Here is a 288,358-nt window from a genome sequence, read left to right on the forward strand (position 1 = left end):
GCTCTCAGCAAAACAACACCAAGATGTTTATTTTCAAAAGGATACAATGTTTGACAAAATAAATGATATATGATTAATACCCACTGCTTTTCTGGGGTTTCTTTTTGAAGGCAGTAAATTTGCTGACTGTATAAACATGCCACAGTGCTTCATCTTCCTATGCCAAAATTTCAGTTACCTCATCTCCAGGGAATGCCCTCAGTAACATTTTGACAAGCCTATTTAGTGGGTTGTTTGTGGGTTTGGGTTGCTTTTTTCCCCCCACTTTTACTTCTTAGGGAGGTCTCCCATGAGCAAGCCATGTAAGCTAAGCAAGCATGGAGCTGAACAAAATCCACCTTTTTTCTTCATATAGAGACCCTCATCATGTCCCTAAGAGAAAACCCAAATTCCAACACTAAGGACCACCAAGCATACTCCAATGTCATAGTTTTTCATCCCATTCCCTCCTGGCTGCTGATTTAATTGCCCCAGTACCTCCAAACCCAACTCCTTGCTAAGGGAACAAATAACATACTGGGAGAATTTGTGATTTTCCTGGGGCCCAGCTGAGTCACCCCCAGCTGTGGAGCTAAAACTTAAAAATCTCTGGGTTTCTGGGAATGGCCACCTGCTTCTAGGGGGTGTGGTGTGTGATCTGGTAAAGCTTTAGCAGCACTTGTCAATCATTAAGCTGCAGTGCTGCTGGAAAGGTCAAGGAAATTCCCACCAAGGCACCCAAGAGTTTGGGAACCAAAGGATCTTCCTGGGCTGCTTTAGCTTAGGGGAGCTGGAGAGCCTGCAGGGCAGGACTGGTCTGGTGGGCTTGGCCAGTCCCACCCCTGAGCTCTGTGCTCCAACATGGGGAGGAGATGTCTCAGCAGCACACCTGGCTCTTTGGAGCACTCTGAATGTTTGAGTGGTTTCAAATATTTTACTTTAGAGATTTATGCACATCCCCTCTGTGGTCCCTGCTGCAGCCTGCTTGTCTCCCTGCCCCCTCAGTGCCTCTTGCCCACCACCACCACCTCCTACCCACCTCACCATGGACCAGCAGCTGCCAAGAGCAGGACCAGTGCAAGACAGTCACCTCCTCCCTCCCAGCACAGCAGTCCTCAGCATGCCAGCCCAGCAGGACCCTGAGCTGTGCCCCGACCCAGCACCCTCCAAGGCTGGAAAGTGCCCTTCTGGTTGGTGACATCTCCCTCGCTGTGCCCACAGCTCAGCATGCACCAGTTTGGACTGAAAAGCAAATCAAATACCTGACAGCACAGGATTCCACGTGTCCCCTTCTGCTGACCCACAGGAACACGTCCAGCTGCCAGGTCTCTGATGGTGCTCTCTGCATCCTCCATGCAAGGGGCATTTTGTTTCAGTTGGAAGCTCCAGTGAGTCCAGCCCTGGATCCTTGTTAGGCCCATGCTCCAGAGGGCTTGAGGGCTTTGCTCATGGAGTTGAATGAGGAATTCTGAAAATCTCCCTGAAAAACGAAACTGAGACACTTTAGATTTCACTTTCCCAAACAGCATGAGCCGTGAGCACCAGCTGTTTGTAGCAGCTGTTCAGTGTGTTAGATTTTACCATTCCAGCACTAAACTATTAGTCAATTGATTAATGAACTGGAACTTCCCATCCAACAAAAATATTTTGGTTTTAAATTATAATTTGATGCGTGGTTAGTGCAGAAATACGTTACACATGCTAAGCACATGTTTGCATCTCATCACCACCCTCAGACACAGGGAAAGGTGTTGGCTTCACCACCTTTTTAAGGCTGCTTGGAAACCCCTGCAGGAAATGCAGTTTTACCTTTAAAGCAGTTTTTTATTTTGCAGAATGCACGAGGGGTGATGCTGCTCAGTCCTGCCCACACGTGGGATGGGGCCAGCAGGCTCCTGCTGTGAGTGGAGCTCAAAGGAGCTGCAGAGCTGGCCAGGAAGCACTAAGGTTAACTGGGCAGGAGTGAGGGCTCAGCCACCTGAGACAGGAAACATTCCTGAGGTTGCCAGGCCTTTATCTGGTACCAGCACAAGGTCCCAAGCCCACAAGGCACTCCTGGGACACTGCTGGCAGCTGCACCAAGGAGTCCACAGCTCTGCACAGGGAGATGTGGGGACTGGGGTCAGTGACAGCTCAGGACTGGCCTTGGGTTTCATCATAAAGCTCAAAACTGTATGAAAAGGAGTTTTTCCGTTGTTTGGGGTTTTTTTCTCCACAAGCACCTTCATGCCATAAACTCCTCTATTCAGCTAAAACCCCAGGTATTTATTCTGGTGGCACTTTGCAGGTCAGAAGTGGCCACCACTGGTGCTGAATTCACATCCCTGTGTTATCATGGTGCTGTGTGCACAGCTGAGCTCCAGCCCTGGCACCTGCCAGCAGCTCAAGCCCTCCTCCTCCTTGACTCATATAAACATATTATCATATATATCATATGTATACTCATTAATAATATATATCAATAATGATAAAAGTAGAAATAATTTTGACTGTGTATTAGCAATTAAACCTGCATGCCCTGGGACAAGGTTTGGAGTTCCAGGTACACGTGCAGAGGGGAGGTGACAGTGCCCATCTCCTGATGGAGGGGCCCCATCCCATGGCAAGGCAGGTCACAGTACACAGAAATGGTGTAGAGAAACAAACAGGGAAAAATTATTCCTTATTTCTCATGATGGGAATGAAACACAGCCCAGAATTGAACACCAGCTCTATTCCACCTCAGTGGCCAGAGCATTCCTTGCAAACCCCCTGTTAAAACATGAGCCCAAACTCAGGGCAGGGGAAAACTCAACAGCTGCTTTTTCAGGTTATAATCTGTTATTTTATAAACTTGGCAGGTAGTGGGCGCAAAGGCTGTTTTTTGTGATCTCTGATCATAACAAAGTCTCCAGCAAGCACAGCTTTGCTAAACAGCAAAGGGAAACCAGGCTCAGCATGCCTCAGAGAGGTCTTCTGCTGAGAAGCACCAGCATCACACTGTGGTGATGCAAGTGGGAGAACCCACCAGGCTTTGTGAGACACAGCAAGGCACAGCCCACTCCAGCTCCTCAGAGGGAAAACACACTGGACTTGTACTGAAAACCTGCTGCTACCCTCCCATCCTGCTGCTTATCTAAGGAAGCAGCAGCACACAGAATATTTTTGAGATGATATTAGAGGAGATGATGTCCCTGCACTGGTACCAGCGATACCTGGCGAGGCAGAGGCAGCACATCATCTCTGAACAAACCCAGCAGCCCACTTCCATCCCCAGCACTCCCAGGGGATGAAAGGAAAATGATCAGAAGGGAAGAAGTGATTCAAATTCAAGTGGCACTAATAAAATATTCCCTTTGGTGGAGCAGAGGCTCAGGGGCTCAGCCAGCTGCAGCACAGAGAGCTGGGATGATATGAGGAGCTGGGCCAGAACAAGAGCTGAGCAGCAGGAAGGTGAAGAAATGCCTCTGCCAGCACCACCATTGGCTCTCCCTTGCACCACCCCATGCCCCAGGACCCCTCTGACCCTGGGGTCAAAGCACAGTCCCAGGAGACATAAAATATAAAATACAAAAACGTGTAAAATACAAAACCACATCACAGTGCATGGATGCAAAAAATCAGCCCTTACAGAAGCACCACATGTCAGCAGCACTGCCCAAACACCCCCAGAACTCACCCTGGTGTGGATGGGACACAAGGATTCTGAAACCCAGAGGACAGGTCTCCAACAATTAACCATCAGGTCATGCCATGGGTTAGCCCAGATCTGCTCCTTTGCATCAGGAGCTGTGAACTGGGAGTTAACATCTCCATGCAGAGGAGTGGAGCAACAATCATCTCTCCTTCTGCCACAAACCCAAAGCACTTCACACAATCCCAAGGCTTCAACTCAGTCAGACAGGTCAGCCCCACCACTTAAACTGGGTAAAGTTTCCACTCTCCAGACCATCTGACTGCATGGTTTAGAATGATCTACTTTCTCCTAAACATAAAGCTGCTGTAAAAGAGGCCTGATGCACACAAATATTTGAAGCATGCATGTGTGTGTGAGGGGGTGTATGCACACGTACGTGCACATGCTGCAGCTTAAGATACTGCAGATAGAAACACTCTAGTAAAGGCAGATCTTAAACAGAAATACGCAACCATCTTGGCCAGAAACCAAACCAAGCCCAGCCCATTCTTGAATCAGACCAAGCCAAGTCCTGGTGTCCCTGAGCTGGGCACAGTTGGTGTTCCCAGGCTGCCCACTCCAGCACAACACAGGCTGTTGTCTCGCACACACGAGAGGCTACTGCCAGGGCACCACTTATAGAGCAACCAATCTTTATTTTAGAGATAGCTTACGTAAAGGAACATGCAAAGAAACACATGAGTAAGAGTCTCATCTGCCTCAGGCTCCTGTAAAAGGCTGTAAATCCTTTTGTTTTCCCTTTCATAGCACAACACGTTGGGCAGTCATTGTTCACCCTGCAAAGCACAGCGCGTACATCCCCGCCGTCGCTCCTCTGGCTGGAGCTGTGCTCCCAGGTTTCCCGTGGGAAAGGAGGTGCTTCACTTCTGAAGAATGAAGCCAGGTTGTTGCATGTGACACAAGGATGCTGGTGGGGATCAGCCAGCTGCACTGAAGGGCTTCAGGACCTGGCTGGAGGGTGAGCAGCAAAATCGCCCGCAACTTGCCATGGTGCAGGTGGGCTTTGTGCCCAGGGGAGCAGATCTTCACCACAATGCCAGTGCAGGACAGCTCCTCTTCCACAGCATCTTTCCTCCTGCCAAGTGTCTGGTCTTCTCTCTCCCCTGTCTTCACATGCTCTCTGTTATGTCCTGACCAGATTCCCAGGGGTGAGACATGAATTTGGAGTAAGTACAAAAACCAGTTGAACTACAGAAAAAAATCTGTATTAAGTCAATTTAGGAATCAGGGGTATGATATTTGCTGAGAGTATGTCATAAACCATAGGTGTTCTGTACCCCATGCATGTTTGAACAACTCAAAATGAAATATGGTTTTCACCTTAACAGCAAGGGAGACCTCAGTGTTGAAAAATTGTGAGGAACACAATTTTATATGAACCTGCTTATAGTTAACAGGATTATCTTTAAAAAGCACTGTTAGATATTTACTAGTTTGCCATGAACGCTTTTTTAAATTTGGGGATTTTTTCTGTGAAGAGTCTTGAAAAACTGACTCAGGGCATTTGTCCCATTTTTGGAAATGTGCATATATTTCAGAAGAGGTTCCAAATATCTTCCTCACTAAAAAAAGGCATGGAGTGATGCCACCAGCACTGCTCATGGCTGGTGGCCCAGCAGCAGCAGGAGGACCAGGGCAATGCCAGCAGCAGGACTGGGGTGGGTGGCTGCACTCCCAGGGTTGCTGCTGGGGACTGCAGCACCATCCTTGCTTTGCTGATTCAGAAGCTGCTTATTTGCAGAGATGTCATCCATGTCCAGGTCATACGCCAGCTCTGAAAGCAGAAGGAGAGAGGTGTCAGTAACACGAGGTGTGTGTCAGCATTCTGACACACAGCACATCCAGCCCCCACAAAAACTGGGGTTCTGGGGGCAGCCCTGCCACAGCTGAGGGCAGCTGGGTCTGGGTGCAGTCAAAGGCATCACAGATGGGCCAGAAGAGCTTAGCCAACATCTTGTCAGTCCTGCACCCACCAGTCTCAGTACCCTACACCAAATCTCATGCTTGGAGAGACCAAAAAATCCCAACTGTGAGGTGCTCTAGTAAGAAAACAAAAGAGATAGGGGATGTGCCTTACTGGAGAGCTACTCCCAAAGAACACCAGCTGAGCTTTGAGGGGGTGTTTAGCAATGCAAATTGTGTCTGCTCCCCAGGCACAACAAGGATGCGGGCAGGAGTGAGGAAATCCTGGCGGGCACCGACACTTCCCCAAACCCAGAGTCAGCAGAAGGCCTTGCTCACCAAAGCCTCCTGGCTCCTGTAGGACCTGGGGACCTCTGCATTCCTGCAATCTTACGTAAGAGTGTGCAAAATATGCTCCTTGTAGCACTGAGAACACATCCCATCCCTGGTCTACCTCATCAAAGGAAGGAATGTGAATGGATCATGCACTCTGGGCATGCTGGTGTTGCAACGTGGAGACTCTGAGACTAAGCACATGTGGGTTTCAATCCAAGAAAGCATTCAGTATCAAAGTTTGGATAGCACTGGCAGAGGAGCATGACATTAACAGAAGGGAAAGCTTGTGGCAACCCATCACTGGCTGCAAGGGACCTGCTGAGCAGTAACTCACAGCTGCCCTTCTCTTGCTGGGTCAGGGAAGAATAAAGAAGTCCAAATAGACAGTGTGGAAAGACAAGACACCAGCAAATCTCAGGGCCAAGAAGAAAGAGTAAAAGGTGTTTTAAGATGCCATTAGCCAGGTCTGCCTGGGGCATTTGAACCTGTCAGTCAGCTGGACTGAGTGGGTGCACTCATGCTTGTTCTCAATGCAGTGGGGCCCTTGCTGTCCTGCTTGTGCTGCTGCCATCTCCTTCTGGGTCCCAAATGGGAATCAGGTAAGCCTGTTTGTCTTATCCTCAGAGCCTGGCCTTTGGAGCTGGAGGAAACTGGTGGTTTCCATCAGAAGAGACCCTGGCTCAAGACTTTTACAAGCCTCCTGGATCACTAGCATGTTGGAAAGGTTTGGATCATCCCACCCCACCCCTGAGAAAGAATCCAAGAGACTGAATAAGCACTCTATCTAAAAAATGCCACATCAATCCAATGAACACCACTGCCAAGGCAAACAGGCAGTATTTCTTAATCAAAAAATACCCAAACATTGCAAAACAAAAGCAGAACGATGTTAGCAAGACAAGTGAGTCAGCCCAGGCCATCAAAGGAGGTCAGAAATGGCTCAAAGGGAGCAGTTATCTATGCACAGAGAGGGCCAGGTGCAAGCAGAACCCGCCTGGTAAACTGAATTCTCTGGCAGATTCCCACAAGAACTGCAATTCCTCTTTCCCCAGCTTTCCTGCTTTTCTTCTAAACAGTACAGATATGCTGCTGTCCTCTGGCACTGCCCAGCCACGGGAAGAACAGGGGAAGAAAGGTGCCACCTTGAAAGGGATGTGCTGGGTGACTTTCCAAGCACAGAAAGAACAAGTCCCTCTGGCATGAGGCATGCTCAGGCTTCAGGGCACTTTGGGAACAGCCTGCCTGCACCACCTCATTTTCCCAAGCTCATTTCTGGAAAATAAATGAAGGGATTTGGAGTTAATAAAATGACAGCAGATTATTTCCACAGTTGGTTGTTTGACACAAGACTCCTTGGCTGGCACAGTGTTGGATCACAACCTGTCCTAGTGTGTTTTGGAAGGTATTTCCAAACATTACCAAGGCTTCTGAAACCTAAAAGATGCTCCATGGGGTCACTGCACTGTCAGGCACCTACACGCTCACAGACCAGTGATCATGAGAGCTTTTGGGGCAGAATATCATCTTACTGGACATCCCAGCAAACCTAAAACCTCCCCAGGAACTGAGTAACTACTCTTGCCTTCCCTTTAGAAAAGAAATTTGAAACAAAGGAGTGTTTCAGCAAGGTCCTTAACAGCACAAAGGGTTTTGACGGCCCCATTTACAGTCTTGTTCTGGGATGTAATTTATGAGATTCGAGTTCCTGCACGGGTCTCAATGCAGCAGCTGAATCCCGTTGGAAATGTTCAGCCAAAATGAGTGTTCCAAACATATTCTTTGCGTGGGAAATTGTCCAATTCTGGGATTTCACCTCAACTTGAGTAAGGGTAGGTTTTTAAATCACAGCATTTCACCCAAATGGGGATGGTGATTCTCTCACTATTCCCTTCTGGCCAAATTAAAGAGAAGGGAACAGAAACCCTCTTGTCATCAGAGATTAGAATGCTATTTTCCTCCCCTTAACTGCTTCAGAAGTTTAGTGCTTGGGTGTGCCGTTTGTTTTCACTGTTCCTTCCATTGTATCCTACTCCTTATTTGTGCCACACTGTATTTTTAGGCGTGATGAATTTAGCCAAGCATCTTTTATTTTGTATTAATAATGGATCTGTAACCCTTGCAAATCCCTTTCACTTAACTGCTAATGACCTTTGCTACATCAGAGGAAAGGAAAATAAAAGGTATGAGCCTCTAACAGACCTCAGGCAGCCAATCCAGGCAATAACAGCATTAAAAATATACATCACAGAATTGGTAAGGTTGGAAGGGATGACAGTGAGTCATCTGGTCCAAGCTCCCTCTCAGGCCCAATGGACAATGTGCCCCAGGGCACAATGCACAGGATGGAGTCTATCTCCAGAGAGGGAGACTCCACACCCTTTCTGGGCAACCTGCTCCAGTGCTCAGTCACTGCACAGTAAAAAAGTTCTTATTAATATTCAGATGGAGCTTCCTGTGCATCAGTTTCTGCCCACTGCCTCTGATCTTTCTGCTTATATTATTGATAATAAACATATTTCAAATCCAGGAACCCAAATTAGCAAATGTTCCTAACCAGGTAGTTCTTGAGAGGGTTCCATCATAATTTCCAGCTTTTGTTAGGATCCCTGGTTAGACCTGGTCACCCCCACATCCCTGCACCTCCTGCCCCCCACAGCCTCAAGGAGTGAGAGCCTCAGATCAGGGATAGAGCTGCAGGATGGCTGGTGGGGTAACTGAAACTAACATTCCACATACTCCATTTTGGCCACATCCACCCAAAACTTTGCCTTTATGCTGCAAAATTACCTGAGAGAAGGTACTCCTCTGCCTCCCCTCTACCCAGCCACCTTCTGCATTAAACATCTCCCCCACTCCAGCTCCAATCACCCCATTCACTGGCACCAGCTTCTCAGAACAAAGTGGCCCTTTGGCCTGCAAAGCCTTTCAGGGGAGGGCAGGAAACCAGAAAAATCTGTTTCTGTTCATAATCAGAGTCCAGGGGGTATTACCAACAATCTGCACTAATTACAAATTCAATCTTCACTCATTCTGGTCCCTCTTGTCCTCTGGGTTGCAGATTAGATAATCCCTTTAAAATAATAGTCAGTCATTAGCTGTGCTTTTCCCTGCCCCTCCTCACGCGAGCCGAGCGTTTCCCGGCATCCTCACACAGCTGCTGAAAGGTCTCCAGCCGCACACAAGCCGGTCCCTCCGGAAGCATCTTTTGTAACCAAAGCCCCTCTAACACAAAGCTGCTGTGCTGTGCTCCCAGGACAGCCACAGCTTCAATGGCCTCGCAGCGTGGAGGACAAAACCCGGCGCCAGCCCTGCAGCACGCGCTCTCCGCATCCACGGCAGAAAGCGGAGGCATTTTCCCATGGATTAGGGAAATGCCTACTGGCTCTGCCATACTGACTCTGCACAAGCTTATTGGGAATCACTAGAAAGCTCTTGTTGCTGAACCACACCAGCTTTGGAGGCGGCTACAAAATAGGGCTGAACTGGGAGGAAGTTGGGTTTGAGTTGGGATGAAATGTCCCATGGCAGCTGGCACAGCAGGAGCCGGGAGGAAGAGTAATGGCACATAGGCTTTGCTCTGCCAAATCCAACACTGCCTACCAAACCACCCCTTTTCACCCTCAAAATGGACAACACGGGCAAAGAACTGCTAGCAAATGTCTGGCAAATGACCTCCAAGAGCCCTGCTGCCGTGGGCTGGCTCGGCTGCTGCCCAGAGCCCAGAGCCAGGGAATGTCATCTCCCAGCCAGGCATCTGGGCTGCCTGCCTGCCAAGCCTGCCCCAGCAGATGGTTCCAGCCATGGACCCAATATAGTAACAGAGCCATAATGGATGGCCAGGCATGAAAACTGCCTCCCCCTGTCACTTGATAGCTCTGCCAGCGCCTCGTGCAGCCGTGACGGGCGCGAGGGGATCCCGACACAGGTGACACCATGAAGCCGAACACAGCACGTTCAGCCAACAGGGCTGCTGTGGTGATGGCCCTGGTTTGCACATGATGGAAACACTGCAGTGTGAAGGGAATGGATCAGGTTTCCAGCAAAACACATCAAGTAGAAATGTCACAGACAGGTAGGGCAGCTTGGCAAGCTGCAGCATCTGCCTGCATCTTTCCTTCAGGACTGTTTTTTCCTAGGAAAGCATATGCTACCATTGCCACTGAAAATGACAATCTCCAGAGCGCGTTGCTTTGTGTAATTCTTTTATACAGCGAGCATCTTCAGTGTGGGGAAGAAGATGCCAACAGATGCAGCAGACTGGCTGTCTCCAAAACAGGACAGGACTTCTTAAAGGGAGAGATGTTTGAGTCAAGCCCAAACTGTTGACTCATTGCAAGGTGAAGCATAAGAGCCTGTGATTCCACACACCAGTCTGCCTCACCTTGGCTCCCAAATATCTCCTTGTCTAAGTACCAACCATTTCACTCTCACAGGTGTTTGCACCTGAAATGTAGAACAGTCCAATTTCATCCCAAACACTTCCTGGAACACCAAAAGCTCTGCTCGCCTCAGCCTGCAGTTATCTGTTTTTTTCATGCAAAAGCTCATATTACAAACACACCTCTGCCTCCCCAAAGGCAACACCTGAAACCATCCATGGGGTTACATGGCACAAACAGCCACAACTGCATAGATATAGCCGAGATTCCCAACATTCTGCCTCTCCAAAACACCATAAACTCTTCCAAACACCTAGCCAAGCATGGTTTCATCTCATCAGGGAGATGATTTTGCCCTCTGGCTTGTTACCATTAAAATCCTGGAGCACCAACAGGTTTGCCAGTTGTCTTCTTGCACAATGAGCTGCAACAGCCCAGCCGTAGGTGCGGCCGCGCCGGCGTGTAATTAAAGCGCTGAGCCAGGGCTGGCTGTGGTGCTTGTGTTGGCACACATCACTGAGATGGATGTGCAGCATGTGCATGGTCTTGTGCCTCTGCTTTTCCACCTCCTCCACAGCAATTTAGGAGGTGCGGCTCTTGGCAATATGGATTTGGGAAAAAAAAAAGAAGAAAAATCCAGCTCAACATCACCCTGCTGCCATCGGCAACACAGCCAAGAGAGCCTGGCATGGCTCAGCAGCAAGGGGTAAAACCAACTTCCTGGGCAGAAACCCAAAGGAATCAGGTTTGGGATTGCTGATTTGCAAACCAAGACTTTTCTCCTGCTTGCCTGTTTGCCACCTCTGGGCTGCTGGTGTGCCACTGATGGCCTGTGGCCTGCAGCACATGCTCACCATCAACCCAGAGACCACAGCTACCATCCTGGTTCCCCAGGATCAATGCTCTCTGGAAGGCAGCAGTAAATTGATTTGGGGGAATCCAGATGTGAGGAAGGTCCATCTCAGTCCCAGCCAGGGGTGTAACCAGATGCTGTTCGGGGTACACGAGGCACTGGGCTCTGTGAGGCAGCCAGTATGCACACCTTGGCTCTCCAGCCTCCAGTACTACCACAAAAGTCTCTCCACACACATCCACAAGCTTTTGATGGGTGTTTTGAAGGGACAAAACACCCTCAAAACCCAACACAGTGTACCGGCAGAGGGGCTGCACCATGACCCCAAATCCAGCAACTGCTCTTTCCCCCCACCTTGGCCAGAGGCTGGTGGCAAGGAAGGGCCATCATTTATGACCTGGGCCTATGTGTACTTTGAAAATGTACTCGTTACATTCTTTGATCCTTGGTTTGTTCCAGATCTACCCTGAAGAGAATCTGGCATCTGCAATTGCATTCCTTGTTTTACCCTTGGCAGAGCGTGAAAGAGTTTCTGAACTGCACTCGCGGAGCAGAGCCACAAAAACATGTTTAGCAAAATGCACTCATGTAATTGATTAAAAATTAACAAATCTCATTAGCATTATTAATTGGAGGTGCTGGAGTCCTTGTACCTTGCTGATGAAGCAACATTATCCTGGTCTGATATCCAGATGTACAGTCCAGATGAAAAGCTGCTACCTAAAAGAGCTGAGAAGAAAAGCACTGAAAAATAGGGAGCTAAATATGTACAGCCAAAAACATCTACAAAGACAGGAGTCAAGAAATAAAAAGAGGAATAGCTGTAAACAGAAGAGTATGAATAGAAGGGAAATTATTTAAGTGACAGCAATACAGGACTGGGTCAAGCAATGATCCTGGAGATCCCTCAGTGTCTCAGCCCAGATGTGGAGTCATTTCTTCCTGTTTGGAGACCTTCAAGATCTGAATCACAAAGAGGTCCCTTCTGATCACTCTGCTGTCACCTGAGACATCTCCAAACATTCTTGATTTTGGGAAGTAAGGCTCCCAATGATAGCAGAGCAAAATTAAATGTTTCATATTCCATCTAATGACTAAAAACAACATACTCCCATCTAACTGAAATTTTCTCCTTCATGTTTTCTTCCCCAAAAGCTCCTGGATTTGACCAGGAGAGGAAGCTCTTTCTTGCTATGTGCTGGCCTTCAACTCTCTAAGCTCAGGACATTCAGTGACATTCAGGTATTAGCAGGACCTGAAATAATGCAGTCCTAAGGGGAATGCAATGGTCGCTGCCTTCCAGATGTTAGCCACTAAAAGCAGCCCTCAAGGCAGAAGGATATTTCTCAATGCTTGATTGGAAAGCTCATGGTGGTGTTATGGCACCCAGGAACATCTGACACCTCCCTTTGTGACTCACTGTGTGTGGAAACCAGCCCTAAAAGTGCCCAGGCCACAGACAAAAGGGGCTTGTGGCATTCCTGATTCAAGTAGGCAACCAGGAATGTGCCTCTTCAATCAGAAGGGACAAGAACTTTGTGCAATGTCTACACTCAGTGAAAAATCCCTGGACATCCACCAGGCTACAACTCATGATGCCAAGGGAAATATCTCGAGTGAGATTTCAGGACAAATCCAGGAGTTTGGGTTGTGCATGGACATACCAGCTCAGCCCACAGTAGAGCTGGCAGGCAGGATGAGGCATGGTGATGCTCCATGATCCTCTGCTCAGCCTGCCTCTGCTCCTGGAGAAACTTCCTGAGGTTTTGTGCTCTGACACTGCCCAGGGTCACCAGCATGGATGGACAGCCAGCCCCCCCTGTCCATGCCAGGGGAATGTTTGCATAGAGCAGGAGCTGAGGTGAGAGCTGCCAAGGGAAGGGAGCCAAATGGCAACAGCATCACCTGGCTTTTCTCATTGTGTTAACCTGCATAAACAAACAAAAATAATCCTGGACCTGCATTAAAACGACATTAAAGTGACTTCAGCCTGTAAAAATGGGGTAATGCAGAAGGTCCTGGGAAACATCACCATACCAAACTTTTCCTCTTTATATAGAAGAAGGTTTGGGTTCATGGGCTGGAACGTTTTAACAGCTTCAGGACATCTTCCCTGCAGTGGAAGCAGCCCCAGGAACTGCCTCTGTAGTCTGACACCAGGACCTGGCTTTGCACTGCATGGCAGTGAAGAAAGACCCAAATAAAGCCCAGCTGCTCACTGGTGTCTGTAACATCTGACACAAACCCTGACCCCAAAGCACTGGTGGAATGATGGTGCTAAAAACTGGATGTGAGTGGTGGTGGCAGTTCCAGTGGGAATCCCAGTGTCATCCTTGCTGAGCACCAGGACACTGTGGCTGCAGTGCTTGGGCTGTGCTGGACCTCTGCCATCACACTTAGACCTTCCTGGGGGCCAGGGGCATCCCTGTCATGCTTGGGACCATGCTGGAGCTCAAGGAGACCACCCTGACTGCTCCTGCTGCAGAAGGAGGGAGCAAGGGATGGAGGGGATTGGCGCTGGGCTTCTGCCTGGCATCTCCCTGGCTCAGCTGGTACAGCCACAAGAAGGTGCCAGGGATGAGGACACACTGCTCATGTGAGAAAACCCAAATTGTTCTGAAGACACCTCCACTGACCCAGCAAGCAGTGAAACAAGGAGGTGACAACTCAATAGGGCTCCAAGCCCCAAGCCCACAAATGCCTCCTTCTCCATCCTATCTGAAGCAATCATGGCTCTCTCTCAGGAATGTCACAATCACAGTGGAAAATCAAAATAAAAAGGCTATGTAATCCAGTTTGTAAATCCCTTCAAAATCACAAAATCCTCTCTAAAATGGATTACAGAGATTAGAGATAAGAATTTCCTGGAAATCAAGAACTGCATTTCGACCTGCCCCATCTCTTCACTGCCTCAGAAAAAAAAAGAGTCTTGCTTGTGCCCCCCACCCCTCCTCACTCCTTCCCAGCCATCATCCCAGCCCTGGGGAGCAAAAGCAGCTCCCTCCAGCCCCTAAAAACTGCAGAGCTGTTTCTACCTGACTTTGCCACGAGCAGCATTCTGGGCACAATCTGCTGCATATACCTGAGCCTGTGGACAACGTGGGATGACTGCCAGGCTTCTGCAAACATTTTTTGGTCCATCCCTACTCCAAACAGGCTCCACGTGGTTGTGCAATGTGCTGCCATGGTTTTGTGAGCTGCAGGACTTGCACCCAGATCCTGGGGGTGCCCAGCAGAAAAACATCCTCTTAAATCAGGAAAATCACCAATGTGCCAGTGGTGACAATGTGGCTACCAAGAAGAGAAAGGTCAAACATCCATGTGGGGATGATATAAAATTATTTAGCAGCCATGCAGGTATTATTCTGATAGATTAAAATCATCATTTTGTTTAATATTTTTGACTCAAGTATCCACAGTCGATGCTGGTAGGACAATTTTCTGTTGGGAATTTTTATTTCGTGAGAGTTTTTGTGCTTTCCTTCTTATTTAGAACAACAACAAGAAGAAGGGATTGCAATATTAGCATTCCTGGCAGAGCACACATTCAAGTTCCTGACCTGTTATTGCTCAAGGACTTCTGCAGCTGCAGAGTCCTGTTTGGAGCTACAGTTAGGTCACTTTGAATGATGCTCACAGAATAAGGATCAAAACACTCACAGCTTGATCAAAAGGACATTTTATGAACATTGCAGCCTGAGTTAAGTGCTGATGTGAATACTTAGGTTCGCCCTTATATTACCTCAGCTCGGTTCTAATAAAATTAACACCCTTTTCAATAATGCACTCAGTTTTATTTGTTTCATGGTTTTGTGCCTTATGGCTTTGAAAACACATTCTCAAAACCTTTCCATCACACTGGGAATGTTTAGCTGTGTTGGGATCTGCAAATCAACATCTTTGTTCAGAGGAATAATAAGGGTTGCACCTTTGTGTCATTGTTCCACCTGCTCTAACCTGGATTTATCCACCAAAGGTTGGGGTTTTTTCTGCCCACAAAAGAGGGGAACCAGTCACACTCTTTCTTTTCCCAGGAAGAATTACCACCTGTAAATAAACAACTGAAAACTGAACTACAAGCACCAGCTGCATGAATTCTCCTTTGTAAAGAGACAACAGAAAAAACAAAGCAGGGGGAAATCCAGTCTCTCCCCTGCATTTCACTTGCACATGAGAGGCAAAATGAACTTACCAGTCCAGGACAGGGGATGTCTTATTGGTGCAATACAGCTGCTTAACTGTTCTTTAGAGATATTCATCTCAAAAGCCAGAACAGAAAGAGCATTTTCCCCCCTTTTATTTATTTATCTTTTTTTTTTTGTGCCAACTCACCTTAGCTGAAAAGCACATTGAGATTGTAATTATGGGAAGGCCTCATCTAGTAGATTTGTAAACTCAGCTATCGGCTTGAATTACTGGAATTAGCAAGGCTAATTTAATGTCACTGTTCAAAATAGCTCAGATTTGGAATTTCTTAATGGCCTTAGGAAAAGGAGTCTTTATGCATACTGCAATCTAGGCTTCATTCTTAGACTAAATTCCTTCTCATAGATTTTGTGAATGCCCTGTTTTGTAGCCAACACAAACTCTGTCCAGTAAAATAATGTAAGGACTCAGAATGAAAAGAGATTAGCTGTTCCCTGCTCCTGTTATTTTAAAGCAGAAATAACTTTGGCTTCTACTGATTCATAGACAAAGCTTGAAATGCAAAGCATGCTCAACTCCAGAGTCAGCATGAAAAGGACCTTAAAATATTCCCGAGTGCAAGTAATGGACTTATTAGAGGGATGAAAAGAGGCACTTTTCACAGAATCCCAAGCTCTTTAGTCCTGTCATATCAATAATCTTGCTTAAGAATTTCATTCAATTTACATTTCTTTCCCTTCCAAATATCCTGCCTGACTCCTATGAAATACAACACTTATGCTTTTAAAGTGTTAATTTATTTCTGTTAATGCTTGGTGGTGTAAAATGTCTGTGGATCACCCAGAGTGTGAGTGATGGTGTCACGAGGGGGTGGGACAGGGAGCAATTCTGTGCACTTATACACCTGAAAATTGATAAATGAGGAGGGAATTTTAAAGACTTGGTTAAAAGCATCTTCTTTAAATAATGGCAGTTGATTGTGCTGGAATGTGACGTACCTGCAATCTGTTGCATTCTCCTTTATGTTCATGTTTAACACCCACAAAAACAATGCTGACAGTAAGAACAAAAAAGCTTTAGAGATATCAGGAAGGAAATTTGCTAGCTCTCCTAAGCTTCCAAAATATATCAATTTTTAACCCAGTTTCCCTAGACTTTGAAAGATAGTTTACTCTAATGCCAGCACAAAGCAACAAGCAACAATTTTCCCTCTTTGTTTGAAGAAATTGCTGAAAAACAAAGGGAATTCAGGAACAAATGACAAAGGTCTGTGTGGGCATAGCAGGGAAGGAGACAGAGATGCCCCCTTTTTAAGGAATTAGGGGACTTTTTTTTTCCATTTGGCTCCACAGGACAATTTTCACTGGCTGAGGACTGTCAGCATGGAAAGGAAACAAGATGGTTTTGGCTACATCTGCCCATGGGCCTCCACAAGACAGAACCAGCAGAGACCAAGAGACCCCCAAACCCTGTGACAGGATGAGTGGCCACACTGAGATGGCTGTGCCGGGTGTGTGGTGCTGGCCAGAGATGATTTTCATAGACCAAACCAGATTGCACACTGCCCAAGAGACTCAAGGGTCTCAAAGCACACCACAGGCATTAATTACACCCTCCACTTTGAAGAAATTAATTAAGCACCGAAACCTTCTGGTCCCTGAGAGCCAAGCACAAGGCTCCATTCACTAATGGCTAAAACTGAGCTGGGTTGTGGCAAGGTTTCAGGAACACTGACAGGAGAGCTAAGAAAAGCACCTCTGAGTGCCCTGAGCCACCCTGAAGCAGCAGAATCCTCCCCCCAGGATACTTCTCATTCCTCTGGACACGTCCCAGCAGGTCCCCCTGAGAAGGCAGCCACTCCAGCTTTGGCTCTGAATCACTCCTCATGGCAAGGCAGGGAAAGCTGACACACCAGGGGCAGTCCCATGCCACAGCCACCCCCCAGGGCATCCACTCAGTCCCTGTTTCTCCCCAACAGTCTCTGCCATTAGCATTTTTCCTAGTACAAACTGGACAGCCCTGATGAGACACCCACAAGAAGTAACAGGAGCTGCTCACCCCATCCTGGTTGCTTCCCTGTGTGCCCCTGGCTGCTGGGCTGCTGTGTGACCCATTCCTGGGTGAGACATCCTCCAGCTTCTCCAGCTGCAAGAGGCATCCCCAGCAGTCCCATGGGAAGCAGATCAATGGGCAGGCACCCCAGCATGCAGGGGTGCTCCAAGATGCTGCAGAAACCCTCACTGGAGAGTTTGCTGAGCTGGTATCCTCCCCTGGAACAAATCCACACAATGTGACACAGCCTCGGTCACTCTCCTGCAGTGCTCTAGGAAAGAAACAAAACCCTCTCTGCTCCTGATTCCCCTGTTCTGCTCCATTCAGGCTTGCTGGATGCCTGAATGGAGCATCCATCTTTCCATCTGCCTGCCCATCTTTCCATCTGCCTGCATGACTTTGTGTCCTCTTGGAAGCTGGACCAGCCATTTGCCCAGGGCACTCACAATGGATGTGGAGGAGCAGCCTGCCAACCCACAAACATCTGCTGTCACTGTTTCTATTGCAACAAATTCCTGGATAAAATAGGTGCCAAGTGCATTAAAAAAATATGATACCTGTGCTGCAGAGAGCTGGAAGGCAAAGGGGGATTGGCAGCCCCTGCAGCTAACAAAGAGTGGTGGTTGTGCTGGAGCTGCAGCCTGGGAAACCCATTAAGGCCACATGGGGTGTCAAAGTGTAACAGGAGTGCTGGGCTTGCAGGGCAGGAGCTGGGCAGCAGGCAAATTCAGAGAGACCTGGAACAGCAGGAGTTTCTCAGTGCATGCCTGCCTTTACCCTCCCAAAACCCGGGAGGAGCAGGTGAGCAGGCACACCTGAGCTGCAGGTGAAGCAGAGGCAGAGTCCCCCTGAGCATCCCATCCTGCTGTGGGGAGGTGCCCAGGGAGGGACTCCTCAGAGCAGGGCTTGCTCCAGGGGCTGTGTCTGTTAGCTCTGCTTTAGGGTTAGTGCCATCCTGCAGCCATCCAGCCCCCCAGTGCAGGTTTCAGTGGGATGGAGGGGATTTAGGAGCCTCCAGGCAATCCCATATAGTTACCCTGTATCCTGCATAACAGAAGCTGGGTAAGTATTTTTACAGACAGGTTTCTGCTCCCGAATGTGTGCAACTGGTCAGGGTGAACCTTAGTTATTAGCAACCAAAATCAGGCTCTTGCTTTCCAACCCAAGCAGAGCAGTATTTTTTCTTCAGTGTGTAGCAATACTGCCTTGGTATGTCCTTATTTTGGGATTTTTTTTTTTGGGTACACAGAACTATTTTTCTTTTTTCCACATTTTCTAATGAGTTCTGGCGGTAGGAAGTTGTTTGTAAATCACACAAGTATTTGTTTTACTGGAAACATCTGCTTTAACACATTTGTCTTTTTAAAAAGGCCATTTTTTTTTAAACAAAGGTATTAAGCTGCAATGTAAATTGGGCACATCTGTTTATGAGTCACTGCAATAGCACTGCCTCTAGTGCACCAGATCACATGGATCTCCAGGGGCCTGATCCAGACAATTACAAACTCACAGCTTGCTCTGCTCCCTTTTCCAGCTCTCCTCTTCCCAGAGCACTTCTGCCTGATTTAATAAATTAAGGCCACTAAATAAGAGAGACCTATTTAGTGTCTGCTAATAATATTAGGTGTCTGGCCCAGCAGACCAGAGAGTATCAACAAGAGAGTTAAGCTGGTGCTGAAGCCCACAGGCACCTGAGGGCCAACTTCAGTGGAATTATTTCTAGCTGGGAACCCCAGGCTGCACCAGACCCACTCTGCCCAGGGTGCTGTACCACCTCTGCTGCCTTCAGCTGCTCAGGGCTGCCACAAAAAACATCCAGAGAAGCCAAACAGAGGGAAAGACATCAGCTGAACCTCCAAGATCAAAACCTGACCCACCAGCTGGTATTTATGCACTGGAAACAAGAAGGTCAGCAGACCTGGGGGACTGCTCTGAGGCCCAGGAAAACCATTCAGCTCTGGTACTGCAGTGGCTGGGGAGCATCCCTGATGACTCTGGGGTAAATAAAGACAGTGAGAGGTGGGAAGGGCAAATCCAAACCAGCAAGCCTGACCTGCCTGGAGAGGGCAGATTCAGAACCTCCATCCCCACAAGAGCTGCCTGACTCCAGCTGTGCAGGGCAAAGCTTTCTGACTGTCACCAAAGCCTAAATAAAGCTACAGGAGTCAGGAAGGGACACAGGGGGTGATGGTGCATCAGATGCACCCTGAGAACAGGCACTGGAGCACAAGTGGGGAAGTTTGCTTCCACAGGGAAGGGGAGAGGGGAGCGGTCTGGGTATTAATGCATTCTTTCACATTCTCTGCACATGCCTTAGCAGTGATTTATGTGGACAAGAGAAGAGATACTGCAGGCTGTGTTCTGTGATGGCTTTGGGGAGACACAACCTTTTTTTTATTTACTTTTTACTGGAATGATCTACAGAGAACCAGAAGAGGACAAGCAAACATACCAAAGCTGCAGAGCAGCCAGCACAGAGATATCAAGGAGACAGAGGATATTACTCAGATTCTGATAATAACCACTGGCTCCCACCTGCCAACTGCAGGCTGCCTGACACAAAAAACTCCAAAAACAGGCTGGAGCAGATGTCTGCCTCCCTGTGCAGGAAGTGTCTCCAGTATCCATGAGACACAAGCAAAATAGCTTAGAGTCCAGCAGTTTTTCAGACTCGAGATACTGAATTCAAACAGGAAGGAGGGAGGAAAAAAACAGCAAAGCAAAAGGATGTGTCTCACATTGCAGTTGTAATTTACATTTTAGAAATCCTTCTGGGACTCCTGCGCTGGACTGAGGCAGTGACAAACGCCCTGGCAATCTGTCCAGCTGCCAGACCTGATGCTCAGCAGCCAGCAGTACCTGCCACTGCAAACCATCCATCCCTACACATCACAGAACCACCAAGGGATGCAGCAGCAGCACCGTGGGCACTCAGTGCTGCACAGGGTCCCTCTGCACCCAGCAAAGAGTCAGCCCAAGGCAGCAGCTCCCACCTGCCTGGAGATGGGATACACAGAAAGAGGGATACACCTTCCAGAGGAAGGGGTGGGGAAGGGAAGGTGCTGCTGGGTTTGCACCTGAGCTCTGTGCTGGGCACAGCCCCAGCCTCCTGCAGGAGGGAAGGGCAGAGCATCATCCCAGGTCCCACGGGAAGCAAAGAGCAAATGGGAAGCAGGAACAGACAGCAAGATGTCATTGAGAGCCCCAAATACCATTGAAGACACTTTCTGAAACAACAGAAGCTGGTCAACATGCCAGATTTCCATTCCCATAAAAGAGGGGGAATGTGCTACTGCTCCAAAGCAGAACAAAAGCAAAACGTGTCCAAAGTTTTTGTTGTTTAAATGTACAAAATTTTAAAAAGTCAAACTGACATACCATTCCAACAAAGACCAATCAATTAATTTGGTTTTGGGTTTCTTTTCTCTGTGGTATAATTAAAAACGTAATTTCAAGCAGACTTTTTAGACAAGAAGCTGGTGTGGAGTGAAAGCAGACAGCATCACCTTGTGCTTCAGGCTGCTGCTGCTTCACTTCCCTGCTGCAAGGGCAGAGAGAGATTTTCAGTTTATTCCAAAACAAGAAAATCCCATCCAAAGCTCCAGCATGCTTCACTGCCTCCCAGTTCCAGCAGAGGCAGTTTGCAACACTAAGTCTCCCATCAGAAAGTTTCTGGCTTGCCCTAAAAGCAACATGAGGGGAGATTAAATTTTGAAGCCAGGGCACTTTTGCCCCAGGGAAGATGCCCCAGAAATGCTGGCAAAGCCAGCAGACTCCAGCACCACTTGGTTGCCTGAAATTTGCTCCTGGGGAAGAAACCAGTCTGGGCTCTCCTTGGAGCTGTGAGAGCCCCAGGGCAGGAATGCAGGAGAAGGCAGAGCACAGGAGGTGGCAGGCACCGTGGGAAGGAGGACACCCCTCCTCCAGCTCACAGCTCATCCATCCCAGCACCAGGGGTCAGGATCTGCTGCAGATACACCTGGGAATCAGGGGAGCCTGTGCTCAGGCAAACACACCTGGTTCAGTTCATGTTACTGCTGGTGTCAGCCCCAGCAGATGTGTGTGCACAGCTCAGGGCTAATGCACACCAGCCGAGGAGAGCTCCTGCCTGACAGATGATGAATCCCCTGCTCCTGGAGCACACGGAGCAGTGTTGACTCAGTAATTGATCCTGTCCTGGTAATGCACCCACTGATGAGTGATTTGCAGGCCAGACCCAAACTCATACTATTTTCAGTTGCAAAGCGAGGGGTGAGAAGAGAGAAAGAAATGAGGATTAAAAGACCAGGATCCTAGGAGGCTTCTCTGGAGAAGCATCCTTCTTCCCCTTTCCAATACCTTTTTGGCAAGGACTAAAAGTGAGGCTGCCTTCTGGGCAGGTCTGTGTTTCTTTCTTCTGGGGACCAACAGCAACCAGCAACAGGCTCTGTGGTCAGGCCTGTGCACAAGTCCAGCATGGGCTGTCCATTGATTTAATTTTGAAAACCTCATCTCAAGTAATGCCTCTTCCTCCATCCAGGCTACATCCAGATCCCAACATCTTCCAGATACTGAACTCAGAGCTTCATTTAATCAGGCTTGATTATTTCATAGACACATACTTTTATATTTATGGAAAGATGTAAAAACTAATTTTCAAAGTGCAGTGCTGCTGTCTGCAGCCTGTAGGGACCTGCTGGATGCAGGCAGGGAGATGCTGCCATGCAGACTCTCCCTCAACCACACCTAAGCTCACCCCAGCTCCCCAGAGCTCCTGGCTGCTGCCACAATGCAATTCTGCAACTCACACTGCCAGGTCATTGCCACATTAACCACCTGCACAAAAACACACACATTTGTTCCAGTTTGAAGAGGGGAACCAAGAGGTCAGGCTTTTTAAGGCAGCATGGACAATTTGAGCATTCCCCATCTTCTTCCATATGGGGCTCACAAAGCGCTCTGAAAGTTGTACCCAAAACGATTCCAGTGAGGGTTTCCATGATCCACCTGACTCATCATCTGTTCTCCTGGACATCTGCAGGGCAAGAGGATGGACAGCAGAGCAGCAGCCGCAGCTGAGAGACCAGGGCCTCCTCCTATGCACTTCCAATGGGACAGGGCCACCCAGCCCAACATTCATGGACATAGCTGTATTTCCCCAAGACACTTTTTGGGCAGACATGTTTTATAGTCCTTGATGGACCTTGGTTCTGTGAAATTGTCTCCTTTTGTCATTGAAAGGGTCCTTAAAGATGATCGAGTTCTACCACACTTGCCATGGACAGGGACCTTCCACTGCAGCAGGCTGCTCAGACCCCCATCCAAGCTGGCCTGAGCACATTTTCTGGGAGCAGGAGCTGCAGGAGAGGGATGGCCCAGCCCTGGACATCCTGGGATGTCTGACAGCTGAGTGCTGGCACACTGACACAAGTGCTGGGGGACACACTCCAGGGCCAGAGCCCTCTCCCACAACACTCAGCAGGGCTGTGCCCAGCAGCCTCATTTATTACATCCCATAATCTCTCTTATCAGCTTACCTGCAGTAAGGCATTAGCAAAAGCCAAGCCACTCATGAAAGGGACACCGTCTCCCATGTGAAAAGTCAATCAACATGTTATATTGTTATCAGGCTGGCAGACAAACCTCTCTTTGTACAACCAAATGTGCAGATACAGTGCCCTGACTATCAGGGTAAGGTTATCTTGTTGAGCCTCTAGCAAGTAGCACCTGATCTGCTTCTGTCTGAAATATACCTTTATTGTTGTCCCTTAAAAAGAAAACCAGCTAAATTATTCTGCCTCTCCACAAGGAAAAACAGCAAAAAGGAAAAAAAAAAAAAAAAAAACAACAAACCCAAAAACCACCAAACCAGAAAGCAAGGCTGTATCCAAGTCAGGAATTGTGTTTCCCAACTTCATCAGAATTCATGTTTTTTCAGCCACAAAAAACAGATTCATCATCCTTTAAGGATAAATATGGCCATCACTATTGCAACTGGGCACATTTTTGCATACTTGAAATTGTTTTGAGGTGTTCAGTCATGTAAGATGCTGCACTCAGTAACAATTTAAAGAAACATTAGCTCCCAAATTACACTGTTGAAAAGTATCTCCTTAGACACCCTGGCACAGTACAAACTGTTATTCAGACTTGCAGCCTAACTAGAGGGTGAGCCTTTTGCCAGCAGACTGGCATTGTAAACATCTGGGAGTGATGAGCACTCCCAGACTCCCAAAGACCTTGGCACATCTTCAGGTGTTACAGCAGAGGCACCATCTCATCTGACCTTCAGTGAGTTTCCAGCCCTCCAGCCTCACCCAGTCACCCCAGACCAGCCAGACCTTCCCAAAGAAGGATTTAGACCAGCTCCCACTGGGAATGTGATGCATCCCGAGATTTATGGACATCCCCTCCTCTGATTCATCCTTTTAAAAATGGTGCATCATTCTTTGCTTTGGGTCAAAATGGACCAAGGCAGAGAAGTCCTAAAATTACCAGATACAAATTGCTCAGGTGGACTTGGGTCTGTAAGCACAACACTGAAACAGTTAAAAAACATTTTAAAAATGAAGTGAAATTGAAACAAACAAAAAAAGATAGAAACATGGGATTAATATTCCCAGTGGATTTACTTGCTGCTTTCATAGATGGCTTTTGCATATATATAGCTTTTCTCAAAGCACAGATTCTGATAGATGACTTTCTACTTCCTCAGTTATGGAATTAGTGTTTCTTTGGAGGAACTCAGGGCACAGAGGCCACAAGAACCCTTCCAAATGTACACACTGTGTACAGTGTGAGGCCTGCAAGAGTCACAGCAGCACAGCCAGCTGAAGGATGCCATGAGCAAGTCCTTCTCCAAACACCACCAATAATTTTCTCAGTCTGTCAATTAAAAAAAATCATTTTTTGCTGACGTCAGAAGTAAATTAATGAACTTGCCACTCAATTAGAGGGTCAGTCAACAGCTGCATGTGACTCCCTCTCCATCTTTTAGCTTTTATTTAGACAATGATGATGAATTCTTGACTTTCAACCAGACCTTCATTAAAAGAAAAGCTCAATAAACACAAACATTTGAAATAGAACAGCAATAATCAGACTATTGCACTGTTTTAGTCTGTACAATTCCAGCTCTTCCATCAGGATAATCTAGCTGACATTTGGCCTCGTCATTTTTTCACCCTGGGACAGGATGAATGTCTTGTAAAACAGCATGTTTCTGCTAGCCTTGCTTCAGTCAAGCATTCAACAGCACTCTATTTTGGAGGAAAAAAAAAAAGTAAAAAAAAAGTAATTTTCTGCTACTAAAATGGTAGTTAGAAGCCCTAAAGCTTTTAGCAGATAGAAATCCCCATGGGAAGGATGCTGTGTCAATCCAACCCATCCCACCCAGTGCCTGAGCCAAGGGCAGGCCAGCCCTGCTGAGGCACACACAGGAAACACTGGTGCTGCACACAGGTTTGTCTGTAGGGCCATCCAGGGCTGCAGGCTGTTCATCAGGATGGGACAAGAGCCACGTGGCCCTGCACTGCCAGCAACAGCCACACAGATGGGGACATCTCCCACCTGTGGCAGGAGGATTTTAGAAGTCACGTGGGGGTTTGAGAATGCTGTCTCTGCAGAGGGATGAGCAGTAAATGGAGCAGAGCAGCAGCAGCAGACCCAGGTGCTGGGATAGGGGCACCCTGGAGGCACTGGCAGAGCAGGGATCACTGCTCTTTATTCCCACAAAGGATGGGAATGCATCACCTTGTAAATATTTTAACTGGTGTTCATCTGTCTCCCAGCACACACACGGAGTGAGCCTGGGCAGACTCTGATTGCTATTCCCAGGTTGGGAGCATCCCCTTTTCCAGCACAAATGCTTCTTTCTGAGGAACTTTTCCCACAGAAATGAGCAGCAGAAACCAGGAGGGCAGCACCCAAAGTGTCCTTACCTGCCCCCCCCCTGCCACTCACAGCCTCCCCCTGGACAGGGAAAGCCCCTGGAAGGTGTGTGACCCCCAAAATGAGCAGCCTGAGGGAGGGAGCTTGGATTGATGGCACCCTCCTGAAATAATCCCTGGAGAGGACAGGGGGAAGGGAGGAACGTCACCAAAGGCTGAGCTGTAGGGACATCTCAGCACTGAGCCCTCTAGGACATGGAATGCTTTCCTGGGCATTGGGAGCTGTTTGAGAGCAGAACAGGATGAAAGCTGTGACTCCCAGGGTTTCAGAGCAGCTCCCAAAAACATGGTGCAAGACAGAAAGCACAGGGGTCCCACCCTGAGCCACACAGGGCACAGCCACCACACACACACACACACAGACCTCCCCTGCCCTGTGCTGTGCATCCCAAATTCCCATTTGGAAGCAACTACACCTTTGTAACATGGAAAAAGGGGCTACCAACAAACAGCCTTCAAGCCTGCAGTTTGATGATGAGAGCACTCAGAAAAAAACCCAGCCAAGAGGATAAATCAGTGGCAAAGCAAGCTAGAAGTCACCAAAGAGTTACAGATCTGGGCAGGTCAAGGGGGAGGCTGTGCTGGTTCTTCAAAAAGCACCTAGGTGTGGCATGAAGTGCTGGAAACCCACAAAGGGTGTGGCAGCAAATGGGCAGGGTACAGGAGAACTTGGGGCTTCCTTGGGGGCTTAGAAACAGCCAAGGGACAGCTGAGAGCAAAACTCACTGCAGGTCATTGCAGCAGGAGCAGCCAGCCAGGGGAGCTGTTTTACACACACAAACTTCCAGAGCCATCTTTATATATTATTATTGCACACATCTATCCTTACATATCTCATGGGATGAGGCCAACTTCCCTTCCCAGGACAAACTATTTCTGCTTGATTCTGCCAAATCCATCTGTTCCCAAGACTACTTTTGTTGCTGCCTAACACAGATATTTTGGAAGAGTAAATCTTCCCCTCAAACTCCCAACCCCTTCCCCAAGTTGCAGGGTTGTTCAGAATGTTCTCTGGGTGCTTCAGCTACTAAAGCAGATATTTTCCTCCAAGCAAAGCTCGTGAGAAGCCCAGGGGCACAGCTGAGCTGGACCAAACCACCTTTGCAAAGCCCCTGAAACGCCTGCATCACCTCTCCCCCAGCACTTAACAAAGCCCACACCTGGCACAGGAGCCTGTCCAGCATCCATATTTTAATTTCAGGCTCCCTGGACCTCTCTGGTTCCAAGTGGTATCTGGAGTGAGCACACCCCGGGTCAGCTAATCAGTGGCTGGCTGGCTGGAGCATCAGCAAAGCACCAACCACCCCGGGCTCCTTTTCCTTTGGGTGCCTGCTTGGTGCAGGATGGCTGATCCCAGCAGGCTGAGAGCACATGTCTGCATCACACAGCCTGGAAGACATTTGCACTGACTCATAATTTGGGGGGAAATGCTATAATTCATTTGCAGACATGCTTTGCCATTGGAGTGGCATAAATATTTGTGTGTGTGTGTACAGAGCTCTATTTTTAGAGCTGCATGGCCAGGGTGCTGGCTCCATGGGTACTCCATTGACAAACAGGATGCACTCTTTCTCTGAGCTGGGAGGTTTTCAGCCCTCCCCCTTATTGTAAACATCATCTGCCTTCAAAACCCTTAATGTGTTGCAGATGTGACAAACAATAAAAGACCTATCATGAAAAAAAGCCTGCCATCTCTGTGTTTCCCACTGGGGCAACATAATAATGAATTTATTAGCATATAGGGCTCACCAACATATGTTTATAGTCACTCACAAACTTCTGACTTGACAGTTTACAAGTATGTTTAAATCATTAAAGTTTAGGTTGACTGTCCAGTTACTACAGGCTCATTATAAATAGGAAACAAAGGTTACATTTTATACAACAGGCGATAAATCAAAACTAGTCTGTATTTTAGACTGACTTCCCCCCCCCCCCCCCTTTTGCTCCTTTTTTATCTCCTCATTTTCAAGACCTTCTGAGGGGACATCTTGGTGAGGGCAGTGTCCAGCAGATGTTTGCAGGACCAGGGGCACCCACACTGGGGAGCAGGAGAAAATCCCACTAGAGATGCAGGGACCTCAGAGGTGGCAAAATTTGCCAATGTTTTCAGCCAACCAACAGGCAAAATGGGAGCCAGCCCAGGACACTCACCTCTCCTCCTCCTCAAGGCATCACCAAGTCCATCTGCAAGGCTTGGGAAACCCTCTGGAAGGGGAGGAGTTCTCCACTGCCAATTTCCTCGAGGTGAACAAAGCACCTGAGAAAAGGAGGGGAAAGCCCCAGACTGTGTCCCCTGACTGCAGACCTTGAGGGTCAGCAGGAGGACTCAGAGCTGCTCAGATGGGGTTTGGGTTGGACCACTGCACTGCAGCACAGCCTGCCATCCACGCTCCTGCCCCAACGCTGCAGAGCATCCAGCAGGGGATGAAACCCGTGCTCAGCAGCACAACCCCAGGCACTCCCATCCCTTCTGCCTCTATTACAGGGTAACCACCTTGGGAAGGAGAGAGATAAAGCCACATTAAACCTAAAAGTTCGTTTTGTAAACTATTTCCAGATTTCAAAGCCTGGCAGCACTTCAAATCGGCATGCTACCCTAAAATTTAGAATTTGTGGAAGTTTGGGGGGGGAATGTGGAATGGTTTCTGGTCCCTTTTATTTCTTGCTATGTACATGTGATATGATGGAAAAAAATTAATTGAAAAATACCCTTTCAAAGTAAAAAGAAATATCATTCTCAAAAAAGTTGAAAATTAGTATTTCCACACCATCAGCAACTTTTCCTGGGCTGGTTTCCAACATAAAACTTGAACAGAGTCACAGTTTATATCCAATACCAACCAAACAGGATTCTGTCTCTGTCATATCAGCTTCACCTCTCTGCTCTAAAGCAAAACACAAAAAAAGAGCACATGGCATGGGCAAGCAAGGAAGAAAGTCTCCCTGACAGCACAGCTCACACTCTCTGAGCTCAGTCAGTGCCTTAAAGCCCTGCTGGACAAACTCCACACTCTCAGCAACCTGAAAGATTTTACCTGCCAGGAGCCCCATGCCCCAGAGACACAACTGCTTTAAAGTTAATATTTACCCATCCCACAGCAAAGGCAGCAGCAAACAGGACAAGTCCTCCTCTCCTGCTGCATGTTCCTGTACCACGAGAGGGGCAAGTCACCAGGGAGATCAATACAGTGATTAAACCAGAGAGGCAGAGTGAGGCAGAAGGGATCATATATCCAACTTCAGAGATCACTGATGATAGTGTGGGGAAGGCTTTAGGAGGAAATTAGAAACACATTAAAAATAACATCAAGGTGTGACACAAAGATCATGGAAAATGAAACACGTATCTCTGCTCTCAGCACAGGACACTGAATCACCTGCACTTCTTAAACATAAACTTTGTCATTTAGTTCTTGGATGAAATTAAGTGTGTTTTAGCCCTCTCAAAATTCTATGTTTCTCTTTCAGACTTGGAGTGGAGGACTTGAAAAGTCTTTTCTTTCCCTTACTTAATATCTGAATATATGTATTTTATGCATTTTACATAATGTGTCAATAATCTTTGATATGAGACTGGCATTTAATATTTCAGCTCTCACTTCATTAAGGATATTTTAATTATCCCAGACCAATGGGAGGGAATTTATAAACATCTGTGCTTCGTTTAGGAGCCCAAATTTGCCTTTTAAACTTCAAAGCTTTAAAGCTGATTTTATCCAGGTTCAGTTGTCTGGTCTCTCAAAGAGCACTGGAACCAGCACCAACTGGGCCAAGCCTCCAGCCCACAGAGCAACACCCAGCACTGCTCATCCCTGCTGGACACAGCCTCCAGCAGCCTGGGCTTGCTGACACCAGCAAACCAGGGGATGCTGCTGAGCTCCACAGAGCTCAGTGGGCCCAGGAGAAGGCCCACACCAGCAGCACGTGTGAGTGCCCAAGTCACCACTGCTCCTTTGCTTTCTCCTCCCAATGAGTGACCAGAGGCTGCCTCATTAATAACACCAGGAGGGCCTCGGGGCTGTTTTCAGAGGAACCAAGGACATGACTCACACTGGCAAGCAAAGCAATTTTTAGGCTTCCAAGTACCTAAATCACTTCTGCAAAACGAGCCTGAGGTATGTGCAAAAAATCACTGGGGGTTTCTAAACCCTATATCACAAATAACCATCATTTGCTGCAGTCAAACAAGCCTTCCTGACTCCCTGGTGCCCTCCAGGAAGATGAGAAGCTCATCTCGAATCTCCGGATTGCAGGCAGCACTGGGAAGGAGAGAAGAGGGTGATCCTGGGACCTACATCAGATTTTCACTTGCCTCAAATCCTCTCCAGTGGGCTGCCCTCAGTGCACCCCTACAGAACCAGCCTGAAAAAGCAGAGGCATTTCTTCTCCAGCTGCTGCCTAGACCAGCACCACGGCCAGCCAGGGCAATTCGGGGTGTCTGCAGCTCTGGGCTGTGGCAAGGGGGGTGCCTGCAGTGAGTCTACTTGAGCAGAGCCCAGGGAGCAGCTCCCCACACCATCACCATCACCTGCACCCCCCACAGGGGCAGCTGTTGCAGGGCTGTAGCAGGCCTGGGTCCTGCAATGCCTCCATGGCAGTCAGCAGCCTAAGACAGGGAATGCCAGTCATGATGACTGGACCTTAGAATCCCCTTTTTCCACTTTGGACCCTTGCTTATCTCTCTGTAAGACTATAGGTCACTTTCCTTTGACCCTTACCACTGGACAATTCCTAAAGCCCCTGTACCCTAAAAAAACCCCTACTTTTGCCCAGCTTGGCAGAAGAGCTGTCACTGAGAACCTTCGCAGAAGACTTCGATAAAGACATCGCTGTGGAACCTCACACAGCCTTCTCCTCTCTTTACCTGCATCTGCCAAAGGCACCTAGCAAGCAAAGAGCTGAAATCACAAATGACCTGATGATAATCACTGGAGCTGATCTCACTTAAGCTTGCTAAGGTAGCCAGTGGCTGGGGGCTGCTTGGGAACTCAGACAGGCTGTGCTGAGCAGGACTGGGCTATCCAGACCTCGTGCAGCCCGCTGGGGACACCCCAAAACCTGGCAGGGGCTGCACTGCAGTGCCACATCCCCATCACCTGTACCCCAGAGCTGCTGCAGGGCCACATCCCCATCATCTGTACCCCAGAGCTGCTGCAGTGCCACATCCCCATCACCTGTACCCCAGAGCTGCTGCAGGGCCACATCCCCATCACCTGTGCCCCACCGAGGGGCAGCTGCTCAGTGCCACATCCCCATCACCTGTGCCCCACCGAGGGGCAGCTGCTCAGTGCCACATCCCCATCACCTGCTAGGAAGCGGAGCTGGTTCCTCACTCGCAGCTCCCCGTCCCCAGAGCCTCTGCCGCACTCGTCTTCATCGTCGCAGTCTCCGCTCTCCTCCTCCTCCTCTGCGGCTTTTCCCGGAGCTTTTCGATGGGGCAAAGTCATCCCTCTGAGCAGCTGGAAGACAAGAGGGGCACAGTCACTCACTGCTTCCCCCCACCCTCCTGCTGCCTCATCCCCACTCCCTGGGGGAGCGGGTGACACGGGGGGGACAAGATTCAGTGGAGCCAGGACAGGACCCAGCACTCCTTGTGCCAAAGCACTGAGGAGCTCGGGCTCATTCATGGACAAAGCTGCACAAAAAACTTCAGTGCAAGAAACAAAAGGAGGAGGCAAAACCACATTGAGTCATTCTGGGCCTCTGCCCAGCCAGAATCACATGAGCCCTGCAAGACCCCAATGTCACCAAAGCTCTGGGGTCAGCTACAAAACACATGCCCAAAGTTAGGCCAGACAGGGGAAAAACCAGTAGCAAGAGGAGCCTGTGTTCTGGGAACCTCACTGCTTTCAGGGACTCTCTCACCCATTTTAGATGTAACACTTGAAAGGAAATGGAAGATCTCTCAGATCCCCACAAACATAACCTAAAAATCTCATTTTTCGCTCTTGAAGCACAGAGGATGCTAGTGAAAGTTTTTGGGGTAGCCAAGTGACACAATGAAAGCATCTTTTAAAGGATGGTTTAAAACTGGGTCCAAAGTAACAGTGAAAATTTACAGATCCCTGAGACAGGACTTGAATGCCTCCCCTGAGCATTTTCCAAACATGGGTGGGAGCTCCCCACACTCCCATCACAGCACACAGAGGGATCAGACACATTATAAACCATCAGCTTCCTCTCTTTGCCGACTTTCCTGATTTTGCCGTTGCTGAAAGCAGCCAGCTACTCCATCATAAACCCAGATCCCCTTTGAAAAAGTGTGAGTCAGCTAGTTAATATATGCTGAAAATTTCTATCACTGCCACTCTGCTGTTAAAGCTTCTTGAATTTAATCTCGGCGCTAAGGAAAAAAAAAATGAAAAGGATAAAGTAACAGAGAAGATATTGCAAAATGGGAGCTTTCCACATGCTTCAGGGGTTTGGTTAGTTCCATCTCTTGCAACAATATGCATGCCTTGCAAGGCATTTTTTAATATCTGGAATCTAGGTTATATTTTTAAACTATTATGCTAGCCTCAGAAAACAGTTTCTGAAATATTTATCTCCTGAAGTTTATACAGCCTTGGAGGAATGCCTTTGGCATCTGGCTCGCCCTGTCCACGGCAATGTCCACATACCTCAGTGTTTATATTGGAGGAGCATAACGTAATGAAAAACAAATGGCTCCATGTGAGACCCCTCTGGGTTCCCCAGCTGCAGCAGAGCTCTCCCTGGCATGTGCCAGCGTCTGCCTGGTGTGAGAGCCATGCTGGCTGAGTCCCCCACCCATGGCAAGCAGCAAAATGCAGCTCATCTCCTCAAATCTCAGGGGATGTGCTTTCATGGCCTCCAACAGGCTTTGGCTCAGGCTGGTTAAGTTCACTTTTCAGGAATTTGACTTTGTTTAGACATTTACAAGCTTCTCCCAGAATATGGTGCAACCACAAAAAAATAACAAACAAAAAGGCAAGGGCAGTGCTGAGGGTAGCACAGGGAGGATCTCACCCAGGAACCAAACATGCCAACCAGCCAAGCCTTGACACCATCACTTGCACTTTGCTCCTCCAAACAAAGCCCCCACTAACAGTCCTCAGCTGAGGAGGAGTGAGGGTCTGCCATGCACAGCAGCTAATTAATTAGCACACACATCAGTTCAGACCCAGTGCACCACTGCCAAAACCCAAGCCCATCGTGCTGGAAGGGGTCATGACTGCTCAGCAGCAGGATCCTCATTCCCCTGTGGGATCCTCACTCCCCTGTGGGATCCTCACTCCCCTACATCCCAGGATCAGAACAAGCCAGACAGGACCCCACCACGCAGCACAACTTCCATGACTTTTACCCAAAAGAGCAGAGGAACTTTCTGGCAGAGAGAATTAAGCTTTGGGATATTTTCAGATTTAATAAGCTCAGTGGGGGGGCAAGGGAAAAATCAGGATTTTTCAATTGTGTGTTTTCAAACATGAAAATAACTGAGCATTTCTTGTAGCACTACTTTTTTCCTTGGCATGCCATAAATTAGCAGCTTAATTTCTATGCCTTTGTAGCCACAATAAAACAGGAACTTTCTGAGAAACATCACAGGGGCCCCAACTTTGGATCAAGTGAACGTGACATCCCTTTGCCACACTGCTCCTTCCTTTGCCAGGAGAAAAGCTCCATCCTCAGGCACGCCCTCCCCAGCTGCTGATAACTATGGAGAGGTTCAATTAAATTTTGCTGCTGCCTGTGGGAGAAATAGAGCCCATGACACAAAACCTACTGGAAGAGTCAGCAGGAGACCAGGCACGGGGTGGAAATCCCACTCCACTCCAATGGTACATCCAGACCCAGGAATGCTGTTGGATGTCTCATCTTCATCCAGAGCAGCAGCCCTAGTCCCATTCATCAACCACTCCACAACCTCCCTGATGGTTTGCATGCTTTATGAAATTATATTTGGTGTACTGAACATAGATTCCCCATCCTTAAATAGCAAGCAGAGCTGGCTGCACCCTAACATTATAGTTTATTCATGTCCTGTGGTTTAAAGCCCATGGTGAGAGGCAGGAAAATACAGAGTCTGGTGATCACTAAAGTAGTATGTAACAGTGAGATAGCTTTAACTTAATCACAACTCACCCAGCTGTAAGAGTTTACTGTCATATCTGCTCTTCTCTGTTAAACCATGATACAAAAATACACTGTAATGTAGCTGATGTGAAGGGGAGCCACTCTTTGTGGGAGGGCAGGCACATACATCCCCACACCTCCGAGGGGGCTGCAGGGCTTTCCTTCCCCATCCACACAACCACCATGGCAACAAACTCCCCCTGCTCCTCACTACAACTTCTAATGGATCAGGTGTCCACCAGCTTTATTTCCACCCTCATCCCTTTCACAGGATCACAGAATGACCAGGCTGGAAGAGACCTTCAAGATCAAAGAGTCCAACCTGTTCCCTAACACCTCAACTGAACCCTGGCACCCAGTGCCACATCCAGGCTTTGTTAAACACATCCAGGGATGGTGACTCCACCACCTCCCCGGGCAGAACATTCCAGAACTTTATCACCCTTTGTGTGAAAAACTTTTTCCTAATATCCAACCTGAATTTCCCTTGATGCAGCTTGAGACTGTGTCCTCTGGTTCAGTCAGTGCTGACTGTGAGAAGAGACAGACCCTCACCTGACCACAGCCACCTTTCAGGGAGTTGTAGAGAGTGATGAGGGTCACCTCTGAGTCTCCTTTTCTCCAGGCTAAACAATCCCAGCTCCCTCAGTTGTTCCTCACAGGGCTTGTGTTCCCAGCCCCTCTCCAGCCTCGCTGCCCTCCTCTGGACCTGCTCAAGCATCTCAACATCCTTCCCAAACTGAGAGGCCAGAACTGGACACACTTTCAAACCATGACCCTCTGGATGGGTAGGGGGGCAGTGCCAGGGCAGTGCCAGGAGGGACTCCAAGGGACACTGGGCAGTCCCATCTGGCTTCCATGGACATCTTGGCTCTTTGGCTTGTCTTGTGGTCTCCCTGCAGCTCAAAACACAAGGCAGATGGGAACGGTGTGCTGAGCCTGCCTGCTAAGGAAGCTCCCCAGGGCATCCCACGTGATTTACACAATTATTCATAACTGTTCAGTGACCAGACAAAAACAGATGCAGTGATGTGGGGTAATGACTCAGCTTGTCTTGGACAGGCCACTGTATGCTGAAATCTTTTTAACTCCTCATTCTTTACAACCACTTTACTCAGAGCTCCCCATCCCACCAGCCCACTGAGCCCACCTGGTCCTATTTTTCCAATTTTAACATAAACAGTTGGAGCTGCAACATACTTTTTTATCATTAATCTCCCATCTCTGAAAAGAGCTCAGCATCATGTTTCTTGGACTGCAGTTTAATAGCTGTTTTCTCCTTTTGGAAATAAGCCCGCAGTATTGCAAATATCAATTTGAGCAATACCCAAAATTGTGCCCACGAATTCAGATTAAATACTGTCAGCAAGCTACAAGCACTGTGCTCCTTTAGGGCAGAAATCATCCCTTTCAACACACTTCAAAAATATGTAAATTAAAGAGAACAGCCAAAGAAATTATTAAGGGGAATAGAAGAGTTTTAGAAAAACATTTAATTCCTTCATGAGTTTAGGGGAGAAGTCTGATTGATATTTGTAATCTTTTGGTGGACAGAACTGTCATTTAATTTAGCTTGCATGACTGAAAGAATTTAACAAAAAGTGTTCCAGAGAGTTTTGCTGAAATTCTTTGCATGTTTTTAGTAAGCCTCTGGAATATGATCAAACCTAAAAAGCTGGAGAGGATGGAGACTAAACTTACAGCTAAAATAATATTCAGAATTGTAATATATGCTTAATAATCAAGTATTCACATCCAGCAGAAAAAGTGCCTCAGTGCAGAAATTACTCTGGAGCCCGAGCCATGTGTCTGTGTGCTGCTTGGCATCAGGAAGGGAACCCTGGGAACTCATCCTAGCAGGGAAAACCTGCTCCTGGCTCTGCTAGAAACCTCCCAAAACTCAGTGAATTTCACCAGCTCACAACTGCTTGCAAAGCTCAGGATGCCTTCCTTCAGGAGCCTCGTAAGGAGGAGTTTTGGAGGAGCAAAGGTGTTATTTTCCCTTTCATCACTCCAGGCACACACTTTCAAGTACCTGACACAGGTACCAAGGCACTTCTCACAACTCCTGAGATTCCCAACAGATCAGCTTTTTCTATTTTAAATTCCAGCCTGCTAAAAACATTGGATTTTGGGGGTGAAAAACTAGATCTTACGTGGCCAATCCTGACCTTGAAATCTGCAATACCAAGTAATTTATGTGTGGCTTTTGAATCAGGGCAGCATCATGGGAAACGTGCAGATTTTCACACGATACTGTTCCCTGTTAACAGCTCATTACAATGTACAGAAGTATATTCCCATTATGAAATACAGCTGGGGTTGTTTTGCTTACCAAGGTCATTATCTGATCACAGGCAGGAATCAGGAAAAGGAACCCATTTTATAAGGCTGAAGTTGTGGACTTTTTCAAAACTCATGTGTTTTGAATTTGGTGGCCTGATCATGCACAAGCATGCAACAGCAGAATCTATTCTCTCCACTTCCTCTGCTTATTAGCCCTGGAAATAGCATGGAAAAAATTTTCTTTTATTAGCAAATACTTTATTATTTAACCAACCCTCATGAGATTGCTGGTGCCCTCCACACCACATTTCTATTCCCCAGCTCCCTTAGGTTTATCCACTCTGTGGAGAGGCGCCTTGGTGGCACAGGAGCATGCACCAACACAAACTCAGTGCAACATCAACAGCATCACTCTTTTCATTGCTTCTTTCCAAGCTCCAGAGAGCCCTTCCCCCTCCTGGGCAGCAGCAAAATACAACACATATTAAGGAAAAACTGAGTGTTCTCTGGCACCAAGCACCAAACTCTATTTGAAAATAAGGATATTTAAAACTTTAAAAATATATGCAAAAACCAGGATCCATACTTCTGCCTAGCAAGGGTGAATACATCAGCGTGTGCACACCAGCAGGTACCACTGCTCTTCTGATCACAGTGTTGGCCCACGGACAGAAGAACCTATTTTGGGAGGAGAACATCTAAATTGTGGTTTCCTTATGATCCTTCCAGCTGGCTGCACCTTGGCAGCACAGACATGGCAGAGAAGAAACCTGTTCCTCATTCAACTCCTACTTCAAGCTCAGCAGTACAAAGAATGATCACTAATCAAAAGTTAATAAAGTGAAAGCAGAATTTGGAGACAGAAAAGTAATTTTCTGTGCTTGCAAAAATGATGAGTTGGACACGGCCATTTTCTCAGCTGCTCTAAAGGCAAACCTGCATTTCCCTGTGCTGCCTCCTTTGAGACATCACAGGGTTTGTGCTACTGGAGCTGAACTCAGCAGACCAAGCCCCAGACAGCACCTCCTGCCTGCTCTGAGCAGCATGAGCAAGGGATGGCCCTGGAATTCCCTCCCCACACACTGATCTTGAGTCACTCCTGCTTTGTGGCTCTGCACCAGTCCATGGTGGTGGCTAACTGAAGATGTGAACCATAGCTCTGGATTTATGTTGTGGCTCCTTAGCCATAAAAATGTTTTAGTCTTTAATTCTTGCACTCAAAATACCTGGAAGAGGAAAAATCCCTACCATGCATCACTCAGGGTTTACCAGCACAGCAGGACCCACTTTACTGTCGTCACAGGCTCCAGAGGAAATGCTCTTGGCTGCCAGTAAATCAGTTTTCCTGGTCACTCTCCTGATAGCACAAAGAAGTTGGTGACAGAAGTGAATTATTGACCAAAGGGTGGCCCTACTTTATGGATCATCAGCTTAATTCCAGATTAGCTATCCAAACTGACAACATCCCTATGGGTAAAGGAAGACAGATAAAGACTCCTAAGTGCTGGCAGTAATTAACACGAGTCTGCACTGGACAGTAAATCTCTTTTGGAAGCAGAAGGGCTTCCAAGGCATTATGGATTGCTCTGGTTTGATGAGGGCAGGCTGATGCCCAGGACTGGATGCTCCTGTGGAGGTTAAGCCCTGGCTGGCACCATGGCAGCCACAGGACAAGCTCCTGTCTGCAGTCCCCCAGGCAGGGGAGGTGTCACTTCCCTGGCCTGAACAAATGCTCATTCATCACCGGGCACATGTGAAAAAGAGATTACTCAGGCTTTACAATCAGCTCACTCACCTTATATCCAGTTCCTTCCCCTTCCACCCCAGCTATTTACAGCTTGTTTTTGTGCAGCTGTAGGAAAGAACAGGTCAGTGTGGGTGCCAAGCAGGGCAGAGGGGTCCAGCCCAGCCTGAGGGGGTCCTGGGCAGTCCCTGTCTGCTTCTGGCTCAACCCCTGAGCCCTACATCGATGCCAGTGCTGGAGAAATGCTCTTTCCTCTTTGGGCTACTACAACCCCTTCTCCTATTTTGCCTTTCCAAGCTTTAACTATTGCTGGCCCTTCAGCATCCCTTCCTATATCTGCATCACTAGAAATGAGCAATTTCTCCACCTCTCAAGCAGCCACCCCTCAGGGCGTTGGCAGCTGAGTGAAGGAGGGGTGTGGGAGCCTACATGGGCCAGGACCCATCACTGCTATTATCCATATTTTCCATATTTTGTTTCATTTTGTTGGAGCAGAACCCCACTCTTCTATCCAAACACCACTCAGGAAGGCACAAAGTGCACGTCACCAGAAGATGGAACATGAGACAACAAGCAAAGCAGGAGCACAAGAAACAAGACAAAATACGCAGAGGTGGAACTATCAACCACCTCCTTCAGACATCTGAGCAGGGATGGCCTGGATGGAAAGTGCCCTGGATGCAAAAGCACCTAGAAGGACCTGCAGGTCTCACACCACCACGAGCCATTTGCTGTAACAGCCCCACGGTTCTGCAGAGGGGATCAGGATCTGTAGAGGTGACCCAGGCAGGGGGTGCAGCAGCCAGGGGTTCCCACAGCCTCCTCCTGCCCAGCCCAGCCTGTTGGAGCAGCTGGGAGGTTTCCTCTTGGCTCAGGCTCTGGCACTCTGGCAGCTCTCTGGCTGTCGGCGATGTCCACAGGGCTGCCTGTGAGACAAACATCTCATCCTTGGCACCAGGTAGGAAACAGCAAGCTGAGAGCTGGGCTGGAAGGGTTTTCTATATTCCTCTTCTCCTCCTGCAACACAAACCCCTGTCCCAACCTCTTTCCTTTTCCCCTAAAAGCTCCCAGTGAAGAGGCACTCCTCAAACCGTGTATTTTTGTGCACAGGGTTGTGTTGCACAGAGGTTGCTGCCAGAACACCAGCTTGAGTCACCCTGGCTGCATCCTGCCCTCCTGGGCAGCTCCTTCCAAGTTTCCCCTTTCCATTCACTTCCCTTCAAGGCTTTGGAAGCCCAAAAAGCAGCTACATGCAGTTCTGATAGATGTGCCCTGGCCCACAGAGCTTCCCAGGGAACTGAACAGCTGCCTTATCAGCCAGTTATCTCCCATCAGACAAGACAACCCCAACGTGGGGTTAATTATCAAGCTGTTGATTTCAGCAGAGACTTAAATCAGCCAGGGGGAGGAGGACTCCATGGCAAACACCCCCAAACCTGTTAGCTAGGCAGGATCAGGCAGCTGGTCTCTAATTAACAGCTGATGGCTGGACTGGCTCCTGGGTGAGGTCTCAGCTCTCCTCTGTGTTCAGAGCACGGATGCTGCTTGCAAAAACCAAAAAAGCTCCAGGGACTCAACTTATCCAGTGTCAATACTGGCACCTAGGATGGGTCCACCAACAGGATAAGGAAACAACCACCCAGGCTCCAGCATGGGAGACACGCTGGGTGCAACTCGTCACTGATGCTGAATGTACCCAACAGCAAGGCTCAGGCCTCTGGAGCTGCAGGCAGGAGGAGCCCTGCCTGGTGTGGTTCTCCCACACAGATGCACAGACACCAACTGAACAGCTGAAGCAACTCAGGATTTAAATTAAGTTCAAAGCTGGTGACTTTATACCCTCCCTCAGTGAGACACAACACTCACAAAGGAAGCCCTGAAATGCACCTCTATGAGTCTCACCCACAGCTTGTATATTATGTGCTGCAGGAAAAGGTCAGTAAACTCCTTTCCCACCCATAGGCAGGAGGCATTCAAGGGGTCCTGCCAAAAATAAAAGGTAACTTCCTGCCCATCAGGGTATTTGCTGATGGCTCAAACACCCACCTGCTGCCAGCTGCCTCCCACTTCCTCGCTGACCCTGCTGCATCAGCAGCATCTCCTTACACATGTCCCCAGCCAAGCACATTTCCTTCTCTTAAATGTCACTCCTGGCTATACAGCTGAGCAACAGGCAAATCTTGCTGCAACCCAAACTTCTCTTTGGTGACAGTCTGAAGGGCTGCAAGGGCCATCTCTCCTTGCATGGGTCTGGCAGCACGAGCATGAAAATACAACCCAGCCTCTGCAGCCAGTTGCAGGTCAAAACCAAGCTAAGAAGGTTAATGAGCAACAGCATTAACCAAGAGTGTCCCTGAGCCATGAGGGGTATTGACACCAGCCCCAATGCATCAGGCCCACAGGGTCTCAGTGCCTCGGAATGGGGTTTGCCAGCACAGGGGCAACATCTGCCACCAGTGTGCCTTGTTCCCCCTGCAGACACAGGGCTTGGGAAAGTGGCAGAACTGCACTGGAGAAATCCCCAGCTCCAACCTGCCCAGCACATGAAGCAGCTCAGGGTGGAGTGGGAATCTCACAGGCGTTTGTGCCACACTGCCTGTACAGCGTGCCACAGCTGGGCACCACATTCCCACAGCACAGCCCAGGGCTAGAGAGGGAAACTCCTGTCACAGCTGGCCCTCTGTGCACACAGCATGTCTGACAGGGCTGCCCTTTCCTCCTGCCCCTGAGAACATCCTCACCAAGGAGTCTTACACCACCTCAGACTGGAACCAAAAGTAACATTATTGTTATTATCAAGGCTTTTTCTCAGGAACAAAAGCAATTGGATTTCTTCTGCAGCCAAGAAGACCAGAGGTTACCTTCTGAACAATGAAGTTCTTTGAATCGCAGCCCCCTCTCAGTCTGAATCACATTTTAAAAACCTTGATGTCAAGTCAAATTTTGGAGAAAAACATGAGAAACTACCTAACATCCCACTAACACCAGAGAATTGTGTCCTTTGTTACTGGGTCCACCAGGGAGGACACCTCCACTAATTAAATCACAGTACAGGGTGACACTTGATACAATTAACCAGGCCCAGAATAACTGTAATTAACTGTAAATCTGCTATCAATAGCTCCACTTGCACGGGTTTTGCTGTCCAAGGATTCCTTCAGGTTTGTTTCCTCCACAACAGGATAAACCTTAGCTCTGGTACAGGATATCTGGTGTTTGTTTTAAGGCACCACTGGGCATCAGCTGCATGTTCTGGACACAAAAGCAAATTAATCTCCTTTAAAGGTGTTGGTCTGGTTTTTTCCACAGCTGATTTCCACAGCATCGTTGGAGGATGGTCCCTGCAGGACACACCTGAAGCACCTGCCTCCCTGCTGGAGCTGAAGCCACAAAGCTGAAACCCTTCACATATATAAGACCACTCCAGGATACACCTCTGTTTGAAAGCAGGCATGAAACACCAGGTACAAACAACCTCTGGCTGTTTCAAAAGACTCAGTGTGGGTGACCTGTGGGTACAGCATTCCCCCAACAACCCCAATACACCTGGAGGTTTGCCAGAGGGTCCAGGCAGGTGCTGCTCCTCCTGAAGAGGGAAAGAAGGGGTTTGGGTTTGAAAAGTCAGCTGACAGTCAGATACCTTCAGATTTAACTACATTCCATTACCAAGGGTCACACTTCCCCTGATTTAACTGCCCTGGCAAAATCCTGTCAGTACCACTCCCATACAGAGTGGGAGAGCATTTACCCAGCATTAATGGGAGCCAAGGCACAGCTAAAAGGACAATGGAATTAGTACTTAAATACCAGGCCTAGACTCAGTGGAGCTATACATTATTTTGTGTACTAAAGAGGAATTAACTGATCCATTCTAAAATGCATTTATTATTAAAGTAAAAATCTTCTGTGATTTTATTTAATAGCCTCAGTAAGAAATAATTGCAATGTCTGGTTGCTTTTCAACAACATGTGGTTTTAATATTTTAATTGTTACAAACTGTTTAATAATGATGAACGAAAGGCGTGTCCAAGTAATTATTGTATTTATTAACATTTCTTCTGAGGACTTGATAGATTATATTGCATATATACAGCACTTCAGACACTGCACTGCTAACTTATTAAAGGTGGAAAATGAGTCAAAAGCGACTTGCTTTGGTGTAATTTAAATATTGTATTTTCAAGTGATTAGTGTTGTGCCTTGCATTATTTAACTATCTGGCGGTTTGCACATTTTTCTAATTATTATGCAGCTTCATCTGATCAGGGAATTAAAATACAGTGGGAATAATAAACCTCAGAGAGCCTAGCAGGCACAGGGAAACTTTCAACAAATCCATCAAAAGTAATGGATTTCTCTGAAGGGGAGATAGATTCCTGCAAAGTGCCCAGCTCCCAAGGCTCTCCTATAATAAACTTTGTATTTCCCGGGGTGCCCTGAGCAGGGTCTGGGTCCCTTTGAGCATGGAGGGGTCAGACCCTCCTTGCTGGTCCCCTGCTCACCCACTCTGTATGTTGAGCCCAGAGGTTGCAGGGGACTCAGGCACAAGGGCAACACACCGTTCCCAGGCCTATTTTGTTTACATTTGATTCAATCAAGTTGTGGCCTTTTGGCCTCCTTCCAAATTAACTTCTGGGTGACCTCCACCATGCCCTCTCCCAGCAGCCAGGCCGCCTGGAAACAGCCCATTAAACCTACAAACAAATATGGGACATATTGCTTGATCAAACCAGCTTCAAACACGGCCCTGGAAATGCCAGGACCTGCTTTTTTTGTGAACTTCAGCTCTATTTTGTCTTTGGTCATTCACACCTCCGGGCCTCCAGGCTTTTTTTTTTTTCCCTCCCCTTCGAAGTATAGCTGTGTGTTTTACTGCCTCGTAAAACTTCTAAATTTTGTTCTCATCCTCCTGCAAACCCCTCCAGGAGCAAGGTGAGGCTCTTCCCCATGGGGCTCACTGCAGGACTGGGTCTTTACACCCAGCCCATGAAGAAAGGCAGCAAGACCCTGCTTGGGGGAACAGCTGTAATACTCCAAGAAATTGTGTCTTCCCCTTACTTGCAAGGAAATAAATCAAAGGGAGTTTCTCAGGGTCTGTGAAAGCATATTGCCTGGATTCCCATCCCCAAAGGGTTTATTTTTTCAAGAGCTTATATGGTAGTTAGATTTCTGGCTAGAAAATATGCAATATGATAAAAACACAGTCCCTATATGGGGCAATAAATTACAGATTGTTTGATGTGGAAACCAAAGAACTGTCAAACTCCAGTATATCTGAAATATTCTAAATGAGCCCTTAACTCCAGTGTCTGGAAATGTACAATATGTTTCCAGGCCATTCAATTTTGTAAAGACACATCTTCCCCAGCTAAGTTTCCTTTTATGGATTTTATTATTAATTTTTGGTGTGTTTTTTCCCTCCTTTTCTTAAAAAATTATGCTCTTCCTCCTCAAGACAGTACTATGATAAACACCAGGATTTACCTAAGCATAAGAAAGAGATTGCAACTGGGCACAAGCTTTAAGAGGTAATGGCATTTAGGATGAAGTAAAACATCTGCTGGAACACTGCCAGAGCCCCAGAGGCACTGCAAAGGACATAAAAGTCACTTCAGGACAGACAGGGACAGGAGGGAGGACCAGGAGTGTCACATCAGCCAGGCTGGTACCACGGATGCCTGCTGCATCCTTACAGCAGCATCACTCAGGGCCTCTCTCCAGAGCCTGGGTGGAGGAGGATGACAACAGGAGGTCACCAGGGTGGCAGGGCTCCCAGGACGTGGGACAGGTGACACCACAGCTCCCAGCTCCATGCATGGCTGTTAGAACCTGGAGCTCAGAACCATCTGTCAGCCACTCAGACGTGGAGGAAAATGGAGTGACCAGAGGAAATGGCTCACCCTGCACACAGCTTTCTGCCTGGGGATGTCACCAAGCCACAGAAAATCTGAGCCAGACCCTGTGCTGACACTGAATAACCCTTCAGTTTCTATATAGTTTCACTCAAGGGATGAGTGAAACCCTTCTAGCTAGAAACAGACCCCATCCACTCTGGGAAATAAAAGTTAGGAAGCAATTCCAACTCATTTTCCTGAAGGTGACCCTTAGCCTCCCAGCTGAGATAACAATGCTAATATTTATGGATGGGCTGTTCATGCCTCTGGGCACACAACAAAAATAACTCAAATCAAAACTCGGTAGACATCTAACAGAACTGGGGGGGAAAAAATTCCAATATGGCAATAATAAAGCATCTCACCCACCAATACACAAAAATAGCATCAGCCACAATCACACATCTGGGTGAAACAAAAATGGACTGATGTGATGAATAGGCAGCACTGAGGGGGACTCATCCAGAAAGGGCTGCCTTGAGACAGCACACAGCCCAGGCACTGTGTTTAATTCATTCATTTATTTATAAATAAATAAATGCTCAAAGGTGCTCAAAGCAAAAAAAAAATACAGTCTGGGGCACTTTCCCTTCCCCTTTTCTCTGGGTTAGGTTTTCTCTACTTCCTTCAATCCCCATGGGTTTAATTCTAATGCACAAACCTCATTTTCATTTCAAACTGCAAACATTTCATGAGAATTTCTCATGTGAATGTGTGTACATTTACCCAAATTAGCTTTGAGAAGACACGAACTAAAGAGCAAGCACAATTTGTACACACAACACTGAAAGAACAGACACTTCCAGCAGCAGCAGCATCCTGGAATAAAGGTGAAGTCATCAGCAAATTACAGTTATTTAGCTAAAATCTCCAAGTAAAAGTAAAAGCTGTGGACCTTTATGAAAATTGAACCAAACAGCATGGTTCCTGAACCTGCCCACACCCACAAAATCCAGGCTGTATCTCCAACACAAGGCACTGGGAAGAAGCCACAACATTGTACAAGAGTCATAATTTAAAGGTAGTCACATGGGAATCCAGTTTACAGCTCTGAGCACCACAAAGATGGTCTTTTCTCCAAAAGATCCTGGATGTCTGAAAATCCTTAAAAGCCCCTGTTGGCTTGAGCTTGGTGGATAAGGAGATTTTCAACCCTCTCCAGCTCAGGAGTTCCCACTGCTTTCCGAATCTGAAGCCAACACCTGAAAGACAGAACTGTAATTCATCCAGAGCTGCTGTTCCTTACACATTTAATACTCTTTGGCAATCAAGATGCATTCCAGATGTGAAAGAGAGCTCAAAACTTCCTTCAGCCAAGAAAATAAGTGTGATGGTAAGCTCTGACCCCCCAAATCCCAAATTTAAGTAACCACCACAGTTACTTTCCTAGTATATAAGCTACTGACCATTGACTACAGACCCTCCACAGGAATAGAATCATACCACAGATTACAGGTTGGTGTGGGTGGGAAGGGATCTTACAGATCATGTAGTTCCAATCCCCTGCCATGGGCAGGGACACCTTCCTTAGACCAGTTTCCTCCAAGCCCCATCCAGCCTGGCCATCAACACTTGCAGGAATGGGGCAGCTGCAGCTTCTCTGAGCAAGCTTCATAATTAATTTGCACTAATCACTTCCCATTTTCTCCTGATTTTATTTTCAGTTCCTCCCCTTTCTCAAACACAGCTTTACCAGAGGGTTTGACATTTTTCAGGCTCTTACATTTATGCTGCTCAAACCAAAACAGCTTACTTGCCCCCCATCACACATTCCAACCTGACACTGCAAGCTGAGGAGGGGGGAAGCACCGTAAGAGGCTGTGACTGAGCTGACCATATTCACCCCTCACCACAATTCTTCTCTGGGCAGCAGCTGACAGAGACACTCTGCTGCTGCAAACAGCTGAGCTGAGCACAGCAGTGTTTACCCAGGGTCTCCCACTCCAGACCTCCACTCCTCAGAAGCCCAAGCTGTTCAGCAAAGACCTAACTTGACCCAGTCTGGCAGCCAGCATTTCACAACCACTTTATGTCAGCAGTTTCAAGTACATAATAACCATGTTTTGTTCACTGCAACTTTCTCACTGTGAATGGCAAAATATCATTATCACCTGCAGGTTGAAGCCTGCCCTCTACCCCATTTAATAGGGAGCTGATTATGCTATTCCCCCCGCTTTTCCCCTTCTAATAATTATGGGCTGTTGGCAGATGGCACAGGGAGCGTGTGGGAAGGCAGAGCAGGCTGTAGGGCCACTGCCCATGGCAGCTCCTGCTTTCTGGGGTGCTCCTGGGGACCCCGAGTCCTGGCTGCATCCTGCTCCCAGACAGCACCTAATGAGGCATGCCTGCCTCGGAGGTTAAACAGGAATGGCTGTGAAAACAGTCCCTGGCAGTCTCCTGGCAGGAAAGCAGAGGTTAGCAGAAAAGTTGCTAAGCCAGCAGCTCCAAAGAGAGCCGCCCTCACAGCCCACCGGGCTGGGAAGCAAAGCTGGGCTTAACCCCAGGAACCCACCCCTACCCAGAGCTTCGTGGGCAAGGTCCCCTCTGGGAAGAGCTCCCTGAGGAGAGACAGGCAGCTCAGCTGTGTTACCAGCATTAGCACCTGAGGATTTGCCCTGTGAGGTCCCAGGGCTGTCCTGGCAAAGCAGCGAGCCCAGCCTCTCCCTATCAGCCTGTGAGAAACACCTCTGAGCTCCTGTGACATCCACACAGTGACACACAGGCTAGAGCAGAGTCCAGAGCCAGACCCCAGCCCAGCTGGCCTAAGGCAGCGCAGGGGAGGCTCAGCCACAAGCTGAACACCCTGCAGAGTGCCACCTAATCCCCTGGCAGAGCTGCCACCAATCCCCTGGCAGAGCTGCCACCAATCCCCTGGCAGAACTGCCACCAATCCCCTGGCAGAGCTGCCACCTAATCCCCTGGCAGAGCTGCCACCTAATCCCCTGGCAGAGCTGCCACCTAATCCCCTGGCAGCAGCAGAGCTGGTTCTCAGGCCTAACCTGGCATGGCATAATGGGCAGAGACAAGACACTGCTTGTCCCAGGAAGGAGGCCAGGTCTGAGGCAGTGGGAAGGAAACTTCCTCCCCAGCAGAGAGGATCTCATCCAGCTCTGCCATTTCCCCACTCAACAGAAACTTGCCCCATTACTGACTGGGAGAGAATGCTCAGGGAGATACAGCAAAGAAAAAAGTGACCCTTCTTGCCAGCCATGAGCAACACCAAGAGGAACTCCTCCAACCAGAGGGGACATCAGGTATGTGCCACATGACTCCCTGCCAGCACATCATGCTCAAGGGCACCCCATCAGCTCCATCTTTCCTGGACCTCCACTGCTGAGGGCATGGATGCCCAGCAGAAGCATTCCTGTACTGCAGCCATGCATCCAGACACGAGCCAGGCACAGGCTGAGTGCTGGGAGGCTGCACCATGCAGAACCACAGCAGCAGGCATCCAACAGGACTGGCCACGTGTGCCCTGAGGGCCTGGTGCTGTGCAGGGCAAGGGTGGCACCAGCTCTGCACACAGGGCTGCCAGGGCTGCTGCTGCAGATGGAGACACCCAGGATGTCTGTTTGAGAGTGCAGGGGAGGCTGAACTGGTTTGGAAACTGCCCACTGAGACACCCCTGCTGGCATGTCTGCCACAAACCTGGTTGATGTGTTTCAGCTTGTCAATAATCTGGCTGATCACTGGCTCCAGACCTTTCACCTTCACCTCATGGTTGCCAGCCTGGGCTTTTGCTCCATTCCTTGTGATCTGGGGACTGTACCTGTAGGAATGAGAACACAGAAGACCACGATGTGATGGGCCAAGAGAGAGGAGATCTTTAAAGTTCAGCACAAACTAAGAAATCCCAAGACAGGCACCAGCCCTTTCCAAAACAGAGAGCACAAGACAGTTAATAATGACAAAGAAAGGACAGAAGATTCCCATAAACATTTTTGCTCTGGCTTTGCAAGATGATGTAGTTGTATCACTTGAGGACAATGAAGTCCTTTCCAGTCCATTAGTAACCAAGGAAGATGTTAAACAGTATACAATAGAGATAAATATTTTCACATAACTTGCACCCAAGAGTCCTAAAAAAGCTGGCTCAGAAATTCTGGCTTGCTCATGTTTGTTTAAAATAAATCTTGGCAGACCACAGAGACTCCAGTACAAGAGCAGTAGTGTTGTGCCCACAGCCAAAAAAATGAGTGGGATGACCCAGTTAACTGCAAGCTGATTAGCATAACATCAACCCCCTTGCAAAATAATGACTATCACTGATGTGTGATTTCAGTAATAAAGAATTAAAGCATCAGAATATAATTAATGCTGTCAACATTGCTAATGGAAAATAGGTGTTGTCAAACAATCCTGATTTCAGTCTTTGATGAGATCCAGCCTTAGGGATCAAAGTAACTGCTCAGACAGAACGTACCTTGACTTTGGTACAGTGCTGGGCTCTGCACCACAGGCTATCCTGATTTATACAGGCACCATGAGAGCCAGCAAAGCCCCCACAGACTAAACTGCCAGGGCAGCTCTGCAAAGGAGGGCAGCCAAGCTGCCCTCAGCTTTTTCATCAGCACTTAGAAAAGAAATATGCATTCACTTGCTGCAGGATTTATGGAATGGGAAAGTTTACCAGAGTGGGGAAGAGGGACAGACCTGCTGCACACTTGTCTTCAGAGGAACATGTCCCTACACTCAGGACCTGGGTAACAGCTGATGATGCTCCAGCACAAGACAAGCACCAAACTCAAACTCAGGTTTGGGCCAGAGCCATCAGCTGCCACCTCTGCCTGCTGGCAGCCCCAGCAGTGGCACGGAGCACACCAGGGCCTTCTGGAGCTCTGGGCTGCTGCATTCACCACAGCCCAGTGATGGGCTGTGCTGCTCTGCAAGCACCAAACAAGTCCTCATCTCCAAAACCTGGCAGCCAGAACAGGCACTACCAAACCCAGGCACAGCCTCTGAAAGTGAGATCACCGAGATAACACCAGCACCAGTCTGCTTTACTGTACATCTGTTTTTCCAGTGCCATGGGTAAACACCATGAATTTTCCTTCCTGCATTCATCTCCTACACATCATGTTTTCACCCAGCTCCCAGCACCAGTCCTAGTGGCTGCCTCCCTGTCTGTCAGCTCCCTGCTCCCCTGCCCAGCTAATCTTCCATCCTCACACTGCCAGGCAAGCTCAGGCAATCAGTCAGCCCATTTCAAACGGGTTTTGGGGAGAAAGTGGGACTTGAGCAGGCTTTTAAAGAAGAGGAGGGAGACAGGAGGGATGGTGGGGCCAGCTCAGGGAGGATGCTTTGCTAGGGTGGAAAGCAAGAGGCATGTGGACATTTGGCCACAAGAGCTATCAGGGCACACTGAGGGGCTTGGGGATACTCAGGGGCTTGGATTAAACTCTGCTTAAACTCTAAACTAGAGGAAGAGATCTACTCAGACACGTGGGAATGCAAAGACAACCCCAGATCTATACTGGGGCAGTAGCAATCTGCCCTGACCTGAAATACATCGTTTAATTACAGAACTGAGGCAGATTCCCACTCCAAGGCGATCTCAGAGCAGGAGTTCCATGTACAGGAGCTCTCTGCACCTCCAGCTGGGTCCCCAACACAAGGCATTCCCCACATGCATCTCCATTAATGGCTGGCAACCCTGCAAGATGCTGCACTGAAGAGATGACACAGGAACAAGGACAGGAGAAAGGAGGTGTTTGTGCTTACAGCACAGGAGCACACTCCTGTGTATATATATTCCTTTTCCATGCAATAGCAGCTTTTCCAGGTACAGGCATCACAGATTCATCAGCTTGGCTCTCCCAAGCCCCAGCTGCCTGCAGAGCCATCCCACCCCTGCACTTTAGCACCAGCACAGCTCCAGCTCTGACCCCAACACCCTGTCCCTGGGGCCTCCCGTCAGGACTCAGCATTTTGCAAAACACCTTTTTTTAATAGTTACCTTATCCTGGGAGGCACAAAACACGGCTATACCTGAGAAACACTGGCTCCCAGGCCAGAAAAGCCCTCCCAGGTGCAGTTGGAGGGTGGGTGTAGGCTGAGTGATGGGGAGAAGGGGGCCAGGCTGGGCCAGGCTGCAGCTGCCCATGCCCCTGGCACAGCCCTGCATGCCCCGAGCACCATCTCGTGGGAAGAGGCTGCTGCCGCAGGCACAGACCTGCCCGGCGCTGCTGAAACTGGGGCTGAGCTTTCTGCAGAGAGATGGAGCACTGAGCCATCAATCCTGCTGCTGATTTGTCACACAGCCACTTAATGCCACCGTGCCCACCTGGCAAACACATCTGGAGACTGGACGTAAACATCCACAGCACGCCCGAGTTTAAAGATGACAAAGAAATTCCTGGCTTTGGTGTCACTGTGAATTTAATTCAAAACCCTGGTGGAACTCAGAAGTACATTGCTGAAAGGTCTCCTGTGGTTTCAGAGATTTAATCAGGAAACTCACACAGGTTTTAGCAAGAGCAGAACCAAGCCCACTTGGTGCATCCCTAAATTAATACAATCTCTCTCCTAAACAGTTTTATACAAACAAACACAATAGCTTGGGTTTGAGTGGGCGAAATCCCTTCTGAAATCCATGCAGCAGCTGCCAGAGAGGATTTCTGAAGCCTACACAAAGTAGTACAGGAGGGAGGAACACAGTACTACAGCAATACTATACTGGAACTCCACGTCCAGAGACTGAAACTGCTCTCCAGAAGGTTCTGCTGGGGTTGTGAGGACCTCAGATCAGCCTTCTCAGGGGAAAAAGTCTACTAGAGAAGGAAGCAAACCTGAAAGCATTAGCAGAGGGATTTCTCCCTAAAACAGTGTTGTTGGAGAAATGGAGGGTCACCTCCTGGTGCTTCCCACCTGGCCAGATACAAGGGTGTGTACCCGACCCAAAATGAACCATTTGCACTATTACACAAGCCATTTGAAGCAGCAAGGCAATGGGCCCAGAGCTGCCCATCTTTGAGCATGAACTGCAAAAAAGGAGATGCATGGGGACCTGCTACACCCCACCAGGCAGAGACATGGTCCTGTGTGACTTGGGTGCTTTGGGGGACACTTCCTCCAAGCTGAGACCTCCTGGTGTGCTCAGGTACAAAAGGGGCACCAGCTCCCCTCAGCTGTGCCACCCTCTGCCCCAGCACCAGCCTGGAGTGGCCACATTCAGGCATGTGGGATGCAGCCAACCAAAGGGTTAAAAGCTTTGAAATGCAGCTTCAGTGAGCAACCTGCATTCTTGAAATGCCAGAGAAGCTGGAAAAGACAGCTGGCACCCCTCCCTGCAGCCCAGGCCAAGCAGCCTGGCCTTAATATGGCAGAGAGATGCCTTTGCAGACCCCAACAAGCTGGAGGTCCCAGGACAGCACCCTTGCAGCCTCCTCTGCATCCCCCCCAAGCTGAAGGGTTGGTGGGCTCACAGGCAAAAAAGCCAAAGCACCACTTTGCTCCCATATTCTCCAATCAGTGCAGAAAAAGAGAAATCTCTGAGCCATCCCAAGCTGCTTCCAGCTCATGCCAGTAAAACAGCCCCTTCTGCAGGACACTTGTGCCACTTCTTGAAACCCATCTCGTGCCTCTGCCATGGGGACTGATACCAGCATGGAACAGCAAATATGCACAGAGGATAAAGGCCCCCGCCCTGGTCCCTGGGGGTCTCTGTGCTGAAGGGGTATCAGTGTTGCAACATGAGCATGGCCTGGCTCACACTTCACAGGCAAAGCCCAAAATACTTTTCTCTTTGACGTGTCTCAACGTCAGTCAGCAGCATCTCCTTGCCTGGGCTCCCTGGGTATGGGCTCTTGCTGGGGATGTGGTATTTTCCAAACACAAATGTCATATTGTTAAATGTGCTGATAAGCAGCCCTCATTAAAAATGACTTTAAAGACAACCACCTCATGAAAACACCAATAATCTGAAGTTCTCTGTGAGAAGAGTACAACTGCAGACCCTTCCTGCTTAAAGGAATCTCATCCACCAGACATACATGCCCAAGTATGCTGTCAAATTGAGAGATTTCCCTTTCCTTTCCTCTCCACCATCCACAAATGTCTCCTGTGAATGTTTGGTCTTTCCAGCCCAAGTGCAGCTCATTCCAAGCTTTCATTTCAGAGCAAAGAAGACAAGGTGACAAATGTTATTTAAATACATGGCAATGAGTGTAAGATGTGTGTTCATCCTACTCGGCTTTGAGGTGAGTTACTGCAATGCCTGACAAGTGATTTAAAGAAAGTAATCCTGAAAGTCAAACATAAAGAATTACACCTTTTAGAAAGAGGAAAGGAAAGTATGTCATTCAAATAACAATTAATTCATGCCTGCCTTCCAGCTGCAAATTATTTATTCAAATGTATCTTCAATTTAAATAGCACAGTAACCCTCACAGGCTCTCTCTCTGCTGTGCTCACTGAATTACACCTGTCAGAGAGAGTGGGTGGGGGACAAACACAACACAGACACAACACAACACAGAGGTTTCACTGCACAAGAGTTAGTAACCGAGTTGGAGAGAGCAACATTCCCCCAGACCCCCAAAGCTGCTCTGCATTTCAAAATATGACTTACTACAGATCATGTGGACTGCTGACATTGAGTCCTTACCACAGAGGAGGCAAAAGAAATGAAAAAGGGGAGAAAGGGAAGAAAAGTTCTGCCACCCCCCACCTTTCCATGAACCCAGCCCTTACCTCCAGCTGGTTTTCATGGCTCAGAAAAGGTGGGTACAGTGGTGAAGCCACTGAACATTTTACTCTCTGACCCTGCTAATTTCTGGTTTAGTGAGACAACCTCAGTGTCACATCAGCAGTGGGGGCCAAGAGATTTGAAAAGCTGTTTCCACCCCCTGTTTCCTTACATCCTGCCCTGCAGAGTGTAACTCCTGGAGGTGCCCACAAGCCTCCAAGAAGAGGTGACAATTCTTTCCCTGACAGTTTCCTCTCTGCAGACAGACGGTCCAGAGACATCTGGTCAGCCCCACCCCATCCCAGACATGGCTGGTGTGGGGTGCAGGTCCACCCCAGCTCTTCTCTTCCATATGGGGTGTGTGTCCCCACTATCCCATGGTCACATGCAGGCATCTGTTTCATGGGAGTGCAAGAAGCAGGGGAGAGGTGGGGTGTATGGCTCTCAGGTCCTTCCTGGCTTTGTTTGCTTGCCTGCAGAAAGTCCTTGCAGCCTCTGCAGAGCTCCTGATGCCGCAGCCAATTTACACCACCAGCAGCTCCAAACAAGCTGCTTCAAAAGCAGCCAGGAGGATCCAACACTCTCAGTGGGGAGTGTTCTCACCTAACTAAAAAGGAACCATTTTCTGCTGGATTTCCAAATATCAACACCTGGAAGCCTCTGAGAGCCCCCTAGGATCCTGCTGTGTCAGTTCCCTGCCAAGAGAAGTGCTGCTCCTTCCCAACTGCCCCACACAAAGCTCTACAGCCAGTGAGAGAGCTGCAGGTGATGGCTTGGTCATAAACCTGGGGTCTCAGGTAATCACCTGGCTCTGGGAGCTGGGACTTCAGAAGGAGCAGCAAAAACTGTAATATTCATAACAAAACAATGGGAGGTGATAGCCTGAAGTCTCCCTCTACTCTTATTTCAGTTCAAGACAAATAGATTATGGAAAAATTGGCTAAACCTGAGACCAAGCAGCAGGATAGAGGAAGATTCATTATCTTCTTTTCTGAAATATTCTGGAAATTATCACAGCCACTCAATAACCCACTGAATTTGCCTACTATCCTTTCATTATAGCTTATACTTGCTACAAAGCTGTGTTTTATGGGCTTGAAAAGTTATACAGCCCCCTCTTTGGGGATTCCATTGGATCAGATATTTTGCAGCACTGCCAGAAATAACCAAACCGTTCATGAACTAAAGGGTTATTGCTGGCATGGAATTTCCTTTGTTCCAATTACAGAATCTCATTTTTCTGTCTTGCTTCCAATTGTGCTTTCATTGTTTATGATTTGTGTGATTAAAACAAACCACAGTACGCTGGCAACAGCAGGGAAATATGAGACCTCTAGCTTGAAGAAGAGAATCTGGCAAGGTGCTAAAAATATATTAATTTTGAATTGGTACAAAGAAAACAAGAGTTATGCTGATGATTTAGATTAATGTACACGTTTGTCTGGAGAAATTTGGAAATGGCAGAATCTAACAGTGAGGCTTAATGTGCTTACAAGTTTTGCAGTGGGCAGATGTTGCTGTCAGTCTGTTCAGAACAGCTTCAAAAGAATATACTCATGTAAGCAGATTACTAAACTCTGAGAATCTAGATTTAATAGGCTTTTAGTATTAAATGCTGCAAAACCCTGAGACTATATATAAAGTTCGAATCACCTTTCAGATTCCAGCTCCCATAGGAACTGAGGTGAGTTTGGTGTCTCAACACCGACTTGACTTAAGCTGAAGGCTTTCAATGAGCTAATTACTCAGCCAGGACTTGGTGATAAGAATCAACCTCTGTTTTTTCCCTACTTAGGATGGAGATAAGGATAAGAGAGGCAGGACAACATTTCACCACCTAACAGCACCAGCAGGAGGTCTGGTGAGAGGATGGGGCACAAAGACAGAGCAAAGGAAGGGCATCACAGGAACCCTCACCCAGGCAGGGTTAAGCTGTTGCACACCCACCGTGCCTACACGTGTGTCTCAGGGAAGTGCCTGGAACTGAGCCCAGGAAAGCTGCAAAGGGGTGCACAGGGATGCACAGAGACAGATCCAGCAGGTCTGGTCTCCAGCTACCACAAACACCAAGCACTGGGACCCTCAGCAAGCTCCTTGCAAGTGGTGAAATGTGCCGCTTGTGGCTTTTGCCTTTGTGGTGTCCCATAAAAGCACAGTGTGTTTTTACACACTCTGAAAAGTGTGAAAAGCAGGAATGTGTTGCCTTTTATTTTTTCTTCCCACTTTGGCTTATGTTCTTCAACCATGCAAAAGCACAGCAAAAGACACAAGGCACTGTTCTGCATTACGGAAAAATCAGCCTTTCCTGTGTGGTTACCACTGTTTGCAAGCAGTCATTTTGAGGCACCATGTCCCTAAATCCACAGTAGGGCTGGCAATCAAACTATTAACCCACAGGTCAAACCTTGGGAAGGAAGATGAATTCTTGCCATCAGATGGTCCAACGTGGAGAAGCAAATGATCACAAAGGGTCCCAAAGTAAGATTCAGTTAAAAAAAACCTGAGGGATTAAAAGCAGGATAAAATACTCCAGCCTGCTGCTTTGCACTGGAGCCCCCAACTGAGAGGGGCTTAAGAGTAAGGAGGAAGCAGAGGATGGTTCAAGGCTCAAACTGGGAAGTGAGACCCAGTGGAAATACATTGAGCACATCCAGTCCATGGGGAGGAGAGAAACTCTCATTACCTGTGGGTAACAGAGCACTGGGATAAACAGGACAGAGCAAATACCAAGCCAGAAAAACCACAGGAGGGGACTGCAGAGTGCAGAAGGGACTGTTTGCATCAAATGACAGGACACACTTTGCTGGTATTATCAAGTCCTTGGGTGCACTGGCAAGGGCTGTGAAATTGCTATTCCAGGCTTGATTTAACATGTTATAGGAAAAGGACTTAGAATAACTAACAAATTCTGTCGAGACAGGGAGGTCTGGAAAGAGATAAATCAGTAGGGCTCTATTCTAGCTTAATGGACACTCAGGTACTACATTAGAAATGCCAGAGGTAAATAGCCACAATCCCTACAGGAACACAATCAAATCCTGGACATGCTCATACAGATGCTCACACTGACCTTACAGACCCAACAATGCTCAAACAGCTTCATCCACTGCCCACACAGCACCAGGCATGGAAACACATGGAAGCATAGAATCCAGCCAGCCACTGCTCTGCCCTGGTCTCCATCTGACCAGCAGATTCAGCAGGAGCTTTCTAGTTTATCCAGGGACCCAGGGATTGCTTATGCCCTGCTATGCTGTCCCTCCAACAGAGACCAGGGTTGAAGTCACTCATGAGGGCCAGGGCTTGTGAACATAAGGCTGCTCCTGTCTGTCTACAAAGGGTCTCATCCACCCAGTCTGCCAGGTGGGATGGCCTGAAGCAGAGCTAGACTATAACATCACTTGTCTCTGCCCTCCCTTTAATCCTGACCCCAAAGCCCTTGGTCAGTTCCCTATCTATCCCCAGGTGGAACCCCAGGCACTCCAGCTGGACATAAACACCCCATCCTTGCCTCCCCTGCTTGTCCTTTCACAGAGCTGTGCCCTTCCAGCCACAGGAACCATCCCACCATGTCTCCTCCATCCTGGCAGGCACCACATATGTGGGAGAAGCACCAGGACAGCACCCTGAAATTAATACTAGGTATTCAAAACACATCAGATTTCTTGCAAAAAGTGGCAAGATGGAGTCTAATCACCAACAGACACACACCAGCCCAGCAGGAGATGATAATTCCTCCAGTACATAACACAAATTCTCAGAATAGCTCGAGTAAGAGCTGCTACACCATGAGCAGATGCTTGGCTCCCTCTTGGGGAAAACACTGAAATAAAGGAACTGGCAGCTTGGGGTACTCCAGCACTGTTACCTTACATGCTCCTGATTTTCAGGAATCCTCCCAGACACTCTGAGAGAGATGCCAAGCTGGGAAGTCAAAGCACATAAAGCAGCCAGTAGAGATAATTTTAACTACATTTTAACTGCATCTTTCTATTTTAAACATTCTGCAAGTGGGTCCTGGGAGAAGAGCACCCTTGACCATTATCTTAGCTCAGCTTTATTTAGCTGAAGTCTCCCTGCTCACAGCAAAAATCTCTTAATATCTGTAAGGGAACTGTTTCTAATATTTCATAGGAGCTGGCAGAGGTGGTGATACCTGTGCAACAGGTCAGAGGGGGCAAGGAGAGGAGTGGAGAGGCACAGGCTCTTCAAGTGCAGCAGAGGATTTATTCCTTAACTCAGCAGCCAGGGGCTGAAATCTTGGTGCCCCCTTCATGCACACAGACTTCATCCTCTCCTGCCTTGCCCCCTGCATGCCATGGCACCTACAGGACGCGCCATACTGTGCCCATGATGGTCCCCTGGTGTTCTTAGCAGAAAGCTGAAGGCCATCTGTCACCTGAAGTCATGCTGGATCTGCAGATAGCTCTGAATTTACATTTGCAGGAGGATCTGGACTCAACACCCTTCCACTGCCACCACTTCACCCAGCTGATGTCAGCAGGACCCAGACCAAGGCCAGTGGCTGTGACCCCAGTGAATTGTTGTACGCCAAGACCTCACCCCAGCTCTCCCTCTCCAGAGCTGCAGTGTTTATAGCCCTGCTTTAGAAGTTTTAATTAACAATCAGTGAGATAATATTGAAATAATCTTTTTCTTTCTAACTGAATGTCTCAGGCATGGAAACCCAAGATTTCCCAGAAATAAGTACCAATAGAGGACACATTTCTCCTCAGGCCACCTAAGTACATTTTACTAAGCCTGTGATCTTAGATGTTGAGTCTTTTTTTTTTTTTTAATAGAGATTGATGCTATTTTGGTCTATTCAGTGTTTCAGGTCAGTATTGCAAGTACAGGCTAATTACCACCTGAAGTTACTGATCAAGAAGTCATAATTAATATCTCAACATTTCACCACTTCCTGATCTTATTTCTATTTCTTCACTTATGCAAAATACTTAATAGCAAAGGATGCTTTGCAAAGTAGGCTGATTAGAGGAGATTTATGTATAATTATAAAAAAACATTTCCAAGTTCTATTTCCACATTATTTAACATTCCCAAGGGGCATTTTTAGCAAGAAAAATCTCCATTTCTCTTAACACTCTTTATGGTATGAATCCTGCACGTGCCTGCCTCTGTTAACCTCAATTATCACCAGTATATCCTCTGAAATGGTGAGTGGGGCAGAGCAAAGCAGCCACAGCACAAGCTGGACCTGGGTGGGAATGGCTCCATGCAGAGAGGACAGCCAGGACTCAGTGGTGGGAAGGTGGTCAGAGGGCAGCAGGGGCACCACCAGAGTTCAGTGGTCCTCACCTCCTCCAGCTGAGAGCCACAGCAAGGAGAAATTCAACAAGGGAGTCTTCCTTGGCCCTCCCTGGGTGGGGCAGGGGATGCCAACCACGCTGTCCTGTTATCAGGGCACCAAGCCTGGCTGGAGACATCCCCAGGCCCTGCAGTGCATGGGGACAGCACCCTTGCTGCTGCTCCAGAGGAGTGTGGGGCACTCCCCTGTGGGAGCAGTGTCCAACTGCTGCTGCTCCCCTGTCTCTGGCCCACCCTGACCCAATCCCATCACGGATGCAGAGCTTTCACTATGCAGAAAATTCAGTGGAGGGCAGCACACAACCACTTGTATCTGTGCAGACCTCACACATCCGTCTGAGCTGCAGCACAGCTGGACTCCTGCTCTGCACAAAGACCCCAGGGAGCAAGTCATGCCCTGCTCAGACTGCTCCTGTGCCTGGTCAACAAAAGATGAGCAGGAGAAGGAGGAGGAGGAGGGCAAGGGAGGAGAAGGAGGGCAAGGGAGATGTGATTCACCTCTCCACGACTTCTTGTCCGTTCCAGCAAAGGGTGTCATTCTGAACAGCAGAGCTGTGGTTGCAGATGTACTCTGGCAAGCTGCTGTAAAAACTGCTGTGGGACTTCAGCTTTGCAATTAGTTCCCTGGAAGAAAGGGAGAGAAAAGGGTGCTCAGTTAAGAGAAGAGGAGGTTGGTGCATTTTAACCAGTGAAGGCAGCCACACAAACACAACACTAAAGCAGCTAGGTGCAGACAAACCACAAAGCATCAGTTTTATTTCCAAACCAAAGCGGCTTTTTCTATTTTTCTTTGATGTTATTCAGTCAAAGGCTGAGCCCATGTTTCCCAGATCAAAACTGCTGGTGATGGGGAGGGATGTGGGGGCAGCAGAAGCTCAGCCCAACTTTGCAGCAGGCAAAAGTCAGACACAGTCTGCACTCTCACAGCACCTAAGGAAAGGTGCCACTGGCTCAGGCCACACATCCATGGGGTACACCTGAGCAGCAAGGGCTCAGGCTTTAGTGACCCCTCTGCTTTGCAGAAGGCAACAGAGGCTCTTCAGGGGCTTTTTCTGGCTGACATTGGCCATCCAGCATTGCTGCCAGGGCAGGTGGCATTTTTGGTGGCAGACCAGAGCTGACATCCTCAGCACAGACCCGCACACATGGCTAAGACTGTGTTTCATGCTGCCCCATCAAAAGGACAGGATTTCAAGGGATGCACTGGGTTGGCCCTGGGGTCACAGTCTGCATTGAGAGGTGCAGGTGACATCATCAGAATGGCTCTGCTGCAGGAAGGCAGGAGGAGCTGCAGGAGCAGTGCTTGCACCAACAGAGGGGATGTGAATCAGGCTGCCTCCCAGCCCTGTGCCCTTCCTTCCCAGCAACAAGGATCTCCAGCTGGTCACCAGAGGGCCAGAACACAGGCTGACCATGGGATCCCTGATGCTTCCAGAGAGGTGACAGAAGCTCTGGAGTGGGATGTGACATCCCCCCAGCCCAGGTCTGACCCCTCAGGGACACTCAGCAGCTGTCACCAGGGAATAGTAGCAGATATAATTAGGTAAATAGCACCAAAAGTAAGATAACATGGATAGCAGGGACTGGAGGAAGTAAGGCTTGGCCTCACAGTCGTCTTGTTTGGTTTCAGCACATTTCCCCCTTTGGCAAGGGGGTTTTGCCCACCCTCCTTGCTCCCTGGGAGGAATGATGAGGAATCAGCACCTGGAGCAGGGAGCACTCTCGGGCATCCCCCGGGAGCTGTACAGGGGGTTATCCCTGCCTAGCAGCCTTAAGCAGTTTGGTGTGCAGGGGGGTCCAGCTCCCTCATCCCTCCTGGCTTTGGGATGCCGTGGGGTTCCCTCTCCAGCCAGAGCCCGCGACAGCCAGCTGGGGGCAGGCGACACCAGCAGAAGGCGGCTGTGGGCTGTGCTCTGCGCTGCCTCGGAGCCCGTTCCTGCCGTGGGGGGGCTGGCACAGCCCGCAGGGACAGCCCCAGCCCGGGCAGCAAGGGGTCCCTGCCTCTGACCACCCACCGTCCCGTGCACCGACCCGTCTGTCACCGCCCTTGCAAATGCACAGGTTTGTCCGATGAGCCAAAGCCCCTCTGAAGGGTGGGAGTTCAGCCTACAGCCCCTGCACAAATCCAAGGGATGCTTCAGGCAGTCACCTCCTGTGTGAACCACCTCCTCCATCCATCTCCTGCACTACCAGTGGGGTGGGGGTCCAACCAACACCACCTGGAAAGCCAAAATGAGGCGAGACCTGGATCATCAGTTATGGCAAAGCCCAAGGAGAAGCCTCACTGCCCGTGGCACTCAGCTCCTCACATCCCAGGCATGCCTTGTGCCTCTTCCACAAACCCCAGCAGAGCTGGGGAGAGCCGGCAGAAGGAAACTTTCCTGGGGAGCAGAGCTCCCTGCAGGGCAGGGAGGAACTCCTCCATGTCTGCAGGTATGAGCCCATGCAATTCATTCAGCAGATTCCATGAGCCTTCAGAGTCTTCAAAGGACATCCCTGTCAGAGCCTGGGCTGTGCAACCCCGACGTGTTGAGACAAGGGAGGAATGCGAGCCCTGGTGCTGTATCTCATGGGAACAGGATCAAGAATGTGGCCCTGTTAGTCTTCAGAGAGAAATCCACCCAGCTTAGTCTATTGCCAGGCTCAAAAATTGCCCAGCTTGCTTGTTTCACTTCCATAGGGATTTTTTCTTTTATTCAAGAGAGAGAAAAGGCACTGTGTATCCTGGGTGTGTTTTCAGATCCAGAGGGGAGATGCTGCTCCCTGACACATCACTGTGAGCCCACTTAATTACAGCTTTTACTTACACAGGGAAGGAAGCACAGGGTGCAGTGCCAGCAGTGGAGGCACCTGCTTCCTTTGAAAATATTCAGTAAAAGGCTGTTAACATCTCTGAACTACCATAAAACACCACACAAAAAGCATGAAATGCATTCCTCTTAGCTACACAGGGTGTAACACATAACAATTCAATCTGGAGTGACCATTTCTATCTATAACTACACCTGTGAGTATTTCAGACACTGTAACAGAGCCCAAGAAACCCAGACAAGGCATTTGGTGTATTAACCTGGGTGCACTAGGTGAGAAAACCCATGTGGATGCCTCATTGCACTTCAGAGCCCGCCACAGAGCAGCTCTGATGCTCAGAGCCAGATTTATGGGTAGGGGAAATAAGGAGCTTTTCCATCTGCTTCCACAGGGCCATTCCATCTGGTGGCTGCTTCTGCAGCCCATCCAGCAGGCACCACACTCAGCCTGAGCATTCTCACCTCCTCCTGCTCGACAAAGTTTCCTCCTGATCCACGTGAGTCACTTTCAGGACTTTCTTGTCAATGAAAAGGTCTTCTGGATAATTGGCTGATCGAGTCTGCCTCTGCTGAGCGTGGCCACACATCCGGCTGATCTGGAAACACAAACACAGCAGTGAGAGAAGTGCTGGGACTGCAGGCATCAGCTGAGATGCACACTGGCACCTGCACATGAGCTGATATTGTCCTGTCCTCCCCATCTTGCTCAAAGCTCAGCAAGCACCTGAAAGCAAAATTCTGTCCTAAGGTTACAACCTGGCTTTGTGGAAGGAATGCAGGAAGGTTCAGGCAAAATGTCACTGAAGTGCCCCTGTGGCTACCAAAACCCCTGAGCTGCAGGTGAGACAGGCAAATCTTCCTGTGTCAAGTTAAACTTAGGCTGGCAGGAGAGGGCTTGAGGTGTTCCCTGCTCCTTCCTTCCTGAACACCACAGCATCTCAAGACTCTGCACTCTAGCTCTCTAGTCAGACTTTTAGGAAACACCTGACCTCTGAAGGAAAATCCTAACTCTGGTTCTGCACCTTGAGGTAGCTCATCATCTGCACAGACTGCACAGCAGATGCCCAGGGATGAGCATCATACACATCACTACTAATTAAAAAACCCAGGGCCTAAAATACAGCAAGCACTGGGGCCACAGCCCAGTCATGTTGTGGGAGGCCCTGATTAACAGGGCTCTGCTAATGGCACAAATTAGCTCATTAGCATACAGATTATTTGGGAACTGCCTGCAGCATCGAGGCAAGGAATCCAAGGCACCTCATTCAAGCTCTCTTGCATGGCCACTGTCCCAAGACTCACACAGCAGAGGCCACTATGCAGTCCCTGCTGTGGGTGGGTTTGCCACCATTTCCTTCTCTGGGACACTGCCAAGGGACATCTGTCCCCCTGTGGCACCACTGCCACTCTCAAAGTCTCCTTTTGATCCACTCTGTGCTGCTCTTGCAGGACTCATCCATGCTGGCTTGTGAAAGGAGCTTGGCTGATTGCTGGGACCACGAAGGCACCTCAGCTACCACCACCCTCACATCCTCTGAGCCTCATCCCACCACCCACGTTCAGGCCTGGGACCAACCACCCACCCATAAAATGCCCATTTCTTGCAGCACCTCATTTTTCTCCACACCACATCGAATCAAGGCAATCCCAGGGAGCTGCACACCAGAGGTTAAAAGCATACCTGCCACCCAAAGCTACAAGCATCTGATGTGTAAAGAGAGGAGATTAATTCTGTTCTATTACATCCTACATTTGGGTGGGCAAATAAATTAGTAATGTCACCTCTTTCATTACCACAAGCAGCACAGTTTGTTTGCTCAGGCTGCCGTACAACAAAGAGTAAAACAGAAACCTCCTGGGAGCTGGGCACTGCAGTTTCTGTTCACATCATGGTGGGAAGAGATGCTGCCACCAGTCCTTCTGCACCTGCAGTTTCCTCTGCCAAAGCAGCTCCTCCTGCAGCTGCCAGGGGAGCAGTTTCTGCAGCATCTTACCTGGTTTTTCCCCTTCTGTTCTCCCTTGGCTGTGCCTGCTTTCTACTTTGCCAAAACCAAGTTTTGCATAAGAATGTATCAGCCCTGCTGCCCTTCCTAAATCACTTGGCAGGCTTCAAAAACAGAGGGAGGAAAGGATTCAGAAAATGGATCACATTTTGGGCTATTTTCTTTGCCTTTTGGGCTTTCTGTTAGCACTCCTCCCACTCATAACATTTACAGGTAGGACCCTGATGCAAGCAGACAGGAATAGGAGGAAATCACAGGACAACAGGAGAGCTGGAGAAGGGATTTGGGATCTGAGACCCCCCACTGTGGACATGAGGGCCTGGATGTCCCATGCCCTCTCTATACTGGCTGGTGCCACTGTCCCTGCAAAGGGCAGAGCAGCAGGACAGTGTCAGGATGCTCAGGGGTCTCTGTGGGCTTTTCCTCCGCCCAAGCCAGAGATGAGACCTGCCATGAAACCTCCTCCAGGGAAACCCAAGATACACAAAAGCTCCAGGGCAGGGGGGATAGAGGAAGCAGTGCCACAAAGCAGCACCCATGCTCTGAATGGACATGTAAAGTGGAGAAGTGGGAAAAGGTTGGACACTTTAGGCTGCTGTTTGTGATGGCTCCCTTTGATTCTCCCCAGCTCTGTGAAAATCTCCCCAATCCCTTTCCAAAGCCCAGTTTTCACCTGGCAAAAACGTATCAAACCCTGAGAAGAACAAGTCCAGGATCAAGGCTTTTTCCCAAGGATGCAGAGAGGCACTGAATGGGAGGGGAGGGTCGGAGTGACAGCATGAACAATGGCAGCATCCGAGAGCCTGCTTCAAACAGCAAAGGGACCCAATAAAGTGGGGATGCTTCATCTGCCACCCAGCACTGGAGGGAGCTCAGCCCTTCTGCTCCCAAGTCCTGCTCAGGAGCTGAGGCTCAGCTGCATCCTCACAGCCCCACACAGCATCTGGGTACCAAGGCTCCAAGATTCATCAAATGAATAAGGCTGGAAAAGACCTCTACAATCATCCAGTTCAATGGCTGATCATCAAGCCAAATCACTGATCACCAAGTCCAGCCATCCCTCCTGTGTGGAATGAAACCACAAACAGGATTGTGTTAGCTGTGACATGGGACAGCAGATGAAATCTTTGCAGATAGAAGGATGCACTGCTCAAACTTTCCACCAAGTTTTTACTTATTTATTTATTCAAGCACTAACTAAGCTTCTCAGGAAAAAAGCCCAGCCCTGGAGCCCCATCTTGTGAAGTCACAGTGAAATAGTTGTCACCCTTTAGTCAAACAAAAACCCGGCTGAGATTTGAACTTTAGAATAAAGTGAGTGAAAGTAGAAGTAACAGATTGCCTGCTCATTTGCAGGGGCAGCCTCATGTATGCTTTTTGGGGGAGGGAAGGATTTCACAAACCATCTGCCAAACTCTGCTGGGCCACAAACAGTCCTAGGACAACAGCTCAGAAATCCTGTTTCAATCTTTCCCTCTTTTTGTGTCCACACTGCAGGCTCAGGAACACATGAACACAGCTTCCCATCTCTTCCTAACAATTGGCATTTTAAAGCAGGCTCCAAAAAGAAAAGAAAAATGCCACTATAGGGCAGTCAGAGAAGGGATAGATACAAGCTCAGACCTTGAGGAGAAACAAGTGTGATGATTCAGCTCTCCAGGTATTGCTTGCTCTGGCAGGAGCAAGGACAGTCAGCTCCCCAGCACCATAGTATGTCTGCAAGAAGGAGAGCAAAAGGAAGGGAGCATCTCTAATCCAGTTGCCAAACTTGTATCAAGCAACAGAGTTTAACAAGTGGTTTCCTTCCAACACACAGATATAAAGGTAAAATTCAAAGCAAATTGACAGAACAGAACCACTGGCTTTCCTCCTTGGGCTCCCAATGCTACCAGAGGGATCATAAATATACACCAGCCCTTATCTAAAGTATAGTCAGTGCAAGAGCTCTGCCTTAATTCAGAATAGGCTTACGTTTGACACATTAGGCCACAAAAAAATAACTAAGTAAATCAAATGCCAGAGTGCTTTTTAGGCAACAGGAGCTGAACTTTGCTTTTAAAAGAATCTGCCAGGCCACTGAAAAACTGCTGCAAGGGGACACCAGGCAGGAAAAACCTTCCCAAAGCCTGGAGCTTTCACAATCCCCCAAAGCCACCGACACTTTAACAGCCCAAGCAAAATTACCCTGCCCCAGCTCATTAACAAACTCACTAATTACCCAATTTAATTAGCCTCCTCCATGAGGAGTGTGACCCAGGCCATGAGGGGAACACTTTGCCTTTTGAGGAGACCACAGCCCTGTTCCAGGTCTCTACTGCAGCCACGGGAGGTGCCAGAGCTGGGCTGGGCAGGTGCCCGGGGGGCAGCAGCTGCTCCCAGCACCCCGGGGGCTGCACGCTGTGATGGCTCAGCTTTAGAGGGAACACTGAGCTGAGAGGGGCACAGGACAAGGCTAATGGAGCAGCACCAGCAGCCCACTTTAAGGCTTCCCCATTAATTTAAGATAAGAGGTGCCTGAGGACTGCAGGGACCAGATTTGCTGCAGCTGAGCTGATGCATGGGTGCAAAGCACAGCGCTGGTCCCCGTGGGTACCTGCCAGCCCAGGAAACTGGGATGACTGGGGTTAATCATCAAAGAAATAGTGACCACAGTAGCAGGTTCTGTGCAAAGCATCACAGCCCCCATGCAGCTGATGGAGGGCACCTCCAGCCTGGCTATGGCAGGATGGCATTGCTGACACCACTGAGGCTCCTGATGAACCTGCTCTGCTGCCAAGGCACGAGGCAGCGTGGCCACATGGGGCAAAAACATCTTATCTTGCACATCAGCAAGGAAATCCAGGGGTGAAAGGATTGGAAAGCAGCACACTGGGATCCTTGGTGCCAATCTGAGCTTTGCTTTTAAGAGTAAGAACATTTTAAAGGTAATTTTTTAGATGATTTAGAAGAGGGGGAAAAAAAACCACACAAAAAAGTAGCTAATCAGCTTCTCCTTGGACAAGAAGGGATTGCATTAGACACTGCTGGATACCTGCTGCTGCCACTTCTCATTCAGCCCAGGAGCTCCACTCTGCTCTAAAGGAGAGTTTGCTGTATTTGACCTTTGCTTAAACTTTACATGGAGTTTCCATTTGTCTTTTCTATGAATTCTTCTGCTTATAGATTCATTCTCCAGGAAGACACAGTATTTTTTTCCCCTCAAGGGGATGGCCTCATTTTTGAAGATTTCCTCCCACAATCTCTTTTGCTCTCTGGAGTTCACAAAAGTCATTTTATACTTATTCGTGAGTTTCCTTTGGGAGAAGCCACACATCAAACTGAAAAGAGATTAACTATTTTAATTGATTTGAACACGGCTTCTGAAAGGGTGACCTGCTACAGAATGCACAGAACATCCAGAGACCAAAGGCATGCTGTCTTTGGAGGAGCCAACTGATGCCCACTAAACCCTGAGCATCCTCCAGTGATGGAGCCCAGTCTGACCAGTGAGGCTGAAAGCCTCAGTAAGGCAGCAGCTTGAATCGGTGCCTCTTCCCCAATTCTTTTTAACAACCTGCTCCTCTACACATCACAAGTCTTATTAGCATTATAAAGATCGCATTTGTGCCCCGTTTATCTTCAAAGTCACCATAAAAGTGAACCTGAAGTCTATTACTCAAGTGCTGCTACAGAATTCCGCTTAATTAAATTCTAAAGGGCTTAAACCAAAAATATACATTGCGATGATGTGGGATAGAACATAAACTTTTTAATAGTAGTAACCAAGCACATTTACCATTTCTACAGGTGTAATAAAAATGCTAATATATGTTAATGTTTAGTCTGTGGTTAATGTTTTGTCTTGTTAATTTCCCCAGGGCTTTTATTACTGATTTAAATCTGCCACACTGCCCCAGTGATTGCATCGCCTTCCACAAACGGTGCCGGGCTCTCAAACCAACGCTGATTAACAGGAGTGCAGAAACATTTGGCTAGGACAAACACTCTTATTATATGCTTCTAATCATTAGATACATTTTGTCAGGAAGATGGGAAAGAGACAATTCCCAACTCCCCCTCTCTTCTCACAGCAGAAGAATGCGATTATGGGCATAAAAATGAATTTACAAGGCTTTATCTTAGGAAGCACTTCATTATTAACTAAGTAATGATTGTTCTTCTGGTTCCAGGCACTCAAGCAGAAAGAACAAACTGAGTGTGGTAACACAGATGTCTTCAATGAACACTCTGACAAAATTCCTCATTAATGGAGTACTAAATATTATTAATCAGCTATATGGAATTACGATCTCCATTATTCAGACTGCAAGGATTACATAAGAGACAGCATCCTAACTCACTCATGCAGAGACAGGAATCAGAGGAAGTGACCTACTCTCCGTGCTGAGGAGAACGTTTAATAATGCATCACCCTTGAATAATGCAACGCTATAATGTGTAAAATGCACACAAACACTAATGCTTAAAATAACAGAGTGCCTGTCACACCAGTGCCCGCGGTGACGCCCAACACATGCTGCAGACATGGGCTACAAACACCCAGGGACCCCTGCAGCCACCAGACCAGGTTGTGCTGAAGGCCATCCCCACCTGGCTTGAAGACTGGCTCCTTCAAACTGCTACAGAACCACAGAGGCATTAAGGAGGCATTTTTTCAAAGTAATTATAACTTAATTTTTCCTAGAATGGTTTTGGTTGGAAGGGACCTTAAAGATCATCTGGTTCTAAATCCCGACTGCCATCCTGCATATAGAGGATCACAAAATACTTTGCAGAGGGTCAGTGTCACAGCAGAAACACGGGGCCCTAGAGGACTGGTGGAACTGGTTCTCAGGGCAGGGAGCAGGATGTGCTCCACACACACACAGCCACCTGTGTCAATGTGACAGAGGTGACAGAGCAGCTGGCAGGTCTGACACACGGCATGGTTACACCATCACTCTACCCCAGAGACTGCACAAGGGTGAGGGTGCACCAGCTCAGCAGAGCAGTGGGGAGCACAACAGACTTTTCATGGGTTTCAATCCTTGGTGCCAATTGCTGAAGCTGCAGGATTTCCACCTGTACATCCCTGTGCTCTGCAAGGACTCACATGCCTTAAACTGGAAAGAGACAACCACTGCAACTCCAATCACTGCTCCTCTTGGGACACACCACCCCGTCCCCAGGAGGATATGATGGCCAATGCACCACACAAGTGCTGCAGCACACAAGGCACCTCCACAGCATCCCACCACGTCCCAGCCCTTGCACTGACCCAGCTTGTCCCAGCACAGGATGCCCTTTCTCTCAAAGGAACCATGACCTCAGCCTGAGTTGAGCCCTTTCAAACCTACCTAAAATAATGCAAACAAGATGTTTCTTCTCTCTGGCGTCCCCAGCATGGAGTGTTTGATCCACCAAAGAAAGCAGCTTTGTGTTTCAGCAAAAGCCTGTTTGTTGTTATTTATAGGTAGAGAGGAAGTCGGACTAAATGATCACAGTTGTTCCTTCTGTCTTTATAATCCATGACGTATAATTAAGGCACGACTTCTCAAGTCAGCCTTTCTCTCCAGCATTTTGTTAATTCAGTATTTAACACAGAATTTGGTATTTCAGTTTGGATGGTTGGACCTCAGCAGCAAACCACAGGGTGGGCAGCTGTAGCCCCAGCCAGGGCTGAGACCCAACCCAGCCAACCAACTGGGAGAGTCAAGAAAAAACCATTTGCTTAATTTTTGGCACACACTTAAGCAGTTTTCCTATGTGCAGACATTTCCTGGAACAGGGCCCTGCAGCATGCTAATGCACCATTATGGTTTTAACTTAGATCTGCACAATCTGATATTTCTTAGACAACCAAACTAAGACTTTATTCTTGGAAGGAGGAGTCAGCCTTGCCTGGAAGGTTACAGCAGAGCAAAAGGGAAGATGGAGCAAAATCCAGAGAAAACCAGAACACATCAGACTGGCTAAAGCCAGGTTCAGAAGCAGAAGGTGGCAGTAGCCAGAGTCCATCTCCTGGTGGAGCCCCACGCCCCCAGGGTGCTCATGGCTGAGGAGGCAGCACAGCAGAGGGGGAGACACGGCTGCTGCTGACCCCAGGCTGCTGCTCTGCCCCGGGTCTGAGTCCCCGAGGAAGCTGAAGATGCTCCAAATTCAAACAGCTGATTTCAACATTAGCACTGACTCATCCAACCTGACAGAAAATTAGGACTCAAGGCAGCAGAGCCCACTTCTGCTAAGGATGCTAAATACAGTTTAATTATACAACTGCACTCCGTGCATGCTCAACACACAATTGCTGCTATGGGTCCCTAGAAGACCCTCCTATTGCAGGCAACTAAATCTACTCCATCACAACAGACTGGGAAACAAGGAATTGGCTTCAGGGATCACCAGTTTTTACCAAGATCTTAAAAAAACCCTCACTGGGCAAAGCCAGGCAGCACAACAGCTCCAGGCAATCACCACGTGCTTGTTATTTCCTTCCATGGGTTAATCGGTTTCCTTGGCAGATTTCTGTGGGTTTTAATGTTGCACCGTGTTTGTGCCTACGGCACTACAGAAAGGAACAATCCCAGAGAAATAAACTCCTAGCAGCCTAATTTAGAGAGGAAAAACAGATACCTGCCATCAGTCTGGAACACAAGCCAGAGTCAGAGCCTCTAACAGGGTATTTAACAGCAGCCGTGTCAGCTGGGTTGCAAATGTGGTCAATACCTACCAGCCTCTCTTCCCCCCTGCAGCTATGGGCCGAGATTCAATTATTCTTTGAGAAATACTTTCTTAAATAATTAAAAAGTTACTGCATTACTTTTCCCTTTTTTTTCCCCCTTAAACCAGACCGATTCAATTTTGGAAGTATAAAGCCATTATAATGTGTCAGCTAGCAATTAGCTACTGTACACTGTTTATTCTTTAATATAATCTTTGAGTAGAAGGGCAATATTCTCAGAAACGCAGCATTAACTTGTTCCTGAATGACTTTAATATGGCTCTTTTCAAATTACTGCTCATAAAATCTCAGGGAAGAAAAATTTACAGATGATATCCCATCTCCTTAATTAGTTCTCTCTCTCTCTCAGCAATCCAATAGCAAGCGTAATATTTATTTAAAATAGAGCACACGGGGCTTACCACTAAATCTGCTGTAACTGGTGATATCAAAACAAGCAGGTAAAAGGCAATGCCTGTTTTGCAGCCTCCACAGACCATGCTCACAGGTACAGACACAGCTTTTCAGATTTATATTTCAATAAATGCTCGTACTGAAACCATCCCAAAGGGTTTTTACACCTCTAAGTACTTTTTGCTATAAAATGCCCTTCTCCCTTCCTATGGTGAATGGAAACCCTTCCTATCCCAAAGGGTCTGGCACTCCCCATTCCTCCCCACTCATCATCCCTTACCATCACCCTACTTATTTTAACCTTCAGATAGCAATAATTCCCCCAGCAGCAACTTTTTTCTCCCTCCATCCACCATTCTCTTCCCAAACACCAGTCTCTGCTAAGACAACAAGGCTGGAGCCACCAAAACTCTCCAAATCATTTCAACAGTGAAGTTGCTGAATCTCTTCAGCAGAATAATTACAAGCTTTTGTTTTCCAGCAAAGCTCAGAACAGCCTCACTCGATATGCAGCTCCTGGCAAGGGGGCACAAGGCTTTCCCCATGGCCATGCCATGGACCTCCCCAGTGAAAGTCTAAAAGAGAAACATAATAATTATCACTAAAGGAAAATGGTAAAAATAGCTCCATGCAGCAGAGATTAGCTGCTGGTAAAATTAATCCATTCAAGGCCAGCAAAAGGCTTGGGAGGGCCCTGTGTTCTTTTTTTCTTTCTTTTTTTTTTTTTTTAACTTCATCTGTTGATTTTTTCTTACTTTTGAAGCTACCAGATCCATAGCAATTTTTTCTCCCTGACAGTCAGGCCTAACCTAATCCAATTACAGGTCAGCACCAAGATAATATACCCAAAACATGGCAAACAAGGTAAAAAGGCTCCCATTAGATTTTTGCTCGATAAAGGAATTACGTTTTTTCCCAAAGACAAATAAGGCTTATTGAAAATGTAAATCATTCCTTTCTATAAAGATATAAATATCTGCAGGGCTTTTTTGAGACTTTATTGGAAGACATCTTGTTTTTACGTGTACTGTGGTTAGAACAATTGAATTACAGAATGACTTACAACATTAGATTAGTTTCTGCCTGATTGAGAATATCTTTATAATGGAAATCGGTGTGCACTTTTAACCTTGTTACAATGCTGTATGTCTGATTAATGTATTAAAGGGACTCATTCAACAATAGGCTTTTGCAGACAGAAATTAAATTAATCCAACTTTATCACAACACCTTTATTAACAACATCAAACAGAGGACTAGTATTTGATTATGAGAAGTGAATTCCAATACATTGATGTACAACAATTCCAAAATTAGGTAGGAGAATCATTAAATGGGAAAAAAATTGACTAAACACTTGTAATGCATTTTTGTTTATTGTCATTACTTTCCACTCACCTTGCAAGTTGCAAGCTGGAAATTTCCACAACTCATGGAAAAGATAAACATTTTGCACCAAAATCTAAAGGCAGGGAGTTACTACATTTCCTTCTGGCTCCAAACAATGGGAATTGCATGAAGCAAGGCTCAGAGATGACCTTCCTGGATGTTTTTTAGCCTCTGCCGGGCACACCTTTTTGGGCCCATCTGCACTGAGCTCATGGTGACATTTTGCCCATCAGAGCCATCCCAGCATCACCTCCCTCTGCCCCACTGCCCTCAAGTGCCCTCTGCTCCATGGCTTTTGGGCCACCCCTCAGGGAGGAGGCACAGGATGGATGGCTGAGGTATCAGCACAGGCAGTTGGGTATCTCCAGAAATACCTGCACTCTGCTCTCTGGAGAGCAGCAGCACGAGGTTTATTTGTCCAGTGACACAGCTCAATATGTGCAATCCAGGAGCTAATAAGCTTCAGAAAGACATAACTTAGAGCACATCAGTCACCCCCAAGTTATCCTCAGTAACCACCCAGCTCTCCAGCTGCTTCTCTCCAGGTCACTGGCTCAGAGCATCATCTCAACCTTTGCCAGTAGCATGGAAGAGAATTGGGTGTGAAAATTGATTAGGTTAGAAAGATACACCTGTATAAAGAATTGCAAAATTTGCCAACAGCCACCTCGCTTTTTATTTTTAAACAGAAATAACTCTGCCCAAGTAGCTGTAGGCTATCAGCACAGCTTTCTGCAGCCAGCCTGCTCCTGCTTAAACAAATCTTTGGAAAATAATGCAGTTAGCAGCAAACTTCACCTACTGAAAGCAGTCTCCATGCCCTCGGGGGCTCATTAGAGGGGTAACACAACAGGTAGGGATGGAAAAGGCCACCAGTTCTTTCTGCAGTGGGCTGATAAGGCAGTGAGGACCCAGCAATGAGGGGTGCACTGCTGCAGCACATGGATGAAAAATCCGCCTCAATTGTTTGCTGAAATTTTTTTTCCCCAGCAAAACGTATTTAGCATCTTTCATGCCTGGTACCTCAAAGCCACTTTACAATAAGATGCAAAAATGATATAATTCACAGCACCACACACAGGCAGAGAATTCAAAATGAACCAAACCACTCATTGCAACCCAGCCCCTCATCCTCTGCAGCGCAAAACAAAACACCGCCGCTCCGCCCGGGCAGCTCTGGGCACAGCTCCTGCTTTGCAGAGGGTCCCTTTCAACTTTCTGGTTTGTTCTTGGCTCATTCATCAGCATTGCTAATGGGAGAGATAGCCCTGGTTTTAAGGCAGCGGCACTCACGGGGGTTACTGTCACTGGAAGTGAACTCGGCGCTGCTCAGATGAAGGATGCCCGGTGGATGACCCCGGGCGGAGGCCCGAGTGCAATCGGCAGTCACGGATAATGAGGCCAAAAGAGGGTTTAGCGTCAAAAGCACCGCGAGATGGATACTGGTGAGCACAACTCCGGGCTTGCAAAGCTGCGGGTCTAAGCAAGGATAAAAATCTTCAGGAGAGGAAATGGGCCAGAAGGTATTTTGCTAATAAAGCATCTCTGTTAATAGGGGGTGCAGGAGGGGGCAGCAGTCTGGGCAGCAAGCAGGGAGCAGTGTCTGCAGGGCTGATGCTCAGGGGCTTGGTCTCTGTGGTAAAAGAAAGATGTGCGGGCAGTTTTAACAGAGAATTCCACAGCAGCTCCACCATTCCACAGTAAGTGTGGAATGGCAAGGCAATGGCACGTCTGGAGGGACTGAGTTCAGAATAAAGGCAGGTCATGCCATGGGTATCACTCCTCTGCAGGCTCCTCAGAATCCAGGGGGATCAGCCCACACCCAACAGTCTCCTGTTTCTGTCATGCACCAGCTCGCAGCATCCTTCAGGTAAACCAAACCTAAATCTCAGCAAGGACCCAGAGCATGAGGCTGGTTTAACTCTGAAGGAAGTTCAGCTGCAAAGCACATTTGCAAACACAGCCCCAGTGAAAGGGCTGTGCCCCAGCCCTCCCTGCTAAGAGGGGCAGCTCCTCCCTGGCCAGAACCTCTCCCACAGGTTTTGATGCAGATGAAGCCTCAAGTCACACGGAGGGAAATTTCTGATGCTGTGATCTTTGGTTCAGAATGAAACTCTTTTTCTCCTTAAATCCAATCTATTTCAAGACCTCCCATTATGTCCTTGACCATTACAATTTATTAAAAAATCAGGCAGCCTGAAATTTCAAAGCTCAAAGCTCAGAGGTGAAGGAACAGACACCCCATACATCCCCTCCCTCAATGTTTTGCATGGCATGACCAGCAGCTCCCTCTTCTCCTCCATCCCAAAGCATCCCAGGTCCAGCTGTCCAAGCCAGCTGTGAGCCAGGAAAAAGAAAAGAGATGAGAAAAAAAAGAAGCTGTTTTGTGCAGTGAAGAAAGCTGCAAAACATTGCAAAGCTGTGTACCCTCATTTCCAGCTGCTAAGACTGTATCCTGCCCCACTAACTCTGGGAGTTCTTTGTACTGATGCCAGGGCATCTCAGAACCAAATATCTTTTTAAACACTCGGGAACCAGTTACAAAACAACAAATTAGCTCCTCCACTAAAACAAGGAACACGCCAAGGCACAGTACACACAGAACCAGTAATTAATCTGCATGAGGTCTTTAGGCTTGTTCTGACTTCAGCTTGGAAAAGATGCAAGACACCCCATCCCACACAAACCTGTGTGCATCTCACTTGCAATGCAGCCAACGTGATCTGAAGGGAGATTAAGCCAGGCTCAGTGGGTGCTCTATGATATTCCCACCCATACAATGCAGCAGCCTTAAAAAGCTCTTTTTGAGCTGCAGAGGAGTGGGGATGAAGTTGCCACCAGCCAAGTGATCTGTCTCAAGACTGAAGTCAACAAACAGATTCCTGTGGTCTTCAGTGCAAAGTTGGGTTGGACATCAAACATGCTGTTAAAGGATGCCCCACGTGCTGCCATGTGTGCATGCAGGGAGGAAGGGGCACTCTCAGCAGCTGCCTTCTACTTTTTATTTTAAAAAAATTCTTACTGCAAATTCCCTTGAAATGGCCCATCTCAGAGGCCAGAACATGTCCATTAAAAGCACAAAGGGAGGGAAAAAAAGAGAAGAGTATAATATAAAAATTTACAAATAGAAGCAAAATCAAATGCCATTTTAAAAATTAAACCTCTGCTGACAGGTTTGAGCATCACTGGCCACTGCTTCCACCCAGCAGCTCTGAGGAGCCCCACATACAGTCTGCTTCATCCAGACCCAATTCAGTGACAAATTGCCTCAAAGCCTTGCCATGCCACCAGGGCAAGCAGGAGGGCAACACCAGTGTGCCACTTTGCCCACCATGGAAAAGGACAACCCTGACCAAAGATGTGCTACCCTGCATCCTCACAAGCAAAATTTTTGCTAGCAGTGAATTAATTAATTAATTAATTGGGACACCAATGGTCTCCCTCCCCAGGCCAGACAAGAGGAAAAGCTTTCACTAGGCTGAAATAACCTCTGAGTCTCACTCCCCTAGAGGCAAGTGAAGGTCAAGAGCATTCATGCCAAAGTCCCTTCTAAGAATGAGATGGAGGCCCCTAATCTGCTACTGCATATTTGAATACTAAACCAGAGATTTAAGTCCTGCAGCAGTGTGCCAAAATAGCTGGATCAAAATTGTTGATATTGGGTTACAAAATGCAGGTATGAATAACTTTTGCTCTTATTCTTTCAGCATCAGCCATACCACCAACCTGGGGATTTCTAGCTCAAAATCAACACCTTGAAATTCAGTGCTTTGCCATATGCTACCCCAAGTGTCAGAAAATCTTTATTACCTGAAACCTCTTCAGACAACTAATCATAGTAGTCCCAAGGTGTTTTCACAGGAATGGGAATGCTGCTGATACTGCCCTCAAAATAAGGTTTATTTTCATCCTGCAGGGGGAACAGATGCTTGCTTTAACACGTTTATCAGGCACCTTACACTGCCTATCACAAAATGGATAACAAAATACACAATACACACACCTTGGGATAGTTCTGAGGGGGTCTGAGATCACTGAAAACCAAAACTTCTCCTGCATTTCCAGCCTCAAGTGAAAAATGGAGCTAGCTACCAGAGAGTATTAGAGAATAGCCTGAGGATGAAACTTTGCCAATAAAGAACTTGAAAATACAGAGGCTGTACATCCAGCTGACTCTCCCAGGAGAGATGCCAACAAAAAGCAACCCACATTAAAAGTACAAAGAAACTGATCTCGGCGTCTCAGAGGGAAGGACTTCGCAAACAACGCTGTCATTTCAAAGCTTTCCCCACAAAGCTCTTGCCAGCTCTAGTACAGACAGAAAAATCCATTAGCAGATAGGAAAACTCACCAGAGCTCCCTGCCAGTGCAACCTGCTGAGCAAAGCAGCTTCCAGCAAGTCACCAGGTGAGATGGCCCCAAAAGCAGCTCCTGGGCAGTATTTGGGGGAAACTAGCCTGGCACCACTGTGCTGACAAATGTACTAAATCTGTGCATGGCAACGGGTGATATTTGCATTCCTGGGTGCCAAAAGTCCCTTTATTTACATATTCTTGATTTTCAACCCTGTGTTATCTGCTGGAACTGCTGTTTTGAGCACACACTGCAGCAATGTTTCTGCAATGCAACAATCAACCAAAGCACCTCGTTATCTTTACAACATACTCATGAACTCCCTGCCAGGATTCCCTAAAAATCCAGGGAAGCAAGGGGCCAGTTTTCCTGCCTCTGAGGCTTCCCAAGGCCATCAGAGCTGAGTTCACACCAAGCACTCTCCCTGAGCCAGGTGAGATAAGCACTTCAGCTTTGGGATACCATCAAACCCAGCCTGCACAACAACATCACCCCCACAGCACCCCAGCTGTATAACCTAGTTAACCCAGACCTAAACAGTCTTTTACAGGTGTTTGCAGGAAAGTAAAGCAGCAGGGATCTGCTCACAGGACAAGCACACTGGGAACTGCATGCTGCTCCCAGACAGCACTGGCACCTTTCTGCTTCCCTCCTTCTGACGAGTGCAAGGGGTTGAACAAAGCTCTGGTTAATTTTGCAATTTATTAGGATTTTCTAGAAACTTGGTCATCAGTTCTGAGTGGGAAAAAAAGAGCTCAGACTTTGCTGAGCTCCCTGCTCTTCCCTTTCTAGGCAATGCTCTGCAGGTGGAGCTGCACAAACAACTGCAAGGGGAGCAGCAGGGGCTGGGCAGCTGGGGTGCACCAAAACTGGGGCAGGCAGCAGGGGGAGAGAGGGGATTCTGTCCCTCTGTTACACTCTAGTGAGACCCCACCTGGAGCATCTCCTCCAGCTCAAAGGGCCCCCAAGAAAACAAGGACATGGACCTGTTGGAGTGAGGGTGACAAAGTTCATTGGAGCATCTCTGCTGTGGGGACAGGCTGAGAGAGTCAGGGCTGCTCAGCCTGGAGAAGAGAAAGCTGCCAGGAGAACTCACTGCACCTTCCAGGCCCTAATGGGGCTCCAGGAGAGCTGGAGTGGGACCTACTACAAGGGCATGGAGGGATAGCACGAGGAGGAATGGCTTTCACTCACAGAGGTTTAGATTGGATATTAGGAAAAACTTCTTGACTCTGAGGGTGGTGAGGCACAGGCACAGAGAATCTGTGGCTGCCTCATCCCTGGCAATGCTCAAGGCCAGGTTGGACAGGGCTTGGAGCCACCTGGGATAGTGGAAGGTGTCCCTGCCCATGGCAGGGGGGTCAGGACCAGATCATCTTCCAACGTTAACCATTCCATGATTCTAACCTCAGAGGAGATCAACCTTTACATATGTAAGACCCCCTGACTGTCTCCCTTGTAATTCCAATAACAGAGAAAGCATTAACTTTTGGAGGTGCTGGGTTGAATATTTTATTAAGCTTATTTGTATTGCATCTCTCCCAGTTGTCTTGGTTTGTGGTAAAAAGCACAAAGAGACTGACTAAAATCATTCTTCCCTACAGTCATAATTAAAATATCTACAAGAGGTGGACATACAAGGCAGATTTTCAACCAGGGAAAAGGTAGGAGATTAGAAAATTAATATAGATATAGGCCTAGACAGCAACTTTTTTCCCAGTGTGCCCTGAGAGTCAGCCTCCTTGATAAAGTATTTTAATAGCAGGTTTTAGGGGTGAAGTTTTTAAGCAGACAAACTGTAGAAATAATAAAGCCCTAACACACAGCACGGCTGACAAATTAGCTACTAAAGCAAGGCTTGGGATGGGAACTGTTTACTGCCACATGACTGAATTCACTGTTCTCCACTGCTGTTTACAGACCTGGAACAACACACAGGCTCCCATTTAAATGCATGCCTGGAGACACAGTTTCCAAAACCAGATTTACAGCAGCATGACTTCCTCCTCTTGGGGACTGTAGAGCTCCTCAGAAACCCACCTGGAGGCTCTGCAACACCTCTGGAGCTCAAGCACACGAACCCTTTGGGTGCAGGTGTGTGTGTGATTGCCCACACCCAGCCTGGGGGCTGGCAAAGGGGAAAAAGGAACAACCACATGGAGAAAAGATGCTCAGTCAGGTAACAGGCCTGAGGATCTGAAATACCAGGAGGGAAAACCACGGCTGCAGAAATGCCACCAGTGCTGGGAAAAATAAAAGAAGCCCAAAGGACAGGCAAGGGCAGTATGGTTGTTATTCATGGTATAATCACTATGGGCATGGAAGATAAATTTTCCATAATTCCAGAGGATTTTAATGACAATTAAATAACCTGTCATTCTTCTTAACACCATGCAGGTGAACTGTACTTTGCCTACAGAAGCAGTGGTGGCCAAGGTCAGTAATAAAAGAGGTCAATATGAGAAGCCAGGGCAAGTATAAAAACCCACATTTTGAAAGAAAACCCCTGTGGCATTTCATACTTTGGTATGGCTACAGTGTCTAAAACCAATCATATTTACAGAATCACAGTAAATATAACTGTTTGCTTCCAGGTATATCCTTTGAAACTCAATATGTGCTGATAAGTTTAACAGAGAAACTTTCATCATAGCACAGCTAAATAAAAAAAGTTGTATTCTATCATTTACAAAGTGATATCTTACAAAGATATTTGCCCCAAATTACCCCAGGTCCTGATGCAGCTCAGCTCTTAGAGTCAGCCTTCTGCAATACTGTATGCTTCCATTATTGCCTTATTTCTCCACTGAACAGCTCATAGCCTCACTTGTAAAAAAAAAAAAAACTTGCTCTGGGCTCAGGTCTGACATAAAACCCTTATCTGAGCAACATCAGTGATTTAAAAACAAACTTCAAAAACCAAGTGGCCATTTTTTTTTGGTGACAATTGCCAGGCAACTGGCTTGTTTGGCTTGGCTTTTTTTCTCCTTCACCCCAATAATGCAGAAATGTCTCTAGAGCAAAGAAACGAATCACTGAAGTATTAAATAATCAAGAGGAGTTATGGTTAAGTAAGTACCTAGCTACATATGGAACTAATGAATTCCAACAGCTTTACCAAGTACAAAAGCACTGAATGGTTTTGTAATGCCCAGTAATTTTTATTGTAAAGGAAGTCAATTTATATCCTGGTATGGCAGAGGATGGGCAGATTGTAGCTTTACTGCTTTGTGCTGACTTTTGTGGTGCTCCAGCTGCTTGTCCTGCCACAAACTCATTCTCTGTAGACAGATCAAGGTGTCAATATTCAGTAATATAAGGGACAGTCATGTTTGTTCACTGCATACATGGACATCTCCAAGAAAAAGTGCATTTTTGTTGTTGTGCCAATAAAAGAAAGACATGGGAGAACAAACACTGATCCTTTCAGACCCTACAGCAGTGCCCAGGTCTGTGCTCACAAAACCTGGCACACAGCCCACATGCACAATGCTTCTGCTCTGCCTTAGCACCTACACATATGGGGGCTCACCAGTTGAATATGTCAATAAATCTTCTGAGAGGCTCACTCCACATATAGAAGTAAGTTTTGTTTCTTACTGCCCTGGAAATGCCACCCGGGCTTAGAGCTGAGCTGGGTTTTCTCTCATCATCAACTGCAACACGAATTCTCCATCTCACCTGAACTCAAGGTAAACCTACAGTTACATCTCTGCTCCTTTGCTGCTCCAGAGAGAGTGAATGAAGGTTCTGGCTGATGGGAGAACTTCCCCTGGCTCTGTGGCAACAGAGCTGCTGCTCGTGACTGTCAGCTGGAGCCTCCCTGCACAAGCAGTGCTTGGCAGGCTGTTGTAAAACAGTGATTTTCTGCAGAAAGGGACTCAGGCAGGTTAAAACCAATGTCCTGCACTGGGTCCTGGAGCTTAACATCTGCCCAGGTGACCAACACCCAGCCTAGCCACAGCCTCCTCCTGTCACTGCAACACAAGAGCAATCCAACTCAGTGTAATTTGGTCCCTAAACCCCTTCCAAGCAGGGGAGAAAGCTTGCTTCATGTGAGCCAAACTTCCTGGGCTGGGAAACCACTCGACTGCCACCACGATGCTTCACAGCCTGCACAAGTGTGGTGGCAGAGCAAAGCCAGCAAAAGAACAGCACAGAGTGCTCTGGCTTAGTGCCACACAGCTCAAAGCCCATAAGCTGATCCATTTCCATGGTACCCCCCAAAAAAGATAAGTTACTTACAGTGCAAGTAGTACAGTGACCTACATAAACACAGCTCTTTTGTAAACAGGAGTCAAGAATGGCAGGAACAAGCAGATAACAGGGAAGCAGTGTCAGATTTTAATCATCTTTGGTTTTAAGCAAACTATTACAACACTCCTACACCTTTGCCCCATCTTCAACTCTTCCCCACCTACACAGAGCAGCTCAGTTGTGTCTCAAGAAAAATCTCCTCTGCAGAACAAGCATCACAGTATCACAGTACATTTGTCCTTGGTGTTCAAATGGAGCAGCAGGATTTTCAGAGCAAGACAACCTCAGCTTCTCAGAAGGCTGAGAAATTCCCAAAATATGTTTTTAAAGAGTCAAGTAAAAATAAGAAATAATCTCATTAGATGCAGCCCAAAACTGGAATGAGTTACTGAAAGATGGAGAATCAGCTCTTCTTTGGTAAATCAGGGGATGCTACAGCACATGCCACTGCCTGGCATCTATTTGGAGGCACATTTTTGTGATATTAAAGGAGGCAGAGGACACCTGGAGAGCAGGACCAGACTTTCAGAGCCACCCAGGGCAGGCACGGCACTCAGGGAAAACTGAAGATGCTGGGACATCTCAGCTCCCAACCTCACACCCCAGGGCGAGTCCAGACCCTTCTGCTCTGACAAACCTGAAAAGTGGCAAAGCCCCTAATGCAAACCCAGGCCATGCAAACACCAGCTTCAAACCCTACCCCAAGTTTTTTGGAAGATCAGAAGGGGGTGGGAAGGGGTTGGTAACTGGAGCATTTGGGGTTTGCTGGCAGGAGGAAAGGGACAGCTTGGTTTCAACACAGTTTGTGTACCATAGAGCCTGCAGAGAGCTACTCACAGCTGTCGAGAGCTTCCCTTCGTTCTTCTGCGCGTGGACGACGGCGTCGCGCACCACGGAGAACAGGCTCAGCAGGACGTGCTCCATGTCATAGATGCCATGCATGCCTCTGGTCAGCCCCTCCAGAGCCTGGATGTACTCCTTCCAGAGGTTCTGGATCTCCAGGACACCTGCCAGGCATCCCTGCATCACCGCCCCGCAGTAGCCGGCACAGGGCTTGGCCAGGAGCAGCCCCTGGCAGTGGGAGCAGTACCACATCTTCAGCAGCGCCCGCCCGCAGTCCTTGCTGAACTTGAGGTGGTCAGTGGTGTTTATCACCTCGATGCCCAGGTTCAGAGCCTGCAGAAACACTCGTGTGGCCTGCAGGGACTTGGACACCTGCGTCATCATCGTCTTCGGGTGGTTCCCAAAGACTTTGAGGTCTCTCCTGGCCGCCCGCAGACATTCGGTCATTTCCACAGAGGGATCGGGGAAGCCGGGGTTAATCAAGTGAGAGTAAACCAAAGGGAACAAACTGTCAAAAAATTCATTTATCATGTCATTGACACTGATGTCAGAGCCCAATATGTACAGCGAGATGTCAGTAAAAAGTTCTCCAACAAATTTAAGAGCCCTGGGCCCCATGCTCTGGTAGTAGGTCCTGAACATGCTGTTGGTGAAGTTTCTTGCATGCCGCACTACAATTTCGAAGGCTTCTGCAAAACAGAACAAGAACAACAACAAAAAATGTTACTAAGAGATGGTGAGCCCAGAAACAGGGAGGATAATGTTCCACCACATCACTGCTGCCAGGGCTGGCCCCATCCTGCCTGCCTTGGGTCAAACACCTGCTGGCAGCCGTGCCTGCTGCAAAACACCAGCATCAGCAACTTCCAGGGGAAATGCATAAATTCTTTAAGCAGAAGCTACATTTCAAAATGGCAAAAAAAAATCCGTATGATCTAGTTAACATTTCAGCTTTTAAAGAAAATATTGATTCAAGAAAAAGGCTAGACTGCAATTTCTTTCTCTCCCCCCTTTCATATTGATTTGAAATTAACAGGAATTCTATCTCCAGACTTAATTTAAGGCAGAGATAAATGTTTGACAAACTGAACAGTGCTTAAAATTAGGAAACAGTAAATGCTGACATTCCATTATGAAAAGGAAAATATTTATAGGAGTTTAATCACAGACAATATTCTGACTCTACCCCCAGCAGGTACCCTGCACCAAGTGTCCTCCAAGGCAAAGCCCCCACAGTGCTGCAGTTTTCCCAAATGCACCAGGCTCACTTCAGCTGCAGATCCAATGTTCCATCTGCCCTGGATGGGAGCTGCTCCATTGTCCAAAGGATGCTGAGAGCCAGTGGTGTCACGTCCACCTGTGGCTGCCCAGCCAGGAACACTCTCATACACATCAGGTTGTCCCACAAAATTCAAGTTTTAGACAGACACTGTCATTTTGCTAGGAAAAACCACAAAAAAACATGCATTTTCCCATATCTACTTTCAAAAACTTTAGAACTTTCAGCCCACATCTCTTCCACAAGGTGAGGAGGGAAGTCCCCACAGTCACTGCACAGTTATTCCTTTAATTATAGCCCTCCTCATCAGGAGGCTTCCCAAATATCCATACCCCACTATATAAGGACATACCAGTTTGCATCTTAAAGCATCAGAAGGGGAGGCCACCAGTGCAAACAAAAGTCTTGTTCTTGGGCCAGCTTGCTCTACCAGCCCCTGTCCCACCCTCCAGGGTACCATTCATAAAATGCTAAAATTAATGGACAGCCTTTCAGTTCACAGGTCACTGACACCCCACGATGTAACTGCTCTCAACTCTGTCATTCTGGAAACACACATCCTGGCCCAATTTGCATGAAAATTATTCATGTTCAATAATTAAAGGGAATGTTTAATTTTTAAAGCCATAAGAGTTATCTCCCCCATTTGTTAAGGCTGGAACGCAGCTGAGCATGGCCTGACACATCTCCACAGGGGTTCAGTACCAACCCTGTCACAAGCAATGCTGGGCCTGGCTGCTCGCCCTGCATAACCTCTGGCTTACTCAAGAGCTTTCAAGACCATCACATCTCCAGCACTTCCAGCTCTTCCTTGCTGGGTGCACCCTATTCAGGGATGCCTGGAAGGACAGGGTGCTGGTGCTGCACCCCACCCCAGCATGCAGAAAGCTGTGGTGTAAGCAGTGATCAGAGCAGAAATTACTGATGTACTCCTGCAAACAGCGTCTCCACCCCATCTGGTGCCTGCACACCTCCCAGGCACGCTGCAGAAGCATTCTGTCCACAGCTCCAGACCCACACCAGGACTGTCCCAGCAAGCCAGGATCTGTGCTCCCAGGGGACAGCAATCCTTCCTTCCTCACAGCACAGGCTCGGGATGCAGTGCTGCAGGGACACAGGGCCCCTCTCCCACTGCCACAACAGCCAGCATCCTGCTCCTCACCCCCGGAGAGAGGATGGCAAAGCTCTCCAGGCAACACAGCAGCAAGTGTGACACAGACTGGGCTCTGCAAGCCGAGCACTTGCACTATTGCACTATATGAAATGCTGGTTGTACTATTAAAAGTTTTAAAACACACACAAAAAAAAAAGTCTCTTTTAAGAGGACATATGGATTACAAAACTTTTCCCCCCTCTTTATTCTCAAGAACACCAGAATAGCTTTTGCCTCAAAAAGCACAAAGAACATTTTGGACCAGTGTTTTTTTTTTGACAGCAGTGGAGACGGTGCCAGGATTTTCATGCTGAGCCTCACCAATCCCCTTTACCCTCTTCTCTGTTAGCTCCCTTTAGAAAAAGTCACCACTTTTCCGTTTTCTCGCTCCTCTGTGCTTTGCCAGTTATCATCAGAGCCAAAAGACTCTTCACTGATTAGAAAAATATTCCAAGCTCCTATGCAAACCTCCTAGGGCGAGAAGGGCTTCAGAAAGGAATGGAGAACAGTGGTGTATCAGAAGAGCATGCACACACAGTCCCACTGCTTTAAAGGTCATGACATGCACATAATTTTTATCATAATAACTGGCTGAGAGTGTCTATTTTATGCGCCTGGGAGCTTTTGCATATATCCATTAGAAAGCGCAACAGGGACTATAAAGGCATATGGAGACTCCTGCTGCCCTATTAATAGATGCAAGAAATAATAAAACTTTGTAAAAAAGAAGTCTTACACATCCAAAATCTCTCCCACCCAACTCCCACAGTAGCTGCTTATTCTGAAATATTACTCGGAAAGCGCTGGCTGCAGGAATTCTAAATCCCCAGCTGCCAGCAGCTGCAGTGACCCTCAGCCAGGCTCTGAGCACTTCAAAGGGGAGGGAACTTTGAGGGTAAGTCCCCTGTGCTCCCACAAGGGAAGCTCACAGGGACACAGGGGGACATTGCACTACAGACGTGACACAGGCATCTGATCCCCCATAAAATCCCACAGCCTGGATTTGCTGCTGGTAAAATCTGCCCCACTCATAACATGGCATTATTGAAACTCATTGCTGGAGCATAGTTCAATCTTTTCTCTCCTATTTTTTTTTTTCCCCCCAAGGGTATTTTCAAAAGCTGCCATTTAAGGCAGCTGTTTTGCAGGTCTGGCTGAAGCAGTGTGAATACAAAGCAAAGCATCAGACTTGCCCCCAACTTCAGCAGGCAAAAGCACTGCACAGCTGAGCAGGGCTCACATTTTACAATCTCCATCCCTGTGTAGAGTACACACACAGATGCACACACAGCAGAGTATAAGACATGTTCCTTTAAACACATTAGCAACAAAAGAAAAGCTCAGGATAATTTCCATCCTTTAGTAGATGCAGGGAGAAACACAGGGACAAAGGATGAGGAAAAGGCAGATGTACTTAACACCTTCTTGGCCTCAGGCTTTAGTAAAACCAGTTCTTCTCTAGGTACCCAACACCCTGAGCTGGAAGACAGGGATGGGGAGTAGAACAAAGTCCCCATAATCAAGGAGAAAATGGTCCGAGCTCTGCTACACCACTTAGATACACACAAACAGGGCTGGATGAGATCCACCCAAGGGTACTGAGGGAGCAGGCAGAAGAACCCTCAAGGCCACTGTCCATCATTTACCAGCAGTCCTGGCTACCTGGGGAGGTCCTAAGTGACTGGGGGCTGGCAAGTGTGACAGGACCTGGGAGGGTGGGATCATCTTGAGTGCCATCACGTGGCAGGTACAAGACAGCCAGGGCATCAGGCCCAGCCCACACGGGGTCATGGTCCTGCCTGACCAATCTCATCTCCTTCTGTGATAAGGTGAGCAGCTTGGTGGATCAAAGAAAGGCTGGGGATGTTGTGTACCTGGACTTTAGGAAAGACTTTGGCACAGTCTCCCACAGTATTTCTCCTGAAGAAACTGTCTGCTTGTGGCTTAGACACCTGTCCAGGAAAGAGAAGCCAAGGGAGCACTTGCAGAATGGGAGCCAGAGCATCACCACCAGCCCAGCACTGCCCTGGTGCTGCACATCTGGACTGCCTCAGTCAAGGGCAGTTCATCAGAACTCCCAGAGGATGAATGAAACAGCTGAACCTACTCTAGACCCCAGATTTCAGTCACTAGTGAAAAGCACAGGCTATTACTTATTTTTCAGGCTGGACTCTTGCTGAAGTACCAGGAGAGGAATTGCTGCCTGATTCCAGCAGCCAGAAGGGAAGGACTTAGCTCCTTTCAAAGTGCAAAAATTCCCCAGAACACAGCCCAGGGAGAGCTGCGTGGCCACTGCAAACCGGCAATTAGAGAAAATAAATTGTAAAAGAGCATAACAGTGCCCTGAGTGGGGATTACTGGCAGGAGAAGGAAATCACTGTGTTCCCAGCCCAGATAATAAGAGTCTGCTGCTTAGTAAAAATGCCAGCTTTCCTGAGAAAGCACGTTGGCTCTTAAGCTGCAGCAAACTTCAAAGGGGTCGGCGTCGGGGCTGGAGGAGCTCTGGATTAACCTGCTGGCTGCCCCAGGCTGCAGGAGCTCCAGCCCAGCCTGCCACTTGATGGGTTTATTTAAGAGATGATGTGATGCAGTTGTCTGAGCCACAAGGAGCTGGTACAGGTGACCCCAGCAAGGCATTCCCATCCTGCATCCCACTGGAGAGGAGAGAGCCAAAATCTGATGGCAGCTGCAGAGCTGGGGCAGCTACAGCAAAACACCTCCAATTCCAAGCTCAGCAAGTGCTGCTTCACAAGCAGCTGAAGGTGTTTAGAAATGTGAAACAAGGTCTGTCCTCCTTCTGACTCCCATGCCAGCTCACCAAAGAGCAGCACACCACAGGAGCCACCTCCACACACCACTGTGACAAGGGACAGCAGAGTCCACCATGGCAGCCAGACACCAGGACATGCCACAGGCTTCATGCTGCCCCTCCACTAATGTGCTGCTCTGGTTCTGCTGTAAAGACAAGCTTCCAACGGGGACAGCTGTCCTTCTCTGGGTGTCACACAGCACAGCAATCAAGTCCTCTTTGGCAAAGGCTCAGCAAAGGTGAAGGGGCTGCATGGCAAAACCTGCTGCACCAGCAGCTCATCGTCCACGGGCAGCTGGGAAGGGAGCAAAGGTGGAGGTGCAGGACTGTGTGACCCATGCACCCCATAGCACATGAGTACCAAGGCATTAGAACTGCACCTCCAACACTGATTTTCCTGTTCTTGACATCTAGACACATAAATCCTGCAACCATAAACTCTCTCTGAGCAGGGAAGCCCCCACCATGGCTACTCCCACTTACTCTGGGGAGCTGAGCTCACAACTCCCATTTGCACTTTTGCAAAGGACTGTTTGCTTAAAAACTTGTCTCCCCACACATATCTTGGTCACCAAGACATCTCTTCACAGTGGAGGAACTACAACCTTTGTTATTCCACTACCAAGAGCCAGTAAAAGCAAGGCTCAGGGTTCTTTGAAGGAAGAAAACCAGGCAAGTAATTCTAGACAAGGACATGGTGTCACCCTATGCCCTCAGAAAACTCTAGGGCCATCTCCTCCAGGAGTTTGTGGCAGAGTGGTGAATCCTCATGCACTATTCTAAACTGCAAAATGAACAGAAAACTGATTTCCATGCAGCAGAAACTTCCCTTGAGGTCAACACAGATCACTGGCAGTCAGCTGAATTTCCCTCTGCAGATGAGGATGCATTTTGTGATTTCCTGCACCTTCCCCAGGATGCTGCTGCTTGGAGCACTACAGGCTGCAAATGTGGCACACAGTGAGTCCCTGTCCTGCACATGGCACCATTTTCAAATCTTACCAGCTCCACAAAATGCACTTTTCATGCCTTTTAGGTATGAATGTGCTCCTCCTTCCAAAATTAATTTCATCTATGATGCAACCAACTCCAGGACAGCGAGTGACCCAGCTCCTGGAGCTCAGAGCATTTGCTGAAGTCCCTCTTTTAGGCTTCAGTGGCTCTCCTCATGACCCTGGGTTGGCTCCCCAGGCCTGTCCCTGCAGGGTCCCTGCTCACAGGGCCAGACACCAAACTCTCTGCACAAGGCACAGCAATAACTGCAGGGGTCAGAGAGCCTCTGGTCTGGCCAGGCTTCACCTGCCTTGGCTCCACCTGATCTCTGGCACTTCCTGCTGATGGCAAAACTTCTCAGGACACAAATAACAAATCATCAGGAGAGAGCTCAGCACTGGCATCTCTCAGCCCACAGGAATCATCTTCACCCTGAGACAAAAGCATGGGTGCCCAGGCAGGACATTGGAAAATTAATCAGTTCATTAATCTGTTCCCAATGCAATCACTGCATTTCCTGCAGGCCCAAGGTTCCCAAACCTTTAAAAATCCCTTACATCTAAAAGCCAAAACTGCTCAGCCCCTCAAAAACACAACCAACATTCATGGACTGGAATTCAAATGTTCATTAAGGAAATGCTAAAAGTTTGGGTGTTTGTAAGCTCAAGCAAGTATTTTCTGACTTGGCTCTTGCTGTGACACTGCTCAGAAGTGGCAAAAGAAGCCAGAGGAATCCTCATGTGAGTGAGCTCTGAAAAGAGGAAATGCTTCTTTAATATCTCCAATGAATCAGACAACTTCAGCCCCATCACAACAGCCTGTGTTCCCAAAACACAGCAGAGCTCACCAAGAGAGGAACAACTGTTTGCAATAACGGCCTGGCAGCCACAGGCACTACTGGGGAGATGAACCCCAAGTCATTTTTCAAACAGCAGGTAATATTTATTTACCAACTTGGAAAAGGTTTGCAATATATTGAGCAGAAAGGAAAGAAAATCTAAGAGAATTTCCCCTGGCAGCAATAAGAGCAGCCTCCAGATTTGTTCTGTTATGATTTACACTACACTGCAAGTTTTTAACAACATTATCTGGAGACAAGAGCTCTTCTAAGCAGTATAATTACTTTTGTCTATGGTATTACAGAACCCATCAGATGGTGCCACTGCTGCTCTTGAAGGGTTTGTTTCACTGAGCACATTTGGGTATAAAGCTTAGGAAATGCTTTTTTTTTTCCAACTATGACACAGCTTTTTTGATTACTTTTACAATATTATCACCATAAAAATTATGGTCTCCAGCTCCCAAGCTTATAAGATTAGCTTCAAAGCATTAGTAATAAAAAGTAGAGCAGTTCTGTTATTCTGTCTTCTTAATTTTAAGCCATCAAGGTTTGCACTTTTTACCTCTGCTCCATCACCACCAGTCCAAGACAGCAAAGGCCCCATCTTTAAATGAGACAGGGCTTCTTCCAGCTCCATGCCCACTCTCTTCACTACCACAGGAGCCAAGGTTTCCAAGCCAGTGTTGCTCACCAGCCAATGCTAAACCCTTATGCTTTTATCAGAAAAGCATCTTCTCCTAATTATCTGTTTCTATCAAAACACCAAGCTCCAAAGCCATTTATGTTTAATTGTTCAGCTTATATAGTGCCCTGGCAGTTTGAAATACACTCCCTCTAGTTTCTAATAAAAATACTGTATGATCCATCTCATTATACCCTCTCAAACTGCCCTGAAAATGCACTCCTGTTCCAGTCCAGGTAACAGTCCAGCTGTTACACAATTAGTCACACTGTGCTTCTCCCAGTTAATATTTATATCCTGCACACAAAAACTTTGTTAATGCAAGCTGCAGAGCTCACCAACACAAGCTGCTACCAGGCCAGAAGCAAGGAAACAAGAAATGCTGGTGCCCACAGCTCCCCACGTCCAACCAGCCCCTCAGCTGGACCAGAGCCTGCCTGGAGGAGCTCAGTGCAGTGCTCTGTACCCCACTCTGGCATCCACAAGGCATGACAGCAAAAGGCAGGTCAGGGGTGCTGCAATGAACAACAATGCCTTGAGAGATCCCTTGGGAGTACCCAAGTCAACACAGGGAACCTACATTCTAAGTGAAAGATAAAAAAAAACCCAAAAAATCTCACAGCAAACACCTCACAAGAATGACTCTGCAGTAAAATCTTTCCTGGGGCATCATGTTTGCTGGCCTTTTTCATTAAATACTGGTTGCACATCCACTGTGTAATTTGTTTTCCCGAGCATCAAGAAAGATAATGTTTCATGCCATGACAGATGTGGGAATGCTTAAGAGATTCCTGAAAATTTAATACAGACAAAGTTAAAAATGCAAACAGTCGAGGCTGGTGCAAGTGGTGGGTGAACATGATTCTTGATCAAAATCAAAGGGCAGGAGGAATAAGGGCCTGGAGAAGCAGGCTCAAATCAAGCCCTGGGAGCACAAGCTGGAAAAGTTGAGGGAGAAGATGCAAGAAGCTTCTGCAGCTGAAAGGTCGCTGTGGTGGGGTAAAGGTTGTGCTGTAACCTGTCAGATGAGAGAAAGATAAACTTCTCTCCATGCTCCCCATGACTCCATCCTGATGCTGAAACCCACATAAGGCTCGGGGTTCAAGTTCACCCTCCCAGTTTTTTCAATCCCAAATACTTCATTTCTTTGCTCCTAGTCTCTCTTATCTCTCCAATTTGCTGCAGAGACAACAGACTCCATCTACAACACTTATTTCAAGCCAGGTGCTCAGCCAGGGAGCACAGCCTAGTGCAGCAGGAATAGCTGCAAAAACCTTGGGAAAAAGACCTCTCTGCCCTGGGTAACTGAGCAGATATCACAGACCCAAGCATTTCACCACAGCAAAAGCACACGTAGGATTGTTTTGCTTTTATTTTTAAACACAAAGCACATTCCCTCCCCCTAAAACCAAAATAAAAACACACAAAACCAAAAAAAAAAACAAAAATACCCCAACAAAACAAACAAAACAACAACCAGAAAAAGACCAATAAAAACCAGAAAAGACCAATAAAACCCCATCACCTGGTCACCCACACAGTCTTATTTTACTAATTGGAGGCTGCACCTAATGGGGTTATCAAGATATCAAAACAAAAGCATACCTCTTCAAAGATGAATGACAAGCCACACAAATCAAGCAGAGGGCAAATGATTTCATGCACTCCCACCCAAATTTTCAATCCAAGCATTTCTAAAGACCAGGACACCAGTTTGCATAGTTCTTCTATTTATTTTAAACTAAAAGTTATAAGCAACTTCTGAAAAAAAATGCAAACCTAGCAAATTCCTTTATTCATCAGAATAAATGAAGATAAAGCAAGCCACCAGCTCAAACTGAGCTTGTACTCAAAAAGTAAAAGAAAAAAATTCTTTGGAAGTGCATTGGTCTCAGTAACTTTAGAGCAAGGCAGATCTGAGACTGGCTTTCCAGGCTCCCTTTCATTCCAGAGGGCTTTTATCAGTCTGTTAAGTCTCCAACAATGGAGAGCAGACTATTTATTTAAGCAGCAAATTCCTTCCTTAATAATCTCTCCTGGCCAAATTCTCTTTAAAGTTATCTCAACTGTCTGAGGAAAAGCAAATGGCAGAAGATCAGTTCTTGATCCCCAGAGTTACACTTAGGACTTGCACTTATATCAGGGCACCTGTTGACCATTCTTCAGTCATTCCAGCCCCTTTATTTCTGTTATCAGTTTCTTACCTGTGCTGGCAGAACTTGGGAAAGCCATTTACTCAGTAACATACAGCAACCAACATCGGTTTAACTCTTCCCCCTAAGGAGTTTTCAAGACACAGAACAATGTCCAAGTTCTGAAAAGCAATTCAGTGATTTCCAAGCTAGTTCTGTCTCAAGACACCTCAGAGAAAGACAGAGATTTCCAACATGGCCATAAGACTGTGGATCACCTCAGGAGCACAGGCACAACCAGCCACTCCAGTGCTCCCTCCAGCACCTGACCTACTGAGCAAATGTAGAATATTTTAGCAGCACCTGCTCGAGAGGGAGCAGGGCACCCACCACCCCTCCTGTCTGAAACACCACAGGGGCTGACACAGGACACCACAGCCACAGCAGCACCCCTGTAACAGGACTCAGGGCATGCCAGGCACACAAACCCCAGGCACCATTTCCATCCTTTAAAAAACAAAAAAAAAAAAAAAAAAAAAAAAAAGGAAGACCTAACGACAGCCCCAGTTTCCAGCTTTAGCACTTTGCAAGCACTAGAGTCACTTCTTGTCTTCCTTCCTCTGTGGTACCTTGAGTAGAGCCCCCCAAAACAACAGTGGTTTTGCTGGGGGAGGTTGTTTTGAGGAAAACTGTTTTGTTTGCTTGTGGGGAAGGGTGGTGTGATGGGTTTTTTGGGTTGGGTTTTTTGTGGGTTGTCTTTGTTTGAGCAAGGATTGTTTGCTTGGCTTTTTCAGGGGGTTTTGGTTTGGGGTGGTTTTCTTGTGGGTTCTCTTTGTTTGGTTGGTTTTGACTTTGTTTCCTAAGTTGGTGCACGGGCAGGGCCCAGCCCAGGGAGGAAGCAGAAGGTGGGACATCACGTCCTGGTGGCACCAGCTGTGCCCATGGCTGGCCCATACCCAGCATTCCACATGGCTCCTGCATCCTGCCAGTCCTGGCTCAAAGCCCTGGTTTGATTAACACTCATTTTACAAGGAAGATGTTTTATCATCTCCTTATTCCCCCCTGTGAGAGCAAGGCAACCATTGTAACAGGAGCACAAGATGATAATTTGGCTCTCAAGAGCAAGACTCACAACCACAGCTGCCAGGAATCGATCAGAGGCTCCACTGCCTGCTCCAGAGAGGCTTTCCTTCAAGAACATGAATAATCCTCTGCAAAGTAATGGCACTATTCATCTCTGGAAAGTTCCTCACAGGCTTAAATCCCTTGCCCCACGGGGGCCACGTGTTCAGCTGCGTTCCCAGTAAATTAAAATTCAGCTTGCTCTTTTTCTGCAGAGGAACATGGAGAGTATCGATCGATAAATTTACCAAAAGTTTTATGGCAGCTGCTTTTCTCAGTAATAGAGCAAGCACTGCTCAGACATGGTTTAACACATAATCTCCAGATCAATACAACTTTTGATTTATAAATAATGATAACAAAAGGAGCAAGGACAAATATACCTGAGAAAAAAAAAATAAACAGCTTTTCCAGAGGGTACTTTCATCGCAGTCCTCTCAAAATAAAGATCATGTATTTCAAAGGCTGTATGTGGAAACCAACATAGAATATATTGCCTCCAAAGCTGAAGGTTCATCTTCATCATTACACTGTTCTGACTTGTCTGTTCTGCAACTCTTGGCACAAGGGACCCTCTTGGTGGCATTTGCTAAGTATTAGCTGCTCATTATTCCAAAATCCCCTTTTTCCCAACGAGAAGTTACCACACAGAGAGACTTCCTGTGTGAACACTTCCACACAATGTCCATGTCCATACTCCAAATGTTATGTTTCTTATGGAGTCTTTCCTAGGTATGTTAACACAGGTCAGAAAAGATTGTAAATCCTGACAATTTTTTCAATTACCGTGTGTGTTAAAACCACCACAAATAGGTTGCAAGAGATATGCTGGAAGATCTATGAACTCACTGTAAATCTATTTAAGTTGGGAATTCATGCCTTGCAGAATTTTACCATTAGTCCTGAGAATTAGTTTATTGCTGGACAGGGGGGACAGAGCCCATGAGGGTCATTTCAAAGACATACTGCACCATGGCCTGTCTAGAATGGCCCCTCTGCAGGTGTTTAATGTGTTAGTGAGCCTTTGAGTAACTGCTTGCACACTTCCCTCTACAGATATCCTCCACTGAATAAGAAAAGGCTTATTCCTTTTTCTAAACCTTCACATTGCTTCCCCTCCCATCCATAACCTCCTCTTCCAGTGGAAGCACTGACATATTCAAGAGGTTATAACAATTTAGGTACAATTACTGAGTTGCTTTGGGAATCAACACCTGGGGTTTTTTTCTTATATCCATGGAGAAAAACGAAGGGGGGGAAAGAGCTCAGTTTCAAATACAGAGAATTCTGATCCAAAGACAAGCACCTTCCCCTACCCCAAGCCTACCACTGTTCCTGCCAGAAGAACACTTCCCTTTGAAAAGCCATTTTTTCTTTCACTTCTTGTCAAGAACCAAAAATTTCATTTCCTGTGATGTTTGCACTTAACTGACTGGCTCAAGCACGTCAGAGACTGATCCTTTTTGATAACAAAATAGTGGGAGTTTTAACAGCCTCTAGAAATGAAAAAGCAGAGCAAACCCATTTTCCACTCTCTGAATTGATCATTTGCTGCTTGTGGGAAGTGGTGGAGCCATCATCCCTGAAGTGTTCAAAAGATGCATGGACATTTCACCTGGGGACATGGTTTAGTGATGAACACGGAGGTGTTGGGTTCACTGCTGAACTCAATGATCCTGAGGTCTTTTCAGACCTTAATGACTCTGCGGTCTGAGTGCAAACCTCCCTTGCCCAAGACAAGCTGAGCTCCAGCACCATGCAGCACCATGGCACAGAAAAGATCCTTGGGAAGAGAGGAGTCCTGTATGCTTGTGTCTGGCACCAGGAAAAAAATGTACTTCTCAACATGGGCAAAGAGGGGTGAACATCCTCTTTGCAGACAGCATCCCATATTCACATCAAAATCCATTTTCCTGTTTGAAATAAATAACATTCTACAAACATTCTTGCTTTTCACCAAGGTTTTCCGCTTTTCACCAAAGACCCTGAAAGGTCCCTTAGAACAGCCTTACCCTGAGCCAGGACAAAAAGAGCAAAGCACCAGGGCAGTTTGGCCACAGCTGATGGGCAGCCTACACATCCATCCAGGAATACCCTGAGCCCTCAACAGAGGGACCTTTGGAGGCAGGGAAGGAGCTGGAGCCAGCAGAAGGGCAACAATTCTCTACAGCATCCCGGCATCCCCAAAAGCATTCCTGTAAAACCTTCACCACAGTCACGTTGCAACACTGTGGATACCCTCCCCATGTGCTTTTCCATTGCAAACACTCCACAGATTCCCTGGAACGTGAAGGCAGCTGAGAGCAGGTGAGCAGAGCTGAGACAGGCTCTCAGCAGGCTCACAGAGCTCAGCCCCTGGCTCAGTGAAAAGCTGCCAGAGATCAGATGGGACAGACTCGCTCCACTGCTGACACTTGTCTTCAAACTCAGTCCGTTCACTGTGACAGATTTTGGAAAAGCTCCTCCTGATGTCCAGGAGCAGCAGCTCAGAGCAGGTCCCCACAGACAAGGACCAGCCTTTCTCAAGGCTCCAGAGTGGGGCAGGAAACACTCCTTTGATTTCCCCACTACTGCTGAGCCCAAGGCTGCGCTGCAAACCTCCCTCCTCCTCCTCCTGTTCCCAATTTGACAGCGTTTTACATGCTCAAGAAACCCAAAGTGCACTGAAACCACAGTGGCAAAACTCAAACTGGCAATGGAAAAAGCAGTTCCTGTCCAGGGTGGCTGTGCAGGGAGTGTGCTAAAAGCCTTTAGAATCTGCAAACATGCTCAGTTCAGCTCTCTGCTGAACTGCCCCAGACACCAATCCCCCCTCTACCCAGACAAAGAGTCCATGGACGCCAGGGCTGCAGAATCCCCCCATAAACACTTTCATTTTAAGCCTGTTTAACTGGGAAAAGGTCAACACCAGTAACAGCACAACATGTGTTATCAGTTAAACAAAGTTAGCAGCTATCAGTTAAACAAAGACCACTTAGACAAGCCAAAGCAAAGATCCTCTGTATTCCAGGCACCCAGATGAATCTCTAATACCCTGCTAAGCCTCTGTGTTTTATGTGCAGTCTCCATGAAGTCTGCATTGGGCGTTTTTAATTGCACATGAATGAATTAACCATCATTAACCATGAATTAAACAGGATACAACTTTAAAATAAGAGTAACAATATAAAATGCTGGGAGTGTCATCTATTCCTCTGCTGAGCTCCTGATTTGCCATCAAGCACTACCTAAATTATCATCCAATTTGTGTATACAGTCAATAGTGTATTTTTCTTCCCCAAAAGGCTCAAATAGAGACTGCTATTAAACCAACCTTTAATAAGAACAATTGCTTTTTGCAAGGTGAATATTTTCATACCTTATCATTGAAGGGATATAAATATCATGTGTGTTTCAACGGGCACACTCCCCACTTCAATAAGTGACATTTGTAGCAAAGTTTCACTTTTGACAAAGGCTGAATCTATTCCCAACCACTGGAATTGCTCTCAGAGCTTGTACAATCTGTTGTTTTCTGCCAGCCCCAGCTTCGGACAGACCAGATTAAATAAAGACCTCAGTTTACAATTAAAAACCAAAACAATCCAGCCCTTGCTGCTGTGGGAAAAGCTTGAAACTGTGACCTGTAGTGCTGGCAGACAAGAAAAGTAAATTAAGGAAAACCTCACAGTGTATCATTTTTCAAACTTACCAATTTTAATGCCGATCACATTGTTCTTAGGGCTTTAATCATGATTTGGTAATGCCTTGAGGTTATGGGAACTGAAAACCACATGCTTCTACTCAAGTGAGACAGTGAAACATTTTGCAAATTCATCTTTCCTATGAAGATGATCGTGTTCCATCCTAATCTTTTCTTCCCTGCCAAAACAAAAATATACCCACGTCTCCTAAAGACTGACTAGCTTAAGATACAATGCCATAAAACCCCTGAGCATTTTTACTCCTTTTCTTTCCAGAGCATCAGCGTAACCCTACCCTGACTTCAGGGAGTCCCAGCCTTTACCTTTATACATTAACAAAGCCAACCAGTTTTTTAAACACGGGCATCTTACCCTTCCCCACTTCCCAGGCTGACATGCCATTTATCCCCAGACCTAATGAGCAGAATATAAGCACAAGATGCCATTCCAAACAACCACAAACCACAAATGATTCCTCCCAGATGCAGCACTGGAAATTCAGGCGTGTTTTCCCTGCAGGCTGAGTGGCACCAGAGCCAGGACCCTGCAGGGGCTGGGGCTCCCACCCTCCCCAGCACCGGGGTGTGATGGCACCCCCAGAGCCAACCACATTCCAGTGTTTGCCTCCAGAGCTGGGAAAGGAAAATTAGGGAGAAAAAGCTAATTTCCTTTGCTCCTGAATGAATTATTAGCTACAGTTCCTGTCCTACAACAAAGCATTTCTGTTGGCTTAAGCAGCATGAAAGCAATGCAAACTGAACAGGAAAAAAAAAAAGTTTGCAAGTGGCAGGTTTGTGTTTAGCAATGCCAGTACAATGACCCTCAGACAGGAGAGGAAAAAAAAGAAGAGTATTACAGGAAATGTTGAAGGTTTGTCTCTGAGCTTTGCCACCCTCACTTAACAAACAGAACATTCCTCACTGTTTTTTGTGAAAGGGTACTGGGAGCCCCACAGCTGGTTTCTCAGCACGTGCATCTTAAAGTTTTTCCCTACATCAAGAAAGTGAAGTAGACAGCAACATCAACTAGATGGTAAAAAAAAAAAAGTAAAGAAGCAGAAGCTGAATTGCTTCTTGTCCTTTGTGCTCCTGTGCAAGCCCACTCCCTCATCAGTCCTTTCAGCCCAGGCCTGAAAGTCTTAAACTCTTCTTCCAGCCCAGGTCTGAAGTCTTTAAACCCTGTCTGCAGAGAGAATTAGGCTGGATTTATTGCAAACACCTCCTCTGGACACTTGTAAAGCAATCTGAGAGCACCTAATGGATTTAGGATTTAGCTAAATTGGTGAAACACAATAAAGAGATTAAGAACACAGTTCATCACAAGCAATTGAATTAGCACATCCTTTAAAAGCTACAGGCATCAGCAAGGTCCAGGAGTAACTAGCAAGCAGGGAAGAAGTGGAGCAGAAATGCAGGGCAGAGAATGGGGTTTCCTGCAGCAGATTGTGGGGAAAGTCTCGAGGAGCTGCACAGGGCAGCCAGCACTGCAGGGACCCAGAGCTCTCCATCTCTAAAAACCCTTGGCACCAGCAAGCAGCTGGTCCAAGCTCATCTGCAGAAATGAAAGCTCACATTACTACTGGCCATTTAACTTTGGAAAATGCATTCAAAGAGAATGAACAAGTTTAAAATAGCACATTGCTAGATGCAGACCCGTTCCCATGGGTGACCATCTACATGGATACCTTCAGGATCCAGCCAAGACATTACAGGATCATCTCACAGCCTCATCTGACCTCACTAAGTCTCACCAAATGGTGTCACAAAAAAAAAAAAAAAAAAAAAAAAAAAAAAAAAAACACTACATGAGGCTGTGTCCAAGAGTTTCATGTGCAAGGTCTTTTTGGAGTGTGGCAAGGCACATTTTTTCTTAGATTTTACTGCATGTTTCCATGTGTTTCCCTGAGTTCTCTTCCCCTCCATCTCCACTCCAGCACGCTCCACTGGGGGATGCAGGGGAGCAGATTGCAACCTGTCTCCCTGCTGGAACTTCTTCTCCAGCTGGGCTGAGACATGGTACAGGGAGGTCTTTGGGTAGCACAAATTGAATCAACTCAGGGAAGTTACAGGAGCAGCTCCATCAGCTCTCAAACTGCTTAGCACCACCTTGCACTGGCTGCAGCATCTTCCAGCCTAACTCCCAAGAAAAGGCTCATGAACAGAGTCATCATAAAACAGTCTTCTTTGCAGTCCAGAAAAAAACCATGAACTGTATTCTGGCTTCATGTTCACAGAGACTCCACACAGGAGCAGAGCCAGTTTCTTGTTACCATCCTATCAACCACATTCCTTCCTGCAAGATTTGTTTCCAAGCAAAGAGAAACACTGATAACCTTCCTGCTGATGACCTGAACCTGCACATCTTCAGTTCAAACAAGTCCTACACTATTTCTCTTAGCCCTCACCAACATACCTTCATTTCAGAAGAAGCCATCCATATTCCTCAGTCTCTGAATAATTCTTCTTCAGACAAGTTGCAATAAAAGGTTTCTCCCCAGCTCCAGTATCATGTGAGAACACAAGTATCCAAATATTTTGGCTGTTGGAATTATATAATGATAGCTTAGCTTATTACTTCATCTTGTATCAAACTTAGTGAGGCTTCTAGGCATTTACATCGCCAGCAGAACTTCCTTTACTGTAAAAACCCTTTTATTGACAATTCAATCATGTCAGGTTTGGAACAGCAGACGCACTGATTTGATCAGCTATCATTGGATTTACAATATATAAATGACAGCATCATATCTGCCCCACGTTGCAAGCAGCTGCCTTTTATCGATTTATATTCTACTAGCAAGGAAGAAAAATTGCAGCACAATGTAGTGGTATAGTCTCAGATCAATACCAATTTTTTTCTTAATGACATGAAGGCCAAGATAAGGACAGCATAAGTCAAAGCCAGACAGATCAAATTTGCCCGATATCCCTTTCAATTACTGAGGAACATAGGCAGGGATGTGTAACATTAAAGCTGAGGGGAACATTATCAAAACGCTTTAAAATTACAACAGCCTTACAAGGCTGCCTAAGATCCCCACAGTCCCTGGGAACCATGATGGAGAACCCTGGGCTGCCCAGCTCCATCAGCCCAACGTGGAGCCTGAAGGCTGAGGCTCCCTAGACAATATGCAAGACCAGCTCTGGCTCTCCAAGGAAAGGGACTCTGCCCTGGTACTTAAAGTCAGTAATAGTCGTGGTTCCTGATATCTGCTCCATGGGCACAGCTTTGGAAGTGCTCAGAGCACCAGGGCGCCAGCATGGGGGCCCTGGTGTGCTGGGTGCCACTAACACATCACCAAAGAACAGGGCAAAAAAAGTAGCAATGGCATTGGTGTATCCTCCTGGCTCCCCTCCTTGGTCTAGCCCCTCTCCTCTGGATATCCCAGTGATAGTCCTCAGTGCCACCTCCCCACCCCTCAGCAAGTGGTGCCCCTACCCCTGGCATCACTCCTAGGTGACTGAGGAGGAGGCAGTGCAGGTTTAGACCCTGTCCCACACTTTGTCCCAGCCAGCCTGATCCCACCACCCCTACTTGGGTCACAGCCTGGCAGCAGGAGGACCCCAGATGAGGATGTGCTCCTCTTCCCAGCACCCAGCACAGCCCAGGCAGGCTCCATGTGGTCCAGGCAGACTTCCAGCTGCTGCTGAAGCACCAGCACAGGCTTCAGGGTTGGCACTCTTTGAGATAATGCATCTCTCTTTAAGAGTCCAACTCATCAATAACAGAAAACTCCTAATTATTCTACTAGTGCCAGTATTTCATAAATCCAGTTGTTACTTAATGAGAAGTTATGAGCAAGCACTTTCTTCATTAACTCTTCTGCAAGACACAGAAACTTCCCAACCTAAACCCTCCACGCTCAGGCAGCTTAAATTCCCATTTTTAATTGGCAGCTGGAAAGCAGCACTGTCATGATTTATACCTCTTCTGTACTCCAAGTTTTAATAATTACAAGTTCTACATGGCTTGTGATTAATCTATTTGCACTGTATGAATTACAAACCCAAACACGTTTGGAAATGAAAATTCATGTGCTGGCTCAAACACAGGCAATGTGACAGTGAAGTGATGAAGTCAAATCGGCCCAAGGCTGTGGCTGAAAAAACAGAGCCCAGGATCAGCCCTGGAAACTAGTTTGGGAGATTTAAGAAAAAAAAAGGCAGTTAAAAGTTTTTTCCCTCCTCACCTCCTTTCTGGAGGCAGAAAAGGGCAGAAGCACTTAGATAATTATTAATTTATATGACCTTGCTGTGTGTGCATTCCTCAGCTCTTTAAAATGCATTTAGAGCAGCTGGTGTAAAAAGCCATTGAGCCAAGTCACAGGCACACGGTTCCAGAGGCAACACAAATGTAAAAGGTGAGTGGGAGGAAATCAAACTCTTCCCTCTGATTATTCCCACAAAATGAAACCACCCTCAGCCAAGTGCTGCAGTTTTTTGGTCACAGTGACTTCACACACAGGGCTGACTATCAGTGCTACGACGCCCGATGGCTGGGAAGAATGATGCCCAGAACTCCATGATACCAGAAGGCTAATTAATTACTTTATTATACTGTAACTATATTACACTAACAAGAACTATCACTTACAAACTAGAAAAACCCGTGACTCTGCCTGAGATTCCCGACACACACACATGGATCCAATTGGTCAATTAATCCAAAACAGCATCACCAGAATCCAATCAAGCAATCACCTCGGGTAAACAATCCCCAGAACACATTCCACATGGGCACAAACACAGGAGCAGCAAAGGAGATAAGGATTGTTTTGATCATTCTTTTCTCTGCTTCTCTCACAGCCTCTCTCAGGAGAATCCCCAGAGAGCTGAACATCTCTCTGTTCAGAGGGCATGTGAATACCACAGCTGACCACTCCAGGAAGGCAGGACCAGCTGCTGGCCACAGAGGTGACCAGCCCTGGGGCACCAGGGTGACATGGCCAGGATGCCCAGAGGGGACAGGAGCCACTCACTGCACTGGTAGAGCAGAGTCCCCTCAGGCACAAAGGACCCAGTGCTCCCACCACTCCAAATCCCCACCAAGCAGGTCAGAGCCAGCATTTCACAGTTCAGCATGGTGACCACTGCTCTGCTCCTTGTGCTGTTCCACATGCCACTGTCTGCACCAGCAAGGCTTCCAAAGACAAACAGGAAACAGGCTCAGGAGGCACCAACATTCTTCCCCAAAATCCCAGAATCAGGTCCTTAAACTCTTGTAGCAGGTGTACCTAAGCCACTCAAGTAGTGACCAACTGCATTTGAGATCATGAATATGTATTCACATCTTTTTCAGAGCTTTAATTGTTTTATCTGGACTATAAAATAAGGCTAATTTGAATATATTATTTGTCTCAATTTTATAAATCTCCACGTCCATTTCACACCTTGAGTAGATGTGACCCAGCCTCAGCACTCACCATCTCCCACCTGAAGACTACACAGCCCCATTCCCAACTTCTTTTTCAGAGAACAATTTCACATTTGGGTTAACTCTGGGAGTTTTTTCCTCACTTGCATTTCAAGATCATTTCAATCCATCTTATAAATCAGCCTGTCCTTTTAGTGCAATTATTCTGAAAAAAATGTCATGTAGCTGTGAAACTTTTCACTCAACAGTGGCCACGCTCCAAAAGCAACCGAAAAAATGTTACTTCCACTCTGAAAAACAAACATTGATTTTTAATTGCCTAAAAGGATGGGACAATTTCCAATTCTGTTGAGAGATTACTTCTTTGGAATAAATATTTATTGATACCTACATCTCACCTACTTAGTCATTTACTTTCTTAAAAATATGCACATTTTAAAACGGGTTTACTTTTTCTGCCATCATAAAAAATGCAGGCTGCATTTCTCATTCATGAGGGTTTCATTTTTAATCTGCCATCTCACACAGGTTCAGGCTGCATTTGTGGTGAGGACAGGCATGAGAAAAATAAAACTTTACTTTTAGAAGAAAGACTGAAAAAAGCTGAAATAAACTCTCAATCTCCCCACTGTGTTTGCCTCAGAGAATCCCACAAGTCCTTGTGGCAGCAGAGGCAATTTGATGTTCATACAGGGTCCTTGAGTCACATTGTTCCCAGAGCACATTAACTTGACATTTAGAGATACTGGTTTTTAAAGCCATTTCAACGTTAAGTTCCTGACTATTTCTGGTCTTCAGGGCAGTAAGAGGAGCAAGGGTGGTAATTAATTTCTCCTCCATCAGAGGGGAAAAAAAAAAATTCAACCTCAAATAAAAGCTTTTCCTGGAAAATGACTAAACACATCCCACAAACACAGCAGTGGAGACACAGAGCAAGAGCCACAGCTGTGCCAGCTGCATCAAATGGCCTGGAGGGAGCCTGCCCCAGGTTTTTGGGGGCACCCTTCATGCAGAGAACACTGGTTTGGGCTCCATTGCTTGCAAACTCAATGCAGCTTGTTGTTAAAGCTCTGCTAAGCAGCACGAGAACCAGCAACACCGGGCATCTCAGCAGGGGCTCTGTCATCACTGCCTGGACAAGGAAGGAACCCAGCCCAGCACTATGGAAGGGTTTAGTGACATGCTTGAGCCCATTATTTTTAAAGGATTTGTCCATTTTCCAGAACTGCTGTCCCCCAATACCAAGAAAACAAGTTATGCCCCATTTACCACACTCAAGAGAGCAGTCAAGCATGTGCTGTGCCAGCTGAGGGCAAAATGATGCCACCCATGGAAGGCTGGGAGAGAATTCACTCATGCACAGAGCAGTTAATTCCCACAGGACTGCACTGCAGGAAGGGCTGATGGTTTATTAAAAGCTTTCACACAATTTCTGATTCTTGCTTTCCTCCCCAGGCGCCCCATACCAAAGTGTTACAGATTAAAGTTACAGCTAAAAGAATTTATTAACGAATAAAATAGCATTAAAACAACTAATACCATAATGCAAGAGCCCTGGCTGCCTAAAGATAATGTAAAAATCCCTTGGTGTGGAAGGCACAAAGTGTAGGTTGGGACAGTTGCCTGGGGCTGAGTCAAGTCTCAGACACATCCTCAATATCTCTGCCAGGACTTCAGCCCATTAAACTCAGAGCTCAGTTCCCAACCCAGGCAGCCACCACATCCATCACAGGGCATCTGTGACTGCCAGCATCAGTGCAGGAGAGGCCAGAAATGTTCCTTACTGACTGATGCAGGAAGATCTACTTGGTGCTGCCCAGCTGCATCCTCATCCTCTCCACATCTTGCTTCCCCTGTGCCAGTAAAACAAAGTCCACCTGCCCAAGATCACCCACCTTTCTGCCTATCCCTGTTTCTGTACCTCTCTCAAGGGCCCAATTCAGAAGCAATGCAGAAGACTCTGCCATGAGGAATAAGAAGAGTGTCTTTCATGCTCTGGCAAAAAAAAAAAAGGAGGAAAAGAAGTCTGGCTCCTGTGTTGATCCAAGTCTCAGGCACCACTCGTCCACTTGGCTTTGACTGCTTCATTGTCAGGACTTCCTGAACAGGACAGTGACTCAACACTACAGGTGGTGACTGCAGCTCTATTGCATTGGAAAATAAATGTTTTGCAGTCTTGCAGGAGAGATGCCAGGGTGATGTATCCAAGAATGCTCAGGGCTAATGAGCTGCTAAGAGGAATGCTGGAAACCTGCCTTGGTAAGAATCTCTTCCTGAGCTCTCCACAAGGAGTTCATGGATCAAAGGGATCCTCAGTGCTGCTGTACCAAGTGGTCTTTAATACTCTTCTGGCTGCAAAAGAGACCTTCAAGCAGATAAGGCAACACCTCACATCCAGTACTTAACTGCTGTGGGGATATGTCAGCTATCCCAGCTCCAAGGGCTGTGCCCCAAACCCTCCATCCTGCAGCTGGTAAGAGCAACAGAAGCGGGGCACAGCATCAGAGCAGCCCCCACAAGGGCTGAACAGAGAGAGGTAAAGCCACAGGCCAGCAATTATTAGCAAGTTCTTGCTAACACTGTGACAGTTTTTAAAGTTTTTTTTAGTTTCTGAACTGTTGTGCTGTAGAGCACATCTGCTCCTCTGCAGCTCCCACGTTCTGTCCCCTGAGACACCCTCAGGTTAGCAAAGCACCAGAACAAGAACCACCAAGGTGCCTCCAACAAAGAGGTGAGGACAAGAGAAGAGCAGGACAGCAATGGGTGGGGACAGGGCAGAGGAGAGCAAGGGGAAGGACCAGCAGCAGGAACTCTGTGACCTGTGATTGCAACTGATAATTGTTTCCTCTGCTTTGAGGAAGAGCTGTACCAGAAAATTTTATATGAGGGTTACTAATTTCTGGCTTGTAGTCCCAACTGACAACTGAGCCCAAAAAGCCTAACACAGCAACAGGCACATGCTCTAATGAGTCACCTGGCTGTGCAGGGGGAGAAGGAAATGTCCTCCCTTTGCATCCTTTGCAGAATGAGGCATGAGCAGGCTTCATTCCTATCTGCACACCCCACTCTGCTCACAGCTAGTTTAATAGCACAATTCCTAATTCAGGCACACACATGAAGAGTCAAACAGATCCTGTGTGCAGGAAAGTGGTATTTACTGATTGAGATCATTTTTGCAGCTGATGGACTAAAACAGCTCCCACTGTGTGCTCTAATGCTGTACTACTGACAGAGCAGCATTTTCCTGCTTTTCCTGTATTTCCTCTAAATCCCAAACAGATGGGTTTATTGGACAGTTAGTCACCCGAATCTGCCACGCTGGAAGCAACAAGAATTTCAATCCAGCCCAGCAATCCACCTTGTCCTTTATAAGGCTTCTTTCAACAGACCCCCAGGATCCACCCCCAACACTGACAGGCAAGCAAGGCAAGACAGAAGAGCTGTCATAGATATCCATGGGGAAGAGTTATTCAGAGAGACAACATGCCTTCTTCACTTAAAAACAAATAATGCACAAAACAGCAGTAAGTTCATTCAGTGCAATAAACCCCATGTGCTGAGTTTTCATCAGTACCTGCGAGTTCCCACGGACAGGAAAATATCTCTCCAAGGTATTTTCACACTTCAGATTTGTTTTCCTTTTAGGAAACAAGTGATTTAGGGCTAAAGCAGACGTTTGGCTGCCAGCATTGCTTCTGTGTTCTCCATTATCAGATTCAGACACATTTTTTTCTCACTGAGCTAAATGACAAACAGAATATCTGTGATTGCCAATACCCCATCAACTGGTACAAACACCCAGCACCACCTTCCAAAGGAATATGCTAATATCTGTCATTCAGCTGAGAAGGAAAAGGATCTAAAATGTTATTAAGGAAGAACAGCCCTGGCTCTTTGGAGGGGGGCTGAAGCTGATGACTGACAAACAGCCGGCCACAGAAACACGTCGAACTTATCAAGACTAAATGTGTAATTGCACACACATGATGCCACATATGGGGCATCCCAGCACACAAGCCATCTGCAGGAAGGGAATATTTTAAAGTCACTCAGGGAAAAAAAAAAAAAAAAAAGCAGGGGAGAGGCATTTTATAATTTCCTCTCTCTAATTTTGGTCTCTTGCATCAATTTTTACCAACAATCCCAAGAGGGATGGCATGTGCTCTCTGGTTTGAAAAGCTTTAAAGCTTTCTTCATCTTATCTTACTGAAATAAGGGGTTTGGGTTTTTTTAAATGGGAACTGTGATTTTGGACCAACACAGCCCCAAAGCCACCAAGCAGCACAGGGCACAAGACAAAAGATGCAAAGTATAAGCAACAACTTTGAGACAAATATTCTATTTTAAGCTCATGATTAGTAGGGCAAGTTCTCCCTTCTCAATAGTTATTATTCAAACAATTCCCATACATATAATTCTGTAATGCAAAAAAAAACGGAGGAAGAGGATGCTGCTGATTTAGCTGGGATCTGGCTTCATCTGGTTCAGTGTGCTGCGTGGCCTGTGAATAGCTCTAGCCCAAATTACAGGCTACATTCTGCTGTCTTACACCAGCCACATGAACATCAGCATAAGTGGTATTTTGGGTATAAAACCAGGCAAAGCTTGATGCAAGATTCTCAAGAATCCCACTTTAAAGTAACTTTCCCTTCTTACTGTTTCTGCTCTGACCAATCTCAATGCTCCAGAGAGATCCAATTCCATTTCATACCCGCTAGTCAAAAAAAAATTTCAAACAGACTTGAGCTAAACCACTGTAATTAAGGAGCCTGCTCAGGAAGCACGACTTCAACAGCAGAAGCAGCAAAGCGAGTGCCTGCAGACCCTGTTAAAATTAGAAATGGCTATCCAGAGAGAAAATGCTGCCCAGAACTGCTGATTCCTTCCCCCACCTCACCAGCCCTACCGACCCTGGCAGGCTGTGCTATTGGGATTTGCCTATTATTTTTACTTTTTTTATGTGATACCCCAGTCAAAATGTAACTACAGCGAGCCCATTCAGCCTGTGAAGTGCAAACATCTGTCAAAGTGACAGCAGAAGCAGCACAATCCTCTTCAGCTTGGATAAACCGAGTTATAAAGCACGTGGCTCCCTGGCACTGCTGGCTCTGCTGAGCCAGAGCTCCTGCACAGCAAGGCTGGAGCCAGAGGGCAGGAAGAGAAGGCTGCAGTGTCCCCAGGAGCTGTCACAGCACTTGGAAGGGCACACAGTGACACACATCCCTCCACTCACCAGGTGCCATCACATCCCATGCACACAAGAGAATTTGGCAGCAGGCTCAGGAAGCTGCGAGGGAGAGGCAGGGGAGAGCCTGGGGTCCTCCTCAGAGCAGAGCCCTCCACCAACACACCTGGAGCCCCCCGGCCAGAGCACACACAGGGGATGCTCCTCCAGGCAGGCTGAAACCTTGCTCAGCAGGGACAAGATGAAGGCAAATGGAGCAGCAGGAAAAGAAGAGGAGAGCCAGGTTTGGGACAGACAGGCACATTGCTCTGCAGCAGAGGGTTTCTGGTCACCAAAGCCTGTGCTCACTCTGTGCCCACCCAAAGCAATAAAAAGAAGTCATTAGGCCAAAAATCGAGGGCATTTAATAAAAACAAGGCAGATTCATTTCATTTGTCTCCTGATATCTTAGACTCTAAGGCAAGACCAGGCTGGGTTTTCAAGCCTCTCCCTGCAGTTACCCAGGCTCAGCTTTGTTTGGGGAGGAAAAAAAAAAAAAGGCAAACTCTCTTCCTTGGCTAATTGTATGAAACTGGGAGCAGCAAACTTTCCCTTTAGAGCATAGTAAGTGCTGTAAGAAAGCCATCACTCCTGTTAGCCAGTAAGCTCTCTAGTGTCCAAATGGAATTAAACAATCTCTTCAACAGCTAAATTCACAACAGCACCTGACTTCATGAATGGTTCACTAATTTCAGGAGAAATGCTCAAACTTTTGTGCAACTGCAGGCTGGAAAGAGCTTCTGCACTGTTAGGAGGCCATTTGGGACTTGGTGTGCAATCTGCATTTTAAGGCATGGGAATGACAAGCTTTGTTAAACCCTGACCTTGAGAGCCATTGTGTGTTCATAAGGGATTTTATCTCAAATGTCATTTAATGCTCTGTAATTATCACAGCATTCAACAGCACCCAACTACTCAGTGTGTTTATTTGTAGCCTTTACGCTACAGAACATAAATTTTTGGGGTCTTAATCCTTCAATATGGACAAAGAACAACCACACCTTCATCTACCTGCAAACCAAGATAGAAGAGGAGGGGATAGAAATACCAGCAACTGAGCTCTCAGACCACCAAGAACAGGCATTACAATATTAATAGAATTTCGTTCATATACTGGTCTGTATCCCTTAACTTAATGCTTTTCTTTTCATTGCAGAAAATTATAATGAGAACTCACAATGGTGTGTAACCAACTCACTGGAGTGCCAAACTGCCACTGAACACACAGTGCCTGGATCTCTGGGTGGGGATGATGAAGGTTACCTTCTTGTGCCCCCAGGAATTCTGTCCAGCTCCTCCTCTCCCCACACCAACACTCAGGAACCCCCAATGCGCTGATGGCAGCTGCAATGGAGACACTGAAGGCACAGATTTTGGGAGCTGGGGGCCAGGTCCCTGGGCAGCCTCCCCTGCCCCCACCCAGCAGCAGCAATTGTTTCACATAAGTGGGTTTCAGGGATATTTATGGGTGGAGTCACCTTCCCAGCCCACTGGAGGCTGTGGGACACAATGGGCACAGTGCCCTGGGATCACAGGGGCTGGATGCCAGCTTTGCCAGCAGATGGACAGGTGTGGGACATCTGCCTGAGCAAGAGCATAGAATCAGAGTGCAATGTTAGTTGGAAAAGAATTTCAGGATTGAGTTTATCTGCTAACCCAGCACTGCCACATTCTCTAAGCCATGTCCCCAAAATGCCACCCTGACATGCCTTTTGAACACTTCCAGGAATGGTGTTCCACTGCTTCCCTCAGCAGCCTGCTCCAATGCCTGACCACCATTTCGGTGAAGAAATTCTTCCTAATATCCAATCTAAACTTTCACTGATGCCACTGGAGGCCATTTCCTCTCATCCTGTCACTTGTTACCTGGGAGGAGAGCCTGACCCCCCACCTGCCTTCAGCCTCGTGTCAGGTGGCTACAGAGAGCAGTAAGGTCACCCCTGAACCCCCTGCAGGCTAAACAACCCCAGATCCCTCAGATTCCCCATCAGACTTTGCTCCAGACCCTTTTCCAGCTCCACTGCCCTCCTCTGGACTTGCTGCAGCACCTCAGTGTAGTGAGGGGCCAAGAACTGAACCCGCAGTAAAGATGCAGCCTCACCTGTGCTGAGCACAGAGGCATGAGTGCCCCTTTCACTCACAGCTTATTACTTCCTTCCCAACAAAAGAGACATCTATTTTAACATAATTCCTGCAGCACAACTGAAAGAGACAAACCGAGTTGGTGTTGACTTCTTTGTCAGTTTTCCCCAGCAAAACACAACTACGCATGAAATACACGAAATACAATTCATTACACGGATTCTGAGCTGTGCCAGGAGGCAATCACGAGTCCAGGTTTTACTCCTGGCTGTCACTGAAGTTCCTACAGTGACAAGCCAAGACAGAGCCACAGTCCTGCCACAACAGCTGCCTTGGGGCTGGGAGCAGACAGGAGCTGGAGGGGCCCAAGCCTGAGATAAGACAGGTGGCAGCCCTGGGAGGCTCAGTGGGTTTTGTCACTGTTATGCATCCTGTGCTAAAAAGGGAGACAAATATGAACACCAATATATTTTCATCATGAATTAAACAGAAGAGGAGATGTGTGCTCTTCAGAAGGGAGTGCTACAGGAAAGTAAATAATGAGGCATGGAGCCAGAAAGAGGCTCAGATCAAAGAGAGGTTTACAGACAAACCAGACAGTTCAGTGCAGATAACTGCAGAGTAATGACGACTTTGATGAGTCTTTATCACACATGCCTCTGTGTCAATGACTGCAAGGAGTAACAAACACGAGGAAGGCTCTGCTGACACTTGTGTACATCATTAATGAGGATTGAGGAACTGAAAACACAAACATCCCAATGCTGAGAACAAACACAAGGAGGCTGTGTTTGAGGGAACTCCGGGCAGTCCCGAGGTAGGAGACACACTCCACAAAGCAGACAACATTCCAAATGTTCCTACCTCACCTCAAATATCAAACACTTCTGCATTAGAACTGTGCCTGTTGGAGGCATTGCTCACCGGAAGATGGTGTCAGAGACAGAGATTCATCACATTTAACGATGCCAGGACCAAGCTTAATATTTCACAGTTATGTGCAGTTGGACATTACTATACCCCATGAGCTCCATGAGGCCTAAATCACTTTTGTTAACTCGTGTATTCTGCATGTGGCATCAGGTAATCATCTCAAGCTGGTTCTATTGGTTTAACTGGTGCCCCCTGTAAACTTAGTGACCCAAGTTAATTCAGTATGTTGAAGACAAAAATTCATGCCCATGAACAGCACCAGGTAAATCAACAGCAAATCGCCCCTTCATATCAACCCTGCAACTCTCATGTGTGAATCAGAATTTAGGGACAAGGCATCTTTGAAAACAGCAACACACCAAGGCAGAAAAACAGCAGGACTAATAAACAGAGAGACCATGAGCAGAGAAAGGGAGCCAAATGCAGGCAAAGCTCCCTGGACTGGGAGATGCCAGCCCCCAAGCTGGGGCACTGCTCCGAGCTGCAGAGGTAACTTGGAAACTGCAACCCCTGCCCAGATGAGCTCCAGACATCCTTACCAGCTTAAATTATTCAGTGAACAGACTGGAGAGGTCAGGCCTAGCCAGCAGGATCCCAATGGGCAGATTTTTTTCCCTCCTACACCTCTGTTGAAAGCCCAGCGAGGCCCAGAGCACTCAGTAACTCTGCACTCCTCCAGCGATTCAGCAAACTGAATTCCTTGCACTGTCTCCCACATTCCACATTGTCTATTCACCACATGAATGTTTCAGTCTCTCCCACCAGTGACTCATAAAGCCCAGTCCAGGTTGGGCCACTTTGAATCACAGGTTTCATTTGTGTGTGCAAACATGAAAGAGAGGTCTGCCAAGGCACAGTACTCCTGAGACCAAGCACAGCACCAGGTACAGCCCTTCCCAGCATCCCACATCATCCTGTTTTCTGCACATTAAAATCCCAAAAAATAACACACACACAGCACCTGGGCAGCAGATTTATGCCAAGTGACAATCCAGTGGTTTTAGTTTCACAGCTCCTTCAGAAGCACACCCAGGATGGGGTCTGCATATTAAAATCCATGGCTTTAGACAGAACAAATCCAGGGACATTTCTGCAGCCTGGCCATTATTTACACATGAACAGAGGCACGCAGGAAGCAGCAAGGCTGAGACATTCCTGTGGGAGGGGACCCCAAAGCAGGGTGTGAGCACACTGCAGATGCTCTGGTGAAGGACACAGAGCTGGCACAGCATCCCCCAGTGCCACTGGGCTGACAGGGATGGGGGGTCAGCACAAAACCTGAGGGTCACTACCCACTACATTGAAAAGGCCATCCTTAGTTAACAGCATTAAAGGAAGGAATGAAAGCAGACTGGGCATAAACCAGGATTTTTTGCAAATCATCTTTCTGGTCTTACTGCTTAATACATAACAGACACCCAAACTATGTGTGGTTTTAAGAGACATTGCTACTTAGGGGAGAGGCACAGCACCCCAGGCTGTCTGGGAGCTCTCCTAGGACCTCACTGGAGAGGAGATTAAAAAAAATTCAACCAAAAAAAAAAAAGCCCCTCAAATTTCTGGGAAACAAAACTCCAGTTCAAAACCTTCTGACAAATTGGAGAGATGGTTCAATCAGCTCAACCAAGAGCCCAGAGATGTTCTCCACCAGGAGCCACATGGAAAACACACTGGGATGGGCAGGAGCACAGCAGCAAAAGCAGCCAAGGCTGCTCAAGTGGCAGGAAAAGGAAAGCAGGAGTGGTGATGCCAAGTGCCATATACAAAACAGGAGAAATTTGTTCTGCTCTGTGTCATCAAATGTTGAGATATTAACCGGATGTCAAATCCACTCTGCTGTGCCAGATGTTAAGAAAGATGCAAGACAACTACAAGAAATCCAGAGGAAAGCTACAATAATAGAGGCTGGTATTGGAAGAAAACTGTAGGGCTCATCCTAGATTTCAGTTTGACTAAAGTAAAGGTAGCTTGAAGTCTACTGATAGGGTTGACCCCATCCTTTGCATGGCTTTTCATTGAAATGCAGTTCTAAACAAGCTTAAATAGATGCCTCTTAAACCCCAGATCAGCAACACATCTCTAAAACAAACTTCTCCAACCAACTCATCTAGAGCAGCTTTGTTTTTAACAGTCATTAGGGTGGGGAAAAAAGGAAAAAATGTAAGGGGTGAGGAATGCAGAGCCTAAAAACTCCAAATATCCCTTCTGAGACCAGACCATCCCACCAGTCAAAAAAAATTCAGTGTCTTTCACAGACCAGCCTACGAGCAAGTCATCCATGAGTAGAGACCTACAAGAAATAATTCTGGTATGTAGCTTACATGACACAAGATGCAAAGGCAAGAGATGATTAAGTGAAGAAGGTGATTCCTACATCTCTTCATTCCCCTCCTCACTGGATGATCCTAGCAAGGAGCAGCCTGAAGCACACAGATTTCCCTCTCCTGGGACTGCCAGCACAATGCCCATGTGTTGTGTTTGCTGAGCAGCCTGTGGAAGTGAGGGACTCCTGGGACTGAGATGCTCATCTGTCAGCCCCAGGGCTGCCTGGCAGCCCCCAGGGACCACATTACTCAGGGCAAGGAAGTCCCTGGAACATCCTGCTGTGTGCCTGGATATCATTGCTCTTGCAAAACAAGGTCAGGATGTAAAACCCCCCCAACACAACCAATACCTTGGGGTCTCAGAAATAAAAACTTACTAGAAAGCTGTCATGTGAGCCATGAAAACTCAATGTTTGCACTGTCTTTACACATTGATTGTTGCTCCCTGGGAGAACAAAAAACAGCCACTACCACACTTTGGAGCTGAGCTCTACAGAGCCTCTCCAAACACTGTGGTCCTCCCACCCTGCTGGGGGATCTGAGCCACAGCACCAGCCCAGGAACTTGTGCTGAGTCTTATTATTATTATTAAGAGAATTTCATTCATATACTGGTCTATATTCTGGTGCAGAGTGGCTGACAAACCCCTGAGCAAGAGCCACCCCTGCTCCAGGAACTCTGACCCACCCCAGTCCAGGCACTGGAACAAATGAAGGCACTGCAAAAGCAATACAGGGAAGAGTTTAAAAATAAAATATCAGCATAGGAGCACCCCGAGCTTCACAGGATGGTAACACATAGATGAGCACTAAAGGGCACAGCCAAAAGCCCAAACTCAGCTACAGAGCTCACATTTAGACACATTAGGCCATTTATGACATTGCAACAACTCTCCCATAGCCACAAGGAGGAGGCCAGGCAGGCTCTGCCTCATTGGTTTTACTGTCTTTCTGTGGAAAATGTTGTTACAATAAAGTCTGGGGGTGGTTTTGAGTGCAGTGCCAGTAGTTGTCCAAAGTAATTGTTACTTGTCAAACAGATTTCCTCTGAGCAGCAGCAGAGTGGCATTTACCAGCAAGAGACACCCCTGGAGATGCACACACAGGTACAGCCAAGTGGCACCTGGGATCTGAGCTGCTTGGGGCTCTCATTACAAACATTAACATCTTGGACACAACTGATTTGCCTTCCTTACTGCCCAGCTACCCAGGACAAACAGAAAAGTGACCTCATGTTATGCTAATGGAATCAATATTTCATGCAAGGCAGATAAAAGTTTAGATGGTCCGTCCAAATGCAAATTTGAAATAAAAAGCAAAGTTCCCTTCAGAGCCTGGCATTAGTGAGCCATTTCACAAGGAAAGGAATTTTCAGTAAACTGCACATTTAATTTTCATGTTATGGGAAGTGGCTTCCCTTAGCTCTTCCAACAGTCACCTCCTGCTATTAATGACCACAAGCAAAGCAGTGACCCTTATAACATCTGATTTCACAGCAAATATTTTAATTTCCAGAGGTGAAGTGTGAGATGTACTCTCCTATAACACTTATCTTTATGGCTCTCTTAATTCTTTAGGATTTATCGTCTCCACTAAAAGCACACAGAACATAATTGAAATAGATTTTCCAAGATATATCTGAAGTATTTTAACCTACCTTTCCCTGTTAGCCTTTTATATAATCTTATTCTAACACAGGAAAAAAAATATTTTCTCACTATGAGCTCACCAGTTTTAAACTGTAAAAACAAAACTTTTTTAAAAAAAAACACATTGGTCCTGGCTGCAAAGATTTTCAGAAACCAGAACTCAAGGGAAGGCTTTGCTCTTCTGTTTCATATAAATGGATAAAATAAAGGCATTAACACTTCTTGAAATTATGTCTGAAAACAACATGTTCAATTTCAAGGATTCTAGAAAGATGTGGACATGACATTGCAATGAGTCTCCAGCACATGGAGAACAACTGTGGTCTGAGCCATCCCTGAGGATAGGAAAACAGCATTTTCCAGAAATTTTTCCTGCTTACAGGAGTCCCACTGTGCTCTGGGAGAGGCTGTCACACCTCCAAGTTTGAGAACATCAAGACCAGCTTTGTAGCCCATGAAACTTCTGGTTTTCATCATTGTTTTATATGAGTTTTTTTCCTCTAGAAAAACAACACTGAGACAAAAAGCACAGTTTGAAGAATGAATGCCTTTTCCAGTGTTATCACTGCAGCAATAGGCACATATGGGAACTCAAAGCAAGCTCCATCCTGATTTATGTTTGATATTTCATTTAATTGAATTTTTGCAAGAAAACTGGTTTCATTATTGAGAAATGGACCTCCCATCATGCAAAGATGGGGGGGAATCAAATGCTTAAACTCCGTCTCATTTAGCAGTGACACTTCAGGAATGAACAATAGCTTTGTACATAAATTTGCTTGTTTGGCTGCCACAGATATGAATTGTCAGGGCATTTTAGAACAAAAGAAATGACATGTCAAAGTAAATCTATAGTTTAGCTAATCAAAATGCCGTGTTTTAAATATTCAAGCTGCTTTACACCAAAAGGTGGCATTTATCAGAAAGCACATAAATTGACAGGAAACACAAGATGAAAGTGGAATGCAGACAAAATAAGGATTTTCAGATATATACAAGAAATTTATTTCTCTGTGTATTTTATCAACCAACACCTTCCTTCTCAAAAAAAACCTCTAAAACCAGCACATCAAAAAGCATATCCTCTACCTCTTTTCAGCAATAAAAACATTAAAGCCAGCTAAAGCAATTTAGCTATCAAAGCTGGTTGAGCATTTGGCATTGCTCAGATAGCCCTTGCTGGACCAAGGGCTGAGCTTCCTCATAGAATTTTCACAATGTTTTATCCAGGCACGTTGGGTACATCTGCAAAGCATCAGCTTGTCTTCTGCAGGCAGCCTGGGGAGGAGAGTGAGGGGATGCTCTGGGTGGCTCTCACATGCAGACACTCCTCACCTGTAAGCAGGTAAAGGCACGTAGATACCTCAGAGTACTGCAGCAACAGCTTACCCAGCTATGAAACAAAAACCCTGAAGGAATGAGGCATAAATTGCTCATTTTGTAAGTCCCCTGCAGGACTTTGCTGCTTACAGGCAGCCTCCTGGCACCCCCTCGGCACAGATTTCATCGAGCCTTGCTCCCCCCTGGATGTCTCTGCTCCTGCCAGCCTGCTCTGAAGTTACAGAAAAACTTGTCAGATCAAAAACCTTATTATGTAGGCACGACAGCTCGCTGTGCTTAGCTGCTCCCAGCACAATGCCCAGTTGTGGAAGCTTAACATTATCTCTTAAAAGTTAAGCCCCGTTCGTTTATCATCTATTGCCAGAACAGTTACTGGGTTGCTAAGAAAACACTCCAAAGGGAGATTTTTACAGCAGTTGGTCTGTTTCCTGCTTCTCTGTGCTTGGGAGGTGAAGCCCATTGCCAGAGTTCTGCCTTTGCAACACGAACGTGTTCCAGGGAGTGGAAAATCCCCCCAAGCCCACCAAAGGTGTCGGTCCTGTCGTGAATCTCCCCACTGCCTGTGTTCCAGAGCTACAAACCTGCAAATAACCTTCCTGGAAAAACACTGGCTCTCTCCTGGTTTGCCACAGCACAGAGCTGCTACATCCTAGAGGCACACAGAAAAAGCCACAAAAGGTCACATCCAGGCTTGAGAAGAATTTCAGGGGCTGAGCTTTACAGTCCATTAGCAAACTGGGAGCCCAGCAGATTAAGCAGAGTTCAGGAAAATGCAGCTGGGGCCCTACTCCAGGAGGATGGAGCAGCATTAACTCACTGCAGCACTGTCTGCCATAAGGAGAGCACACCATGCCATCTGAGAGCACCATTCCATCATCAGATAGAATGACAGTGTTCTTCTGCATCTGTCACTTCTAACCCATCTTCCAGCAGGTCCCAAATCACCCCGTACCAGCTTCACAACTGACTCTTCATCGCACATGGAAAAATGTATGAAAATAATTCCATTTACCCAAGTCCCCGCATAAGACAGGTTTTTGCATACCTGCCCAGGATTTCTGCTCCACAGCAGGTGCAGCACTGATTCTTGAAGGGAGGGATTTGCACAGACCACAGCCCCCAGCCCAGGAGATGTGCAAGAAGGGCTGCAGAATGAAGCTTCAGAAGAGGCAGCAGCTGCTACATAAGGGACTTTTTTTGCCTGGTCTTTTAGCCCAGGGTGTTTTCTACAAGAGGCTTTATTTAGGGTCACTGCACTCTTGATTCAGCAACAATAATTTATGGCAGCCTGAAGTCACAGGCAGCAAAAGTGACTTCATCAAAGAAAGGTCTTGCTGAATCTGCAGAAGAGCGCTGTGGAGCAGCGTCACCCTGCTAATGCCAAGCTCCAGCAGCAGCACTGTGAGCTCCTGCTCATTTCCTGAGAGGCTGAACTCCTGAGGCATTTCTAGTATGTGGCTGGACTGGTAAACATTTAAGCTCTACACAAACACCACCCCCTAAAGAAATCCAAAAATATCGCTGTATTTAGTGCTCCTGGGCGATGATGCCAACTGGAGTTGAAAACAAATGGCACCCAGAGCTGTGTGTTCAAGTGTCTCATTTCTCTGACTCCCCAGGAAGCTATCCCTTAGCAATCTGACAAACTTGGCCATTCCAAATGACTAAACACTTGCTGATCCCTTCAAGTGACAGCTAAAAAGCACCATCTAACACTCTGGGGCTTTACTTCAGCTACAGCTGCAAGAAAAGCCATTCATAAAATCTTAAACTGCAGTTAAGAACCCTTTAAATGCTTCTTCTCACCAATTTGAATAAGCAACATTTCCAGAACAAAAGCACCTCTCCAGCAATGGCTCAGGCAGATAGCATACCTGCTCAGAAGAAGCTTCTATTTTCTACTATGAAGAAGGGCACAAGACTGACAAAATCTCAGTTCCCTCCCTTTGTGCCCAGGGCTCTCCAGCCCTAAACCCACCCTACCCAAGCTTCCACCATCCAAACCAGGTGCCTCTGCCTGCAGCACCATCCACCCAAACAGAGCAATGAGTGGTGAAACTGCTCTGGTAGTGGTTCAAAACAGAACTTCAGACAGAATATAAAACCCCAGGTTTCAAACACCTGCCATGAATATATTGCAGCGTTTCATTATTTGCACTGGACACATGGCAAGAAGGGCACCACCACCAGATGCAATTCACTGGGGTTCTTCTCTCCCATTTCAAATGACTAAAAGCTCTGTTACTGGTAACTACATCACTTTTTAAACTCTGAACCCGTCTCCCACGGGAGTTCAGTAACAAAGACATTGCTGTAAGTCACTGTGAAGCTACCACACAGTCACACCCCCCAGGCTGGACTGGGGTTTGGACAAAAGATTGCACTCACCTAAATCAGTGAAGCCATGCTACATTTAGAAACATTATTAGACTATTTAGCTCTTTATTAGTAAAGCCATTGAGATTTATAGCCTACAGAAAAGGGTTGTTCAATCAACAAGGAACAAGTGAAGTGAAAAAGCATTAATGCTACCACTGAAGCAATTATTGCAACATGATCACAATTCCTATGCATCTTTAATTTTTTTGCCAACACAACAGATTCTCTAATACATAGATCCCTGTTCCATTAAAATAATATGATTTGTGGCAATAATAAGAGGTGGGTGAAACAGAACCCAGTCTCTTAACACTTGAGCTTTGCTTTCCCACAGGGAATATCAATACACAAAACAGGGGTTCCAGTAAAGTGCTTGTAATCCCAGAAGCTGGTGCACCTATTAAACACTTAGCAGGGCTCCAGCAGAAAGACAATCCCAGAGAAAACAGCCTCAACTGAGACAAAAATCCCAGTCCTGGCTCTCAGGAGCAGAATGCTGGTTTAGCTCCATTTAATATCTTATCTATCTGGAAATCCAAACAGGCAAGAAAACATCATCACCCTCCACAGAGCAGAGCAGTGATTCTCTGATCCCACACAGCTCCAGCAATGCAGGCTTGGGCAGGTGACCAGTTTGTCATGGCAAAGCCAATTCCTGGAGCCAGTCCTCCAGCCACACCTCTCCTGCTCAAGGGTGATGCTTTCCTTTGGTAGTCTTGAAATGCAAGGAAATGCCCATCCAAAGGGATGGGAATGCCTTGATACAAGAAACCAATCTGAACTACTGCTTCAAAATTTTGTGGGGTATTTTTTTCCATTCTCCTGTTTGGGGAAAGAAAGGGAAAGACAGAAGCAGACAAGAAAAGAAGACTGTTCTAACTAGAACACACACAAAAAAAAAAGGAAGATGAAAAAGATTTCTACTAATGAAAAAGTCCACTGCACTGTAATCATCACTTTATTAAAGGATCAGATCCCCTCAGGTTATCTCCATCCATCTCCCAATGCAAGTTTATCTGAGGACTGTGGAAGATCTGGTCATGGACCCTACTCCTAGCACAGCACAGAGCTCGAAACAAACTTTAGAACTCCTAAGATTCTTCATTTAATATTGCACCAAGTTGTAGAAAAGATCCAGCCTTGTCAGGACGAGACAGAACAGTTGCAGCAGAGAGAGAAATGTTTGTGTTGTGTAGAGTCAGAGGTGTGCAAGCCACAGGGCAAGTTTCAGAGCAATGTAATGGAGAAGGGAGAAGTGAGCCCCTTGCAGCAGCAGGGCTGAGCTCTGCATGGAGGCAAAGAGGGAAGAAAGCATGATTAAAGACTCTAGAGAAGAGAAAAAAAAACCCAAATTTCAAATTGCTTATTATGCTTCAGAGTGAATATGTCCATTTTCATGCATCAGGGCAGCTGCTGACCCTGTGCATGCCAACAGACCCCTGGCTGCAGCACCACAACAAATGACCGTGGTCCTGTCCCATCCCTCTTCAGGTCCCCTCTTTGACAGCCAGATTTTTGCCACTTGCAGACCTCTGACATGCTGCTGGTCTTCTATAAAGCCACAGACTCCTTTAAAAGTCACACCAGTGTCCTGGCACCTGTTTTTGACCCCCAAAGTCAAGAGCAATCAGAGGGCACCACTGCCATGGCACTGCCTGTGGAGGTATTGTCCCCTTCCCACCACTTCCAGAGGGTACCCTGCAATAAAGCAAGAAGGGAAAACAATAAATATGCACAAGGCTCAGCTATTCCCATGGAAACCCTCCGCTGGATATCCTGTGGAAAACTGTTCCTGAGTCAGGTACCCATCCACAGACCTCCTTGGGTCATGGTAGCTGAAGGGCAACAGCTTGGGCTGATGGAAAATGGAAGCTGTGACATTTGGGGTATTTTCTGAAACCAATGTTTTTAGCTAGCAGGCATTTTCCTGTCTAGCTCTCAAATTGATTTTTTTTTTCCCCTGGATTCTCTACACAGTGCCACAGTTGCTGCATTATGCACTGAAAATATTTACAAAGACATCAAAATTAACTCTGGGTAGGACTCTGGCAAGCAGGGGAGGGAGGTCAAAAGAAAATAATTCTCTATGTGGAGAAGCTGCTTCATTTCACTGCAAAAGAAACAGAGCAACTGGAAGACCAACTCTGAAGTCAAATAAGATGAATGGCAACCACAGCAAGGGCCATAAAAACACCAATAAAAAGTAAGTTGCCATAAGGGAAATACCCGGCTCAACACCTCTCCAACAAGGTAAGCATAATAAACTCACTCCTAACATGGACACCAGTTTATTTTTTCAGGTGCAGCCTAAATACAAAACCAGGGAGAGATGCAGGAGAAGCAGCACTTAAATTCCCTCTGCTATGTAAATAGTCTTGCTTGTTGATGGAATGAGTTGCACGATTTTAGATCAACATAATCTGACCTTAAACAATGAAATTAACATCCAAAAGCCAATGCTGTTCCTTCCCTGGGGGCTGCAGCAGTTCCTCTGCAAATCCCTTTCTCAGACCCTCAGAGGAGAGATTCCTCCCATGCTTGTCTTGGCACCTGTCAGAGACCATGTTTTATTTTACTGTGCACCAAGGCAAAGAGGTTCTAAATATTCTGGAATTAAAACGATCACAAAACATGAAAGTGCTTATAAGGCATTTCCACATTCTCATCTGGCAAGTGAGTGGCTGATTTACAAGCCAGCTGTCAATACAGAACAATTGCTCACCTCATTTTACAGGAAAGCAAGAAAGTACTTTAAAAAAAATACTTGCAGTGTAGAATACTATGAAGAATTGCTTTTTTCCAGCATGGCCATCAGCAGTGCATGTTCATCAGTGGCTGGTCAAGGAGAGATGCTTGTTCAGCTTTCAGATGAGCCCCCAGGAGCTGGGACCTACTAAGCAAATAAGCAGAGGCCACCCCAAGGTTTCCCTCCCTGCAAAGAGCATCCAGCCCATCCCTAGAGCTGAAGGCCAACCTCTCCTCCAACCATCTGCACCTTTTGTCAACACAAAGCAGGATCCCACAGGCTCCATGCACCCTAAACCTCAGAGGGAAGATAATCCTTGCAGTTATATTTTATCCAGGCCAGCACAGCTCTCAGAGGAAAACTCCAGCTTGGAAGTGTGAAATGTTGAAGTCTGCAGAGGGTGGATGGCAAATGCTCTGCTCCCTTTGGATGTAACCCTCACTGAAATGGAAAGGGAATGCAAAAAGCTGCCCCATGCACCCAGGGACACCTCTGCAGTTTTGCTGAAAGAAGGAACCAAATGAAAGCAAAAGAAGTGACCTTCCACCCCCCAGCTACAGCTTCACAAGACTGATCACAATGCAACAGCAGATGGTATTGCTCTTTCCTTAAAGAAAACATGCATGCTTCAGGGAACTGAGTGCAACATTACTGCTTGATCAAGAAGGGCAAACCAAGCCTTGTGGGAGACAGGGAGCTGACTATCAAGTCAGTAGTTTCAAGTTTGAGGCATCTGGCACTTTTCTGTACAAGGAGACCTCAGGACTGCCTCCTCACCACTGGTCCTGGGTGACCTGCAGCCACCTCAGTGCCAGCCTGGCAGTGCCCCAGGGCAGCCACAAATGCCCATGAAATGCCCTGATGCAGTGACATGCCAGCTGCAGGACACGGATGACCAAGGTTTACCACACTGCTCATGGAAACAAACAGCTCCCAGCTGCAGCTCCAGCTCTGTGCAGGGTCTTCCCTTCCAGAACAGCCCAGTCCTCAGCCCTGACCAAGCACCAGCCTCACAGCTGCTCCTGGTGGTGCCAAAGCTCCCCTTTTTGGAGACCCCAGTCTCCAGTGAAGTGTTCTGCTCTTTATTTCTAAACTGCTGTCTGCAGAAAGAGCCCAACTCAGCTCTACACATCCACCACTTGTTCTTATTAAAATCCTGACATAAAACTCTAAGACAGTACCACAATGCATAAAAATTAGAATTATCTAGTAAGGACAAGGCAACTGCATTTTGAAGGAGCAAGTATGACTTTAGCCTAGAATGTCATTCACTACTACTAGGAAAATACACAAACCAAGGACACTTCATTCTATATCATAAAGCATTTCAAAGTATCTGAGTGACACCACTGTACTAAGTAACAGACTACTCACTTTCCCATGTAATTTGTTTAATAGGCAGATGAAAACATTAGAAAGACAAAAGGGAGTTTTTATATTCTGATCATTTACATTTTAGCTACATTAACAATCAAAAGCATCATAAGCAGTGAAGAAACTGTTGTCAGATACCATTTTGATGACATGCATCCTTTTAAGTGTATCCAGTGTTCCTCATATCATTAGTAGCAGGGGGAAAATTAATAGAATACTAATGGCCAAGCAAGCTCTGAGTACAATAACTAACAGAAAAAATTCCTTTTTTCTGTTCATGTTATCAGCCCATATTTTATCTCCTTTTCTTCTTGAAGACCACTTGAAGAAATAAAATGGAAATTTGAACTGTCTGACAAATTTTTCTCCCATGCTCCACTACACCTGAAGGGCTACCAGAACCATGGGCAAAGCTACTGATTTCTACACCTTCAGGTTCTTCCTTCCCAGCTTTTTTTTGGTTTTTCTGCTGAGACCACAGTTCTTTGCATGCTCATCAATACACACCCACCTGTTTCTTTGCATCCCCCCTTCTGTCCATACTCAGCTCTGTCACCTGTTTACACCTGGACTGCAAACCCCAGAGAGAAGCAAGACCAGACACCACCACCACTGTCCCATATAGGGGCTGGGAAGAAACACTTGTGTGTGTATTTCTAAGCCACTGCTACCTCATGGCAATTCATGTGGACAAGCTGTCCCTAATCCCAGATTTCAGCAAGAACTTGAATTATGCTTTCCTTAGTCCTACTGCAAAGCTCCCTGATGATCCCTTCCTTTCAAAGGACAAAAGGAAAGCCAACACTGAAAAGGTCACAAAGGATTAACAGCACAGCCCTTTGGTATTTTGCCTCCTCTTGTGCTTTTTACTGGGTCTCCAACTCTTCAGAAGTGCACACATGCACCAAACCCAGCTGGTTTTCCCCATTTTACTCCCACACGCTCCCCAGGGCAGCACACAAGGAGCTGTACATGGTGTATCTCTGCATGGAGAGGAACAGAGACGCAGAATATCACAGAAGAGCAGAGAAAGTCATAGTCTGTTAACTGTAATTAGAGAAAAAACAAATTTATGAAGCAAATAAACTTGGATGTGTGTTAGTTCTACACTGTAAGTGCACAGAAGGCAATGCCTTCTGAAGGGTTTCCATTGCTCCCTGATAATCCATGCTTAATCAGATCTTTTTACCTTAATGCAGATTTCCTCTCCCTGATGTTCCTGCTGTCCTTCCACACCTCACTCTTGCCTCCTTTATGTCTTCTGACAGAAGCCCACCACAACTGGCAAAGTGCCAACATAATTAATTTTTCAGTAAAAGCCAAGTTCTTGTTTTCTCAGAAACGTTTTACACTTCAGGAAACGTCAGAAATGTCAGAGTCCATAAGCAGAAACAAAATCAGAGATCTGCTTCCCTATTAATACTGCATGACCTCCTCAGCCACCTCACTCCGGGAGAGGAAGGCAGTGGGAGGGGGCCAGGGAGCCACTGGCTGGTTAGAAAAGCAAACACAAATTAAATAGAAGAGCACCAAACCAAATGCCTCTGCCTTGAGAGAGGCTGAAAAGCTGCATGCTGCTCAGAAGAAGGGGCATGCAAAGCCCAGAGGAGAGCAGTGTGGCAAGGCTTGATCCTCAGTGCTCAATCAGCCCTGAATTCCTGCTTTGACACTTCTGCATGCAGAGGTGGCAACCCAAAATTACAGCTGTCTGTAGAGAGGATGAAGGGAAGAACTGTGTTGACTCTGCTTGTCTCAGAGGGATCCCTGAAGCCTCCCCTCAGTGCCCACCCAGGACAAGGCAGGGGGTCATCTTCAGAAAAAACAGTGCTGACTTCTGTCCCTGCCACCCCTGAGCTCAGCTCTGCTGTTTTACTGCGACCTCAGCTCCAGCATGAGCACAAACACCCTCCCTGAAGCCTGCAAACACATCACAGTGAGTTATGTGCACTCTCAGACCTCCACAGAAGCACAAAAGGAGATACATCTCTGCTTCCCCAGGAGAGCCTCTGCAGGAAGGCTGGGACACAGTGGGCATTGAAGGTGCAAGACACCAACCCCACTTCACAGGAGTTTTACAGCCCCGAAGATCCAAGGGCTCAGTCACCACCCAGTTTCATCATTTGCTGTAGCTGATGGCCAGAAGCATCAAAATGTGTTTAAACAGGGCAGATTGCCTCTTACCCAGAGCAACTCAACATTTTAGTATTGCTTAAAAATCAAAGAGCCCAGAACCATTTGGGCTGGAAAAGCCCTCCTAAGATCAAGTCCAACTGCTGAGCCAGCAATGACAAGTCACCATTAAACCACGTCCCCAAGCACCACACCGACATGATTTTCATATCCCTCATGGGATAGTGATTCAAACACTCCCCTGGGCCACCTGCTCCAAATGAAGCTTTGCTCCAGCCTGCTGGGGGTCCTTACACTTTTTATTGTTCCAAGAACCACAAGCATCAATGTTACTGACAGAACTGAGCAGGCTTTCTCCACAAAAGGGTGACAGGAGGCTCCACTTGGGCTACTGCAGCATCTTCTCTGCAGCTCCTGTTACAGATAAAAATCACATCTTTTCTTTCTTTTCTTCCTCCATTTCTCCTCTCCTCTGAGCACACTAAGGAATTCTAAACATTTTCTGGCACATTCATAGTGTTTAGAGTCAAGTCCTTGAACAAGTGATCATTTCTCAGCCCATAAACGAAGTTCCCTTGCTGGGTTAGTCCCCAAAGGGTTTAGAAAATGGCATTGAATGGAAAAATACCCACACATGCCTTGATTTGCTTACACTGACTCCTGCAGCATCACAAACACAAATCAAAAAAGAGGCAGAGCCATTTACAAGATTGGAACAAAACTTTTCTTTACAAATGCATCAGCAAATAAGTACTAAACTCAAACTTATGAAATATTTGCTTATGATCAAGGTTTGTTTTGTTCATCTATTACACAGACTGATTACAGGATGCATAAAACAACATCACAGGCACCTGAGATCTACATGGCCACAGCAGGTACAGCTCACACAGATCCAGCTGAGAGGAAATGACACATATCCAGAGGATAAAAATCCCTCTCACATTCCACAAGCAAACTCACTTGAACTACAGCTTGGAGTCCCTTCCAATCTCTGAATGATCACACTTCAGAACAGCAGAAGAGCTTTCTGCAAGAGACATTTAGATTAAATATCATAACTGAGTACAGGAAGAGCTGGTAGCCCTGCTTATTACAGTTGCCTGATGCTCCTGATCTTTAGGCCCTATTCCTAGTTACCTATCATTTTGCCAAACTCTAACCATCTGGACTGCAACTTCATGTGCCTTTTGTCTGCCTCAGGCAAGTTTTAATTTCAGCCAAAACAGTTCAACTGCTTCTAAGAACAAGGCAGAGAAGAAAGATTTATCTTTCCTTTTTTGCCTACAGTAAGAAATCCTGCTGACCTTTTCTTTAATTAGCTAAAGCATTTCCCAGGCTTTGAAACAGAACTCAGCTTTTGACAGGATTTTGTTCAAGTCTGTATAAACATGAACTTTTTGGTCACAATTTGGGGGTGCGGTCAAGTTTGGTGCATTTTTGCTCTATCTTCAGGAATACACCCAGATGCAAATAATTTTTGTCATAAGAGTGGGAGACAGAATAAGAGTTGAATTTTTTTTTTATAATTACAACCTTGAAAGCTCACACTTTTTAAATGAGAGCCCAGGGCCTGGTGCATTAATGCTTCTTTTTATTAACTTGAAAACCAAGTGGAAGTCATGAAAGCTGGACACTGCCCCTCCAGCTCTTTACCCAAGACCTAGAACTTGAATATCTATTTTTACACTGCAGTGAACACAAACTTAAAAGATCTTCATTAGGGTCCTTCTGAATTCTAGTTTTTCTACCTGTGAAAGAAATGTGCTTCTGCTCAGTGGTGAGCATATGAAGCAGCACAAAAATAAAGTACTCACATGCAACTGAAAATTTTGAAAGGTGTCATTTAAAAATATTCAAAAATAGACATCAACAAGGAGAAAGAAAACTACTCATTAAGGGACATTGATCCAGTGCCTTTAGTCAAGGGAAGAAGCTTGTCCATGAAGCTATAATTAAAGGCTGTATTCTAATGCACAAGAAAACAAATTGAGATTGCAGAGATTGCCTGGTTTGTTCATAATCTTTATAAACTTTTCCCCCTCAATGGTGTCCTGATGCAATGTTCTGGACACAATTTTGAGATCTAGCTGTTGGTGTGAGACAAATCCAGGAGGATCAACATGCATCTGGAGAGGTTACTTTCTTCCAGCTCTGTATCTTCAAGAGGCATTTCAGGACCAAATATTTACTTACTAGTGAGTCTAATTATTTTTCATGTTTATGTCACAGTGAAGCATCACAAGCTAAACAAAGAAATGGGTTTCAACCTCTCTCCAGTTCAAACACTGCCTTCTCATTTGATGTGAAGCATTTGCTTTTATTTAACACTGGTAATGCAGTGCACTTTATAGAGCACCTTCAAGGTAAAAATCTATGCAACCTAGTAAAAAAATAGTGTTATATTGTCCATTAGTTCAAGAAGCAGATTCTGAATCACATCCCTTAGAAAATGAACCATTTCTTCAAATGTCAAATGCACTGTTTACTCCTCACTGGTAGCAAGATGTGATGTACAAGGTTACCAATATAATTTCCAGGCCATTATCTAAACAAACAATCTATGAACAAAGCAAGAAAGGGGAAAAAGTAGTTTATCACCTCCAGCTGCAAATTCCAACACACAAGTGCCATCTCTCAACAAACACACAAGAGCTGCTCAGTATGAAAACATACCTTTAGTCTTCAGAAATCACAAAGCTCATTCCCAAGGACAATGATAGCTCCATCAGTGCTTTTCAAGGCAGATCCTTCCCCCTTTTCAATGCTACCCCTCTGAAAGCAGGCACTCCCTTCACTGCAGCACTGCAGCCTCTCAGGAGCTGCAGCAGGAGTGTCACCCCTGGTCCCTGCAGTGGGTGGCTTCCCCTCTGTGCCAGGAGCACCTCAGCCCCATCCTGGGTGCCACCCCCAGAGGAACCCAGCACAGCTGGGCAGATGTGAGCCCACAGCCAGCCAGGAGGTGTTGGGCTGTTCCTGCAGAGCCTGCCAGCCTTCAGGCCATGGCCCAGCTGCTCAGCAGCAGCCCAGAGGCCAGGCATCCCCCTCATTCCTGCAGAGGTGAAGTCCAGCACACAGCTCACCAGGCAGCCACACCACGCTCCTGCCAGACCACAGAAAACAGTCCCCATCTCCCTCCCTGATGTCCCCCCAAAGCAGCTCCCTGCTGGAGCTGGGACAGCCACGGGTCACCTCACACGTGCTGCTCCTGTGTGCCCTGGCAGGCCTTTGGCATTGCTGGTCCAATGTCACCCTGCTCTTCTAAGCCCTCTGATGTTTGCATTTTTGTAATGGAGTTTCTCACACACTTTTCATGTAAGCAATGATTGTTTTGCATTCCTTTCTGGAGAAGGGGAGGATGGATGGACTGGTGGTTTGACCAGTGTGGTTGGAGAGGTGGCACTTTCAGCCTCCAATCCTTGGTCACTTCTGGAATTCTGTAAACATCGAGGTCAGGAAATGAGCATGCCCTTTTTGCCTCGGACACCTCAGCGTGTGTCATTCATTTTGTGTCACATTGCAACAGTCCAACACCATCCTGCCACCACACACAGCTCTTTGCAAAGACAGAAAGGACACCAGCCATCCCCCTGCTCCATCAGAAGCTGAGCACAACTTCCCACTATCCACGAGGCTTCTGTGTTTCCTCAGCCAAAGCAAAGTCCAAGTTTTCAATGTGTCTTACTGACATATGAACAGAGGCCAGCTCCCTGTGACTGAAGTGTTTGCTGGAAGCAGAAATGCTGTGCAAGAGATTCAGCACTCTTCTTGTCATTTTTCTCTTTAGACAACACTTTGTTTCATTTTTCTTTTTATGTCTTATCTGCACAAGAGGAGGCTTAGCTGCAGAGCCCCCCCAGCTGCTCACCCCAGCCCCACTGAGGGGGGACAATGCCTGACACAATCACAGGTGACAATCCTTCCCAGGCCACCACCCAGCTCTCAGTGAGTACCCCACCATTCCCACAGGTCTCCTAAGGAGGTGGATCATGGCTGTGCAGCTGGACACTGCAGACCAAGCATTCCCCTGACAGCATAAAAAACAACCTTAAAAGCCTCATCCAGAGGGAAGTTGTGCACCTAAATCAGCCAGCACAGATTTCCACAGTACAAATGGGAGCTCTGACCCTGTCATGATCTGGGCTGGCAATCTCACTGAAGGACCAGGGATGCTATTTGCTTCCATTTAAAGAACTATTTTGAATTTATGAGCCAATATTTAAGAACAGTTGATAGCCCACTTACATGGCAGACTCAAGCAGATTGAAATAATTTCATAATTAAAAGGCAGTAAAAGCATGTGTGTCATTTCAATATAATTCCTCAGAAATTCAGTAGCAATCTGATTTTATTTTTTTAATGAGATAGATTAGAGAGTATGCATTGATCTGATTAGGCTTTACATTCTTTCCTCCTTTTAATGTAAACCAATCTCCTTACATGGATTACTTGGCCTATTTAATTTCCTTTCCCTAGAAAAAGGAACATCATTTTTCACTGTGATCATAATAGGAATTTGACCAATACAAATACACTGCATTACTGCAATCTGTAACTCTCCAATTTCCTTCAAAAGGAGTGAATGCCAAAGCTGTGAGCTGTAATCCTAGAGGCACAGCCTTACTGTTCTCTACTGCTTTTAAAATTGCTTCTTTATGGCACTCAGTCATAGATTTTTTTACTTGAAAATGACAAATTTGGGAAGAGCTAATCAGCAAAAGAATTCATTTGCAATTGATCTGCACTGCACTTTGTTTTGCCTTGTCTCAGAGGGTTGGTTTTTTTAATCTTCACTTGCTAACCAACTGGTTTGTGGTTCTTTTGTTCTCCCAAGCACACATTCAGATGCTTTCTTTCCAATTAAGTTTTGGGTTTTTTTTTTTATCGTAGCAGATTAAACATGCAGTGCTTCCCACATTTAATTTGTCATAGAAGATGCATTAATTCCTGAAAGCAATACTTCATGGAAATGGCTTTACTTTCACACATCAGAATTTTCACTCATCTCCTGTGCATCCCTGGCTGCCACACACAAACCCAGATGTGCTTCTCTGGGCAGCCAGTGTGACCCAGGACACAATCCAGCACCCATCAAAACCACCTAAATAAGCCCAGCCACTGTGCACAGCCCAGCAATCACAGATTCCATCTATCACTCTCTCTGGAAGTGTTCAAAAGCCATGTGGATGTGGCACTTGGGGACAAGGGTTAGTGGTGGGCTTGGATTCAATGAGCTTAAAGGTCTTCTCCAACCCAAGTGATTCCAGGATTCTCTGACAGCTGCACTCTGAGGGCTGCAAGCAGACACAGCAGCAGGTACTGCATCCCAGTGTACCTGGATGGAAAGGACTTTTCCAGGTATTCTGCTTTCCACAGTCCAGCCTGCATCCCCTTCACAGCTGCAGGAGAAAAACCTAAACTCCAACATACTGCTGCCACAGAAACAAACACAGATCCAACATCCCTCAGCATCTCTCCACCATCCATGCCAGACATATCTGCTTTCCTTTCTAGTGAGCAGTAATAAATCTGCCACAAGCACTTCTTTGATACCAAAAGCAATGTGGAGAGCTCAGCCTCTTCTGGGCTGAGGGAATAAAGCCAATTTCAAACTACTCAATTTCACATGAGTAGTGGAAAGTTTGACCAAGGCACTGCTATGATTTTTTGAACATTTTAAGTATAAAGCTCCATGCTTGAAAACTGGATTGTCAGTGCCTCCAGAGTGTCCAAAAGTTACACTTTTGCATGCACCAGATAATCCAAGAGGCACTGCCAGCCACACACACTCCTGAGGAAAGCTGTCATCTGTCCTCACTGTCTGAGTGGTGTTTTTCACAGATTAATATACTTTCACAGTAGAATGAAAGATTATAAATTGCTAAAATTGATTTCACATCAGTGGTGAAGTCAGAGTGAGTAACACACCTGAGGTGACCCAGTCTGCTCAGGGGAACGTGAAACCACAGTGTATTGACAGTTTAATTGGCTCTGCAAGAGTTCATTTCCCTCAGATGAAATGCACCATTGGCTATTTTATCACTATATCTTATTGCTGCTTTAAAAGTGAAGCAGATGACAATCTAGCAAAATGTTTTCGTTACAGAGACAGCCCCTGTCTTTATTGCTGGGTGCTGGCTTCCTTCCCCCTTTCCTCCCCAGCAAATGCAAACTAGCTCCTGTTTGCATTTTAAGCACTCTGCAGGATGAGAATGCCTCTATATATCCTTTCAGGACAAGTGATGGAAGATGCTGCTGTGCCCATTTCTGTACTGGAACTACAAAGGATAAAACACAAATATTCAACAGCACCAAGCAGTTCTATAAATACCACATTCAAGGGTAACATGACATTTATATCACCTTACTGCAAGCTAAAGAGATGTCTTTTGACTGCTTTATAGCGTTGGGAGGCATTTAAAGAACGTTAGTACTTGAACTATCAAAAGATGATAACTTGGAGCTCAGAAGGTAATTACAGCAAACAGCCCACTTGTGGAAGCAGGAGACGTGGAGGAACAGGGAGCCCTCGCTCCTGCTGTCTCACAGCCCAGACAGGGAGTGCAGGCAGAGCCTTGGTTCAGAGATGGGACGGGCCAGCACCACCACATGGACGTGCAGAAGCTGCAGGAGATGCCACAGGTACCCAGCAAGGCTGTGATCCCCCTGCAGACCCAGACACCTCTGCATTCCCGATGGAGCTGCAGCATTAATGCCAGAGAGCAGCCCCAGGTGCACACACCAATTCCTCCCTCACCCCCAGAAGGGGGTAAGCACCATCCCCTTCCACATCTCCTTCCAGAACAGAAAAGCAGCAGCAGAGCTGGCAGGGGACAGCCCCCAGCAGCAGAAGGCACAAGCATCCAGGAGCTCCTCCACACACTGAACTGGGGGCCCTCAGCCCAGACACCAAGTGCCACGCTTAAAAACTGCTGAAGCAGCACACAGGCAGTTACAAAAAGCCCCTTATTAACCTCCAAGCCTCATTTCACCCAAGAGGGGAAGGACGTCAGCAGTGTTTAATTGCAGGGCAGAAACAGAGGCACAACACAGGGAGGGGTCTCAACCACACACAGCTCCCCACTGCTGCGCCCCTCAAGCCATGAAGGCCCCAAAAGCAAGGGCTGGGGCCAGGGATGTCTCCTACCACACAATTTACTGCTCTGTGGACATGCCAGAGGGTGGCTGCCAACTCTCTGCAAAGGGCAAAGCACAGAACCTCCCTGCAGCAGTCAGCAAAGAGATGCATGGAAATGCAGGTGGGAGCAAGGGAGGCCACGGGTGAGGGCATGCAGGGAAACAGCAGCAAAGCCAACAAGGTCCCTCCTGCAAGGAGACACCCCAGACACATGCCAAGCTCTCCAACTAGGAGCAAGGCTGTCCGAGATGCACCAGGATTTTGGGAAGTCGTGGGAAATGGGAGCACTGTGATACTGGCTGAGGCAGGAGGGGAGCCCCACACCTCAGGCTCAGCACTGAGAGAGGCACTGAGAGGTTCCTCTGAAGGGAGGACCCATCCAGCAGCCCCAGAGCCCAGGGAGCTGCATGCCAGTGCTGTGCTGGCAGGGAAACTTCAGGCAATGAGAGGAAGAAACAAAAGCAAAACCAAACATCTTTCAAAATATCCCTTCCCGGTAGCATGCACTGTCATGCAGTTCTTCCAAAGCCGTGGTTTATGTGGCTCAGGAGGGCAGTTTCATGCCCTAACTCCTGCATGATGGATTTTACAATTTGTTAAAGAAACTCATCAATCCTCAGCAGTCATTTTTAATGCCCAGAGCCTCCACAAACTCCTGCATTTTGCTGATCCCCCAATTTCAAATCATTTGAAATTGCTGCTACTATTACAGCTCTGCTCCTAAAGCTAAGCATTATGGCACACTCCAGACTTCCAGCTTCGTGTGCTGGTGTAATAAACAGATTAACTGTGATTTATGAACAATAAGTTCTGGTTATTTGAAAGGAAACATTACCTCCCTAGACCAATTCTGACAACCAGAGATCTCTCATTATGCAGACATTATTTCCACCTACCCGTAATCATTGGTTTAGAGCATCCTTTTCAACCTGGTACATGTATCACCATAGTTTGGTTTTTTTTCCCCACTGCAAACTTTGTGCATCCAAAGCATCTGGCAGGAAGCCCCACCAAAGGCAGAACACCAGCCTGAATTGACCCAGTGAGGCAACTCCTATTTTAAATTCAAGTTATTAAAAAAAGATAATATTAAAGCAACAACAAATTAAAAAGCTTTTGCAGAGAAGGGCCACAGTGGAGGTAGCTGCATCACAGAAGGGTCCAGCAAGGCTCCAGTTAGCAAAGGACAAATTAGGAAGAGAGGTGATGATACAGAGATCTGTTTCTTGACCTTATTTACTTGTAAAGTCTAATAAGAGTTTTAATATTCTCTTCCAAGAATTGGATTCATTCTTTTGAGTCCCCTGTAAAATGTCAGCTTAGTATTTTAAAAGCCCACAAGCAGGAGTTGACATTTTCACATGCACTTTTCACCTGAAGCTACTAAACTGACCACCCCACTCAGGACACTTTCAAGTCCTGCTAAGCATCACTTTATACATTTATTCAGTTAATCTCAATCACTTTCCTCCTGTTTAGAAAAGCTGAGCAGCCCTGCACACTGGTTAGACAGCCAAGCCCATCCTCACAGCACAGCTGTAACCTGCTGGTCACATCTCCCCTCTGCAGGGCTGGTTCAGCCCCAAGATCTCCCCAGCCCCAGCACCTCTCACCCCCACATTCACAAATAGGTATTGACTTTCCAAGGCAGAGACTTCTCCCACCTGCCCCATATCACCTCCTCCCTCCCCAACACACCAAGGGCAACAGTGCAGTGCTGAAGTCCACCCAAGACCTGAAAAGACCTTCCTGAATTATCAAAATTTAATTGGCTTAATGACCCTGGAGTATTAAACTATTCCAAATGATAAAATACGAGCTCTGCTGGGCAGTGCTGGTATCAATGGTGCTTAATGTGCAAAAGCTCCCACCACACAGCCCAATCTCTTCTCTCCTAATTGCCACGTGTATCTTGGATTTACCTGTGCAAGGCATAATTAGTGAAGATAAAATTCTTTATATACTTAAACCTCTTTAATAGAATAAAAAGAAATCTCAGCTCCCTTACCTCAACTCTAACACAGTAACAGAGGCTCTTGAAAAATGAAAAGCCTTGAAGGATTTGGAATAAGAAACTTGGAGAGACAATCGCTAATCTTTTATCTTCCAGACTTCAAGCAGAATCAAGTTCTTCAAAGAAAACCCAATAAAGCCCAGACATTTTCATCATAACAAAATAAATAATTCAGTCATACTTTAGAGGACTCCAACATTAGGATTGGCTATTTGATATATTTGTGGCTTAGGTGCCTCTAAACTGATTAAAGATAACCTGATAGAAGCTTGCAATGTCAGAACTGCCTTCATTCCTGACAGATATGAATGGACAGTGTAAATAACTATAAATAACCAAAATGGCTGCATTTATGCCTAATGGAGGATTTACAGCCTTCAGAGCTGCCTGGTAGGACTAAGAGTTACAGCTCTGCCTTTATCCTACCACAGCACACAAGGAGAGATGAATTGACATCCTCCCCACAGCAGCTGCTCTGCCAGAACCACCAAGGGCCCTCTCCAGGGTAGAAAAGGAGCAGGATTCTCCCATGAACAGGAAAATAAACATGTACAGGCAGGTTTGTTGGTGTTGATTTATTATGGTCTTCCTAGAAACCACTGTGAAGCACACATCCCAAAAGCCCCTCAAATCTCTGTAGCCCCTGCAAGTTTCCCCCAGTGCAGCTTTTGTTATTTTCCAGCTGCCATCTGCAGAAGGGAAGATGCCACTGCCTTTGAGGGAACAGACCAAGTCTCCATCTACCCCTCCAGGTCTTCACCAAGGGGGTCTCAACTGCAGCACCCCAGGCAGTTTTTCAATTTGGGTTACTGCTCTCCAACCTTCCCACCATCCACTGCATTCCCAGAGCTCCAGCAGCAGTGCAGCCCCACAGGAGCTGTTTGGGAAGTGGATGGAAGCAAATTCTGCACCCACACAAGCACTGGGGCAGCTCAGTTCAGGGTCAGGAACAGCCCCATGTTGTGTCTCATGATTTACACCACCGCTGGGGGATCACAGAGCCACTGACACTCCAGCAGCTCCGTGTTGGCACCACGTGGGAAAGTCCCTCCAGGATGGGACTGGCACCAACAGAAGGGGCTGCAGAGAGGCAGCACCAGATCCTGCTGCTCACTTATTTGAGCAATCACTTAAAATACTGAAAGCAGCTCTCCCCAGGAGCTCACTGTGCAGAAGCAGCCCCTCACAGCCAGCTCTCCTGTTCCTGCTCTTCTCACTCGATGGAAGGGGAGATTACCAGGAGATCTGACACAAAGAATGGGTGCAGATGCTCCCCTTCTCTCAGAGGTCCTTCTCTGCTAAATTGTGACACCACCTTTCCCCTTTGCAAGTACCTTTTCCCTTGAACAGAAAACTGGTAGGAATGTACTACAAAAGCTGCAAGTGAGCAGATGCTAAAGCTCTAAGTTTCTGTTATCCACAGAGCAATGTGGCCAATATGCAGAGTAAGAAATTAAGTGACCATTCAAAAGGAAATTCCCAAGCTTGGGAAGCAGGAGGAATCAGGCTGATAAACATGCACACAAGCCAACCACATGGAACAGAGTTCTTTAGTGAGGGCAAGGGGAGATAAAGAAGAAGCACATTGGTATTTTCCTGCTCAAGTTTACCTTTCACAAAGTTGAGCCATTCAGATTTAATATTTAGGAAATCAACAGAATTCATTGAGGGATTTTTTTGTTGTTGTTGTCATTGTTTCAGAAGGAAAAGGACTAGATGGTGGCAGGGCCAGAAATTCCCCCATTGAAAAAAGCAAAGATCTGACATAAGAAGAAAAAGAGGGGGGAAAGCAAACCAGAGGCAAGGTTCTCACTGTTTTCTCCAAGAGCTGAGTTGCACAAACTACTGCTTAGTTTGGATGAGAACATTTAGCAATACTAAATGGCACATGAGAAAAGACATGAGCAGTTCTGAGGTGATGAGGTTTATCCCAGCTTCAGAGTGGAGAACTCCAACCAGGAGGTACCAGCATGGATACACCAAGGGAAAGCAAAAAAACTGCCCACAAAAATTCTGGAGTAATATTAACTGCAGTCAAGGCAGCCACAATCCATTTTAACACTGTCAAACACAGCAAGTTTCCAAAAGATTAAATCACTACTTAAATCATCTTCATAATTTTAAAAAATGCCTCTGAGATAAGACCAGGAGCTAATTGTACCATTTAAATTTAGTGAAGGGAGGATTTTTTTGGTTGGGATTTTTCCTTCTAAACTGCAATAACGAAAAAGCCCAAGGGTCTAAAACTAATAATCTAATAAACTTTGCTAAGTGAACATTGTAACAGATAGGCCTGGATGAGATTTCCTGTAAATGCCAGACAATTTCCCTTGATCTTTATCAGCAGAGATGCTGCTCTAGCTTCAGCAGGAAGAAATTAAATTTGGTGCAAAATAATAACATCTGGGTGAGATTCTGCTTGTCAGACTAGCAGTCCCTTTAGATGCCAGGGTAAAAATATTAAAATTAACTCTGAAGGATTTCACATTTGTGTTTTTAATGTGAGTGGTTGAGCTGTGTTTCCATACCAACACATTTCCCCTCTCTGGAGAGAGATGCAATTATCCATCCTCTGCACTGGGTCCCCAGACTGGGGGTCTGACCCAAAGCCACACTGGGAGCTCTCTTCCCTGCCAGAGCACATCTCAGGGTTGGCACTGCTTCCAGCTGTCCCATCCCTGCACTCCCACTCCCAGAGCCACAGGGAATCTGTCCCCAGAACCAGCAGGAGATGCTCAGGGGACACTAGGGCTCCTCTTCCCTGCCCACTCCAGCATCCCCCCAACAGCGCCCTGCACAGCCCTGCCAGGGGCATCCTGCACAATTCCTACAGCTGGAACAGCCTCTGGCATTGCAGCCATCAAAACATTCTTAAGCAAGCAGCAATCAAAAGCTCAACCTATTTTTAAAAGCGTTCTTCTGCAAACTTCCAGACTAATTTTAAAGATAACAAAAGTAAATGGTGTTCAAAGTCTAATGAATCGTCCTTCCAAGCCCAAAACACTTTATACAAGATAATTAAAGTGAGTTCCTCAATGGTTCCAGCTAGGAATTCCTCCTCTTTAGAGCTTTTTTAATAAGCAGAAGTGGTCAGAAACTGTTCAATTAAATGCTTTTCTTCCCCACCACCAAGAATGGCAATTGCACATACCAGGGCTTCTCAGAATAACTTCAGCTTCAAAACCCCTGCACAGGTCCCTGGGCCAGGGTGGAAAACACAGTTTTAAAAAAATGGGGGGGATAATAAAATCTAAGCAAAGGATTCAGCTCTCTCCAGAAGCAGCAGGAAGTCCAGAGCCAGAGCACCCAACTGCTGTGCACAACCTGCAGTTCCACAGGGGGCCATTCCCACACACAATAAAAACTAACACTGCAGTTTCTGTCAAATGGGAAGGAGGGAGGCACACAGTTTGTATTCCACCCAGGTTATTCACCATTTCTGAAGCTGGTCCACATTTCCAATGCCTAGGAAACCAATCTTTCATTAGTTTTACTCCATTCTGGTTATTAGAATTGGATCTTAATGGTGACTGCATGAAGAATTACTGGGGAAAAAAATGTGCTGTTATCTCCTCAGCAATTCATTTGATCTTACATTGAGAAAAACAACATATTAAACTTCATCAGTCAGTTGTGGCCCAGAACGGAGCTCTGCCCTGATCTCACAGGCTTCAGCAAGTCTTGGGTCTTGCTACTAGTGAGGCATAAACAAAAATAAATCAATTATTCTGCAAAAATATCATCATGAAGGAAAAAACGCTTGGCTGCCCATGACTTCTTTTTTAAACACAGGCAAAAACATCATTAATACAGAATGATGGAACCTCAATAGGACAGCACTCAACAAATAAGCAATCATTTCACTGCACATTAACCATAAGGCCCTAAAAAAATTATTGCGGATTTAAGTGGCACAAACTGGTGTATCAACAGTAAAAAAATATATCTAAAGATCCATTTTGCAAAAAAACCCAAGCAAACAAACAGAACCATCATATTGTCATTAGAAAGAGAGCTGCCCCAGACAGCAGAGCACAGGGCCACCAAACACTCAAATACCCCACGGGGCACCAGGGACCACATTTGGGAACCAGCAGCCTCTGCCACCTTTCCCACAGAAAAACCAACTTTGTTGTGCAGAGGACAACAATAACAACACACACAGCTGAGGCAGATCTCACCAAGCATTACACCCAGGTGACAACCAGACCACCTCACTGCAGCCCATATTTTGGGACTGACAGAGTCAGACTAGACAATACTTCCACAGAGATTTTGATTCTTGAAAAGATGGGATTTATTGGTTGGTTTCTTTTTTTTTTTTTTTAATTTGTACCTCAAGAAGTTTAGCCTTTAAATTTCCATTCATCCTTACAGCTGCAGGAATATTTAGGACAAGCTCTGCAGAGCAACCATACAGCAAATCGGGTATATTCCATTCCTAATCATAAACAAGCACATCTAATACCTACAAACACATGAAAACAAGCAAACAAAGCTTCCAGCCACTTGCACTTCCAATTGCCCAGTGCTAAGGAAGAGGAGCAGAAATGCTGCCTCCTCCTGCAGGAGTCTGGAGCACTCCCAGCACTCACTGTCACTGTCATATTTTCTGACAAATCCCTTCACCAGGATTTCTTCTCCTGGGAAGCTGAGAAGCCTCAGAGAAAAATGAAAACAACAATTATCTGATTTGCTCCTCCTGTGTTTTGCTGCTTTGGAATGTGGTCTGGAGATTGTTTACCAACAGGTGCATGTTTGATTGGTTTCCTGTGAATTGTGTTTACTTAATGACCAATCACCATCAGCTGTGTCAGACTCTGAGGAGTTAGGAGTTTTTTATTAGTATCTTGTTAAGCCTTCTGATGGATCCTTTCTCTATTCTTTAGTATAGTTTTATTATAGCATTCTTTAATATAACATATAATAATAAATTAGCCTTCTAAGAACATGGAGTCAGATTCATCAATTCCTCCATCGTCCTGGGGACCCCAAAAATACCACAGCTCACCTTGGAAGACAGCAGCGTTCTGGATGACCAGGAATTTCAGCTCCATGCTGGCAGACTGCAGCAGCTGCTCCATGTTCAGGCGGGCAGCTGCCTGGTACTTCTCCTCCATCTTCCTCGAGCAGCACGTGGAGCCCTTGGGGACACAGACCTGCAGATCAGTCCCTGGACAGGCACAGCAGAAGGAAACAATTCATATTAGGAGAGGAAACCAACTCCAAGCATCACTGTGGCTGCAATTACTATCTGGGCAAATTGATGGCATTTCTGGAATTTGTCCTGAGCAAGCAGCTGGGCCAAAGGGAAGGGTGGATAAGGCAGAGCCCAGATTGCTGAGCAATCTGAGAGCTGTGCCTGCTCCAGCTCCCACACACCCCAATGTGCCCGTGCCAGGCAGAGTGATCCCAGCCTCACCCTGCTGCTCCCTGTCTGCCCACAGCAGTGAGGAGTCAGTGAGGGCAGGAAAGGTGGAGTGGGAGGTGGAAAACAGAGAGAGTTGAGGCTGTGGAATTACAGTGAATAGAGCAATGGATGGAGCACATCAAGGGGGATATGCTTGATTTGCATAAAGATTTGAAGTCATTTGGAAGTAACAGTGCTATTTGCCTGCAATTTCTACCCTGTTGTATCCCCAGCAACAACACTAATAGCAGAAGGACACAACTATAATGATTTACTTGGCTTTTTAGCTGATTCTTTAATTGTACAACCAATGTCCCTATTCTATCCTTCCTTTGCAACAGGCAAAGCACAAGGCCCATTGCTTCACTCATGACTGTCCCACTGCAGAGGGACACATCCTGGGGGATGCTCTGAGCACTGCACAAAGGCAAGAGCCTCTCCTGCAGAACCTTCACTCATTCAGCAGGATGGGACAATTGCCAGGGGACAAAGGCCAGAGGGACACCACTTGCTCTGGCATCTCCAGCACTGCTCAGTGATACTAAACTTGTTTTTCTGACATTCCCAAAGCATTCATTCATGGAGAAAGTAGACAGCTTCAAGAGAATTGTTGTTAGCTAAAAATAAATAAAATCTGGGGAAGAAAATAGAAATCTTTCTAGGCTCAGACAAGAGAAGATGAAACAGAAGAGCTGGAAGTAGCGGCAATAAAAGGCCCCATCTTCCATCAACTTTTAAGAGCAAACTGAGGCTCCAAACACACAAGCAGAGAAACAAGCTCGCATCAAAGCGAACAGCTCTCCTCATGCAAAACACATCTAATCTGATGCTGCTCTTAGAAACTCAAACAGCAAAAACCAGCCCCATTAAAAATGGCTATTCAGGGTCAAAGAACCCAAAGAACCCAGCCAGCTCCCACATTTCATGGCCACCCAAACTGCATCAAGCCCAAAGCAAAAGCAGTTCCCTGCTAGGTTCAGCTCCGCCAGGAACCTGGACTGGGAAGCAGTGCCCAGGCCAGTGACCAACAGCCCTGACAGAGTGAAGGCTCCTCACACCTCTCACTCTGCCTTCCTGCTTGTTATAGAGGGTTTTTCCCCAGTAAAAGCTACTTTGGTAATTTACATCTTTGCTCTGGAAGGATTACGCTTCCTTTCAGGTTCCTGTCTTCCCTCCTTCACAAGAGTCTTTTACCACATCCACTCTCTCCCTAATTACTAGAAAGTGTCAAAAGTCACTTTTGCAAGTGTAGTCTAGAAGAACAGGATTAATATTAATGTCAGTTCAATCGTGTGCCTCCTGAAGAAGAGTCATGCACGGTGCCAAGGGAAAACCAGCTGTCAGGGCTCAGGAGCAGCGACAGCAGAAATCCTCCTCCCTCCAGCCCTATCCCTTCCCCAGCACAGCATGGGAAAAGGAACATGAAACACTTCATCTACAACATGCATTGCATGTGGGGAAAGGAGATTTAACCAGTGCAGGCCCTGCTGCAAAAAAAACCAAACAAACAAACAAAGGGGGAGAGAGGGTCCACAGCCCCATCCTGGTTCCATCACTCTCCACTGCCTCAGTTTCCCCTTCTGCAAAGCAGGATGCCCAACACAAGTCCCTTCCTCAAGCCCTGTGGCACAGAGCCCGCACCACCAACATCTCAAGCTCCAGCCCCAGTGATTCGTGAACTCACCCACTCCAGAGGAGCACAGCGACAGGTATTTCATGCATTGGAAAAATAAAAGGGACCATAAAACCACGTAACAGCAAGATACTGCATTAATGAGAGAAGCAGTTGTATAACAGCAAGTTAAAGAGGTTTTTTAAAGTCAAACCCAACTCAATTTACACCACGAAAAAGCTTAGCATGGTCTCTTTAACACTACAGTACGCCCATAAATTTCTTTTTAATACAAAGCTTATTTCCTCCTACATTTATTATATTAGGACACATTTCAAATTATAAAATAAAAATCCTTCCATGATTAATGGAAATACCAATATAGAAAATCTGAGAGTTGGCAATTAAGAGGTCTCTGCAAGTTAAAGCCAAGGATAGGAAGCAGCAAGGTCATCTACTCACATCCCATCCTTCTTTTTTGCAATTAAGCCAACTTATCCCCTTAAATGGATCTTTATTTTTGTGCAGTAAAAAGACAGACACATGCTGTATCAGAGCAATCACAGAGGAGGAGGAAAAAGCCTGGGAATTAACTCAGCTTAAAATGTTTTACAGAGACAGCCAACTAACACAGTAAGAAACGTCACGCTAAACACAACAGGACAATGCAGGCAGGGCAGGCTCTTGGAAGGTACCAGGGACAAGCTCCTTCTTGGCACTGAGCTGCTACAGAGGGACAGGGAATGGGGGCCTGACTCCCATCTGCCAGCCCTTTTCTGTGTATGGCTCTCCCAGATGGCGAGCTGGCTCAAACACTCCATCTCCAAATCCCCCAGGAGCAGCAGGGACGGGAGGTTTCAATGCCAGTCCCCCAGGAGCCACTAACCCACCCCGCTGACCCCAGCCCCAGCAGACACAGATGAAACAGAGACAAAGCTTTTGACCTGCAAGTGTATTTGGGGTTTACTCATGCCATTGCTCGAAGGAGCCTCTCTGCACTCGAGCTGCAGCCCCCCAGGAGCCCCAGGGGCTCACAGACCACGCGCCAAGGATGCGGAGACGCCTGGGAACGCTCAGCAAGCCCACGGACCAGACACGAGCAGTAAAGGAATTAGGGTGCCACACGTTTCTGCCTCCAAAAAAATCCACGGGAAAAGGTCGTGTGAGTCATCAAATCCTACCTCAGCCTCCCAGCCCACCCCCTCTCAGCATTTTATCTAACACAAACACCTCCAGCCATGCTCCGGCTTGTGAGATAGCAAAGCCCATTCCGCTGCCTAATGGCCCTTCACTGTTAAGACCGTTTTTATCTCCCAACCTACACAACCCCTTTTTCTTAAAGTTTCAAATCATTACACCTTGTAATGCCAGTCTCAGCCCTTGCAAACAACCTTCTCCTTTTGCAATAAATCACTACAAACTCATTTTCAGAAAGACAGTGTCCCTCAAATTACTGCAGCCGTTTTATTAAATGGCATTTGGATGCTCACATACCAATCTTGGCAAGATTAGTGAGATTATGAGATGCCAAGCACAGCAGCCTGACCCTCTGCCACCCAACTACCACAGCTGAGAAGGCACTGGCTGCAGCCCCTTCCGTGGGTGCAGGCTCCATCAGAACTGTGCCATTTATGCCATCTTGGGGAACAGCAGTGTAAATGCTCCAGCAATTTTGCATAGGCTCCCAGCTGACAGAAATAAACTCTAAAGCAGCACTAATTTCAGTAGCACCCTGCCTCTCCCTCCTCCCGACAGGGAATTTTTACTGGCAGTGAATTTAAACCATTACATTTGACTTTGATGTACAATTATTCCCGCAGATAGGTGGTGAGTACAGCAGAAGTGAAAATCATTTCAGTGGATTAAATGTCAAAAATAAAAACCCTCAAGATCATCTATGGGGAGTTGTGGACTCCTTCACAAGGCTGAAGGATTTTCCTTTGATTTTAATCATCCCAGGATAGCTTCAACCCTGTCATCAGATACAGGCAGGCAAGCTGTGCACACTGAGGCACACAAGCCTTCCCACCCAGATCCAATGGCAGCTTAAATCAGATTAACATTCTCCCCAAACTCACCCCAGGCATTGCCAAAATAAGAACCTGTCCCTGCTTAATGCCACATTCCTGCAGCCTCCTCCCCATGTGAGGGGGCTCTGCTACTCCGTGCAGTGGCACCTTCGCCTTCTGCAGTCTGCAAGTGTCAGAGGAGTTCCTCCCACCCTCTTAACTCACCAATTTGGTACTATTACCCACAAGAAATATGCTGTTTTGGGTCAATTTTCCTCCTCCAATTGTTTTACAACCAGCATCATGCTTTAAATAGATAAAAGCAGTGACTCAGCATTTAAATATAGTGGATTTTCCCCCAGCTTTTTCAATACCTTTTTATTAAGAACCTTTTAAATGATGTGATTAGGGGGTTGTACATCTGTCAGTGCCTTTTAATGCTCAGCATCTAGGGGGTGGAAAAGGAAATGCAACTGTTTAGAACCCAGATTTAATGCTGATCTTTATAAACCTAATTAAAGAGATATAAATTATAAACCAACTCATTCAATAGGTGATTTAAGTTGGAACAGTATGCATAGTACATGGGATATTTATTACTGCTTAATTATCCTTTATTTTCTATTCCATCTTGTGTTTCACAAGACCATCTGACTCAGGATTCCTCCCCGGTCTTACAATGTTGGCCAGATGATTCTCATGCAAATCTAACACACTATAAAAACACATCTTTTAAAAGAAGACATTACAGTGAAAAATAGGTTTTACAGAGTCAAAGTTTCCTCCTAACAAATGTATAAACACTGTCAGCAATGGAGTTAACTTTGGGCACCCACTCCCCACACAGATTTGTTACAGTCACATGCACACATCCCACAGCCATTCCAAAGACCAGGAAGAACACTGTTCAGGATGTTGTTAAAGTTAACCCCTGGGAAAAAAAAATAAAATTAATGATCTCACTATAAAACCACTGCCTGGGGAGGTTACTAAATTTTAGGGTTCTGCTCCTGCTCTCAACTATCAAGAGAGCAACTTGCAGGCCTGAAATAATTAAGAACAGAAAACTCAATTATCTAGTAAACTAAGCTTTTAAAGCACCGTGCTAAGCTAAATGGAAAGGCTGCACAGGGAGGAGCATCATTAGTCCCACTCAGGAAAAACAGAATAAAAGAGCAGGAGTACAAAGGGAACCAGCTCACGAGCACAGGCACATCAAGTTCAGCAGGAAGAGTTGGGATTTTTAATTTTTAAACTGTACATTGGCACACACCACCTAAAAAAATTAAAAAAAAAAAAAAAAAAAAAAAAAAAAAAAAAAAAAAGAAAGAGAGAAGAAAGCTTAACATGCTCAGCCAGCCACTTGTAAAGCATTGCACCTCAACTCCAAAAGGTTAATCTCCTATTTTCTTAGGGTGAATCCATATTTGCTTCCATCAAAGAAAATGAACAAAAAGCTGGAAATAACACTTTGCTGTGGGAGAAGGAAAACAGACCTGGCAGCAGATATTTCTGTCAAGATAAATATTCCTCAGTTTTCCACTGTTCCAGAGCAGAGACAGCCATCCCCTCTCCCCATCCTGCCAAGGCACCAGCTCACCCCTTCCTCTCTACCCACAGGCCCCAGCCCAATTACCTGTCACCACCAACAGAGAGAAACCCAAACGGCAGAGAGGAGAGAAAAACAGAGCAGGAGAAATGGAAATTCAAGCTGCTGTTTATAGATAGGGGAAATTATGCAGAGAAAAGACAAACGGAGGAAGAAAACCAAGACAGGCAACATAGCAAAAAGAGAATTTAGTTATTACTGAGCATGAAGCTACCCCAGCACAGAACCACAGGCTGGCTCAGGAGCTGGCATTCAGTCTCATCTTCATCAAAACCCAGCAAAAACTCTCTCCCATCACCCTGCCTTCACTCTCTCCAGCACATCTCTGATCCAGGTCCAGTCAAGATGTTGCCATGAGTTACATCCTCCCACCCCTCAGAACAGCCAGCCACAGCTGACAGCAGTTAGGCTTTGCTGTTCCCCACCTCTAAGCAGGCTAAAGCACACCCCAGAGTGACAAAATCCTGGTCCCCAGACTGCAGGACCAGAGGAGGCCAAGCTTCTCACTGCCTGGTGCACGCCTGCAGCTACTCCCAGAACATCAGTACTGCTCACTAAACAGCACGACACTTCCCTCACATTTAACAGAATTGCCTTTTTTTGGGTTTTTTTAAAATTAGAAGTGTGGTCTCTGTCTACTTCAGAGCTCTCCTACGGAGCTTGCTGTGCCAATGTCCCTCAGCCCACGCACCGCTGATGCAGTAAAACTGAGCTGTGGGACATTTCTCCTGAGTGTGTTGCAACTCAGCAGCATTTCCACTACTTACTCCTTCAGCAACAACTGCTCATAATGCAAAATGGGGCTTCCAGAAACAATTGTGTAAAAAAAAAAAATTAAAAATCCACGTTTTAAATAAATTGTTTAACTTCAGTTTCTCCAGGGTGGTGTGATCCATTGGGAAAGGATCTCAGAATTGATTCCATGATGATTTGTGGCTGGGAACTCCAAAACTTTTTTTAATTGACAGATGTATGAAAGGAAGAAAAGGAATAAACAGATGCCTGGAAAATAGTCCTTGAGTGATGTTCCCCTATTACAGAGATTTATGCAGCTGCTACTAGGAGAAGCAAGTGCTCTGAAGTGTAATTACCACACAGAGTCATGCAAGATGGGCCAGATCCAAGGTATAAGCAAGCAGTCATTGCTTTAATTATGATCAAGTTTATGTACTTAGGCAAATGTAAAATCCACTTTCGATTTTGCTATGTGGGAACTTTATCATTGTAACAAGCTGGAAGCATTCACTTGAAACAGCAGCCCGGTTACAAGGTATTGATCCAGCTGCCCACAGGCTCTGCAGAGAGGCACAGGGCTCCTTACTCCTCCTGGCTATCAGGGATGCACCTGGGGCTCACAGGGCAGTGAGAACATAACTGAGGAACCGCAGCAACCTGAACCCTGCTGGGAAGGGAGGATACCAGGGCAAAAACACCCACTGCAATCACAGCCAGGCCAGGCTGGAGGATGCTGCTGCTTTCTGGGGAAGGACTGATCCCATTGCAGCATGGCAGCCCCTCAAAACAATGGGAGTCATTCTCCAGGAACCTGCCCAGCCCTCCATCACCTCCCTGGAGCATGTAAAAATACACTCAGCAAAGTTACTTAGGAATCAAAGCAAGAATCTCACTGGCTTTCAAAGAAACAACTTCCTTCTGACAAACAGAATTTGGCAATTCAGTGGTGATACGAGCAGCTCTTTCTGCAACTCTTCATGCAAACATTTCACTGGAAAGTATTTCCAGTGCCACTTCCTTACTGACCAGGAGACTAAGGCCACGTGGGACAGAAAGAGGAGAGATGCTGTTCCTGCAGCTAGTCTGAAAGGAGCATTAAGTGCTGAAATGTATATGAGAAGAGAATATATGGACAGATAGGGATAGGAAAGGTACACTCTCACCAGGACTTAGATCTAAACTCCCCTCATATCTCTCACAGCTCTTGATAAGCTGAGGCATTGCTACAGTCCTACAGACCAAAAGACTTGGGATTTACAGCAGCCACAGCACCTCGCAGTCCCAGCTCTGGGCACCCCATTTCCCCCTCGCTCCCTCTCCTGTGCTGCAGCAGATCACTGCTGAAGGAACCCCCTGTGTCTCTGGCCTGTGCGACACCGAATGCAAGAAACCGAACTCAACACATCGTTATTAAAAGCAGCCACCGCTGGCGATGATCTCATTGCACCTCCCCTGCCTGTCACGTTTGCCTGTTATCTTTTCCTTTTCATACTTTGATCACAAGCTTTTCAGGGCAGGCGTTCTCGGCTGTGAATTGAACCCAACACAGCAGCACCGAGCTCTCCAGGCAGCTCCGGAACGCAGCCATCAAACCGATCCGTCTGTGTATACACGCAGCCACCCACCTGGAGCAGCCGACACTCCCTAGCTCCCAAAAAGCTGCAAAGAGCCTTTAAAAGGCAAGGAATTCAAGTATTTCGCTTACATTTTAAAATAGCAATAAGGCACATATACAGAAAGCAGCCTCGCAGGGGGCAGGTGGCGAGGTTTGGTGCGGTACCACCCCGGCAGCCACCTGTAATGGGAACTGCAGAGCAGAATAACACCTCTCCCAGAGCCGTCAGGCTCCCACCGCGCCCTCGCACCCCGCACGGTTCGCGCACAGCCCGGGGAATGCCGCGCTGCCTCCTTCCAGCCCCATCCTCTGGAGCTGCGGCAGCCCCAGGCTCGGGCTGGGATCAGGGTTTGGATGCTGTCGGAGCAGCCCCACAGGGCGGGACTGCCTCGGACCCGGGCACACCTCGGGCAGAGGAAAGCGGCTCTGGCGGACCCGGGACCTGCAGAGACGTGACGGGCGCGCGGAGCCTCCGCTCGCCGGCGGGGACACCGCGAGCTGCCGGGGACCTCGCACCGGACCCCGACAGCGGCATGCGAGGACAGGGCGGGCTGGTCCCTCCAGCAGCGCCGCGGCTCTGCCCGACAGCCTGAGCTCACCTCGGCCATCGGGGTGAAAAAGCCTCCCGAACAAACCGAGCGCAATAAAGACCCGCTCTCCAGCGGGTTCCCATTACCGCGACGTAATCATCGGCTTCGCGTTATCCCCACATCCGAGACGCCGAACCCGGCGGCCGCCGGCACCGGGCGGCCGGCAGCCCCTGCCGCCGGATTACGGCAGCACCCCGCGGGAGAGCGGGCAGCTCGCACCCGGCTCCGCAGCGTCCCGCAGCTGCACGGAGACCCCTGCCCGCGGCCCCGGCTCGAGGCGCTGCAGCCGCTTCGCTTCGCCCCGCACCCGAACGGCCCCGGGGACCCCCGGCGAGAGGACGACGGCCGGCCGGACACCACGGGGAGAGCGCTCTCACCTGGCACGGGGCTCTCGGGCACCCACTTGGCTCCGGGCTGCAGCACCTGGAAGGCGGTGCGGACCGGGCGGCAGGAGGCTTCCCCCACCGGCTGCGCGGCCCCCGGGGCACCGAGCAGCGCGGCCGCCAGCAGCGGCAGCAGCACTCTGCCGCTCCCCAACATCCTCCCGGGCCAGCGGGGCGCTCCTCTAGGCGCTGCCAGCGGGCATGCCCGCCGTGCCGGGACGCGCCGGGACCGGGATCAGCGGAGCACAGCTCGGCCCCGCGCCTCGCGCGGCGCTCCCGGGGCGCCGGTCCCGGCCCCGCGCGCGCCGCCCCGCCCCGGCCCTGATTTGGCGCCCGCCCCCCGCCCGCGGGAAACTCGCCCCGCGCGCGGCACCGCCCCGGCGCTCATTGGGCCCCGCGGGGCTGCCCCGCCCCCCCCGCGCCACGCCCGCCCCGCCCCGCTCCGCACCTGTGCGCGCCACGCCCGTCCCCACCGACCGCGACCCTGGCCCTGATGCCGGCACCGACACTGATCCCGGCACCGGCACAACCGCGGGCTCCCACCGCTCGGAGCGCCGCTCCCGGTGCCCCCTCGCTCGCTGCCTGTGCGGTGCAGACCCTGCGTAGCCCCACGCATGCACCTGGCGTGGGACGTGGGGTGCGCGGTCCCTGGTTTGCACGCGTTGCATGAGTTCACAGGGCTGCACCGCGAGTGAATAGAGCGTCTCTTGAGCCCTTGCCGGCCGGGGCTGCAAGAGAGGGTGAAGTTCCACGCACTGCACTAGACCCTTCCCGTAAGGGTGAGGGACGGAGTGGGATTCACCTGGAAGCTCCGCCATGAGGGCGGAGTGATGCTGAGCGCAGCGCTGTAAGCATCACTGAGCCCTCCTGGGGCAGCACTGAAATCTGGATAGCCAATGTCTCCAGAACGCCCAGGAGTGCCACGGATCTGGGGTGCTGTTGGTTGTGCACAGGACAAATCACCAGAGGAGCTACCTGGAAACAGGCAGCTCTACGTGAGCAGGCTGTATTCCTCCAGTACAACCATTTCTGCACCAGTTTCCAGATGCAGTTATGGGGAACGCCTTGCTCACTGAGCTGAAGGTCCCCCAGGGTCTCACAGGTCTGGTCAGATCCTGTGTTCCACAGCTGAAAGGACATTCCAGCTCCATCTCACCAGCAAAAGACCCTAAATACCAACATTGCACCCTCAGCTGGAAGGGGCCCACGCTGCTCATCACCCAGCAAGCAGCTGTACAAAGTGGGAAGCAAGAAGGTGGGGTGAGGAAAGGCTCTATTTAAAACAGCAAGGGTCGTGTATGAAAAACTGCCAAAATAGTGATTGCCCAGGCAGTTTCCTCACTGCTCGCCCCCAGCCTGCACCATGCACAGAAAAACAATGACAGAGCAAAAGAACAGAAGAAAAATCTATTTAAAATTTCCAGTGCAAATGCAGGATCAAATTATTGCTAATGGCTCGCTACCAGCTCTTTTTCACTCTGAAATTTTGAACAGGGGTGAAAAATGGAAGTCCAAACTGTGTATTTGTTCTAGGAAAATGCCTGCCAGGGAGAGATTGTTAAAATATATTATGGATATGCGTCTAATAAGCTGGAATGTGCAACACGTCTCGTTGGTTAATGGATTGTCGGAGCCTGTTGCTGTCCACAGACTGCACTATTTATTATCCCTTTATTGTTTCTAGTAAGCATGACTGACAAAATTCCCATTAACCGGGTAGCAAAAAGTCCCGCTTTGCAGGAAGTCAGAGAAATGCAGAAATTTCATTTTGTTCAGAGGTGCAGGTGCTCCACAATGCAAATTGTGCCTGATCTCAGCAGAGCAGAGGGCGGGCATGTGCTCGGTGATATGGATGAGGAACCATCCTTTACCCATTTTCATTTCTCCTGGTGCCCTACATGGAATACCAGCACACAGGCTGAGGCTGATGGGAGCCACATCACACCAGATAGCTGCCACACCTCTTCTGCACCTCCTTCATTGATTTGGTGATGGATTTGTTATGTTTATGCAACAGTTTCAGGTACAGCATTGTGTCAGGTCAGGAATCAATTGGACTGAATTGCAGAACACAAAGGCTGGTATTTGAAGCACTCCTTTATACACAATATTGCAATCTATATTATGTTTATGGCCTGAATTACAGTTGTCTAAAAGGCATTCAAGCATCTCCTGTGCTCATCTTCAAAGCTGCTGTGTGTATTTCATTTAGGTACAGGAGGCTTGTGCTGCTCTAGGTAAGTACACAGATACTGTCAAGCATGCCATTAGAGCAAAGAATTACACTCAGTGCCAAATAGGTGCCATTTAGGTATCTCTGCTCAGATGAGGGAGTGCTTTAGGATTTCAGACAAATTAGAAAACAACATTACTGCTCTTTACTGGATCTGGCTTCACAGTGGGATCTGACATTATCTCAACAATGACTCCCTGCGAAAATAAAGTATATTTATCAACAAGGAGATGTGTCAAAAGCAAGTTAAAGCTTCTAGAAACATGTAACAAAACCAAGTGGCAACCCTTTCTCTCAGTCATTTTTCTGAGTTGTACTCAAAGTCTGCTGGCAGGAAGAAAAAGAACTCACATTTTAACTGGAAACTTTCCCTAATGGAAACTCATTTCCCCCAGTTTTCACTCTACAATTACTGACTTTTCTTGGGGAAATAAAGTCTAGGATGCAGCTAAATGGAAAAAAGGGGTGAATCCCATCCCATCCATGGACCACCAATACTGTCATGCTCTGTGGCACCTCCAGCCCCAAGCCCAAAGCATGCTCTCCCCCCACAGTGTCTGCAGAAGCATTCCCAAGGTGACCATTGCAGACCCTCTGACTTCCATCAGAGCTGCAACATCAGCCCCATAAAAATCTGAAGCTATTTTCCTGAGCACAGGCACATCCATATGGCTTGTCCTTTTAATGGGAGGGTAGCAAATGCACACTTGTCCTGGAGGAGAAAGCAGAAGACTTGCTCCAAGATCAGAGGCAAAGTCACTGGGTTAGTTGTCTGCCAGCAGATGTAGTAAGAGCCAAGTCATTGTCTCATATCCAGGATGATAATTTCCCTTGTTACAACTGCTCACACCGTAAAAAATTCACTTAATCATCTACCTGCCTCAAGCCTGTGAGTAATGAGAGGCAGGATCGTGTGTAGCTGATTTTATCAAATGCTCTTATGAAGTTCTCCACTGGGAAAACCCTGAATCAATTAAAACACCAAGGAGAGTTGTAGGAGAGGGATTCATACTCCCCAGTAGATGCTCACCAGGTTATAAACACATTTCACTTACTCTGTGGATGGGATGGATGGGCTCCATGGGGACAAGGTCAGCTGAGCCATGCCTATAACAGAGGAAATCACCGTGGGGCAACAGAGAAAAGAAAATCCTGGAGCATCTGCTGACACATCTGTGTAGCTTTAGCACATACCTGGCAGTCTACATGGGCGTGTTTGGCCTGGGTTTCTCATCCCTGCTGTGCTCCTGTTGTGCTGTCTGTGGTACAGCTGCATCACTTGGGCCCTGTAGCTCCTGATGGAACCAGCAGCTGCAGGCAGTGACGTCTTCTCCCTGTCAAAATGACCCTTCCCATCTTGTTCTGCACCCTGCAGAAGCTGCACTTTCAGGTTTTCATAACCATTTGTGGAGGAGGAGAAGGGAGAAGCTCTTCACTATATAACAGTACTCGCACATAGTCTGATGGAAAAAAGAAAAGTGCATTTGCCATGGGGCACTGGGAGAGATGATGGATTGCCAGGTTGCAGACATCCCTCCCCACTTTGGCAGGATATTGTATTCTGTGTGCCATACAGGAATGCTGATAGATCCATAAAGCATTAGCCTTTTCCTCACCCTAAAAAGCAGTGGCTGATAAATCACTCGCTCTCTGGAGTTTGTTGGGAGCAGATCACACAGCAGAAGCAGTGAAGCCTTCAGAGAGATACATCACTTAAAGACACTGCAGATGCCAATAGGGCTGTACATCAAGAATGCACAGACAAATCACTTTCCCTGTCCAAAATGAGATACTTCAGACCTAGAACTTTTTTCCAAGTATGTACTGGTTTCAGTCACACATCAGAAATATCTCCCAGAGCCTTGGAAAATCTCTGAGCTTCAGTCCTAGAGATCTCCTCTTTTTTTACAAGGAATTTGGTAAGTCTTCTCTCCTGTTAAAGGACAAAAATTGCAGAATATTTCATGGAATAAAATCCCATCCAGATCTAAACTTTTCCAAAAGAGCTCTTAACTGTGGATGAGGCACAGGTTTTGCAGGGGGCAGCTGGCTGTATAGCTAACCATGCAGTCACCTGAAGGATTTTGCATCTTTTGTAAAATTAAAAGTGCACAGACACAGTTGGTGTGGCTCAAAAGCTCCTCCACACAACCTCCATCTCTGGAGAGCCCAAAACAGAGCAGAAGAGGATGAGACACACAGTGTGCTGCAGTTAGGGGCACACTGGTGGTGGGATTCAGCCTTCAGGGAGGAAGGATCTCATAGCATTCCTCACCACTGCCCAAGCTGCAGCATCCCTCTCTTCCCCAGCACCCAGAGAGGGGGGCTGAGCACTGGCAAAGCTCCTGAGTGCATGAGGATCACTTGAGAGGCAGCTCTGCAGAGGGAATCAAACAGAAGGGACGGGAGAAAACTGTTCACCATGCACTGCTGCCTCTGCTAGGAGCACAGGGCAGGCGTTTCTCAAGCTGATATTTTCATTTATCATCTCCTGGTGATTAATCAACAGAAGAGACATTGCCAGGAGCCAGCCCAGAAGGGACCAGCCCAGAGCATTCACCTATGGAAATAAAGTGCTGCCAGCAATTACCAGCCCGGGGCTGCCCCACCACGGGCACCCCACTCACACAGAGAGCTGGGATGTACAATCACAGAGCTGGGGATCAGCTCCACACAGTGGGAGCAGCCTGACAGCTTCAGTGCAGGCACAGGGGGCACGCTGGATATCACTCCAGGGAGATGCAGCACTCCCACTCCCCTGCAAGGCTCAACAGCACAACACAAGCTCTGGAGCTGCTGGAGCAGAGGTGGGGTGGTGCACAGAGCAGGGTCAGGGGGCAGAGCCACACTGAACCTTTGCAGCCCAGGCAGCCCCAAGTAAGAGCTGTGGGGCTGCAAAGCTGACAGAGTCCCACTGCACTATGAGGAGAGCACACAGCTCTGAGATGGGATTTACAGCAGAACCAGTGGAAGTTATATTGAATATATAAATTGTTCCCACTCTAGAGGAGGCCACGATGTATTCAGGTGCAATTCCTGGAGTGCTTTTCTCCTGCACAGTGGCACTATAGTAAAACTTGATTTATGCCTTATTAAATTATTTTAATGTTTAATATTATATGCAAAAATTCTGTGAAGAGACATAATAGAGGACTATTGCTGCTGGGCTCGTGCAGAAGCTGTCTCCAGTCACAGAGTAATGAGGCATTCCAAAGGTATCACAAGTGTTAGACTGCTCCTCAAACACCATTTTGTGGGTAAAAGAGCAAATGGGTGACCCAGTGCCAGCTCTTATACCCAATAATTCAATAAATTGTAGAGACAGAAAGTTCCACTCCCTCCCCAACACAGATCAGGAGTCCTTGCTGGAGCCAGTGGATTTGGAGCAGCCCCAGCGAGCACCAAGTCCTGACAAGGGAGGAACAAAGGAATGTGAAGAGTCTCCATCCCAGGCAGAGTGGCTCCGGGGCTGCCAGCAGGCTACTGAGGTGCTCAGCCACTGTGCAGCAGGACAGGCACCACCTCTGCTGGTTGACATTTCCTCCAGAGCATCTTCTTCCTCCCCCTCCCTCCCTCTCAGGCTTCTTCTCTCTCATTAAGGAAAGGTCACTGCACTCCATGGCAAGGAGAAAAAATTGCAAACCAAAGGATTTTCTGTCTTTACAGCCACTTTCTCCAAGTACCCCCCAGGCCCCTGGGGTTTTTTGAGCCTCATCCTGCAGAAGAGAAGCGTCTGATGTTCCCCAGGTGCACGTTCTGCTCGCGATGGGCACAGCACCATTCTACCTCTGCTGCAGACACTCCTGCTCCCAGAGGCTCTCCTGGCCTATTGGGGCTTTTCCTGCTCCAGGTCTCCCCTCACAGATGTAATGTCTGTGCTGAGCATGGCTGTGTCCCAGAACCCTTCTCTGCCTGGGAGGTGAGAGTTCCACAAGGTGTGCAGGGCTGTCCCTTGCCATCAGCAGCTCCCTCATCCTTTGTCTCTGCTCCATCCCATCCCCCTGGGAGACCACAACCTTGCACTGACTGTTTTTTGCCTGACCCTTTCAGAGGTGATGCCAGCAGCAGCTGCCCAAGAAGCCATCCAAGTACTGCTGGGTGGCCAGGCTCAGAGCTCAGCACACCCTGGGCTTTTCTGAATCAGCATCCTCACCTGCATCGGTCAGGATATTCATAGATCTCAGAGGGCTGGCTATTAAGATTGCATCCTTCTTGCACAAGCCAAATATTAATAAAAGAACCCAGTAAGATTTAACACTGGTGCATTTGAAGGCATTTCCCAAAGAATAACTAATTATCCTGCTGGATGCTCAGGCAGGTTTCACTGCCTGTGGAGGAGGACAGTTCATCGACAGAAGGGAAGTTTTGTTTTAAAAGGAGCCTCACTAAACATTCACATTTGTCTCATTTCCAATCAGTTAGAATAATGAACCACCTTACACAGAGAGATTTATTTTGTTTTTAAATGCTAAATCATTCCTGCGTACAATGCATAAATGTCAGCCCTCTCAAACAGTTCTGGGGGATTTGGTTTATATTATTGCTATTAAACATGAAGCAGAAATTGAGAAGCAGGTCAGTGTGATGCAGAGGTATTTTCTTCTGATTTCCCCTGTTCTTTAAATAAGACTGCAAAACCCACCTGAACTACAGGTGTCTCAAGCAGAAATTCTCTCCAAAACCAGAAATCACTGTTGAGCATGCCAGAGGAAGAGGATAGGAAAGAAAGAGAGAACAAGTTACTGTGCTCCATCCACTGCTCCATGTTGTGACGGGTGTAGGGCGCTTCAGGGATTAGTGCAATTAGGTCAAAACTTCTCATTAATGAAGAAGGAACAAAGCTGTTGACAAATGACTCCAGAGAGCTTGGCCAGCAATGGAAAAAGCAAATAGAAGCAAGGCCAAGGTTGTTATTTTTAGTGCTGTGGGGTTGTTTAAATCAGTCTCCAGGTACTGGAGGTGTGGGGGACCTGACTGGGCAGGACTTGGAGCTGACTGTGCCCAACACAGGACCCAGAGCCATGAAACAGGCGAGCAGAGCAGGGACTAAGGCCCTGCCTGGGGGCATCTCCAGAGGAACCCGAGTGCAAGTGGCATTTTAGGACATCATTTTAACCTCAGCCTAAGGGCAAGAATTTAAAAATAAAAGTGACCACAATGTATTATTCAATGGTCTGTTTTAGAAGAGAGTGAATAATTTAAACAATACATGCTTGAGCTGAGTGACTTTACCTCCCCTTGCCCCCCTTTCTCTGGCTGCACCTTCTCTGAGGCCAGCAGTAAATGTCCAGCTGATTTTGGCAGTGTGGAGCAAGCAGCATTCAGACCTTACCCATGGCCTTTAGGGATTTTTCACCATTAGTGACCTGGGAAAGAGGAAGAAGGAAGATCTTAGGGGAAAAGAGGTCTGGCTCTATTAGAAGCTGCTCTCACAAATGAGAATTGCTGTCAGTCAGCAGTATTTAGTACTCACAAAGTAAGTGTGGGTGGCTTTGGTTTCGCTTCCCCTGGAAAGCAAGACTCTGATTCAGCAAGAAGGTGTATTCAGTTCAAGAGCAAAATCCCTCATTTTTGTGTGATACAAAGCACTGAGCCAACACAAGCACCCTCCCTCAGTCCAAGCACCTTGAGAATGCATAAAAGGTTCACTCTGTTCTGCAGAGTGTATCCCAGACCAGGCATTGCCCAGGGAACAGAGACCTATCCCCACTCACAGGACAGGAATCCTGCCACAGAGAGCTCTAACCCTGCACATGGGCCAGCAGCATCCAACCCTTTGGGACCCCCAGCCACTAAATGACAGCTCCAAACTGCAAAGCAATGCCATTAAAAGCAGCCCTGCCTGCAAACCCCTGACTGAATCCAGCCAGGAGCCTTAGAAGATAAAAATCTGAGTATGAAAGGAGTCACTGATAGTCTTGTGCCAGCTTCTTAAGCATCAACAGGAGGGAAGAGCAAGCAGAGGTGAACTTTGAAGTGTTGGGATTTAGAGTGTGGAAGCTCCACTCAGATGCCTCCATTCCAGACAACCCTGGGAGCTCCTCCACTGCCTGGCTCCCACATCTCTCCATTTCCATCAGGGGGTGATGGTTTCACTCTGCTCTGCTGGGACAGCAGTAAATCCATAAGTGCTCTGAGGAGGATCAGCAGTGACCACACAGAGGTCACCCTCACACCTTCCTCAGTGACAGCCCAAAGGGACAGGGCCAGAGATGTCCCTGTGTCCCTGGGATTAGCATTGATTAAATACCCTGGAGAAACTGCATCCTTCAGCAACTTGTGGGAATCATGAAGGTGGTCAGGTTCCCCCCTTGGAAAAGGCTCTGACAAAGCAGCTAATTCCCACTGGCTGGGCTCAGGCTGCAACTGCAACTCCAGAAATCTCCAAGGTTCCAAGAAGATGAAGATGCCATCTTCATTTCCAAATGGATTCCCACATTTATTGGATATTCCTGATAGAAATGTATGAGTAAGACAGATCCAATTAGTTCATCTAATGGTCTTGCATGATGAGATTGGCCTAACTATCTGAGCACAGGATTTTGCACAAATGAAAGAGCATTCCCATAAAATAGAGAATTTAATTTAGCTATTTAGAAAGGAAATTGACAATCTTTTGAGAAAACTAATAGCTTTTTACTATGTAATATAAGCTCACCTATCTAGTGTGGAAAAAACATATCAAGCATTAAAGAAACAACCCTACACTAAATGTAATAATAATAAAACCTCCTCAAATTATTTCTTATTACCCTTCTTTGTTCATTTTCAGACTATCCAGAAACAGGGACTCTCTGAGCTTCTGACTGGTAATCTCAACAATCCCCCAGAGAGATGAAAATGGCACACTCCCTGCAAGCTGCCACCCAAAAAACACAGGGACACTTTCTGTTTTGTCACCTAAAAGGTGGCCCTGAGGCCCAGATCATGGCTGGTGTGAGCTGCCCAAGCTGCTCACAGTTGACTGAGACCAGGTGGTTTGTCTCTTTTTTGGAAATATTTGCAATCACAAAAATGCCTTTGTCTTTTAGGCTGCCAAAGCACAGGCTATGCACACTGACAGCAGCTAAAGCTGTAAAGCATGGCAATAACATCTCCTGCATCTCAGGTTCCCCTGAATCCCCAGCTTTGTCATTGCTGGGGCCACCTGAAGCCACCCAGTGCAGCTCCTCTGTCACAGCACAGTGCCAGGAGCTGAGCAGATCAGGGGCTGCACAAAGGAAACCTCCTCCATCCCTGCTGTCCCCCCCAAACCCCTCAGTGGCACTTACCCCTGCACCAGGCAGCAGGGCAGGATGCTCAGAGCTGAGCAAAGAAGAGTTTGCCTCCGATGAGATGGTTTGAGGCACTCAGCATCAGCAGAGCAGTGGCACCTGTGGTGCATGGAGATATTTACCTGACCCCTGAAATGAAGGCAAAGTGCTTCAATAGCTGCCAAGGGCACAGAAAGTGGCTTCAGAGGCATAGCTAGAGATTTCTCATAAGCAGTGAGAAGTGCAAAATTAAAAGCTGTGCCAGTGTTTCTGGACTGGATTTTGGGTTATGAATTGTTACAGATTAATCATGTATCTGTCATGTTTGGAGCATTCATATTCACCTTCAGCTCGTTCTTGATTGCTGCTTCTGTTTTCCAGGTTGCAACAACAGCAGAAATCCAAAAGTTGGTCCCACAATGTACAAAATTACCTATTTCTTCAAAGAAAACCTCCCCCTCCAGCTGCCTTGCTTCTCTAGGTTATAATGTGTGGAAAGGGAATTAATTAACCCAGGCAGCTCTCGGGTACACACGTGAACTCACTGCAGCCCAAGTAAAACCTGCTTGGAAACGCTGGCTTAGCAGGCAGGCAGGCTCTAAATACAGCTGCAGATGGAATCCCTGAACATTCCAGGGGTAGTTCTGAGCAGGAATAACTTGACATTTAATTCTGGGACAATAGTGAAATGTCAACATCTGTTGTGGAAATACAGTATAATTATTAAATTGACACCACTTGCATCTTTTAATGTGATGGTGTTTAAACCACACTGGGATTCACTTGGACAAAGCCACGTTGAGCTTTTATGGTATAAGTTAATGAGAGCAACTGTCTGGACTGGAGCAGAACAGGACCAGGCCCTGCTCTGGGCAAATGGATTTCAAGGATGGAGAGCCCACCACTCCAGCCTGCCAGCTCTGAGATTGCCATATCCAGATCTTTGGATTGCTCCACTCCCTAAATGCATCACCCTAAAGGCAACCTTAGAGAGAGAGTCTGTAACTACCATGGAGACCTCAGACCATCCCTTGTGCCTTGCAAGAGCCTCTCTGGGACACAGCAGAACACACCAAGTTCAGTATTTAATTGTTCAGTATTTAATTACAAATCTGAAGTGTTTTACAAAGGTCTTTTCAAGGATTTCACCTTTTGCTTCCTCTGATTATGGAGCAGGCTGACGTCCAAGCCTCAAAACTGTCGTGATCTTGGTTTGATGTCTTCCATGGGAAACATCTCCCCACCTCACAAGGGTCTGAAGGTGGAGGCAGTGTGAGACCCCACAGAAGCTGAGAGAGTAGAAAGCAAGAGCCTTCCAAGGCTCAGCACACAGATGGGGATCCCAGCAGGAGCTCTGCCACTCGCAGCTTCTCTGCAGCACACTGCAGCCCCAGGCAGGCAGCGAGGGCAGCCAGAAACAGCCTGGGAAGAAAGCAAATAATGGTGCATTTTGGGCAAGACACCCAAACCCCTCTGCATCACTCAGTCCCAGGCAGGAGCAGAGCTGGGCAGCTCACCCTGCTTGCAGGATTGTGCCCATGAAGAACCTGTGGCTCTCTGTGCCCCCACAACCCTGAGGGGCAGCAGCTCATCTGAGTGGCATTGCAAGAATTTGTCACATCACTTCTGCCCATCGTGGCTAAAACAGAATCCCAGCACAAGCTGAAGCACCACACACTTGGCACTGAGTCAGCTTCTGAGCTGTGTTTTAGGAACTGGCCTGAACACAGGCAAATCCCAAAGTACTCAAGGACACCAGAGCCATGGATTTTTTGATCTGAAGGGAAGTTACTGTGTTTTACCATTATGGGGTGATGTTAAAGAATGGTCACTGAAGCCACTCAGCGATGGGGCAGCATGTTAGCAATCCTGGACTATTTGGAAAGTAATAAATACAAAAACTGGCTTTGCTTTCCCCTCCCAATGGTCATGCATCTACAGATTTTTTGAAAAAGAATGCCTAGGCCAGGTGGTTTGTCTCCTTGGACTTTTACACCACTCTGGAGCAGCCTTTTGTTTTCCCAGGGTCAGATCCAGAGAAGTACTGAGTCTTAAAATTTAATTGTGGGTGTTTTAAGGGTGAACTGAATGCAGGAGAGCGTTGCATGCAGCACAGCAGATCCTGGTTCTTGGCATCAGGCTGAGCATCCTGAGCCCACAGTCAGGCTGCTGCCAGAGCCACAGAGAAAAGCCCAGAGAGGTCACCAGTGACCCCAAACTAGGACAATGAAATGCAGGTTTGTTCCCATACCTAAGTTCTAGGTTGTGCAGGAAGCAGGGCTGGGAAATCCAGCTTGTTACCTGTTAGTTACCACCCAAGGGGCAGGGGAAGTGGCTGTGAGCAGGGACAGCCTGTGCCAGAGGGGCTCAAACCCCCTGTGCAGCACCTGACAGCCCTCCAGCTCCTGCTACAGCCACAGCAGAGCTGATCAGCAACAAACCCAGAAGGCTGAACTCTGCCAAAACAGAGGTTAGTGCTCAGGTTGCAGTGCTGGAAAGGGGGCAATGGAGCTGGGCTCAGCAACAGCACTTTGAGCTTTTAATGCCAACCCAAATCCTGCCCCAGCTGAAGTCAGTGGGAATTTTCTTGTTGACATTCAGCCCCTGGATTTTGCAGAGGGCTGGATTTCCCTGCAGAGCAGCTGGAAAGCTTTCCTTCACTTCTACCAACATCACACAGCTCTACAAAGAGATTTGCTCTGGATTTCCTTGGATTTGAGCTTGGCACCAGGTCAGAGACCCTGACACAGTGGCATAAAAGAACTGCTGGAGCTCAGCCCACAGGGCCAGTACCAAGAAATTGTGGAAATGTTGCTGTTACCCACAAACTCTGGGACCAGTACAACACCAGCTGCAAGCCAGGGGCTAATACCCACCAGTCCTGGGTTTTGTTCATCCATCTAGCTCATTCCTGTGCCTGCTGGTACCTGATTACATATTTAGCAGATGAGTCTATTCACCGTGAAAATAGTTTTTCAATTTAGTGCTCCATGTTTTCTGGGTGGTGGGGTGGACAGGACTTGGGGACAGAGGGAGCCTTCCTCTGAAAAGCTACTTTAACCCATGCTACCATTAGCAGACAAAAAAGGTGAGCAATTTCCTCAGCCAGCTCCATCCTGCCAGCAGGCACTGGCAGCAAACCAGCCACACACCACTGGGCAGGTCCTGGTCCTGCTGGGACCGCCAAGGAGCACACTGGGAGGTGACCTGAAATGGAGTCAAGGCTTTGTCTCATCAGCTGATAACACCCACAGGGCACTGACTTTTCTTCCCCCCTCATAATAAACAGATTAACAACACTCATAGTGGTTTTCCAAATTCAGTCCTTAAAGTCCATCATGACCTGCTTGCTGTTTACTTCTGTAAATTCCCAGGAGAGTGATAGCAGAGCAGAACCACCCCTCCCAAAGATAAATAACATTTCTGTCCCCACATCCAGGAGGCAACAATTGCCCACCTGGCCCCCTCCCTCCTCTGTTGTTTTGATGCTTTTGAACTGCTGTTGGGTGCTGTTTTGAACTTCAACTCATCACACAACAGTGAGGAAAAAACAACTGACAAAAACACTTCTTCCCACCCTGGGAAAAGCCCAACAGTTCAGCACCAATTATTTATGCCCCTCTAGATGGGGGGAAAAAAAATCCTTTTTTAAAAAATACAGAAAGAGAGAATAAATTTGTCAGTAGTCAAGGCAAGGGATCAGCACCTCCTCTGGCTCTGGCAGCCCCAAGCCCAGGATTTACTTGCCTCACATCAGCAGTCACAGTGGCAGGGCTGGGGAAGAGTGAGGATGAGCCAGAGCAGGGGCTGCCACAAGTGCAGGTTGTGTTTTCCTGGCCCTTCCTCCCCCCAGGTTACATCTGTGGCACAGGACACATTTCTCCCACAGAGCTGCAACAGCTCCATCAGATTGAAGACACTAATAAAAACTTTAAATGGATCCAAGGTGTCCTCCCAAATGCTTCACACAGGAGGACATGAAAAATTATTTGAGAGAGCAAGCAAAGCAGAAGCATTTCTAGGAGGAGTTGACTGGAACAATCTACATTGATTTAAATCCACTGGTGCCTGCAGCTCTGCAAGCACAGCCCTGAGGCAGGGCTTGGGCAGAAATCGGGTTGTGAACAGCAGGAGGGCACAAATTCACTCACAGGGCTCCAAACACCAACACTGGACACTTCCCCCAGCAGCCACCTCTGGGGTTTTGGGGCTTTGCTTTCTTTGTTTTTCAGTGGGGTTTTGGTTTAGATGTTTCCCAAGTGAAGCTTTGACAAACCTGGAGAAAGCAGCCGAGCAGGAGTGAGCAGGGCAGAGCCACTCTGAGAGGGTTTCCCACCACAGCTCCTGACCACATCATTCCCAAGATAACTAAGAGAGACTTGGGGTTTATTGCAGTCACTGGGATGTGTCTGACTCCCAGAGATTGATAACATCCAGTGGGCTTTTGCTTTTGCCCAGCAGCAATCACATCCCTTCACCGAGGGGCTTGGGCTTTCTGCCCATCCCTGGCTGTTGTGTCACCTCCAGTGAGGTGGTGACAGCTGCTCTGCCAACAGGACTGAGAGCACCAGGATTCCCTCAGACACAGAAACTGCAGCTGGTGCTGCCAGGGAGAGCACAGCATTTTGTTAGTGCAGCTGAAGAGGGCTTTGGAGAGGAACATCCTTGGAGCCACCCCCAGGGCTGCCCCTGTCCCACTGTCACCCCCTGTGCTCCTGCCCAGAGCACAAAGCCTTCCACATCCTCCTCTGACACTCCAAGTGTCCTTGCCTTGCTTTAAACTCCACAGGTCATAAACCCACAGGTATTATTTGCTACACTGACAAATCCACATTGCTTTGTTCTTCAAGTCATACATTTCCCCCGGGCTGCTACATGTCCATAAAAAAAAAATCAAGGAGAGGCATAAACTCAAGTCAGAGGCAGCATTAACTACCCAACAAACTCCAGTTAACTCTGAACGCTTTTTAAACCACTGGAAGCTGTGTTAACTTGCACAGGAGCCAGCAGGCAGAAGCTGTGAAGTCAGGAGAGACCATGGTGGTAAATCCCCAGGGAGCTGATGACAGCACCGTGATGCTGAGAGCATCCCTGCCCTCAGGGGGATGTGGGTACCAGGGCAGGAAAACGCCACAAACCTGCAGCTGGAGGAGCAGCAGCACGATGGGAAAAGACATTTATTATGCAGAGCTAATAATGCCATTAGAGTAAATGGAGTTTGCCCAGAGGAATAACAAAGCAGTGAGATGGTTACAGGAGATGCTGGAGGGTTCTCCTGGCTCTGGGGGATGATGGTGCTCGGGTGGGCTCTGCACATCCAGGCCCTGGGCACCTCATTCACCTCATCACATCCCCCTTGGCTTTTGGGGGACAAAACCTGGAGGGGGCTGCAGCAGTCAGCCCTCCCGAGCCCGAGGGACCCTGAAGCTGGAGAATTTATCCACAGAGCTGAAGATTTCTCGCTGTATTTTCTTTAGAAACAGCCTGCCCTCATGTGGTGAAAGAAAAACCAGGAGGCTGAAGATTTTGGACTAAAACTGTCCAGCAATGTGTCAGGGCAGGGGCCAGGAGCCAGGCAGGGAGAAAATCCCTCCCAGCTAAGTCACACACAGTTCTTTTTGTGCCTATTCCCCTTCCCATCTGTACAGCACCCAGTTCTGCTGGCCCGGTGACTCCCATATGGCCACAGGGCAGTGCCCTGGCAGAGCCCCAGGGCTGCAGCACCCACTGCCCTGGCTGAGCTGGTCCCACAGAGGGGCAAGCCCTCCAAGGAGGCACAGCACTGGGGCTGCAATGAGGAGCTGCAATGAGGAGAAGCCCCATTTGCTGTCAGTTTGGGCAGAACAGTGAGTAGGTTTTCTCAAACAGCTCCAGTGACACTTTCCATGCGGGTGCAGCCTTGGCTCAGAAAGGCAATTGCTCTCACTTCACATAAGGTGGTTCCTGGGCAGCCTCTTGGAGCAGACACAGCTTATTGTGACAGGGAATAAAAGCTTTACCCAGAATCAACATTAACCAGAATAAATAAAACCAAGCTGAGTAAGAGCCAAGAAAGCTGCATTTTCCCCACCCAATCATCTTTTTTTTTTTTTTTTTTTTTACATTAGTGATATGCACAGATCTTCCAAACCAGCACTTTAAAACCAGCTGTGATGCAAGACCAGGCTCACCAAGAAGCAGCTGGGACAGTAACTCAGGGGTGATGCTGGGGGCCAGGAGCCAAGCCTGCCCAGTAGCCAGCCCCAGTGAGAGCTCTGGTATGGGGCTGCAGCTCATGGCTCAGACAGGATATGCAAACAGGACACAGTGCCTCCTGTTTGGGGCTTGCAGGATCCCAAAGCCCAGTGAGGAAACAAGAGAATGTACCTGCACATCACCCTGAGAGGCAGCATGTCCACAGTGCAGCCCCAGCCTCTGATGGGACACAGGCACAGCAGAGCTGATTCTCACTGCCAGTGGCTTCTGAACAGCATGGGAAAAGCAGAACAGAATCCCACAGTGGGAAGGAAGTTGAAGCAAAGCAAATCCTGCCCAACACAGATGCAGTTTCCAACCCCAGGACCAGGAGAGTCCCTGAGGTCTTGTGCCATCGCTCCAAAACATGCTGGGGGGACAGCTGGTGCCCAGCTGAGCACCACAAGCTGATGTGGATCCACAGGGAATGCATCTTCCCACTTCTTCCAAACTTCTTCATTTAATGCCCTGCTTGCAAAACTCCTTGACTGCAGTGCAAGCACCAAGGACCTGTCCTGCCCCCACCTCACCTGTGCAGCTTCAAGGCCTCCCCGAAGGCACTGACTCATGACAGCCAATAGAAACTAAGGAGAAATGCCAGGAAAGGATCGGTCTGGATGGTGCTCATGGACTTTTACAGCCTGGACAAGCAGCAGCTGCAGCTTCCCCTCCACACGCACATTTTCCAGGAGTCTCTCACAGCAGCAGGTCCCACAGGCACCATCTCTGAGGCACCTCAGGCACAGCAGCTGCACAAGGGCTCAGTCCACAGAGCAGGGCACCCCCACAGATCCACATCCCAGAAGTTCTGAGAGCTGCTAATCCCAGTCCTGTGCCAGCGAGCTCCCAGCAGCTGGAGCGCCAGCACTGCAACACAGACTGCCCGAGCGAGGAGCCATGAAAGGCAGCAGTGCAGCCCTGCCCGCAGCGAGCACAGGCTCTAATTCCATTTTATCTGCTTGTCATCACCTCCTAAAACAAGCCAGGCCCATGTTTTAGTTGGAGAGTGAGGCGTAACTGGGTAAAAGAGATTTTTGGTACATAAAAATAATTCTGAGCAGGTCTGTTTACGACAGGGCTGCCTTGGGAATGGCCCCTCAGCAGAGCCAAGGCAAGGCAGCAATCAGGGTTAACACCAGGGTATTTTGCTATATTTACTACACTAATAGAACTGCACAGGAAGGAGCAATGAATGACAAGCAATGCTCCTTCCATCCCCACTGCTCACACATGGGATTGGTGGTAGAAGAGCCACACTCTGCTGATGCAGCCCTAATTCTGTTAGTTTTAATTTTTTCTTCAAAGCTAACCACTGCTTTTACTGCAGATGAAGCACTTACCATGAAGCCTCCCCACAACAGAGGGTGAGCAGCCATCTCATTCTTCTTTCTTATCTCAGGATAAAGAGAACTAAAACATTTTTAGCCAATCAAGCTCTGTCATGTGCTACTCTTGGGTTGAAGGATAAGGCGTCACATTTTTTGGCTATAGGGTCGATTTATAAGGTTTTCATCACCATCATCATCATAATTTTCAGCAGAAATTGGTCCTTTGAGGAAAGAAATATTTGGAGGTTTGCATAAACTCAGAAGGAAAGCAAAGACTAAATTCTTTTCCCATCTTTTTACATCCTTTTTACTCCATATCAATGCAAATCTGCATTTTTCACCAGTGAAACCAGTACATTTCTGTTGGTACAAAGGGCTCTTTTTAGTAAGGAAATGAAGAGGAAAATTAAAAAGAAAGTGAGAAGCCATGTGAGAGGCCAGTGCTGCAGCCTCTCTGAGGGAAGATGTCTGGAGCAGATGGGCAGGGCAAACCTCCCATCTCCTGGGACGGTGCTTCCCCATCAGTCCCCAATTCCTCCCATATCCCAGCTGGAAAGCTGCAAACTCAGCTTCAGGCAGCTCCAGTTTGCAGCTGAAGATCCATCAACACCTCCAGCAGCCAACCTCAGCACAGGGATCCAGGCTGGGATTTCCAAGCCACTTGCAGGGATTTGAGCACCCACCTCTGAGCACTACAAATGAATACCAGTGGATGTTCTGGGAGCCAGTGCTACCTCAAAAACTGCTGTTTATTAAAGCACCAACGGGCACCTGCAGCATTGCTGGGTATGGGGAGGGACAAGGGAATGTACACAGAGGAGTGGTCTGGCCTTGGAGGAAGGAAGGGGGCTCTGGGTTCAGGGCAGGAAGATCTTAATTTTCTTTTCATTACTGCAATGACTCTCTGGGCAGGCAGGCAGACAGGCAGGCTGACAAACAGTGGCCTTTGAAGTCCCAAGATATTTGTTTTTTGAAGCTTTCAATCTGTCCTACCAGCCATTTGCTGTTGCTGCAGGGTACCTACCCAGGAAACAACTTGGGTGCTTCCTCCAGCAGAGAACAGCACAAGGATGGTACTTAGTACCAAAGAAACCATTTCCATTAAAAAAAAAAAAAAAAAAAAAAAAAAAAAAAAAAAGCTTTAAAAAATATCACTTCAGCTCTGTATCACCAGAATAACAAAATGGTAATTTCCAATTTCCTCTTCTGTATTATTTATATATCTCTGTGTGTGTATGTAAAAAAGCATTGATGGTTTCCACTTTGATTCACTAGAGCAATTCTCTACATTTTATAAAATCCTTTGGCAAATGAAACTTAACCTTTACAAAGCAACACTTTGAGTGGGAAAGGTAATTAGCCACATAACTGGTGACTTGTGACCCGGCTGCAGCAGCCAGCACAGCAACTGCAGAAGTACAGCAACTCAAATCCCTGGGTAGATGTAAAAAGGCAAAAAGAATGAGGAGTGTTATTGTGGTGCATTATCACAGGGATTTGATAGAAAAGGCAGGAGGAGACAAGGGCAGCTGCAGCACATAATCACTTTCTCAGCCAGCAGGTCCTGGTCAAGAGCTGGTTTGGATCTGTACAACACTTGGTCCAGTGACCAATATCAGCAAATCAGAAATACTTACTCCTCTCTGTCAGCTATGATTTAAACCTAATTAACATGTGGAAACAAAGAAAAAAATACTCAGATTTTTTGGACATGTCTGTGATTACTTTGAAAAAAAAGTAACTTAGGAGTAACCAAAGATGATGGACAGTGACTACACAGACCATGTGAAAAACTCACATGTGAAAAATTAGAAATGCTTAGCTGGCTGCACTGCACTGATTTAGATATGAACATGCTATTTAAAAACCACTCTGAAGACCATCAACAGCAGAAGATACTTTTTTAAAAACAAGATAATTCAGAAGTATTAAGAATTATCTTAACAAGCTCCCCTTAAGAGAAAAACAAAGCACCCACTGGGTGCTCGGCAGGATAACCACTGATTACAGCTGGGAATAACCACACACAGATTAAACAACAAAGTGTTGTGTGACAGGAAGGAGACTGAAATAATATTAAATATTCCCACTCTACAAAAATAGCCCAGGCACTGTGATGTTAGAAGCCCTCTGGAGTTTCCAGAACAAGAGTTGTTTCTTTCCACGATCAGCCCTCACGTCTCAGTGTGCTTGTACCTATTTATATACTTGCAGTAAAAAATCACCAGTGCTGACTCCTTTCTGACATCCCGCTCCCAGGAACAGCCACTGCAGCAGCTCCTGGGACAGCCCCAGCCCCTCGGTATCAGTGTCCAACAACTTCTCATGGGTTAAAAGAACCTCCTTGTTTAAGAAGCAGAACAGCCTTCCCTGCCCCAGCATGGTGACAGCAGCACTGCGCACACAGCCAGGGGGGTTCCACCCTTTTCCTCCTCTACTGGAGCACTGCAACACCCACCCTGCACCCCTCAGGGTGAAGGGGCTGCACAGAGCATCCCAAAACAGATGGGAGAACTCCTGGCTACAGCTTCTCCAAAGGCAGGGTCAGGGCAAGCCAAAAGGTACATCAGAAAAGCCCAAGGTCCTGTGGATTCCCTCCTGGCAGGGAGCTGGAGATAAAACTCCACAGCTCCAAAAACCAAGTGGACACCCCACTGCACAGCTCTGCACATCCCATCTCTGCATCCTCCCTAAGAGTTCAGATATCCAAAATCCCCAAACCCACCATTCTCAGGCCGGTTTGGAGTAGAGCTTGTTTGTGGGGCTTTTTCTGCCCTTCTGGGGCTCCACCTGATCATACAGAACACCCAAAACCTCAGAATCAAGGACATCTCCTGAAAAAGCTCCTAAAGCAATGCTCTGGGCTTAAGACAAGGCAATTCTGCTCAGTGCTGATAGTATAAAAACGGGTCATTTGTTACTTCAAAACAGTGGCTTCAGCTTTTTTAAACTTTTGGAAACCTAAGTCTTGACCCTGGGGCAGTGTAAAACAGGCTGTGGGTTGGGCACAGCTGTGAGCAAGGCTGGGAGACCTCCTCAGAAAGGGGTTCTGCAATGTGTGAAAGCCAATAGTTTATCCTCAGGTAATAGTTCATCCTCAGCAAGAGGAAAGGACACGGGAGCTCACAGATAAAAACAGCTGCCTCGATGGGAGATGCAGTGATGAGTTAGTTCAGAACCAGACTTTGCTGTCACATGGAGCCTCTTTTCACACCATTTCACTCCTCATCAGCCTTAGAGATTTGCTCAGGTGATAATAGGAGCATTTTTGACTTCCAAATCCTGCAATTCCAATAGCCTGTGGGTTAACCCCTCCTCACCATTCCACCATCAGCCCTGGGGAGGGGCACACCTTCCCTGCTGTGCTCTCAAGTACCTGAGCCTGACAATAAAATCAATTTACTATGGAGCATAAGCACACACAAGGCACAACTTTGCAGAAGCTGCTCCCAGGCAGCAGATCTCACTTCCCCCAGTGCCCGAGCTGGTTTACAACTGCAGGAACATTCAGCTGGCTTCCATACTTCAGCACTTTGAGTAGAGTCAGTGAAATCCACGCAAACCACCCAAACTGCACACCAGGCTTGTCACCCAGAACAGATTGTGTAGACACTCACCAGCACAGCACAACACCTACGCTGCTGATGGAGCTCTCACTCACAGGAACACACAGCAATCCCCCTCCCTCAGCAACTCCAACACCACCCTGCTCCCTGCTGAAGCCATGGGTGATCTCCCAACAGCTCAGCCTGCCTGGGGTGGTTTCAGGTGCCCTTCTCAGGCTCTGGCCCACACACAGTGCTCAAAGCCCTGACCAGTGACACATCTCAGGATGACCACACCAGCCCCTCGCACCAAACACTGGCTGTGCTGAACACTGGTGGCACAGAATTCCCTCCAGCACCCACCCCACCAATACAAGCCTGCATCACCCCAAAAGCACCAGTAAGACCCCATCAAGAGCTGGGTGCAGCCCCAGTATTAGCAATACAATGCCAGGCTTGGAGCATCTCCCAAGAGTGCCCTAACACCACAGCAAACTTGAGCTTCATTCCCAGCACAGACACATCCCAGTGCCTTCCACCCAGCTGGGGCATGGTACACTGCAGTAAATCACAATTAGCAGACACTCCAACCCATTGTTCCTCACTGTCACTAAGTGGTGCAGCCAGAAGGGCTCTATACTTAGGGAACATCTTTTCCTCCCGTTTGCACAGGGATTTGAAGCCCAGATTACAGCTTTCCAGGCACAAGGAAGATTACAACTCAGCTTCAGATTAAATTCTGGGGGAGAAAATTATGCAGAGCCACCAGCTGCAGGGACACCCTCATGAGTTTCAACCAAGAAAGTATTGCTGTGCTTGGCATGTTGCCCTCTCTGCTGCTCCCAACCAGCCCCAGACCACATCTGGACATGGGACACTGGGGACAGACTTCTATCAGGGACCCACAGTGGCATCAGCCTTGCTGGCCACAGTAAGACAGACCAGCAATAAGATTCTTTTGGATCTCACAGTATTTTAGCTGGGGGGAAAAGGGTGTTGAAAGCTCACTGGTACTGCCCACCCACTTCACAGACCACATCTGCTTGTGCCAAGGCAACTGCAGCAACCCCATGCTGCATTGCTGGGGCACATCCACAAGTTTGGCCACACAATGCACAGAAAAAACACCCAGAAACTCAAGAATCCAAGCAACCCTCCCAAGTAAATAAACCACTCAAAAAAGGCCAAAGCCAGCTCAACATTTAGCACAGGACAGCAATGCAGCAGCAGTCTCAACACCACCACGTCCATCAACCCTTGCACACCCACAGTTCAGCTCCCTCCCTTTCCAAAGCACTCAGGTCCCACCACTCAATCAGCACAAAGATTCTCTCAGTTCTTATAATCAGCTTCTACAGCAGTTTCAGCTCCAGCCCCTCTTCTGGTCACACCATTCTACCAGTCACAAACCACAGGGTCCCCACTCCCAGGGCAGCAATTCCAGATAGGATACAGCTCCACTCCCCACTTCAAGAGAGAGTCAAGGAGCTAATAAAAAAAAAAAAAAATGAAGCATGACCATGGCTTAAGGGTCAGCACTGAGTGGACATCCTTCTGGCCTGCAGAGAAACATTCCCCTTCCTAGCAAAGATTCTCCCTGAATAAGCAGCAGCAAGATGGATCTTCTTAAAAATCAAGGTGGAAGAGGTTGTTGGAGACTAGAACAAATTAGCAGAAAAAGCTCCTTGATTTCTTACTTCTCTACTGCAACCATACTTAATGAAATCCACTAAACACAAGTTTTATTTTGAAATGTTTTTATTGGTAAGTCCACCATAGTCATTGACACGTTACAGGAACAACCCCCCAAAATGTGCTTGCCTGGACCACCACAAGTGTTCATGTGGTTTCCTTTTCAGGTCGTGTTTTGGGCTTTTTTGGTCTTTTTAAATGGTGGACAAACCTTAGTATGGAAGTTTTCTTTCTTGGTGTCCCTTGAAGCTGTGGAGCCAGCAGCAGGGACAGTCCTGTGAGCAGGGATCAGTGATACAAGCCACGCTGTCAGCGATGAAGGTCTTGCGGTTTACAGATGGATACCGTGCAATTTTTCTCCTACTAAACTAATCAAAATTGCATCGTGATCCACCCGACAACAGCAAAACAAGAGCTTGACCAAACTGGCAAACCTGGGGCAGCTCAGCCTGATGACAAGTCCTCCTTTCCTCCACAGGCCGGGACAAGTGCAATACTCTACACACAGCTACAAGTAATGCAACAAATCCCCACCCATGGAGAAATCAGCGCAAGGCGTCTTCACATCTTCCAGGAAAGGAAAAAAAAAAGGGGGGGGGGGGGCAGGGGGGGTGAGGGCAGAAGGAAAATAGAAAAGCTTGAAAACCCATTATTCACCACAGATTCACCACCACCACAGTCAGTTTTGCATGGATTTGCACAGCAATTTTACTAAGCTGGGATGCAAACCTGCAAAACTGACTGTAATCAGCACCATCTTCTCCAGCAACTGGCACTGGCTAGGACGCACTTTATCTAGCAGTACTGTAAGTGCCCACATTACAGTAGGTCCAATTCCAAGCTACCTGCACTATGAGCACTTTGATACTGCTAGGACAAAACTACTTCCCGAGCTATTGCCTTCGATGGGAAAAAAAAACCCTTTTACTAAAAACGGTAATTGCTGAGCCCAAGCCAGATGGATGCAGTTTCTTTGGATGTGCAGGCAGCAGCTTATGCCAGAAGGAGCATTTAGGGCAGTAGATTCTACGCTACATCACTAACTGCACTAGATGCACCTTAACACAAGGACTGTTTGCAGAGTGGCTCTAACACAGCACAACAATCCTGTTTCTGTCCACGCCCTGCCACCATCACGGAATCGCCACAGTAATGCCAGAAGTGCTTAAACTGCAGTAGATCCTAAACTCTACCTGCACTGTAAGCACTTTTGCACAACTCGAGGCCCATCACCAGACACAAATTCTTCCATTCCAAGGTCTTGTTTCAGCACAGCTAAAGCATCACAGAAAGCATCTTGACTGAAGCACAATACCTGCCAAGAGAGAAGACCAATATTAATGTTGCATAACACAGATATGCATTTGCTTCCCAATTTAGAAGAGATTTTTCTTATTAAAGCATAGAGAAGAAATAGGTTCAAGAGTTTTCAGAAGGCGGTTTAACTGAGGGCACACCACATGAGGAAAGGTTTGCATCTGGTTTTCCCTTGAATTAAGGTAAAACTGGCTTTTTCCAGATTTTAGTGGCAGTTAAAATGCACAGTAATAGATATCAAAACACCCCGGTTTCCTGCCCTCATGTGTTATTGCGGCACGGGACATTTTAGTTGACCTTTCTCCTGAAGCTTTACCGAGGGTCTTGCATCACCAACCACCAAACATTTCCCCCGCCAATAGTGCAAGAAAAGTTCTGACACACGATCCGCACCCTCCGCATCAGATAATGGAGTATCTGTCTCTCAGATGATGTGTGAGCTGCAGCGCAGCAGACACGCCGCATAGAAGAGGAAGGGGGAAATTTTCCTATTAACAAATTTCCATTTCCCTCCGGAGCCACGCTGTCAGGACCCGGCCTTACAAACCTCGGGGATGGGAAGGCTCCGGTCGGGGATGCCCCGGGGCCGCCCCCCGAGAAGCTCTCCCCGAAGGGAAGCCGCTCCGGGTGCCGGTGGCTGTGCCAGGGAGGGCCCCCACCCCCGCGGGGCATTATCCGCCCTCGGGCCGCCGTTATCTCCCAGCACTGACCATCTGCTCGGGGGGGCGGGCACCGGGATTACTCGGCCCTGCTCGCCACGTGCACGGCGTCCCCCACGCCCGGTGCAACCGGAGCATCGCTGGGGGGACGGCTCGGAGCTGGCACCGGCACTTACAGAGGGGGAGCGGCGGCCCCGTCCCGGGAGGGGGCTCGGGGCGCCCCGCCACGTGCTGCCCGCCCCGTCCGGGGCCGCGCGCGGCGGCGCGGCGGAACAAAGCACGGTGGGAAATGCAGTCCTCCATTCAAAGCCCCAAAAACGCGCCAAGCCGCCCGCCCGCCCCCCCTCCGTGCCCGCCGCCACCGCGAGGGTCCTTGGCCCACCCCGCGGCCCCGGGGCAGCGGGGAGCCGCGAGCGCAGCGCTAAGTTGCACCGAGGGCGGCTCCGCACGGCCGCGGGCGGCCCCTTTGTCCCGGCCCGACGGGGCAGCGCGGCCGCCTCCCGCCGCCGTGTCCGCGCCGCCCCGGCTCCCCGCGGCCCCCGCCCCGCCCGGTGCCGCCGTCCCGGCCCCCGCCCGGTCCTGCCTGCGCGGGGCCGCCGCGGGAGCGCGCGCGGGGATCTCGCGGAGCCCCGACGGCGGCGGCAGCTCCGCCGAGCGCGTGGTGCGGCTCGCGCCCGACCGCCCCCTTCGCCCGCTCGCGCGCGCCGCCGGCCCGCCCCCCTCCGCACTACAACCCCCAGCGCGCCCCGCGCTCGCCCCGCATGCGCACCGCCGACACCACCACCCCCCCCGCTGCCGCCATGTGCTCGCCGCGCGCGCGCCCCCTCCCCCCGCCCCACGCGCACCGGCCACGCCGGGGCGGCGCGAGACACCCTTGCCCCCCCTTCCCCCCCCCCCCACATATACACACACACCCCTCACCGCCCGGGGAAACGCGCGGTGACCCCCAAAAAACAGCCCCGAGCCCCCCCATCCCCTGGTCCCCGCCCCGCACCGCCCCGAGTTTCGGCCTCTCCCGCCGTCGCCTTCCCGGTCCATTGTTGATGTCGCGGGAGCCGCCGGCCGTGGACAGGGCGGGCGTGGGGGGCCCTGCGGTGCGGAGGAGCCACGGGCCCGCGCGGGGCGCGGAGCGAGCCCGGCGCACTCCTACAGGTGGGTGGCGGCCACCCGAGCCTTGCAGAGCGCTGCCGCCCCCGCGCTCCGCGCACCGAGCCTCGCGTCGGGGGTGCCCGTCCCGGTGCGCGTCCCCCAGCCCCGGGCAGCCCGCGCCGGCCGGCACTGATTGCGGCGGGGCTCGGGAAGGGTGCGGGGCAGAGAGAGAGAAAGAGAGAGGGAAAAAATGAGAAAAGCGATAAAATAAATAAAATAATAGAAGAGGTGCAAAGCGGGGAGTGCCCTTGGGCTCGCGCCGATTTGGGGAAGGCGAAACAAAAAGAGGAGCGCGAAGGAGAGAGCAGGGAAAGGGGAAGATAAACACGGTACCTTAGAGCCGAGCTGAGCCCTGGAATAAAAAGGGTTTTACGAAAGTGGCGCGAAGACAATATCATGTGATCGGGCCAGGGCGGCTCCTCCCGCCCGGCCAGCCAAAAACGGGGAGAGGGATCGGGGGGAAGCGAGCACATCCGCTCCCCGCGCCATTAGCATAATTAATTGTGTCCTGCAGCTGCGGCCGCCGCTGCCCGGCCAATGGCAGCCGCCGCCCCCGGCCGCCCCTTCCTCCCGCGGGGGGACGGCGATGGAGGAGACCCCGGGCAGGGCCGGCACGGGGCGGGCCGGCCGGCCGCGGGGTTCGGCGGGGATTGGGAGTGAGGGATCAAGAGTGAGGGATTTTGAGGAGATTTTGGGGCGTTGGGTGCTGCGCCCGTCCCTCGTGGAACGAGAGCCACCGCAGCCGCCGCGGCCACGCGTGGCCGTAGTTGCTCAGGGCCACCAGCGCAGTGATGGCAGGAAACCTCGGCCGTTTTGGGGTGAAAAGCCCCGAAATGACGTAGCGGGTCCTGTCCCGGCTGAACTGGGCTCACACGGTGCTGCTGGCGGCTCTTGCCGTCCAGCCGCCATGGCCTCCCAGCACCTGAGCAGCCCAAAGGTGCATCCTGAGGGCTCCAGCTGCACCTGGAGCCCCCCGGGCGCACCCTGAGGGGTCTCCCCATTCCCGGGCTGCTTCGGGACCCCAGCGCGGGGTGTTTGTCCTGCCCTGGCGGGCGGCCCTCGCAGGAATGCTAAAAATGTGCTAATTGTGCCCAGCCAGCGGCCGCGGTTCGTCAGGGATTAGAAGTAATCATCTTTTTTAAAAGAATAAATTACCTTAAATCGATTGATAATGAATCGTTTTGCCCCACTTCCCCGGGCGGCTCTGCTCGGTTCGGCGAAAGAGACCCAAAAGTGCCTCAGCTCACCCCGATCATCGGGATCTGAAGTCAGAACAAAATGTCCCCATGGAAACCGGGCAGTATCTATCGGGACTGCGTTCGCACACTACGAGAAAAGGACTTTTGTGTCGTCGTCGTCCCCCCGCCGTATTTATTAGTGTTTAATTTCTTTATTCGGACTCCGCGGCCCCGTTCCCGCAGGTCGGAGGGCGAGGCTGGCGAGGTGCTGCGCGTGTGAGGCCTCAGACAAAGCGGCCGAGCCCGGGCGCGGCCGGGGCAGGACGGGCGGGCTCCGCGCAGGCACTGCCGGCCACGGGCGGGCTCCTGCTGCTTGTCTTCCAGAAACTGCAATTTGTTTCTTCATCATCAGTGGAAATCCTCAGCCGGGTTGCTCTCTGCAAACTTTGGTGTTATAGTGCCCGGGATTGATACGGAATGTACTGGTTGGGAGCTGCAGGGAGATCACGTGTAATGGAGGACGCAGTCAAATTCGAAATTTGAATTTTCTGCGGATTAGGCAAAGTGCCTTTCTGAGGTCCCGACCCACAAATGCTAAAAGAAAGCAAAATGCTCAACTCTGAAGTCAGCAATTTAGCGTGTGTGAATTTGTTATCAACACCCCTGCAGAAACAGAATAGTGAATTGACACAGCAATGGAAAATGCAGTCCCAGTAACTCATATGTGCATAAAAGGGAAAACATTCCCAAAGAAAAGATACTTCATGTCTAACTCTGTAAAACAAAACTTTTTTAAACTGGCAACAAATAAACATGACACAGTACTAGAAAACTTTCTTTATATAAAAAAAATGTTTTGTATGCTCTGTGTTGATTTTTAATTCTTTAATATAAACCTTTGTATCATAAACATATTCTAATCTTATGTATGAACAAAGTTACATGTAAGGGTAGGAGCTTTTACTCAATTAAGGCTGCAAATTGATTATCTCTTTTTGTCAGTTCAGAAATAAATTAGTCTTTCAACAAAGAGAGCCTGAAAATGGTGAAATAAGTCTACGTGAAGTGTTGCACAGATAAGATTAAATGGTATTTTTACATCCTCCTGCTGACCTTTGACTTGTGTTTTTGTGTATCTTGGAAGGGAGTCCTGGGGTCTGCAAATACATCAGTTGCTAAAAAAAGGAATGGCCAAAGAAAAAAGTGCCAGAACTTTTCTTAATATTTTCAAGGGAGCTGTGTAGTGAAAGCAGTTCTCTGCCATGTCAGCTGGGCAGAGAGTTTTGATGGCCTTTTCAAGCACATGGTGATTTATAGGTTGCAAGGTGGTGCTTGTAAAACACGTTACTGGGGGAAGGTTTTGGAGGTCTGTTAGCAAAACTAGGTGAGGTGCAATCCATATACAGAGACAGGAAAAAAAATTGTAAAAATTACTGAAAATCACTTTTGGAGTTTATTCTGAAAATCTATACCTCACCCTTACAACAAATATGCAGAAATTTTGATTTTTTTTCTTTTCCTGTAATGGAACCACATGTATGTATAAGTGCTGAGAAGATATTTCTGTTTCCTTCACTGCACTTTTCTTCTGCTGCAGGTAATTCTGTTCTCTCTCTTCTTGGTTACTGATTCATTCATACTCTTAACAACTATGATCAAAGCTTGCCTTGGTGTCTCTGCTCTGTTTCTATTCCCTATCAAATTCAGAATTTTTGTCTGAACTTTTTCATACTGGAGAAGGCACAGTGAATTGTGCTGAACTATCCAAATGCATAAAAGAAATCAAAAACAACTAAGAGGAATGAATCTTCATGAAACAACAGATTTCTTTTCAAAACAAACTATCCAAAGATCAGTTCTTCTATGGAAAGATTTCTGACAGATTAATAAAATCTAACTTATTTCTCAGAACTTTGGGAATAGTTGAAAGCCTGAAGATCATCCAGACTTGCAGAACACCAGCATAAAATCAGTGTCCAAACCCCTATTTTATAGCCAGGTCTGGAGTCTTTCAGACACCATACTTTGTACTTTTGGAAGAAAATTTGTGGAGAGATCAGATCATCTTAAAAATAAGCAAAAAACCCAAAGGAATATTTAAGAGAAGCCACTTTAATCATTAGCTACAGAGTTATTCTCCTGATAAGAAGGAGGCTGCAAACTTTTCCTATGAATTCTCACACAGTCACAACTCTGGTAAATCTTTGCAGCAGTGGAATTCCTTAAAAGTCTGTCTTCATTTGTCTTCTGTACACTTTTGTGGGTTTTTTGTGTAACTGTGGATTACCTGTCATGTGCTGCTGAACTGTCTCTATTTTAAAGCATTCAGCTGAAAAAGATGTAGAGTGAAAATTTTTCTCTTGTGAGGACAGAATAAAAAGAGATACTCTGAGAATTTCCTCAATGTCAATGAAAAATTTAATTCAGTATTAATTTTGAGTTGTTTCTATGTACTTGCACTTGTCATGAAAAATGACTGATAATAGAGGTTTTATTTAAAAAGATTTCACACTTTTGTCATTGTGTTTGTAAGACATTTGAAACTGGCATTCCCCTTTTAATTTCTATTTCCTTCATTTGTAAAACAATTTCAAGGGGAAAAATGGGGTACAAATAAGCTGTGTTACCTTGCATTTCAGCTAAGTGAAATATACTTGTAAAAACACTAAGCCCTGTCCTAAATAAGACCAATCTACATATAAAATAGGAAACAATGGTACAGTAATGGCATAGACTTCATGTCTAATTTTAAAAATTTTTTTAACTGTATTGATTGCTGTAATCAATAATGTAACATATGCTGTATTTCTGACATGCTGCAAAGGACTGCTGCATACTAATGTCTCAAACCTGTCCTTTTAGGAGCTCTTTGACAATTTATTATAAACATGTTTATTATAACAAAATTTAAATGTATAGAATGAACTCTGCCTCATTTATCTTCACGATTTGGTAGCTAAGTATATTAAAGTCTGCATTTAGCTTTCTAATCCTTTTCATTTATTATGTATTACTTTGTTGCAGGCTGAAATTACATTTCCGTAAACCTCTTTAATGCAATTTCTATTGGATTTGATTTCGTGTGTTACCTCCACCTTCATAACATCATGGGAAGTTAAATGAGCTCATCCTTTTGCTCAGTTCTTCATCTATTTTCTTCCCATTTCAGGTGGGTTAAATCCTGAAAACTGGTTATAAGTTGTCAAATTGAAAGGCAGCTACTTGCATAACTAAATGAGCCTTTTTGTGGTACAGGATAGGGCCATGTGTAATGCTGAAATTAGAAATGTTTCCCACATGAACTTGCTGGGGAAAAGAGTTTTTTTTTTTTTTTTTCATGTCAAAATCAATTCTTGGAAGGCAGAGTTTTGAACAGTGGCCATCTATTTTCTGGTTCAGATTCTCTGGATAGTCTGTCTTGTTAAACACCTTTTCAGACACCCCAGGCATCCCCCAGCCCTTTTATAGATCATGGATTTTACCTGCCCACAGCACTGCATTAGTCTCTGTAGTTTGAGATTTGCCTCTCTCATCAGGAGGTTTTTGTTGTGTAACAACTTCCCTGCTTCATCTCACTCCAGATGGGTGAATTCCTCTCATGCACAGGTTTCTAGTTTTGCCAAATATTGCTGATATTTTGATGAGTTTTCTAATTTGTGTATGTAACACAGCATTTTAATTCATGCATATGTCCCTGCATATTAATTCTGAAGCACAGTTTCTATTTTGTAACAGTGCACAACTTCCCCTATTGTAAAATTGCTGAATAGATTTTATTTCTCCACAGCTAGCAATCAGAATATGTTGTGAACTCTCTACATTTTGTGTAAATCTTAATATTTGGGTGAGCCACATAATCCAAATACGTGCTTAAGCCCTTAAAACTGTGTAAATAGCTTAAATGAGGAGTATGTAAGTTTGCAAACCATGAAAGCTGTGTCTTGAGGAGGGGTGTCCTTTCCATCAAAACAAGCTACAAAGGCAGGCTGCACCATGAATCTGCTCCTACACATTTTATACACACGGTGGGCAATTTGGACATGAGTGCTCCTGCTTCAGCCCATCCATAGGTTCAGCACAGGAAGAATTTGCCCCAGCCCTGCACTCACCTCTGTGCACTCTCTGAACTCCTCCTTCAGGGCAGGGGAACTAAACAGGACTGGTTTAACCTTTTTTTTCTGTGCCTGAACTTAAAAATATGCTCAAGTAATTTCTAGACGAGACATCTCCTTCCAAAATATACTTCCCTTACACCATGTGGCATTTTAGAAATGAGTCAATATATTACTGTTTGACTCCAGGTTACACATAAAATTGTTATTTTGTTGGGCTCATTAACTGTTACTGCAGGATGATGTACAGCATTGTCTGCATTTTTCTCTGAAATCCAAATATATTACCAATATTTGATGTAAGGACCTGATGAGAAGACCCAGAGACCAGATTTTTTCTTCATGTTTGCACTGTCATGTGGTTTGTATGTTGATCCCAGGGAAGACATGTACCTCTCCCCTGTTGAGCAGGTTGTGTGCACTCAGAGGAGTCAAGCAGGTATTCGATTTTGAGAGCTCTTTCTGTCAGGCAACAATTAAGAAGAGGCAGAGGTTTGGGTATTGTATATGTAAGGAATGTGGGAGTTTACGCACACACCTGATCGTCATGCATAGCAAAAAAACAACTGGTGCTTTATTCCACTCTTGAATTCCAACAGTTGCATGCAATAGGAAATGCAAGGATTCCTCTCTTTTTTTCAGCAGAAACAGGTTACGGACAGAAGCTCTCGAGTTGCCTGTTAAATGTACAGAACCTGAGCAGGTGCAGGGCAGGCTCTGTAAACCACCTGCAAGTGGCAGGATGCTGATTCTTCACCCAGCATCCAGAGCATCCCTCAGGCCCTTTTCTCTGTGCAACATCTGATTGTGCTTCAAGAGCACTGACTGAAGATGTCCTAGATAGAAATCTCTGTATGTGTTCATGAAATTCAAAATCCTGCCAGTTAGGATGAGCTCCTTGGAGCAGGACAGTGTGAAGTCATTTTTACATCCATTTGGGGGAGGTATTTCATTATGCAGCTTGTCAAAGTTCCCCTTCAGTGATTTTCCTTCCCAGCACTTGTGCAGGAGCTGGGCACTGGAAGGTGCATTTTAGAGGTTGTTGCATCTCACTGGATCATTTTGTAAATTCAGGGAACAGCTGAGTTCACAGGTTAGTTAAAACACATTGGGATTCAGGCTGACTAAGCACTAGGATGTCTACCCCAGCCTGCAGAGCAGCTCAGGATTAGAAGGGCATAAAACCATTTTAAACCTGCAATATATTCCCAGTTCTATGGCTACAGGCACAGCACAGGATCTCACCTCTCATCCCAAGGCAACGCTTTTTTCCAGTGCATGTGTCGTGCGTGCTCCAGATCTCTGCTAAAATAAAATACATTAACAGTAGTTTAACACATTTTGGGATGTGCATACTAAAAGGATGATCCTGTTATCCCCAGCTCAAAATGTTCTGTTGGAAAAGAACAGCATGACAGGAGGTAAACAAACCTTACCACGAGGAAGAATGTGTAATTGACCTCAGCACAGTGGGGAAATGTGCTTGCTCAGAGTAATAAAGTCCACAGATCCAGCCCAGAAGGGAAATAAGGTTGAGGACGGTTACAGGCTGGAGCTCACATAAAAACTTGAGAAGATGGAGTAAAAAAAAAAAAAAAAAAAAAAAGTCCTCTTAGGAGGGAAGCTCCTTTCTGCCTCAGAATGAGGTAACTAAATGTCTGCCAGAGGGAAGGGGGTGTTATCCCGCGTCCAGAACCTGTCCCAGCTGCTCAACCCTCCGGGAAGCGGCTTCGCCCGTCTGCCGGCACCAGCCGGTGTGGCTCTGCCCCCAGGCTGCAAACAGGCTGAAGTACAGCACTAGGAAAGAAAAATGTTCCGAAGACGGAATAAAGTCCACTCGCTTTAATAACAGAGAGGGACAGGGACATCTGGGGTGCAGCCGGAGGCGCCGGGAGGCGGCTGGAGGCGGGCACCGCTGGTAGCCGGGACGCGCAGCAGCATCTCTGCGGCGGCGGTGGCAGCCCGGGGTGCGATGGCAGTCCAGGATGTGATGGAGTCCCGGATCCGATGGGAGCCCAGGATCCGGCACCGCAGGAAAAGCTGCTCTGCACAGCTGATGAGATTGGCTGGCAGGCGCGGCGATCCGCGGGCGGACACGGAGCCTTCCGTCCGTCCTGTTACTGCCGCCCTCCAGCCGGGAGACACCTCCTGCCTGCTCTGATGCGCAAAAATCACCCGTCCTGGCACAGTCTTTCGCTAGAAATTCGGGTAGTGAGGTCGGGAAGACATCCCTCTCCCTGTTTGCATAAATTTACTCCTGCTCTGTAGCCTATTACGAAGCAACACTTCTGTGCTGTGATTTCATTAACCACAAAGAACGCAGAACTGATGTGGACAAAAGGTATTTTTCCACGAAAATCATGCATCTCAAGACACCAGGTCCTGTCAGTGTTTGAGAACTGTTTACTGTGCAGCTCCTTACATGAAATTATTTTCTGGTTAAACATGAGCCATATGCAACCAGCTATGGCAGATTTGCAGTTTACATCACAGAGTTGTCAGTTTTGCAAAAATTGGTGAAAACACACAGATTATTGTGATTCAGCCCTTGAAACTCATTACATTCTACCTTTAAGAATGCTCCCCACAAGGTTTTTGCAGGAATAAAAAGTTAAAATTAAAGCTAAAGTGTAGAAATTCTTGGAGGCAGTAATTCTTACTTGTATTAAATTTCTATTAAACTGATTTGTATTTAACTGATTTAATAAATAAATCATCTAGTTCTCACATCCTCCCATTATATATGCCCTTTTATTAACTCTTTGAGAAAAATCAGACATAGTTTTCTTGAGATTTTTATGGAAATTATAGGTCAATTCTGCAAACACCTAAACATGCAAGTAATTTTATTTATGTGAGCAGATTTACTCATGTATCTAAATATTTGCAGAATAAGCCTTTCAAAAGTATAAATCCACTAAAAATATTGATATGTATAACTTCCCTTGTTCAATTAATTCTTGCTAGTGCTGACTAGCAAAACCATGTCATTCGATAGCAAAAATGCCTTTGAACAGCAAAAAATGATGAAAGATTTGTTGGTTCTGCCTCCTTCAGGATTAGGGTAGAATATGATGAGTTTAGTGCAACAGGCAGGACTCAACCTAAATCCAGATGTTCTGCAAACAACTTTGTCACCATAGCCACGCTCATTTGTCACAAAGTATTACATTCTGAGATTTGAATCTATCACAAATATTTTACTCTCCCATGAAATCATTAAAAGAAACTGAAAATAATCAAATCAAAAAAAAAAGTAATTGAAAGTTTAAGAGTCTTAATAACAAATTATAAAGCAAAATGCAAAATGTATAGCAAAATTCATTTACCATTGATTCTTTAAGGTCTCCAAATGGATTTATTGAAAAACTTGGGGATAAAACCCCAAAAATGCCCAAAATTTAAGGGCAGAAAACAAGAAAGCAACTAACATGCTGGGGTTTCTTTCAGATCAGTGTGTGTTCACATAGATACTGAAATCCTTAAAAGATAACAACAGCAATCCTTGTTAACCCTGAAATTACACCTATGAGCAAGGAGACAGTTGTAGGAGTTGTATGAGCTCTGCAAGGAGTGAAACTCTAACTGAAATATACGTTATGCAAAACAAATTCCCTGCAATTTCAGCTCAGAAATGCTTTTGAGGTACCTTGTGATGAGGCACTGGGTCATGACCCAGGTCTTGAGAAGCCTGAGTTAGGAGATGTTAGTTTTCCTTGGGGCTTTGTTTACCATGGACTTAGACATTTCGTATTATTAAGAATCTGTGGCTTATGAGAACATTCTATTTATCTTACCAGTCTTTTTTGATGGAAATGCCTGAATTTTCTTGGAAACAGGGATTTTATTGTGGATTCCTGGTGCCCCTTGGAGAGGCTTATTTTTCTGGACAATAGTTTTCCTTAGTGTCACTACCCTTTTGATTTCCCAATGGTCACAGGCTCTCAAGGTCGTGCAGAGTGCATCCTTTTGTTATAACAGATCCAGAAATTTGTATTAAAAGGCAGAAAAAAATATATCTGTTTGGTGATTTAAAGTATATTTTCTGCCATGTACCTCTGTGTTAGATTTTGGGTGTTCCGCTTAAAAAAACTCTGTGCAATTTGTTAAGAACATAAAAGTTTGAAGAAAAAATACAAGAGTACACTCAGTATATATATTTTAATTTATATGTAAAACCAAAATGCAGGTTCTGCAGCAGGATTTTCCACATGAACCTCTGTATAATTTAAGCATTCAGTGCATCAGAGATTTTGTACCTTACACAGAGTGTAATATAAAGTATTAAGAAAATATGCCTTTCTGTTTTGCTTATTTTGATTTAGCTTGACTTTTCCTTTCTACATTACTCATTTGGACAGATCCTCTTCTCCTAAATTCCTCCTGATGAGTGTTGCATTAAAAAATGCTGATGACTGCCATGGCATGTGGCATCACTGTAGTTTGTAACAGTGCTTTGCCTTGCCCAGAAGGGAAATAGTTCCTCTTTTTACTAACCAGAAAGCACAAAACATTATGAACACTGAAGATTCAGTGAGAATAATATGAATTCAACACAATTTCCCCTCCCTTGAGATTCGCCTGTTTGCAATCTCCTTCCAACCTCTGTAACAGCAAGTTTTGATTAAATGTGAAAAAACCACATCAACCTTTTAAGAGTGCTTCAATTCTTTATTTTCTGTTACAAGATCAGACAGAATTCCAGGTAAGTTTGCTCTTTGCTGTGTAGGAAATGTGGTAGCTCACTTCCCAAAGTGCTGCAGAGGCTGGGAGGGAGTGCAGTTTGTGAGAGGTGCCCCAGGGCTCCAGAGGTCACTGCTGCCTTTGGGCTCCTCGGGGCTTTGTCCTGCAGCTCCTCCCGCCCTGTGCACAACCAGTTCCAGCAGGATCCTGTCCTCTGCTCTCCCTGGAAATCCCACACCCGAAAAGGATTGTTAAAAACCGATCCTCGTGCATTAGCAACTTAAAAGTTACTGCCTTCAAGACAGTTTGTCTTTTCCAAATGTGATTAGCTTCCAAAAGTGATTTAATTTATATTTCTTTAGAGATGGCCAACAGCTGCAACATAAAATGTGTCCGCTTTTAGCATCATTCCCTATGAATAAATTCTCACAATCGGTTTAATTGTTAAAGTATACAATTTTAAAATATTCTTTCTTTAAAAAAACACTTCTTCACTTTCCTGATATAAAAGCAAACTATTAAAGCTACAGCTTTTTGAACTGTGGTTTTGTTTGTTTGGATTTTTTCCCCAAATCTGCTGTTGTTTACTTTTTTGGAAGGTCTCTAAGGAGAAATAAGAAAAATCTGTTTGTTTCATTTTTGCTTACAAGTAGTATCTGACCATTTTCATTGCTTAAACTTGTTCCACTCACACAGCTTTCACTTTGCTCTGCAAATACCCCAGTAACATTTAAACACAAAAAAAAAAAGTGTGGAAGCTGCAAATTTTACACATTTTTATTGAACAATTTTATGAGAAGAAAATTTAATTATAATGTTCTGAATAAATTACCAGGCAGTTCCCTGACAAAGCTTACTAAAGTCAATGGAATTTTTTCTCTTCGCTGATTTCAAGTTGAATTAGAAAAAGCCTTTGAATAAGACTTAAACAACAAAAACTTCTTTAAAAATTTCCTGACAAAACATGACACAATAAATTATTTTCAGAGAGTGTAACATGAGACTCACACATTTTTCTATATTTTTATTTGTTATTTTTCTATATTTTTCAGTCTTCTGGGGGAAAATAAGGCTACTAGGTTAAATTGCAGCTTTGCTTAATTAGGAATTTAAGAGCAGTCCTTTTTTTTTTTTTTTTTCTGCCTTTTTACTTAAAATCTTTTCAGGTTGAAGTAGAGCTCATTCTCTGATTAAGCTCTTACATGCTGCTACATTCTAGTAACAAAATAAGGCAACAAATTCACTAAATCCTCCAGTTCTGACACATCAGGTTATTTTCCCATCTGCTTCTGTTTGCTGGAATCACTTTTTAAATCTACCTTTCCAATTCCCGCAGAGAGGACAGGAGGATTTCCATTACCTCAGACTTACATATTTTATTTGTAAAGAAATGATGAATTCTTTAAAGATTTTTTTTCACATAGTTTTTGTTTGGTTGGGTTTTTTTTTTAAGAATATAGATTTTTCTTAGAAACCTGAATTCCTTTTTAGTTTAGATCTTTTCTTGAACTCTGGATGATGCAAGCCATAGGCATAAACAGCTACACAAAGGAAACTGGGATTTTATTGTGCATTCCTGGTGCCCCTTGAAGAGCTTATTTTTGTGGACAATAGTTTTCCTTCGTGTCACCACCCTTTTGATTTCCCAGTGGTCACAGGGTTCCAGGGTCGTGAAAAGTGCATCCTTTTGTTCCTCCTAGCCTAAAATTCTGTATAAAAGGGCTGCTAAAGGACCTTAAATTTGGTCAAGGCATAGAGGATATTTCATGTAGCAGAACTCAAGCTGAAGGATTTGTTAAATTGTAGTTAAGATGGCAGTTCAAGAGAAAAGGTTTCATTAAACATAGAGTTCAATATTCAAACTTCAATAACTATCTATTCATAAAGTCACATAAATAATTCTGGAGTATTTCTTAGCATTCAGATAATGATTGCCAAGCAGCAAAAATTGAATATGATTTTAATACTTAGCTGTAATTAAATTGGTTATTTAATTTTGTACTGTCTTTTTAAAAGGACTTCACTGAAGCACTAACGAATTATTTTCTTTATTATCTAAATATTTTCTTATTATCTCTTCCAGTTAAATCATGGTTCTTAAATGATGACCAGTTAAATCATGGTCCCTTATGCTTTTGAAAAGACTAATGAAAACTAAGTTTCAGACAGGAAATTTACAGCTTACCTTTGAAATAGGCACATTTCTTAAACATGTGTATTTCATCCTTAAAATAAGATTAATCATACTAAATAAATGTTGTTATTTGCAATATTCCATCTCTTTAACATCCTCACAGCACACCCCATCCCTGCTTCAGCTTTTATGTTTCTGATACATGGTGGCTCTTTAAGGGGAGGTGCAGTCCAGCATTTAATTGTTGGAATTTGGTGCCCTGGGTGAGGTCAGCTCTGAAGGAGAAGAACCCTGGTGGTCACTCCCCCTCCACATCCACATCCCCTGGAGCAGCTCCCAACATCACAGCAAGAGCAACACAAGAAGGGTAGAGAAAAGGCAGAAAAGCTGGGTAAGAGCTGGAGCAGGGCTGCAAGGGATGGGGAATGGTCAAAGAGAAGGGTGGGTCCTGGAGGGAGAGGGGCTGGGAGAGAGGAGAATCATTCCCTGCCTCTGGGGCTGAGATAAAACTCCTGATTTATTCATTGACTCCAAGTGTTGGAGCCTGGGTGCTGTGTCAGGCTCCTCTGTGCTTCAGCAGCCAGGCTGATCCCATCCTTTAAAGATGGAAAATTAGTGATTTCCCAAGGTAAAGTGTTCCATGGGAAGTGTGTTACCTCTGAGCAAGTGTTGCTCTGTTTAGTTTCATAAAAAAAAAAAAAAGATGTGTGCAAAACCTGACACAGTTAATTCTGAAAAATTTCATGGCACTTGTCAGTGGATTGCAACATGTTCTCATCTTCCCTTTTCAGCCAAAGTCCCACAAGGCAGGCAGAAGCTTCTGTGACCCATTCACTTTTCTCTTTTTTTTCAGAAAATAATCCATCAAGATAAGGACGTTTTGTTTTGCTCACAGAAGAGCAGGATGCATTTCCCAACATAAACACTGCAGTTTGTAAATTAATGGGTTTTTTACTGAAATGTATACCAAAGCTTTCCAAATCCTCCCTGAAAAACATGATAAGAAAATCTATTTAGAGCTATTTTGTGGATCCCCTGCAGCTCTCCTCTTTCAACCTGGTAGTCTCAAGACACAATGCTGATTTTCCTAAGAGCAGATGGAGTGCACCTGGAAATTGAAAGAAAAGACCAAGTATCCACATCCAGAAGACTTTCTCTTTTGTGTTGTTCAGATCCCTTGTTTCTTTGGAAATGGAAGGTATTTCTAATTCACCAGAATTACATAAAACCAGTTTATCTATCAGCCACTGGAATGCTCAAATATTGGCTCTATCTAATCCAGACTGGAGAGTCACTTCCAGATTAGCAGCCTTGAATCCCTGATATTTAACACTGGATGTATTTTGTCTGGTTGAATGTATAGATCACACTCATCTGTGCCATAAGAAGATGATTTCCTTGGCAGCTGGGGCTCTGACATTAAGTTAGTGAAGGTTTAATTTCTAATGAAGCAGCAGTTCCTGGCTGCTCCAAACTGTCCTGTCTTGTTTGGTGACCCAGTTTTCCTAAACTAAGCTTGCCATTTCCATGTGCTCACCTTAGCCTGGTACCTCCAGCAGCCTGAAGGGTAATGTAAAATAGGAAGTCCTAAAAGAAAAATAAACTGATGTCAGACAAAAATACAGATTTTGGGGCTAAGAATGGTTTGTTTCTATTTTATTCAGTGTTTCCATTTAAAACAAGGACAGAAGCTGAAAAAACTTGAGAGGAAGGCTTATTCCAATAAATGTTCATGTATTGAGCTCTTGCTCAATGTAGACCGAACACTCACTACTTATACAAATAGGATGTACTTCATTCTATCAAGGTGTTAATTACACCCTTGGCTAAGTAAATGCTGAGCCTGAAGCACATAATAATATATGTCACATATTTCCATGACATATTATATAGATGAACCTGCACCATGTATAAGAAAGTCACTTAGAGAACACACTTCAAGCCATATAACTGCATTTTAAATATTTTTTATAATTTCATGTTTGAAGTTACACGCTACAAAAATTGTCATCCTTTATTACAAGCCTCAGGAACATGTTTTATGTTTGTTGTTTTGATGAAAAGCAAAATACCTTTAAGTGAATATGAGGAGCTGTAATTGCTCTCCTGTGCCCTTTCAGCTGTGAAAGGGCAACAGTAGGCTCCCCCACCTCCATTAACCCTGTCAGGGGTTCACACAGGGCTGTTCTGCACAAGGATGGAGTGCAGGATGGGAAAGAGTTTTTTCAAACACTCCTTTGGACTTCTGTGTCCAACAACCAGTACAGCCCACAGAAATCACAGATGTCAGGTAGAGACATCTCCAAACCCTTCCACCTCCCTTAAGGAACACAGACCTGCCCACAGGAGGAGAAAACTTTATCTTTACAGTGCTGAACTTCCAGGAAAACCTGGGGACCTACAGAGCGATGCAACTCTTCACAAATCAGATGTTAGAGGGTCACATAAGGGATACTTTCCAAACCAAAGCTGCTTCTCCAACTGACTTGCATTAAAAACAAAAAATAGAAAAGAGAGAGAGAGTGCAGTAGCAGTTGCTCTGTCCTTAGATCTGTGAGCTCAGCATTCTTTGGCAGGGGACTGAGGTAACGAGCTGCAGGCAGCGATATCTCTCCATTCCCTTCCACAATGTCCTTGTCACTCCACAAATACAGGGCTTGGCTATGGATGCATCCATGCTCTGAGGATAGATAACCATGGGGTTATCTATCCTCAGAGCATAAGATCTGGTGTCTTCTGATTTTTTTTTTTTTTTGGCAGGACTGTCCCTTTCCATGGGGTGGAGGTTGGAATTAGTTGATCATTAAGGTCCCTTGCAGCCCAGACCATTCTGTGATTCTCTGGCTGGTGGTGTTCTTTCCAGCCTTGTTTGGCACTTGTCTCTGATTGTTCCTGCCCAGCTTTTGACTTACCTAAATAGATATTTCTTTAAACTAATCTCCATCTGGCTTGTAGGGAGCCAAGGCTACCCAAGCTGCAGGAAGCAACAACTTCCTCTGAGATCCGGTTGCAGCAGGAAATTTGATGAATTTCTCTCTCTCTCCTCTCCTGTGCCCCTTAGCTATCAGTTTAGCTCAGAGGTCTAACACATATTGTAAGGAAGCCCATTTTTAGGGCAAGACTGAGAGGATAAGCTTGCAGTCCCAGAGATTTTGAACCAAAATTGTTGCATTTCCAGAGCTTTTAATCAGCACATGCCTGGAGAGCTGCTGCTTGAATGTAGGAAGCTCCAAAGGCAGGTATAACTCATGTCAGTTGCTTTGAACTTGTATAATTTACCTCCCTAGTAGGAGTAAGCTGCCCAGAGTACCTGTATCCATTTAGGAAGAGTGTTTTGGTAACTCCTTCTGTTACTATTTAATTTTTAATTGATTTATCAGGCAATTACACCGGCACAAATTATTTTTGTAGGTCACATTGTACTCTGTCTTACTTAGATGCATAAAATCCATTTATGTGATGGATATCCAAAGTTTTGAGATCCAGAGTTACTGTGCTGCTGAGTTTTCTGTGGCAAACCAGCTTGGCAGAGCTGGGTGGGTGCTTGGGGCAGTTCCCTGTGTGCCGAGGTTGGTGTTGAAGCAGAACAGAGGCTCAAAGGAGGCTCTCCTTCAGTCTCTCTTCACTGAGCTGAATTGGCTGATTGCAGCTTGAAGCAAAGGTTGGAGTCTGAACAAGGATGCAGAGAAGTTCAGCTGAGGATGGTGGGAAGAAATTAGAAGTGCTTCTTTTGCTTACACACTACCATGTACTTTGGGGTGTTTGAAAATTCAAACTTTCAGTGTCTGACTAAATGAGTATTTGTTGTTTGATTTTAGGTTGTTAATTTGCTCCACTGGAACTCAGCCTTGTCTTTATTATGAAGCAAATGTGTCATGGCTAATTGTGTTCATTGGTAGTCTGGTCAGAAATCCTCTTTCCAAAGTTTGGAGTTGAGTTTTGGGATATGCAGTTGGAATGCGTCAAAGGTTAGCACTATAGTGGAAAAATAAATAATAGTATTTACATTCTCTTTTTCCGCCACTTCCTTCCTTCCTTCCTTCCTTCCTTCCTTCCTTCCTTCCTTCCTTCCTTCCTTCCTTCCTTCCTTCCTTCCTTCCTTCCTTCCTTCCTTCCTTCCTTCCTTCCTTCCTTCCTTCCTTCCTTCCTTCCTTCCTTCCTTCCTTCCGCCACTTCCTTCCGCCACTTCCTTCCGCCACTTCCTTCCGCCACTTCCTTCCGCCACTTCCTTCCGCCACTTCCTTCCTTTTCCCTCTGTTTCCCTCTGTTTTTTATCCAGCTGTGGGTTTGTTCCTAACCTGTTCCATAAAAGCACCACTGGCAAATTGCCCTACAGAAGCCCTGAAAGGCTGCTCACTGCAGAACAGGCTGCACTCAGTGCACATCACAGTCTTGTAGGATGACTTCAGGGGAAGTTTCCATTCTCTTATGATCAATAAGATACTTCCTGCGTGACTTCAGACTCCTCTCCAGATTAATTTAGTCTCTGAGCCCAGCATGGTGCTGACCTCTGAGACAGAGGTACCTGCTTGTTTGAATCTGGGCTGAAACAACTGTGCTACTGTCTGATCACTGCTGGATCGGGAGGATCAAAATCCCACAGAGGAGGAAGACAGATTCTATGATTATTAATCCTCAGTCAACTGAGACAGAAATTCAGCACTTCAGTCTGCCTCCACTTTGCACTGAACCTCTTCTAATGTCAGTGAGAAGTTCAAATGGAAACTGAAGTAGAAGACATCCTTTCTGCAGCATTTGTATTTCAATTTACTCATACTCGTACCCCATAGGGGAACCTCAACACCCATTAAGCATCTTTGAACTCACTACTGCCTAATTATTTAATTTTGGTTAAGTGAAATATTACTGCCATTATTTTCCTCATCCACAAATATAAAGTCTGTGTAAAAAATCTTGTTTGTGTCTCATTTATATTCCTTATAATTCTTATACCTATTTTTTTATTTTAGATGATTCAATTCTGAGAACAAACAAACATTTACCATAATCTTTCTGCAATGTATTTCACTTATTATAGTTTTTCTTATAGGATTTTGCTGTAAATCCAGATAAAATTTGTTACTTTTCTGTTTTTAACAATAACTTTTTTTCATCTCCCAAGTTCAGCAACTATGGGGCAATAAAACATACCTGAACAGATAACTCTGGGTAAACATGATAATAACATATTCCAAATTTTTCACTCCTGGAAGTTTTGATTAATGTTCTAATTTAGTTTCAATTGACAGGGATTTGGAGATACCCTTGAAGTTCCTCCAGAAATGTGTTTCTGTATAAATGTGTCTCTGCTCAGTTTGTGCACAAAGAATGGGCTGTGGCTGGAATATCAGGAATCCTGTAGGTCAGGATTAAAGGGCAATTGTCAGGGTTACCAGAGGCAGCCTCTATTGCCTGTCCATACTCTGCAGAGCTTTCTAGTAATTCGGTGTAATGAGGTCTGACACCTCCACAGTTCTTAAATAACACTTAGTGCCCAAACCACAGCCGTGTTTCATATATTCAGATCCCAATGCAAATATTAAAACAAAGTAAGAACCTCTGAGGAGTTTGAGTGGTGATGGGATTGAATTAAGTGAGTTTACAACAAATATAGTCTCTAATACATAAATGTGAACATTTCAAACATAGGTCCTAGAAAATTGACTGAATTTTGAAAATAAGTTATGCTTAATGCAGGAACTGTAACATTTATTTGGTTTTTTAAAGGGTATATTTCCTCCAACAAATTAATATCGTACTTTATAAAGCTTTATCAAGCTTCAATATCACACCAACAGTTAAAACACAGCTGAGCTCCTGTGTGTTTAGTTGGTGTATTGTCAGACCTCTTCTCACACTGACTGAAATCACCTTGGTGTGTGTTTCCCTATATCAGGACTGCTAAGGAAAGGTATTAAAACTTTTAAACCTTTCTAGAATAAAACCAGCCAGCATTCGCATCAAAGTGAAATTATACTGTTCAAACTTTTTTTTTTCCCCCCTGTGATAGCAAACAAACTTTTAAGAAGGGAGAGAAAACTCTGGGAGAAGATATCATGTCCTAATTTCAGTGCTCAGGACTTTTTAGTCAAGCTAATCAATCTGAATCACTGATGTTTGAAAAATTGGATTGAGAGGGAGAAAAAAGAGTGAAAACAAACAAGCAAGCAAACAAAAAACCTCTGCAATGCGGCAATTACAAAAATTCTAGAGGAAAAAGAGTTCAAGAGGAAAATAAGAGGTTCCCAAATTCCTTGTTGGAGCATTTGAACCTGAGTTAGAAGGTGCAAAGATAAACATTTCAAAGGAGGAAAGAGCAGGGGATTCTGCCTGCTGTGGGGCTGGTGATTTAGATGTTGGAGCTGAAGAAAGCTTCCAGGGAACAGAGGGTCATTGTGCCTGGAATGCAAAGGCATCCGCAGCTTTGCGGCGAGAAATGCCCGGGAGCCGCCGGAGCTCGCCGAGAGCCGCGCGTGGAACTGCGGGGAGGGGGAGCAGGGATGGGAGGAGGAAAATGGAGCTCACTGCGGACACCCCCTGCCCGCCCCCGCTTCCAGAGACAACGGGCATGACCCGGGAAAGGTCTCGAAACGGAGGGATTAAAACGAGGCTTAAGGGAAAAAGCAGCAAACTTCAGGAGATGAACTGAAGAGTTGCTTCAGGCAAGAAAAGCAGCGCTTAGCTAAGGACTGAAATTTGAACAGCCAAGTGAGCGTCCGAGCAAAGTTAAAACAGCAGCCGGGACTCGGGGATAGGGTTTGCACAGGGCGGGGGGAATGCAGCACCGCTCTGGAAAATAAGGAGCGAGTTGGCAGCTGTTAAATGGAGAAAAGTGGAGTGAATAAATGTAGAAAAATCTTGCCTGCCTGGTATATTAAAGCTTTATAAATAGATAAACCCTCATGTGTTGTCCCAGCCATTAAGTGACGCGTGTGGTGACTTCGGAGTGAGCGTTTTCTAAATCACACGAGTGGAAGGAAGCCCGGGAGTTGCAGGGGGGGAAGGAGGCGGGGGGAGAGGTGCGGGATCGGCTTGGGGCTGTCTGTGCAGAAGCCACCCGGGGCTGAGGGGTCGAGCGGGGCCGGGGCTCCGCACCGCACACGGCCGGGATGGGGATGGGGATGGGGATGGGGATGGGGATGGGGATGGGGATGGGGATGGGGATGGGGATGGGGATGGGGATGGGGATGGGGATGGGGATGGGGATGGGGATGATTCCCGCTGCGAAGGGAACAGGGAAGGGCTCGCACAGGACCGGGACCGTGCTGCCGGCAGCACTCGGCTCGCACACCGAGTTTCTCCCGTGTTACCCTCGGGAACCGACCGCCCCCGGCCGGGCTCGCCGCGCCTGCGGGGTTGTTGGGTTTACAATGCAGACACTCGGCAAGGAAACAGGCATCGGGCGGGCGGTGCATCTCCGGGCGCTGTCACACGGGGCCAGAGGACCGGGGCCGCCGGGACGGCTCTGCCCGAGGCCGTGGCCGCCCGCAGGTTTCCGCGAACCGCGGCCCCTGCGGGAACAGCTCTGGGTTCAGCCGCAGCGGGACAGGGCGAGCAGCAGAGCGATTTGGGGCTCATTCATCGAGCCACCCTAAGTTTAGTCATCGCGGAGTCATGTGCTTGTCTTTCCTTCCCCTCCTGCCCGCGCTTTGAGAGTGGTTTAAAGTCTACCAGGGCGCTCTGAGCCTCAGCAATTCATATTTACATGGGGGGCAAAGAGGGGTGGGATGCATTTAAAAATTACTCAGTTCAAAGGTAGTGGCTGGTCTTTGGCTGTCTCTCAGATCTAAGAGGAGTGAGTGGATTTTCATGGAGGAATTTCATGGAAATTAACTCTCTACTGGAGTGATCCATTCAACTCCTAAAGCTTCAGCCTAGTTTTGTATCCTGGATGAATGCCCTGCTGAATAGCTTGGTGGGGATGCAAAAAGCCACCTTAAACTAGGGATTTTTCTTCTGCTAAATTGACTTCAAAGTAGTAATTAAACAATAGCTAGCTTAAAAAAAAAATCAAATTATAAGAAGCTATAGGATGAAATTACCCTATAAGTAGAGGCTGCATTTTATGGGAGGGGGGGCAGGGGATGGGGCGTTCAAAATGGAAAAGTAACTGGGTAGAGGCAATTTGATAGAAACAAAAATGGATGCAAGAAAGTAAAATTAATTGCACTGATTCAAACTTGTTGATTTGTTAATTTCTTTTATTATAGTTGTACTATGGTTGAGTCTGGAGCTCGGCAAGTGGAGGAAGGGGAGAGACTGCAGAATTGTTTGGGATATTTTAAGCAGAAGCATCCAGTTCAGATGTGACAGGCTGAAGCAGCTTTCTGTGGCCTTTGTCCTGTCCTGTGTTTGAGGCTCGTCTTCTCCAGGCTGCTCTACACAGGGCTGAGCCTGCACAGCTCAGTATTCATCCATGCTTTTGTAAAGCAAAAAACGGCGTTTGTGGCCGAGGGCAATCTTGCTGCCAGTCTTCTCCCTCTTCCTCTGTCTCCCGAACCCACAATCATAACTGCATTCACCTGTCTCTGGGATGATTTAGAAGCACATTTGACTCGAAACTAAACCAAAAAACTAATGAAAACTAATCTCCTGCCTGACTCCCGTGGTGAAGTCTCCCTAATTCTCTCCTCTCCTGCAGTAAAACTCCCTCACTTGCCATTTGCTGATTTTAGTCCTTGCTCTCACATGCAAAATGTTGGCCAGCATTGCACCTTCTTCAACATGCCTATTTTGGAAGAAGGAGCCTGAAAGTTTATTATGTAATTTAATTTAAAATCTCTTCTGAGTGATTAGTTTGGTGCCTTTCCTGGGTTTAAAAGCTTTGGGGGCTTTATTCCCACAATTTTGTTGTATCGACAATGTCACCAAATGAGCTACAGAAAGAAGGGGAGATAAACACAAATTCAGCACTATAACAGGTGCTAGATTTTCCATGTGTTTAAGGTAAGGCTTACTATTTTTAAAGTGAAAAGTCCAACACTGCACTTAATCTGATTAGCACATTTTTTTCATACTCCCGGGATATTTCTGAGAATTAATGCTCAGATTCAGACTATGGAAGCATGGCAGTGTACCCTGGCAGAATCTGAGCCATGGATCTTTAAAATACTGTCCACCCCTTGACTTCTGACAAGTGAAACCATGGTAAATGGTACTCCAGGTAATGACTTTATCGTCTTATTAAAGCTTACTGCAGTCCTCAGGCTAGACTATCAAGTTTAACTATTCCCAGTGTCCCAATGTTGTACTGTTAGTGTGATAGTTACTGTTAGAAGAAAGGTCTTAAAATATAATTTGCCATTGTTACCTTGCTTTTCAAATACATTTCACAGTCTATTTGTACTGAGAATTGCTTTTTGTTTTTTAATCTTAAATGTAATAAGTTGCTGATAACTGCAGTGCATTTCCATGAAGTGATGAGCTGAAAACTGGCAAGAACTGTTTGATGGGATATGTAAAACCCTGGTGAGTTTTAGCCCACACACAGACCCTTTAATTTTTACAAGCCTTTGCATACCTGTCAGAAGGCTGGTTTCCTGCCAGGCAGTAGTTCTTGTGATAACTAAATTTTATCCTCTCCAAGATGATGCAAGAGCATGATGGCAACACACATTGCCAAAAGTACTGGAAATGGGAGAGCACTTTGGACAACACTGAGATGCCTCTGTGCTGCTGGCCAGGTAACAAATAGCAATACACAAAGACTTTGCAGCAGCACTAATGTAATTTGCTGGAAAGTCCACACTTTCAGTTCAGAAAACCATGGAAGTTGCCATAAAACACAATGGCAGTGTATATGTGTTTTGTTTACAGCTTTTCTGCCTGGCTGTTCCACACCATTCAAACAGACAATGTTGCTGGAGTGTAAAGTAATGAGAGCTCTGCAGGGTGGTTTGTGTCAGCTGAGCTCAAAGCCAGCAGCTCTGGGACAAGATCTGGCAACAAGTCACTTGTATGGGGGTGTTGTGTGAGAGGTAGTGACATGCTGATTGCTGATATTTAATGAATAATCAATCATCTCTCCTTTCTCACAGGGAGAGCTTGGCGCTCTCAGAAAGTTACCTTGTGGGGCCAGGTGGGTTTCCAGGCAACAGACTGTCCTGGGCCATACACCAAAATTGTCATCCTGTGCTTTGAAAAACAGCCTGAAGAAAATGCCTTCCCAAAGTTGTGTCAGTCTCAGCTGGGACTGTGGGTTCCCTCCCCAGCCACACATTGTCACTCCCTGGCTCAGGCAGAGCTGCTGGCCTAAAATCAGTCAGAAAAGGTTGCTGAGCTGGTTGTAAAAATAAAGATACAGGTGATCACTCACATCTCCTCCAGGAGTCAAAAGGATCTGTATTCTTTATGATAAAGGATATGAACTCCACATAGGCAAAAGTCCAGTCCCAAATCACATACAGAGATCATCCCCCTCTTTTGAGGGAGCCTGACCAAAACTATGGATTGTTCTCTGGACTTCTTTGCTCTGAATGTCATTCTAATGCCCATGTCTTACACACTCTTTGCAGCTTTACTTGTCTCAGGCAGGTATTCCCAGAGGACAGTCTGCAATGCTCCTGCCAGTACTCACAAGCCAATGTTTTCAGATACATCTGACAGTGATCCCTAACTCAAAAAGAAGTTAACAGTATTTGTTCATTCAGAAAGTTTAGGAACTGCTGGTCTAAGATATCATTTTTGTCTGACTATAAAGAAGATATTCTGTATCAGAAAACACAAGAATTTGTTAAATCCATAACTGTGAAATCCTCTCCTAGATGGAAAACTGAGGTGTACAATTGAAATTGGTTTATTTTAAAGAAAGTGCTGATGGTTTTAAAAATATATTGAATTCAAATGAGGAGAAGATGTTTGCCATAAGCCACAGATGGCTTGAAACAATAGCTCTGACAATGGGTCCCAGGACCATCCAGTGCTCCTGACTTGTTTAATTCAGAAACTTAAAGAAGGTTATTTAAATGAGAGTAGCATTAGCTATTTATATTTTAGCAGGAAAAAAAATATTTAAAAAATACTAGAACCCAAATGGTTATAATGTCTTTCACTGATATTTAAATTTATCTTCTTTATACCTCTAGCCTCAATGGTTTGCATGTTCCAGTTACTGACTATAACCACAAACATCTGTTGTGTATTTAAAACAAGGGCAGAATCTATATTAATTACATATTAAATCAAAACAAGTGCAACTTGTATTAATTCTTTTCAGATTTGTTTGGAATTGTTCTATTACTTTTGGAAATAAAAAAATACAAAATCCAATGTTCTTGATATTAGCAGTGAAGTCCACCTAGTTAAGCCTACACACAGCACTCACATTTTTCTCAGTTCTCTCCTTTTCCAAAAGAAGAATCTAAACAATTATTTATACTTCCCACCTCATAAATGGTGGGAAATTCTTACTTCTTGTTGCCATTTTATCTTTGTACTTATAATATCCTGATGCTCTGTAATGCTCACCTCATTTTAAGGATTAGTTTGTGAATTGTACAGGAGCAGGACTGAGTTGGTTGTTTGTGTCATGCTGAACTCTGCAAGATACCATAGTACAGGTAAGGAATGAAGTAACTGAGACCTGAACTTCTGTCCATACATATGAAATATCATCTCTTAAATACTTGTATAACATAGCAGTCAGAGGCCTAGGAAATAGCAGGATGCTGGCTGCAGTATAAGCCTGTAGACAGAAACTCCTGCTTGTAACCTTTGCGACCTATATGGATAAGACAGAGAGAAAAAAGCAGTGAGATGGAGTGACATGAGACTCTCATGGGTGGGTACAACATGTACCATGTGAAACATTAAGAAACTGAGATACAAACCTTGGGCTTAGGTTGGGAAAGGCATCTGTTCATGCTTTAATAGAGCATTTATCCCAGAACAGAGAGCAGCATGTGGCACACAGAAGATGCAGCTATTGAGGGGACAGAACACTGAACCAGTGTCCTTGTGGATATAGCACAGTGCACGTGTGATACCTCGTCCAGCCAATGTGCTGTTGTACTCCTGTGCTTTGAGCTCAATTTATATGAATTTGAGTGAGTGAGTGAGGAACCTCTGTATTTTGTAATTGTGGAAGATGAAAGAGCTGCTTCAGGACTGGGAACACTGTACCTTATATATATCTTTATGCTAAAATAATCAGTAGTAGTAATTAGGGTTTCAGTCACCATTGGCAACTTTTGTTCTTTTCAAGGGGATTTATGGGGACTTGTTCTGCTTCACTTTAGATTTAACATCTGGACATTTTGTAGCTCCTTTGAGAATGAAAGGAAATAAGATCAACAGTCTTGTACAAAACCAAGCAAATGCAATTAAGTATCTAATACCTATTGGTTTAGAATTATTCCAGAGTTTAAAACCAAGCTGCTGTGGTACAGTGAAATCAGAGAAGACACTTGTTTGCCTGCAGTGTTTTGGGGTGGAGCTCAAAGCTTTCTGACACAAGTTTCCTTGGCACAGGACTTTGATGTCCATATTTGACTACAACTGGGACACACAGTCAACTTTCCTCATTATCATTTTTAAAGTACATTTGGATGGCCATTAATAAAATTACAAGAAGTTTTATTGGCTTGTTTGGTTTTTTGTTTTTCCTTCTGATAAGAAAAAAATGGGAGTACCTGCAGAATGGCTGAGCCATTCAGGGTTCTCTTTTCCCAGAACACTTTACACCCATTACCCATTTTCTTATTATTTTCATTCCTCTCCTTGCAATCATTTTTTTTGTGAATGTCCTTAAAACCAAGTTGGCAGAGCTTGTTTTGGAATCTTATCCTGTACACAGGTTACCTTTGTTCATAAGGTGTAAAGCACTGTCCAAAGAGAGAATGTGAGGGATGTTTGAGCGAGTAGCTGGGTTTTGGTGGGGCTGTTTGTTCTTGGCAGCTGCAGAGGTCTCACCTTGCTTAACTTCAGCTACAGCTTGTACCTTAACCAAGACTGCAGAAAGAGCAAGAATTGTCTGACTGCTCCTGTTTGGATGGTGCTTGAATCCTTCACAGAAATACAGCAGCTAAAGAGATATTTTTTTAGAGGATTCAAACTGTTCCTAAAATGATTTTCCTTAAATAATTACCCTCCAGATTGTTCTTACAGACCTTATATAATGTTTGGGGTTTGTTTTAATCAGGCACTGCTTCGTGGGGAAAAAATGAGATTTTATTCTCCAGCATTTTAACTAAAATAATTAGCTGCACACACTGAAGTCACTGTAAACTGGACTGCATTACAGCTGGGCTACAGAAAATCAACAGAGCTGATCATGTCTCTGATCAGAGATAAATGATTTCTATATAAGTCTGAGGTCTACAGAGTAACTGGGTTAATGCTGAGTCTGTGACTAAATGACAACCTCCACTTTGTAATTTCAGTCTTTTTAGATTATTACGACATTTCTTGTTCTCTTGAGATGGATGAAAGTAAATAATCGAGTTTGTGGGTAATGAGCTTGTCAAACCCAGGGCACTGAGAAGTTCTGAAAGCTCCTGCAGTTGTTAATGCCTGTGGGTTACTTGCCAACATAGTCAAAAGTTTACCATAAAGTTTGGATCCCCTTGTGTAGTAATTTTCTCCCATGAAACCAATTGGCTCATCATAACCTGGTATTAGTTCACCCTAAATCTGGGACGTTGCTGCACATGACCATTATTCCTGGGATAATGTATTATTAATAATTGGCTGTAAAACACCATGATGAAAAAACACAAAGTCAGCTGGATGTGCTGTTTCTAAAACTCATTCATTCTTCTGCCTTGCTGAGCCTCTCATTGAAAATGAATATGTAAGAGCTCGGTATTCCTGTGAGGTGCAGCATCCCTAGAGTGCTCTTAGATGCTGTGCTGTAAGGAGTAAAGCTACTGGCTATGTTCATTTTAAGTTCCTTTAGAAAGAAAGGAAAATACACTCGTGCTTGGAATATCAGGAATAAAATAGGACTAAATATCACTTTCTGATAAAGTACACAAACTGTAGCCTCCACAGCTAGCCTGTGCTCCACACCTTTGCTTCTTAGCCTTGTTCTTGAACATGAAATCTGTAGGATTCTCCCCAGAAAGCTTTTTCTGCCACCTCCACAGGCGCTGGGGCTATACAGGAGCACCTGGCACTGGCACTGACTTCAACCGCAGCTAAATCACACAACCATCACCACCATCTTTACTGTTGTATTTTCAAATGCTACCCTCTAGAGCTCCTTGTGCCAAAGGAGGACAAAAATATTGCCAGAGGGGAACAAAAATAATTGTCTTCAGAAGGAAGCACAACCACTGGAAAAGTTTTTATCAGGCAAAACACAAAGCAATTGTTTTATGGCTTTATTTCCCTCCTCAACAGCTGATTTTCAATAAACATTCACTGATAACTAAACACCAAAGAGAAAGGAGAGGTTTTCCTCAAGATATGCAGTGGATTCTGGAACTAAATTAAGAAATTTTTATTAATAAAATTAATTAATTGATGAAATATAACAAACAAAATAACAAGATGGCAGAATAATTTGTGCAGGAATACGTGTATAAAACATCCATGCATTGTGATATAAAATGGTAGCAGCTTGAAAATTCAAATGTGTATTGGCATTTGGGTTTCTTACTATATTGTAATTTGATCAACATGTGCAATGATAACAACTTTGTAAAAAAGATGTGTAATTTGTATTACTTATTGTGAGGCCACACCTCAAGTGCTGCGTTCAGTTCTGGACCTCTAACTTCTACAATGACGTGGAGGCGCTGGAGCCAAGGGCAGCAGAGCTCCTGCAAGGACTGGGGAACCTCCTGCAAGCACTGGGGAACTGGGAAAGACTGGGAGTCTGATGAGCAGCGGCTGAGAGAGCCAGGGGGCTCCAGGAGGCTCAGGGGGGACCTCATCATCCCTGAGGGGAGCGTGCAGTGAGATGGGGCCGGTCTCATCTGCCGGGTCTGCACGGAGAGAACCAGAGGAAACGGCGACAGCAGAGATTCAGATTAGGAAAAAACAAAATCCACTGTTCAGGTGGTCAGGTGTTGGAATAGGCTGCACAAGGAGGCGGTGGAGTCACCGTCCCTGGAGGTGTTTAGGAGATGTCTGGATCTGGCACTGAGTGATGCGGTTTAGGATCACAGAACCATCAAGGCTGGAAGAGACCTTCAAGACCATCAAATCCAGCCATCCACTCAGCGCTGGCACCGCAACCCCAAAACCCCTAAACCACATCACTCAGCACTGCCACTGCACTTCCTGAACCAAAGGTGTGTAGATCTGGTACTGAGTGTCGTGGTTTAGGGGTTGTGGTGGCAGTGGTGGATGGGCGGCCGGACTTGATGATCTCGAAGGTCTTCTGCCAACCTTGCTCATCCATTCCATTCCATTCCATTCCATTCCATTCCATTCCATTCCATTCCATTCCATTCCATTCCACCGGGCCCAGCGCGCCGTGAGGGCGGTCGGGGCCGGAGGCGGGGAGGGAAGGGCGGTGGGGGGGGGAAAACCCTGAGGGAGCGCGCGCGGCGCCGCGCCCCCCCTCCCCACGGGGCGCGCGCGCGGTGCCGCAGCGCCGCCCGTCCCTGGTCGCCCGCTCTGCGCACGCGCGGAGCACTGCGGCTGCGCGGCCGCAGCAGCGCGAGTCCTGTGCGCACCCCCCACAACGGCTGCGGGTGAGCGGTGCGCATGCGCACCGCTCCCTGTGTGTCCGTGCCTCCCGCCAGCCCCGCTCGCTCGCCCGCCGGGACCTCGCGGGGAAGTGGCGGCTGCGGGTGCGCATGCGCAGAGCCGCCGTTCTCCACACAGCCCCGTTTTCCGGCCTCGCGGAGAAGCGCCGCGGGGACAGCGGGAACGGGGAGCGGGAAAGGCGCGCGCGTCGTCGCGCGTGCGCAAAGGACGTCGCGAGCGGCGGCCGCCGGGCTCCCGCCAATCGGGCACCGCCCCGCAGCGCCGCCGCGGCCCAGGCGCGCCGTGCGTGCGTGCGTGCGTGCGTCCGCTCGTGCGTGCGTGCGCTCGGCGGCGGCGGCGCGTCCCGAGCCCCGAATGAACGCGCCGGTCCCGGCGGGCGAGCGGCCCTGAGCGACCCGCGAGCGGGCACGGGCCGTGCCGAGCGGCTCCTCCGCCCGCACCCCGCCCGCCGCACGGGTGAGTGACCGACCACCGACCCGCCGAGCGCCTGCTGCCCGCCCCGCCGCCGCTGCGCCGCGCTCCAGGGGCAGGCGCGGCGCCCCCGGCCCGCCCGCAGCCCCCGGCCCGGGGCCCGCCCGCCCGCAGCCGCCGCCGGTCCCGGGGCTTCAGCCGGCCCCTGCAGCTCCGCGAGGGTCGCGGCACCCCGCAGTATCCCCTCAGGGGTGCCCCGGGTGCCGGTACCGCCCCCCTGCCCCCTCCCCGGGCCGGCGGTGCCGCTCGCTCCGCCCGCCCCGGCCCGCGCCCTCCTTGCAGCGAGGATCCGCCCCCCCTTGTCTCCCGGTCCCGTTTCCCCCAAAATTCCATGGAATCGGGAGGGGGTCGCTCTTCCCGCGCCCCCCCGCTCTCCCCCCGGAGTCCCTCGGCCGGGGAGGGGTCGGGCCCGGCGGTGCCAGTCGGGCCCCTCGGCGAGGTCGGGCGGTTCCTGCCCGGGAGATGCCGTCCGGCCCCATCGATCCCCCGGGGAGGCGGCGGCAGAGGTGCCGCTATCGGCCCATCTCCCGCTCCCCGTGGGAGGATGTAAACTTTCCTGGAGATCCCTCAGCGCCGTCTGCCAGATCTCCCTGACCGCGGGCTGTCTCTGTGTCATTTGTAGTCACCTGCTCTGCTCTCATTGTTTAGGCGTTGGAGGGTTTGCCCTTCTCCCCTCGTATCTGCCCCCTCTTCGGTGTCTTTTTGGGGTTTTCTTTTAAGGAAGATGCATGGATAAATTCCCATCCTACTTTTTATAGTGATTGTAGGATGTTGTGTGAATGTAACTCTTGGATAAAAATTTCTATGGGACCTGTGATTTGGGTTCTCAGCCACAGAACCCTACAGGATACTTCCCCTCTCCTCTTCTTCACTCCCCCCTTCTCCAAAATAAACCTTTCAACAATGGGTGTCCACCCCGGGAAACTGCAAAGCACTTGTCAGCTTGTGACTCTGGTGTCTCCAGTGAGCATCCTGGAAAAATCAGCACAAATATTTTCTGTAGCTTTTCCTGAGAGACCAAACCACTTCAGCATCTGCAGTGGCATTTTCTGAAGCTTGTTTACAGGTTCTCCCTAGCTGTCTGAAATTTTCTTCACAAATATAAATTCTAATTTTTTGAAATTTACTTTGGGTATCATACAGGTCACACAGCAAAACAAACTTTACACATGCAGCATGTAGATGACTGTCCTTCGTAGGAAATACAGGTGAGGTTTAAACTCCTATAATCAGGGTCCTGAAACATGTTTGGGCAATAAATAGAAATTAGAGTCCAGGTTACTTTCCAGTCTTTGGTGCTGAACAATGTCTCATGCACTGAGGGCATCCCGTGCATGAGTTATTGAACTTGCACTTTTATATTAGGAAATCTGTTGCCTAGAGCTCAGTGAAGCAGCACAGAAACTACAGGAGGGTGTAAAACCTGCTGCTTTAAAGATAAAATAAAGATGCTGGGAGGGAAAGCACCACATTTAATACTTTGGTGCACATAAGAAATGCAAATGAACCCAAATTTTTTGGTGGAGAAGGGTTGAGTGAATTTCTGCTTGTGTGATTCTGGGGTACATGTAACTTCTCATTTCTTAGATCAAACCCATGGAAAATTGATCTGTATGGAATAATCTTTGTGTCTAGTATGTGTGTTCCATTTTGGTGGAGACAGTGAAAATCTTCCAGCCAGTGATTCCACAGTACATCACTCTTTGTGATCCAGTCTGTGAGACTTGGACAAAGCTGGCAAACAAGATTCTATCAACAGGAGATTTAATCACTGGGTTTTTTTTGTAATTCTTACTCATTTGTTACCCTTTTAAACATGGAAAACCAAAATACTGAGCTGTTTTTAAGTTGCATTTTTTCTCATTCCAGTGAAATGTAGCTTGATACTTGGCAAACTAGATAAGTTGTTCTGGCTGATTTAACTTGAGAGAAGAAAACAGAATTTTGAGTGCTTGGATTCAGAATTGTGGGGCTGTAGCTGTATTACTTGGTTCATCTTTCTCAGAAAATGTGTTTTGTTTCTTTTTTAATGGACAGGATAAGTGCATTTTGACACAAAGAGAAGTGATCTGAGAGTAATGTCTTCTCACATTTATTAGAAAGCAGATATAATTTATGGAGAGGTCTATAGATGTTTCTCGTGCTAAAGTTTTTTTCAACACTCTTTAAAAATGTATAAATAGGGTAAATGCTCAGTGAAACAAACAAAAAAAAAAATACCCCACAACAATTATGGGGTTGGAAAGAAAACTTCTAGATACCCTTGTAAAATGCTTTCAGAGTAATTTAATCTGATGGTGAAAAGAACGTGAATTTTCTTTTTGCCCCGTTTGAATTCTGAATAATTTTTCAAGTGTTAAATTATTTGTAATTGTGAAGTATTTCAAAACATGTCTTTGATTTTTTTTTTTTTTTAAACATCAGCATCTGTGTATCAAGTAAAGATTGACAATATTTTAAACTTCACTGTGAGCCTTAAAAAATCTAATTATGCAGAAGTACTTGAGGAAGTCAGGCTGTGTCAGGTCCTGGTGCTGCTGCAGTGACGTGCCTGTAGTGTGCTGGGAGGTGGAAAGCCGTGAGCTGTGATAACCTTCTTTATAATCTTGTGTCTTGGAAAGTTGTTTTTCCTATAAATTAAATATGATGAGAGCCACCTAAGTTTTTATATGTGCTGTAAATTACTTTCATTTTCTAAAATACAAACTTGCTGCTTAAATTGTGGTAGCTCTGTTTTATTAGTAATTCTTGTTGCTGAGAGTCAGTAGGATAGGACCTGTGCACAAGGAAATTCCTGATCTTCCTTTTAATAACTGATATTGTTGGTGTCAATATTTTAATAATATAATCTGAAAATGAAACAGGTAGGCCCAAGTGATTGTATTTGTATATACCACACTGTTTGACAAAACCAGAACTTTTACATTTTACATTACTTTGTTTGTATGTTTCTAAACATCCCTGTGTGATTTATGTTGATCTATTGAATGTGAGATGTAAACAAGTAATCTTTGTGATATTACTTCCTACTTGTCTTTTGTAGGTCTTTTTCTGCTCCTAAATATTGGGTTTTTTTAATTACCCAGATTTTTATTTTTTAATATACATACATATATATCTATCTGTCTGTCTCTTCAGGAACCATTCTTTCTGTTCAGAAGGGATTACAGAATAGTCTTGTTTTATTTTTTCTTCAGAAGAATACAGTATAATAATTCTTTTGTGTTTTAACACTTAAGGACTCCCTATTGCCACTGCAAAAGGGTGTGACTAGTTTATCCAGATTGGCACATTTTTTGTGCAAATCAGCAAGATCTGAAATCTTTGCATTCTTGTTCTGAGTGTGCGTCAGCGTGGACTGCTCGCAGTTAGAACAGAAAGCAAATGGAGCTGTTGGGAGGACACAGGCCAGGGGGACAGGACGGGCACCTTTAGAGCAGGAGTTTTGCAGTAAACGGTGCAGGGCCAGCAGTTACAAGGTCTGTGGAAATCTGTTGAAGCAGGACGGTCTGACAGCAGGAGCTGACGGAAATTTGAGGACGTTCCTTTGCTTTCGGTTAGAGAAGGAGTGAGTGATACCAGCATTATGAGCTTCTGACAGCACCGGGTCTGCCTATGCAAATTCCAGAGACCAGCCATGTATTTTCATGCAGATCTGTGCCATTGTAGCCCAGTCCAGATGTTTTGCAACTCTGCTCTCTTATTTATGGCTCGATTTTACACTTTTTTCCAACGCAAATATCAGACCCTACGGTGACTTTTCAGTGGCTTTTCTGACTTGGCTGAGTCGATTGAAGAGGAAGGCTGAGGAGGATTTTATTGCAGTTGTGGCAAATTCTGACAGTAAGGTTTAAATCTCCGAAGTAAAAAGCTCTAAGAAAGTGTGTTTGAAGAAGATGAGTTTTTTATTTCTTGGTAGATGTTGAAGCAAATGAACGCACACTTCTTAATACTTGGCCAAGAAATTCATACCCCCATTGAGTATTCTCACTTTTGCATGAGCTGTGTCTGCTTGAGTTGGGCACTGTGACCTCAGTGTTACATTTTGAAACGTGTTGCTGGGTAGCACTTGAAAAGTTTGTGATTCATACTGAGTTTGATTTTAAGTTACTTTTCTGAGCTGAGAACGGCAGCTCTCGTGCACTTACTGAAACCTGGTGTGGTACTGCCGAACTAACTGTTGGTCGTGGAGAGCTTTCCACTGCAGCACCTCAGAGAGGTGTCTAAAATTTTGTTCCTAGTGCTGTTTGAGTAGCCACAAGATACCTCTGATACCAAAAGTGGTTACATTTTATCATCTCACCTCTACTCATCTGCCCTGAGATTTTGTGAGCCTTTACAGTCAAAACTTGTGCAGGAGGCTGTGCTTGTCTCTTTTTCTTTGCTTCTGTTTTTGAAGAAGTTCATTGCATGTATATATTTTTTTTTCCCTACAAATTCTTTTCCTGTAATAAATAGCTATAAAAGTGAGTTGCAGTAACTTTTTTCCCCGATGATTCTCTTGTTGTATTTCCTACTTATTTCTTTTCAGTTTTCTGCTTTTGTATTAGCATCCCAAGTTTTATTTTAATTCTCAAACTTATTTTCGCAAAGAAACTGCTTTTTCTTGCTGAAAAAAATTCATTAAAATTTGGCCAAATACTGCTTCTGCCAGTCACTTGTTTATTTGGCTATATTGAAGTAGCATAAAGAAAAGGGACAAATCACTTCCAAGCATCCAATACTGTATTTATGGAGCTATGTTAATTTGCCTTTTGTTGATGTTAACATGCTGATTGCAGTTCTTTTTCCCTGTAGCATTGAGAGGATTGCAGTGGCATTCTAAGGTCATTTAAAATCATGACAAGCTCAGTCGGACAGAAGAAAGTCTCCTCCAGACAAAGGAAGTGTGGGTTCTGTCGGTCGAATAAAGATAACGAATGTGGGCAGTTGCTGATGTCGGAGAACCAGAAGGTGGCAGCACATCACAAGTGTATGGTGAGTGACCGCGAACGGGATGGAGCCGGGAAAACGCTGCAAACACGTGGAAAAGCCACCCAGATTGGAGTTGGCACACGTGATTAACCACTGCAGTTTGGTGGGTTTCATATCTATACATTTCTCTATCATTTATGCCCTTAAAAATTAAAATACAGATTTTGTCTCTGCAATTTTAGCTGTTCTCATCCGCACTGGTTTCTTCACACACTGATAATGAGAGTCTTGGTGGATTCTCTATTGAAGATATTCAGAAAGAAATAAAGAGAGGCACAAAACTGGTAAGTCCCTATTTTGGCTCTTGAAAATGGAAGATGTTTTTTTCATACCCTCCATAAAGTTTGCAAGGAAGTTATTCAGTGTATTTAAGCTATTTAATATTTTCTGTTAGGTTTCTGAAAGAAATCCACATTCTAGGCTCCTGGGAAGGGTGTTACTGTGCCTTTACCTGTACGAGGGTTTACTGCCAAAATCTAGCTTTAACTACCAAATACACTTTTTGTTCCTTTTATACTGATTTAAAAAATAATGCTGTGAATGTAGAAGGCTTATGAGGTATGTGGGTACAGTAGTCATTGCAGCTCCACCAGTTTAAAGAGATTGAGCAGCAATGACTTTTTTTTTTAATTCCTAGAATTAAAAAAATCATCAGGATTTTTTTTATTATTATTTATTTAGAACTAGTTGTTTTCCAATTTGGGGAAATGAGTGAGGTTCTTCCTAAAATAATTTTACCAGATGATCAGTTTACTCCTCACATTAAAACCTTTCAGCTTGGTTATTTAAAGCACTCTATTTATTTACGAGTTCTTGGACCACTAAAGGAAGTACAACGTATTATTGTAGAACTACTGTTTTATAATAATAGTCTACTCTTTCATCCACTGTTTCATTTGAATCTTTTCCCATCCAGGGAACTTCATTTGCTCTAATTAGCTGAAAGAAGTAACCCTTCACAAGTCATTCATGGTGTGATTAGGACTTTCCAAAGACCATGGTAGTAAATGAAACTAATGATCATAAAGAGACTTCTTGATTCTTGTGTGTCTTAAAGGGTTTTAAAGGTTTTTTCTTTTCATGTCTTTGGTGGTTTCTCTTTCTGCTTCTGAATCTCATGTTCCTTCTATTGCAATGGCTCCATTCTTGTAGCTCACCAGCTGTGTGTGCCAGGCACTTTGTTCACGTTTCTGCAGAAAACCTGGATCTGGTCAATCTAATGGAATCATAGTCCTGAGTTGGTTCCTCTTTGGAGAAAGCATGCAAGATAATTTTAGATCTTAACTTAGGTGCCTGTGTCTGTAGCTGGCAGAGAGCTGCAGCTCTGAATCATTCTCTGGAGGAACTTGTCTTTCTCCACTGGCGTGTGGGAAGTTTCAAGGTAAAGGTTTATCATTAGCCCAAATCCCTTCTCTCAGGTCTGCTTGCCTGGTCCATCCTGGGGGAGCACATTCAGCAAAAAAAGACCAGAGCACTGGGTTAGGTGAATATCTTGATGGCTTGGGCTCAGTTTGTCGTCTCTCAGGAGGTGCTGCTGGCCAGGTGGGCTCTGACAGTGGGGACCGCATTACCAGAGGGACAGTGACAGAATATAGAGATATATATATATATAGATCTGGGTAGGTTCAAACCTTGGTAGGCCAGACACAAAAGCTTATGAAGTCTAAATATTTGGAAGAACAAGTCACTGATATCTTAATTATTCTAATTATCTGTATTATTTCTAGTATCTGTGAATGGAAAGATTTTGGGTTTTTTGAAGAACATACCTAATTTGCAACTTATCAAACTTCTTATATACCCAATATAACTTGAGTTAGTGACCATTTGGACAGCAGACATGCAACAATGGAATAAGTATTTTATTACTTACTAGAAACATGGATGAAATGTGTGTGCTCTGTTTTACAGACTCATCATGGTGTTCATAAAACCAAAGTTTTCTTTCAGTCATTTCTGGCTTTCAAAAAAACTGAGGTTCTGACTAAACTTGATTGGCTGGATATATAAGCCTAGGCTTTTCTAAAGGACTTTGATCAGCAATTATTATGTATAAAACCATAATGTATAACAGATTTATGAGATAAAATGCCCATAAAAATTAGATAACTACTAAGCAACAGTGTAAAACTGTACCATTTCAGAGCTTGCAGAGGAGTAAATGGAGATGATCCAAGGCTTTGACATTTTAACTGTTCAGTTGACTTTGTTAAAATTGAAAAACAGGCTGGTGGTATATTTGGTAACTTTGGTGGTATATTTTTTTGGCATATTTTAGAGTAGCAAGGAGAACTTGACTAAATGAGTGCAGGGGATAAAAAAATGTACCCACAGAGCCAAAGAGATATATAGATATATATATAGAGAGATATATAGCTATATATATGTAGGGAATATCCAACATTTCATACTTAGATCTGGAATTGATTGTAACATTTTGTGAGTGCTGGCAATATGTAGGATACAAAGAAAAAGTTCCAGTTGTCTTGGGAGGTCAGTTTAATGGGAAATTCTGAGACTTTGGGGAATATTGTCAGTAGAGAACGATAAAGAAAAAAAAAATTTGTGATACTTCCCTTCATACCACGGTATAAGAAGGACCATGAGCAATTTAGAAGGCTAATTTAGATAACTGCTGTTATCTATGTTTCTGATACAAGAAGAATTAATTAATGGGAAAGAAGAGTAAAGCAACAGCCTCACTTTTAATCTTTTTTGCAATATAAGTACAAAGAGCAAAATTGAGTTTAGTTGAAATAAATTAATTATGCTTACCAAATATCTCACTAAATTCAGTATTTTGGAAGGGACTTTAGGACATAACTGTAGAAAAAAAAGTAAAGTTAGCTCCTGATGCTGAGGTAAATTTGCAGGTTTTCAGTATTTCTGACTGCAGGATTCATTCTCAAATGGGTGTCATTTTTTCCCCTCTTGCCTTTATAAGATAATTGAGAATTAAACAGGTACAATTATGATTTTAACTTTTCTGAAATGGTCGGTATAAACAGACTGTCCTTGTGAGGGGATATTCAGGTAAATAGCTGTGTCACTTTCATCAGATACATTCCACATAAACAAATTACTTATTTTCTTCATTGAGTTGATAATGGTGGTTGAGTTGATAATGCATCTGATGGTTATTACACACTTGTAACAAATTTCTTAATTTTAAAATAAATTATACAAAAATACCTGAGATCAGGAAGAGTAATACCAAGTGCATAAATCCTTTTTTTTTTTTGTCACCAGGAGTGGTAAATATGTTATTTTTGAACTCAGAATACTAAACAAAAAGCAACATGAATTGTGCTTTCTTTTCCTTTCCAGATGTGCTCTTTGTGCCACTGTCCTGGAGCGACCATTGGCTGTGATGTGAAAACGTGTCACAAGACATATCACTACTACTGTGCTTTGCATGATAAAGCTCAGATAAGAGAGAAACCTTCACAAGGCATTTACATGTAACTATTATTTATTTGTTACGTTTATTTTTACTTTGTATTTTACATTCTTTGTTTAAAAACAAGCAACAAAGCAAAACAAAACCCCACTTTGGAATCTAAACAAAACTGCTGCAAAAAATTCTAATTATGATTGTGGCATTCAAAATAGTGATGTTTTAGAAAAGCATATTTTCACTGCAAGATTTGTGTATCAGTGAGTCTTATAAGTGGGAGAAAAATGTACTGGCATTTAAATTTAAAAGATGAGTAAATAATCTGTGATTCGTGACTGACTTGACAGTTTTCAACTACTTTGTTTATAGGATTTTATGTCGAAAACACAAGAAAACTACGCATAACTCTGAAGGTAAAATTATTCAATATAAATTTTTCCCATTGTAGAAAGATACTTGGTTAAATTTAATTTTTTTGGAGAATATAAATGTTTTCAGCAAAAATTAGAACTACATATTTTTGAGAAACAATGAGTTTGGAAGTCCATCTGATTTCTGTATTTTCTCTAAAAATTATTGATTGAGGTGGGAAAAAACCCCAACCATAAATTTTAGGATGTTCAAAAGATATGATGCTCCATAAAACTAAAGTTTGGGTAGAAGTTATACATTCCCTTCTTGGAAGAAGCTGGCTTATATTTGTACTTAAATATTCACAATATTAACATCTGAAATATTTTGTCAGGTAACAGCTGATTTTTGCTAATGTTCATAAATATTCATTATTTTTTGTACTAGTAAATAGAGTTTAACTCTTGAAAAAAGAAACACCCAATAGTAAATGAAAAGGGTTGTGATGAGTTCACTTACAGATAAGTTTCTGAATCATATTGATTAAAAAAAAAAAAGTTTTATAGATCCATTCATTAAAGCTGTGTAGCTTTGCAGAAAAGAACAGTGAAATGCCACAAATGTAGATAAATTGTGTGGTCTGTTACAATTCCAAACTACTTGTGCTGTTGTGTTTTTATTAAGTATTTTTCTTTTTTTCTACTGTATCTGAATTTGGGTAAGCAAACAGTTGGCAGTTTACTTCTTGCATTGTTTTCAACTGAAATGTCCTCAGATTTAATTAATGAGGAGTATGCAACTGTTTAGGGAAAATTAAACTTCATCAATTACTTCAGTCTCTATGCCAAATGTATTTTAAGATAATATATTGCTTTTTATGCTACAGGTAGTAAGTAGACTTATTAATAGTAAAGGTTTGGATGTTATTTCAATGTTCAGAAAGAGTCTGAAGGCAGCAGAAAATACCAAAGAAAATTTATTTCTTTTTTTTACTCTATTTACATAAATATTGTTGTGTGCCTATATATATAAATCTCTAATTTTATTCTTTCTGGGTTTAAAGGAAAAATAATATCTATGTTATAATTAGTTCTCCAAAGAGAAGAGGCCATGTTATCTTGTGTTTGTTTTGGGGTTGCTTTGTGTATTAGCAGACACAGAATATTAAAGACATTTTGAGTCCAGAGAAATTAATCTCTTACACTGATATTTTAAAATAATCTTTTATACTTGCTCACAAATGTCTCAGTGTTTGACATGTGTTTAAAAATGCCTTCAATTCTGCATGGAGCTCAAAACCAATGGATTACTTTTCCTGCTTGGGATTTCTTGCAGGATCTGAACTTGTGCTTTTCTTTAAGAGTTTTCAGAAACCATTATCTCCAGTTTTACAGCGTCATTTTCTAGCAGCAAAAGCTTTTAAATTTTATATAGGTATATCGGGGAAAATTAGTGGGTTTTTTAAATTAAATGTTGATGATGATGGTTTATTAAAACATTAATCTAGACTCATATCAAGAGCCTCTTGGAGTATGTATTTCTTCTCTCCTACCCTCAATGTCACTCAGAACAGCTGAGGCCAAAGAACCTGATAGTATATTATTTAGCACTTTGCACAGATTTTTGAATATGTTTGAAATATTTACTTCTGTCATGCTTTACACTTCTAGAAATAGCTTTGCATTTCTAGAACTGTATGTAGCTATACTTCACATTTCTGTTTTCTGTTCTTTATTTAATATTTCACTGAAATTCCACCAATTACTCTTTCCCAAAGAATGTTTTCTTTTTAGTCCATACAGTTTTGGAAACTTTACCTATAAAATAATTACTATTTACAGTTTTGGATTTGATAACACCAAAAGCTGGGGCTCTTTTGTGATAGACCTCCTTTAAATCAAAGAAAGTAGAAATACACATTGCATATGCCTGATACAATGCTATAAGTAATTTCCATAGCAATGGTATTTTGCTACATTGAACACTAATTAACTTTAGCAGACAGAAATTACAGGGTGGTTTTCAGAGTTTCAGAATGGACTTGGGAGTTTTTTTCCTTATTCCTTACTTAAATGCTGAAGTTTGCTAAGTGAAATGACAACTGAAAGGTGTGGGATGGTGAGATTAAGCTTTATATTTGTAGTTTGTTTGTTTCTTGATGAAAATGTGAATGTCAAGGAGGCATTTAAATGTGAAAGAATGGTGGTGTGTGAAACCAGATAACGGACTTGGCAGAGGAGAGTGACTAGACTAGGCAGGGAAGCTAGATGTTAACACAGTGGCTTTTTTTTTAAAATCTCGTTTTAGTTTCATTTTCATTAATCTTTGCTTAGCAGTGTTTTCCTAACAGAACAGTTAAAGCTTGTCTGTGGTTCTGTCACCCAGTGTGGGTGCAGAGAGGTGCTGGGACCATCAGTCCTTTTTAATGGAAACTTAACTGCTCCTTCTCTGGGTTGCTTTTTGGTTGGGGATTTTTTATTATTATTCATTTGTTGTAGTTTTGTTTTTTTTTTCTGCTCAGTTTAGAAATTCTGTGGGTTATCATGCTTGGTGCTTTGTATCCAGATTTAATTGTTCAAGTCCAAGTATTTTTATTCTGTCACTTATGTTAGTAGATGTTCAAGGAGCGTTTGATTTGTCCTGAACAGTTTATTTTTTGTAGGCAGCACTGCTGCATAACAGTTTTCCTTCCCTTTTCTAGAAAATGGATGCTTCTGGGGGCATACTTGCCCAAGTCTGAGATCTGGCTCATGCACTTTACTTACAACTTCTAGTTTAAAAAGACTGTCTGTTAAACACGTAATAACAGTTAAAGAAAATCTCTTGAGTCTGCATGGAAATAATGTTGAAGGACCTATGCTGGAATTAAGTTACCTGCTAAGACTTAATAAAAAGGACCTCATAGATGTTTTTTATTGCTGTTATGAAATTCAGGTGGTGTGAGGATTCATCAGACTTGGTATCTACTCATCAAGACAAAATTAATGAGTGATGGGAATTAATTATTTTTCACATGACAGGACTTGAACCACCTTCTGTATTCTTTGAATATGAAAATGTGAAACATGGCAGCAGAGTACTATGCTCTTAAATTCATTATCTGATTCAATAGATTGTTGGGTTTATCTAATTTATCTATATGGCCTGGGTTTTAGGTGGCATAGAATTGGAAAATTGTATTTCTCCTGTATTTCCTTTGTGTAATTCAGAGTGATTTTTCTCTGCTTTGTTCCCATTAACTGGAAAAAGGACATCTAGGTTTTTGGCTTGCTGCTTACAAATTTAACAAAATAACTGAACTTCAGGTACCAGCTTCATTCATAATTTTAGGCAAGCTAAGTTTTCAGTACCTAATAGGTTACAGGAATTGGTGCCAGTGATTTCAAATGATCACAGCTAACCATTAGTTGAATTACTGTTCAGTTTGATAACAATTGCATTTATTCTTTTTGAAGAATGAAGTATTGTTGAACTAATGTTTTGGAGCTGTTTGTTGGAATTTGTTGGAAGGTACTGGAAATAATTGTTGAAAAATGAAAAAACTGGCCTCTCTCAGTTCCCTGCAGGTGAGGCTGCTCTGACTGATGTGTTGAATTTAAAACAAATTCAGCTGATGAGGAATAGTTTAATATAAACTAAGATAAGAATGTAATTTCATCTGTTACACAGTGGTAAGACAGAGACTAACAAAGAGCTGTGTGACTTCTCTTGTTAATGTTTAAAGCAGATGCTTGAGAACTATGGGGTCAGAAAATAAAATGTCTGTAATTTCTGTTGTAGCTGTGCTCAAAGCCTCAGGGAATTATGTTTCCACAGTGGAAATAAGGACATTCCCTGTCTTAGCATCCTTTTCATGTCATTCTGAAGATCAGACATGGAATCTGTGCTTCTCACACTGCTTACTAAGTTGAGTCAGGATGATATTTCTCTGAGACCTTTTTAGAGACACTGCAATCTATAGTGCGCTGAGTACTTTCCCGAAGTGCTGTGAAAACCAGGCAGGAAAAACATCTGCAACTTTTTGGCACTCAAGTTAGGTAACATTCTGATTCATCTTTGGATTCTTCAAGCAGTGTTTGTTCCCTGTTACATTTTCTGTGGCACTGGTCCTAGCACAGGTTTGCCTCAGGTCGTTTGCAGTAACAGTCAGGTGTAAATGTTTCTGTAATGTTGCGCTTTGGGGTCGTTTGGATTTTGATGGTGAGAAAGTCTTCCCGGGCTCTGGTAACTCAGCCTGCCTGCTGTCTGTCTCTTGGAGAATGCTCTGGGTGTGGCATCAAATGTGTACCTGGTGTTCCCACACAAGCAATTGGTCCAGGCAGGAATTAGCAGTGTCCCATTTTAGACTAAGGAGGGTTTGTGCAGAAACATGGCTAATGGAAAAGGAAGAATGTAAAAGTCAGGTGGTGAATGGTTTGTCCTGTCTGAGGAGCTGTCCTGTGTTGTTCTGATTCTCCCTCCCATCTAGGAAAGGTGTTACACAGAGAGGCTTGAGCTACTCAACAAACTCATCAGACCAGGGGTCATAAACTTTGTGATTGTGCAAATAAGCCAAGTGCATCATCTGTCTTCAGTCTTTGCCAGTGTTTCTTTGCTTGAAAATGTGTTTAAATTGTGTGGTTAGTAAGGACTATTTTATTATTTTTCTGTCTTAAATGTGCTTAAATAAATAATCTCAAATGCCTCATAACAAATAACTTCTGGATGAGAGTCATCAGCTCCTTCAAGTGTCTGGGGCTTTTGGAAAACATATTAGTGGCAGGACCTAAGGGGTAATTTAATTTTTTTCTCTCAGTTCTTACTTTAATTTAAATGTGTTTAATGTAACTTATTCTTTTTCCATTGGAAAAGATAACGCAAAAAATATATTCAGCATTTTGATCTTTAATTTCGCATCATCTGCTGATAAAAACTACTGTTATTTCATGATTAGTTTACCTGATTTTGTATTTGTTTGCAAGGGGGTTTATGCAAATCCCTGTTTCTTATTATTGCTTATAGATGCATCCACATTTTTAATATTAACTGTGGGGCCAAAAAGGCTCTTTTGGGGTTTTTTTGATGTTTCTTTCCAGTTTAAAACAATGATGTTGGCTCATATGGTTTATTTGGTTTCAACCATAGTTTAATGAGATTTTACTCTAGCATGCTGAAGTACTCTTTTCTTTCTCTGCTATATTCCATTTCTCTTCTAAAAATCTAGTAAGATTGATTTTGTTTCTTGAATTGTTAGTTTCTCTTTTATCCCAAATGCACTGTAAAACTTTACCTGCATATGTGTGATTTCAGATTTATATAGCAGCATTTTGTGCTTTGGCTTTCTATAGAAACATTCTATGCTTTGGCTTCTTTTCATGGCCAGTTCTACTTGCAAATATATTTTGCCAGTAGTTTTAGCTTTTATCCTCCTCATACAAAATTAGCCTGCTTTGTTTCTGGCTCTCTTATTCTCTTGTTTAAGGTACTGTAGGATGTAAATAGAGCCATATTTATTGTACACATCCTCTTTTTACATGTTCTTTCACAACCTTTAAATCACTTAATTCTTTATTACTCTGCTTTAACCTGGCTTTTGGAAAGGGGTTCCATGTGTATTTCAAGCTGACGCAGTATGGATCAGTGATTTCTCAACCTCTTCTCTGCCAAGCCTTATTTTAAACAGCAAAACATCTTGATCCTTTTTCCTTCTAGTCATGATCAAAGGAGAATTTTTAGATTTCTCTCTGAAGCTGAATCTCCCTGTTAACAGTTGATGTAATACAGCATTTTGCCAGGGTTCCTTCTGTCTTACTTTGTACTGCACATGGATTTCTAAAATGCAAATTACTGGCTTGTTGCTACTCGGCTGAATTTACAATATCCTATTCCTAGGTGCTTTTTAAAATGTAGATTGTTTCTTCTTGATTTCTACCCTTACACCCCCTTTCTCAGGCCATGTTGTGTATTGGGTTCTTTTCAGATCTAGCTTTTAGGGACTTCTGAGGGAAGCTCATAGAAATCTCCTTAGAACTTTAACTAAAGTTATATTGAGAAAATTGTCATGATTTTAAAAAGCAATGCAGTAATGGGATATGGGATGGGGATAGTTGAAGAGGGAGTTCTAGGGATTCTAGGGAATCTTAGGGGATTCAGAGGATGGGTGATATCCATGATAATACATCACCTGGTCAGGGAGGAGTTGAACAACTTTTTGTGTTTTCCTTAGTTCAAGCTGACATGAGAAGTTGGAAACACCCAACCATCAGATGCCAGGGACACAGGGTAAGCTGGCAGTGGGCTTGAGGGGAGGGATAGGGCACCCACCAAGCTATAAATTACACATGAAGACCATGCAGGGCAGATGTGTTTGACAGCTGGTTACAGTCCCCCTGTTCTGTTCTGTTCTGTTCTGTGAGTTCAGGGTGCTGTAGAAACGAGAGGAGCTTTAGTGTTTGAGATATCAGGCTTGGAGTACAGATGTGGTAGAGCAGATCCTCACATCTTGGTGCTGTTACTCTGTAGGTCCACATCACTTGAAGTAGGAGATGTAAATCTTCACGGAATTGTATTTTAGTGAGGGGGTGTCATGTAGCATCTGGATTTTCATGTCTGACTTTCTCTGGAAGTTGTAGTTTTGAGCACAGATGAGGGGTTTTCCTTTAAGGAAAACTGTGCATTTTTCATGGTTTTTTTATGTTACACTGGAACTTTTAAAAATACAGCATTTTTACTTTTCAAATCTCAAATATGATACTAATTATAGACTAAAAAAATAGCACTTAAGAACTTATTAGGAGATTGACACTTCTAAGAAATTTGTTTTCTCAAGGTATGCTTGGTTTTTAGCAATTTTAACTCACTTCTGTTTTTTTAAGTGGAACTGTAGAGTTGAGGACATGCTTTAATGTTATTGTAGAAAATAGAGGTGGACTGAGGTGGAAAGCATTTTGGCTGACAAAATGCACAAGGAGCTTTGGAATAGATAAAGAATGGCAGTGAATGGACTATGTTTTGTTTCATGAAATAGTAGGGAAGTCCACTGAATTATTTTGGAAGGGATATTTTTAACTTCTTACTGATGTCATTTAAAAGGTCATGGATTCAATAGTCACATTTTTGTAAGACTTTTTCTAGAATAACCATCTATGATTTCTGTAAATGTAAAAATGGAGACAAATATTCATAAATTTCTTTGAATAATCAGTGGAGAGTTCATGTGATGAGCAAGATAAAAAGAGAATTCTTTTTGAAAGAAGTTTTCAGATTGCAATAAAATTTACTATATGCAGTCTAAGAGGTCAATATCTAAAGTGCATAATCTTGCTTGGGGAATTTAGCAAGTGGTGACAAATGAAAAATAATGTTAGGAAATACTGAGAAGAAAATGTAAAATGTATTGTTTCATTACTTAATTATACAATTACATTACATAATCTGTGTCATCATGTATTTAGTTTTTTTCAGAGTAAAATAAATGCTGCTTTTGACATATAATTAGAAAAGAGTAGTTTATATGTGAAAGTATAGGGATGTTGTAGACAGACTGATGTGTCTTAGTAGCAACTTGGGCAAATCTGTATATAGCTGAATAATCTGTAAGTTTAAACCAAAATAATTTGCAGATCTGTATAAATTTCAGTATAACCTGTTGTGGTGCATTTGGATGCATTTTCTGTCCTTCCTTAATAACTGAGCAGAAGCTGTAGCTTTCTTGGGGGTTAGTGACAGATAGAATAGATGGAGCTGAACAGAATGTCCTTGTGTGCCAGGCTGGGCCAGGGCTTCAGTTGTCTTCTGCTCCCACTTGGTGGCTGTGGAACATGTTCAGCACTTTGACTTCATGTTTTGTTCAATTGAGTCTCTGTTATCACAAGATAGAAATGTGATCTGAGTTTTATGTGATAATAGGTAAGAAAGATGAGTGCTGGCAAGGCAGCATTTAGTCTCCAGCTAAGATGTCCTATCTGGACACTGAAATAATATGGCAATATCCATCAAGTGAATGTTCCAGGTCTTCTCATTACCGTTTCCTTCTGTTTGGGGGCTCATACTGATGTTTGTGGTTTGGGTTTTGAGAAGAAAAGTCCTTCAGCAAGGTCTGTGTGTGTTCTCTAAACAAGTCTGAAATATGTTTGTGGTTTGAGCAGGGGTGGGTGCTACAGATTAAAGTTAAAAAAAGGAGGCTGCTTCTGTGAGTAGGAAAGTTGTTAGTGACTGAATAGAGCTGGTTGTTAGATGTAATTATCAGATGCAATTTAACTAGATCTTATTGGAAGCAATCTCAATCTTGTAGAATTGATCTGTATCTTCTGTAGAGCTGTGAGTTGTGCAAAGGCCGGAGTGCCCAAAGGCTGGGCTCGGCTCTGTGCAGCATTGACAGCTCAGCTGACATTTACAAAGGAACTTCTCAGGCCTCTTTGGCATGTCTCTATTAAAAAACATGTTCTTATGTTCCTTATAATCTGTAAATACTTGTTATGGGATGTTGTCAGTGGGGATGATTTCCTCTGAACTGGAGGCTGGTTTTAGCTGCAGATCTAAAAATATTCTGTAATGACATAAAATTGTAGATTTGTTTCACTGAAGGCAAAATACTTTCCAGTTTTAAAGCTTGGTGTTATAACCCAATGGATGAATTTTTTTCTTAAGTCAACAGGCATCAATTAATAAAGCAAGGAGAGAGGTATTATTTGGGTACACTGCCATACTGTCAAGGGCAATTTACACTGGAGTTATGCATCCTAAAATAATAAATTATTAGCATATTTCATGGGTGAAAACACTTTCCAGTTTCAGTGTAGATTAAATGAAAGTTATTTTCAGTGAAGGTGAAGATGTGTTTCTGAGGACACATTTTAGGTCTGAAAGTAGAAGTTGTAAGAAACACTAAACCTTCTTATGTTATAAAGACGCAAAGCTGTATGACATATAAGAAGTAATGTTTTCAGGATCTGCAGTTGCATGTTTGTAATAAATGGGGAAAAGGTGCTATTTTTATTTCTGACCAAAATTTGGAAAATACAAGTTGTGGTTTTTCTTGTCTGGTGTTGGTGGGTTTTGGGTTGTTTTTGGTTTGGGGTTTTTTCTTAGTTTGTTTTTTATAAAATTGTGGAGAATCTTATTTAATGATGTTTTCTGACTTCTAAAGCAGATTTAGAAGAAAATATCAATGAACATGAATTGGAGCCCTCACCTCCCAAAGGAAAAAGGAGGGGTCGTAAGGGAAAGCCAAGAAAAACAAATTTAAAAGGGCAATCAGAAGACACTAGATCTACGTCCTCACATGGCACAGATGAAATAGAAAGCAGTTCCTATGTAAGCAGTAAATATGCTAAACTTCTTAGAAGACAGAATTGCATATTTCTTCTCTGAAATATAAGTTTTGTTAAAATTTGCATTTGTCTGAGCCTCCAGCTGGTGGCCACAGGCTTTTAAAATTGCAACCTTATTTGTATCCCAGCAGTATATTTTAGTAAAATGTTTTTCTTTCAGAGAGACAGGTCTCCCCACAGAAGCAGCCCCAGTGATACAAAACCTAAATGTGGATTCTGTCATGCAGGTGAAGAAGAAAATGAAGCTAGAGGAAAGCTTCATATATTTAATGCCAAAAAGGCTGCAGCACACTATAAGTGCATGGTGAGTAACAGTATTGTTGATAACCAGTCTATTCTGTGAATTTTGTCTGAATTGCTATTTTGGATTTTAATACAGTGCCCTCACATGTAATTATGCTGAGTATTGTCTGTATGCTGATGATCTTAAGCACTGAAGTGTTGCAAAGTGAGCAGTTCATTTATTTTCACTGCAGGCAATATGAGTAAAAGTTGGCTTCATGCTAAGAGATGGAATTAGCTCAGGGAGATGCTTTAGCTTATTAAAAATGCTCCCTTAATGTCTAAATGCATATGAAGTATTTAAAAAGGAAAACAGAAAACAGTTTTAACTAAAAGAATCCTTTCCAAGAATAAAACAACAGGCATTCAGGGACAATCTGAGAAGAATCCATGAACTTTGTTAATTTTTTGACCTGTGGATTCAGGCTGTGTGACTTAAGTAGAGTGTGGGATATGGAAGCTCCAGGAAGCTCTTGCCTTTGAATGATCATGTTTGTAGAACTGTCAGCCTGAATGGGACCTAATTGCAAAGAACATGAGCAGACAGTGCCATGAGTGAGGTGGGGCTTTGGGTAACAAAATTCACTGGTTCATGTTGTACCTCAAAATGAATAAATAGTGCAGGCAATCTGTGGAGTTACTCATTGACTTTCTGTATCCAGCCTCACTAAACAGAGAGCCGGTGTGTGCCAGCAGCTTGAGTCTTGCTCTAGCTAAGCTCTTTGTTACTTTGTCTACCTGAACTTCAGTTTTAAGGCAGTTAAAGCTGAATATAGCAGGATGATGATGGAAGGGATGGTATTCTGTTCTCCATTTTCATCCCTCAGGACTTCACAGCTGTATTGACATCAGGGTTGAACCTGACTTACATATATGTCACAGGGAAGGAAATGGAATATTCCTAAAATGTTGAGTAGTGCAATTGATAATATTTTCCATTTGCTACTTTATATTTTCATCCTATCATTATTTCTTGTCTACTCCTCTGTCTTTTAAAATAAATTTCTCCAAGGCAACAACTCCTCTAATTAAAGCAGTCAGGTGGGGATCAGAAGGAATGCTTTAATTGCTCAGCATAGGGTTTTTCCTAGTTTGTTGGTAAAGCACGTTCTGTCTGAGATCACAAAACAGAATGTTCAGTGCTCAGTTATTCCTGTAAAAAAAAATTCCAAACATCTTGGTTTGTTCATCTTGAAGAAAAATGTTCATCCAATGTCTTTGGAGCTGACATTACTTTGACTTGCTTGTTTTACAGTTGTTCTCTTCTGGCACTGTCCAGCTAACAACAACTTCAAGGGCAGAATTTGGTGATTTTGATATCAAAACTGTACTTCAAGAAATCAAGAGAGGAAAAAGAATGGTATGTACCCACAGAATGTGGTGAATGTGTTAGTGATTCTGCTAAGGTCTGTATAGCTCTGCCTCCTTCCTTTTATGGAGCAATCTTTTCCATCTCTTTCTAAACACAAAATTAAAATATATTGTTATTTGTGGGCAGGGCAGCCAGATAGGAATCACCTTAATATTAGTGGTGTTTGGGCTTGTGGTATTTGGGCTTCTTTATGACAATGTACATAACTGTTATGATCACAGAATCATATGATTCATATTAGCCATGCTGTAACTATAAGAGAGTAACAGCTTTGGACCCTTGTTACTAAAAACACACTATGTGGAGCTGCACATAAAATTAGAGAATATGCAGTTCTTGCAGTGAATATATTCTCTAAAATTGGAAACAAACCAGTATTTCCAACTGTTTTGGTGTTTTAGTAGGAAAACATTTTAAGAGCTTAGAAATGGGGATGCTAGTAAAGCATCACACTGTATTTTATTAAAGCACAGGATGTTTCTAAAGTACTAAGAAATTTATAGGGGATCAGAGAGATAATAAAAGGCTAGCAATATTGTTCCTTGAAAAAAATAATTTAAGACTCTCTAGATATTAGCACACTAACTTTAGCACTAGTAAAATGGCCTTGGACATGCAATAACATGTCTTGCAATCATGTAGCAATTTTCTGTGCAACAGACAGGTAAATCCTAGTGTTCATATTTTTGTGGGTTGGTATCTTACAGTTTCTGGTTTACCATGTCTTTGATTAACTTTTCATTGGAAGGATGATTTGCCAGAGGAATTACTCTGTTCCAAAATGTTAGCCACAAATATGAGGAAGACTAAACTGAGTACTAAGAGACAAAAGACTGAGATGCTGAATGTTGCTGTTCTCTTCTTTCCCCTGCACAGAAATGCACACTCTGCAGCCAGCCTGGTGCTACTATTGGGTGTGAAATCAAAGCCTGCATAAAAACATACCATTACCACTGTGGAGTAGAAGACAAAGCTAAATACATCGAGAACATGTCACGAGGAATTTATAAGTAAGGACCTATGTAATTGTTGAATCTGCTACGAAAGTAAAGATATTTCATGACACTTTTTCTGCCTAACTTGGCTTGTCAATATGTTCTTAAAAAAATAGGGTATTATTTAGCTTAAAATGGTATCTTTAAGTAGTTGTTGACTTTACAAAACATTTCAGTTACTCTGCTAATTTAAAATTTCTGTAGTGTTGTAAATAGGAGAAATGAGAAAATTATTTGACTTGTATTATATTTTTCTTCTCCAATAACTTGTAGTTTAGATCAGGAAAGCTGATGTCATGATTCTTCCATATTGATGTGTTTGTAGCTTCCTTCAGGGGCTTTTTGGGCCCCACAGCTTTCCATCTTTCCTGAAGAGCTGTGGCTTGGCTGCAGCTGAGCTGCCGTGCTGTGCCCACAAGAGGGCATTCGCCGAGCAGTGAGAGGCACTTCTGCAGAACTGGGATTGGTCACAGTTTTGTTGGCTGCTCTTGACCCTTGTTTTCCTTCTCAGTTTAACTGATGCTTGACTGGAAGCTGTGAATGATTTAAGAGTTTGCAACTGACTTGTAGCACATCATGAAACTAATTGAGAGATAAGTCAGGTTTTGATGGATATTTCCAGTGTAAATCCTCACTGTTCCTTTTATTGTGCCAGACTCTATTGTAAAAACCATAGTGGAAATGATGAAAGAGATGAAGAGGATGAAGAAAGAGAAAGCAAAAGCCGTGGCAAATCAGGCACTGACCATAATGACATTCCTCAGCAGCAGCTCAATGGAAACTAGGTATGGAAGTTACTCCTGACAGATCTGTTACCAAGACTGAAACGCAATATACAATTAATGTAGTTTACTGCAGTGAAGTATTTAAATCTAGTGTATGCAGAGTACTTTTTATTGGCATACTGTAGAAGAATGGGGAGGATTTGTTGTTTTTTAAATCCGGCTGACTTTGTAACAAAGAAGGGAGGCCCTCATTTCTATTGCTAAATGTAGATGTAATGTCAGAGCTGTGAAATGCTTTTCTGTATGATTTTAAATTTACTATTGTTTTCATCATTTTTTAAACAGGTTCAAGGGACAGAGTTATAGAACTGGGAATGGCTAAGACACCATAACTACTAATTCTTTTAAATTGTTTTCTAAAAATCAGAAAAGGGTTAGTAACTTTTTACTACCCAACTCTGTTAGAAATTTCATTGAACTGCCTGAAACGTTCATGTGTGTGAGCCTTCAGTAAGTGGCAGAGTTTTACATGTCAATATTATGTAGTTTGTAGTCTGCAGTGTCTGGAAAAAAATGAAACACTATATAAATGATATGTAATATGTACAGTGTCAAAAGTTAAGGCAGACATTGAAATGACGTAAGATCTATATTTCTGGACTGAATAAAAACTTTAAGATTTGGAATGTCTAAGTTGTTTAGTGGATTCACACAATGAGGGAAGGTCTTAGCTAGTTTAATTAACAACATGGACAAGTCCGTGATGGCAACGAGCTGGTACTTTGTGAATTTTGCATTTTCTTCCTGCACGAGTTCCGGAGGCCGTACATGGCAGAGCCGCGCTGTTTTGGCTTGGGCAGCAGCAGTAGGAAAGGACTCGGTGTACACGAAGCACGCTTGAACATTTCAGGTTGTTCCTGTTGTGATTGCTCATTCCGCCCGGCATTGTTTGCGGGAGATTTACTTGAGCAGCTGTTGGTTCTGAGCTGTGAGCTTTAGAACTCATGCCAAAGGGCTGTAGTTCATTCTTTCCCCAAAAACCCACCTCTTTCTGTGTCCTGATTTACAAAGAACACTTCACCAAGTGTGATTAAAACCCTACTATACAAATGTTTGGACTTTGCAGCCCGATCTCTTTTACTTCAGAGAGTTACAACTCTTAACTCACTATGGAATTTAGCCACCATATCTGACGTCCATACCTCAAGTGTTCTCTGTTGTGTGGAACACTTCATGTTTTGTCAAGAATGTGCATAAAGGTCCCATATTCTGTAAGAAGAATGAGGAAGCAACCTTTTTTGCTAGATTGGTATTTATTTTTTAATCATATGACCACTATATGGGAAAGTTCACGTATCATCCTTATTGGTTTAGTGATTTTTTTTTTTTCCTTTCTCTGTCAAGTCAACAATCACATCATGGAATTCTACTTGCTAGAATTTGATGTTCCTTGAGGGAACGCTCAGATCTAGGCTATACCAAACCTAAAGAACAGTCCTCTGACTGCTTTCAAAACACCTTGTCATTTCTAATGGCTACTGGCTTCTTCAATTGGTCTGTTAAAGCACATCCTCAGACTTACTTAAATAAAACCAAAAAGCTGAATCTAGTCCACATGTTTGTCTGTTGCTATCGCATCACCTTATTGTTTGTTTAGGGTTTTGACTTGTTTCACTCTGAACTCCCAACAAAACTTCTGGATTTGAAGGAAGGAAACAAGCAAAAGACACTGATTTGACTATAAACTGCTACAGTTCTTCTGTGATTAGTATTGCAAAAACGGTTCATATGTAACATGAGTTTCTGTAGCATTTTTTACTTGTATTTTTAAAAGATTTAACGTGTGTCATTTGTCTTCTTATGCATTCCCTTAATGTCTTGAGGGACTCAATTACTGTATATTGGAGTTTCTAACATTTTACCTGTTAGAATTCAATCAATTCTGTTTGCTTTCCTGGAAAATAATCCCGTTTGGAAAGAAATATTGCTGTGTACAGAAAATATTCAGTTACTGCTCTAAACATGATGCCATTGCTCATTTTTATTTTGTATTTGTAACTTTCAAAATTAAAAGCGTGACTTGAATTGCAATGACAGATCGATTATTGAAATTGTCTATCAAGGTGTTTTGTTTCTCCTAAAACATGAACATTTTTCAGCCACTCGGAACAGTTTTAGAATGCAAAATAGCATCCTTCAATATTTAAATTACTTCAGTTTGTGCCTCAGACATGGCCCTCCCATGGAAAAAAGGCACTTTGTTTGCAGCTACTGTATTTAACTAAGTTTGCATGGGGTAGATATGCCAGCATACTGACTGTACTCGAGACTGAGCTCTAATTCATTGTGTCAGTGGCTTAGTATAATATTCAGTCCAATAACTCACCTGTTATGGATAAATTAACCCATTCCTTGCCTTGAAGAACCAGAACAGCACTTTACCTTCAGGTAGCAGAAAAGCGAGTGGCTGGTTTCCCTGTTGCCCCTGAGTGCTGAAATGGCCTGGTGATATTGCTTCCATGAATTCTGAATTGATGACAAAGTCAAAAGCAAAAACCTTTTCTTACAAGCCTCAAACTTGTCATAACTGACTTCAACTCATGTATGCTGGGTAAAAGTGCCTTACAATGTAAAAATTGTATTTATATGTTCCCAAGTAGCATCACCTGCTGGGGAGTAATTCTGTTGTGGTGTTAATATTTAGAAGAAATGTACCTCAGCAGTGTATTTACTGTACATCTCTTACATCCTTAATTGTAGTTTTAAAAAGCATGACAATGTATCATAGTATACAACATTGACATCATTTTTTTAAAAGACTAAATACTGCCATTACTGTCTTTTTATGTGTATTTTAGCTTGGAATTTCAGACAGTCTCTCTGAATTTTTGGGGGTTTGTTTAGGTTTGCAGGGTTTTTTTTGGTAAAGCAATGTAATCTTTGCAAGCATATATTGAAGATTATTCTGGAGCATCTATTGCCTTCCCAGAAATGTTAGAAGTAATGAAAGTGCTCTATAGGTGATCTAGGTATGTTTAAATTAGCTAGTTAAATTAATACAGTCAATTTGTTACTGAGATTTTTTTTTTTTACTAGGCACCTTCTGCTTTCATCTCACAATCAGAGAATTCAATGTCATGAATTCAACAAAACTTGTCTTAAAAAACTGGTTTCACTTTAATTTTTTAAATTTTATTTTATTATTGTTACTTTTTGCCTTTGGGCATTTCTTTTGCTCACAAGAGGATTGTGTGCTGTTTAAGATGCCTGGAACCCTCTGAGAAGGGAGGTTTTCTCCCCAGCGCCTTGCACCTCTCCATTAAGAGATCTCCCCAACTCACTGTGGTCTCACAGATCTGTGGTTCTCCTATTCCCAGAAGGACTGTGCCAAGGAAGGACAGGCATCACAAGGATCCTGTTCAGATATCTTGAGGATATACAGCTGGTGCAATGCCAGAGTCCCAAGGTCAAACCCCCCATAGCAGTGGCTGTGCTGTCCAGGGCAGGGGGAAAGGGCTAGTTCAGTGTCAGTGCAGCTCCCGAGCAGGAGCTGAGCAGAACATCTGCTCCTTCAGCACAGGTTGCTCCACAGGAGGTTCTGTGATAGTAGGAGCCACACCTACACTCCACAAAGTCTCAGCTTCAGGTGTAAAGAGCTCTGCTGATCTACAGTGGTTTGAGTCTGCCAAATCTGGCCCTAAAATGTAGTGTAACGGAGAGTTTGCCTCTTACTCCTGCCTATAGCAAAAAGAACTTCATGCTAAAACAGAGTGAAAAATTAAGAGGTGATAATCTGTTTGAAATATCAGACTTATCTGACAGGTGATAATCAGTGCATTCCAAAAATATTAATACGCTGAATCAGATTGACAAGAAAATTAATCCTCATTAGATTAAATTAATCTGAAGAGAACTGAAAGTGCATGATAGCAATTAGTAACTCTTCTTCCATGTCACCAGAGTCAGATTCCACTATATTAGTGATGGAGGTGAAAAAACAGAACACAGGCCTTGATTTATATACTTGGTGAAGCAGTTCCTATACATGCATATGTATGCACAGCCATTAGTCTGCAGTGACATCTCAGCCCTTAACGAATCCTGGAGAGCTGTTGCTTGTCAAAGCACTCAGGTTAGGCCAACGTTTGCAGCTTTTGCTCTAGCATATATTTACATTAGGTGTAAAGACAAGGAATGTATGGAAGAGGGTAAATGCATTCCTATCTACAATGTTATGTATATTTTGTTCCTGTTATATTGGCTTTACTTCCAAAGTTGTAGTTTGCAGTATTAGTTTCTTTTTATTGGTATCCTTGCATATATATATTCAATAAATGAGTTATGAATTTCATGCTTGCATATCTGTCCTTTTTCCAAAAGTATAACTTCTGAAACTGTCATTTTAATGCAGAAATGCAGTGTTTCCTATTGAGGTTACAGGCCCAGGAAAACATTTCCAGGAGAGAGGTGAGAAGGCTCACAGTGTGGCACTTGTGGTAACTCTGCGTGTCGCTGTTCCTAACTGCACTGGGTAAGCTGCTTTGGATTTACCACTGCTTAATGCAAAGTGACTGACTTGCTGGAGATTCCCTTTCTCACCTTTCAAGAACTTTTTTTTTTTTTCCCCAAGAGTGAATTAATTTAGACTAAGAGACCAAGGGAATGCAGAGTATGTCTTGGTTTCAGCTGGGATAGGGTTCATTTTCTTCTAGTAGCTGGCACAGTGCTGTGTTTTGGATTTGGTGTAAGAATACTCTTGATAACACACTGATGGTTTAGTAGTTGCTAAGTAGTGTTTATACTAAGTCAAGGACTTTTCAGCTTCTCGTGGCTAAAGGAACACAAGAAGTTGGGAAGGCAGAGAGCAAGGAGAGCTGACCCAAAGGGATATTCCCTACCATATGGTGTCATAAACTGGGAGAAAGCTGGCTGGGGCTGCTGCTCGGAAACTGGCCAAGCATCTGTCAGCATGTGCTGAGAGTTGGATTGTGCATCACCTGATACATATAATCTAATTTTTTATCATTATCATCATCATCATCATCATCATCACCATTATTACTTTCATCTTTTTCTGCCCCATTAAACTGTCCTTATCTCAACCCATGTGTTTTTTCCCTTTAACTCTTGCAGTTCTTTCCCCCATCCCACTGGGAAGAGCAGTGAATGAGCAGCTGCGTGGGGCTGAGTTGCCAGCTGGGGTTCCATGACACAGTGCAAGTTAAGCACACTGCATACATGCAGCTGCATCCAGGATGCACTTTGGAACCACAGCATAAGAGATTAACAAAGCAAAGGATTGCTTGGAAATCATTGTCCAAATATGTAATTGCCTAGAGCAAAACAGTGATACCTGTCAGCAATTTTAAAGTATCAACAAATGTGCTGGGAAAACTCCATAGGAGAAAGGGCATTATTGCCCTATCGATGAAGACTTTATTATTTTGTCAAATTATTAAACAAGGAGTTGATTTAATGAGCATAGTAGTAATTACTGGGACCTGAGAACAATCATATCCTATCTGCATAGACTTAGGTGTCAGGAAAAAATTGTTGAGCATTATGTTCAATTAAGAGTTGCCAAATAATCAGATCTTATTGACGAAGTCATAGAATCATAGAATATCCTGGGTTGGACAGGACCTACAAGGATCATTGAGTCCAGCTCCTGGCCCTGCACAGGGCAACCCCAGAGTGTAATTATTGATGGTGTGATCCACAGCCATCTTTGCAAAGGTTTCTTGAAAAGGCTATTGAAGACTTCAGTTACCAAAGTTGGTAAGCTGGTGTCTGGAATAGTTTCATCACATGGCTTCTGATGTCATGGAAATTATTACTGGATGCATATTTACTTTATTTGGTGTGGTTTTTTTTTTGGTGGTTTAATCCAATCACCTGAGGCAAGTGTAGGATATTGTGGAATAACCTTCTCTGTTTCATGGATGTGATTTCTCACTGGTATGGCTGGACACTTCTTGCAGGGGAAGTGGTAGAGGGGACATAGGCACTGGAGGAAAAGACTTTCATTGTCCCTGTGTTGTATGATGTCAGAGCAGAGCAGTGAATGCTTTGAGGGCTGTCAGGTCCTCACTTAGACAAGCTCTGTTTACTCTGCCCTGTGTAAGGGATTGCAGCACAAGCACAACAACTGTAGGTGTCCTTGTGCCTAAGTCAGACACCCCATATGGTAAATTACTTCCCAGCATTAGAGACAAAGGGGTTGCTGTAAACTCTGAAGGCTCAGCTTGTCTCTGCTTCCTTCTGCTTGCTCAGAACTCAGGGTCAATAGTTTAAACTGGAAAATTAATGGAAAAGGGAAACTTATCAGTGAGTGTCTAAAAGAAAGATCAAATTTTGTTAATCTGCACCAAGTTAACAAGCTCCTTGAGCAGAGGAGAAGCAGTGAGCACAGCTTTACTTTAAGTGACTCTAATGACTATGTAAGATAGCAGGGAAATGTGGTCTGACACCAATTTAAAAGTGAGGTGATAAAAACTGTTTGGAAAACCTTATCAGAGTAATTATTAAAAATTCACACTGCAGGGATGTATTGAGGGGGATTCTCTGCAGTTCTTCTCTGATTTGAGATTACTTGGTATTTTCATTAACAACTTGGATGGCATATGCTGATTAAATTGTAGCGAGCACCAGACTTGAGCTAACTACTGACTGAGCAGAAGACAAGTACAACTGAAAGTGAACTTGACAAATTCAAAAGAGTTAGCATGTGATGCAGTAAGTCCAGTAACAGATTTGACAAATGTGTGTTTGTAGACCTCAGCAGAAGCCACGATCAGCTGAACAAATACAGGATGGGACAGGACAGGCTGCTACAGTAGCAGTTGTGCAGAAGAGTTCTCCTGGGGTTATAGCCAGTCACCAGCTGAACAAGATTCAAGAGCATCCTGTTCCTGAAAAAAAAACCCAGTGTTGTAATGGAATGTATGAACAGGAATGTAATCTGTAAGATACATGGTGTGGTCCCTCTTCCTCATGTGGTAGCAGAAAGCCTTCCTCAGAACATGGTATCAAGCTGTGGACACTGCACTTCCTGGAAAATGGGGATCAGCTGGAGATGACTGGAGAAAAGCAATAGGAGGGGTGACAGGATGGATGACTGGGCTGGTTTCAAGGTGATGGGAGAAATGTTTTCAAATCAGAGGTAGGTGCAAAGAAGGAAATAAATGCATTTTCCCACTGCAGTGGGTAGGACAAGGAAAATAGATTCTATTACAGCAGGAGATACTGGGCTGAGACATCCAAATGGGCCTTGACAGCAGGAACAGCAAAGCTCTGGAATACCTTTCCTGGGTAGCCTCTGGAATTTTAGATTTTGAAGGAGGAGTCTGTGGGCATGGTACAGGGCTGGAGGTGCAGGGGATAAGGGCAGTGCAGAGCTCCCAGTTCCTGCACTGCCCTGTGACTCGCACCCAGGCTTGTGAGGGAGTCAGAGCAGCTCTGGAGCAAACACTGTGCTGGCAAAGCTCTGGAGCACAGCCATGGTTCACAGCCATGTGTTTCCTTTTTCATCCATTTTAAAAAAGCACTTGTGGTAATAACATCTGTGGGCACACTGACAGTGTGGCCCATGTCTGCAGAGTTAGTACAAACTTCCCAAGCAAGGCACTCTCCATGCTTCCATTTCAAATTTTTGGGAGTACTTCAGCTTTCACAGTGAATGCATCCAACACCTTAAATGTACATTTTTGTTGTGCAAGAATAAGCAAAGTGACAGCAGTACTTGCCATGAATGTAGGATTAGTGCACACAAACCACTTCTTAATTGTGTGTGTCTGTGCACTGGGATGATGCAGAGTTTGGAGTGGATGCTGTCTTACCCAATTACTGTGGCAGCAATCTAAAACCTTTATCTCTATTTCTGCCAGAGATGGTATCTTACTTTGTTTAAACTGGGTTCTCTGCTTTTATTTTTCCTAAAACAACATTCCAGCTGAGAAGAAAGCAACCAGGGCTGGTGCTGCCCAGCTTTTCATACCCTGGGTAGACCTGCAGGTTGCTTGGCACACATGCAAGACCCAGTTTTACTCTGCTGGCCAAAAGAAATTCCGTATTCCTGTGCAAAGACTCCCATCAGGCTCTGCCTGCCAGTGAAGAGCATTTCAGAGGCTTGGGACAGGGGGAGGAAGAAACTCCCTCCCAAACTATACACTAAAAATAGGTTGATGCTGTGCAAACAGCTTTGCTGTGAACTTCCTTCTGGCAGGCAGCCATGCAGCTGCCTGAGAATTTTAAGCCCAAATACCTCTCCAAAACAGAAAGTCACTGAAGTTAAGCACAGTTAGCAATGCTTTTAATCTTACTGTTCCCTGCTGTGTTGTCTCAATTTCAGCTTCTTCCAGTGTGCAGGTAGCTTATTCAGGATCTAAGGTCAGGAATTTTTTTAACCTGAACCATGGTTGAGACTGGTGCTGTCAATCCCTGGAGTCTGCAAAGTTCAAAGCAGGGAGGAGGCCTCTGATCTAAAACTGAAATGCTCAGGTGATGTGTCCAAAAAGTGCTTTCCTGCAGAGTGAGAAGTGCAGTAGCTGGCCTGCAGAAGGTTTTTAAATTCTCGAAATTGCTGTTAACTAAACATCCTTAAATCCCACTGTGGTGATATGAAATTGGAAAGTTGGTTCCTTAAATAAGACTAATTTAAAAAGAATAAACACAAGACTCTGGGCAATTGGATTGAATAACAGCAGTGATTCATTCAGGCATTGAAGTCTATGAGCTATTTAAGTTTGCCATATTTTCCAGTGTTTTTTCTGCTTATTAGTGCCAACATTTTGCCCTAAAATAAATCACGTCACATTCTTCTGTACATTTTAACTATGAAGACTGATGTTTCAATATCAATCTTCCTTCATTTCAATAGTTGCTGATTGTTTAGACATAACAAGATTCACATTTTCCTTTATCATGATTTTATAGGAAGAATATTTTCCAAGACTAATTAAATCTCTGGATCATTTTCAGCTATGAAAATTATCAAGAATCACTGATAACACAGTAATTTTGCATAGCTGGTTTTTTTTCCTCTCAACTTTGTATTATCAAATACTCAGTTTTTATTTTAATACTCTATATCCAATTATCTGGTTTGTGTGGCAATTAAACAGAAGATCAGTGTCATTGTGTTTTACATTCTCTTTAAACTCTCATCAAGAGCAGGACCACACCAGTCAAAGTTTGTAATTTAAGATGCATTTGGCTGGAGTTCAAAGAGACAGGAGCTCCAGTCTGTCTCACTTCCCCTTGGAAAGCCTTTCTGATGCTGCCAAACAATATTTACACCAGCAGGGAACTGAGTTTTGGAAAACTTTTCCAGGCTCTGAAGAAACCAAGCAACCTGAGACTTTGATAAGCCTTAGTAAATTTAAAAGCTCTTGATGCTATCACTGTGTAAAACTTGTATTAGCCCATCAGATATCACAGATTTACAATTTGAGGAATGGATTTCAGTTAAGAGATAAGAACAGAGGTTAGGCAAAAAAAGTGTTATGTGGAGCAAAATTCTCCTATTGTCATCTCTGTTGAGCACTTTATGATATCTCACATTTCTGCAGCCACAGGTACACGTGCTCTGTTCTGCAAACATGTTCACTAAGTCGGGTCAGCATCTGCAGCCAGACAGCTTTAAAAAGCATCAAGCCTATTTCTTTTTCTGGGACCTTCAGCTTTCTAGCTGTCTGGAAGGAGGGTTCAGGTGAGGTCCTGTTTTCTCTGTCCCAGAAAAAAGGTTGTTTTCTCTCAGTGCTATGGGGTCTGGTAGTCCTTTGAGAGCAGTTCTCCCCATTCCCACCCCTGTTTCATGGGACTTTTTGAGAATAGATTTCTGAAGGTGTTTTCTTCTGGTTCAAGCACGTTCTGGATGGGTAACAGCAAGAATTCTAGCTCCTGCTGCCTGGTTGGTTAGCTTGGGACTCTAAAAAATCATTTATTTTCCCTTTTAAATATAAAATGAGTTCTCAAAGTATTCTTCAACTGAACTATTGGACGCTGTCCTTACCAGGCACCTCATCCAGTCTTGCACCCTTAACACAAATTCAGATTCAGATGAGATTTTGCTCCTAGAACAGCACTTCATATTTGAGGATCTGAATTACAATCTTGCCAGCTCGTACCACACAACTCAAGATTGCAAAGGCGAGGGGAGTCCTGAAGTGCAGCTCCCTCCTGGCCTGGTGTTTGTGTCTCATCTTCCCTTGTAATCTGCCCAGAGAAGATTTCTGAGATATTTGAATGGCTGCCAGGATCTGCATGGGAGGCAGGGGCCTTGGCATGTGAGCCCTGACACCTGATGCTCAGTGTGCGTTGAGGCAGAGCCAGCTGGACCCGCCAGCCCTGGCGTGTGCAGCCCTTGTGTCTCGTCAGCGAGTTACCTGATCAGGCTGCTGGCTATGCTCTGTCTGCTCTTCCTCTTCTCCCCTGGTACTCAAACAGCCTTGCCACTGCCTCCTGCCTGCTCTGAGTTTCCCTCCTCGTGCCTGTTGGCCCCTTTGTCACTGCTGGTGTCAACAGGCTCTGGGTTTGGGGCTTTTTTAAGCAATCCTTGCACCTGCCACAGCTGTGTGTGGCTGTACAGACACCTCTTCTCAGACACAAGACACAGCAAGTGTTTTACAGCTTTTTAGAAATGCTGCTGCAGTTTGCAGGCAGCTCCTGCACTCAGGTGCCTGGTGGAAGGCAGCAGATCAACCTGTTCACTCCTCTGGAACAACGGAGGGGTTGTTCACAGAGCAACCACAGCTCTCCTCCCTCAATTGCCCTTCCCTAGTGGGAGGACCTGCCAGCACCAACCTCCTGCATTTGGAGGAGTCCAGCCTTCCCTCAGGCTCCAGTGGAAGGTGTGTGCAAATGAGCTTCCAGTGCAGGTATCCCAGGCTGAAATTCTGCTGCAGAGTTCCCTTGGTTTCTTGCTTCATGCCAGCATCTAAGGAGTGACTGCAAAAACTGAGGCTGTGTTAACTAAGTTGGCTAAAATAAGCTGCCAGACTAAGAGCAAGAGCACTTCCCATGCACAGCCCATCTCCCAGAAGTCCTTTAACTCCGATGAAGCCCTGGGAGTTTGCTGCACATGCATGTTGCAATGTGGATATTGTAACATGTGTTCCCAGAGACCCTTTAGTTTTGATAAAACCAGCAGGGTCATGTGGCTGCCATCAGTCACATTAATTTTGGTAGAGTTTACACTGAAATGTCCCACATAGAATCTTTGGGTTGCCCAAGTATCTTGTTGATGTATGTGCTGCTGAAAGAGAGGAACAGAAAAGGTTCCCTTGGAGAAAATGTACCTCTCACTATTCCTTGCTGTAGAGCAAAGAAAGGAATCTGATTGTTGTAACTTTCATGGCCTTGCTCTTTCTTCTGTTTTGCTGCTCAAAGGAGTTGCTGGGGACCTCAGGTGACTCCTTGAGGGTGGGGAGGGCTGTGCTGCAGTCAGTGGAGGTGTGGGAGGAGTGGAAGGAGGTCAGCCTGGGCTTTACCGTGTCCATGTGACAGTGGCTGATAAACACTGGTGTCCCCCTTGTGTGGCAGCAGGCATGGTGCTCATACAGCAAAGGGCTGGTGCTGCAGCTCTCAAAGTGCAGCTGGTGCTGATCTGTGGTTGTATTTAAGAACTTTCTTATGTTCTTACTCAGTCAGCAGCTCCATCAGATCACACCATCCAGTGAGTCAAGCTGAGCTTGGAAAACAGCCATTTCCAACAAGAAAAAAGAAATATACTTTAGTGGTAGTTTCATTGCTCAGGCTTCAACCCTTGTGTTAGGAGAGGTTCAAACAAACACAATGTCCTTTGGGCAGGCCTCTGGATTTCAGGTGTGCCTTCCTCTCCATCCCAGCCACGTCTCACAGCTCTCCTGTGCCAGGGAACAAGGTCTCTGGAGAGCAGGGAGAGGAGCAAGCCCAGACCCCAGAGCTGCTGGGGGAAGGTTCACCACACATGTGCTCAGTCACAGCCATGGGGCTTGGGCTACCAAAGTCTCGGGTGCCTCTATGGGCACAAGGCCGCACCGCACAGGCAGCGCTGAGCCCATGCCCGGATCTGCCTTTGCTCGTTCGTGCCACTTTCAGTGATCCTCGTCGCAGTTTGTGCTGGCCCGGGTCCCTCCCGGCGGGCGGGGCTGCGCCGGCCGCTGAGCGCGGTGCCAAGCGCCGGCCTCTCGGCTCTGCTGTGACAGAGCGTGTCTGGTCCCGCCGAGCCAGGCCTGCGGGGACAATTCTGAACGGGTGTTTGCAAATGAAAGCTGAGAAATGCCACAAATACCAGCCCGAAGAGCGGCGCGGTCTGCGGCGATCCAGGCTGCGTTTCTCGGGATGGTTCACGTTTTGATCAGCCGCTGCTGAGTGTTTTGTGTGATTTTTGTGCCACTGACCGGTCCTTGCACTACTGAATAAAGACCTAATGTCTGCAATTCCCCCAACCTCCATCCTGAACTATGAAAACATTTTTAGTGAAAAAGGGAAATTATCTACAGTTCCAGAGAAGTACATAAATTCAGATGTTTTGCTTATCTTAGTTTTGGTAAGTAAATTGTCACTCATTATCTGGGCAGGGAGAGAAAATTTGATAAACTCTCACCATCCAGGATATACCAGTCTTGAAACCAATAAGTAGAAAGGCACCACTTTCCAAAAGCCATGGAGACCACCACCACTGAGAATCACTGTGATGACAAATTTTTGCAGGAATCAACAAGACAGAGAACAAGAAGATTATTTTAAAAGGTATTTTGCAACGAGCAACATCTATTCCATATTTCCTAGGAAAGGTGTGTCTCTTTTTAAATTATGTTTTGTTACATCTGGCTTCCTCTCCCATTTGAAACAATTGGCTAGAAAAATAATTATATGCTATTAAATTCCTAGTTAGAGTGGAAAGATTTCTTTGCAGCCATGAAGAAGATGGGATGCTTGTGCACTAAATTTACATTCTAGTGGATGCTCTCTATCTCCATATAATCAGATTTTTTTTTGTTGTTTTGTTTTCCTCTTGATTAAAAATAGTGGTGCTCCTCTCAGGACTGGGTTAATATCCCTGGAATTCTTCATTTTCCACCATTCTGTCTGCACAGACAAATTTCTGGTCACAAGGGAGTTCTGCTGGTCTGGTTAATCTGCTGAAAACCAGTTGTGCTCTTTGCTTTTTTTAGGAGACTTCTTTTGTGAAACAAAACCAGCAGATAAATTCTGCTGATTCCCTGTGAATCACCCAGCAGCAATGTCAAAGCTGGGAGGGAAAAATGGGGAGAAGAGCAGGGGATTGGTGAATGGGCGCTGACCTGAAGATTTGACCCAGTGCACACTATTTCAGGTGCTTCCAAAAGATGAATACTCAGTTGCTGGCTCCAGGTACCCCACCAGGGGGGACATGTGGTTAGCAAGAAAGGTTTTCAAAAGTCTATTAACAAAATTATTTACAACTGGTGCTCACACAGGCCATGGTTCACTGGGCCTGAGCACTGAGATATGCCTGGCTGGCAACAGAGGACAAAAGAATTATGAAATTAAGAGTCTACTCAGAGACAAAACACTCTGCACATTTATTACATTATTTTGCCTTGTAAAAAGCTGTGCATACCAGAGAAATGAAAACTTTGGCTTTCCCACCTTATGCATCATCTAGACAGAAAATGTGCAGCTCCCAAGTACCTCTGAACCCCCTCCCTCACCCCTCCCTGCAAGCCTCAGTGGCCTCATAACCAGCAAGTGCAAAATTGGTCATCTTCTAAATCTGGTGCTGATCTCAGCTGACCAGCTTCCTGTAATATCAGCAAATACTTTTGCTTTTGTAAATCTGTTTTTCCCTCCATAATGGGGTGCCAGTGGGACCAGAAATGCTTTGGATCCAGGAATGCACTGTTTGGCAGGAGGAACAAAGAAATTGCTCATCCAGAAGGGCAAAACAGGACTAATGGTTTTGTTTGTTGGGGAGAAACCACATGGAAGTCAAGCCAAGAACTCCTGCATGCCATCAGAAAGGTGCTGTTGGATGCTGCTTTAATGCCAGACATTGATATTAGTCATTAATGAGAAACCACCTCAGTAACTAAAATACAATCAGATCCTGCAATTCTTCTGAGGTTGCAGAGTCTCTCCACAGGTACTGCCCACTGCCCACTAATGTCAGGCTTTCCCTGAAGTTGACAGGGCAGCTGTTCTTCCTGGCCTTCTGGAAACAGTCCAGCTATGACACGTTCCTGATATCCCTTAGCTGCAGGGCATGTTTCATTCTGCTGCTCCCGGCAACTCGATAAAGGCTCCTTCCACCCACTCCAGTCAACCCACCCAGACTGTAACAATACAGCACTCACGAGGGAGTAGGATTGTGCCCATTTGCTTAGTTTAAATTTGCTTAAATTGGTTGTTTCATACAAAGGAACACTTAATTTGATTTCACTGTGTTTTCTGAACCAACAGTAATAATGCTAGATTCATATCAGAGGGTGATTGCTACAGTTCTTTATAAGTAAAGTTATTTTTAAGAATCATTATCCTTTTCTTGACACCAAGATTTTATGCACCATAAAATAAAACCTGGTTTCACCCCTTAAAGAAGGGGAAAGTCTTCAGCTGCTACATAAAAAATCATGAATTTCCATTTGCACTGTCATGTTGTCCTTAATTGTCATTATTATCCACACCTACTGGAAGAGCTGACACATTTTTTTTTTATTTCTCTCATCTGAGACCACTGCAACTATCCATGCTTTCTTATTATTTTACCTCTGTCTGCGGAGCCCCTCCACGGATGTGAACACCTGATGGATGTGCATCCATCCCTGTGCTTGGTTCTGGAATAACAGCAGTTACCCACCTGTTCCCCCGGACATCAGAAATCACAGAAGCACAGAATCAATTAGGTTGGAAAAAACTCAGAGATCATCGAGTCCAACCGATGGCCCAACGCAACTTTGTCAGCCAGGCCATGGCACCGAGTGCCACGTTCAGTCTTTCCTTAAACACCTCCAGGAGCGGTGACTCCACCACCTCCCCGGGCTGCCTGTTCCAATGTCTAATCACCTTTTCTGTGAAGAAATTCTAATGTCCAACCTAAAGCCTGTTCTTAAGCCTGTGTCCCCTTGTCCTGTCGTGGTTTCCCGGGAGAAGAGCCCGACCCCCGCCTGGCTACAGCCCCTGTCGGGGCGCTGTACAGAGCAGTCAGGTCCTCCCTAAGCGTCCTTTTCTCCGGCCAAGCACCCTCAGCTCCCTCCAGAGCTCCCATCAGACTTGTGAATGTGATGTAAAGCTCCAGGGGCTTCACCCAGTTCTGTTACCCTTCTCTGGACCCGGTCCAGCACTTCAATGTCCCTCCTGAGCTCAGGGGCCCAGAACTGGACACAGCATCGTCACCTTCCCATGTCATCCTGAGGGGACGAGGCACGCACAGCGGGCTGTGCGAGGGGAGGCTCAACTCTCAAGACAAGGAGTGGGGACGTGGGGACACCTGCACCCTGCTGGGGTGGGGACAGCCGCACGGAGGGAACAGCTCCGCTGAGGTGTCCCCTCTACCCCGTTCCTCCGACTGTTCCCCGAGCCGCTGCACGCCGTGCCGAGAGCGGCCATGTTGAGGGCGGGGAGCGCGGAGGGCGCGGAGGCGGCGCCGGGGCCGCAGCGGGCGCGGCGCCTCCTGCTCCCGCCGCCCGCTGCCGCCGCCGCTCCTGTCGCTCCCAGCGCCCGCTCCCGCCGCTCCGAGCCGCCCGCAGCCGCCGCCGGCCGGGCCGCGCTCCATGGCGACCCCCAGCCCCTGCATCGTGGTGAGTGCGGGGGCTGCCGCCCGCGGGACGGGGGATGCTGGGCGCCGGGGCCGCTGTGCCCCGCCTGCCCCCCGGAATACGGTGATCTGTGAGGGAACGCGAGGGGTGGCATGGCGTGGCGTGGCGTATCGCATCGTGTGTTGTGTCATGTCGTGCCGCGTCCCTCGGCGCCGGGAGCCGCCGCCCCGCGGAGTCACCTTGAGGGCAGCCCCGGCCTCCCGGCGCCGGGCCCGGGGTGTCTGTCCCGGCCCTCCCTGCCCCCGGCCGGGCACGTCCCTTCCCGGAACGGCCGCGGGTGCCTCGGGGTGGGATCCGCGGGGATCCCGAGCCCGAGGGCGGCGGGCAGAGCCGGCGTTGGCGCCTCTGGAGCGAAGGTGGAAGAACTTCCCCCAGCGCCGCACAACTTCCTATTCCTGTTGCTGTTCGCGGCGTGCGGGAGGCTCCGGTCGGGGGAACCCCACGTGTGTGAGCTGGGTCTGGTTCTGCCGGAGCAGCATCCTTGGTATTTTTGTGTAATTGCTGCATCTGCTTAGGCTCTTAACGCTCATTTTTATTTATCGTTTTAAAGCAAGTGCCAGTGCTGATGAAGTGCGTGCGGTGTCTGATGGCCGAGAGCTGTGACGGCCGCGAGGTTGCGACAGTAAATCCCTGCAGTCCGTAAAAAACCTAATAAAACCTGTAGGAAGGGCCCATTCCCTGCCAGATGCAGAAACGGAAGGTTTAGTAGACACGCTGGATATAACGATGGGTCTGACCAAAGAAAAACCCCATGAGTTTTGGGTAGGACCTGCCTTGTTTCTTAAAATAAGTCCCTGTGGACTGCAGGGACCATGAGCTCGAGCTGTGTGTGTGCAGCTTGCACGGTGCCAGATTTGGAGGGGAGGGCGAAATAATAAATTCCCCATATTAAATACTCATTAAAGATTAATAAAAAAAACCCCATGTAAACAGTTGTCGAACCACTGGCCAGGTAAGTATTTCCACAGGCACTGAAATAAGATTTGAGTCCTGCAAGGGTACTAGTAGCCAAAATGGATACTTAAAATGCCTGCCCTGGTGAGCTGTCAGCCCTAACGTTCTGTTTTCCCTCTAAAATTCTTTTCCACATGGTAATGTTCACCTACATAACCAGAGAGGGAAGTAATTAAAAAAACACGTCACTTTTAAGCTGCAGCAGGGTTAGGGTTCAAGGAAGGCTCTGTTTGATGTAACAGTGTGCCCTGAACCTCAGCAATGTTTGGTATCATTATGTATGTTTGCTAATCCCTTGTCCTAATTAATATGCACTTGCCAGTGTTGCAGGCTGTTTCATACAGGGAGTTTGCCCATCTGGACAGGTTGCTGAAAGCTTTAAATTCAGATTCTGAATAATCTTGAACCTCTCCATTTTGGAAATGGTGGTCAGAGCAGAGTTGCTTCACAGCAGCATAAATTGTAGCTTTGTCCTGCAAACTGGCTCGTGTGTTTTGTTGTGATTGCGTGTTGTGGAGATTTGGAAGGTGTCCATGTCAGAACCTCTGCTTGCTTAATTGCAGATGCAGGTTTTGCATTACACTAGGAAAATTAAAGGGGTTAAAATGCTTGATTATTTTTGTAATGGAACACAGAGTTTCACTGAGGTGTAGTAACTTCAGTTTCCTGCTCTCCACTGGAGGAGAATGTTGTAGGACTTTCACACATTGCATTGCATAACAGCTCACAATATTTCAAGTAACTCTTGTGAACTCTTAGATTACACTTTACTCTGTGTTCAGTGTGACTGATGTTTTTAGAGAGGGAGAAAATAAGGCGGTTCTAGTGAGCATTGTGGGTTTGATAGGTTTTACTCATGGGTTTGATAGTTTTTACTGAATAAAGCAAAGGACTTGAAGTTTCTCAGCACAGACTTTCTGTAAGGCTTTGTAGAAATCTCACCTTGTTTCCTTTTCAGATTGGTGATGATGAACAAGGTTACGACCTGGATTTGTTCTGCATACCTAAACATTATGCAGATGATTTGGAAAAAGTCTATATTCCTCATGGGCTCATCATGGACAGGTTTGTTTGACTTCAGACAGTATACTGATTGCATGAAACTGGAATAAACATCTTCCAGTGATAATTTTGCTGCTTGGAGACTAAATAGATTGCATTTAATTAGAGACTCGAATGAACAATTAATCTCTTTTATTTGGCTTCTCTGAGCATTTGTACATTTGCAGTCATGCTATTCTTTGAAAATTGGTCATAATTCTCAAGCGAAATTTTGTAGTATGTAACAACTTAGGACTTTCTTTCCAGTGTTTCTTTGAAGTTTTGCCTTCTTAAAATCTAACTAGAAGACGTTTTGTTGTGTCAGTTCAGTCTGAAAATAGAGGATCTTGAATTTCCATTAGATATTAGTAAAAGTAAACTATTAATCACATCATTTTAGACTCTCTCATGTTGATGTGGTAGATAAATAACCTCCAACTTTCTCCTGCCTTCCAAGAAAGACATTATCCTCTGCAAATATCAATCTGTCACTTCTGTGGTTGCTGAAATCTGTGATGTGCTATGCAAGTTTATCTCGTGTGATCAGAAATGTGTTCGCAAGCCTACAAGACATTTTTGTTTTACTTTGTGATTGAAAGTTGCTAATTTTCTTTGTGAGAATGAACAACAAATTCAGTGAATTTAAGCCTTATATGAGTGGCGCTGGATGGGTCTTCCAGGGGATCTTGTGACTAGGAATGTGTTTAGATTTTGCTTGGCTCTGTTTGACTAGATACAATGAACGTTCCTATAAAAAAATTCTTTTTAAATATTAAAACTTTACATTGGAAGTCCATATAGAGGAAAAAATTGGACAAAGTACACATCATTAAGGAAGTGATGTAATGTTTATAATAGTTGCCTTTCTCTGAGAAACCTGCTGTCAGCTGGCACACATTAAATGCAGACCATGCTTTCTAAAATAAATGGCAAAATAAATTTAGAAACAATTATTGCAGAAAAATTGTGCAGCATTCTCTTGCTCTGCCTTGCTGGTATTGTATTCTGCTTTCAGGACAAATTTCTGGCATTCTGGTTTGGCAAATTAACATCAACTCTTCAGTTTACAATTGGAGAGTTTTCTTGCTCGTCAGCTGCTGAGGGCTGCTGCCTTTGGGGTTGTGTTAGCTTACATTGCTCTTTGCATGGAAGCTGAACCTGTGTTTGGAAGGAGAAAACACCTTCATGTCTCTTATCTGCCAGTGAAGCAGTTTCAGGGTGTTAAGGTTTGCTTTGGCTGCCTGTGGTAGGAAAACAGGCACATTTGGCAGCACTACAGTTGGATTACCCTTGAAAAGCAAAACTTTGTTGACCAGTAAGGTGTAAAAGTGATGGGCAAATAAATCCAAGCAAAACATGTTTCCAGGTTTGCTCTGTGTGTTTGCTGCTGCTAGGAGTATCAGACGCTGCTGCTGTGATGGACAAGTGAAATATTATGACAGCTCACTCTTCCTTGGTTTTGTTTAGGACGGAGAGACTGGCACGAGAAATTATGAAGGGCATGGGAGGACACCACATTGTGGCACTCTGTGTACTCAAGGGTGGCTATAAATTTTTTGCTGATTTATTAGACTACATCAAAGCCCTGAACAGAAACAGTGACAAATCAATCCCCATGACAGTCGACTTCATTAGGTTGAAGAGTTACTGTGTAAGTATCTATGCAGTACTACAAATTATTAACAGAGGTGGTTTAATATTGTTACTGCCCTAATATGCTAATATTAAACAAATAATTAAGGGAATTAAGAGTCACAAGCCAATTTACACTTTCTCTACCCTATTATGTAATGTGTTTTCTTTTAGACCTTGATATCTCCTCACCCCAGTAAAATCATTAGCTGAGGAGAGAGACCCTTTTACATGCCCTTTACTTGTTCAGCAATTTCCTCTCTGCCCTCTACCCCATCTCTAAAGCTGTGGCTCTAGACTTCTCCTGCAACTGTTATTACAAATTTTAATTCTGAGAGTTTTTATATGGCCCCAGACATCATTCCTGGACAGGATGACTTGAAAGCTGCAGAAATGGTTCTCTATCTCATTTTTGTTTTCATGACCCAAACAATGAACAAAATTAGTTGCATTTGATCATGAGGAAATACTAGATACATAAACCTATCACCAGTTTGTGATTGATGGCCACTGAATATGGCATTACATTTTCAAGACAAGGCATAGGTTACCTTGGGTTTTGATTTTTAGGGAAGGAATTTCTGATTCTGAACACAAGTATTCAACTTTGTAGGGAAACAGAACATTCTGTAACACGAAGTAACTTTTAGGTTTTGCAGAAGGAAGCATAGGGTTATGTTGTGCAGGTCAGGGGAAGAAGCAGATGTTTGTCAGCACAGTATGATTTCTAGCTTACTGACAGCCAAGTCTCGTGGTTTTGGGATTTCAGAAATTTTTTTTTTTTTTTCCCTAAGAGCATCTATAAGATGGAAATAATGACTTTTTTTTGTTTCAGTTCAGAGTGTTTGAATGCATTGTTTAACAATGTTATGCTGCTTGTTCTGTATCAGCAGCTTTGCATTGAAGTCAGGGTTACTTGTCACAGCTGTAGACCACTCCCTATTCCAGCAGAAAAATACAGATACCTGAATTGAAAAAAATCACTCTCATCTTTTGTTTCATTGAAGCATGAAACCTGAAATGGAATCATTTACAGACTTAGTCTGGACTGTTGCAGAACTTGATAAATCCATTATTTCTATCGAGCTCTCCATGAAAGTGTCATGACAAAGCCAGGAGCTGCATGGGGCTTTGGTGCAGTCCTTCTGCAGGACAAGCAGCCCTGCTGCCCGAGGCACACACAGCTGCCTGTCCAGGGGTTACCTGGAGACCACACTCAGGTTTGCAGAGCACGAAGCACTAATTCAGTTATGTGCTTTAATGAGAGTGCAGGGCTGGGCAGAAGGGCTCCTGCCAGCCTTTGGTTGTATCTCACCAGGCACTTTGTGCTTGTGCACTGTGTTAAAATCAGTGAGGGAGAGCAGTCTGAGCCTCTTTTCTGCTGTGTCTCCAAAAAGGGGAGGCTCCTGCCTCAAGTCCTCTTCACCCCCATATTCTCCAGAAAACTGAATGTCTCTATTACAGAACAGTAGGTTAAAGAATAGGAAATTAAGACTTCCACCTGTTTTTTCTTGGAGTGGAAATTGTGTATCTTCTGCTTTCTCCACTTAGGAACACTTCCAATAACTTATTTACCTTGTTTAAAGAATCAGTACAAAGACTACACCCTTCATGCTCTCTACTTTCTAATTCAGAAAAAAATACTGGAGAAATAGTTTGAAACACCTGAAAAAAGTCTCTGCTAAAAAGTAAGGCTGACTTTTAACTGGTGTCCTAGGTGTGTTTTGGTTCATTTCTTTCCTACAGCTGTTTTTGTTTATTCCCCCTCAGAACTACAGTGCTTTGATATTAATAGGGGAGTGAGCAGCAAAGTAAGTTTTATGGAGATTACAATCCTGTTTTTACAATAGAAACAAGTAGATGAGGAGAAAAGCAGAGAAATGTAGACAGAAAGCTGTCGAAGCCAGACAGTTTCCTTGAGGTGTTGGCTTGAGGGTTTTTGATTTTTTTAGCTAGTTCTATAAAAGAATGTTTTTTTGTTCTGGATGAGTGAGGAGCTGCTATGTGATGCCTCCACTAAATGATTCATGAGCATTTCTTTTTTGTAGCCTCTCTTAGGTGGTTATTAATATCCAAATTTAGGTCCTTTAGATTGCATAATTTGATAGAGTGGATAAGATTATCCTATTGTGGACATGTATGTAACAGCTTGACTGGGTCTTCCATCAGTAGTAGTGTCAGAGTGCTAAATCTGCTCTGTAGTTTTGATCGGTGCTTTGCTACAGGAAGGGATCTGTGTTCAGTGGTGTGAAAATCATCACAAACTGTAATGGACAGTTGGAAGTGGAGCTTTCAGCTCTCTTGTTGCTGTCTCTGATGTGATTACTGGATCATGCTGCCTGCCTTTACAGACTGGATAAAAGATGTTAAAAATATCCTGGTCACATAAATGAAGTAGATGAACTTTTGTAATGGTTCTGTAATTGATGTTCTATTCTTGTTTCAAACTGATCATTTAATATTTACAAGCATATGGTTGTTTTTGGGTTGTTTTTTTTTTTTTTTTTTGTGTTGCAATGCAAAATTCATACTGCACCCAAAATAATTGTCTAAGAAAACTGACGTGATCAAGCCATGATTAAACTTTACTTGTAACTCCAGTTTTCCAAGTCCTTATGGATGAATTTTAAGGATCTGGCAAGCTGTTAAGAAATGGAAAGATGGTGTTCGTGATCAGATCCAGCTCTCACTATTCTTGACAAGCAGTTTATGTTACAAGAAGAATGGCTTTTCACCAGTCTCCTGCATTTAAGCATGGAAATTAGCAAATGTTGCTTGTATAGTCATGAAGGGCAGCCAAAAGACAGTAGATGTGTTGCACTGTCACAGGTGAAAATCTGGATTTTTAGTGGAGTATGTGGTAAACTCCGGTTAGGCTGGTCACAGCAATATTCTGTAAGGTCTCTGTTAACCAAACCTTACAGCAGGATACTGTAAGGAACTTAAAATGCCACTTTAAAAGGTGATCTTGGAGTCACTTGAGTCAGGAGTCACAGTCTTGTAAAACATTATTGTTTTCCTGCAGTGACAACAGGGAGGCAGTGGAAACAGATCTAAGCAGTAAAACTCTTATGTGTTAAACCATGAAGCATTAAAGTCTTACCAGTACTGAACTCGGAAATAAGGCTCCTGAAGATAATTAAAACATTGCTTAATGATTAAACAAAGTTCTTGCCAGTGGAAATCTGGTTTTAGCCAATGTCAGAAATCTTTAACTGTTTTTTCACCCTTTCATTGCTCAGGAACTTAGCACCTGCATATGACATCTAATACGAACTGTGAGACACTGTCAAGGTTTAAAGTCAGTTGAGTGTTTTTATGACAGCTTAGATTTACTGAAGCAATATGCAGTGTAGTGATGGTGTACCTGTGCTGCTGTTCAGTTGTCTAAGAACTAATTTGATTTGTTACCAATATTGGCTGTAAACTAAGCATAAGCTTTTCTGGCTATTTTTGTAGCTTATTGTTCTAAATAGCAATCAGTGCCTTGTTTGCTGGCTATTCTTGTTATGATTGCCTATTCTTATTCAGAGTAGGATTTCTAAAGCAATAAAGTTTAAAATGTAAATTACCAGCTATACAGCATCCTGTAGCTTGGAAGCCAGAAGTGCTTTTTGTCCTGTTTCTGTATCTGTACAGAATGCATAGTAAGTCCTTGCTTTTTAGATACATATGTGTATATAATGGTCACAGATTGTGTGTTGATGCAAATCTCTTGTCAAACAGTCTTTAATCTGAAATACCGTCTTTGAAGTTAATCATTTGTAATTTCTTTGTTCATAGAGATGCTGTTGTTGCTGTGCTTCTGAAAGCTTTAACATTTACTAGTTGTGTACTTCACAGTCTTGACATTTACTGCAAGAAGAAAATTGGTTTAATTCTTGTCATGCAAATGTTCACCCTCCTCTTTCTTAGAATGATCAGTCAACTGGAGATATCAAAGTCATTGGGGGAGATGACCTCTCAACCCTGACTGGAAAGGTGGGTACAGCTCTGTGTGTGTCTGTGTTTGTTGCACTGAAGGAGTGGTGGGAATTAATTCTGCTGAGATGTGTAAGGTGCAGCCCATGTCAGGAACACGGGTCCTCATGATAGGCAGTGACAAGAGGAGGAAATAGGAAAATATAAATTGGGAATCTGCTTTTCTCCAGTGATTCTGTGGAGATCATTGAGCCAGATGTCAGGGGTTAAAGCGCCACTGCTCCTGCTCTGTCAGAACACATTATTTTCCCCTTCTCCTCACACATAGGGGATTTTTAAGACATGTGCCAATGTAAAGGATGTAGGTATGACAGAATTGTACATGTCTCTGCAGTAGGACCCTCTTCTCTAGAAGAACAGAAATTGTATGGACTCTGCTTTGATCTCTTTTGCGTATGTCTAAAATTTTCAAAGTCAGAATAATTCAAAGACTGTACTTAACACGAGCTATTGAGAAGAATCTCAGCTAATTGTTATTAGAGCATCAGAAATGTTAAACTACAAAGCAGTTGCTGTTACACATGTAAACATACATAAATGGTGGTGCAAGTATTTAGGTGCACTGGAAATGAGTTTGAAGATTAATAAGAAATTGTATGTTGTCTAGATACTAATGGATTTATTTTTCTTTTTCTTCCTAACAGAATGTTTTGATCGTAGAAGTAAGTATTATGTTTCACTTGGAAGTTCTAATGTGTGACAGGTAAAAGAGTTCTAATAGAAGTTGTTCCTAAGCCAGAAAACCTACAGTTTGTGGTTTCAAGGTTTCCAGCTTCTGATTTCAGGACTGAATTTTGCAAGTGGTCTCTGAATTTGAACTAAGCTGTGTTTTGAATTCTCAAATTGCATTCAATTGCTGTATTTAACCAGGAAAGCATCCATCTAAAATGGTTTGTATTTTCTTTCAGTTTTCTGAGATTTTGTCAATTCTAAAATGTCTCATTTTTTCCTTTTTTTTTTTTTTTTTTTAAGTAGCCTGAAAAAAAAGTGATACTAAGCGTGTTATTGTTCTGGGTTCATCCCAGCAAGTTAGGAAACTAAACTGCAGAGGTAGAAAGAGATTCCTGGTGTGAGTATCCTAAAATACATGAAAAACAGATCTAAGCTCAGTGTCCCTATGTGGAGTTTGTGTAGAGAATAGTGGCACAGAGAATGCTAATTCTTAATTGGCATTTTGCAATTGCTGAATTCCCATTCCTCTGTCTTGTCATGGTTCTCTGGGTGATACCAGGTTCAGTACAGCTCAGTTTGATTGCCTGGTAGGTGCTGTTGCTTAGTTCCTGCTTTCATACCTCTGTCTTGATGAACACCATTGCTAATGTGCAGCCAATGTCACTTTCCTTGAGTACAATTGACAATTTCAGGGTAGGGAGGAAGCAGCAGTAGACAGGAAAAGCGGATGTGCAATCTAATGATGTGTTAAGGCTCCAAATATGGAAATGGCATGTTTGTAAGCAAAGAAACAACTATGGCAACTGATGCATTAGCCAGAGGAAAGGATGTTTCCTCCCATAAAATGTGTTTCTATGTATTATTTTTCTAATTTGAGAAGGTTATATTATTCCACAGGAAGCACATGCGGTTCCAAAACTCTTACCAAAATAGTATGTACACAGCAGTCATTGTGTGATCAGTGGTGTCCTTTGAAGTATATTTTCCTTCAGATAGACAGATGTGTTTAATTATGTATCTGCTCCATTTCAGATGAATGTAATCCCCAGATTAGGTTAGTTTCTGAATTGTTTAGTGAATCATCTGTCCATTGACTCATCTTACAGAGTCAGATATGAACATTTACTGGTCACCATTTTAACCGTCAAATGGTAAAATGCACATCTATTGTAAATTTAATGTCTCAAGTTCTAGGCTTTACTGAATCCCTTTAATGTCCATAAAAATTCTGTACAAAATGGAAATTCATCTCCAATTAAACACCTCATCACACAACAGAAAATCAGTAATAGGTTCTGGTTTTCTCTTAGAGCATGGAAGTAGCTGTTTATTTACCAACTTTGATTTTTATCTATATACCTGTACATCTTCAACTTCTCTGGAGTTTAATGTTTAAAAGCGTTGAGTGTTAATGGTAATGCTGACAGGTGCTCTGTTGAGTTTGTTGTTTGATTTTTATTTTAATTAGGAGTCATGGGAACATCAGCTGAAACCAGGATATTGCTGCTGCTTTGCTGTCTGCTTCCTTCACTTCAAAAAGATTTGATTTTAGGCCAGGGCAAGGACTGTCCCTCTTAAAGATGATGTGATTGTTTAGTCCAAATGAGGCCATTTTTGATGCTTCAGTTTCAAGCCATATATTCTCTTTTTATTTTCTGTTTATATGTGCAGTGAATAGAATTAAAATGCTGTGTCAAAATTTATTTTAGTGTGTTTTAGACTTCAGAACTGCATTTAGACTTCCCTGTGCAATTTCTTCAGGTATTTCTTGGCTCTGTGAAGTAAATTGTACTCCTTTCCCTTTAACTGCAGTAATGAGTTGTTCTGCCTGTTTTCCCTTCTTGCTTTTCTTCCTGTAGAATACTCTGTAACTGAGCTCAACAGCAAGACTAACATTACTCTTATCATACTCAAATTAAACATTATCTCATTGCTGCAAGGAGCACAATAGCCAGAAGGAGCCAAGCAGGTCATTGCAGTAACTGCTTGGTCAGCAACTGCTTCCAAAGCCATGGTTATCCACAACAATTAAGCACTCTTGTTAATGTGTGTGATCACTTTACCCAGTGTGGTTGTGTAAGCCCAGCTCTGTGTTTTTGCCACCTGGATTTGGTTGTGAGCATTTTTACAGGCTGTAGTTTGCCATATTTTCATGCTGCTGTGGATGAGTAATTTCAGTGGTTGAACTTGAAAGTGCTGCTCTGACATGGTTAATATTCTGTCTTACATGAGTGTTTTTATTTTCAGGATATAATTGATACTGGTAAAACAATGAAAACATTGCTGTCTCTGCTTAAACAGTACAATCCAAAGATGGTGAAAGTAGCCAGGTAAATTTTTGATTATTATTTGTGCTGGTTTTCACCTTAAGAAGGTTAAAAAAACCTCCCAAACCAACAAGTAAAAACAAACAGAACACATTTCCATGGAAGAGAAACAGGAGGGAATATTTCTGCAGGAGTCATATGTGATGTGATCTGTTGAAGTCAATACTTGTTTAAACTCCTAAAGCACTTTTGCATATTGTAAGCACATATATATGGTAAGGATATTGGAAACTGTTCTTTCCAGTCTTATTGCTGGAAAAATTCCTGTACTTCAGAAGGGCATAACTTGTGCATGCCTGGAACACCTCTTGCCAGCCATATTATGGTAAGGTTTGGGGGCTTTTGCCACTGAAGTCCAAGTTCAGAAGTATCTAGAAGAATTGAAATCTTTTGGTCTTAAAAGAAATAACATCTCAAGTTAATAGAGGTATTTTCAGCACAAATTTAGTGCATAAATGTAGACTTTAATTAGAAAGGAGAATACGAAAAATGAGTGGTTGTCACTTAGCTGTATGTAGTATCTCTCCAAAGATGTTTGTTTCTGCTGGCACTGTCTGCAACTTCACTATACTGCAGTGGTGTACCTGTGCAATGGAGATTTTCTATTTTTCCTTCTTTAATTGTGGACTTTAATTAGTTTGCACACTAACATGAGTGAGTGTGTAGTGTGCATAGTGCCAGCTGAGCTTTAGAGGTCATTCTGTGAGAGTCACCCAGCCATATGCTCTTCCAGGCTTTTCTGCTTAGTTACACCTTTAATCAATTCATTTCAAAACATTTCATAATTAAATAACTTGCAACCAACAAGAAATATTGAGGATGATATTGTGTTATTAACCAATATCAACATTCCTCCTACTTCTTTTTAAATTGCATCTGTTGCACTGCTATGCTGTGGTTGTGTATTTTTTAATAAAAGCATAATGATTGCTGGGGATTAGAGATAAAGCAGAGCTGGGTGTAATATCTAATCACTTGTGTTGCCATAACAATGTCAAAGCAGTTGTTAGACTTACCAGAGCAGCTCTTCTTGCTGATAATCTGGAGGTGACCTGCTGAAGGTGAGGCCGTTGTGGATTTCTTCCTGGCCAGTTTTTAAATATGTGTCACTGAAAAATGTTGTAACACTACAGTGTAAATCTTAAGTATAATAAATATAATAAAATATAATAGATATCAATATAATTAAATAAATATAATAAATACAATTTTTATATATAATATTTGCAAAGACCAATTTCCTGTATTTTAAACCTGTGGAAGTAATTTGGGTCTGCCCAGGGAAAGACCTGACTAGGGAAACATGATCATTCTAGGTAATCTTATATGTTCTTACTCGCTTGACTTCTCTCTCTTATATATCTTTTCTTCTTTGTTAATTTTTTGGTTGTTGTTTTGTTGTTGCAGTTGTTGATTGGGTTGGGGTTTTTGAGCTTTTTGTTTGGTTTGGGTTTTTTTTTTTTTTAGGTTTCTATTTATTTTCCTTCAGACGATTGAGTAGTTGCAGTAGGGAGATACGAACTAATGCCAGCACTATTTTGGGGTTTCTTTGATCAAATTCTACACCAATTCTCAAAAATTAGGTTTCTCAATTAGAAGTTCCAGAAACTAAAATCGAATCTGTGACTGTGGCAAATGAAGCCACATCTTCAGGGGTGATCCAGGAGGGAAGGGGGTCTGTGCTTAGTGTGCGGAGTTATGCTGGTCCTGTTTGCATTCAGCCAACAACCACCTTTTCCTCAGACAGACAAATGTCAGGTCTGTGGGATTGTCTTACAAGAGGTAGAGGTGCTCTGCTGAATAATGAGCAAATCAAACCAAGTTAGCAGGGCATTTCTCTCTACCACAGTACCCCCCAGCTCTGTATCTCCATGCTTTTTATCCTTCTGACCATTAATTCTGATCATCAGAATCAATTACATTTACTTTATGGGGGTAACTAGTACTTCCAGTGAAAAGCAGTTAAGGACAAGTTGTGCAGTTGAGGTCACATTCAAGCAGCTAAACTTTTCCTTCATAAAACTTGGGCTTTTGTTGGGCTTTTTTTCTTGGGCCACATCCCAGATTGTTGAATCTTTACCTACAAGGTAAATTGCACCTGAAGTTCCCAACGTACATAAAATCCCACTAAGTGACTTTTCACAGTGAAAATCCATCCAGATCAGTGTCTCCCAGCCTTTTCCTTGCAGACCTGTTAGTCAGGAAGTTTTGATTTTGTCATTATGATCTTTTGTACCTGCAATAAAGTAATGGTTTGAAATATGTGTAATTAGGCTGTCAGTTATGCACACTTAGGCTTAACTCAGCTTCTTTGTCATCAAAACAGTGTCATATATTTGTACATAGTGCTTTTCCATGTTTCAGCTGTAGATTAATTTTATTTGACAGTTTGCTGGTGAAAAGAACTCCTCGAAGTGTGGGATACCGGCCGGACTGTAAGTGACTTTTGACAACCACTTTTCATTATTAAAAGTGTGTCTGTGTATTGTGTACCTTTTGCTCAAAGTCCAAGGATGTTCCAAATAGGTTTTGGAATTATTCTTGATAAAGTTTGCTCTTATTTAGATAATTAAATATTTGAAATGTACTTTGAGACAGTTAATTAGGATTTGTAACATTTGCAACATTTTATTATATTGAAAACCAAACTTTGATATTTTGGTCTAGGTTACACCTTTGTCATGTGCAAATTCTCTCAACTTGCATGTAGTCAAATGCTTCAGTCAGTGGAATCTGCTGGATTCACCTTTTGACACTTTTGGGAGTGATTTGTGTGCCTTGGCCTAGCTACCTCCTGCCACTTGGCTGTCCCCCAGAATGTGGGGGGGACTACATGGGGTAGCAGGTCTGAAAAAAGTTTAGTGTTAAAATATCTAAATTGGCACTGGTTATGTCTGGGCATCTGAATTACTCCCTTCTTGTCTTCTCCTGTCTATCCCAAGTTTGTGAGTGAAGGAACAGCATCCACAGCAGACAGTGGTGGGAGTGACAGCTCCTCCTGCCTTGTGCAGGGCTGTGTGTTTTAACCATGTTCCAGAGGCTAAGTTCCTCTTCCATTCATTATGGAAGTGAAGAGAATTGAGCAGCAGAATCACATCCTCTTCCTCCTCCTTTGCAAGGTTGTACAGTGCTCTGTAAGTGAAGCTTTTCCATGCCTCAAGGCTTCATTGAGGTGTTCCCCTCATTCAAGGACGCCCCTCATTCCTGGGATCTCATTAGAGGCTTAGCTGGGCTAATGGTGCCTTTGGAGCATCTTGCAGCAGATGACTTGTTTTGCCATCTGTCCCCAGAGACAACCTGTCAGAGCAGGACATGTGAGTTCTGAAGGAGACAGCAAGGCAGAAGTGGCTGGGCCTCCGTTTTATCCCTGTTTTGTGAGGCCCAGTAAGTGTTAATCATCACCTTTGTTTTTCTAAAAGTACCCACAGCCTTTTATTTGAATTGCACAGTTTATCTCCCTGCTTTCCTCATTGTAGCCAGGGAGAGAAAAAGACACAGCTTTCCTGCTCAGGAGTCTTTCATTTTAGCATGAGGGGGAAAAGCCCTTTGGAAATGTTATATTTTTGATAATTACAATTTTTTTTTGTAATTTTATAGCGTGTGTAGACAGGATGGACTAGTCCTGCCTGACAAAGTGTCCTGCTAGAGTTCAGACAATCTGGAATGGCTGATATCCTCTTTTTAGGCAGACTTTTTCTGAGATAAAAATCACAACCAAACACAAAACCCAGCAACAAACCAAAGCCAAAAGCAAACCCAAAGCAACCAACCCACACCTGTTTTTGAAACCTGCAAATGACCCTTCCTGCAGCCCTGTCTGGAGTGCAGCTCCAGTGCTGTGAGGGGCACTTGTTTTGTGCTCACAAATCCACTGCTGCTGCACTGGCACATCGGGCATCTAGGAAGTGCCAGGAAGGATTGGCACTTCTGCACATATTTGCAAAGTCAGAGGACATTTTTAAGGAATTTTACATTCTCATAATAATATCCTGTCAGGAAATTTAAGAGGTTCCATTAATTTCTTGCAGACTAGCACCAGGCAGCTGTGTGGGAACCAATAAATACATCTATTTAATTTCCTTTAGTTGATAAATCAACAAAGTAAGTTAAAATTGTAAAATGGCTGAAATATTGATCTGAGGGTACTAGAGTGGAAGAAATAAAATTACTTGCATCTATATCTATAAAATTCCATATTGTCTTTGTAAAAAGATCTGGTGAACTCTAGGGGGTTCTTTTTCTAACACTCTGGTGACTTATGGTCTTTTTCAGTTGTTGGATTTGAAGTGCCAGACAAATTTGTTGTGGGATACGCCCTAGATTACAATGAATACTTCAGAGATTTGAACGTAAGTAATTTTTCCCGTATGTTTTTCTCCATTGAAAACTGGGGAGGAGGAAGGAAGGGAAATCTCCTTACATCATTCTCCCTGCTCTTTAAATCATGCCTCATGTTCCAGTGATGAGAACGAGCCTGAGAGCAGCAGGGTAGTGTTTGGAGCTCTGATAAAACAAAAAAAATAATTTTGCTGCATGCAGAGTGGAGGCAGCACAACTGTCAGCTTTGAAATAATGTGAAGTTTGTGTGGAGTTTCTTGTCTCACCAGATGTCTGCAACAAATAAGTGCATTTGCTTAGTTATGTCAGAGTTAAAGAAGAGAGACCTGTGAAGAAGTTAAGAAGGGCTTACATTTTATTATTTTTATCATTAACTCTTCATCTGGGTCTCAGCAGACCCAGCAGACACTGGGTGGGACAATTAGGAGAGGAGAAAAGAAGGCAATGTGGAGATTTTTGGAACAGAAAAAGGCCCAAGTTTTTCTGCATAAACAGTGCCAGAAGATTCTTCCTCCTGAAGTGTGTACAGCACACTTGTGTTGCTTTCAGAAGCTTGTTATTGATGTCAAACCTTGGTCTCTTAGGTCACTTTCCTAACAAGAGCTTTTTATTTTATTTTGTTTCAGCATATCTGTGTGATCAGCGAGACGGGGAAGCAGAAGTACAAAGCATGAAAGCAGAGTTCAAGTGACAACAGAGCTTTGAAATGTTTTGTTTACTGAGTCCTATCTTTCACAGGCTTCAGCTCTGGTACACCAGCTACACTTGTAGAATGCCCCAGCCCCATTGCCATATGCTCACTGTAATTTATTGCATGTACAATATAAGAGCTCGTCTTGTTCATTTATATGTTAGAAATGTAAACAATTAGTGCAGTTCTGCACTCCTGATTTTGATTTGCACTATGACACTACCGACTATCGCTGCCCCTGGTTGGGTCGTGCTGTTTGTGAGCTCCAGAGTCTAACTCTTGCAGTGGTAAATTGCTTAAACCTCATCAACCCAGAACTGAAATAGTTCAAGTACTGTAAATGTAAAGCATTTTATGATAGGGAAGTCTATTAGTAATATTTTTAAAATCTGTAATTTAAGTTTTATATTTTAATGCACAGATGTGATTGTGATTAATGGATAGTTGCACCTTTGGGTGGTAATAAAGCACGAGGAGCAGCCAGTTACAGTATCTGTAATCTCCGAGGAGCTCATCCAGATCTCCTGGAGTTGCCTTACTGCTGTAAAGGAAGTCTGGGTGAAAAGTATGTTTTTCCTTTTTTCTTTTTTTTTTACAGATGGAATGACAAAACAGAATGTTTAAAATCTAGTTTTAGTTGAGCTGCCTATTTCTGTTAGATTTTTTTTCTTTAAAAATATCCATCAGTCTGTGGAATTGCCTTTTAAATTTAAACAATTTTAATATATTTGTGGGGGAAAAAAAAGAAGTATGGTAATGTTTACTTTATAAGATCTACAAAGCAAAGTACTTTAAATAAAGGCTGTCTCTTTAAAATAAGCCCCACACATCTCTTCCACTCATTCTGTATATTAAAGTGCTCTTGAAATTTTCTTCTCAATATTTTCATAAGTGCTTGTGACAGTGAAGGCAGATTCTACATTTGTTACCTTTGTAGAGCTTTTGGTTAATGTAATCCTGTCTAAGAGGGAGGTGATAAAAGTGCTGTGGGAAGATACTGAAACAATTGCATATTCTCCAACCAAACCAAATTCCAGAGAGAACAGTCCTTTGTTCTGTCTTGGCAAAAATGAAGAGTGGAGGTTATATGTCCATTAAATTTATCCATGTGGGAAAAAACCCACAAAAACCCAGAACCATTTTGTAAGTAATCCTTTTGGTTTGTTTCATTAGCACTCCTGTTCATGTGGAGTCCAGTTCTGAACACGGCAGCCCAGCTCACACCTGTGTTTGTGCTGTGCTTTTTGGTTCTTGTTCTTCTGCATGTGGATTCTCCCACCACATCCTCAGATTTAATGCTGCTCAGTGCCTAATACACCATGGAGTTTTTGAAATATTCTGTTTTGAAAGATTTTTCTCTGGTTTTGAAGTTTGAGTCTGTACTTTTCCAAGAACTGCACACTACTGCCCATCCATAGCCTGCTCAGTTACAGCTGACCTAATATTAATAATATTAATAGCAGACCTAAAATACCAATTCACACAATGTAATTCACATCAAATGACCACATTTCTGGGAGATCTATTTGTAAATCAGAATTCTCTTTAACAAATATTAGAACACTGATCAAAATTATACTGTAGGTTATTCTTTCAAAGAGCTTTTGTTCCATTGCACTACAAAGTCTGATTGCATTTCTGGATTTGTCCTAAATCACCTTTGTGTATCTGCCTGTTCAAGAACCTGTGACTTGTTGCAAAAATATGCAGAACATCTCCAAGAAGAGGAAATAATGAGTCTCCTGAAAGGTTTTCCAGGCATGGTTAAGACAATTACTGACACGATGTGATTTGGGAAAGAGAGGACGGGTTGGGTTAGTCATACAAGGGGTTTATCTTTCCAACTGTAGCTGGAGCAGGGAATTCCTGCTGGGTCTGCTGGGGACAGGGGTTAGAATTGCATGGACTGTGTGGGCACAGCAGGGGTTTGGGAAGATGCTGTTGAGCCACGCTGGCCCCAGGAGTGGTGCTACAGCAGCACAGGTCTGCCTTCTACCACACCACCCGTGTCTGATGGAAAAGGTTTATACTTCAAATCTCACTGAATGTTCCCACATTTCAGCTGCTGTGGAACAGACACTGAGGTTTTTTCACTTCACATAGGTGCTTGTCAGGTCAAGTTCATCACACAGAGAGATTCCTTATTCAAAAGCTTTTGTTGGTCTGAAAATTGTTCAGATGAAAGGTTACCCCCACCCTCACCCTTGCTGGAATAGTTCTATCTACTGCAGCCTTTCACAGCTGCTGTTTGTGCACAACAGGAAGATAAATCCTCACTTGAAAAATGTTGAAACTGCAATTGTGACTTTTTGTTTGGTAATTTTGGTTGAAAGACTGGGGGTTTAGTCACATCTTTGCAAGTTAAACAGCTTTATACGACCCAGACATATATTAAAGCATTATGAAAGCACAGAGGAGTGTCTTGTATTTGAACATTTATGTGCCATTTGAAATTCATTATAGTTCCATATTTTATGAATCACAAATGTATTCTGGAAAAATAATTTCGAATATTTATAGGCTTTGCTACACTGTCTCTCCCTGTGACATCTGGCATTTCTGTACATTTTGGTAGCTGAGACACAAAATGTGATGAAAAGTCTCTCTGTGAACTGAGCTGGCACTTGGGGCTTTTTTTTTGACATCCTGGTTATGAAAATTGAGTTAAATAAGGATCTTTGAGCTGCCTTGTAATCGTATATCCTGACTGATTAAATGGTGGTGTTTCATTGTGTCTTATGCTGCAACAGTCCTGTCAAGCACGCACTAATCCAGCAGTGAGGAGCTGACAGTCCTCACAAGGAGCAGGTCATTAAAGGACTGCCTGCCCTGCCCAAGTGCCTTTAATTCCTGTGCAGGTTGCACCTTGCAAGATCAGATCTCCACTCTTGGCAAGCACCTTTATTAGCTGAGACAACACTCTGGTCTGGTTTTTCTTTTTTTTTTTTTTTTTTTTTTTTAGTTGTTATAGTATTTAATTACCCAAGCAGATGTAGCTTGTTGAATACTCAGATGGGGAAAACACTTCCCAGCTCTGTAAAGGTGCCAGTACCCAGTAGGCTCATGGTACTGCAGGCACCACGGTGAAGAGGGTAGGGCTCGAAAAGCACAAAGATTCAGCACAATCTAAGAACTGGCTGTGAGGATTTTCATCCTTAGAGAAGCTGAGAGAGGGATCCTGCTGGTAGGTGATGAAAGGCTGGTGCAGGGTGTGTGTTGGGGACACATTTGAGTGGCTGCAAATGCCCTTCTGTGTGTGAGCTCTGCTCCAGGAAACACCAAGTGATGATTTGAAACTTCATCTTGGAAGGTGGAAATCCTTGTGGAACCAGGTAGGAGACAGACCAGTGAGGGTGAGTAAATCAAGGTGCACTAAGAGGCTGGTGTTTATCTAACAATCATTATTTGTGGCATCTTTATTTTGTCCCCACTGTGAGCAGAAAGGGAACCCTCGTGTGTCTCCTGCATATCTCCAGGTGAGCTGTAGCAAATCATGGTTCCTGTAAGATCCAGCTTTGGGCATCAGGGGTGTGAGAGGGGATTCCTAGACAGTCTGTGCCCTCTCACAAGTCGTGATTCCCCACCCCAGCCCTTCACAATCAGGAAAATACCCCACTAGGTACTGTCTGTCTGTATGAATAAGGAATCAGCTATTTCCAGCCCCAGCTCTCTTACGTGGTTTCTTGGGTAGCTGATCCGTGCCCGATTTACAGCCCTGAAATCTCAGCAGCACCGGCGGGAATGCTACAGGATGGTTTTTGAAGAGACTTAGGCAAAACGTAGTTCTCCCACGATATTCTGCAATGAAAGAACCTGTTTAGCTCTCCTGTTCCAGCCCTGCCACGAAAAGCCCGGTGTCTCCCCATGGATTCTGGCCGAGGGGAAGGGGTGAGGGTGGGGCTGGGTTTGCCCTGGAGCCCCCGGATCCGCCGGGAATTCCGTCTGTGCCGCTGGGAGCTCGGCCCGCGGGGGCAGGGCTGCCAGAAGCACAAGGGGCTGGCTTGGCTGTCCCGCCGGTTGGAGCGGGATAAAACCCTTCTCCCGGGAAGGGAACAGACTGCCTGGGTATGGACTGAACGCGCTGCCTCTCCTGCGCATCCGGGAACTGCCAGAGCAGCGATGCTGATGCTTCTCTCGCCTGTTTCCCGTCTGAGGAACTGGGACGTGACTAAGCCAACCCTAAGGCAGGGAGGAGCAGGGAAATGGGGTGTGTGAGAGAGAGAGAGAGAGCTTCTAAATGTTTGTTGATGTGCCTTTATCAGATTTTTCCTCCCCTCTTTCTTTTCACAAATTTTTCTTCTCCATTCACAAAACGCAAAATACCCTGTAGCAATCAGAGAATATAAAATAGGAGGTAGAAATATCTGCTATGGTGTAAAGTCCTTAACTTGAAATTGGAAACCACCCAGTGCTTTCTAGTACAGCATAGTCACAACTCCCTTCTTGCTGAGCTGCATCTTCCACACCTCCAGTCCCCTCCCGGCCATCAGATCTTAACTGGCAGTCCTGCACACTCAAATAATTCTTTTCAGTATGAGGGGGAAGCAATTTTCTCACGCAGACTGCATGGTATGGGAACTCACCCTAGACAGTTTATAAATGAATATATGCTCTGCTTGAATCACGGTTTGAGTAACCTTCAGTAGTATCCTGAACAGCCACAAGGATAGGTTTATGTGAGAAATTGCAGAGAGCAACGTCTTACACTTTGCTTCAGAAAATAAAATACTTCAATTTGTGTTTTTCTTCCATTTGGTGAGTTTGTTGCCAGGAACCACTGTGTCATCAGGGTGTCAGAGCCATCGTTTGCACTGGTCATCATTGTCACTTTAGCAACCCTCGCGGGAGAGGTGAGCTGGCTTCTGCTCTGCCATGTGGCTGATACCTGCCACATCTAATTTAACCCAAGGTATTTTCCTTCGTGCAGCTTTGTGCTGGGGGCAGCTGCACAGCTGGGTCCCCAGCCAGGGTCTCCTACCCTGCAAAGACAGAGCAGGACACGTGGAAGGTTTCTGTGGAGCAAAGAGCAAGACCTGAAGTCATTCACAGCAGGCACTGGGAGTTGCTGTTGTGCAAGGCACTGCACAAACACCTGCCAAAGGCAGTCCTGGCTCTGAACACGCTGGATGTGAGCTGAGGAAAAGCAAATGAGGTGGGTGGGCAAGAAGTGCAAGAAAAGCAAGACAGTGCTGGATACCACAATGAGCTGCCAGCCTTTGCCAAGAATTCCTTCTGCATCAAAGGAGGTGAACAGGAAAAGGCTGAAGGCAGATAAGGTGGCTTTTTGGGTTGCTTTTCCAGTGTTTACAGGAATCTGCAACACCTCCTTTGACTCCCACACCACCTCTAATGGAGGTACCTGGTACTGTGAGCAGAGAAACAACCTCAGTCTTAGTGAGAGTTTTGGTCTGGGGGAAATTTAAAACATGAAGATTGGTGTAGAAACCTGTGAATTAGAAACTTGTTCAATGACTATCTTCTAAGCCCAGCAGCCATGCAGCAGAGTGATGATGTGCTGCACATATTTACCTACCACAGGGAACTGCTCCAGCTTGTTTATAAAATCACAGCAAAAACTACTGAGGGAACTCAAAGACTTTTCCTCTACAGTGGTCACATGCATTCCTGATGCAGCAAATTTCACATATTAACAAAAAAACCACATCTTGCCTTATCTTACATGAACAAAGAAGTTAACCCAGGCTGCTTTGCCTGTGCTGCTGCCCCGCTGCAAATGCCTCAAAGAGTTGCAGTGTGGGTCTATGGGGGATTGATCAGCCCAGGGATGCTCTGCAAAGGCATTTGGTGCTTTTTTCCAAGTGGTTTGTGCACAAATGCAGTAGGGAAGTCAACTTGCACTTGCATCAAAGGCAAATTTCTACACCTCAGGAAAAAAAAAAAAAGACAGGAACTTTCCTAGCTTCTCAGAGAGAAAAGCACAGCTGGATGTCTGTCCCCTGGACCTCCTGTGTTAGTAATAATTGGCAATATCCTGAAGTATCTGGAGCAGTGCAGGGATGCACAAAGTCCTGGGAGGCAGGCAGGCACAGAGCCCTGTCCCACATGCTCAGCCCTCACTGGTGGTTATGGCACATCCATCACTGCCACAGCCTGTGCTGCTGACACCTGCACAGCCACTCCAGGGGAACATGGCCCTGTCCCCTGGGATCCTACTGCCTTCATTTAGCCTCTACGTTTTATTTGTGCCTGCTGCTCCACAAACTCTGCTGTGCTTTTACTCTCCCATTTTCATCCTGCAGGAGACCAATGTCTGAAAGCAGTTCTAGCAAGTCTTCAGTTTGTGAACACGGTGAAAATGTCTTTTTCTAGCTGAGTAAAATTAAATTGACCACAACAGAAATGGACCAAAAAAAGTAAAAGATATTTTAAATCTTACACTCCACCTATAAAGGTTTCTTCCATCAGTAGAAACCTTTCTTTTAAAAAAAGTGATGCAAAATTAATATAAATGTACAGACAATACCAACTTTATTGATTTCCCTGTCAACCAAGTCACTCATCAAGTTATTTTCCTGAGGGAAAACAGTGTGGGACTCAGCAATTAATGGCTTAGCTTGCTGAGAGTAGGAATGAACAATTTTACAAGTAGAAGAATACCAGTGTCTGGTTTAGAATGCATTGGTTATGTGCCCAAACATTGTGAGTTTGCCCCCTTTGAGGGCAGAAGCTGCTCCTCCCCATTCACACCCCCCATGCCAGACATTTGCGTTCCTCCTGCACAGAGCAGGAGCAGGGACTGAAGGTGTAAATCAAAACATCCTGGAATTCACAGCACCAGGAGGCTGCTGGATTGGGGCTGTTAATGATGCACCATCACTGGCAGGACTGACAGTTCATTCACCCCAGAGCAGATCAATCTCGAGCAGGCAGGCACCACCCCGGCCTCTCCCAGGAGCATCCCTGACTCCGTGGTGGCCCCTTGTGTCTATTCCAGCAGGGTTTGGAAGCCTCAAGTGGTGCAATGCTAAGGAAAAGCTTTTCATTATGGGGCTAGGACAGCTCTGCAGAAATCACTGCTGCAGTCGTGGGTCTGCAGACAAATCCTCAGGTGGTCCAAACTCTCTCCACAATGGCCCACAGGTGCCAGATGCTGCTGGCCACTGGCAGCCCCCTTATGGCAGCTCTGCCTGAGCTGGGGTATCCTGACAGGGGCTGGGACAGCTGCAGAAATTTGGAGAAAATGATGCCTCAGGCAGCAGGGCTTCCCCATGAGCACCTCAGGCACAATGAGCATCCCTCCTTCTCACCCAGCTGAAGCTCTGGTCCCCACCAGCCCTTGCACCCCACTATGTCCCCCACACCCCCTCCCCAGGTTCTGAGGTAGGGTGCACCCAGGGGCCAGCACTGTCCCTGAGCAGCCCCACGTCCTCCCTGTCCCCAGAGCCCAGGGAAGGGCCCAGTACCAGCTCCTGGGCAGCAGGCAGAGCTCCCTGCCCCCTTCACTCCTGGGCTGGGGCACGGGGTACCCAGCAGCAGTGTTGGGGTGCAGCCCCCTCCCCTTCCCCATTGACGACACCACGCCCTGGTTGTTGCTGCCTCCGCAGTGGTTTATTGTGGGGGAGCCAGGAGCCCCCTGCAGTGTGGGAAGCACCGTGGGGGTGCCAGGGAGGGACCCCAAGAGCCAGAGCCCTGCAGCAGGGACCAATTTCCAGCCTCACTAAAGCAGCAATGCAATACTGGAGAGCAACAGGCAATCCCAAACTCCAGTATTTACGTGCTGCTAGAGCACTGCTGACAGCTCTCCAGGGCCTCCAGACCCCCCCTCTCTGCCCCAAACACAGGGCAAGGGTCCCTTGGCTGATCCTTTGCCAGGGAAAGGCTCAAAGAGCAATAGCTGAGGGGTAGATATAGCATAGGATGTGGTCATGCCCATGTTGGAGAACAAAAAGGAGCTCCAAGTCCTTCCTGCCTGCAGGGCCAGACACACGAGCTCCCAGGGGATGTGAAGGATGTGCACAGTACAAGCACCAAGAGAACGTGTCTACACATACCTGAGCTAATGAGATACATGGGAATGTGTTAGCTTCCACATCTATGATAACCAGAAGCTTTCTTGTCTTATCCTTGAGGTAATGAGGCAGCCCAGAATGGTCTGTATCTCCTTGTCCCTACAAACCATGATGTGCTGCTACATCTCCTCAAAGCCCACTGAATGTTGACAATCCAAATGGTATTTTGAATATATATATATAATTTTTTTTAAACCATGATATAAAGAACTGAAGAACACTCTACAATGAAGACATTTAACATGCATGCATTACCACCACAGGACAGGGTTTTTTTCTTCACAGGTGCTATCAGTCTGTAACTATAAGAGAACAAGCAGTTATACAGTGCAAACCAACCAGTTTCAGAAACAAGGTCAGAAATTAACTGTTCCCCCAAACCACACTTAGTATTGGGTCCCAGCAAACAATACACTTTCAGATCCAGAGAATCTGTTGCTTTTGCTACTGTGAAAAGCCTGCAGAACTCCCCAGCCTTTTCAACTGGTCTGTGGGGAAATATTACCTTGTACTTTCCTCTTAGGTGATGCTGAACATCAACAATTTTCCAGAAGTCACAATGTTAACATTTCATATAAATAAATCCATATTCCAATAGTTGAAACCTGTTAAATTTTCCTTAAAAAACTTTCATTCAGCTCAATTTGATTTTTGAGATATGTAAAAAAAAAATCCTTAATTTTAAAAAGAGTAAATTATGGTTACTTATTATGTGAATGGACAAGCCTTATACGACCAGAGCAGGGCAGGGAGGGGCTGCAGCCCTGCAGAAAAGGCAGCTGCCAGTGGCACTTGCACACCAGCCTGCCTGGGCTGCACAGGAGCCTGCAGACAGACTGATATTTTTTGTATTTCCTTTCAACCTTCCCCCTCCGCCCCACCAGTTATGGGACAACTTCCTTCAATTCATTTTCTTAAAAAGCAGCATCACAAAAAAACCTGAACAATGTCAGAAATGACGCCCTGGGCTCGAATTCTTGTGCCATCCCCTCGTGCCCAACGCGCCATTGAGACCCTGCCTCTTTAGCAAACTTAAAAATAGGAATCTCAAAAGCTCTTGGGACCCATGCCAAGCGATTTTAAATTTGAATCAAATATTTGCCAACAAAAAAGAAGTGTATTTTCATCACTTCAGTGTCCTCAACACGGACAGCACCAGGGCCAACTCCCTAATGAGCAGCTGCTACTAGCTGCAAAGCAAACACGCACCCAGTGTTCAGCCTGCACGAGCTAAATCCAAACACCCCCCCACATAATATCACCATTAATTACTTCTGCAACAATGTTTTACTTGACTGTACCTGTGCAATCTTATTTCTTTCATCTCTTCAAATGAATCCAAAAGAAAAAAGCAACAGCAAACACAGTCAGCTTTAGAATCCATTTTGATAGTTCTTGAGGTTCAGGTTTTGAATAATGTTTTTATATTTATATAAAATATTGATGTAAACCAGACTTTTTTAGTTCAACAAGGACAAGAGCTCTCTTCAGTAAGGAGGATTTTTCAAGCAAGGGTTCACCTCCACCAGCCTCTAGCACAGAGGGAAAATCAACAGTCACACCAAGTACTGGGCAACTGGAAATTTGGGGTAGGCAGTGAAATATGTATTTGAGAAAATATACATGTTTATGACATGACAGCATCAATATTTTATGCAATAAAAAGTTCCATGTTTGAATTATCCCATCTCCCACTTCAGATTCTTTCAAACTTAGCTTGTGCTTTGGAAACCCAAGTTTACATCAGAAATTGGCAGCTGAACAGGGTAATTTGAGTTCACCTGAAGCTCTCCTAGGTATTACCTGCAGTACCCAAGAAAGGATATGTGTGTCAGAGGGACCTGCATTTACCCAGAGGGATGCAGATGCTGCAGGTTATTTTGGAGCAGGTAGGACACAAGCTTACCTTCCCAACTCACCTCTGAACACAGGCACATCAGCTCCTGCACAGCCTCTCTGGAGAACCAGATCACTGCTTCAGTGGGAGCTACAAAGCAACAACAGAAAGAGTTTGAGAGGCAATGGCAGAGAGAGAAAATTCCAGGAAGGGGGACCAGGCTGTTGGGCAGGTCCCCTTCCAAAGCACACACAGACAGGTGCAAGTATTTTTTAAATTAGGGAAGAAAAAAAATAAATAGATCAAGTTTTCAGCTCCAGATAGTGCAGACTATGCAGCAGAGTAACTACATCCCTCCTCTCTCCATCTTCCCCATGCCTGCAGCTGGGGCTACTGGCACCCTTGGCTCAATGTGACTCTGGGCAGTGGCACCCAAGGCACACCAAATCATAACCCAGGTGCTGTAGAGCAAGGAGAGACAGCCAGAAAAACCAGGGGCAGCTCTGGGCAGGTGGGAAAGCCATTGAGCACAAGCATGGCCAGCACCTCCCTCCCTAAAGCAGCAGCAAGAACAACTCTAGAGGTCCTGGCAGACCAAAAGCAAAGGAAACATCTTAATTATGCTGGTTTAGGTGATAAAGCAGGCCTAGGGCAGGAGATGAGATGCAGAGAGGCTGTTTGTAGGTTGATGCTGTTGTGGTGACACCACAGGCGCCCTCTCTCACTGCCACGTAGAGGCAGCCTCCCAGGAGCACCTTCAGCTTCCTCACTACAGCCAGGAACAGGGGTGTCCTGCTTACTGGTAACCCCAAACATGAGAAGAACTGCCCCAAAAGCTCTGCCTCAATGCAAAGCACTGCAACAGCCCTTCTGCTGCCAAGAGCTCCACGCCTGCATGTGTGCACCAGCTCCTTCTAGAAATAGAAACTTCTACCTGTCATCTACGTAAGCCAGCCACCTACAGAGGTTTAATTAAATCCCCCAAATAACTGGGGAATTTGAACATGCAGAAAACCATTAATGCAATTCATAAAACAATGCAACTTCTGCTTGCCAAAGTATATTGGCAATTAAGTAAAAAACATCCCCCCCTCCAATCCCAAATACACACACAAAACTAAAACAAATTGCCTCTGAAATACTGGATTCCCTTAAAATACAACCTCATCCCTTCTCACTGACATTAACCAGAAAAAAAAAGAAGGGAAAAAAATGTGAGGAGTGCCATGGGAAAGGAAAGGAAATAAATACAGGAACCCATGACAGGACAGATTTGCATACAGAGCCTTTACTGACCCACACACTTCAGGGCTAGGTGAGCTCAAAGACAAGAAAATATTAAGCATTTCCTATATATAGGAAAAAAAATAGGAACAAAAACCCCAGCTCTGCTAACCAACAGTTTTCTAGGAGACATGCACAAACAAATCCTGAAGTCATTGTTCTCATTTGAAACAAATGAGAAAACAACTGAAAAAAAAGGCATTTATTATTTTACAGAAAAACTAAAGTAAATCATCTCATTACAGCTGAAGGTCCCAGGCACTCATCAGCAAGGCAAATTTATGGTGACAAAACGAAAATAAGGGTGTGAGTAACACCAGCAGAACACTTCATATCTGCCTGCCTCTGAAAAATCCCAACACTTTCGTTGCTGCCTCCTCTTGAACAACGAGGTTTAAACAAAAGTCACGTCCGAATATTTACAGATGTGGCCAATAGCTGGGATCAGAGCCGGCGCTTGATCGACAGCCACCACATGGCTCCAGCTCTGCCGTTCCCGTTAGGAACTGCCTCGCAGGGCTGCGGGAGGAGAAGGGGCTGTGCAGGAGCTGCGAAGGAGCCCGAGCAGAGGGAACTGCACGCAGCCAAGTCACTTTCATTTGCGCGGCGCCCACAGCGCATCTCCCCATCACCCCAAATCGCCGCTCTGCCCAGCCACGACTCACTCCCAGGGGCACAAAACCAACGCAGAAAATTTATTTCCTGCCTGTTCTTGTCGAAGCCATGTGAGAGCGGGTCGTTCCTCACGCGCTTCATCAAAATTAATCTTTTCTCCTCGGTAATTTGCCCATAAAAGGGCCAGGGAGGCAGCAGACAGCTGGGATAAAGCCCAGCACGTTTTCCCTGCAGCACGGCGCACCTTCCCCGTGCTAAACCACACGGCATCGACACGCTCCTAGGTGGGGCCGAACACCCGAAACCCAACTGCAGCTACAAAGGGCAGATTGAAATAACGCAAAAAATGAATTCGTTAACTTCACTCGGGGTGAAACTCGAGCACAACATTGTTACCAGCAGGATCAGCTGTGTTTACCGAGGCGGGGTGTTAGTGGCACAGGGAGCTACTGGTGCTTAGAAAGGCCTGTGGGACAAGACTTCAACTTACAGCACTCCAGAAAACCAGTAAAATCCACAGTAAAATTCCAGGATCCACAGTTTTTTCTCAATACTGCTGAGGAGAAGAAAAGTATGATGCTTTTTGTTATTTCCAAGTTTTAGCATTGTCATCTCATCCAGCTCTAAACAACGAGGGTCAGATCTGGAAGCCCAATTTCTATAAAGTTTATTTGTTAAGAACAGGGAAAAAAACCAAACAAAAAACTTATTTCTTTTTTGGTCTGATGAACAATAATTCAAAACATAACAAGCACACTGAATTTTTTTTTTTCCTTTTTAGATTTGGGTTAAGTCTCCATGAAGCATTACTTAAAGCTTCCTTCCTATATTTCATAAACGTTTACTGCATTAGCAGCTGAGTTTTACTGTACTTCCCACCAAAGTCGATTAACTAAATACAGACTTTCACAGTTGCCGGTGAGTTCTTTGGATTTCTTCAGAACAGAAGATGACGAAACTTGGCAGATGGTCCCTCACCTACACTTAACACGCATAAGACACACAAGCAGAATTTGTTTTTTGGGGGGGAGCAATTAATGATTTAACCTTGGAAAACTCACTCTCCAAACGCAAAAAAATTGTCTTTATATACCCGATGCGGATATGGGAAAAATATTGTACGTAGGATCAATTACAGAGGGAAAAGCCTCAGCGCTGTGCATGTTGCTCCATCACTGCAGCTCCCAGAGAGCTGCGAGGCTGCCCTGGGAAGCTGGCCCTTGCCAGGATATTCAAATTTCCTGTACAAAGCAAGCAACCAGCAAGGGGAAAAGAGAAAAAAAAGCAAAAGCTAGTTGCCAATTGGATTTTCTTTAATATTTTAAATTATTTCGGCGAATGATTCTTTGGTTACACATTATTTTTTAAACGTATAAAACTATTTTCTACGTGCGAGGGCGCGCAGACTCCGCGCCGGACCGGCAGCCCGCGGGTCCCCGCGTTCGCTTTAAAAAAAGAGGGAAACGGGAAAAAAAAAGAAAAAAAAAAAGTAAAGAAAAGAAAAAAAGAAATCAACCCCGAGCCCCACCTGCGGGGGGCGGGCGCGGCTCAATAGAAAAAAAAGATTTAAAAATTATTAATAGTGGGGGAATGAAAAAAAAAAAAAAAAAGCCGCGAGGAAAAGGCACCCGGGGGGTGGTCGGGGCGCCCCGCACCCACGTGGGAACCGGCCCCGCGCGCCGCTCCCGCACCAACGGCCCGGGGGGGCCCCGCCCGCCGCCCCCCGGTCCCCCCCGCTGTCACCGCCCGCTGCGCCACGGCCCCGAGCCCCCGGGGCCGCCTTTGTGCCGCGCGGGGCGGCTCCCCCCGGGGGGGCTGCCGGTGCGCCCGCGCTCCCCATCCCCCGCCCCAAAAAAAGTTTTCTTAACAGTTTGGGGGGGGCTGTTTGGGGGTTTTTGAAAGTTCTTTGCGCCCCCTCGCTAAGTTTCGGCCGGGCCCGTGTCCGGCCGTGCCCCGCGGGGAGCGGCGCGACCCCGCCCACGGGGCAGCGGCGGGAGGGGGTCCCGCCGAGCCCCCCCCCAGCGCGCCCCGTCCCGCGTGTCCCCCCCGCGGGGCCGGGCCGGGCCGGGCCGGGCCGGGCCGGGCCGTGCCGTGCTGTGCCGTGCCGCCCGCAGCGGGGACGGAGCACGGGGGGCGCCGGCCGCCCCCCGCCGCGCCCCGGCCCCGCCGCCTTGCCCGCCCTCCCTCCTCACCTCCGAGTCCACTCGAAAATGGCGCCGAAACCGAAAAAACTTCGCAAATTTCATTGTAGGCGGCTGCAAAGGCTGCTGGGAGCGGGGGCGGCCGCAGCGCCGCCCGTCGGGGCGGGCCGGGCCGGGCCGGGCTGGGCGCGGCGCGGGGCGGGGCGGGGAGGGGAGCGGAGCGCGGTGCGGCGGGACCGCCCGCTGCCGGTGCGCGGCCCCGGCGCGGCCCCGGCGCGGCCCGGCTGCGGCTGCGGCGCCCGCCGGGCAGCGGCTGCCAGGAGCGCCGGGGCGAGGATTCACCTGCCCCCGGTCGGGGCTGTGAGCCGGGACCGCCGCGACCGCCGCGCCCCCGCAGCCGCCGAAAGCCGCGTGAAGAGAAAAAAAACTCAATGAGGGAAAAAGTAAACAGATGTGTGTAAAACACGAGAGCTGCGCGGGAGCGGTGGGAACGCTCAGCTTCGCCCTTCGTGCGAACCAGTTCGTTCCGCTGCCTTTCCGTCGGGAGTTTATGGCCTCTTATAACCCAGACGGAAAATGGATGATGCTTTTCCAGCCCTGCTTGGGTAAAAGTTGATGTCTTATTATTCAGTGTGTGGGTCTCTCCATGCACTCACATGACATCAGAGCAAGACTTAAAATCATTCTCTTTTTTCCACATTACTGTGATGCTAAGTTCTCCACAAATGCTGATTCTCAGTCTGCGTTTCTCCAACCTGCAGGCTTTCCCACGTCCAGCCGGCACAGCCTTATAACCTGCCCGGAGTCACACGGGAGCAGTGGGAGTAGGATCTTGGAGTCCACAGTGCATATCCTGGGTGTGCGATGGCACCGCGATGTGCTCGCAGGGAGGATGGGCTCTTTGGAGATGTGGTTTTCCAGAGACTTTTAAACGTGAAGAGTCAGAACTTGGGAGAATGGTGATTCGTGCTGGTGGGGAGCCTGACAAGATGAGGCCTGGGAAAAGTGATGCTGAGGCAAATGTTCCTTTCCAAAAGAACCCAGATCTGGTGGTCAGAAACTTGCAGATTTGTCACATTCATCATTGGAAGTGGTTAAAGCAGCCAAGTCTCTTGTTGGCCTGGTGGGTTTGAATTCTTCCTGCAGTTTTTATTTCTACCCCCACCCCAAACAGCAAAAAACCCCCCAAACCCTGTTGCTAAATAATTGTTCTGTTCTCACAGGTGAAGCAGCGAAGCTCAATTAATTCTGCTTTGTAAAGTGCTTCTGATCCTCTGGTGGAAACATGTAGGGGCAAAACCACTTTTATTTTGCAACTTGCAAAGGCTGATAAGAGCGATGAAAACGGAAAAGCCTCACCACTGAGGGGGATTACAGCCCCACGCTTTTTCCACTCGAGATCTTAGAGATGAGCTGATGGCTGCTGCTTTTCATTTAGAAGGGTTTTTCCCCCTCTTTTGAAAGAAACACAATCACTACCAAGTATTCTAGAGGGACTTCATCTTTAAACAAATAATGTTTTTCTTGTTGGGTGTGCACTATTATTTTCTTAATTATTCCTGGATTTATGCCTGTTCCACCAAGAGTTTTCTCAGATGGCAGAAACAATTGGTCCTTTTTATTACGCTAATAGCAAAAAGTATCCCTAATAAAAAGACTCTGTACATCCCATAAACTCAAATGGGACACATTTTGCCAACAATCACACCTCTTCATTGAGGCATCTTATATGCTGCTTTTTTTTTAAACTTTTTTTCCACATTACTATTGTTTACTACTCGGCCTCACTGGCTGGCTAAGTCTTGGTGCCAAAACGAAACGAATCTAGTCATTTATTTTGCACCAGAGCCCTCCCACTCACCCTTAGCATGAATGTTGAGATCTCAGCAGATGTGGTAGGGAATGAATGGGCAAAGAGATTCATCTACACAGAATCACATCTACTTGTGGGTGGCCTCTAATTAATTTGGCTTCGAGGCTCTTCTGCAAGGTAGATGGGTTTAGGAAGTCTGGCCAGGAGTCATCTGGTTGAATCATACCTATTCTATGGAAAACTTCATTGTGTAGTTGTGTCTGACTCCCACCCCTGTGAGAACTAATTAAAAATTAAAAAAAAAAAGCGCCCCACACTTATTGGAAGTCAAATATAAATGTCAGCGTTTCGGATGAAATGGTATCTTGGGAGGCTCCTGCACATTTAATCAGCTGGTTGCGCCATGTATATCATGGCCTCAAAAGCTGCAGTGAGAACCACGAAAGGCACTGGCTTAACATCAGCAAAAGTGTTTGCCAAGCTTGGATTATGTCACCGCTTTATGATCTTGCTTTGTAAAGAGAGAATACTCTTGGGGAGAAAGGACTCGGCGTGCCGGATCTACAGCGAGAGCGAGGAATGAATGCTGCTCACAGAGACCGGGGGGAGGGCCAGGGGTTCTGCGTGCTGGGGTGGTTTTGCAGATGGATGCTGTACGGTTGCTGCCACCAAGCAGAGATGCACCCCACGGATCACTGGGGCAGAAAGCAAAAAGCCCAAAATACCCCAGTAGAGCTGTTTGCTGCTTGCCCTCCCACGGGCACACCTGTGGGGGCCCTGCCTGGGTCCTGTTTGTCACTGTCCCCTGCTTCTTGGGGCATCTCTGTCCCATTCCAGGGAATATGGAGATGCTCTGAGGCTCTCTGATTTTCCCTTGCCTCAGGATACAGACAACCAGCCAGGCTGGGGCTTGTCAGACATTCAGAATGTGATGCCTTTGCGGAGGTGGCAGCCATGGAACTGGTTAAAAAAATAAACATCCCCCACCACACATCTGAAATGTGGCCTGCTGATATGCTTCTGTTCCCTGTCACAGGGGTGAGCTGTGGCCACTCCTTCTGTGCTGCAGGCTGGTGGTAAAGGCAGGAAACTCTTTGAGGAGACCAATTCTGTTTGCCCAGCTCAAGCCCAAATGCTGGGCTTGAATCTGCTTCTGTGAGTGCAAGGAGAATAAAGAAAACAAATTGGAGGTTACGTGCCCTTTGAGGAGGCCTGTTGGTGGGACAAGTGACATTGGAGGGGACAAACAGCTGAAGAGAAACGCCTCTTCAAAAGCAGCCCCTGGGGTCTGAGAGCTGTCCTGCCATGCTGCCCTTGCTTTCCTGTTGCAGCAAGAGCCTTGGGCAGCCCCTAGTCTTTGCCTGCCTCGCTGCTGGAACATCCTGCCCAGCCTGGAAACTTTCCACTGCTACTGGGCTAATAAACTGTGCTGCTTCTGGAGGAGTGTCTAGCCAGCCCCTGACTGCGTTCCAACAGGGGGCTTAGCATGGGCAAGGGGGTCCCTGTGTCTGCAGGGGCTGTGCAGGGCACAGGGAGTGCAGGTGGGCAGCCTGGGGTGCCTGGGACAGTGGAAAGGACCAGGTGTGGGTACAGCCACAGCATTTTGTGTTTCCCAATGAACAGGACTGGGGTTCCTGGTGTGCAGAATGGTGACCAGGGTCTTTTATTTATTGCATTACCCCTCTAGCACAGTAAACTGCCCGTCCTGAGCTCTGACTTCTGCACTAGCCCTTCCTCCAGCCTTTCAGTCCCTTGTGACCAGACTGAACAGTGGGTTAGTGCTTGGTTTCTTTCCATGTTTCCTTCATCTGCCCTTGTGCATCAGCCCTGGCATTCTGCAATTCCCCCAGCTCTGCGTGTGGTGTGACAGTCCCAGCCTTGGCTTTCTGGGCACCCTCAGTGCTTGCAGCCACCTCAGCCACTCTGCAGTGTGGAACACGGGTGTGGCGGCCATGCCGATGGAGTTTTGGCAGCATCTCCCGCCTTGCCTTGGCTCAAAGAGTGCCCTGAGCATAGCACTGTCTGGACAGGGATTTCACTGCCTGCCATCCAGCCTGCCAGTGCAGCCTTGTCATTGCAATTTGTCACACGTATCTGGTGAGTGCCGAGGATCATGGAATCGCTTCTTGTCTGGCGTGAGGAGCGGCCGGGCCCTGCCGGGCCTTGCCGGGCCTTGCTGGGCCCACGCGTGGCTGTGCCGGGCCTGTGCTCTGCTCTTGAGGTGTGAACCAGCAGCATGACATTCCCTCCCATCAGCCTCCTTTCTTTCACTAGAGGGGGGTTATTTTTGTAGAAAAGATCTGGTTTTTATTGAAACACTAATTACAAAGGATCTTTTTGTTGTTTGGAGATGGAAACCTTCAGCAGAGGCACCAGCTCCCCAGTCCTCCCCTCCTTGCCTTTGCAGTTATTTGCTGTATTTATTTACTGCAAAATGTGCTGTATTGCCTGACATTTTTTGGTTATCAAAATATTTTGATTATGTGCAGGGGAGGGGGTGGGTTGATAGCACGGCCGACATCTCAATAGAATACTGCCTGTAAAACATTCTAACTATACTCAGGGCGGGGAAGAGTGAGATATTCCAGCCTGTCCCAGGCAAGCCCTTGGCACTGCTGCTGTGACCTGGCTGTTCAGAGCCTGGGCTCAGCTCAGAGCCATTTTCTTGTCTATTTCTGGCCCTTTTTTGAGCTCTCCCCATGGATGCATCAACTACAGCAAGTGTGGAAAGGAGGGCAGGGGATAAGGTGCTGCTGCAGGATCACATCCCAAAATCACTGCACTGGTTTTCTCATGGAGTCTGAGAGGGGACAGAGGCAAGATACAAAAAGCAGAGGTCAAAGGGGTAGGAGGGAAGTTGCACATCAAGGTTACTCCTGAAAGGGCTGAAGCACTTCCCACTTTTTTTCTCTCTGGCAAAAATGTTGTCATTGTGAGATGACCACCAGCCTGTTGGCTGTGGGGATGTCTGCTGACTCTGCCCTTGAGCAAATGCCATCAGCAGAAGATGTCCCAACTCATGAGTGAAGAGCTGCTCACATCTTGAAAGAAATTTTTGCATTTTGATTTGAAATAACATTGAGCAATTATCTGTTACAGCAGCTCTCCAGCTTCTGCATGCAAAAGTGTTTACAATGTTGAAGATCAATATTTATCAGCACACAATAATTTTGTCTGTTCCTGTGATTGTTCTGTATGTAAACAAGCTCCTCTGACTTCCCCAATGCCAGCACACTTAAAACTTTTTCTGACTTGTGTTACCAAACCTGCAATTTGTCATTGATACAATATTCTGTCAGAAATACAGTGCTGTGGGCATGTACATATAAATATTGTACTCTCTTGGCAAAGCCAAATGTCATGATAGGATAATGTGTTATTTAATACAGAGCTGTAGATTAGACAAGGACATTTGCAATACAAACCAGTCCCAACATCAGACAGTTGCAAAAGTTATTGTTATGCTGATACTGTAGGAAAACTGATATTTCTAGATGAACATTTTATGTATTGTGCTCCGTGACCATCCCATGGACCTCTGCCATATGACACATAGTCTTAAATTATACTGTCCAAGAGCCATTTTGTGCAATTCAAGGCAATAGCTGCAGGAGGAACTCTTTAGACAGGCAGGGAGCCTGAAATGGTGGGTTAGTGGTTGTCTTTAGATGCCCTTGGCCCTCCTCCTAGGAAACATTGTCTGGCTCCTAGATTTTTACCTGGAAAATGTATTAATTCCTAAAGGCTAGCTCCTAGAATAGTCCAAAGAAAACCCAGTGAAGCTGTGCATTTCAGAGAGATGGGCTGGGCTCATGCAGGACAGGAGCAAGAGTCCAAATGCTGGGGAGAGCCCAGCACACCAGTCCCGAGCTCTCTGACTGCTGGTGTTTCCCTGCTTTCCCGCCCTGGGATGGAATGGGAAGGCTTTGGGAAGTGTCATGCAGCTCTGTGGCTCTCCAGCCCAAGACCATTTGCTTTGGTGGCTCTTGGACCCTGCCTAGAGAAAGTTTATCTCAGGGGGCTTTTGAGGGACCCAGCTCTCACAGAGATTTTGATTGCTTTTGAAAATCCTGGGTTTTGTTGATGACACTCCTGGAAACTGATGTTTTTCTGAAGAGAGGTGTTGCTTTCTAATAAGGCTTTTTTGAGCTGGTATAACCATTTTGTGCTGATCCCAGCTGCTTGTGCAGTGTTCCGGGGGGGAAGGAAATCATGGCGCTGGGTGTGCAGGTTGGCTGTGCTCCAGTCATCCTATTAGCAGAGTTTTAACAGGAAGACAAGCATTGCTCCTGGGGATATACATTAATTAAGTTTCTATATGGCCAGGGCACAATATACCTTTACACAAGCTTTTTACCCTAAATTGCTCAGGTTTTTTTAATTACTCAATTACCTTGAGTTGCACCTGCTGTAAAACAGAGTGTTTTTCACTCTGAGGAGCAGGATGAAGAATTGTTGCTCGTACCCTCCCATCAATGTTGGCAGAGCTCACAGGGAGGCACTTTGTTCACATCTTCCTTTCTTTTAAATGCTTTTTATCTCACAGTGCCTCCAACTAGCATGGAGACTTTGGGGATAAATCTGGAATTTAAAGCCATGCAAGATCTGACTTTCTGTGCAGTACTGCAGGTTTGCTCCAGGAATCAATTCAGCAACTCAAAGTGCAGAAGCAGCATTGAAACAGGCTTCAAATTGTATTTCTCATATTGTCTTGGGTGCAAAGAGATGTGTGAGCAGGAGGCCAAAGCCTACATGGAGAGTGACTGCACCACACACTGCTTTGCAAATTCTCATACAATTTTGTCTTTTGGGACAGAATACTGGGCACTTAGCTGCCGCATCTGGCCCAATTAAAGTGAATTCTATTAAGACCTTTATCCTCACCATTGAAAATGCAAACTGTAGCATTATTTGTAGAGAAAGAAGTAGTATTTTTAAATATGTGTATGTCTTTTTGTGTCTGTTTCACATCATCATTGGACATTATCTCTTGAAAGCTGCAGTTATCCTTGGGGTTTCCCATGCCTTGGTGTGTCTGTACCTGTGACCTGCCCTGGCTTCTGTTACAGTGCAGGTGTCCAGAGTACTGTATGCTGGGGAAGGATGCAACAGCCTGGGGAGATGGAGGAAAGTCCTGCACCCAATCAAGGGGCAACCAGCAGTGCCTTGTGACCCCCAGGCACCAGGCCCCAACACCCCAGAAATCCCCTGCAAGGATGGCTGTAGGTGCTGGGAAAGGTGAGAGAGGAGAAGAAGTGTGAGAAAGGGAAGCGGCAGCAAAACCAGTCTAGCCCAAAAGGCAGAATGCCAAAATGAGACCACCCAGAATACGTCTAATTAGTGCTTTTCCTAAATTAGTACTTCTCTCTGCTCGTCTTTCATTAATTTTTCTCCTTTATGAAATGTCAAGTTTGGTGGGTGTGAAAAAGCTCTCATGGGGAACAGGGGAGGATGTGCAGGCAGTGAGCAGGCAGTGCCTCCAGGCTGCCCTCAGGATGGGGTGCAGGATCAGGCCCCATGCCAGCCCCAAAGCCTGCCCTGCTGGGAATGATGCTGCTGGGGGGAACTCGACCAGGTGTGAAGGGACAGAGCAGAGCTCCCTGCAGAAATGCACGTGTACATCCAAACACTCTGCAAGGCAGAATCCCCACCTACCCTGAGAGCTGCACAGCTTGAAAAGTGTGTAATTATGTCTGCCCAACATTATTTATTTCAGTAGGTGCTGAAAGCTGCAAAAAATAATTAAAGTCTTTTAATGGAGGGGGCACAGAGAGTGTCTTGTGGGGCAGCTCCTGTTGCTGTGCCCTGGTTGCAGCCCAGGAGAGTGGTGGGAGACCCACGGCTGCATGGCAGTCATCGGCTTCCAGGATCAGCTCATCCCTTCCCAGGAAGCCCATCACCCTGGCAGACACGTGCATTGGATGGTCCTGAGTGTCCCAGCTTCATGGGAGCACATCAAGGGGGCAGGAGACACAGAAACCCAGCAGAGAAGGGCTCTGTAACTCACAGGGGGTGCCGAGGAGGAAAGCAAGGTGACCTCCCTTTTGTTTTGCAGACTGATTTGTGATTTGGGAGAGTCAGTGAGGAGACAGGCTATTGAAGCTGCTGCCTTTTAGTTTAGTATTTTGCACTGACTACATTTAACAAAGTATTCTAATAAAAAATTAATTAATTCTCAATTTTTCTTCTGGGGGAAAAAAAATCTACATTTCTGTACCCCTTGCTGGAAAGAAATCCAAATTTATTTGCAAGAAAGAGAAATTTCATCCTCTTGGTGAAAATACCTAACTGTAAAGAGACAGGAGAAAAAGCCCAAATTAGTTTCATGATGTCAGTAAATGATACCATGAATTGGGAAATCCATGAGTTTCACTGAAAGCAGTCATGGTTTCCATCTCCCTCTGCCTCCCATCTGCTTCAAAATACTTCGGTCTTGAGCCTGGAGGTCTGCAGAGGTAGCTAAATATTTCCACATCTGGTTTGGGGAAGATTTGGAAAAATAATTTTGCTGCAGAATTAACAAGAGTAATGGAGCTTGTGTGTTTGTCTCAGTACATGACAATATATTGTAGAGCTTCTTCTTGAGCACATTTGTGCCAGACTGCCTCACTTGGTGTTACCTACTTACCTGTTTTTCAGAGAGGAAAGTTTGCTGCCTTCCTGAGAGATAACAGGGCCCATTCTCAATCATAAGAAAACTTTTACTCTTTCATTTTAGAAGGTTTTACCATCTGAGCCCTGATTCTTCTATGCTTTCACTTACTTTGCCTTTGTGGTTTCATGCACTGAAAGGATATCAGCTGTAAATGATACCAAGGAGAATTAACATGGGAGACAACTACATGTGTTTAACTGTTTGTTTGCACCCAGAAAAATGCTCCCAGGAAGCAGAGCAATCAGTTTTGAAAGATGAGGGATTTTTTTATGGAAAATATTTTGCCTAAAAGTCTGTATGAAGTGAAAGGGTCAGTGATGCTTCACCTGGAGAATGCCCTGTGCTGTAGAGCAGCAGTCGTGCCTGTCTGGTCCTCTATGGCCCTGCAGCAGTCAGTCAGATGTGGAGTTTCACCTCCTCTCAGGCAAGGACTGACCTGCAATATGCAGAAGCAGCTGGTTCCTTTTAGTAGCACTGCTCGGGGTCACGGTGGGTGCTTGCACTGATGGGTGGCTGTTCCCTGCCAGTGGTGCCAATGCAGAACAGGACACCCTAAAAGTACTTGGGTTATGAGGTGGTGGTTAGATGGGAGTAGCGCTGTGATATGCAGAAACCAGCTGTGAGTTCTGCACAAGGAGAAATGTCTGTGGGGCATTACCCAGCACTTGCAGCTGGTGTTGGCAGAAGCACCAGCAGTTCCCCCTGAAAGGGTCTCAACAGAGTGCCCCGTGGGCAGACAGGTGCCTTGGGGCGGGGGAAAAGCAGCAGCTCGTGGTGCTGGTCACCCCTGGGAACCAGCTGTGTCAGTGAAAGGCACTGAGACCTACTGAAACTTCTGTTCAGGTTTTGTTTTCTCCAGCAGTCACAGTTTACAAACTGGAGCCAGCACTCACCTCCTCTCTGCCGCCTCTGCTGTCCCCTTGGGAGGGCGGTGGGCAGGGAGCCACCACACTCAGGAAGAGCCTTTGTTGCAAGGGCTCAGCCATTGAATTCAGTGACTTTCAGAGAACCCCACATTTATTTTAAAGATTTATTGTTTGCTCTGGAAAGCAGCTTTCAAATACTGCGTCTGCACCCCCTGAAAGCAGCATGCACTGATGGGAGCTGCCAGGCTTCTTGCTGCCCTCATAGAAGGCTGGACTTGGAGACTGCATTGAGTTGCCTGGATTATGGGGTGGTGGTGGCAGAGGCCAGAGTAAAGGCTGTGCCAGCACAGCCTCCTCAGTCAGTGAAGCACCGTGGGTCACTGTGGCTTCCTGAGTGCAGTGGCAGTGCTGGGCAGGAGGAGAAGGCTGTGTGAGGATAACAGCATTCTTTTTGTTGTTGTTCAATTTGCATCCTCTTCCTTCCCCCTTGCTTTGGAGCTCCCTTTCATGCTGGGCTGCTCCTGGGGCACAGTGAGTTTTAGCTTGCTTGGGGCAGGTATTTCCTTCTTTGCTAAGCAGTAACTCCTGTCTGAGTCCCAAGAACATCAGGAACAGTGAGTGGGTCAGCTAGACATCACTGCGAGGACAGGGGTGGGAATGGGGACGCAGCACTTTGACCTGGGGGGGCTGGCTGTGCAGCAGCCTCTCGTGCTGGGTCACTCTCTGAGATGTCTGGCTGAGACGAGGCAGCCTGAGCCATAACCAAGTTATTATGGGGCCTTGGAGAAGGCATTTTGGCAGCTGCCATTTGCCCCGTGCAGAGAGCAGCTCCCCCACCTCAGTCCCTCGTTGGCAATAACCGCTAGAAAGCAGCCTTAAAACAACAACCAGCTTTCTAATAAAGCTGGCAAGTAATGCTGAGACAGAAAGCACAGGAGAGCCCCATGCAGTCCTGGAGCACAGCCTGCAAACCAGACCTTGCAGCACAATGTCCTGGCCCGATTTGGTGTGTTCTTGTCCCCTTCAGCAGGCTGGTATCTGGCGGCCACTGTGCTGAGCTGCAGCCTTTGCTCTGAACTGGTGTCCTCCATCTCTGCTGGTGGCAGGTTGGTGGCCAGCTGAACCTGTACAATGTCAGAGTGGGTCACGTCACCTCTGCCAGTGGTGACAGCAACAGTGCAAACTGTGGAGGTGTTGGTGCAAAAAACTACCCATTGTGTTTTTACAAAACTGGGCTGATAAGTCCTGTGTCCTCTTTGTGTAACTTTAATTTAATACCGTGATCGCTGCAGCCCCAGTCCAGTCTTCTTCATAGCCATGTCTTGCAGTCTCACTCCCGAGAGCATGTTTAAGGTTTTTATTTTGGACATGCGGATCCCGTCTGGATGCTGGCATGCCTTGCTTGGAGCAGTCCCAGCAGCACCGTCTGTCCGGCTGGCACTGGGACCTCTCCTTCGCCGCAGGCTGGCTCGGAGACCCGCTTAGGGTGCTGCTGGTGCTGGGGAGCCCAGGGAGAAACACAAGGGCTCGGTGCGGGAGCGGTGCGGGAGCGGTGCGGGAATGGTGCGGGAGCGGTGCGGAGCAGTGCGGGAGCGGCGGCGGGCTGAGGACCAGCAGAGGGAGCACAAGAGTGCAGAAATCCCACCGGGAAGCCGGGGGATCGAGGGCTCCGGCTACGCTGGTGTGCGCCGGTACGCGCCGGTGTGCGATGCTGCGGTGTGGGCCCCACGGCTGCTCTGCCTTGCGGGCGAGACACTGCTGCTCCATCTCAGAGCCACAGGGATCCCCGCAGGACCGGTGGGGAACACCCGGTCCGGGTGTCGCAGGCAGCCGTCATTGCCCTGGCTCTCCATCAGCAGCCCCCGAGCCGCTTTATCCGGTGAGAGATGCCGAGATAACAGGTCCTGCAGTCAGGACACAGCCTGCGAGGGCAGTCCTCATCCCTCTGCATGGCCGGAGTTCTGCAGTGACTTTGCGGGCTCATCAGGTCACATTTCAATAATTGTTTCTCCTGAAACAGAGTCTTTCTCCTCACGCTGCCGGGGTGAGCAAACCTCTGGCTGGGGCCGAAGGGCAAGCAGCGGGTGCGAGCAGTGCCCCAAAGTGCCAGGCTGCCTGCCAGGCTCTGCAAAGGAGCTTTCAGCACCTCCAAGCCCGACTTTCTTTTGGAGTTTACTATGAAAAAGACACCGTGACAAACCCCAGAGGGTTATTTTTGGCAGAGAACTCTATTTGAAAGAAAACAGAGCAGCCATCCTGTTGCAGCCAACAGAACCTGGGATATCCCTGCTGCGACTCAGTGCTGCCTTTCTTGCTGTCTTTTCTCCCGGAGGCAAAAATGCCATGAGACTCTGGTTATAACCAGGTTTTTCACATGGGAGTATCTGCTCACACTCTTAGTGTCCACAGCCTGCTTGTCCTCATTGAATAAATCTCCAGCTGTCTGAGCAATGCAATGACCCACCTGGGACCTTCTTCAGCACCCTGTGAAGGGCAGTGGCAGCAGGGCAGGTCCCTGTACTAAATAGGCTCTGCCCAGGCCAGGGGATCACAAACTAAAAAGACAAATAATTCACAGCACATCACTGCTGCTGGTGAGGTATCAAGGGCTGGTTTTGCCAAGAAGAGGTGAATTCTACCCGGGAGGAATTCACTCTTTGCCTGTGCTAATATTAAAATGTGCTGGATGATTTAATTTTAGGCCTGGTTATCTTTCTCACCACAGAGTTTAACACAATTGTGTGGCAGGATGTCTGCAGCGGTCAGATGGGAATAATAGAGGTGTTAGTCACTCCACAAAAGGAATTAAATTGCACTGGGCAGTTTGCACAGTTACTTCTGGTGCTGTCGCAGGGAGAACCCCTAGGTCATGTCTAGCAAAGCTTCAGCATTTTTTTAGGAAAGCACAGCCAGAATTTTTTGCATCTTTGTCTGTCTTTCATAGCAGAGCAGTGTGTCCATGTCGCAGCTGCTGTGGGGACTGTCCTGCTGGCGTCCAGGCGCCGAGGGAGGGTCATTGTCCCATTGTGTGGATGGGAAATGCAAGCACAAGGATGCAGAGCTTTGCTTGGAGGCTCTGAGCTCAAGTCTCTGGGGGCCTTGACCTGAGCTTTAACTACAAAACCATCTTGCGCAGTCCTCCATGTGCCAAGCAAAGCATTTCAGAGCATCCCCCTCTATACCCATGACCCTTTGTCAGCAGCTTCCCTGTGCTTGCTGCAGGCTGCCCCTCTGGAAACTCAGCCACTCTCTCCAGCTTAGGCAGCAGCATGGATAAACCTCCATCACAAAAGCTTGAGCCCCAGCCAAATTTCCCAGAGACCAGCCAAGCTCCAGCAGAGCAGAGGCAGTTCTGGCTTGTCCCAGCACCCATGCCCAGCTCCAAACCCCAGGGGCTGGTCCCTGTGATGTGGGCACAGGTGCCACCATGCATGAGGCCCATGAAGTCACAGGGACCTCATGACCCAAGGGCTCAAGCTGCAGAGCAAAGAGCACATCCTCCTGGAGCCACCATGGAGGAGCGGGACCGAGCAAACCCCAGAGGTAGAGAATGGCAGTTTTGGAGTCACACTTGGCTCTGACATTCCCAAAAAAGAGGCTGTGCTGGCTTCCTCCACAGGTGACAGGGCTCTGGTGGGCACATCCTCAAGGGGCAGGCCCACCACCCTGGGGCATCAGACACACAAGAGCAATTGTGGCTTTCTCTGTTGGGCAATGAACACTGAATGGTGGGCCTGAATACTGTTGGGGATTTCAATAGAAAATGCTTTCAGATTGAAATGACCTTGATTACAGCTGGTTGAATAATTTATTGTGAATAAGGTTCTGTGTAAAGTTTGGCATTTTCACATTCATTACATAACAATCGGTGATTACATTCTTTCCAGTTTTTATCCTGTGCTGATCTTGATATTACCCTGAAATGCCAGCAGTGCAATGACAAGAGACAGCATCCATGCCAACATCCATGCAACCATCCATGCCAGCTCGGGCATTAATTGCTTTTTATAGGTGAGAGACATCAAGCAAGCCAGAACTGCTCCTTCCTCAGAAACATACAACCCACTGATGCTCATTTGGCTATTTTTAATTTGATTAAGGGCTCTGCAAGTCCCCTTGGGGGAACGGATGCAAATGGGGAGATGGATTTGTCACTGTGAACAACAACTTTCTGCAAATGTGTATTCCCATGTAAACCAATTTAGTGCCAATTTATTCAGTTTTTTTTTTTCCATCATTATGGGATTATGTTTTTTGTAATAAAAACAAGGATGAATTATCCCTGATAACTACACTGACAATTTACAGAAGCAGATTTTCTTGCCTTCTATGCAATTTCTGGGAGAAATGTGTCAACAGAATTACTTAACGAAATAATCATAAGTATCAGTCATTATTCATAGAAATATTATGTAGATTCAGTGCATACTTTTACATGTGATATGGATATAAGGACACACATGGAATTGCACTGATTAAACTACAGATGCAACATTTAAGGTGGGAAAAACCTATGTGACCACCACTGTGTCTTAGTCTTAAGCCAGATATATCTAATTTTAATTGTTTGGAAGTGGGTTTTAAGTAAGCCACAAAGAAATTTGCTTTAAGCCACCAGTCCTGTCTGTACAGGAAGTTGCATCAGTGTCTTTTAGCCCGTGCAAATCTGCGTGCAGACAAACCCTGTGTGACACGTCCTCCTGGAGGCACATTCCAAACTCACAGCACACTGTACCTTTAGTGCTGGCAGGTCAGCACCAAGAGCTAGGGCATGAACGTAAAAAAAATGGGAGATCATTAGTTTTTTCTGTGGTGATCAATGAATCCAGGACAAAAAAATTGCACTAAGTCATCAGCTGCAGTGAATTAATCACCCAGTATTTGCTGTTCTGCTTCCTCCACTGGGGTTTACTGAATAGTAGCATCCACAAGAACTCTATAGCACTTGTAAGAACTTTATGTTTTAGGTGAAATGTGATTTCTTTGAAGGATAACTATGACCTGCTGTCAATAACACCAATGACTTCAAATCCTCTCTCCAACTGCCATCGTGGTGGGTTGATTCATAAGGAAGATGAGACTGTTGGTGTCTGTGTGTGCTCAGGCTTTTGTAAAACACCAGCAGGGGCTCTGGGACCTGCTGCTGCTCTGAACCAAGCAATGCAAAGGTGTAGCTCCAGGAATCCACAGGAATCAGGTGAGAAAGATGCTGCCATAGGTTTTTTAGAATGGCGTGTCCAAGGGACTGGGCTGGCAGGTGAGCTTGTGCCTCCCAGCAAAAAGAGAGAGAAACACAGAGCTGGAAGGTGGATTTGCAGCAGCAGAGCCCTAAAAGTAGGGCTTGTCCCATGCAGGAGTGGGAGCTGAGACCCCTCTGGCTTCTCCAGCCAGGACCCAGGGCAGCCCAGCCAGCTCAGCTGTAAATGTTATTGTATATTTATAAACAAGAGCAGGCTGGAGGGATGACATGGCTCTGTTTACCCCAGTGGCATGCAAAAGTAAACACCCCAGATGAGCTGATCATTAACTTGCCTCCCCTGCTTTCGTGCCTATGTGAATAGGAACATTCCCCCTCTCTCCTTTGCTCTGTCTGGTTTTGTTTGCTCTATATCCACAGGGTTGATTTAATAGCCCTCCTTGAACTCAGAGAAGGCTATCATTTGCCTGCAGATCAAAACAATGCTGACTGCCTTACATTTAAAAAACCCCCAATTTCTGCTTTATGATCGAGATAAAAATCCTCCTCTGTTTCAGAAAACAGGCAGTGAAACTTTGTGTGGTTCAGGACAACCCCACAAAAACCAAGACTTTACTGAGAGGTTGGGAGCAAGCCAATTTGATGCATTAATCTCAAGAAATAAATCACATAAATAAGAGATAAGCACATGTTTCCCCCCAAGCAAATAGAGGCCACTTGGCTGTGAAAGGCACGTCCTTCTCAAATAATGAGTGGGAGACTCTAATTCCAGGCTCGCAGTCAGTATTTCTGTAGGGGCTTGCAGGCTGTGAGCAGAGGAGTAGCTGAGCAGTATCAGGCATCTATTGAGAGGGTGTATGTCTGACACAGCTCACAGAGCCAGCAGAAAAGTCAGCACAGATTATTTTCCCACCCACACACTTTCACAAGGAGTCAACGGCGCCACTACTGCACAGGTCTCGTAAAGGGTCAAGGATTTATTTTTCTTGAGTGAGCAACAAACTTCTTTTTCCATCAGCAGTAATATTTTGTGACAGTGAGGCACCATCCCTTGGATCCCAGTAGTCTCTGACCCAACAGGCACTGAACTGCAGGCACACTGTTGGGTATGTGCCCAGCATTTGGTGGCTCACAGAAACTCCCCCTTTGCACTGGGTGAGATGTCCAAGGCAGACACTGGAAAGGTGAAAAGCACATGAATTGCCACTGAAATCCTAATCCACCTCCTTCATGTTTCATTGCATAGGCCTCAGTAATGAGGACTTTGCAGGAATGCTGGTTGGGGTTAGGAGGGACAGATGGATGGGGCTGGTCCAAGCAGGCACCAGAGGGGCAAGAGGGGTCTCAGGAATGGGCTAGTGGGTACAGAGGCAGAGGCTGTCTGGGTTGTGGTACCCAGCATCCACCTTGATCTGTCTTTCCCTTTGGACAGTGAAAAGCCAGGGAGTTCTATGTGGAGAAGCCACATGGATGAGGTCTGGTGTAGACTGCATTTGCAATCCTCAGTGCTCTAATGTGATGTGGCAGCAAATTTGGGTTAATCTGGAGTTTGACTTTTGTGGATCTAGGAGGCATTTCATGAAAACCCAAACCAGCCAAGTCAAATGAACAAACACCCACATCCCTGGTAGCCTGACTCTGCTAAAATTAAATGCCCTGAGATGCGCTTCTATCAGCTTTCCTAAACTTGTCTTTACTTTCTTCCCTCTGCAGCATCCACAAAGCAGGGCAGCTCTGCAGCTCCCCAGGGTCACCCATCCCAGGCAGTCCCATCTCTGCAGTGTTCCTGAGGTGGCTTGGGCTGTGTTCCTTGGCCCTGGTGTTTTGCCTCTCCATCCTCACAGCCCTGTTTCAGCTTTTCTCATTTATTCTGGTCCATACTGGCAGCTGGCTTGATTCTTGCAAAGGTACCAAACCACATCTCATGGAGATTGATCACAGAAGCCATTGCTGTCCTGTGGAAAGCCATTTATTTGCTGGTTAGTCCCCAGGGTGTCTCTGGAGGGAGAGGGGGAAGGTGGACAATAATGGGAGTGAGGAGTCTCTGCTCAGCTCAGGCTTCCTCAGGGATATGAAACCCCAGCCAACCACAGTGTGCTTCTACTCACACATGGGGCTATTTTTAGTGCAGCATTTCAACTGGGTTCCTGTTCCCTCTGCTCAGAGCCCAAATGTTCTCTCAGACACTGACTATTGTGAGTGGCCTGAGGCAGGAGGGTGGCACAGCTCTTCCCTGCAAGCAGGTCAGCATTTAGGGCCCAAAATCAGGGCTGGTGGCAGATCCAATAGCCTTACCTACAAAGGGCTCTTCAGGGCCTCCTCTGCTGAGATCTGGGCTGATAACTCTCAGCACAGCACAGGCATCTGCTGCCCTTCTTCCTCTGCTCAGCTCTGTTAAACTCCTGAGCTGTGAGTCCTTTGCACTGGACCTGCAGAACCAGCCGGGTGTGCAGAGCAGGATGTGCTCAGAGATGCTGGAGGGCTGCAGATGACAGAGATTTGGCTGCTCTCAGATGCTGTCCTGTCAGCTTGTGTCACACCTGCCTTGTGGCAGCTGAGGCATTGCAAAGGGTACATAGGAAAAACAAGATCTAAAACCAATGCACCATCCATCTGCATCGACCCTTTTCAGGCTCTTCCTCCACCTGCAGGCAGGGAAGTTCTGGGAAATACTTTGACCTCCTTCTTAGAAGAGCACCCCAACTCTAAACCAGCTCTGGTTTTCTATCCTAGCCAGCCCAGTATACCTTCCCCTCCTCAGGAGCTTTCCCCATCAGCTAAAGGCATCTCCTTGGGACAATGTCTCTCCTGCTCATGGGGTCACAGTGTGTAGCGACAGGAATTATTGGACTGCTGACTCTGGGACATGATTGTATCCTCCAGGAGAAACAGAAGAAGATAGGAAATAAATACTCTGTTTTAATGATTGGTTATGGAGACAGAGGTCATCACCACAGCAAACAGAGTCTCCTTTGGGGAAAGATGAGGGTTGCTGAGCTGAGCTGGGCTGTTCCCACATGCTGTGTGCTCACTGAGATGTTTGGGAAGTGTTTTGTGCCAGTGAGCTCTGCTGTGTGTGCGTGTGTCTGGTTGGGCACAGGGCAGCTCTTCCGGTGCCTGGGCTGGAAACATTTTAAACAGGACGCTGAAGAGTAGCAAATAATAAAAACCACACTCCAATCTGAGATTACTGGGTGAATAATCACTGGTGTTGAAATACACAAAACTCTGCGAGTCTGGACTCTCAGTGCTTTCACCAGTACCCAGTGGATGTCCAAATACAAACAATGAGCAACCACAGCAAACACAGTGGGAGGAAGGGGAGTGACAGTTTGTTCTGTCACTGGGCGAGGGGACAGGGACTTGCCAGGTCTCTCGGGGGTGCTGTGGCCTCTGTGTGTCTGGGCTGCACAAAGGAGGTTTTGTGCCCAGACCCCCTTCCCCAGTGCCTGGTTCTCTCTCCCTGTGCCTGCCTCTTCTGCTGCTGGTGGGCTGCAAAACTGGGTGAGCTGGCTCCAAGGGGCTCTCAGCCACTCACAACTGCCCCATCTGTGCTCAAGTGCTCTGTCTAGAACTCAGAGCTTTTTCCATGAAGAAATTGGTCTGGGAGCCCAAGGCCATGGCAAGATGGTTCACACTCCCTCCAACAACCTTTGTAAAATGTCCGTAGCCAGCTGAGTGTTGAGCTGCCAGCTCCAACCAGAGAAGCAGGTTACAAAACAGAGACAGATGGCCAGGGTTTAACTTGGGCACTTTTTCATTACTTCCATCACAACACAGCCATCAGGAGTGTCTGCTGCCTTTGCTGTAACTGAAGGGCTGGGCTCCCTCTCACCCCCAGCTCGGTGGCACCCTGTGCCCTTGCTGGGATCTGAGGGCAGAACTGATTCTCCCTGCCAGGACTGGAGCCAGTCTCTGTATACACAGCCAGACTGGGAGTAGTGGTGCAGAGTCTGCTGTGTTCAAAGAGGAGGGGAGGGCAGGGGGTCCCGTCTGCAGGGTAAGAGCAGTGTCCTACAGGGATGAGGAAGGAGGTAGGTCCGGCAGGGAGGGATGCAGGGAGGTGGTGGAGCTGCTGCTGATGAGGACACATCAGTCCAGGGCCACATCACAATAGCAAATCTGCCATTCCCCAGACCCCTCGCATCAGCACTGACTACACAGGTGTATTCAAGGACTTGGCTGCCAGATTGCACAAAAACCCCACTCCAGGCTGGTGTCTTGTGCAGCACCCTCAGTGTCAGTCCCACACGCTGCAGGGGATAACTGTGCTGGCCATCCCATTGCCCTGCAAACTGGGGAGTTGCAGTTCCTGGAGCTGCCTACCCCTTGGCCATGCCTGGCTGGATCCCCCCACACCCTCAGTCTGTGCAGGACAAGTCTGCAGGGGGGAGCTGTGCCACTCGTTTTTCAAACCTCACTGGTCCAGGCCAATGTCCCCTCAGTCACACCTGGAGTCAGTTGGACCCTGATTCCAAATCCAAATCATTGTTAAATAAAACCAAGAGGGACATATCAGTAACAACATGAGAGACATTAATTCCTTGCACGGATGGAGAGAAAATACATGCCAGGCAATGTCTGTTTTCTATCAGCAGTTTAAATGGCTCTCTGGATGTAAGATGAGTATGTCCCCTTACTGGGGAGCACCACACTGCACTTGCAGGGCTTTTCCCTCACTCAAGCCCATCTGCTGCAGAAATACAGGCAGGCAAAATTGTCTGGGATCAGGAGTCACCAGCACTTAGTTTTTTAATAGTTTAGCTATTTTAAATGCTGACAGTGTTGGGTTTTTTGACCACAAAATTTGCCCAGCCTCCCACTCCAACTCTACCTGAAGCAGACCAGCTGGCCACTGGCACAGACACTGCAGTGGTGGCACCATGGTGTGACACATCTGCCCAGGGACACAGCATCACAGCAAATCCTTGTCCAGAGCCCCCCCAAGTGCTGGCTGCTCTCGTGCCCCTATTGTAGATGGCCCTGAGTGACACCTGGCCATGGGTGTTCCTGACTGGCTTTGGAGCTGCTGGTTTGTGCTGGTCATGGTGCCTGTGCTGGAGTTTTGCCAGCAAACTTCTTGTTCAAACATCAGCTGTACTAAATTTGAACAAAGCATTTCTCATGCTGTCCAGATGCCACTGCTTCTAAAAATAGTCCAGTCTAGTCTGTTTTCCCAGATTCTTGCCTTTTATCAGCAGTATTTTTAATAGTCTTTGCAATATTTAAGGAGTCATTTGTCCATGTCAGGCCAACAACTCCTGGAAATAGGAGTCAATCCCAGTTGTCCCATACTCCCATTCATGCCCTACACAAAAAAAAAAAAAAAAAAAAAAAAAAAAAAGAAAAAAGAAAAAAAGAAAAAAGAAAAAAAGAAAAAACTAAGACCATGAACAAACTTTTTTCATTGGAAAGCAGACGTTTTTTATGCACACTCAACAGGAGCAGGGTGGCAGAGTGTCAAATCCAAGCTTTCCCTGCAGAGCTCCCCAGCACAAAAAAAGCTGCTGTTGGTCCTTCCTTTGGCACTGGTGCAGCACCTGGAGTGGGAGCAGGACATCCCTGAGGACCCCATGGTGAGTTGTGCTCATCACAGAGCACACAGAAGAAGAGCCACAGGATGGGTTGGGATAGGGTGGGTGGAGATGAGAGAACATAACATGACATGAGTGGGCTGGGGGTGAGCTGGGATGGGGATGAGGTTGGGGTAGGAGGGGGCACTATGGGGTGCCAGTCCACCATCCAGGGGCAGTTTTGTCCTGCTGCCAGTTTGGTGGGAAAAGCTGAGGCATACACTCCTGCCTCAGTTTCCCCATCTCTCAGTGGGTGTCAGTGTGCTCTTTTTGAGAGCCTGGCAGCTCTGTCAGGCTGGAAGTCACCACATCAGCTGTTTCAAGTGCCAGACACAGATGCTATCTGTGACACTGTTGCCTTGCTATTATTTTATTTCATGTAAAATTTATGCCACTTCTGAAACATTTCTGCAAACTCAGCCTTTAGGGACCTTGTCATCATTTAAGTATCCAGTGATATGTCCAGTTATTGAATGTTGTGGCTTTTCCTGTGTTTATTTTTCCTCCTCCTGGACCTTATGCTCAGCAGACAGGCTGTTTTTTGGGGTTTTTTTTTGGCTCTGCCTGCCTGGAGTGAGCATCCTAGGAGGTGCAGCATTGGCAGAGCTGGTGCAGGACTGTGTTGAAGTCCCAGGGCGGTCACAGGGGACCAGGAGGACAGAGATGGGTGCTTTAAAGAGTTAGTTCAAGGGAAGAGCAGGGGCAGAGCTTTCCTGAAACACAACCAGCATCCGCCTGGTTGGCCCTGAGGTCACATTCACATTTCAAGGGGTGATGGAGACAGTTTGGGAGAGAAACATCCCTCCTTTGAATGCTGCACTGGGATCGTAGCTGTGAGCCTCCAGCAGCAAAGCTGTGCCTGTTCTGCGTGCAGAAGAGCCCTTGGGAGCAGCGGACACCGCCACGCATGCGGGTGCGGGCTCAGGCACGGAGCAGCGGCCGTGTGCGGGCAGGGCTGCTCCTGCAGGCTCAGCCGGGCCACTCGGGCCGGTTTGCCGGCTCCCTCTGCGGGAGCCGCTCCCGTACGCTGCCCTTTATTCTGCTTCTTCCCGGCGCGGAACAAACAAGCACGGGAACAATGCTTCCCAGGAACCCCGCACTTCCTCCGGGAGCGCCGGGCCAGGGCTGCGAGCGCCGCAGAAACGCTCTGCGCTCTGCCCGTGGAGCGAGCCGGAGGGGCAGCAGCCCGCCAAGCCATCCTGCCTCTGGTTTTGGCAAAAAAAGAAAAAAAATTTAAAAATTGTGACTTATCCTCCATCCCCCAAAAGAGCGTTTGAATTCTCGGTGCGAGGACAGTAACTCATCGGTGTTTCAGGGAAGGCTCAGAAAGTGCTGATGAAGCATTTGGACTTCGGGATTTACAGCCTGGAGGGAACACGCGTGGTGAGAGGCTCCTTCCCACAGCTCCTCTAAAAAAATCCCCATGCATTTTGTGCATTTGTGGAATGGGCTGCATATAAATTATCCACAAATAAGCTTAACATTAGTGAGCAGGTGGAACAGGGCAGGGTTCAGGAAATTATACAAAGAGAGTAGACAAAGAGGCAGGCTGGGATTGCTCTTTGTGTTGGGGAGCTGGGCTCACTTCGTGCAGTCACAACGAGTTAGTGCGAGGCACAAAGGCGACAATTTTGGGTTTGATTAAACTCTCTGACAGCATTCATATGTTAAATGATTATGTGCTACTATCTGCTGCTACAGCATGCATATCACAGGAGAATCCCAAACAAACCTGTTGAGGCCAGACTGCAGTGTCACAGGAGATGTAATTAATAACCCAACAAGAGCAGGGTAAAAAAGCAAATTTGTTGTGGTTCTTACTCAATGACCAGGCACATCAAGTCAGGAAGAAATGACTAACATGGAGCAACACAGATGTACATTCTGGCATTTGAAAGTCTAATCCAGATGCAAATATTGTAGTCAGGATCCTCTCTCCCACCTTCAAAACTTCAGACACACAAGAAGCACATGGCATCCCTGGTGCCAGCCAGTGCCTGCGGAGGCAGGCCAGGGCTGTTCAAAGGCATTCCCAGCATAACCATAATTCTGCCCTTATGCTTGCTGTCCATTCAGTCTTTTGTGAGGTGCCACGTGGAATCGAGTGACATTTGAAACAAGAGCAAGGATTAGACATGTCCCCACACCCCTGTGGGTCACAATGCCTGGCAGAGGAGCCCCCGAAGGTGCTGCCAGGCAGAGCCACTGCACACCTGGATCACCTCCAGCAGGAGAGGAGAGCACCCATGTGTGCTGCCTTCAACCCCTGCCTCCAACTACCAGTGGAAAGATGTCTCTGGAACCCTCGATGGTGGGCAGCAGGAGGTGAGTGAGCAGGTGATGGGCTGCAGAGCCCCGGGTGTCCCTGTCCCTGCCATGGCCCATCCTGGCTGGTATTGGCACAGATGTGGGAGCCATCTCGTTTACAATTTGATAGCTATAGCACATGTGTCGTGCTGGGGCA

The 288,358-nt window shown here is 45.8% G+C and overlaps 3 protein-coding genes and 1 long non-coding RNA gene across 7 annotated transcripts; 2 read left to right on the plus strand and 2 right to left on the minus strand.

Annotated features, from left to right (window-relative positions):
• Positions 1 to 4,270: 4,270 nt before the first annotated feature.
• On the minus strand, positions 4,271 to 145,588 carry GPC3 (glypican 3). Its single transcript, XM_059859511.1, has 8 exons — positions 145,411 to 145,588; positions 136,465 to 136,626; positions 80,048 to 80,742; positions 60,560 to 60,693; positions 57,786 to 57,911; positions 46,922 to 47,042; positions 30,560 to 30,713; positions 4,271 to 5,429 (listed from the first exon to the last, which is right to left on the minus strand). Exons 1-8 carry the CDS (start codon positions 145,571 to 145,573, stop codon positions 5,254 to 5,256), a joined length of 1,731 nt encoding a protein of 576 aa, XP_059715494.1. The 5' UTR covers positions 145,574 to 145,588; the 3' UTR covers positions 4,271 to 5,253.
• Positions 145,589 to 198,894: 53,306 nt separating this feature from the next.
• PHF6 (PHD finger protein 6) lies at positions 198,895 to 222,559 on the plus strand. Of its 3 annotated transcripts, XM_059858900.1 has the most exons (12): positions 198,914 to 199,046; positions 200,205 to 200,269; positions 203,859 to 204,038; positions 204,218 to 204,319; positions 207,363 to 207,496; positions 207,802 to 207,845; positions 216,911 to 217,077; positions 217,255 to 217,398; positions 218,632 to 218,736; positions 219,625 to 219,758; positions 220,399 to 220,528; positions 220,814 to 222,559. In XM_059858900.1, the coding sequence occupies exons 3-11, from the start codon at positions 203,901 to 203,903 to the stop codon at positions 220,526 to 220,528; spliced, it is 1,098 nt and encodes a 365-aa protein (XP_059714883.1). In that variant the 5' UTR covers positions 198,914 to 199,046; positions 200,205 to 200,269; positions 203,859 to 203,900; the 3' UTR covers positions 220,814 to 222,559. The 3 variants fall into 3 exon arrangements, with proteins under 3 accessions (XP_059714882.1, XP_059714884.1, XP_059714883.1); XM_059858899.1 differs by lacking the exon at positions 200,205 to 200,269 and having other exon boundaries at positions 198,895 to 199,046; XM_059858901.1 differs by lacking the exon at positions 200,205 to 200,269 and having other exon boundaries at positions 198,895 to 199,046; positions 216,914 to 217,077.
• Positions 222,560 to 236,099: 13,540 nt separating this feature from the next.
• HPRT1 (hypoxanthine phosphoribosyltransferase 1) lies at positions 236,100 to 252,763 on the plus strand. The gene is made up of 9 exons (XM_059858957.1): positions 236,100 to 236,229; positions 238,160 to 238,266; positions 239,710 to 239,893; positions 243,790 to 243,855; positions 244,500 to 244,517; positions 246,775 to 246,857; positions 249,243 to 249,289; positions 251,127 to 251,203; positions 251,819 to 252,763. The coding sequence occupies exons 1-9, from the start codon at positions 236,203 to 236,205 to the stop codon at positions 251,864 to 251,866; spliced, it is 657 nt and encodes a 218-aa protein (XP_059714940.1). The 5' UTR covers positions 236,100 to 236,202; the 3' UTR covers positions 251,867 to 252,763.
• A 6,667-nt stretch (positions 252,764 to 259,430) lies between these two features.
• Positions 259,431 to 265,965, minus strand: LOC132333658 (uncharacterized). Of its 2 annotated transcripts, none has more exons than XR_009488224.1 (3): positions 265,842 to 265,965; positions 264,140 to 264,202; positions 259,431 to 261,900 (listed from the first exon to the last, which is right to left on the minus strand). It is a non-coding gene; the product is annotated as an uncharacterized LOC132333658 (long non-coding RNA). The 2 variants fall into 2 exon arrangements; XR_009488225.1 differs by having other exon boundaries at positions 264,140 to 264,205; positions 265,842 to 265,930.
• Between the last annotated feature and the right edge of the window lie 22,393 nt (positions 265,966 to 288,358).

Source organism: Haemorhous mexicanus, chromosome 14, assembly GCF_027477595.1.
Source record: "Haemorhous mexicanus isolate bHaeMex1 chromosome 14, bHaeMex1.pri, whole genome shotgun sequence".
Lineage (NCBI taxonomy): Eukaryota > Metazoa > Chordata > Aves > Passeriformes > Fringillidae > Haemorhous > Haemorhous mexicanus.

Coding starts and splice junctions, on each gene's coding strand:
- HPRT1 (XM_059858957.1), top strand. CDS start 236,203: ATGGCGACCCCCAGCCCCTGCATCGTG. Junction 236,230..238,159: donor CCCCCAGCCCCTGCATCGTG/GTGAGTGCGGGG, acceptor TTTCCTTTTCAG/ATTGGTGATGATGAACAAGG. Junction 239,894..243,789: donor TTAGGTTGAAGAGTTACTGT/GTAAGTATCTAT, acceptor CCTCTTTCTTAG/AATGATCAGTCAACTGGAGA.
- PHF6 (XM_059858899.1), top strand. CDS start 203,901: ATGACAAGCTCAGTCGGACAGAAGAAAGTCTCCTCCAGACAAAGGAAG. Junction 217,399..218,631: donor CAGCACACTATAAGTGCATG/GTGAGTAACAGT, acceptor CTTGTTTTACAG/TTGTTCTCTTCTGGCACTGT. Junction 219,759..220,398: donor ATGTCACGAGGAATTTATAA/GTAAGGACCTAT, acceptor TTATTGTGCCAG/ACTCTATTGTAAAAACCATA.
- GPC3 (XM_059859511.1), bottom strand. CDS start 145,573: ATGTTGGGGAGCGGCAGAGTGCTGCTGCCGCTGCTGGCGGCCGCGCTG. Junction 60,694..80,047: donor AAGGGAAGCTCTCGACAGCT/GTGAGTAGCTCT, acceptor TTGTGTTTCCAG/ATCAGCCGGATGTGTGGCCA. Junction 5,430..30,559: donor CCAGCTCCGCTTCCTAGCAG/GTGATGGGGATG, acceptor TTCTGCTTTCAG/AGCTGGCGTATGACCTGGAC.